General features: G+C 49.0%; 2 protein-coding genes, 1 long non-coding RNA gene and 1 other non-coding gene across 10 annotated transcripts; 2 read left to right on the forward strand and 2 right to left on the reverse strand.

The window, feature by feature from the left end:
* Nucleotides 1–20,557: 20,557 nt before the first annotated feature.
* Nucleotides 20,558–20,664, forward strand: LOC116872133. The gene has a single exon (XR_004383599.1). It is a non-coding gene; the product is annotated as a U6 spliceosomal RNA (small nuclear RNA).
* Nucleotides 20,665–41,759: 21,095 nt separating this feature from the next.
* LOC116871820 lies at nt 41,760–45,762 on the reverse strand. The gene is made up of 2 exons (XR_004383522.1): nt 45,286–45,762; nt 41,760–42,840 (listed from the first exon to the last, which is right to left on the reverse strand). It is a non-coding gene; the product is annotated as an uncharacterized LOC116871820 (long non-coding RNA).
* ANP32A (acidic nuclear phosphoprotein 32 family member A) lies at nt 42,741–80,522 on the forward strand. Of its 6 annotated transcripts, none has more exons than XM_032864600.1 (7): nt 42,741–42,916; nt 72,802–72,951; nt 73,146–73,268; nt 75,203–75,401; nt 76,558–76,655; nt 78,947–79,010; nt 79,279–80,083. In XM_032864600.1, exons 1-7 carry the CDS (start codon nt 42,863–42,865, stop codon nt 79,338–79,340), a joined length of 750 nt encoding a protein of 249 aa, XP_032720491.1. In that variant the 5' UTR covers nt 42,741–42,862; the 3' UTR covers nt 79,341–80,083. The 6 variants fall into 6 exon arrangements, with proteins under 6 accessions (XP_032720491.1, XP_032720489.1, XP_032720488.1 ...); XM_032864598.1 differs by lacking the exon at nt 42,741–42,916 and adding an exon at nt 44,082–44,213 and having other exon boundaries at nt 79,279–80,522; XM_032864597.1 differs by lacking the exon at nt 42,741–42,916 and adding an exon at nt 46,120–46,274 and having other exon boundaries at nt 79,279–80,522.
* A 32,444-nt stretch (nt 80,523–112,966) lies between these two features.
* On the reverse strand, nt 112,967–241,147 carry CORO2B (coronin 2B). 2 transcript variants are annotated; one of them, XM_032864604.1, is made up of 12 exons: nt 241,039–241,147; nt 174,382–174,582; nt 135,165–135,281; nt 125,672–125,821; nt 124,845–125,009; nt 122,907–123,023; nt 122,679–122,783; nt 122,060–122,156; nt 118,922–119,034; nt 118,508–118,598; nt 118,160–118,299; nt 112,967–114,965 (listed from the first exon to the last, which is right to left on the reverse strand). In XM_032864604.1, the coding sequence occupies exons 2-12, from the start codon at nt 174,580–174,582 to the stop codon at nt 114,834–114,836; spliced, it is 1,428 nt and encodes a 475-aa protein (XP_032720495.1). In that variant the 5' UTR covers nt 241,039–241,147; the 3' UTR covers nt 112,967–114,833. The 2 variants fall into 2 exon arrangements, with proteins under 2 accessions (XP_032720495.1, XP_032720494.1); XM_032864603.1 differs by lacking the exon at nt 241,039–241,147 and adding an exon at nt 239,908–240,268.
* Nucleotides 241,148–256,245: the final 15,098 nt, after the last annotated feature.

Genomic DNA, 256,245 nt, shown 5'->3' on the forward strand with positions numbered 1-256,245 from the left:
CAATTTCATAATACAGGCTTACCTCTGAGACATGGCGGGTTCAGTTCCAGACCACTATAATAAAGCTGGCATCACAATAAAATGAATCGAGTAAATTTTTTGGCTTCCCAGTGGGTATAAAAGTTATGTTTAAACTATACTGTAATCTACCAAGTGTGCGATAACGTAATATAAAAAAGAATACAATGTACACACCTTAATTAAAAAATACTTTATTGCTAAAAAATGCTAGCCATCATCTGAGTATCGGAGCTTTCAGTGAGTCATAATCACTGATCACAGATCACCATAAAAACTTAATAAAGAAAAAGCTTGAAATATTGCAACAGAGACATGAAGTGAGCCAGTGCTGTTGGAAAAATGATGCCCATAGACTTGCTCCAAGCAGGGTTGCCACGAACCTTCAATTTGTAAAAACAAAAACAAAAACAAAACACAGTAGCTGGAAAGCACAGTAAAGCAAAACACAATAAAACGAGGTACTTGTGATCAGACTGACACTAGTACCCTCAGCCACATTATCCAGAGGAAGCCCAGGGAGCTGAGGGCTGAGAGGTGGCTCCATGACCAGGAGCAGCTGACAACAGTGCCCTTGAGAATTTCTTCTAGCTCACAGCAATGCGTGAAAGTTTACAGGCACTGGCTTACACGGATTTACAGACTATATTATATCCTTTTAACTTTACTAACTTCCCCTCCCCAAATGTTACAAAATTGGGCCTCCAAAGGGACCTTGGATCAAAGATAACACTAATAAAGGAAACACAATTGAACAACAAAAAAGCAGCAAACCTGATATATCTCCTGCCAATGTGCAAGGCTGAAAAATAGCAATCATTAAATAATCAGGTCTAACAGCTAACCAAGAAGGCTAGAATTTATCAAGAAGACTATTAGAGATACATTATTTACACACACCATTGTCAACTATCAACATCATCTCAGGTATACACTAGCCTTAAGATCTTAATTATAACAAGGGGCGCCTGGGTGGCTCAGTTGTTAAGCATCTGCCTTTGCCTCAGGTCATGGTCCCAGGGTCCTGGGATCGAGCCCCTCTTTGGGCTCCCCGCTCAGTGGGAAGCCTGCTTCTCCCACTCCCCCTGCTTATGTTCCATCTCTTGCTGTGTCTCTCTCTGTCAAATAAATAAATATAAATCTTTAAAAAAAAGAAAAGATCTTAGCTATAACAATATAAGAGAAGAGATTTAAATGCCTCTGTGCATGTTAGTTTAGAAAAGATGCATCAGAGAAATTAATTTTTTGTAAGGAAAACTCCAAATAGCTTTGCTATTAATAAGAAAATATAAATTATTCAATTTTTTAAAAAGTAGACTCCATGTTGCATGTGGAGCCTGATGCAGGGCTTAAACTCACAACCCTGAGATCAAGACCTGACCTGAGATCAAGAGTCCAACACTTAACCAAGTGAGCCACCCAGGTGCTCCCCTTCAATCTTGATCACATTTGACTTACATGGATACAACATCTCACATACAGCCTGTTGATCCAAGTTACTAAACGTTTCCTGACTTTATTTCCAAGAAGACTTCCTAGTTTAAAACACACACACATACACACACAGTAGAAATAGTGAATGAGAATTAATGCTACGGTGTCCTGAGTATCTTGAATCTGATTTATCATTAAGAGACAAAAGAATGGCTGTACTCAAGTCTCAAAATTTGATACCAACGTTGTTATGTCCAATAATATACTTAGAACACCCATTTAGTGCATGATTTATAACTAAGTGTATAGTTGTTTGTCACTGTTCAATGCTAGACCATAAGCGGAAAGTGGTTATGGTGAAGATTTATTGTTGTCTTAAAGATCAATGAGAAATTATCTGAATTATTTTTAAATTCTCCTTTTATAAAAGAGAAATAGAAATAATTCTGTTGCCTTTTTCAGTCATAAACCGAGAAAACAAATTTATCCGATAGGTAAATTATATACTTAGGAAAAGCTTAAATCTCAGAGTCGTGAACTATCTTAACACCTTTCATATCTGGCCAGAATAAAATATTTTGCTGTTCATTATGCTGATCAGCTCAGTTTCATGTGACCAGATACTGCCTATTCCTCCTACTCAGCCTGCCAGGGTAGGAATGATGACTCTTCCCTTGCACGCTCATAGTACTTCATACGTAAGTGCAGTACGACACTGTCCGCAAGGAGCTCTGGTCATGGATCATATTGCCATGCAATTGACTACATGAACTTCTTCGAAGGGTGAATCCACTTTTCAGTTGTTTTCCTGCGCCTCTCAGAGTGAATGACATAATGGACATTACTAAGTATCTCTAAAATTAATGTATTTTACTGAACAATCTGTACCATTCCTGAACTTCTTTAGATTTCAGAGGCTATATTTTCCATACCTGGGTGAGAGGCTTCAACCCACCTACCAAGTAATCTGGAAGACTGAGTTTTAAATGAGGCTCAGAGGAAGAGCAGATTCTATAGTGGGTCGGGGCTGTGGCTTTGGCCTGTGACCCAGTAGACCTGATGGTACTCAAAGTTTTGTGGAACAAGAAAGTCCCAAGAAGAGAATCATAGCGTAGTCCCGTAGAGTTCTGAAACTGTGCCTTCCTAAGCTAAACACTATTCTCCCTTTGAGAACAAGGCTCTGGCATGCCTTGAGGACTTCATAGAGTCTGAATGGATTATTTACTTGGTGAAAAATACCTTCATACCTGAATGATCTGAGTCCTTGTAATTCCATGGCTTTATTGGGTTACTTTGGTCTTAATTGACCTTTAATACTGGGATGCAATTATTATTCTTGAACTATTTCTCTATTCTAAGTGACACCCCAGTGACTCCCCTTAGTCACAGATATGGTCCTTCCTGCACCAGAAGTGTAGCAGCAATCTAATTGTCCCTTGATAATTGATACCAATAACCCCGGAAAGTGCAGTTGTCCTTTCTCAACCTGTCAATTCAGTGGCCTGAAGACTCTGAAATGGTCATGTGGGATACTCAGTTTCAAGGTTAATGGGACCTTGTATTATTGTATCTCCTAAAGGAATAATACTGTTCTTGAGCACGTAGGTCACAAAACCAGCAGAGCCCAAGGTTTGGGAATGGGAAACAGAAAATTCTTCCAGTGACAATCAGGTATAACAGTGGGAGAGGCTACTCCCAATTTTATATCTTAGTTCCCAGAACCTTTAGGCTGGCACTTCAACTGTACAGGCATGGTCTCCAGGTAGACACACACACACACACACACACACACACACACACACAAAAACAAGAAAAAAGTCTTTAACAAGTCATTCTCATTTAAAAAGTCATCTGCTTCTCCATGATGGCCTATGTGATAAAACCAGTGAATTTCATGAGCAAGAGCCTGTTGATGCAATGCTATTGCTATGAAGTGAATACTTTGGTAAAAAACAAATGTGTAGGATTTAATGATGATAAATATGATTTTCTGATGCGGTGCCTGGGTGGCTCAATTGGTTGAGCACCTGACTCTTGGTTTCAGCTCAGGTCATGATCTCAGGGTTGTGAGATCAAGTCCTGTGTTGGGCTCCATGCTCAGTGCAGAGTCTGCTTAAGAGTCTCCCTCTCTCTTTGCCCTCCACCCCCACTCTCTCTCTCCCTCATAAATAAATAAATCTTTAAAAAAATATATTTTCTCTAGCTCCGCAGATGGGATACTGGCAAAAGCCTGGTGGGCAGGAAGACAAATAGATACACCAAAATAAGTTTATCCTACTTGGGATAAATTGAGGAGTCCAAGGTAACAGAGTTGCTAATGGGTAATTGACGGGTCTTCTTAGGATAGAGTACTCAGCCTTGGTTTCCTCTGTTAGCTGGTCCACTCTAGATGCATAATTGCATATTGTTGATTTGGCCACCATAGTGTTAAGAGTCTTCTCTGCCCTCGAGTGAGCATTAACTTGGGACACTTTAGGCCTATTTCAGATGTTCTTCCTCATACCTCTTACCCAGACTTTCTTGTCACTAGTCTTACAATCTTTTTCCTTTCTAAGCCCTTAACCAGGTGTTAGCCGCTGCCCAAAACTCAGTGTAGATCTATTTTTCAGGTCATTCTTCTTCCATGTATAGTGGGCAACCACAAAAATTGCTCCAAGCTTGGTCTACTGGTTAGAATTTCCTTCACCACCATCCATCAGGGCCATGCCTCATTGGGGCCCTACTGTGGCAGGATCCACTTCTGGTTAGAGTATCTATAAACCAGGCACAAGTTCTTTCTCTATCAACTTGGCAATGAGAGGTCCTCATAAGGGCACAGGTATGAGTTGAGGGAGGACCAGTGTTGAAGCAGAAGTTGATAGATGTAGCTTTCTTGTGCCTTCCTGATCTACTTGAACCTGATCTCATGGATACCACTTCCATTTGATAAGAAATTGTTTCTGCATATACCAACCCTTGCGGCTTAATGGATCAGAGAGCAGTCAACTCATGATGGGAAGTTCAAGCCGCATAGTCCATGGGATAATGAATACTGTGTCCCCCTCCTGATATTTGCCAATCCAAGAGTGAGACACACATTACCCTAGTTACCAGAAGCATGATCACAGTTAAGCCCCCTGTGGAAATTTCCGAAGCCCATAGAAGCAGCCTTGCTCAAAGCTATGCCCCCTCCCTGGGGGAAGCCTGCATCTATACCTCGCTGGTTTTGCAATACTTGGCTCCCTTTCCACTTCAAGGCAAGACAGCTCGATAGGGACATCCCAACTCTAAAGTTCCCAGTGTGTTCTGCTGAGGCATCTGTGGCAACTGTATCAAGTTCAAATTCTCCCTCTGCCCAATTCTCACAGTTGTTGCTCCCAGGTTCAGTCCCAGGATGCTCCCTATGCACCAGTCTCCATCTCAGAATTGGCTCCCTGGGGAGCCAAACACGCAATCGAGCGTTCAGACTCTATGAAGTCCTCAAGGCATGCCAGAGCCTTGTTCTCAAAGGGAGAATAGTGTTTAGCTTAGGAAGGCACAGTTTCAGAACTCTACGGGACTACGCTATGATTCTCTTCTTGGGACTTTCTTGTTCCACAAAACTTTGAGTACCATCAGGTCTACTGGGTCACAGGCCAAAGCCACAGCCCCGACCCACTATAGAATCTGCTCTTCCTCTGAGCCTCATTTAAAACTCAGTCTTCCAGATTACTTGGTAGGTGGGTTGAAGCCTCTCACCCAGGTATGGAAAATATAGCCTCTGAAATCTAAAGAAGTTCAGGAATGGTACAGATTGTTCAGTAAAATACATTAATTTTAGAGATACTTAGTAATGTCCATTATGTCATTCACTCTGAGAGGCGCAGGAAAACAACTGAAAAGTGGATTCACCCTTCGAAGAAGTTCATGTAGTCAATTGCATGGCAATATGATCCATGACCATGGTTCCTTGTGGACAGTGCCGTACTGCACTTATGTAATGACTCCTTGCTGTTGCTAATATTTAGGTTATCTAATTCCCTCTGTTTGATTTCTTAGCTTTCCTGAAATCTTTGCAACCAATTTCCCTGCATTAAATTCCTTCTGTTTTAAGTTTTCATGTGGTTTGTACTTCTGAATTAGACCCTGACAGGTTAACTGTCCAAGAAGAGGGACCTGGTTAAAGAATGATAATAATCACCATAGTTTATATTTATTAAGACCTTACTAAGATCCAGGTCCTCTGCTAGAGATTTTGTATGTGTTAACTCATTTAATCCTCTTGATAACTCTGAAAGGTAGATCCTCTATTTATCCCCATCTTATAGAGAGGTGGCAAAACTCGCTTGAAGTTACACAGGCAGTGGCCCAAGTCTGTGTAACACAAAATTCATACCGCTCGTAGTCATTTATCACTGTAATGAATATTGTGCAAACATCAAAACAATATTAAAAAAATAAATATATAGAAAATGCCCATGATATAATATTGTTTTTAGAATAAGATAGAGGGACACCTGGCCATCTCAGTTGGAAAGGCGCACAACTCTTGATCTGCGGGTCATCAGTTCAAACCCCATGTTGAGTGTGGAGATTACTAAAATAAAATAGGGGCGCCTGGGTGGCTCAGTGGGTTAAAGCCTCTGCCTTAGGCTCAGGTCATGGTCTCAGGGTCCTGCGATTGAGCCCCGCATCAGGATCTCTGCTCAGCAGGGAGCCTGCTTCCCCCTCTCTCTCTCTGCCTACCTCTCTGGCTACTTGTGATCTCTGTCTGCCAAATAAATAAAAAACTTTAAAAAAAATAAGAAAGAAAGCTCATTACGTAGAATCCTAAGAGTTTTTTTTTTTAATCTAATATGTATCTATATATCTCACAGATGATACTAGTGATGTCAAAGCAATCTATTTCTGGGTGGTAGAATTACAACTCATGTTTATTCTCTTCTGTATGCACCTATATGTTTTTCTGAATTTTTTTCTGTTTTTTAAAAATGATGTGTATGATCATATATCAGGCAGAATTTAGGTGTGACACCTCCAAGAATTCATCAAAGTCTCAGCACATGCTGTCTTTTGGCCCCATTGGCCTTGGTGGACCACCTCAGGGTCTTCCCATTTTCACATCAGCAGCAGGAAAGAGGAAGGGAGCCTCCCTTCTGTTGGAGACTCCCCAGAAATGCCATATACTTCTGTTTCCAGAACATTTGTCAGAAGTTAGTCACAGGGTCACCCGAGGCTGCAAGGGAGGCAGTAAATGTAGCCACTCAGGTAAGCACCTATGTCAGTTCTGTTAGTTAAAGTGGATATCCGGCAGTAGGCATTCTCTTCCACAGACAATTATGATCAGTATAAGGTAAGAATAAATCATGTTGCTTTAATTGTTCAATTCTATCACATAGTATCTAACTAACAGGTACCATTTATATCCAGATAGAGATGTTTGACCTTCCAGTCTTTACAAAGGGTACAATCTATGGGGAAATGATTTTTTAAAATTAATTTTTAATTTTGGAATAATTTTAGACTTAACAGAAAAATTGCAAATATAGCACAGAGAACTCCTTGTTTATCCAGTTTCAGCTTCCCCAAATATTATCTTCTTAATTACTATGGTGCATTTGTCAGAACTAGAAAGGCAACACTGGTACATCATCATTAAGGAAACACTAGATTTTATCAGCTTTCACCAGTTTTCCCACTAAAGCCCCTTTTCAGTTCCAGGATCCCGTCCAGGAACCGACATCGCATTTAGTTATCATGTCTCTTTAGTCTCCTCTGATCTGGGATGGCACCTCAGGTCTTTTTTTGTTTTTATTCTGTTTTGTTTTCCAAATGACCTTGACGGTTTTGAGGAGTACAGGTCAGCTATTTGTAGAATATCTCTCAGTCTGGGTTTGTCAGATGTGTTCTCATGGTTAGACTGGGGTTATGGGTTTTAGGGTGAAGCACAGACGTGAGGTGCCTTACTCATCACATCTTACCGGGGGGTACCTGATATCTACATGACATCACTGATGATGTTAACCTTCATCAGCTGATTAAGGTGGTGTTGGCAAGACTTCTATACTATAAATTATTATATTTTCCTTTACTATACTCTAGAAGTGAGTCACTAAGTATGGGCCATAGTTTAGTAGGAAGCAGGGTTTCTACATATATTAGTTGGTACTCTTCTGTAAAGAAGTTGCCTCTTCTCGGTGGGGGAGTACATTTTTAAGGCTCAAAATGCATTACTTTTGCTTCAAGACAATGAACAAGTGATGAAAACACTTTATAGGCATCTTGGGGAGGAAATGACCAATGAGTTTAAGTACAGTTTGTCTGGTTCAGTAAAAATATGGAGAGCCCATGAACAATCATCTTAAAAAAGGACAAAAAGCTGGTCTGTAGACTATGGAACTCTCTCAGTGTTTGGTTTGCTGGGTTTGAGATGGGAACATCCCATAGGCATTTGGATGTTCTGACATGGGTCTTGGGAAGAAGAAGGAGTTTAAAAGACAGATATGGAAACCCCCTGGGTGGGGGTGGGGGGGTCAGGGAGGCCTCAAGAGTGCTTAAGATCTTTAGAAGAGAGAATGAAGAGTGAAATGGGGTGGCAAAGGGAAAAAAGGAAAGGATACAAGGGTTCTCCCCAGACACACACCTTACTGGCAGACCCAGGCCAGGCAGAGGCATGTGTCTCCATTACACAATGAAGCAAGACCACATTTATTGGCAGGGATGAAATATGGATGGATGGAAATCAGTCTGCACCCATCTCAAAGCAAATACGCTAAAGAAGGATTTCTGAATAACTTAATGGCTGTGCTGATGGATTATATTGAGCATGACTTCTTTCTATCTCCCTGAATCTTTGTGGTAAGATCTTCATGAAAGATTAAAATCAGGAAAGATGGATGTCTTTTTCTTAACTTTAAAAAGCTCAGGTTTATGTTTGTTCTGGTTATACATTATATCTGTTTGACATAGAAAATAAATAAAATTAAGACGCAAATAGTAAAGTGGCGCCTGGGTGGCTCAATGGGTTGGGCCTCTGCCTTCGGCTCCGGTCATGGTCCCAGGGTCCTGAGATCGAGCCCCACATCGGACTCTCTGCTCAGCGGGGAGCCTGCTTCCCCCTCTCTCTCTGTGACTGCCTCTCTGCCTACTTGTGATCTCTGTCAAGTGGATAAATAAAATCTTAAAAAAAAAAAAGAGATACAAATAGTAAAAATTACTCATAGTCCCACCTCACAAAATACTTAGCTGCAACTAAAAGTTTTATACATGAATATATATACACACATACAAATAAATAATATAATATATTTATTTACATGGTGGAAAAATTAGAAATTATATATAATTATATATAAATTAAAGTCTAATTCATAGCCTCCTGAAATTTTTTTAATACCTGTGTTTGCATACCTTTTTTAACCAAAAACTGGAATCACACTATACACATTATTCTATAATTCTCCTCTGAAAATAAGTTACCATTAATCATCATTAGCATCATGAATGTTACTATTTATTGAAACATCTACTTTTAGGGAGGTACCATTATGCCCATCTATAGATTAAGAAATTGAGGATGACACACATTATATAAGTTGTGATCTTGGAGCGCCTGGGTGGCTCAGTGGGTTAAAGCCTCTGCCTTCAAATCAGGTCATGATCCCTGGGTCCTGGGTTCGAGCCCTGCACCGGGCTCTCTGCTCAGCAGGGAACCTGTTTCCCTGCCTGACTCTGTCTACTTGTGATCTCTGTCTGTCAAATAAATAAATAAAATCTTTAAAAATAAATAAGTAAATAAATAAGTTGTGATCTGGAACAACTTTCACCAAGTATTGTAGAATCCAAAACTCAAGTACTTAATCTCTGTCAACAAATCCTCACTTAGAATATTGTTTTAAAGTTAATTGTTCAATTTATTAAAGTTACAAATATAAAATTCTCATTCAATTCACAATGTTAATCATTCTCTTATTTTCCATATAAATGTAGAAAATTTTAATAATTACCAATAAGAAGCTTGTATGAATTTTGGTTCCATTTACAAATTTAATTAAATGCTTTAATTATTCAAATTAAATTTTGAAATTTAATATAGTTAGCTTCTTTTTTAAGTATTTCAGTATCTGATTTACAGAAAAACCTCTCCAAAGTATCTAAGTAATATTTGTAAATTCAATCAATTAAATATAAATATGAGTCTAAAATGCCTTTAATTGTTCCCATACTGTTTATAAAGTAAGTGAGATTTAAACATTATATGACAGGGTGCCTGGGTGGTTCAGTGAGTTAAGCCTCTGCCTTAGCCTCAGGTCATGATCTCAGGGTCCTGGGATCGAGCCCCCACATCGAGCTCTCTGCTCAGTGGGGAGCCTGCTTCCCCCCCACCCCACTGCCTGCCTCTCTGCCTACTTGCGATCTTTGTCAGATAAGTAAATAAATAAAATCTTAAAAAAATATAAACATTATATGACAAGTTTAAACCAATTATTCAATTACACTATTGTAATTGAATATACACAATTCACTTACACATTGTAAGTTAGAATTGCAAACAAATTCATTAAGACATAAGTATTAACACTGCTTGTTCTTCATCTTCATAGTTAATTCTAAATATCTTTGAATCAAAACATTATTTAACCAGTTCCAGTTCATGTAACAGAGTAGCAGCCTGTGTTAGATTAACTTTCTTACCAATAACAGTTATAAATCCTGCACAAAATATAAAAAACAACTCTGTGAAGGCACTGGAGAGCAACCCAAAGTAGGGAGAAATGAAATGATAGTATCCTTGAAGAAGGGAAGCTCACTGTGTGAGGTCCACATTGAATCAGATTTTCCCCTGAAGGCACATCATAGTTTACTGCAGTGCCTGGGGAAATAGAGCTCAAGCAGAAAGTAACAGTTTCACTAGGCTGAAGAGAGAGAGCCAGAGTTTTGGAAGTGATTCAGATGCACTGGAAATGGGCATTGGTGGGGGGGGGGGCGTCCCAGGGGGAAAAAAAAAAGCCATGAAAGTAGGAGATGAAAATTTTTCACATAAATTTCTCTTAAATCCTGATTCCTAAATACTGTATGCATGGAAAAAAGCCTCAAGAAACCCAGCAAAAGGAAGGAAGCTAAGGAACTGAGCTGAGATTTTAGCTGCTGTCTAGGACTTGGAAGTTTAAGTTTGACATTTAAGTCCAACCAAAATAGAGGAGTTTGGTAAACAGCTTGGCTTTGCACTGACAAGTCAGGAGGGCCACACTTTATGCATAAAGACCGCATCTGAGGACCAAGGGCCAAACTGAATATAGCTACTCTAACAAGGGCCAAAATGAATCCCCCAAGAATCCAGGTAACATGCCAATAATTTAACTGCTGCCATAACAGAATAGAATACTCTTTACAAGAAGATCACTCAATCCAGAGTTTCTGCAACATATTATTTACAGTTCCCAAAACACAATAAGAAAATTATTACACATGCAAAGAAGCAAAAAAATGTGACCTGTAATTAAGAGTTCAGTAGAAGCAGACCCACAAATGATTCACATTAGAATTAGCTGAAAAGGACCTTAAGACTGGTGTAATAAATATGATAGGAAAATATGGGCAAATGGGCAAATGGATAGGGAATTTCAATGAGAAATGAGAAACAATTTTTTAAATAATCAGAAATTCTTTAATTGCATAAACTAAATGTAATCATGAGAAAATACCAAAATATCCTACAGTAATAAAGGGGCAATCAAGACATTCTCAGATGAAGAGAGACTAAAAGAATTTGTTACCAGAGATTGACCCTAAAATACAGGATGAAGTTCTTCAACAAAAAGGAAATGATAAAAGGCAAACTCAAAACATAAAGAACAACAACAAAAAAAAGAATAACAAAAAATAAATTAAAATGTGGGTAAGTACAATAGATCTTCCTTTTCTTGAGCTTTTAAAATCATGTTTGATGGCTGAAGCAAAAATTAAAATGCTGTATGGTATGGTTCTCAATGTCTGTGAGTAAATATTTAGGACAATTACATGGAAGAAGGTAGAGGGACCTAAATTTTTCTACACTTCACTCAAAATGGTAAAATGTTGATACCAGTTGCCTTAGTCTGCCTAAGCTGCCATAATGAAAATACCATAGACTGTGTTTAAAGAATAGAAATTTATTTTCTCACAGTTCTGGAGGCTGGGAGACCAAGATCAGGGTTCCAGTTGTTTCAGTTCCTGGTGAAAGCTCTCTTCCTGCCTTGTAGATGGCCGCTAACTTGCTATGTGTTCATGTGACCTCTTCTTTATGCTTGCATGGAAAAACAGGGAGATCTCTCTTCTTCCTCTTATAGGACCACTTGTAATATACCTTATTATAGGTATATACCATGCATATACCAGTCTTATCCCATTAGGACCCAAACACTATGACCTCATTTAACTTTGATTACCTCTACAGGCCCTATGTCCAAAAATAGTCATAGTGAAGGTTAGGGCTCCAACATATGAATTTGGGAGGAACACAATTCAGTCAATAGCATTAGTGAACTGTGATAAGTTATGCATATATAATATAATACCTAAAACAACCATTGAAAAAAATCTATGAAAAAGATACCTTCAAAAACACCATAGATAGAAAGAAGACATACAAATGTCCAAAGGTATATTAAAAGGTGCCTAACATCACTAATAATGAGGGAAATGAAAATCAAATCAACAAAGAGATATCCCCTCACACCTGATAGAATAGCTATTATCCCCCCCACCCACACACACAGCCTTTAAAACAAAAGATAACAAATATTGGTGAGGATGTGAAGAAATTGGAATCCTTATACACTGTTGGTGGGAATGTAAAATGGTGCAGCTACTGTGGAAAACAATATGGCGGTTCCTCAAAAAATAAAAAATAGAACTACCAGAAGATCCAGTAATCCCCTTCTGGGTATTTATCAAAAAGAACTGAAATCAGGATCTTGAAGAGATAATTGCAGAGATACCAATCTGAGGGCATCACTTACAATAGCCAAGATATGAACACAACTTAAATGTCCATTAACAGATGAATGAATAAAGAAAATGTGGTTTATATGTATCATGGAATATTATTCAGCCTTAAAAAAGAAGAAACTCTGCAGTACGTGACACTATAAACAAATTTGGATAATACCACGCTAAGCGAAATAAGTCAGTCATGGAAAGACAAATATTGCCTGATTCCACTCATCTGAAGAATCTAAAAAAACTCATAAGAAGAGAAAGCTGAATGGTGGTTGCCAGGGAATGGGAGGAGGGGAATGGGGAGCACTTATTCAACCAACATAAAGTTTCAGTTAAGCAAGATGAATAAATTCTAGAGCTCTGATGTATAGTATCATGCTTATAACAGTACTGAATTAAACTCTTAAAAATGTGTTAAGAGAGTAGATCTTATGTTAAATGTTCTCACCCCAATAAAACAAACAAAAGTCACCACCATCACCACCAACAACAAAGCTACAGTAAGAAGTACCAAGGAGCATGGACTATTAACAATAAAAGAATCTAGTCCTCTGGGGAAGAAACCCACTATAGATGAGAAATTCTAACATTCAAGGAGAAGCCTGAGGAATAGCCCCTTGGCAAGATTCCAAGATAGAAAATCAACACAAGAAAATCAATCATATGTTGCTATGCTAGCAACAAACATGGGCCAAACAAAATTTACAACACAATACCATTTACAATCACTCCAAAAGAAATCAAATACCTAGATATGAATCTAATAAAATACATACAGATCTGTATCTGGTTCTGTAGGAATATCACAAGCGATGTTTTGTTCTTATTGAATCTTCGTGGGTGTTGTAGGGCTTTGGTTGGTCCCATTATTGATGATTTTCACCTCGATTGTTTGATTAAGGTGTCGTCTCTCAGGCTTTTCCACTGTAAAGTTACTCCTTTTGAAATTTTTTAAATTTAAAGAAAATGGTTTTTTAAATTGCATACAGTAAAGTTCACCTCTTTTTGGTGCCCCGTTCCGTGATCTTTGACAAGCACATAGAATCATGTAACCACCACCATAGACCAGAGACAGAACAATTCTACCACTCCAGAAAACACTGCTTTCTGCTGCCCCTTTTTGGTCAAGGCCTCCTTCTTCTCCGAGCCCTTGGCAACCACTGATCTCTTCTCCATCCTGTAGTTTTGCCCTTTCCGTAACGTCATATAAATGGAATCATACAGTATGTAGCTAAAGTTACTGTAGCGTCCTTGCAGTTAATATTTATGGGGAAGTCATTTTAAACTGTATAATATCCTGCTCTTCATCATGCTTTCTATTTATTTATTTACCTATTTATATCAGGATGAACTCGCGGTTCCTGACTAATTAAATCTATTACACCTATTACTATCATCATGTATTTTGATGCTCAAATTGTTCCTGATTTGACTAATGGGGTCCTTTCAAGTGGGCATCTATCTCCCTCTGACATAGCCCCATCATTTTTGAGTGCTTTCTGGATTTCCAGCACAAGATATCCCAGGCTTACAGGGGCGCCATCACTCCGGGATGTGAGTTTTTTCGGGTCCTTTCAGTAGACAGAGCAGGAGAATATGTACATATGTGTGCATGTACATATGTATGTATATGGTAAATACATATACATTTCCGCCCATATTTTTTAAAAAATTTTATTTATTTATAAATACATTTTATTTAGTTAGTTATTTGAGAAAGAGCACGAGCTGGGGGAGGAGCAGAAGGACAAGCAGACTCTTTGCTGAGCAGGGAGCTCAATGTGGGGCACAATCCCAAGACCCTGAGATCATGACCTGAGCCAAAGTCAAACACTTAACTAGCTGAGCCTCCTAGGCGCCCTCCCCATACTTATCTCTATTTATGTCTCTCTCTCTCTCTGAGAGAGAGAGAGAGAATGAGCGCTATAAGCTCACACCAATACCTTGAATTCCAGTCTAACATCACAGGGTTCAATCAAGTTTTATCCTGTTCCGTATTTCTAACTCTTTTCTCCGATGGTGAGAAACATGGCTCCAATCATCCTTAATGTGTTTAGTTATTTAATATATACCCAAATTTGCATCACTGTCACCAACCCCTCACTCATGCCAAATTCCCATTTAGGTTTCAGCTTCTCACATTGGACCAGCCCAATGCACAAGCACCCCTCCTTACCCTGCTTGGGATCCAACATCCAGTGCCAGGCTGGCCTTCTAGATGGATGCCCTCTAGATCCCTCTAGATCCCATGCATGGGCTCTGAAACCCCCTTCCAGGTCTCCCCAGCACCTCCATGTGAATGCCTTCCCCATCCTGCTCAGGATCTGACACCCCACAACAGCCCTTGCCAGCATCTGCACTCCTTCTCTACAGGGATAGCCGCCTCAATTTGCTTGGGCTTTGAGCCCCCAGCAAGGACCACCCCAACTTCTGAATATGCTTCCCACGCCAGCCTGTCCCTCCTCTGCCACATGGATATCCTTCGCACCCTGCACTGGGCATCTCACTATGTAGTACCCTTCTTATGGTCTTCCGGCTCCTGCACTGTGTCTTGCCTGCCCATCCCTCAACGGAGGCCCTCCTCACACCGGCACACAGAGAGATAAAGACATATCATCTTGACCAAGTTGAAGCTGGTCTATGTCCAGTTCACCTTTGCCCCTAGAGCAATGCCCATCATGAGTCTCAGTGGGAGGGCCTACGTGTTACCTTGGTGGATCTTTAAATATTTGTCTCCACATACATGTGAGATTGCCAAACCCTCTGCTTAGCTTTTTAGCCCCTTAGCAACTTCCCGTTCATTTTTCTTGGAAACTCATGAGTTCAACTTGGGTGTCAACAAATGTCTTGAGAAGGGATTATAAGTAGAATTTCAGGCTCACTTCTTTGTATTTCCCTTTTATTTTTTTCTGGGATCTCTAGTCCTCAAATCCTGCCTGTGTAAGGTAGCCCTGAAATTCAATTTCTGCCTCTGTGGTCCCATAAGCTTGCTGCAGCTTTTCCTCTCCTGCTTCCCATTCTATTGCCAGGACCATTAACTGGTAACTGCCGCGAGGGGGCAAGTTACTGAAAATTTAGATCATAATCAGCAAGCTTCCCTTGGCTTTAGGATGTTGGTCCTTCAAGTCCCAGCTGTCTTGCTTACTCTCCAATGCAGTCAAAAAGCAGCTTTTTAAAATCTAGTTTTGGGAGCGCCCGGGTGGCTCAGTTGTTTAAGCATCTCCCTTCAGCTCAGGTCATGATCTCAGGGTCCTGGGATGGAGCCCTGCATCAGGCTCCCTGCTCGGCAGGGAATTTGCTTCTCCCTCTCTCTGCCTCTTCCCCATCTCCCTCTGTCCCTTCTCCTCTCCCCCTTCCTCCCTCTCCTCCCACTTGTTTTCTCTCTCTCTCTCCCTCAAATAAATACAATCTTTAAAAAAATAAAATAAAATCTAGTTTTCATAGCAGTTCTTAGCAGGAGAATAAATCTGATACCACCTACTCTGTCCTAGCTAGAAGCAGACATCTACCTTTAGTTTTCTGTTTTTCCTTCTTGATAAATGTTGCTTTGAGTTGGGAAGTCAATAGGTTCCCTGTGAGATTTTGGCTGGGGGAGGATTAGGGTGTGTGTAGACTACCATCCTTCTAGAGTAATTGCCTATTTAGGTGCTAGAGGGAATTAGGTATATTCTGTTCCTCTCTGGAAAGAACATGAAACCAGCCATCCTATCAGATCAGGGTTCTCTGTGCCCTGAAGGGCTCACATGTGAGGGAAAACTGTTGTTCTCAGTAGATAGCCCATTTCTTCCTTTTATCAAGTCTGTATCACAAAATAGAGGAATTTCAAACCAGAATTACAAAAATTAGAACATATTTTAAATGTTCATATGTAACAAATATGACCTTTTAAAAATACAAAACATGCCATTGTTTACATTTTATTATTTATTAGACACCTAGAAGAATAGTAAGGCTATTAATTAACAAGGCACTATCAGCACGGGGGTCCGGTAAAGGGCTGCGAGTTTAAAACTGTAAAAAAAACAACTTTTCCTCCATTCCCGTCTATGTGCCTTGTAAGTAGAGATTTGATCTCAGTGTGACATAATGTCCACGTTCTAAATGTGAATGCTGTACTGGGAAATGGGAGTCCCTGACCATGACAGGCTCTGACTGGGAGAACCGTGGATGTTAAGCAGAAAGACCTAACTGTGGACTTGCCCCTAGGCAAGAACACTGAGAGAAGAGGATGACAGTATATTAAAAAAAAAAAAAATCACTAGATTTAAAAGTGTTTTACTAGCTTGGGCTCACCTGGATGGCCCGTTTAACATCTGACTCTTGATTTTGGCTCAGCTCATGATCCCCGCGTAGTGGGTTTAACCTCTATGGGGTTGTTTCCTCCCAAAGTCACAAGAAACTGATGTCCCTCTCTCAGGTTTGCAAGGATGAGATGAAGCAATGGTACATGAAAGTACTTGGCAAAGGGTAGTGACTAATTTTAGAGACTATTTTCAAAGATGGTTTAAGATCATTTAGGACTTCAGGGATTGCTAAGCCTGTGTGAACACCTCTCCATTCTCTGCTCCACGTACGGGATACTCTTTGCTTTCGCAATGGAGGGCAAAAGTTTAACTCAGTAGTCCCATTGGGTGAGAATGGCTGTACATAATACATATGTGTAATTAGTTTTCATGAGGGTGAAATGATAAAGATCTAGAAGACTCTTTAGCATTATCTTGGCTTGATCTCTTCATTTTGCAGTGGAGGAAACTGAAGCCCAGGGGGTTGAAGGGCATTGCCCTAGGTATCCTCCTTGATGACTAGCAGAGCCATACTGACAAATGGGGGTCCAGACACCCAACTCCCCTCTTCTCCCACTGGGTCCACACTGATCATGGTTGCTTCGGAGGCCTAGGGTCCTCACTGGCCCTTTGTCTCTTCTGCCTCATCCTAACAGCCAAGGCAAGTCACCCGGCCAGCCCAGGTTCACGGCTGGGGAAACGGGGTCTACCCCCTGGTAGGAGAAGCTGCGATGTCACATTGCACCAGGCCTGGATACAGAACAGGGAGAAGAACTAAGAAAAACACAAAAGGCAAGTGTCTTCCATGGCCTGATCTTTGCTCTGTCCAAAAGTAGCCATGAGTGTCACACAAACTTTTCTTAAGTATAAGAAATAGGCATATCTTTGGACTTTGTAGGCATCTGTACACTGTGGAGAAGCAGTGGGTAGGCAGTTCTATACCTGAGTGCCCATTCCATGCAGGGTGCTGAGAGGAGAACGAGGCAGCAGTCTGCAGGAGTCAGTGATCTGGGCCTGTAGGCTCACAAGCAAGGTAAGGTACACATGGGGACAATCACAAGACAGCGAATGGCAGTGGACAGCGACTCAGTGTGGGCACAGGGGGTGGGAGTAGCTTGCTGATGGTCAGGACAGCAAAGCTTCCTTGAAAGACGTGAAGTTTATACGAGGCAGGGAAAGGCGCCTAGCACTTAACTAGCCACATAGAGGGTGGGGACAAGGTCTGCCAGGAGGGAAATGACAGGATAGAAAGTGTAACATCCGGGGCGAGCCTGCGTCACTGAGGGAAGGTGGATGGCATTCAAGGTGGAAAGACAGGGTTATGCCAGATAATAGAAAGCTTCCATCCAGGATGGCTGGAACCCACTGAAGGGGAGGAAATGCACCTACAAGCCTGTGAGGTGGAGCTGGAACAACTTCCAGGGCAGAGGAAACTGGGAGAAACCTCTCTCAGCCCACATGCTGGTGCGTTAAGGCCTGGGTACCTGGAACCTAAAAGGAAAAAAGCTAAGGCTGGGCTAGAGGGCAAATTTGGAACATTTATGTCCCTTGCATTCAGACACTCATGGCAAACTGCACTAAAATCTAACTTAGTGTTTAATGATTTTGAATAAATATGTGTAAAATTGAAGGTTCTTTTTACCCCAATGGTTATTTCCACTTTTACCCTAAATGCAAAAATATTGGTCACATGATAAGGAATCCAAATTTTTTTCAGCTTATTTTTTTTTTAAGCCCTGGAAAAAATTCTAGTGCAAAAGCAAATCAAATGTAGATACGAGGAAAGTTCATTTTTGAAAATGCTGTATTAGATACCATTTATTTGTAGCACTTAAAACTAATATTATTTAGACTCAGTATTTCAGTATTTATTACCTTGAACCTGCACTGTCCAGCATGTAAGCCACTAGTAAGTATATGAAATGTAGCCAGTCAAGTGTAAATTATATACCAGATTTCAAAAACAGTACAATAAAAGAATGTAAAATGCCTTTTTAATGATATTTATATTGATGGCTTATTGAAATGATGATTTGATAGTGTTAAATAAAATATATTGTTAAAATTAATTTTACCTATTTCTTTTTGTTTTTTAACATAACTATTAAAAAATGTAAAATTATACATGTGTTCACATTTGTGGCTCACATTATATTTCTACCGGGCAGTGCTATTTTAAAAGTTTCATTTGTCTAGAAATGTGGCCCATACCACAGTTAATAACATTAACAGGTGGGAGGGGTTTGCATGCACTGTGAAATGAAAAATTGTTCCATACATTTCTATTTTCTTCCAGGCTGAATCTGTGATTTAGTGACAAATCCTACAACTACCTTGAAGCACATGGTATATTACATGCTTTCAAGGACAGCCGTTTCTGTGATTATGATTTCTTTTCCCACAGGGGAGGGGATACAAAAGAAGTTTGCAATAAAAATTTCCATTCGTTAACAAGTTTTAATAATAAATACTTTAGGTTATCACTAAAGCATAATAAATAATGTGCCTGCATAATTTTAGCACCAATTTACAAAATCTACATGCAGCCAGCAGTAGACCCTTACTGAACAGGTGTGATGTTTTGTTCTCATTGCAGTTGTTTAATTAGGTCTCTTAAGTGTCTTTTAATCTTCAGCAGTCCCTTGCTGCTGTTGCTTGTTTCTCTTTTTCTGTGGCCTTGACTTTTTGAAGATTTGAAGTTGAGTGCCTTGTAGAATATTCTGCATGGTGTCCTTTTACTTGCTCCACACTCCCCTGAATTCCTGGAAAACTAAGATCGGGTCTAGAGAAGACTGATTACATTCAGGCCACACCGTTTAGTAAGAATAATGGTTGATATTGTGTACTTAGTATTGCATCATATTAGGAAGCACGTATGTCAAGTTTTTCTACAATTCATGATGTTAAACTGATCACGTGTTTAAAGTGGCAATTGCCAGGGGCACCTGGCTGGCTCAGTTGGTGGAGTGAGTGACTCTTGATCTCGGAGCTGTGAGTTTGAGTCCTGTGTTGGGTGCAGAGATTACTCAAATTAATTAACCAATTAATTTTTAAAAAGCAGTCATTGCCAGATTTTTCCATGGCAAAAGTATATGTTTCCATTTGCAATTAAAAGTAATCTTGTAGATGATACCAGTTTCGTAATAACTGTTCGCTTAATGGTTGTAGCATCTATTACCAAATCCTTGCTTGAACCAATTATTTCATTACAAGTTGCAAAATGGTGATTTCTAAATTCTCCAGTTCCTTTTACATCTATTAGCTGGCACTCTGCTGTAAAGAATCATTGTTTTCTCTCTTTCTCTCCTTTTGATTACCATGAGTTCATGGATTGTTATTTATACAATAATTTACAATCAAGTACAGCATCATTTTGATGCTCAAGTTGTCCCAAATTTGGCCAATGTCCTTTAGACATACCCCATCATTATTTGAGCACTGCCTTGCTTTCTGGTACAATGAAATGTTCCAGGCTCACCTTGTACTTTCTCCACCCCAAATTGGGTTTATTCTAGTGAAGAAGGCTATTTAGAAACCAAGATCTGGACCTTAGGTATGCTCAGTGCACAACGGTCTCTCAATGAACAGTCTTTTAAATTAGGGTGTAATTCACATACCATAAAATTCACCCTTAAAAGTAAACAATTCAAAATGCAAATCGAAACCACAATGAGGGGATGCCTGGGTGGCTCAGTCGGTTAAGCTTCTGCCTTCAGCTCAGGTGATGATCTCAGGGTCCTGGGATCGATCCCCCCGTCGGGCTCCCGGCTCAGTGGCGAGTCTGCTTCACCCTCAGCCTCTGTGATTGCTTTCGCTCTCTCTCAAATAAATAAGTAAAATCTTACAAAAAAAAAAAAAATCAAGGAAGCAAGCAAGAACAATGAGTGCTCTCTTCAGCAGCCTATATAATGAAATTGGAATAATACAGAGAAGGTTAGTATGACCTCTGGACCAGGATGACATACAAATTTGTGAAGTGTAAAAAAAAAAAATCCGTAAGGAGATACCATGTCACAACCATTAAGATGGCTCTCATAAGAAAAATAATTTAGGGGCCCCTGGGTCGCTCAGAGGGTTAGGTCTCTGCCTTCGGCTCAGGTCATGGTCCCAGGGTCCTGGGATCGAGTCCCACATCGGGCTCTGTGCTCAACGGAAGCTTGCTTCTTCCTCTCCCTCTGCCTGCCATTTCCTCTGTTTGTGCTCTCTCTCTGTCAAATAAATAAATAAAATCTTTAAAAAAAAAGAAAAGAAAAATAATTTAAACAGAGAATAACAAACGTAGGTAAGGATGTGGAAAAACTAGAATCTTATGCACTGCCGGTGGGAAAGTAAAATGGTATAGCCGCTATGGAAAACAGCATGGCAGTTCCTCAAAAACTCAAAATAAAATTTCCATATGACCCAGCAATTCCATTCTTAGGTATATACCCCAAAGCACAGAAAGCAGGGTCTCAAAAAAAAGGTATTTGAACACCCATGTTCAGAGCAGCATAATTCACAATAGCCTAAGAAGAAACCTAAGCGTTTGTCAATAAGTGAATGGCTAAACATGTGAGATAAATACATATACTATAATATATATGGAGAGAGTATCTATATACTGTTGTCTTCCTGGAAAAGGAAGGAACTTTTGCACATGCTCCAGCATAGATGAAACTTGAAGACATTATGCTCAGTGAAATAAAAGAGTCACAAAAAGATAAAAACAGTATAAGTCCATTTCCATGAAGAGCCTAGAGAAGTCAAATTCAGAACTGGGAGAGGAGGGAATGGACAGTTATTATTTAATGGGACATGGAGTTTTGGTTTTGCAAAATGAAAAGAGTTCTGAAAAACGGGTGGTAGTGATGGTTGGTCAGCAATGTAAATTGTACTTAACACCACTGAACCACACTCTCAAATATTCTTAAAATGATAAATTTTATGTTATGTATATTTTACCACAAGGTTTTAAAATTCAATGATTTTTTTAGTGTGTTCAGAGCCATCCAGCCATCACCACTTCTAATTCTGGAACATTCTTTTTTTTTTTTTTTTTTAGATTTTATTTATATATTTGACAGCGAAAGACACAGTGAGAGAGGGAACACAAGCAGGGGGAGTGGTAGAGAGAAAAGCAGGCTTCCAGCAGAGCGGGGAGGCCGACGTGGGACTCGATCCTAGGATCCTGGGATCATGATCCAAGCTGAAGACAGATGCCCAGGCGCCCTAAACCTGGAACATTCTTATCACTCCCACGAGAAACCTAGTGTTAGGAATTACTAGCAATTACTGCCAGCAATCACTTCCCAGTAATTTGGGCCCCAAATCTACTTTCTATCTATCTATAGTGTGTGTTTTCTGGACATTTTATATGAATGGAATCATAAAGTATGTGGCCTTTGTGTCTGTCACTTAGCATAATATTTTCAAAGTTCATTCAAGTTGTAATATGCATGAATATTTCATTTCTTTTCATGGCCAAATAATATTCCATTGTACAGATATGTTGTATTTGTTTATTCATTGGTTAGTTGGTGGATGTTTGGATTGTTCCAATTTTGGGCTTCTAAGAATAATGTGCCATGAACATTAATGTACAAGTTTTTGTGTGAGCATATTTTTCTCGGATATATACCCAGGAGGGTGTTTGCTGGGTTATATAGTCTCTCAATGCTTAACTTTTTTTTAAAGGTTTTAATTTTTATTTTTAAGTAATTGCTATACCCAAAGTGGGACTTGAACCTATAATCCTGAGATCAAGAGTCATGTGCTCTACTGACTGAACCAGCCAGATCCCCTTTAATAAAAGAAAAATTTTAAAAATTGGGTTTTTTTTTTAGTAACATGCTTAACTTTTTGAGGAACTGTCAGACTGTTTTCCCCAGCAGCTGCAGTATTTTACATTAGTAACAGTGTATGAGGGTTTCCGATAGTTTTTTTTGAGTAGTTGTATTAAAGTAATTGTCTAATTTTTCTAAAAAAACCGACCTATACATTGGCTTAAATCATACAGCTCTGTGCTTTGTTTTGCTTTGCAAATTTGTAATCAAATAAGCTGGACATGCCTCACATGAGGGGGAAAATGAGCTATTTTAATAATAAAATATATACTACCACCTCTGGTATCTCTAATCCAGAATATTTTTCCATTCCACCCTAACACCTGTGGCCTCCTGACTACTTGCCGGACCCGGACAGCTAAGCAGGAGAATGAGTCTCGGACTTGGCCAGTCTCGGACTTGGCCAGTCCTGCTGGAATGCCCTCAGCTTCCCGTCCACCCCTTTTCCGCAATGCAGAGCAGCCGCGAACTACATTTCCCAGAATGCCCCCACATGGAGGTTGGAGTTCGCAAGAAAGGAATTCGGGGGAAATTTGGAAGGTAGACGCGAAAGCGACTCTGTTATTCTCCAGAGGTGGTGACAGCCGGATGCCGAGCGGATCTGAGAGTTGCCCAGAATGCCCGATAGGTTCTCCGGAGCCCCCGCTTCAGGCTGAGACCGCCGGCGTCCACCTGTGCCTTCGCAGCGGCTGCCCCAGCTCCGCTCCCTGCCTGCTGGTCCAACAGCCGTGTAAGCCCCTTCTGCTGTGTTAGACCCCAGACCCCGAAGACGTAGAGTGGCTTGTGGTTTCCTGAGCAAACCCTGAATAATACATGTGTATATGGGGCAGAGGTACCATTTAACATTTAATGTGTTTAAAATACAATGGGGGGCGGGCGGGAAATGTGTGATGTGTCTAGAGACTTGTTTTTGCACCTATGGGAAATTTCTGTTTCGGAGACAAACCGGAGCCAGCCTTGCTAGTCTTAATTTTCATGAGCATTAAACAACAAAAAAAAAAAAAAAAAAAAAAAAAAACAAAAAACCAAACACAAAACATTAAAAAAGTGTCGTTAAAAACTCATTGTAAGCTCCATTTAATGGTAGAATAATAATCCATCAAACAGATACCCTACGATTTAATGAACTAGTCCCATAATGTTGCCATTTAGGCTATTGTTTAAAATTGTTTTGGCAATTATGAATAATCCGGAAAAGAGCGACTCTTATGATTACTTTCTTTAGACAGATTCCAAAAAGTAATTATTTCTGGTTCAAAGAATATAAACATATTAAAGATTATGAATACACACTGCTAGATTGGTTTTCAGAAATGTAGCAATTTAGACTCCTACAAGTAGTGACCAAGAATTTGTCTTGCCTGTCGGGACAGCCTATGACTGCCATCAAATACTAGAATGTAACAGTAATGTTTGCTAATTTGCTAAGTAAAATTTCAGGTTTAATTTTTATTCACTTGTTGATTAGCCAAGACTGTTCTCTCTCTCTTCCTTCCTTTCCTAGCTTCCGTCCCTCCCCTCCCCCTTCCTCTCTGTCTCCCTTTCCCCTTTCTTCTTCTCCCTCTCCCTCCCTACTCTTCTTCCCTCCCTTCTCCTCTCTTCTTTCCTCTCCCCTTTTTCGTTCCTTTTTTTCTTTCTCTCATTCTTTTCTTCTATTCTTCTTTTCTAGAATTCACATGCTTTGCCTATAAATCTGTCAAGTACCATGTTTTTATAAATTCTCCCAACTTCCTGTTGCATTTAGTTTTGTTTGCATATCATTTTATTATGTATCTTAATAGTTTTAATGTAGCAAAAATCTGTTCCTTTAGAATTCCTAACATTGCTTTCAATATTAAATAGTTTATTTGCCATTTGGAAATAAGGTCAATACTACCCTCTTTTTTCTGTTATTTATGGCTTGATTTAAAATTATGGCTTGATTTTATACATTACCTCTTTGACTTGCCTGAACTTTTTTGGGGGGTGGGGGTGGGGGAGCATATATTAAGAAAAGCAGATCTAAGTTAGTATTTCCCTGAAGAAACTAGTTGCTTGAGCACCCTTGGGACAATCCTACCTTTATGTAATCATATTTTTAGATTCTAAATGTAGCTCTTTTAAAGAATTAAGACATGCATGCTGAAGACAGTTCAAACACATCAGAAATACATAATGTGGAAAATTAAAGCATCCCATCCCTTAAAGGTAACCACTGCTGATTTAGTGAATTTTTAAAAATGTAGCTTTTTTATTTTATTTCTTTTTCAAAGATTTATTTATCATTTGAGAGAGAGAGAGAGAGAGAGAGAGAGAGCATGTATGTGCTTGCATGTCCAAGCATGGCAGAGAGGGGCAGAGGGAGAGAATCTCAAGCAGACTCCTCATTGAGAGCTAAGCTTGGAGCCCCACACTGGGCTGGTTCCTAGGACCCTGAGATCATGACTTGAGCTGGAATCAAGAGTCCCCCACTTAACTGACTGAGCCACCCAGGCACCCATAAAATTTAGATTTTTAAATTGAGGTATAGTGTACAAAAGTAATATGCATAGATTTTAAATGTACAGTTTGATGAGTTTTGACAAATATATATGCCCATATAACCATCAGCCAATCTAGCTACAAAACATTTCTGCTCCCAAAAAGTTCTCTCTTGCCCCTTCCCATTCAAGCCCCATTTCAAACTATTCCCAAAGCAACAACTCTTCCAATTTCAATCTCTTTGGTCTTGTTTTGACTGTTCTTAAACTTCATATAAATGGAATCCTAAGTATAAACTCATTTATGTCTGGCTTCTTTCACTCAACATAATTCTTTTGAGAGTCATCAATGTTATTCTGTGTATTAGCACTTCTGTTTATTGCTGAATAGTTTTCCAATGCATGAATGAATCACAGTTTATTTACCCATTAAAACTTACTGATGGACATAAGAGTTCCTTCCACTTTGAGACTATGTCAAATAAATCTGCTAAGAACATTCTAGTATAAGACTTTCTGTCAGCATTTCCAGAGTGGAATTACTGGGGCATAGGGTAGGTGTAACTTTAATTTTATGAGAAAGGGACATACGGTTTTTTAAAGTGGTTGTACCATTTAACCATCCACTGCTAGTGTAGAACAGCTGCTTCCCATTCTCACCAAAACTTTATATTATCTTTTGTGTGTAATCGTATTTTTAATATATTTTGTTAAAATTATAGCGCAGTCACACAAGTTGCAAGTAAATACAAAGAACATTTTCCTTCACCATTTTAGAATAAGTTGCCAACCTGATGCTCTGTCCCCCTCTAATTCTGGAGTGTGTATTTTATACAATCAAGGACCTTCTCCATAGTGATCAAAATTAGGAAGTTAATCTCGGTACGCGACAAATATTTAATCCTCAGACACTATTCACTATTCAGTTTAACAATTTGTCCTAATAATATTCTTTCTAGTAAGAGGATCCTATTCAAGGAGTTTATGTTGCATTTAATTGTCAAGTTTCTTTATAGTCTCCATCAAACTGGAACTTTCCTCAGGTTGCCCTTTTTATTTTAATTTTTAAAATCTAATTAATTAATTAATCATTTCTTGAGAGAGAAAGTGTGAGCAAGAAGGGACAGAGGGAGAAGGACAGAGAGAATCGTAAGCAGGCTCCATGCTGAGTGCAGAGGCTCATGTGGGGCTCGATCTCATGACCCTAAGATCATGACCTGAGTCAAAACCAAGAGCCGGAAGCTTAACAGGCTAAGCCAGCCAGGTGCCCCAACATGTTGCCTTTATTTTAAAGTTTCCAAGCCAATTATATTGTAGAATAACCTCAAAATTTGGGGCCAGTTGATGTTTCTTCATAATTGTATCCATGTGACACATCTTTGGCAAGATTATCATAGCAGGTACATGACTTTAATTTGTCCCCTTGCTGATCATATTCATTTTGATCAATTTGAATAAAGTGATACCTGCATGGTTTCTCCAATATAAAGTTACTCTTTTCTCTTTGTAATTCATATTTTTGTAGGGAAGTACTCTGATATTAGGTAACTATTTAATTGCTTCCAAAACTTTTAGTTTGTTCACTCATTAATTTATATCTGCATGGACTTGTGGTTTCCTATAGTCTTCAGTGGACAATAATCTATTACTATCATTTATTTTGATACTTAAATTGTACCATATTCGGCCCTATAAGCTGGCTTCTCTGTCCTTTTGAAATGTCCCCGTAATTCTTGGAATAATTCTCTGCTTTCTGGCACAAGAACATTCACTGTTGCCTTGAACTGAGAAGGAGCCATTCTCCAAGGAGACTTCATTTCTCTTAGTGGAGGATGGTATTTAGAAACCAATATTTAGGCCCTAGGTGTGGTCATTGTTATTAGCATAACACTGCTCCTAGTGCCTATCTCGGGAGAAAACTAGGGAATATGTGGGTGGATACACACAAACACACATACCCCCAATGCACACAGTTATATCTATGTTTATTTCTTTCCTTTTTTTTGAAAGAAAGTGTGCACACACACAGAGGCAGGGATGGGGGGGGCAGAGGAAGAGGAGAGAGAGAGGATCTTAAGCAGGCTTCACAATCCTGAGATCATGACTTGAGCCAAAATCAAGAGTCAGACTCTTAACCAACTGAGCCACCCAGGCATCCCTATTTATGCTCATTTCTATACCTCTTTACATTTATTGAAAACCATAAGTCTATACCCATACTTCCAATTCCAACCCAACTCATATGGTTCACATTAGTTTTCCCACTTTCCATATTTGTAACTCTTTTCTCTGACATGTATTATCACTATTATATTTATTTGATCAGCACACTGAATGTATCCAATCTCCCATCTCCACTGCTCTCTCCTCCCCGGTCTGGTCACCCTCCTCACTATACTTACTCTCTGATACTCCACTCCAGATTACTCTTCTACCAGGACACCCTCCTCTCCTTGCTCTGGTTCTGAGGTCCTGCTTTGGGCTTCCTGTTCAAGCAGATGACTTCCTTAGACCACTTGGGCTCTGACTCTCTGGGTCACTGTCACAGGGACACCTTCTCACTCAGTTCAGGCTCTAGCTCCCCATGTTGGGCTATCTCCCACATGGACTCTCTGCTCTATTCTGTTCTGACATCTAACACTGGGCTTCCCTCTGTGAAAGCACCTCTCTTACCTTGCTCACCTTACCAATATGCCATTTTGGACTGTCCCTAGACATGCTTGCTCCCCTCATTCTGTTAGAGTTCTGATACACTGTTCTAATCCATTGTGGCTGCCCCTTCCCCCAGGTATCCATCATGTGGCACCTATTTGGCTCTACTCCACATAATGGCCTTAGGACTGAATCATTTGGGAAGCAAAGGGAAGGAGGAAGGTGTAGGGACCTAATGTCATTCCTTTAAATTTTAGTTATTGTAAAGGGTGTGACATAGTGTCTCATTATGTTTTTAGAGTGTGTATCTTCGATGAATAATGATGTAGAGCTTCTTTTATGTGCTTACTGGCCATTTGTACATCTTTTCTCAAGTGTCTAGTAGAGGGTTTTTTTTTTTCCTCTGCCTTACTGATTTGTAAAAATTCTTCATACATTCTGGATTCAAGTCCTTTTTAAATGCATATGTTGAGAATGTATTTAACCACTTTGTGGCTTGCCTTTTTATTATCTTAATGGTGAAATTTTTACTTTTTATGAAGACCAACTTATGAGTTTTAATTTTATGGCTAGTGTATTTGTGTTCCATCTGAAATATCTGCCTACTCCAAATTCATGAAGATCTTCTGTGTTTTCTTTTAAAAGCTTTAAAGTTCAGACTTTATGGTGAGGTCTCTGATCCATCTCAAATTAATTTTTGTTTATGCTGTGAGACCAAGGCCAAGGTTATTTTTTTCTAATCAGCTATCCAGTTGTACTAATACTTTTTGTTAAAAGATTTTCTTTTTCTGATGAATGACCTTGGATCTCTTGTCAAAAATCAATTATTGTATACATGTGGATTTATTTCTGTATTCTCTGTACTGTTACTTCGGTCTGTAGTCTACTAATACACCAGTGCCCCTATCATACTTGATTATTGTACCACTGTAATCAGGGAGTGTAAGTCATCCACTTCTTTTTTTTAAAAGATTTTATTTATTTATTTGACAGAGAGAGAGAGAGAGCACACAAGCAGATGGAGCGGCATGTAGAGGGAGAGAGAGAAGCAGGTTCCCGCTGAGCAGAGAACCCAGCATAGAGCTTGTTCCCAAGACCCTGGAATCATGACCTGAGCTGAAGGCAAATGCTTAACCAACCAAACCACCCAGGCATCCAAAAAGTCTTCCACTTTTGTTCTTCTTTTCAAGATGATTTCTGCTAGATCCTTGGGTTTCCATACAAATTTTATAATCAGCTTGATTAGCTATAAAAAATGCTGCCTGGGAATTTGATTAGTATGATATTAAATCTATAGGTCAAACTGGGGAAAGTCACCATCTTAATATTGAGTTTTTATGAAATGAACATTGTATATTTCCACTTATTTAGGTCTTTCCTAAATTTTTTTCACAATGTTTATCATTTGCAGTATACAGGCATACCACAGATATTATGGGTTTCGTTCCAGACCACAACAATAAAATGAATAAAACAATAATCAAATGAAGTTTTTGGTTTCCCAGTGCATAGAAAAGTTACACTTACACAATAGTCTGCAAAATGTGCAACAACATTATGTCTAAAAAACAGTGTACATACCTTTTTTTTTTAAAGATTTTATTTATTTATTTGACAGAGAGAGAGAGACACAGTGAGGGAGGGAACACAAGCAGGGAGAGTGCGAGAGGGAGAAGCAGGCTTCCCATAGAGTAGGGAGCCCGATGCGGGGCTTGATCCCAGGACCCTGGGATCATGACCTGAGCCAAAGGCAGATGCTTAACAGCTGAGTCACCCAGGCAACCCCAGTGTACATACCTAATTAAGTAAAAAATATTTTATTTAAAAAATGCTAACCATCATCTGAGCTTTTAGCGAGTCATCATCTGTTTGCTGGTGGAGGGTCTCGTTTGCTGCTGATGGCTGCTGACAGATCCGGGTGGTGATTGCTGAAGCTCGGGGTGGCTGTGGCAGTATCTTAGAATAAGACAACAATGAAGTTTGCTGCATGGATGGACTCTTCCTTGCATGAACTATTTCTCTGTCGCATGCAATGCTGCTTGATAGCATTTCCCCACAGTCCTTCAAAAGTGGAGTCAGTCACCCTCTTTGCTCATCCATAGGAAGCCACTCCTCATCTGTTCAGGTTTTGTCATGAGAATGTAGCAGTTCAGTCCCATCTTCAGGTTCCATTTCTAATTCCAGTTCCCTGCTGTTTCCACCATCTCTGCAGTTACTTCCTCCACTCCAGTCTTGAACCCTTCAAAGTCATCCACAAGGGCTGGAATCTGCTTCTTCTAAACTCCTGTTAACGTCGGCATTCCATGGTCCTCAATCCCAGGATGTGACCTTTCTGGGGTATCCATTCATGCCTCCAGATCTGTGAATGTTTATACATTCTCCATCAGGCTGGGCCTAACCTCTCATGTCCTTCATGACTGTGCAACCTCTGAAATCTGTTCAGCTCTCAGCCTCCCAGAAACTTCCCTGTGGCATGTCCTGGAGTCTTGCCCTGCTCATGCACATCTTAACAGTGGGCCAAGTACCCAAGGGAATTTTTCATGCAATTTGACAGGGTTCCTTCTCTGTAGCTGCCTTCTCTTAAGGCACCTTGCCCTCCAAACCCAGCTGTGTTAGCAGGTGCCTGCTCTGAGCTCTGTTTCCTCTACCCAGAGACATTGCTGCCCTCTGCTTGGGCGCCATAGCCCTGTGATGAATGCAAGGCTTACCTCATGTGCTTCCCTTTTCTGAAGGGTAATAAGCCTGCCTTGGTTTCTGTTCAATGCCTGCGATTGTTGTGTGTCGAAATGCCTGTATTTGTCTAGTTTTATTGTTGTTTACAGTAGGAAGGTAGGTCCAATGTCAGGCACTCAATCTTAACTAGAACTGGAAGTCAAGAGTTTCATCTTTTAAAAGGAATTAATTTAAAGAACCATTATGTTTTTCTCATCTCTAGCTGTAGCAAGGGTAAACTTAAAGAGCCACTTACCAAATACTCTTGGTCAAATTCAAATCCCAAATGGAAAGCCCTATATTTTTATAGGGCTCCGTCCTTTCTTTTCACACCTTCCATAAAACAGTGACAAGCTTAATAAAATATATTCATTCCAATCTTTGCTAAATTTCCTAGTCATATAATTGGAGAAACCTAAAACATTTACATATTGATTTTTATAGACCATTAGAGGCAAAAGTTAGATTTCTTTGGCCAAAGATAAAACATGGAAGTACAAGTGCTCAGACTTCCTTCAATCATTAAAGGAGAGTGAAAAAGATGAGTTTTGTCATCTCATTCCTTCTTTTTTTAAAAATTTCTTTTTATTTTATTTTATTTTTTTAAAAGATTTTATTTATTTATTTGACCGAGAGAGAGCACACATAGGCAGAGAAGCAGGCAGAGAAAGGAGGAAACAGGCTCCCCGCTGAGCAGAGAGCCTGACGCAGGGAGCCTGCTTCCTTTCCTCTCTCTGCCTGCCTCTCTGCCTATGTGTGCCCTCTCTCTGTCAAATAAATAAAATCTTTTTAAAAAAGAAAGATTTATTTATTTATTTTAGAGATAGAGAGAGCACATGAGCCAGGGGAGGGGTGGAAGGCGAGGGAGAGAGAGATGTCAAGCAGACACCCCACTGAACATGGGAGTTGGGGCTTGATCCCATGACCCGGAGATCATGACCTGAGCCGAAATCATGAGTCTCACACTTAGCTGACTAAGCCACCCAGGCAACCCTCATTCCTTCTTTTAAAAATCTAAAAAAAATAGGGGTGCTCCAATAAGGGGGGTTTCAGCAGGGAGTCAGCTTGAAGATTCCCTCCCTCTGCCCTGCCCTCCCAACTTACACTTACGCACACATGTTCTCTCTCTCTCTCTTTCTTTAAAATAAATAAGTCTTTTTTTAATCTAAAAAATAAAAATTAAAAAACCTAAAAATTTTTCCAGTTGTATTGAGATATAATTAACATATAACATTGTATTAGTTTTAGTAACATGATGACTTGATATATGTACATATTGCCACATGACTACCACAGTAAGTTTAGTTAGCATCTGTCACCACAAATAATTATAATGTGTGTGTGTGTGTGTGTGAATGATGAGAACTTTTAAGAATGACTCTTTTAGCAACTTTTAAATATAGAGTACAGTAGTAACTATAGTCACCATGTTGTATATTAAATCCCCAGAACTAATTTATCTTATAACCGGAAGTTTGTACCATATGACCTTCACACATTTTGTCCAGACCCTACCCCCCACCTCTGACAACCTTGGTACCTATAAGTTTGATTTTTTAAGATTCCACGTATGAGCGAGATCATACTGTATTTCTTTTTCTGTCTGACTTATTTCATTTAGCATAAGTTAGCGTATCCTCAAGTTCTGTCCATGTTGTTGCAAATGGCAGAATTTCCTACTTTTTTAATGATTGAGTCAGAGACAGATAAACAGATAGCTCGATCTCACATTTTTCGTTATCCATTTTTCTCTATCCACTGACATATATTTAGGTTATTTCCATGCCTTGGCTCTCATAAATAATGCTGCAATGAACGTGGGGGTGCAGGTATCTTTTCTAGGTAGTGATTCCATTTCATTCAGACATATTCCAGAAGTAGAAAGGCTCCTTTTTAAACTTTTTGAGGAAACTCCATATTGTTTTTCATAGTGGCTGCAGCAATTTACATTTCCAACAGTGCAAGCGTTCCCTTTCCTCCAGATCCTCACCAACACTTGTTATCTCTTGTCTTTATGAGGTGGCCATTCTAACAGGTGTGGGGTGATATTTCCTTGTTGTTTTGATTTGTATTTCCGTAACGATTAGTGATGTTGAGTATCATTTCATGTACCCATTTGCCTTTTGTATGTCCTCTTTGGAAAATGTCTATTCAGATCCCCTATTTTGTTTGTTTTTGTTTTAAAGATTTTATTTTTAAGCCATCCCTGCACCCAGCATGGGGCTTGAACCTCCAACCCTGAGATCAAGAGTCACATGTTCCACCAACTAAGCCAGCGAGGCATCCCACTCTGCCCATTTTTTCCTTGGATTGATACTGAGTTGAATGTGTTCTTTATATATTTGGGATATTATCCCCTTCTTAGATATATGATTTACAAATATTTTCTCCCATTTTGTAGGCACCTTTCATTATGATGATGATTTCCTCTGATACACAGAAGCTTTTTAGTTTGATGTAATCCCACTTGTTTATTTTTGCTATCGTTGGCTTTGCTTTTGGTGTCAAATCCAAAAAAATCATCGCTAAGACCAATGTCAAGGAGTTTATGCCCTGTGCTTTCTTTTAGGATTTTTATGCGTTCAGGTCTTTGAGCTTTATCATCTTGATGAATGCAAAACCCAAAGGAACGAAGGTTGTGTACCCTCTCTAAAACTGGCATAGACACAAAATTAGAATTAGTGAGCTCTGTAATTCCCATCTTTCTTACAAATTGCCTGTAAGACAATTCAATCCTGGGTAGGAACCTAAAATAAAAGACAAGACAATTCCGGGGTAGAAGTCTAAAATAAAATTTTTATAGTAGGAAAGCTTCTGTGTTATGGTCATAGAAACAAGGATTTATTTTTGTTTCTCTCATGTTGGAAAGAACAAAGAAGATACTTAGCAATCCCTGTTTCCCCTATACCCTATTGCTATTTACTTGACACTGAAAATTAAAGTTATTTAAATGTGTCAAAGGGACTTTTTAAAAATAGGGTGCCCACTATGTTCAAACATTTAATTAGTCATTAAATGTATATTGAATATTCAATGTTCAAATAAGGCAGTGGCAACAAAAGCATATTAAACATTATTCTTTTCTTCAAGGATTTATTGTGGGAGGGATAAAAAAACAGCACCTGGAAACATTGGCCCCTGTTGCCCTGTATAGTGTTATGGAAGTTCAAGGAGAGAAAAGATCTTGTTTGTTTGGGTGGATCATAAAATGTTTCATGAAAGCACTGGCATCAAATCTGGTCTTAAATTTTGGGTAGAATTTTGGCTGGTGGGGAAAAAAAAAAAAGAACATGTTAGCTGGGCAAAACATATTGTCAAAGATAGAAAAGAAAGGAAGAGCAGAAGGTCCAAATTTCTGGAAATTAGAGATAGCAATGGGAAGGTAGTATGGTGTGTGCTTGCTGGGAGTTTACCTCCCAGGCTGGGAGGTGTAGGCCACCAGGAACTGGGAGGCCATTACTGGTCATAGGAGCACTATGACTGGAGCTCGGAAACATTCATCTGTCCACAAGAGGATATCAGGACATCTAGGCAAGTGCTGGTTCACAGAAGAGTTTCTAACTACTTGAATAGGAAGTCTTGGAAACTGTAGTGAATTTGCATAAAATTAAATATATGTAATGTGAATGACACCCCTATATTCTGAATATGAGTCCTCTCTACATTACCATTTTTAAAAAGATTTTATTTATTTATTTGAGAGGGAGAGTGAGCGGGCATGAGCAGGGAGAGGGCCAGAGGGAGGAGGACAAGCAGACTCCCTGGGTGTGGAGCCCGACCCGGATCAGGCGCCCCTACATTACCATTTTTAAAATAGTCTATAAATAAATAAATAAATAAATAAATAAATGACAAATATCCATGTTCATTGCATCATTATTTACATTAGCCAAGGCATGGAAACAATTTAAGTGGCCATCAACGGTGAATGGATAAAGAAAATGTGATATCTCTAGATAGATAGATAGATAGATTGATTATCTGGCAAAAGTAAAAACTGGTGATCCTATGTTGTCCTTAAAAAAATTTTTTTTGAACTGTTATTGGTGAAAAAAACAGAAGCCTGAGAACTACTGTCACTTTGGGTCAATGTGGATATGAAGGAGATTGGAGCACTCTTAGAGCAGAGAAAGGGCTGAAAGGAGCAGCAATATTTGGGAAATAAAACTTAGAAGACGAGGCAACTGTTTGGCTATGTGAGTCAACAGAGGACAATTCCAAGGGTGCCACTGATAAAAATGGGAGAGTGAGGAGCACAACGGTGTTTTGCGGAGGCAGAACAGGCAGAGGCTGACAGGGAAGATTAGTTTGGGGGAGGTTGTGTGGATGTTTCTGAGGAGAGCTGTTTGGAACTGTCCCATGGGCAATGGAAATGTCAGTCTGGAGCTCGGGAGGGAGGCTCCTTTATTGATGAGACGATAGACGTTTATTCTACACTTACTATGAACCAAGCCCTAAATGTGGGGGAAAGAGAAATATTTGCATGTCATTTATATAGACTCTCTGAAAAGTATCTTTTCTTCATTAAGTCCTTGCTACTTAAACATTATTCCTTTATGTTTGTTTTATGATGCTTCTGAGAACCTATAATTCAAGGATATACTGCAAATAGAATAATAAATATTAGAAATTTATAATTCACCTATCTACAAAATCCTAAATGGATAGAAAACTAAGACTGAAAACCAACTTTATTGGTGAATGAGTTGTCATAGGCTGAGGTAATAAATAGATCAAAAAGGTAATGGGGCAGCACCATGGAAGTTTCCATCTTGGTCACAATTTTATCTCTAGATTAGCAAGTGAATAGCCTGGTAGCCACGTTCTCCTTAGAGACCCATGCTGAGACAGGTTCCACCTTCTGAGAACAGCACGTGGCTTCTAAGATCCTCTGTTGCCCTCAGCTCAGTGGGCCAATGCATTGAAGATTTAAGGCCTCAGAGGGGCAAAGGTCACTTCTAGGAACCTCAAACTCAGTCATATGGCCAGATCTAACTACAAGGGCAGCTGGAAAGCACAGTCCAGCTTTGTGTCCAGGAAGAAGAGGAAATAGATTTTGTTCAATTATTAGTAGTCTGCCACGATTTGCATTAAGTCACCTGAGTAAAAGTTAATTCAGTCAGTTAAGCGTCTGTCTTCAGCTCAGGTCATGATCCTGGGGTCCTGGGATAGAGCCCCATGTGGAGCTCCCTCCTCAGCGGGGAATCTGTTTCTCCCTCTGCCTCTCTCCCTGCTCGTGCTCTCTCTCTTTCTCTCTCTAAAATAAATAAATAAATAAATAAATAAATAACAAAACAAACAACAACAACAACAACAAAAAACAGTTGGTCATGGAGAACCTGCCTGTTGTGTGTGAATGAACAGAATATTTAGCACTGCATCTCTGGAGAGAAGGGATTGCCATTCGTAGGGAACTTCTATTCATATAACAGTTAAGCTATGCTTTAGTAGTTATAAAAATCAAACGTGAAAACAGTTGAATCCCGGTAACATTGTTCAGAGTCCTCGCGAGGCTATCATTTGCTTTTTCTAGCTGAAAAGCAATCTGAGCTAAGTGACCTGAGATGGGGGGGGGGCAGGTGGCCAAGAGGCAAGAGGACAGTACCCCAGGATTAATATGTTTTCTATAAGCAGATCCTTTACGACCTTCCTCTCTGTTCCCAGGAATATGGGCCTCTTTGATGTGTTTGTGGTTTTGACATTTCTTTCAGCATCAGCATTTTTTCTCCAAAATTGTCCTTAAAGTGACTGCATCCTTTTATGATCCCTTACTTAGCCTGTGACCACTTGCCTATTCCCAATAAATTTTTACAACAAATCTCATCCACTTCAGTTTCGTCCTGCACTTGAGCCTGAATGTGTGCTCAGAGTGGCAGATGGAAACCCATCAGCAGTAATAAATACATCACTACTCAAGATCTTTTATCGGTTGATAGCCAGAGATCTGGATTTTATTCATGAAATTTAAGATTATTTGATAATAGATTGTTCCTCTCTTTAGCGTATTCCTCGGGACTAACTGCTTGTGACTTAAAATCAAATCTCTCTACTGGAGATCCTTCTTCTTGAAGTCTTAAAGCTATGATCAGTTCTGTTTTGTTAAGTATTTCATTGACAGGAACAATAATATATTGTTTATTATGGTCTAGGATTTGGAGAGGGAAGCATTTGAAAGGAAATTAAGGATTTCAGACATTAGCTCTGTTTTAGGTTGATCCTAGGTAGATGATGCAGTCTTGTCTGATTGGGCTGCTAGGACAAAATACCAGATTGGGTGGTTTAAAAACAAAACAAAATGTTTATTTTTCAGAGTTCTGGAGCTAAAAGTCTGAGATCAGGTGCCCCCCCTCTTCTGAGTTGGATAGTTTCGCTCTATCCTCACATGGTAGAAGAACGAGGGAGCTCTGTGGGTCCTCTTTAATAAAGCCACAAATCTCCATCCTGAAGGTCTAGCCTTGTGACCTAGTCATCTCTGTTAGGAGGCCCCTCCTCATAATACCATCACCTTGGGGGTTAAGAGTTCAACATGTGAATTTGGGGTGGGGGTGGGGAGTGTGTGGAGGAGGGTGGAGAGGTGGGCGGGGAGAGTTGCAAACACTCAGACCATAGGAAGTCTTTTCCTGGTAAGTAGTAGAGAGCCAGAGTGAGGCTAAGACAGGGGTAATTTGGAGCATTAGGAAACCTTCACAGTATTGTTCAATCAGAACATTTCAGTGGATTTTACTTTTGGTCCGGGCGCATCAGAATACTCTTTGGGCAGAGTCCTGAAATAGATAGGAGGCAGGGTCACACATCCCACTGTAGAAACTAAAGAGGATAGATAATCTTTTCCCCTGACAGCTGGGACATCTGCAAATGTTCCTGCCAAGGGCTTTGAACCTTGAAGGAGTTACACAAAAATGGAAGCCCCTGAGAGATCACTTGCAGCAATGGAGGGGTGCAGTGCACAGTTTAGAGATGACTTCTGAGGGGAAGGGGTTCCTCTGGGGACTGCAAAAGGAACACTGCCCAACTTCCCCTATTTCCGGCTCTTTTCCAGGACCTTATTCTTCTTAGATTCTGTGATAGCCTTATATGAAATTGCTTTCTGCTTGCACTGGTCAGGGAAGATTTCTGTTGTCTGCAACCAAGAATTCCAGCTAGCACAAACATCCCCCAAATCTGCTATACTTATATTTCCATTAAAGATAACTTTATCTTATTCCAAAAATTAGCAACTGAAAAACTTAGAAAATATAAGCAAAAAAAACCACTGTAACCCTATCACCCACAGAGCAACTTTGTAAAAATTTTTTGAAACACTTTCTGGTGCAAGGATGCCTGGGTGGCTCAGTTGGTTAAGCGTCTGCCTTCCACTCAGGTCATGATCCCAGGGTCCTAGGATGGAGTCCCTGTCTGGCTCCTTGCTCAGTGGGAAGCGTGCTTCTCCCTCTGCCTGCCGCTACCCCCTGCTTGTGCTCTCTCTTTCTGACAAATAAATAAATAAAATCTTAAAAAGAAAGAAAGAGAGAGAGAAAGAAAGAAAGAAAGAAAGAAAGAAAGAAAGGAAGGAAGAGAGAGAGAGAGAGGGAGGGAGGGAGGGAAAGAAGAAAGAAAGAAAGAAAGAAAGAAAGAAAGAAAGAAAGAAAGCAAGCAAGCAAGGAAGGCAGGCAGGCAGGCAGGCAGGCAGACAGACAGACAAACATTTTCTGGTGCAGTCTCCCCAACTTTTTCCTGAGCATATGAACAGATCCTTTCTTTAGCTACTATAAGAAATGCTATGACAGTGCAATCAACATGCCTGTCATTTTCCTGCCTCACCTGTAGCATTGCATCTCCTTATGAACATAAACACAAACATGAGGAGTTGGTCCAGCTCATATTTGTCACACTTACTCAAACTTCCTTTGAGTAAATATACGTAGAAGTGAAGGCATACAAAATGATTTCAGGTACATCCTTGGGACAGAACTAATCCAGCAGAGGGCCAGTGTTCCTCTCCTGGATAAAAGTCCTCAAACACCTAACATGGCCCCCTTTGTTTGGTCATGTGCAAACCAAGGCATCATTTTTATATTCAAGTTGCTAGGATTCAGGATTTCCAGGGAAAATTTAGGATATAGGTAAACTCTCCTGAGGACCACAATTTCAACTAGAAATTCTCTTAAAAATTACTCATTTCTCAGAATGCATGCAGTTGATCTCTAATTCAGAAGAGTTGTAGGATTTGTATTTTAAAATCATTACTTATATATACAAATAACTGCTGCCACAAAGTACATAATCAAAGAGGACAGTATTGCTATGTATGTTTTAAATTAGAAATACTACTTGCAAATAGTAAATATATGAAAAGTTCTTAGAAAGTCTGTTCTCTACCTCTTATGTCTTAATAGACTTTAGTACCTTTTTCTTCAGCGGCAAACTTCAACTACAGGTAGATTTAAAAAATGAGTAGGTTCTAAATTAATTGCATTTCTGTTTTTTTCAGCCTAGCTTGCCTTTAGCCAGTCTTGTTCTAATGGCTTCTCATTCCATTATTTGCCTTTAAGGCATCTGTTTTTTTTTTTTTTTCCTTTATAGTTGTATTTTAATTCTAGAAATATGAGCTTCTAGCTCTAGTTTTCTTCTTGGTGAATGGTAATCAAACTTTCTCTACCCCCAAATTATCTTCAATAAGTATGTTTAAGAATCGGATTCAAAAAATTTCTAGTGATTTCCACACTAGTGTGCAGGTGATAGCTGTGGGTTTTGGGGTTTTCCCTCCTTTTCAAAATGAACTGTCTTTAGCTGGTTTTAAGATTTTTAGTATTAGTTTTAAAAGTCACATAAAATGACTGCTTTCATCTAATAGTGCTTTTTCTCCATGTACAACCCACTGAAAAGGTAACTTCAATAATTAAAAATTAAATAAATAAAACCACTCAATGCTTTATTAAGCAAACGAATTAATAGTTAACTTTTTAGATCCTGGACCTCAAGATTCCTTTGCTATTCACATCAAAATGCAGTAGTCTTCACATTTGTTACCATGGATTTCAAAAGAATAATCTACATTTCTAAAGCTATTTATATAGAAAGACAAAAGAGAACATAATTAAGCTGGAGACTTTCCATTGCATTGTCTTTTGGGGTCCAGGCAGCAGAACCATGATGTAGGTGAAAAAGTACTATGGCCAGGTTCCAATGTATGTGATTCAAGCTGAAGAACAAAAAGTTGAACTGTGAATACATTAGCTCAACTCGGAAAGGGAATGCTAACTAGATGGTGTCCATCTTTGGAGACCGAACAAGGGCAAAGAGCTTAAGTGGTAGCAGCATGACTGTGGGTTGTTTATAAACAGTACTTTGCAACACATATCAAGAAGCTAAGACACCTATTGCTCATACCTCTTAGAGAACAAAATAGGATACTCATTTGTTTGGAATGGTCTTGAAGGAAAATATTCTGGAAGGCAGGAAGAGAGCTTTCCTTACTTGAAGGCCATCTTTCTCCCTATGGGCTCAAGCCTTTGAATTGTATCTCATTTATTCCTCTCAGTGTGAATCCAATCCAGCTCTAGAAGTTACAGACTGCAAATACTTCTGTAAGCTAACTCCCATTGTCAAATGGGCTTTTCTTACTCTATCTTCTGATACTCAGAACCATTCAGAGCATTTATTTCTACTATAATATGCAATGAAATGTAATTTAAGAAACAACTCTGCAAAATAAGAAATATAAGAGCAGTTGGGTGGTTTTTTTTTTTTAACATTTGTTCAAGTAGCATAGGGCAAAGCTTTAGCAGAGTTAAATTCCCACTTCCTTTTGATAAGAAAAAGTCAAAATCAATAAACATTTCTTAGAAATAAACTACAAACAACTCTATTTGTAAAAGTAGGAGGAAATCTCTTCTTTTAAAGCACTTTGGAAAGATGAAAAGTTAAGTATTCAATTGGTTATATATACTTTTTGATATTTCAACTTCTGTAAGATTGGAATCTAGTGAAGCCTTCTTTCAACTTTCTAACACCAATACAAAATCTGTCATCAAAATGTATAAAAGATGCTTCTACAAACACTGTTAAGTTTAATGTTTTGGACTGAGTGATCAAGCCATAGTTTTTTCAGTTCCAGCTTGAATTTGTTTCTGTACACTCTCTTTAATGGGGATTCGGGCTTCCAAGTCATCTTCTTCAATCTGCATTAGGTGAGCTACTCGCTTCTGCTAGCAGAGCTGGATCAGGAGCATCTCCGCATTTGATTGGCTGGCTTTTAAAGGATTACTCCTTTGGAAAGCCACTGTTCTATATCACATTGCTAGCACTGTGGACTTAATTGTGGTTAAAAATTCATATTGAGGATGAGTATTTACCATCAAAGACAATGTTAACTTCAGTACTCCTATGTTACATAGCTTCTACATATCATATCGACTTAATGTGTGTGTGACGAAGAGCTCTGTTTCAGAACAACCTTAAATGCTATATCCAGAAATAACAAATGACTCTGGCAAAGAGAGGTAATGCGGGGTCCCTGTGTGTTCTGTAACAAAGCCAATACAATTTAAAAATAAATGAATTCCAACTACAAAAAATTGAGTTCAGTAAAATTAACAAAACTGAGGGAGACAAATGTCAGCTAAGTCAACAAGTCAAATACATTATACTATTTATATCCAGATGAAATAAAACAATGACTTTCCATTTTTATTTTGCATTTCCCAGTTACTCAGAGTAAACATTATCACATTTCAAATTCCACTGATCATTTTATCTGAAACAAAAATTTGCGGAGTAAAATGCTTAGCTGTAGGATTTTATGTTTACAATCCATCAGGTTACAATATTAAAGTTACTACAGTTTCTTTCTTGAGCATATAAAGTTTAGGAGGAAATAGAAAGTGACAGAATGTAAACAAAACGCACATACAGAATGCTCACACTGGGGAAGAAACTGTATTGGTGTTATGTAACAATACTTCAGATTTGCAACATACATACTGGTTTCTCTCTCCCTTGAACCCATGTGCCTAAAAAATAAACACAGTGTATCCCCCCACCAAAACCACCATGGAGTGTATAAGGAAGAGTGTAGACCTGTAAAACTATAAGCACTGAAAAACAGCTGTGTGGAAGCGTAAAGATGTATCTGTCCTTGTTGACAACAATCCCCACGATTTATTAACAGCCACAGGCAGCGAGATTAGTGAATGACAAGGTCCAAGGCCTGGCCATAAGAAGTGGGTAACCCAGTGGGAGTAAAGACTTTTAGGTCTTACAACTAATGTGATGAAAACAAAAAACCCAAAACCCAAAGCAAGCAAACCGTAAAACCTGGAGAAAGTGCTCCAAATAGAGACTCTTTGGCAACCCAAATTGAACCAAATGATTCAGGTGGACGATTAGAATAAACCGTGCGCCGTTTTCTTTCACTAGGTCTACAAAGCCCATAAATTATGTTTGGTCCAGAAAACCAGGAGTTATTAGCACCTTCCGTTTTCACTTTTTAATATTCAATATATTCAGCAACAATCCTTAATCCATGGTCTTCATTCATTTAATGACTGAACAAGATCCTGGATGCCTCCTGGTGATCGCTCCTTCCAGGCTGACCTGATATGACTGCAAACTGAAATGCCCCTCCGTGGAGAGGGTCAAGAACCGCGAGGAAAGTCATCCAAAGGTGGACGCATCTTGCTTTCATTTATTTGTTTATTAGGGGGGCGGCGATGGCCGCGGCTGGACGAGGACAAGGCGAAGGGGCGCGCGGGCAGTGAGCCGCAGCCCCGGGGTGGGTACCCACAGAAGTGGAGGGCAGCAGCCACGCTCTACCAGCTCTGCCCGCCGGACCCGAAAATGACCAGGCCCTCCCCCCACTGCACCCTTGACCCCTCCCCCTCTTTCCAGGCCTTTCATCCACCCGGTCGCCCGCCGGGCAGCCCCGGACCTCGCGCCGTCCACCTCTTTAGCCAACCCGGTCCAGCGACGCGGGCAGGCCCAGGGCGGCTCCACGAAACCCTCGGTCGGGCGAGGTCCCCCGACCCCGACCCCTCCGGCCGCGCCCCTCCCCCTCGAGTAACGCACCTGCGGCCCCGCCCCCGGCCAAACGCTGAGGCTGCGGCGGGCTGGCGAGGCCGAGCGGCTCGGCCCTCCAGGCGCAATCACCTTCCCTTCCCCCGCCATTCTGCCCACCCCCCTAGCTCAGCCACCAAGCAGCCGCCGCGCTCCTCAGCCGCCCCGAAATCTAAAGGGGTCCGTCTCCGGCACCACAACCAAATGGCTGAGCCTCCCTGGCCGGCTGCGCAGCCCGCCCATTGGTCCCTTCCCCCCCCGCCGCCGCCACCATTGGCTGTTGCCCGGAGACCCTCGGCAGCGATTGGCTTCAGCTGTTGCCGCTCATCCGCCGGACCGCAGGTCCCGCCTCCTCCGTGATCAGGTTAGTGTGCGCCGCGGGTGCTGGGGGCTCGAGAACCGAGCGGAGCTGGTTGAGCCTTCAAAGTCCTAAAACGCGCGGCCGTGGGTTCGGGGTTTATTGATTGAATTCCGCCGGCGCGGGAGCCTCTGCAGAGAGAGAGCGCGAGAGATGGACATGGACAAACGGATTCATTTAGAGCTGCGGAACAGGACGCCCTCTGATGTGAGCATTTGCCAAAAATATCTCTGTCGGTCCATTCTCCTACTTTGTGTGTGTGTGCGTTGGGGGGAGGCACTTTTTTTTGAGGGGGGGGCGCCCGGGAGGTGTGGGTTTGGGGGTCGGACTGCAAATGAATTGCAAGGTTGGGGGGTTGCAATGCCATCCGAGCATGTTCCGGCTGCCGCCGCCGCTGCCCTTGGTGTGTGACTACCTGTGCGTGTGCTCCCGCGTGTGCGAGTGTGGGTGCGAGAGTGTGCGTGCGAGTGTGCACCCACCGGGGGCCAGCGGGCGCACGCGTTTGGGTCGGAGAGAATGAGGCAAAATAACCATCTGAGCTCGCTGCTCCCTTGACTCCGTCTGGGGGGAAGATTAACGAGGGAGGAGGAGGGGGGCTGCCTCCTGGATTTAACAACAAAAAAAAAGGGGGTTTTATATTTTATAAATGAATCCCCCCTTCCGCCCCCCTCCGGCGCCTCCCCCCTCCCTTTCTCTCTCTCTCTCTCTCACTCGCTCGCACACACACAATAACTTTTGGGCTTCGCGAGTCCGGTTTAGTTTCTGATAAATGTGGGCCGAGGCCCCCGGGGAGAGCGCGTGGGGAGGGGGCTGCAGTGGAGTTGGGAATGGCTCGAGTTTAAAGTGCGTCTTCATTTCTTTGCAGTGATGAGGCGAGAGACGGGGGGAGCCATATTTGTAACTTTGTAGTGTTCGTGAACGCGCCCTTTCTCTCCCTCCCTCCCTTTCTCTGCCTCCCTTCCTCTCCTCCTCTTTCTCCCTCACTCTTTCCACCCCACCTTCGGGCCAGATGCTGATGTTTCTTCCTTTCCTTGCGAAGGGAGATAAATTGGAAGGGGGGGAGGGATTTTCGAACGTGCAAAGGCACAGATAATCCCCGCGCCTCCCCACCTCGAGCGATCGCTATTGCAAGTTACCCAAAGGCTATGTCCCGGTCCCCCCTCACCCCTGCTCCTTCCGGCCTCGCTAAGATGCCAACCTTTAAGCCCTTACGCCCCCCCCCCGGCCAGTCTTTCTCCAGGGTGGGCTCCTCGGCAGCCATTCGGCGCCGGGTTCATACATGGGCACGGGAAACTTTGTCAGGACGCGAGCTGCCCAGACCTGGTGCCCGTGGTGGGTACTGGCTGGGTCCAGATTTATGCGGGCATAGGAAACACGCAGCTCCGGGATGGGAGTTTGCCTTCTGGACGCCGTTATTGATTGGGCAGCGGCGGGAGTACGGCCGGAGGAAACTTACACGGATGGGAACTGGGAGGCTCGGGCGAAAGCCCACCCCCAAGGAGGGGGAAGGTGAGGGTGGGTTACTCGAACGCTCGTTTGTATTTCTGTCTCCCTCTCGCTTTCAAACAGTGTTTAATGCGAGTTGGCGGCTGTGGGGCGGAGACCCTGGCCGGCTCCTCTCCGGAGACCAGGGCGGCGCGGGCAGGAGGACCTCTCCTTCAGCCTCGGTGGCCAGGGTTCCAGAGTTGGGAGTTTGGGGAGCGCTGTGCGCTGACCTGTCGCCCCTTCAGCCCGTTAAAAACCGAATCCCTGGCGAAGGCAGGCCTTGCTTCCTCTTTTCTCTAGTTCCTCCCCCAAACCTGAGTGAGACTTTTGAAAACAAGATCCTTTTTGTGGTCCCCCCCCCCCATCATAACGCAGCTGTGGACTGTAGACGTGCAGTGCCTTATGGCGCGCAGGGCGGGGAGGGGGTGGCGGAGCGAGGGGAGGGGGTGCCCGCCGAGAAGGCAAGGAGTTTCCGCGAACAATTTGCCGGCGGTCTGCCTTTCTCTGTCCGGTTTCATCCCGGTTTAGACCCCGAGCCAGAGGATTTGGGGGCTGGGTGTGGTGATGGGGGAGGGGGCCGGAGCCGCGGTCTTCCCGCGTACTTTCCGGAAGCCCCCCCGTGCGGAGGGGGAAGGGCACGCAGTAGGGGGCCGGGGTCGTGGCGGGTGGGTGTGGAGGCGCGGTTCGCACCGCCAACCCCAGCCACCCGGCTGGCCAACTGGGAGCGAGATCGAAAGCGGGTCGAACCGGCTCTTTAAACTTCCCCGAGTGTGTGCTGGGGGAGGGGAGCGCGCCGCGCCGAACTGGGAGCGATTTCTCACGCTTCGCCCCCTCGCCTCCGAGCCTCCCAGCCCACTCGCCTGCCCCCTGCCTCGAGGCGGGGTGGGGCGCGGGAGGGGATGGAGGGGGGCACTTTCGGCACATTTGGGGTGGAGGGGGGAGAGAGAAAGCTAGCTAATGAGGGACAAAAGGGGTGGGGGAGGAGGAACTATTTTTTTTAACCGTTCTTAAGACAAATAGCTCTCGGAGAGCGCCCCCTGCGCCCCTCCCCGCTGCGCTCCCCCCCCCACCCCGGGCCCCCTCACACCCACCTTCGGAGCCTCTCCCAACTCGGATCCGGGGGCTGGTGGCCACGCCGCGACGCCGAAATAGGACGAGCAGCCATGTTTCCCGGGTCTCGCGCGGCCCGCCCCGCCCCTCCCCCATGGCGCGGCCGGCGCCGAGCGCGGGGCTGCGAGTGCGGGCGCCGGGCTCCATGCGGCGCGGGGCGCGGGCCGGCGGGCGGGCGGGCTGGCGCCTGGGTGGCCGGGCCTCGCGCGCGCGGGCCGGGCACGGGCGCGCCCGGCCGACCGCGGGCGGGCCTCCTGGCTTCCTCAGCTGCTTCGGAGCTCGAGGTGTTTTGTTATTATTTTCATGAAGGCCAGGCCCGCCGGAGGCCGAGCCCGAAGGGCGCCGAGGCGTTATTGGGGGGCAGGGGCGGCCGCCGGGGCCCTGCTCGCCTGTGGCACGACTGCCGGGCGCCGGGCTGCCATTTTGTCACCGTGGCTGTTGTCGCTGGGGGTGGGGGGGGTGCAGAGTCTTGCGCCATCGCCCCGACGGCCCCGGACGTGGAGGCAGCAGGGGAAGCCGGCTCCGGAGACCCCCGCTTGTGCTCTGGGCCCTGAGGGGGTCTCCCTCCCTGCGACAACGGCCTGAGGCTCTGCTGGAGCGTCGCAGCGGCGGTCGCCCCGGGAGGGCGACGATCCTCCCCGCAAGTGCTCCCCCGCCACCCCCCGTCGCGCTCCCTGTCTCCCCCCGCCCCTTTCCTCGCCAGTGTTTCGCCCTTCCTCCCGCTGGCGTTTTAGTCGTAGTTAAATGTGGCCCTAAAGACGTACTAGTCGCCCCGGTCTTTGCTCCTTCGGAGGAACTGATAGGAAGGTTGGGGGAGAAATTAAACATGAGGTTTCTTTTTCGGGAGGGGGGGCGCGCGCGCGACTCTAGCGGCCCTAACTGGAGCCAAGGACAGCAGCCGCTTACCCGGGAGGGACGAGTTGTCGGTGTGTTGGGGGAAACGCCCTCCGGGGCTGGGCTCTCCGGGAAGGTAGGTCGCGCTCCGGATTTCAGGTGGGTGTTGCAGCGTCCTGCAGCTAGGGGAGCGCCCCCCCCCATCTTCCTCTGCCCCTCCCCCTTTTATTTTTTGCTTTGGGGAAGGCAGGTTATGGTAGTGAACGTAACCCTAAACCGAAAAGAGAAGGGAATAAGGAATAAGGTTTGCTTTTTTAAAAAAGTAAGTGATGTCTTTCTCCCGGCCGCGTTTCTGCGTCACGTCTCTGGCTTCTCTCCGGGACTTTTTAAAGAGCCGATGTCAGTGCTGGTTAAGCACCTCACTGGTTAAAGTCTGGTGTCTTCACGAGACTGGCTTTGATGGCAGTGCCCGGCAAAGGCTGCCCAGGAAGCCAGGTTTTAACTTTGACCTTTGGAATACGTCGCATGATGTTTTCCAGACTGACTTACTGCCTAATTGGGTTCATGTAGCCTGATATTAACTCCAGTTTATGCAAGCCAACCAGGGATCCCCAGGCAGAAAACTGAGCTCCAGCTCAGTATGGTCATGGTCGGTTGTTTTGTTAGTGGATTGCTGCTCGTGGTAGTTTTGAGTCTGGGGGCTCCATGGCGAAGCTGGGTTTTGGAGCTCCCAGGGACCTGAGTTGGAATTCTGACTACTACAAAGAGGTAGGATAAGTTAACCTCCTCTTTGAACTTTAGTTCCTCACCTGTAAAAGGGGAATGGTGATCCGGTTTAATGAGTAACGATCTGGCCCTCCGGTACTCAGTATGTGATAGTTACTGGAGAGAGAACTCGGATGCCACAAGGCACACACTTTGAGCTTCTCTCTGGCTCTGGACAACAACAGTAATAACAGTGAATGCTCACACAGCCCCACGCTGTGCCTGGCAGAGTTCTAAGTGGATTAGACAGATCAGTTAATCTAGTCCACACACCAGCACTGTGAGGTAGGTACTATTATTATTCTCACATTACACATAGGGAAACTGAGGCATAGAGAACTTATCAGAACTCTTAGTCTCCGTTCTCTCTCCTGTGAAGTACCCTTTTTGGTCAGACATTGAGAGGAAGAGCTTTTTCTTCTCTGCCTTTAAAACAGTGCCCCCATAAGAGAGATTGAGTTTCCTGTCATTGAAGGTGCCAACATGAACCCGGGATGGCCTTCTGGTTGAAGATACTGAGATGGATGGTCAGGACCGGGGGCTCTGATAGAGGGGAAGCCGTACACTTTCTGAGTTTGGTTTAGAACATCACATCTGTTTACTCTGAAATAAGTCTGTCCTTTTAGGTGTTGGGGGATACATTGTGGGTAAGGAGAAGACTCTTCGGCAGTGGTTTGTGTGGGATTTTGCATGTAATGCATTTCCCATTTCTGTTTGTCATCGTCTACAGCCAGAAAACTGAAGAGAATTGGCATGGCCTCTGTACCTAAGATGTAGTATAATAATAACAGCTCACGGATCATCTCCTTTAATTCTCCTTAACAACTCATTAGGGGTCGGCAGAGCTGGCTGACATCCTCCATGCTGCGAGGGTGGTCACAGTAGGCTGCAGAGTTGAGTTCTCATCCCACCATTAAGCTAGGGGCCCCTTTCCTTGGAGAGTAGGGACTTGGAGTGTTGTATAGTCCATTAGGTCCCAAACATGGCTCCTCATCAGAATCACCAGGGGAGTGTGTAAAATGCAGATCCCACAAGGGTCGTCAAATTCAGGGTAAGCTGCCTGTTTCTGTATCATGAACTAAGAATAATCTGTACATAGAAACATTGCAATCAATTTGATGATCTAGAACACTTAACTTTGAATCTCAGTTAAGTGAAATGTTATCCCCCCAAAAGAATTCCATTTGTCTTGTTAGGTAGTTATAACCCTTCCACCACCCCAAATTGTATTCTTTTTTTTTTTTTTTTAAGATTTTATTTATTTGAAATAAAGACAGCGAGAGAGGGAACACAAGGGGAGTGGGAGAGGGAAAAGCAGACTTCCCACTGAGCAGGGAGCCCAATGCGGGGCTGGATCCCAGGACCCGGGTTTCATGACCTGAGCCGAAGGCAGACGTTTAACGACTGAGCTACCCAGGTGCTCCCCAAATTGTATTCATTATAGATCTTGAATTTTGTCAATAAAATAATTGTGGAAATTTTGTTTTTTGTCATTATAAAAGTGCCTATGTAGTATTGTTAGTTTTGTCTCTAGATAAAGTTTATTGTCTCGCCTTTTATAGAGAAAGCTTGGTGATCCTTGTTTGTGGGGTGGTGGGTTCGGGATCTAGGTTTTTTTATTGTTTTGTGTGTGTGTGTGTTTTAATTCTTTAATTTTTTTATTAAAATGTGGCAAGCCATTCATTTGGGTGGTACGTTAGGAGTCTTTCCAAGTTCTTTTTTGTGTGCCCTTTAACTAGTTGATGCCTAGTGGAAATCGGCCTTGTTACCATTTTAGAACTGAGCGCCACTTATATCTAGAAGTAATTTTGTGTAACCAACTAAAATTCCTCAGCTTGCATACTCCCGAGTATTTCAGAAGGTTTTTGCATATCTTGTACTTAAATGGTTACTCTTAAATTTCACATGGCTTCTTAGGGCTTTGGGGCCTGCAGAAAGTGCAGCAGCTGTGTCCTCCATGGCTGACATCAGACCCTCAGAACACAGATCATGGAAAGCCACAGATAATCCTGCAGTCTCTGGTTCTGCTCTGCTGCTCTCCCACCATGCATGTTTCCTGGGGAACATACCAGCAACAAAGTGGCTTTGAGTTTCAGAGCCCTTTCTATCTCTAGCCTCTGGTGCTTGAGCTAATGAGCAGAGGGAATAGAAGTAAGATTGGCCAGACCAGGGGGAGGAGGAGATAAATCTAAGGGGAGGAGTCCCAGCTCCGGGGTCCACAGCTCCGACCTGTACTTAAGAGCAGTGGGCTGCAGACCCAGTTCCCTGTCTTGGCCGGGCTGCACCCCCAGCCTTTCAAGGTGACTTCCTCTAGACTTCACAGTCTTTTGTATTTGCAATACAGGCACCTACCTGAACTATGGGGACTGGTCATCCCGGAGCTTCAGTCCAAATTAATGATACCCCATTGAAATAAGAAACTTGGGGCTGTGGGTGACCCTTTATGGGTATTGTATACATAGGATACTCCTCAGACATCTCAGCACTGTACCTGTCCTCTCTACCTTGGTGTAGTTGCTTGGGAGAGGAGCACAGAGCTTATTGCTGAGTGGTGATGAGCCCTGGTCGAATGAACTTGCCCCAGTTGTTTGGCCTGAATTATGACAGGAAGAAGAGGCTCATTACTCTGGAGTCCAGAGGGGGCTACTCCCTTCTAGATGGGTGCTACCGTGCCTCCCCACCCCATTTTGACCTGCCCACCCCCTGCACTTGTTAGTTGTCTGGTCTCTCAGGAAGTACACACCATCAGTTCCCCCATCACCACTGCCTTCTTCTCACAAATACAGAGAAACAGGGACCTGACTTGGAATCTGTAATCTTCTGTTACCTTGAAATACAATTGTACAAATGATAAATACCCAACAATGATGTTTTCATTAGAGAGATGGAGTCTGGCAGGGATGGAGAATTGCGAAGGCATCTGTTATTCAGAACTTGTCATTTAATAAAATTGGTTGAAACAAGATGAGCAAAGCACCCATGGCCCTGGGCCACCTGCCCGGACAGGAAAACAGCCTCCTTCCATAGAACCAGTTGTCCTGATGATATTTGTCCATACAAAGTATGTAAACAAGATAAAATATCTTTGTTCTGCCACATCAGGCCCTGGCTTGTGCCCACTGAGCCGCACCCTGCAACCCCTGTGTTTCTGCTCCGATCTATTTTGTGTCAGTCCCTCAGCTGCCCTGGTGTGCTCACCTATCTTCTTTACCAGAACTCGCTCTAGGCAGCAGATCTACAAGATCAGCTTACTTACTCCACTATCACTTACCCTAATGTGGATTAAAGTCACAGCTGTCTTTCCCAGAGATGTTTGTGTGTGGAGATTCCGGTTTGGGGAGGAAATTAGCAGAGGACTATTAGAGACTTGTGTGCTGTTCTCAGTTTTGCTGTTAACTAACTTGGACAAGCTGCTGGCTTCTTGGGGCCTCTGTTTCCTCTGCTCTAAAATGGGAGTATTGAATTAGATGGGTGGCTTTCCAACTCTGATCCTAACATGAAACTATGTTTCACACCACTACCCAGTGTGTATATACTTATAGGTTACACAGAACAATGACAAGATGCTTCCTTACTCCATGGAAAACACTTCTGTTCATTAAAAAAACAAAAAACAACAAAAAAAACCTGTTCTGGCTTTGACCCACAAATTGATCGTATTGCTTGTGATTATTTGAGAAGCATTAAAAGATGAATATTAAGCTTCCTTCACACTCAAACATCTTGTGGTTTGATTTGGGAGAACGAGAGAAGGCCGTTTGTAGCTTTGTGAAATCCCTCCACCTAAGGTCAATAGTGATTTTTCCTGCTTTTAAGCCAGCTCGTCCCTGGGTCCCCATGTTCTCAAACGTGGCCCTTTGGATTCACTCTAGCTCTTTGCCACTCCAAACCTTCACATGGCATTAAGGAATCCTTACCCTAAATTCCTACCCTCAGGTGGACGCTTTCCAAGGTTCCTGGTTATGCCCGAGGGCCCCCAGCCAAACGTGCCCCCCCTTTCTCTGCATACTCACCGCCGGTCACTGTCCGTCCTCTGTGTGCCACACCCTGTGCAGGTTGCCCACTGGCTCCAACATTTCCCAGCACAGAGGAGAGGCTGTTAGGGATAGAGAGGAGAGTGCCTTTGGCTCCTGCTTCCCCCCAGACTACCTGGGTGGTGCTTCCTGTCTCTCCCACTTTGAGCCATGGCACTTCTCATCTCTCTGTAAAGGGATGGTAGAATAGTACCCACCACCCAGTAAGTGCTCAGTGAACCGTACCCGTTATTGGTATTATGGTTGCTTCCGCTGGAGCACCATCGTCGGCATTCACTTAAAACACACACACACACACACACACACACATTAACAACAGACACATTATATAAAAAAGTCACATTTGTTTCAGTAAGAAAGGAGGATAGAAGCTAGAAATTCTAACTTGGCAGAAGTCTTTTTCTTCACAAGAAGTTCAATAGTAAATGTGTTGTTTCTAGATGTGGGTATGGCTGTAGCATCTCCATCCCGCTGAGCAGCCCCAGCACGGGATCCCATGCAGTTGCTAAAGATGGTAAGGTCACCCACTGCCCACCCTCTCCCTGACTATGCCTTTGCTCACAGTCCAGGGCAGCCGTGTCATACCCCCTCCCTAGACTGCCCTCCGACCCTGTCCCCTTGCCCTCCTGGCCACCCCCTCCCCTCTCACAAATGATCCACACCTGGCTTCTGAAGAAATGCCCAAGCAGAGTCTGAAATCTGTGCCCATCTTCGCCGCCCTCAGGGTCTAGTCTGCTTGTGCTGCTCAGTTCCCTTCTGCATCCTGGGCCCCTGAGTCACTCCGCTGCTTTGGTCCCTCTGAGGCTTAAGATGTTTCTCCCATCTCAGAGCAAATAGAAAACCTGGCTTGATTCTACCGTGTCACCGTAGCTGCTGCCTAGTTCTCTCTTCCCTTTTATAGTCAGACTTCCTGAATTGTCTAGAACCACCTTCTCCATGCCCTCACTTCTCCGACACCTTAGCCCTCCCCCTCCGGTTGGCTTCCTAAACACCTCTAGACAGACAGTCTTCCCTTACATGATTCCTCAGTAGTGTCTGCACCCCAGCCTTCCTGAGGACTGTTTCCTCCTGCTTTCCTCTTTCTCCAGTACATCTCCTACAGCTCTGGCCACTCCTTGTTTCTGGGGTCCTTTGTGGGTCCCTCCTCTGTGTGGCCATGAAGCCTGGGCCATGGGCACTCTCGGTCTGCATTCTCTAGCACTGACAGCAGAAGGGACTGTGCCCTCCCTGCAATCTGATACGGGCCTCCCAGCCCCGAACTCCTGGCTCAACATAGGACCTACCTGATGTCTCCACCTGAGTGTCCAGAAAGATCCCTTGTCTTCGGTCACCTCTGTGCTCCCGCAGATGGCACCCATGATCTTCTGTTTGTCCCAAGTCCTGTCTGTTTGAAATACCATCCTCTCCTGCCTGCCAGCTGATGTCCCTACATCAGCAGCCCCCTTGAACCATGTTCAGCCAGCATGGTCAGAACCAAACACAGATGTAATTGTGTCGCTGTGTTTCAGACACACAGTGCTCTTGGGAGATGGTCCAAGAGCCTTACTGAGACCTTACTGAGGTCCCATGTGGACTGGCTGTGGCGTGCTCTTATCTTTTCCCTCACCACCTTCCCACCGCTCTGGCCTTTATTCCCACAAAACTACTCCAGGCCATAACTGCTACCACTGTCACCAACTTAGCATCTAATTGTCTCTACCAGCTCCCTCACGCTCCCTCCTCAGCTCTGGGTCTGGTTCTTTTGTTATGAAACTCTTACAGAAATTTCCTTCACAGTGCTTCAGTTGGTAATTACACATTCTTGAATGTGAGTGTTTTCATGAGCATTTCTGTCCCCCTGTGTAGCCGCATGATTTGAAGGCCCCGTTTTTGGTACACATCACTGTGTACCATCAGCACAGCACTGCCCTTGGCACATAGTGGGCATTCTAGAAATTCTGGTTGAATGAAGAGACCAGGGAGCTTACGTGTTCTTGTCATTGTCATTGCCCTCTGGAAAGCCAAGCGCAAGCCCCTGAAACAAAGCATCGGGAACAATGTAGGCTTCATTACCCCCACCACTCCCACACCCCTGCTCTCCCCTTGGGTGAGTGAGCTCCTGCTTCTGGGTTGGTTCACACTTTCTTCGTGCCCTGTGGTCCTCAGATGTTTCTGGTTTTTACAGTCCTAGTGGGAAGAATTTGAACCTCAGCCCTAGTTTATCTACCTGTTAGTTCATGGATTGTTCACATACCCCATGTGGGCATATGTACGGTATAAAACATAACATCAAAAAGAAGAAAGTAAACCTCAGAAGTAGACATCCAAATATATTTAAATGTCCTAATATTTTTTTTCCTGCAAGTCAGTAGATTGTGCTGGCCAATCCACTTAGGAGACTGCTGTTCTGATCTGTGGTTTGTTTTATTTTTAATTTGGTCATGAAGGTCCGGGCTGTGTAAGGCATGCCCATACTTTACCCAGCACTCTGTCCTTGCTCAGAACCTCCCAGCTCTGGTGTGTGATGGGTCAGGGTGGAGAGCATTCTTAACCCTTCTTTGACAAGCACAGGAAATGCAGCGGTATGCCAGAGATCCCCAGCGAGGGGAGTGTCCGCTGAGCCTCTGGCTGCTGTCTGCTCTGCACAGACCCCCCCCCCCAACCCCTTTCTGGCTGTCCCTTAGGGTCCGGTGAAGGCAAACCCCTGTGCAGGTCTGCAGATGTCTTGTGAGGCTCCCAAGTACCTGAGGTGAGAGGATTCCATGAGCAGCAGACGGAGGCTGATCCTGGTGGGGAGAGGAGGCTTTTTCCTTCTTGTCCTCAGGCTGGGAGTACGGGATAAGGCAGGGTCTGCCGCAGGCTGGAAGAGCAGGCATGGAGGGCCAGAGTGAAGTCTGGAGAAGGGCCCATGGTGTTTCCGTGTGTGCAGCACCGTGTTGGGACTCTGCAGTCAGAAGTGTCCAGAAGGCCTTGATACCTGCATCCTGCTGCCTCCCTCAGAAGTCATGAGAGAGGGAGAGTGAGTGTGTGTGTGTGTGTGTGTGTGTGTGTGTGTGTAGCAGGTGGTGAGGTTGAGGCAAGAACCTGTAATAGTATATTTAAAGGGATTCCTTACAGATTTCTTCAGGGGCATGTATCCCAGGGAGGCACTCATTGCCCATTATGTAACCAGCTTCCTCCGTCCCTAGCTGCTGGCCTCCCCAGCAAGCCCAAATGGTGTGGCTGCGAAGGCAGGGAGGGTGCAGGGAGCCCACTTTCACTGCCATGGCCTGTATGCCCAGCCTCCAGAATGATGCAGGGAGTTCTGTGAATGCTGGTTAAGAATCTGGGTAGCAGCTGGAATGTGCTGAACCCAGCTCCTATGTTCTGGGTGGGGGGCGGGTCACAGACGGATAGAGTGAGGTCTCTGGTAGGGCTGGGGAGGTAGAGCACCGACCAGAGAAGGAGTGTATGCGGCTCGAACCCCAGCTGTGTATCAGAGCCGCCAGGGGAGCATTTTAAGAAATTCCCAGGCTCTACCCAGCTTCAGAATCTGCTTCCAAGGGTGGTGCCCAGTCCGTGTATTTTTAGCCTGCTCCGAAGGGGGCTCTGAAGCACAGTCAGGGACTGCCACAGGGAGGCAGGGTGCAGAACTTCACAGCAGGTAGGAAGACATAAGCCGAGTGCATGTCAAAGAAGAGGAAAATGGAAGAAGGAAAAGAGGGAAGTGGGGTGTGGCATTCCAGCCGCGGAGGGGGGGGTGCTGCTCTGCTCCTTGGCCTGGCCCCCCTCACACACCCACATTCCAGCTCCTCACACTTGTACCTGTACTGGTCTCCCCATGGGGCTGCTACTGGAGTGCCTGGTGGCATCTTTTGAGCAAGCCCATAGGTGACCCTTCCTCTGTCCCCAGGGGACTGAGAGGCCAGGGGGCATTTTGTAGGAAGGAGGGGACCCAGAGCCAAGCAGGCAGGGCCTGAGCTGCTGTGCTCCGCTGTGGGAGGACACCCGGCAGGTTTCCCATGAGCCTTAGCTGCCTGGTCCGGAGAAGGGTGACTAACGATAATACCTGCTTTCCCCGGGGTTGTGGTCGGGACTGAAAGAAATGTTTACGCCAGGTATGTGTAGTGGATAGCCCCTAGAGGCTAGATGCTAACCAGCCTGGGCTTGGAGGAGCTGTTGGAACAGGGCTGGGGAAGGGGCGGCCCGTCTGAAGAAGGCCCTGGCTCAGTGTCTGAGCCTGTTTGTGGTGGGAGCAGTTTTGGGGAGAGCTGTCTTTGCCTGCCCCGAAGGAGGCCTCCCTTGGAGCTGCTCTTGCAGGTGGGAAGGGGCTGGAGGGGCCCCAGGCAGGAAAACATCCGCATGTTTCTGTGAAGGTGGGGCTGGAGGGGCTGTTCGAGCTACAGATATCCCCTGCCCCAGGGCTTCTCTTGCCCCTCTCCCTATGAAGTCTGCCTGGCTTGTCTTTTCTGGACAGGGTCCGCCTGCAGACCCTTCTGCCTCTCAGAACTCTGGGTCTGCCCCACTCGGGCCTCTTGGATTCAGATAGCTCCTGAGACATCTCTTCCAGAAAGTCTTCCTCCACTCGCCGGAAGGGCGCGATTTGCTTCCCTCCCAGGTGACCTCAAGAGATGGAGGTCCCCAGGACTTACGGCTGTGCTCTCCCCTGAGCTCCTTCCCGGAGCACCTCACTGCGGGGTACGTGGTGGTTCAGCTCTTCATAGGGTCAGGTCAGCGTTTCCACAGCTCCCTGGCAGCTGGGCGCCTCGGGAAGGCTGTGTGATGACGTCATGCATCTCCAGCCTCCCGCCTAGCTGCCTGTGGGAAGGATCTGTCTGTTCTGGCACCGGAGCCTGTTCCATATGGATGGCCGGGAATTGGCCATCCCGGTCACCCAGGGCGTTCCTGCCACTTCTGCATGTCTCCTTTTCCCCAGGGAGATTTGGGTGCACCCCGGGTGTGGCCTGGGGAAGGTAGGCAGGCGTGCACTCTGGTACAGCCCCCCAGCTGTGTCTGGGAGGCTCGAAGAATCCAAGCCTCCCATCTGCAGCGGTTGGCCTGCCGCCATAATGACTGGTTCTGCTCCTTCTAGCCCCCGTTTGCAACTCTGTTGCAGATATGCCTCTGTGTGTCTTGGTCAAGAGAGCTGGTGCATCTGCACATATAGGTGTGGTCCGTGAGTCTGGGGAGGCTTCTAGAGTAGGGCCTTCTGGAGCTGCTGTTTTGGGGAGATGCAGAGGTGCTGTGGTCATGGGAGCAGAAATGGAATGCTATCCTCAAAGTGAAAGAATACGTGGTTCAGGGCAGGCTTTTGGCCTCCGTAGGCACTTGGGAGCCTTCCCTCAGTTCCAGTGGCCAGTGTGGTCACTGCCAGGAGTGACCACAGGGGAGGCTCTGACATGGAAGTGAAAATACACCTCTGTGTATGACCAGTAGCCACGGACTCCAACAAGGTCTGGGTCCTGGTCTGCAAGGTGCCCGCTGTCCTGCAAAATACACTTGTGTTGGGCAGATGGCTTTGCTGGCCCGGGGAAGCTTATGAAGTCCACAGATGTCTCTGACGGTGAGCAGCACTTGGCCAGGTAGTGCCTGATGGTAACCAGAGTGAGGAGGGTGGTTTTTGCAGATAGAAAAGGCTGCGGAGGGGTCATTCACCTTCACATAGATTGAATGACCATTGTGCACTGGGTCTTCTCTGGGCATTCTGGACACAGCAGTGTGCTAGACAGGCTTGTCCTCTGTGCTGTGCATGTGGGGCTCCTGGTCCTCTGAGGGGAATGGTCGGCAAACAAAAGGCAAGACTGCTGCTGTGCTGGGTCCCAAGAAGACCAAGCTGTGTTCAAGGGGATGTGTGAGCCCGGAAGGCCTCTCCGAGGAGGTGGCATTTGAACAGTCACTCGAATAACCTACAATGGACATCTGGTCCCGGCAACCCAGAACCTTAGAATATCTGATCTCAGAATACCTACGAGTCATCTTGCTGAGGAGCCAGCTGAGGCCCAGGGCGGTTAAGATGCAGATTCATGAGATGATAAATAGGAAGGATGATGTGGTAGAAGAGGGGGACAAAACATAACTGGCCAGTACTCTGCTCACACCAATGTTGGGCATTTCCCCGGGCCAGCTGACCCTCTGCCTTTTCATCCCAGAATGTCTTCTTATCCTGTCAAGACTCAAGCTTTGAAAGATCAGTACTTGTAAGTTTGCATTTATTAACAATAGCAGACTTATTTCCTCATTTATGGCTGTGTGAGTTGGAGGGTGGGGGGCAGAAAGTTGAAACACATCTTATGTCCACCAGTCAGCCCTCCAGGCAAGGGCTAACCACTTGGTGTTGGTCTTTCCCTGCCTAGGCAGAGATGTGGCCCGGTTTGGGTGCCCACAGGCTCCTGCTGCCCATCTCCATGGGATCTCCACCGTTCTTTCTGAAAGAGACCGGTTCTCTGAGGACCCCATTGCGATTGTGACTTTTGGAATTCTATCTGGCTCTCCCAGTCTGGTTTGAGGGTTTAGGTATCTTTGTGGGGGCCAGGGAGACCATACTGATGCCTCTGACCAAAGCTGGTGAGGTAGGACTCACCAGAGGGCCCCTAGGGCTTATTTTCAGGGAGAAACACACAGTAAAATCAGGTCACAGACCCAGCCCTGATCCACCTCTTCTCTCAAGGACCAGCCTTAATTGGCTGATAGTTTTCATCTAGAAGAAGGTGTCCCACATGAAGTTGAAAGGAGCTCTGGTGAAGTAAGACTTCATTAATTAGCCTGTTAGGGAAACGGCTTTCCATTATTATGGGGGCTGGATAAATTTTGTTTTTTTTAAGATTTTATTTATTTATTTGACAGAGAGAGATCACAAGTAGGCAGAGAGGCAGGCAGAGAGAGAGGAAGGGAAGCAGGCTCCCTGCTGAGCAGAGAGCCCGATGCGGGACTCGATCCCAGGACCCTGAGATCATGACCCGAGCCGAAGGCAGCGGCTTAACCCACTGAGCCACCCAGGCGCCCGGGCTGGATAAATTTGATGACCACTGTTCTCCTTTGGGCTTCTAAAGGGAAGGCACTGGGTTTTCATCCTTTTACCAAATACTGAGAAATATGTAATATTTTTTGCAAGTATTTTGTTTCTAGGTGTTGAGTATCTATGTGCCAGATACCATATTTATTCTTATTTAACGTGCAGAAATGCTATAAAATAAGTGGGATTATTCCCACTTTAACAGATGAGGAAAGGGAGGTTCAGATACCTAGTTAAGGAACTAGCTCAAGGTCATACCCTACTGAGGAGCTGTGCTTGGGTGCAAAGCCAGGTCAGTGACCTCAAGCTACCTTGGATCTTAACTGTGACTTCTTGCATCTTCCCAGCCACTTTGGGGCTGCTGATAATATGAAAATGTTCTAGATTCCTGATATTATTTCTTTCTTTCCTCTGTAAAATCCGCTGCATTTGTCTTTCCCTAGGTGGGTGAACATGCGATTCCAACAATTCGGATTTTAAAAAATATTTTTATTGTAACATGGAACACATTAAAGTAAAGGAAATCAGTGTGAGGTCCGATGATTTTTCTCCTTTGATTATTTTTCCCCCTAAATGATCATTTTACATTGTCGAGAAAATCCCAGCACAGTCAACCCTCTGTACCTTCCCTTGCCTGTCTGTGCCAGGGTCTGACTTGTCCTTCCCCTCGTGGCTCTGACATAACTTCAAACACGAGGGCTTAAGCACACAGAGGAGAGGCATACTTGGGGGTTCTCAGAGGACTCCAGAGGGTCTGAAAAGTGGGAGAAGACCAAATCCTTTTCTAGTAAAAGTAGGCTAAGGTAGTAAGGGGCTTAGGTGCTGCCCCAAAAACTTAAGTAGCAGTGTGTTCCAGTGTTAGTAAGAAGACCAAAGTGGAGACTGTGGGAAGGGTGTGGCAGGGTGTTTTGGCTGCTTTGCCTTTAGCTGGACCCCTTCTGGGACAGGAGTTAGGCCTCCCCCTTCCTAGGCACCTACTGCAAGCCTTGGATTATGTTAGGTGTTTGGCAAATGATACTCCTAAGGTATATCTATAGCCATCTATTACCAGATGGGGAGACTGACCCTTGGGGCACATGGGGCTGCCCCTGTGAGTCCCTTCTTCTTGTCCCTCCAGACTGGACAGTCTGGGGGCAGAAGGCAAGGATGCCTTTATCCCTGAGTCCCCAGTGCCTGGTGCGGTGCCTGGCCTTTGGTAGGTTCTAGGCCTTTACTGAAGGAATGGAGGTGAAGTGACTTGTCCACGTAGGTACAGTGGTGAACCCATTAAATTGTAGGACCCCGAGGCTCTGGGACAGCTGCCCTGTGTGTCAGAAGTAGGATCAGATTCCAGCTCTTAATGGTTGATAAGTTTGGTGAACACAAAATGACGGATGTGCCCACTGTGTAAATTGCAATATTATTATAGCACAAGATTGGAAACAATCCAAATACTCATCAATAAGGGACAGGTTAAGAAAAATGATGGTACATCTGCACAATGGGGCATGATGGAAGTAATAAACGAGGAAGGTTTTCGTGTACTGTATTACACAATCTTCACAAGAAAAAAAGCAAAGATCAGCATATAATATGCACGTTTTGGGTAAAAGGGAAAAAAAAAGATTTTGAATTTGCCTGTATATGTGTCAGCAAACTCTGGAAGGATACTTAATGGGTGGGATGGTTAGCTGGGCAGGATCGGGGGTAGAATTAACTGTATCTTACGCCTTTTGGTTTTGAAGTCATGAGAATGAATGTTACTACTTATTCAAAATATTAAAAAGAAAAAAAATAGTGGAAGTGACGTTGGACCTGCTGTTCTATCTATCAGGGCTTCAGTCTCCTCATCTGAATAATGAGGTGATGGGATTAGAACAAGGCTTCCCGTGGAAGGGCGATGTTGTCTATGTTGGGTGTATCTCTGGCTTTTGTGGGCTTGTCCAGGAGATGCTGGCCCTGTCCTAGGGTGGTCTGCAGTCCCTTCTGTTGGTGGCCTGGACCTGGATGGGCCCAGGCTGTTTGAGAAAGGCCAGGGTGATGCTGAGAGCAAGTGTCCTTCTGCCCCGGTGTGGGCCTTGTATCTGTCCCCGTTCCTGGCAGTTTGTCCTCTGCACACCCTGCCCTGGTGTGACTCAGTTGGTTCTTCCCCCAGACAGGAGGATTACAGTGAAGAGACTGTTCTGGAGCGTTCTGGCAAAGTGCTGCAGTTTAATAGGAAGAAAAATGGCAGAATGTTTTCCCAGGTTATTTTTAATGCTTTTCAGTTCAGCAAACATTAATTGAGAGCTTAAGTGCAAGGCAGTGTGGGGGAGTCAGAGCGACATAGCACCTCATCTCTGCTCTCCAGGGTGCGAAGTCTTGGGTGAGAAACTTGAGTCTAAAATCCCTCCTCATACCCTCCAGGACTGCACAGTTTACCTTATCTGGTCCCACAGAGACGTGTGGGATTGGTAGGAATTCTCCCCATTTCACAGGTGGGGAAATGGAGTCTCAGGCAGTCTTGCCCAAAGCCACACAGTTCCCAAGTCTGGAACCAAACTAGGATTTCTCTGACTGCTTTTTGTGAGGCCAAACCCTTCTAATCCGAACATTCTGCCACACGGTACTTCCTGGAGGTGTGTGTGGCTTAGGCCCATTTCTACCTGGAAATACCAGGTAAACACAGCCCTAAGTAAACTTCCTGCACTGGTTTCCTTTATGGAAGGGCAGTGGAAATCTCAGGCTTGCGGTCACATGTTGAGTCTTATCCCCCCTTTGCTGTGGTCCCAACAGTTCTGCCCTCCACTGCCTGGAAAGCTCACCCCCTTACCATTAGTTCCAGGCAGGATGTCCCATATGTGTGTAAGGGTGGATGTGACAGCAGCTTTCTTCCCACCCCATCCTCATGCCACCAATTCCCTTCCTTCCCTTCCCTTCTTCCACAAATTCTGTTGCTGCCACCTGTCATCCTAGCTCTTTCCCAGAAGAGCTGCACATGCTCCCCGCTCAGGGTCTCTGCCCTCCCTGGCTATTCCCTCTACCTGGAAAGTTCTTCCCTCGGACTTCACTTGGCCTCAGGTCCCTACTGGAAACTCACCTTGGGTATGTCTCTCCTGGCCACCCTTTCTGTAGTATCCCTTCCCACTGTTGCCGGTTCCTCCCCGGTTTTTTCCCGTCTGGTATATGTGTGGATTACATACAGCTTACATGTGTTGGGTTAGCGTCTCGCTCCCCGCTAGGATGTAAGCCCATGAAGCCTGGCTAGTTGTGCTTAGCACTGGATCTCCAACTGGATCGCTAAGGGCAGCCTCTGCCATGTAATAGATACTCTGTAAATATTGTGGAATGAGTAAAATCGCCCTATGGCCTAAACGAGTAACACTTCTTTAAAGAGGGAAGAAGCAAATCGTAGTCTTTTTTTAAGAGGTGAAAAAGACCCAAGGCTTCTCTCTTTACAGAGCTTTATCATATAATATTAATTCATTTAATAATCATTCAGCAGCAGGTGTGTGTGGAGGCCTCTGCGGACCATCACTTAGCAGCCTCTGATTTGTACTCTCAGGGAGACCACGCACGGAATTTTCAGAGCAGGCCATTCCTTTGGGGGACAGTTGTAATGATTTAAGCACTCTATTTTTTTTTTTTTTTTGACATTTTTGTGTTTCAGTAACCTTTTTTTTTTTTTAAGACTTTATTTATTTGACAGAGAACACAAGCCGGGAGTGTAGGCAGAGGCAGAGGGAGAGGGAGAAGCAGGCTCCCTGCTGAGCAGGGAGCCTGAAGCGGGGCTTGATCCCAGAACCTGGGTATCATGACCTGAGTACTTAACTGATTGGGCCACCCAGGCGCCCATTAAACACTCTTATAGTTTACATGGGGGCTGAAAACGGCCTCTTTCAATTCCTGCACATTGATCTCAGTTCTTGAAGTGCCAGAAAACCACCTGGAAGAAATGGACTTCTGCATGCATGTAACACTCGTTCAAATAGTTGGAGAAAGATGGCTTATTACAAGACTTCTCCTCCCGTGCGCGCACCCCTGCCCCTCCATCATTGCCAGTTCCTTTGACTGTCCTCCCAGTGCCTGCAGCTGTAAGGGCCCTTCCCACCCTCAGTGCCTTCTTCAACATTCGGCTTCAAGGTTCAGAATTTAAAGTTTAGTCCTGTTGGAGCAGAGTGTTTGGGGACCCTGACCGAGAAACCTTGGCCCTTGTTGACTTGTCTCTGTCCACACAGCCTGGAATGGGCTCTGCTGCTGAAGACAGAATTCAGTAGGTCTCTTCAGTGGTGGGGCCCCTCCCTGACTCCTCCAGAATCATAAAGGTTGTAAGGTCTTTGGTTTGGCTTTTAGCATTTCAAGATTATAGCAGCTGTAGTAGATCTGCGAAGGACTAGGAACCTAACCCGGACCCCGTTTTAAAAGACAGTAAACACTGGTCAAGTTCTGTCTCTGAAGTCCAGCAGAATGTGCTGAACCTTTATGTGTATCATCTCTTCTCTCTTTTTCAGTGCCCGTGGTGTTTTTCAGGGCTTATCTGTCTGTCCCTCTGCCCTCCATGTTCTTTTCTCCTGTCAGCCTCTCGCTTCCCTGTTCCTTCCTCACCCTCCTGCCACTACTCTCCTCCCCACCTTGCCAGTCTGCAGACATGGAACAGATAGGGACGTTGGGCCCGCGTCCCTCTCTAATACTTTGACCATAAGCCTGTCATTTACAGACTTAGGCAAGTTGCACATGTTACATCTCTCTCAAGGAGAAAGAACTGACATTAAATTGCTTCGTATTGAGACCCTTGGCTGATTTGCCATGGATAGAAGAAACTTGCACCCCCAGCTTTAGGCGCTTGTGTGAGATTGGGTCCTGTGTTTGTCCCCCATCGTGGCTTCCGATGGGTGGCTGGATGGGAGGACTTGAGTGCCATGCTGTTTGCTCGCTTCTGTCATTGCCACTGCCGCTGTCATCTTGGGTTCAGGTGGCAGGGAAGGAGGCAACTGAGCCTTTTTCTCTGCCCCTTCTGTATCTCCAGTCCTGTATCTCCAGCTCCTCAGGGGAGTGTGCGGAAGCAGGAGGGAGGGAGGAGGGCATGGATCCGGCCTGGGGCCCTCTTCCTCACAGCCGATTTCCTTGTCCTCCTTTGTTTCCTCTTGGCTTAACGAGTTCACTCTGGAGAGGCCCACTTTGGGATGTGGGCCCTACATTGAGAGGATGGAGAACAGCCCAAGGACTTTGGATTTCCACGATGGGCTAGCTGTGTGACCTTGGGTGAGTCACTGGGTTGGTTTCCACTGAGCTTCATCAGATACCTGAGGAGCTGATTTGGGTCCAGTGGTGCTGATGGGGTCCTTGGCTTCTCTGAAGCACTTTGGAAGAGCCAGCTAGAAATTCCATCGGAGGCACATTCGGGGCTGTGCTGCTGGGCCAGGCTGGGCAGAGGCTTGACCTGCCAGCTTATGGATCCCCGGAGTGAAACTGAGGAAGCCAATGAATTAACTTTTGTTTTGTGGACTGTTCTTCCACGTCGGGAACCATGGGGATTGGGTAGCTGTGAAGGTCCACGTGGGACCCACGGCAGAGACCCTGTGTCCACGTGGGAGCCCCAGTCAGCCACCCAAGGCAGCTGAGACCGGGGGTCCAGGAAGCCATGTTTGTGGATTTGCCTAAGAGTGCAATTAGTGGGATGCTTTGCTCCAGAAAGTGAGTAAGGGGTTCATTAGCCTTTTAGAATCTAGAATTGTTCGGAGCCATTGCCCACCCCTGCTCCACTCTTTGCTCTGGCTTGAGTGACCCAGTCCATTTTGATCACTTAGCAAGTGTTTACTGAAGGCCAGCCCCTTCGGGCAGGGCACCAGCAGGGAACACGGAGACCTCAGACCTTGATAAGGCAGTGTTTGGAGGAGAGACCGCAGAAAGAGGGACTGCCAGGTGTCCTGTGGCCAAGCAGCAGCTCTCTCAGAGGGCCCTGGTGGGCAGGGGCCATTTTCCTGGGAGAGGGATCTGATGGGTATATTTCCAGTCGTCTGTGGATTCAACGAAGTGATGTTTGGGGAAGCACTTCGTCACCTGTCACATGGGAAGAAATGCCAGGTGGTGTCACCATGTTGGCTGCAGGGCAGGGAGGCTGGCAGAGAGGTGAGGCGGGGACAAACAGCCTTGGGTGTTTGGTCCTGGCACACGGGGTGGCTGAGAGGCTGGGAATCCTCTGGCTTTGCAGTCCCCGTGGCTGGTAAAGGCAGTGGACCAGGAGTGACAGGACCTGACAGGACACGTTCAAAGCAGTGTTTTAGGAAGATGGGCTAGGATTTGCCTCTTTGCTTTCCAGGCCTTTCTTTTCTGTCTCCTCATGGCTTTTCTGTTCCATGGGGCCAGTGATGTGGCTCTTTAGTATGATCATCATGGACAGTGTGGTTTTCTGTGAACCACAGTGTTGTCGAACAGGGACTAGGACCCCCCATGGGCTGAGCTGCCTACTCCCTGCTGCCCTGGGAGATGGCAGACATCAGAGGGGACGATGCCAGACTCCTGTATTTGGAACCCAACACCCTCTGCCTCTGGGGGCTGTTTTTGTGATCCCAATGTGTTTTAAGAGATCACATGATTGATTTTTGTGTTTCTTTAATTGCCTGGGGCCCCAAATTTCCTTCCTGGCATCCCTCAGGGATGAATTCTGGGCTCTTTTTGTCCATGAAATCTCCCCACTTCCTTTTGGGGAATAGAGGCTGAGTTTGGATGTGAGGTGGGACTAAAAGTATGTGGACCCACAGAAGGGGGCCTCCTCTCTGCACTCAAGCTCCACTGTCCAGTGTGCGCAGTAGGGGACTGCCCCAAGGCATAGGACAAGTTACCGGCAAAGTAACCAGGGGCCATCCCAGTCATCAGACTGGGCAGTGACTGTCCTTGGCACTGTACCTCCACACTTCTTGTCCCCCTTTCTTTCTCCTGGTCCCCATTTAGATCCCACCTGCTGGGACCAGGGCCTTCACTGGACTGCACTTCAGACTCCTGCCTCATCCCACCCTCCGGGACTACAGGTGCAGAGGGACAGCCAAGGAAAAGAGGCAGCCTGCTAGATTGCCAGTGGATCCTGTCTTCCACCAGTTCCCAGACCTCACCTCTCCCCGATCCCCCTCCACTCCCTTCCTCCAGCCAAGTCAGACCAAGACAACTCCTCCCCACCTCCTGGGCCCAGACAGCCTTCTGGACCTATTTTCTGCTGCCCTGGGAATACTGTCCTTCACATGCGCTTAAAGCGGGCAGGGCTGGGGCAGGGCTGGGGCAGGGTCTGGGTGATCAGGGAGGCCTTCCTCCAAGAGGTGGAACGGACAGGGTCTGGAAGTGGAGTAGACTCTAGACGGGTCCAGAAGGGAGGAATGAGCTGTCCAGGCAGGCAAGCAAGGGTGGAACATCGGGGAGTGGCCCCAGCTCTGGGGGGAGTTCACTCGCTGAATGGGCCCACTGGACCAGCCCAAAGCCCGGGTCCTACAGCTGCTGGGGCCGGCCTGCGGTTCCGCTGAGTCTGTCCTTCTGGCTGGAGGAAGCATCTGCAAGGGAACCAGCTCCTCTGTCTCGGGCCAGGCAGAAACCGAGACCTCCCCACGCCCGCTGGAGGAGGGAGGAAGCCGGTTCCAGGCAGCGCAGGAGCCAGTCACAGGCTTTATGTTAATGCGGGCCCTCCCCGCGCCGGCGCTCAGCTTATTCCCCGGGCCTGGCCGACAGCTTAATTACGCCGCAGCGCGCCTCGGCTTGCGTTCCACGGTTCCCTAAAATAATAAGGATGGCGTCACCGACTTCCAGCGGCCATGTGCTCCCACCCGTGCCTTCTGAGCTCTATTGTAGGAAACAAACAAAATCCAGACACTCAGATGCTTTTCTTCTTGGAGAGATTTGTTTCGTTTTGTTTTAAGGTAATGTGGGGACCCTGCCCCTTAGTTAAGATTTTAAAAGATCTTTAAGGTGCAGAGACCAGAGTCATAGCGACCCGGCGGCTGCAGAATATCCTCCTGTTAGCAGAAATTCGTGAGCGATGTGGAGGATGCCACAATCTTCCACTGGGAACGGTGGTTTTTGATCAGAGCAAATGGTGTGGCAGAAGGACCACCCCACTCAGGGTTTCCTGGGCCCAGGGCCAATGCTGGGCCTTGCTTTTTCCTCTGCAAAAAGAGGGCTAAACTGGACCAGTGTTTTAAAAGCTGTGGGTCACATTTAAAAAAAAAAATAAAATCTTTTTAATGTAATAGAAAAGAGTCATTGTGATTGGGTATGTTTTGTTTTGGTGTGTGTGCCTGTACACACCACATGGGTATACTGAGCCAAGGCAGGAATGTATTTTTTACTGTGGGCTGTGGTCAGAAAGCCACTGACCTAGATGATCCCGAAGGCCTTTCCAGCTTTCGAAATGTCCGACTCTTCTCCCAGAGCCTGGCTTTCTCTTCATGGAACCTGGCCGGTTTTTGCAGGTCTTGCCCCACAGACTGTTAAGCAAAAGTAGAGATTTTAGGGTCGAAACAGCAGAATCATAAGCATCTGTCGCTCCTATTGAACACCTTTGGGAAGAAGCTCATTTCCCCTCAGCCTTGGTGACTCAAACAGTTTAGCCTTCTAGCTAGAAATGGAATCTGCAACAAGGGATGGCCCATTTAAAAGCTGACCTATTTAAAACCCATGAGCACCAAAAAAACACGGGGTCAATTTGATTTGAGTCTCCTCTTCTGTGCAAGACTGGAACCTGAAAACTAAATTGGTCAGGGACTGACAGGGTTGAAACCAAAGCTACACATATTTATTGAATTCTTGGTCAGTGAAAGAAAAAAAAAATCAAGGCTGGAGGTTCGTGGGGGAAAAAGAAACAAAACAAGGTGTAGATACAAAGTCAAGAGGGGTGTATTTTGGGTATAACATCTTCACTCTCCAAAATGTTATGAAGCTTCATGCCTTTCATGAGAGACGGCTTTGGTGGCTCAGATGTGCCGACTGCCCTTTGTTCCCATTCTCGTGCCGTGACTGTGGACACAGTGGGGAGAGGTGGCTGTGGATCTGGGAGAAGACAAGTGGCTTTTTCCAAGCGGAGGATGCTCTAAGTGCGTTATTTCACTTAATCCAGCTCTAGGTGATGGGCACTACAGCCATCGGAGGAAACGGAAGCTCAGGAGAGGTGAGGTGAGCCAGCAAGTGGAGAATGTGGACTGGAGCCCAGTCTGTCTGACTCCAGAGCCTGCCTTCTGTCCACCTCTCCACGTTGCCTCCGGAGGTCCTAGAAATGTAAAGAGCTGTTCTCGCTCGAGCTTGCTTCTTTCTGGTTTTGGCCTTCAGCCGTCTCTGTTTTAGGCCTGAGCTGTCCATTTAAATCAGGGCCCCCTGATCATGGGCCTGTGACCTCTGCAGTCACACAGGGCCCTGGGCTTCGAAGGGCCCTCCCTTGGGTTTAATGCAGTGCTGTCGCTGTCTCTGGAATTCTTAACAGTTTTTGAGCAGTGGGCCTCAGATTTTCGTTTTGAACGAAGTCTTGCCAACTATATAGCCGGTCCAGAATTTGATACAGTGCATCCCCTTTCTCGGTTTTTCTGGGTCTTTCCTGTCTTCCTTGAGCATGCCTGGCCTCTGGGCATTTAAAGAATGCACTCGGTCCCCGCTCCAGCCCGCTACCTGGCACCCTGCTTCAGTAGCTGTTTACCAGACATCGGTCTCCTCCCAGCCGGCACCACACCCCTGCTGGCAAGGACCCCAACTGTGGCTCACGGGCAGCCTCTGAATCCCCAGCATGTTACTCTATAACAGTGTCACAAGTACACCCTTTACGGAGGCAGGGGCTGCTTCTAGGCAAGAGGTCGGTGTACAGAGCACTGGGTCAGGTCAAGAGGAGTGCACGCAGTTGGCCTGCCTCCTGGGGGACACATTGTCTAGAAGAGGTCAGGTTCATTCCCATCTGTGTGGGACTGATTACACTGTATGTTTCACAGCGGTTTGACTCACTGCGCAGCACCTAGTGCTGTGCCTGGCACTGTAATCGGGATGTTTGTTAAGCAGTTGCTCTGGTGTCCGCCCCCTGCTAGGCTGATTATGGGGAAGGACAGTCCCTGACCTCTAGGAGGATCGGATGCTTAATACACGATTAAATGATTCATGTGGCAGCTGCCCTCAGTGCCCTGGGATGCTCGGAGCTGGGCGGGGGAAGGCTTCCTGGGGAGGGGGGCCTGAACACCATTTGTGGTGCAAGGGTGAGACGTGGGAAGCCCTGCAGTTGGGGGAGGTAGGGAGGTGGCTAGTGGAGGGCCTCCTTAGGTCCATTTAAGAACTTGGACTCCTCCCCCCGCCACCCCACCCTCCCGCAGGCGGTAGGAAGCCAGGAGGCATATTTTCTAGGCTGGAGTTTGCACTTCCTGGGTTAAACAGATAGCGTTCTGCGGAGCCAGAGCCTCAGAGCTCAGGGATGGAGTCGGGCTACTTGAATGTTCCAGTAGTCCAGTTGTCCCCGCTGTCACAGAGACCCCATTTGGAGGCAGAAACAGACTTGGAGTGACTTAGATGACCGTGACCAGGACTGCGGTGTAGAGAATAGAGAGGAAATTATCGAATTTGAGAGAACTGTGAAGACAAGATTTCACAGTTTTGAAACAAGCAACGGGTTGTTTCTTAGAGTAATAATGTGTTTGTGTTTATCACGGACGGTTCCGTTCCCATTGGTGAGAAGCGATTGCTGTGTCCTTGCTTTGGGGACAAGTTTTTCAGGAAATACCAGAGCCGGACAGTCTGATTCCTTGGGAAGCCTCATTGCCCCCCTCCCGCCCTGACCTCTCAGTTGTGGCTGAGGATAGATATACAGACCCCTGAGGGGTGCTGACACCTGAGGGGTGAAGCATAGACTCCCGAGTACTTCTGTCCATGGGTGTTTGAAAAGCTGACACCTGCAGAGGAAGCCAGTGGTTGGGCTGGAGAGAGAGTAACCACATTCAGATATTTTTAAAGGGCCAGTGGAGTTGGGAGAGAATCTAAACCCAAAGTACAAATTTTCAGTTTAATTTTAACTTTGCACTTAGCTCACACCCAGGATTTGGCAGGGGGACGTGGACCTTACTTTTTTTTCTTTTTTAAGCAGAACACACCCTGGATGTAAAAGGGATACGCTCTTTGCTTGGAAGGGTCTGGAGCGGCGTCGGCCGCACGGACGGGGAGGAAGTGGGTTGGGACTGGAGCAGGAGCTTGGAGTGGGTCTGAGGCATGTTGGGGCTGGTTGTGGGTTTGGAAACATGTGAGCCTATCCCAGAGCTCTAGGAAAGAGCGGCCTTCCACGGAGTCCAGGGTCAGGAGGGGGTGCATGGGATGACTCCAGGCCTCCTGTCGGGCTGGTGTTTTTGTTTTTTCCTGTTCAGGTCCATTTCAGATACTTCACAGGGAGCTTACCGGCCATCTCCAAAGTGACAGTCATTCCCCAAAGCAGCAGTGGGTTTCCCCCTCACGGTTTGGGCTTTTTGGTGATCTCAGCAGCCTCCAGGTCTAAGCCTTGCCCCTCTCCTCACCTCTTTGATCTTGCCCCAAACACTGCTGAAACCCCCTGCCAGGAAGGAAATGCAAAAACCGGTGGGGGTCCCAGAGGTGGGGGTCCCACGGACCTGACCTGTAAGAGCCACCTGAGACCAGACAGCAGGGGGCCTGCCCAAGTGGTTGGGGAGGGGGCTCTTCCTACTCCCCCAACCCCTCTCCACATCCCTTGCTCCCTGATTGCAGCCTCATCTGAATGAGGGCTGGCTTGGGGTTTGTTTTGGTTACGGAGGAAGTTTAGCGGTGGCGGGGACTGATGGGACTGGCCCCCATCCTGCTGGTGGAACTCTTAGAAGAAAGGTGTCAGGGGAGCTTGGAGAGTTGAGGTGGTTCTGAGAGAACTTGCACCTCACATTTGGGAAGGTCTGAGAAACCATCAGGAGCCAGCACTGACCAGCTTGGTGCTAACCATTCCTGGGACTTGAGGGCCAGTGGTTCTGGGGTGAGATGGGAGACGCCCCCCAGAGAGTGGTGGTGAGGATTAGGTGAGCTGGTGCAGGCGAAGCACATTGAGGGTACCTGTTGAGGGCTCAGGAAAGATCTGACTGTTACTAGGAATAAAAACGTTAGTGGTGGGGCGCCTGGGTGGCTCAGTGGGTTAAAGCCTCTGCCTCAGGTAGTGATCCCAGGGTCCTTGGATCGAGCCCCGCGTCAGGCTCCCTGCTTGGCAGGGAGCCTGCTTCCCTTCCTCTCTCTGCCTGCCTCTCTGCCTACTTGTGATCTCTGTCAAATAAATAAGTAAAGTCTTTAAAAAAAAAAAAAATATTAGTGGTAGCAGCTTACGTATTGTCCTCGAGAGAAATGTCCCCGCCATTGGTCCTGGTGGTGGAAGTTGGGACTGGGACTCTGGGTCTGTCTGTAAAATTCCCAGGCAGCATTGTGCCTCTCTGAAAGAGACGCCAGCTTCCAGGGAAGAATTCCCTCGATTCCCAGCACCACCTCCCCCAATCTCTAAGACGTTCTTTTCCTTGGCTTATGGCCGTTAAGAGGAGAAGCCCTTGACCCGTCTGGAAAAACCACACGTCTGAAGTCTTTGCGGCCGGGCTAGAATCCCTTCTCATATTTGTCTTTCTCTGGTAGAGCTTCAAGAATCCGCAGCACCTTCTGAAGACTGTGGGCCCTGTGGCTCCAGTGCCGTAGAGGTGGTGGCCTTCCCTCCCCCAGCACAGTGGCTCTCCCTCTGTTTGCCCTGCTCCCCTAAGGGCAGGCTTCCTGGCTCTACACTGATTTCCTGCCCTGGGGTAGAAGGCCTCATAGGATTTATTCCCAGCACTCTCGCCAGTGACCTTGAGAAGGTGGCTTGACCTGGACATCTGGCCTCTCCTGGGGACTGAGGGAGTGGAAAAGGACTTAACTTCTCCCATCCCAAATCCAAGGGAAAGGCGGGCCTTGGCGGCCAGTGCCTGGGCTCAGAACGGGTCAGCTCTGGGAAGGAGCTCCTGCGCCTGGCTTCAGCCCCTCCTGGCAAACTGTGCTGCTGTCCTGGGCTGAGCCTACCACCTCTCTGCACCAAGGAGGCAGAAAGCAGGGCAGCTGTGGGGCTCTGCAGCCCAGATGTGCCCCTGAGTTCCCCTGGTCTGCCTGCTGACAGAGGTGGCCTGAGAAGGAGCATGGCAGGCCCACTGCAGACTCTATTCCCCCAAGCTTCCCCCTGGGGACTGTGGCAAGCCGGTCGTCCTGGGCCCAGCAGGAAGGTCTAAGCAAATTGGTCTGCTTATCCAGGAGAAAGAAAGACTCTGAGGGGCTGGCATGACCCTTTGGACCATATGGGACTGCTACTGAGAAGAACTAGACTGTACTGTCTGATGCCATGTGACCCATCTGAGACAAGTAACATGTGGGTGGACGTCCCAGGCCGGCAGCATACCAGCCACCTGGATGCAGGCTTCCCTGAGGCTCTAGCGAGCAGACAGGTGTTGAGCACTGGGTGCAGCTAGGAGGAGTCACCGTTACGGGGCCTGCCGGCCCTGGGTGGCCAGGGAGCAGCTGGACTGCAGGACAGGAGTGGGTAACCACAGACATCTGCCTGGAGGGCGGGACACCCTGGCCTCCCTTGCTGACTCCCCAGAGTCGTTCAGGCCCCAGACTTGATCACTCTTTTCAGCTTGTCTCCCTCCCATCTGTACTGGAGCCTGAAATCACCTTCAGCCACATCTGCCTTTTAGCAACCCAGTGAGGCATGGCTTTTTTTTTTTTTTTTTTTTTTAAGATTTTTTATTTATTTATTTGATAGGCAGAGATCACAAGTAGGCAGAGAGGCAGGCAGAGAGAGAGGAGGAAGCAGGCTGCCTGCTGAGCAGAGAGCCCGATGCGGGGCTCGATCCCAGGACCCTGAGATCATGAACTGAGCTGAAGGCAGAGGCTTTAACCCACTGAGCCACCCAGGCACCCCAAGACATGGCTTTTTATCAGACTTTCTACATGATTAGAAAGGATTTGGACCCAAATTTGGGTAAGAATAGAAACGAGGAAAACATAACTATGGTGGCAACATAGTCTCCAGGGAGTTTTAAAGAAGGCATAGGGTCACAGAGGTGCTTCCTGAAGACCGACTTTCGTTCTTTGATGACCTCAGCCTGTCACTTTGGGGGGTTTCACGTCTACTCTCGGGGCCCTGTGAAGAGCAGGGCCTAGAGAGGCTCCACCTAATATGGTAACTGTAAGTAGTGTCTTTTTACACTTAAATTAAGGAAAATGAAAACTCAGTCCCTCGTTCTCCCCAGCCATGTTGCAGATGGCCAGTGGCTCCTTTCATGGGCAGAGCAGGAGGCGTCCATCATTACAGGAAGTCCTGTGGCTGGTCTGCAGAATAGAGTCTGCTGCCCTTACTCTGGGCCAGGCCAAGCCGGTGACCATGGTGACAAGCACCAGACCTGGTGGGCGGGCTCTGGTGGGCAAGCCGGTGGGAACAAGCGGCCACGTGTGTCTGGGGACCCATTCGCATGCAGAGGGTCACAGGTGCACAGAGGTGGAGGACAGTGGGGCCTGAGGATGTGAAGGAAGGTAGCTGGCCTGGGGAGGTGGTCAGGCTGAGGCCATGGGGCCGTGGGAGTGGCCGGTGCTGACGGGAAGCTGGAGACTGGTGGCTGATTTTTAACGGGAGTTTGGAAGGGGTGTGTCAGTGGGGTTGGAACGAGACCACCAGGGATTATTGAGTGTGTCACTGTGGTCCGGCCCAAGCTCCTTGGGAGTGTGTCCCCACCACAGCCCTCCCTGCCCTCGGTTCAGGTAGAGGTGGGAACCCCGGGGTGGGTGTTGGCGGTGGCCTGCTCCTGGAGAGGCAAGCGGGTGCCACCGTCATATACTGAAGCACCTGTCTCCCCGTCCTCCTGAGGAGGCCAGACCCCCTCCCCAGCCCCAGCCCCGAGTCCACCCCTCCATTCACTCTGGCCTTCCCTTTGCAGGTGAAAGAGCTTGTCCTGGACAACTGCCGGTCGATCGAAGGCAAAATCGAAGGCCTCACAGATGAATTTGAGGAACTGGAGTTCTTAAGTACAATCAACGTAGGCCTCACCTCAGTCGCAAACTTACCAAAGTTAAACAAACTTAAGAAGGTAAATAGGGTGTAGGAGTGTGTGTGGGCAGGGAGGAGGGGGTCGTTACTCTGTGCTTGGGGAGCAGAATCAAGGGGGAGCCGGGCAAGTGCGCTGACTTGCCCCTCACCTGAATGCCGGGGGCCGAGCGCTCTGGGCCCTTGGCCCTTCAGTTTACCAGCTCTTTGCACTTTTCTCCTCCCTGCCCTGTTTAGCTTGAACTAAGCGATAACAGAATCTCAGGGGGCCTGGAAGTATTGGCAGAAAAGTGTCCGAACCTCACGCATCTAAATTTAAGTGGCAACAAAATTAAAGACCTCAGCACAATAGAGCCACTGGTGAGTCATTTGGGTCCTTCCCCTCCACAGGGTGGGAGGGGGAGGGATTGGTATCAGGGACTACTACTTTTACCTTTGTAGAGTGTTGTTTTTCTGTCGTTCCCCCCCACCCACCCCATGTATCTTACTTTATTTGACTCTTGTTACGGGCCACGAGGTAGAGTTGGAGCTCATTTCTGCTTGGTCCCTAGAGAAACAGAAGCCTAGAGATACTCAGTGGCTTGAGCAAGGTCACACAGCCCGAGTGGCGGTCGGGAGGCAAGGGTGGGTTCCGACCCTCACCTTGGGGCTTTCCTTCATACAGCTTCTGCTCCGCTTTGGAAACCCAAGCTGTCATTTCTTAGAGCATGATTCCTCGTCCCTCGTTGGGGAGGGAGGAACCATCAAGAATTCTGCTGCCTCTGGAGTTGGCTACTTGTTTTCTCCTCCAATGGCTGGCCTGAGGCTGGTACCTTCGAATGGTGGGACGGCACCCTGGATGGCACAGGATGGCATAGGATGAGAGCCTCAGTGCCGGCCTTACTCTCCTAAGGGGCACAGAGGAGGGTGACTTACCCTTGGTCTCCAGTTCTCGGTGTGATGGTGACTGGGGCCTCATCTTCAAACAGCTGAACCCGCCTCACTCTTCTTGGGTTTATTCGCCAGGATGGGGCAAGGCTGGGTCAGAACAACAGTGTCTGCATTACTGCGTCTGAAGGATTGTGTTCCCCTGATTTCAGCTATGTCATTGATTAACAGCGTTCTTGAAACAGAGAAATAATATCGCATCAGATGAGCACATTTGCTGTACACATAGGAACCGTCCTGTAAGCCACACACCTCAGAATCAGGGCCAGGTCGTGAGGCTGTTTTGCCAGCTTTGCCGCATTAGGACAAGTTGGGGCATCACTCAGTTTGGGTTTGTAGGTTCTTGTGCACAGAGCAAGCACCCCTCACACTCTGGACACTCGAGGGGCGGCTTGATGAGCCAGCGTGGCAGAAGCTGGTCCTTCTTCGTTAAGCTCAGACTTCTCCTGTTGATGGCATGGAGGCCACTAAGAGATACGCTTCCCATAGCCCTTCTTTTCAGGTCTTCCGCCAACCTCCTAGAGCAGAGCAAAACTATTTTGATCTACTTGGAAGCCCTGATTTAATGATTTCATAGGAAAATCTTTGAAGTTCTGTATATGTGTATTTGGGGAAACAGGTAGGGAGACCAAGTGTGTGTGTATATAAATCATTGTGATTCGGTTACCATTAAAGGTCAGACCTAGGCACACACAGACGCACACACACAAAAACACACCCTATTCTCCCTGCATAGACCACGTGCGTTTCTGTAGCTTCTCCTTGGTGACCAGTGAGGGTGATGCGCTGTGCTCCCCTCTGCGGGATGAGAGGATGCTGGGGTCGCCCCCCCTCCACCCCCTCCCCCAGGCCACAGCCCAAACTCCCTCCCTGCCCTTGACCTGCTGAGAATGACTTCTCGCTCCCGAGATCTTGAGAGCTGCGGGACTAGTAATCACTTCTGCCTTATCAGGGCTGTGAGAATAAATGGAGTCACTGCTACCTGGTGTACCGTGTTGATGGCCGTCATCCTCACCATCATTACTAATAGACCTTGTTAGTTTGTGCCACCTTTTCCATTTTCCTTTGGCTCCCCAGTCATGGGGACAGCAGCAAAGCTCTTGGCTGGAGCCCCAGGGGGAGCCCCAGCTTAATTTGAAGCCAGTCATTGATGGGGCCAAAGCCGTACTTGCAGACTTTGTTGCCATTGGATGAGGCTTTAAAGGCCCTAGGGGGACCTTTTCCAGTGGTGGGAACTGAGGTCCACCCACCAGTGACTAGGCTGGGCAGAGCAAAGCCATTTTCTCCAGCTGTTTCCCTGGGTTGTTTGCCCCCTCCCCTCCCGTCCTCCCACAACTCACTGTTGAACTTCATCTTTCTGCTTGCAGAAAAAGTTAGAAAACCTCAAGAGCTTAGACCTTTTCAATTGTGAGGTAACCAACCTGAACGACTACCGAGAAAACGTGTTCAAGCTCCTCCCGCAGCTCACGTATCTTGATGGCTACGACCGGGACGACAAGGAGGCCCCCGACTCGGACGCCGAGGGCTACGTGGAGGGCCTGGATGACGATGAGGAGGATGAGGACGGTGGGTGCTGGGGGGGTGGACAGGGGCAGGCTGGTGGTCTCCTTTCCACAGCTGTGGAGGGAAGGGGGGCTGCTTTGTTAACCACGGTCCCTGATCTTGCTCACGGGGTCTAGAACTGCAGAGAAGCATCCTGAGGCTCCCTGATGGCATGGTAACGACTTGAGAAGCATCTAACTGAACCCTCCCGTCAGGTGTTTCTTCTTTTTCCAGAGGCCCCTGGAATGAGATCCTACGGTGTCTCTGTAGTATGCCCCTGGGCTCAATTCCCACCCCCCAGTAGTGGGGAAGATGGGGTGTGGCTTGAGGGTCCCATTCATCTAGGTCTCCCTAATGGAGAGGAGGGCAGGAGCTGGAGAGGGTGTGGAGCCCCCTGGTGGCTGCAGGACACAGGACCTGCAGGGTGCAGGTGCAAGGGGGTGAGGAGGGGTTGGGAGGTGGAGGAGGCTTGCAGGGGGCGTGCTGAGCACCCTGGTAGTAAGGTGAGGGTGAGTGTGAGCCAGCAGGGCCTACGGGGAGGAAGGAAGGAAGAAAAGAGAGGGCCACCTCCCGCTGTCCCTTTCCCATGTGCTAACACAGTGCGGCCTCCCTGCAGGGCTTCATGGCCACAGTAACCATGAGAAAGGAGACATTTGGCCCATAAATCACATAAGGGATTTTTTTGTTTTTCCTTGTTAGGTTGGAGTGTTTTGCAAGATACTCACACACGTGTTCACCCAACGGGAAGGGCCCAGGTTTCTAGGCCCACCTTGGTGGCTAACTTGATGAGTGACCTTGAACAAGTCACTTCTCCCCTCAAGGACTCAGATTTTCACCTTTAAAGCCAGGAGTTTGGTAGATGCTCTTTCCAAGTGAATCAGCATCTTGGCTTCTATAAGCTCTGTGACTTGGTCCTTTGATCCAGCAATTTCTCTGTGGTCTCAGCTTCCACAAGGGATCTGCTTTTGTAAAACCTGGGAGGGGAGGGCTTGTCTTTTGGATTACTTCCAGATGTGTTGAGTCCTATTGGAGCATCCCTGCTGTGGCCGCCGGTGGGTGTGAGAGGGTCCTGGGCCCCACCAAAGACCGTACTGCCTGTGCTGGGCCCATGAGCCTGGGTTTGTGCTGTGAGGGAGACCAGCTCACCCCCAGTTCTCCTGTCCCCGTTTCTGCTGCACAGAGGAAGAGTATGATGAAGATGCTCAGGTAGTGGAGGATGAGGAGGATGAAGAGGAGGAGGAGGAAGGAGAAGAGGAGGACGTGAGCGGAGAAGAGGAGGTAAGGGGCTAGGCAGGGGCACCATCTCCCAGGGTCCACCTGATGTACTGCCTCTTCGCAGTTGTATGTTAATTCAGGTATTTACTCTGTGCTTAGAGTCTGCTAGGGAAAACCAAAGACTACCTTGAGCCAATAGTAGGGTAAGACACTGCTGGGTGCCAAATGACAGTGACCAGGGTCCCTGGCGCATGTGGAAATAATGCTTTTATGCTGACACCCTGGCTCGCCCCCAGTTTCTTAACAAGACCTATGCATGTCTGTGAGAGTTAATACAGTCCAGTCTGGGGGGGGGGGGGGTGAGCCCAGCTCTGCCACTTGGTGGCTGTGTGTCCCTGGATATGTTCCTTAACCTTTCTGAGACTCTTTCCTCATCTGTCAGATAGGTATTGTTTTGCATCTGGGTTGTTAATAGGGATCGACTCAGTGAATTCTTAAGAGGATATAATAATTTGTAAGTAATAACTCGAGAACAGTGTTTGACCACCTACTGTTTTAGGCCTTTACACCCTTCACGGTTCTCGGTTCTGTGTGCTAGGTCTTGTGTTTAGATGTTTGGAGTCTCCCTCTAGCAGATCATGTTCATGACTTGTTTGGAATTCTAAGTCAACTCTTGCTAATTACAAAGGTTAGACCTCGAGAGGCTTAAAGTGACAACAGCGCAGACAAGGTACCTGCCTCTCTCCCCGCCCCCTGTCCCCCCTATTTGCTGTCTCTATCCATTAAGAGTGCAGACACCTGCCTGCCACACACACACCCGCTTGGGCTGGATCTCCGCCCACCCCCACGCTTGGGAGAGTCCGGTCAAGGCAAACAGAAAAAAAGCCACTGTGATCAGCCTGGTTCCCGTCTGGTTCAGCTGCTGAGTTTCCCTTCTCCCTAAGTGTGGGCCACTAGGCTCAGTTCTAAAGAATATGCACATTTTTTAAAAATGAAGACTTAGAGAAACAGGTCCCCCCAGGACAGGGCAGTAGGTCTGGTTGGCTAATGGATTTCTCATCTTGCACTTCCTGTCACGGGAGACACAGTGTGCAGGGGTTTCTTTGGGGGGTGGGGTGTTGGGTTTTGTTTTTTTGTTTTTTTTTTTGGTGTGTTTTTTTGTTTTGTTTTGTTTTTTGGTAATCTCATTGAACATCTGCAGAGTCCCAGTTTCCAGCGAAGGAGAGCTTATACACAGACAAAAAAAAAAAAAGTCTTAGCAAACAGACTGATTAAAGAACTATTTGGTGACATTATAAAAGGGTAATTCCCTTGACAAAAAGAAGTCTATCACCAAGTTTTTTTTTTGTTTGTTTTGTTTTTTTTAAGATTTTATTTTACTGGGCGCCTGGGTGGCTCAGGGCGCCTGCTTCCCCCTCTTTCTCTGCCTGCCACTCTGCCTACTTGTGATCTCAGTCTTTCAAATAAATAAAAATAAAATCTTAAAAATTTTAAGATTTTATTTTATTTATTTATTTGACAGAGATCACAAGTAGGCAGAGAGGCAGGCAGAGGTGGAGGGTGCTCCCTGCCGAGCAGAGAGCCCGATGCGGGGCTCGATCTCAGGACCCTGGGATCATGACCTGAGCTGAAGGCAGAGGCTTTAACCCATTGAGCCACCCAGGCGCTCCCCCAAGTTCTTTTTAAACAACGGGTTGCCTGATGCTTTAGGAATGGTGTTTGGCCTGCAGACATTCGACTAGCAGGGGACTGCAGGAACAGCATAAGGCGGCGGTCCTGTGTTGAGAACGAGTTCGCACACCTTGCTAACTCTGAAGGAGCTAGGAATGCTATCCTTAGGGGGCCTTTACCCTCCCCTCCAAGGGATCCATGTGTGCAGAGTGGTAGACGGGCTGGGTAGGGCGAGGTTGAGCTTGCCCACGGAATCTGGTTTTGCTAAAACTGGGGTCTTCCCTCGAAGCCAGAACTGTGATGAAGCCAAACGAAAAGCTGGCTGGCTTTGCAGGACCGAGTTGGCGTGGGGAGCTTTTTCTCCGGAAAGAGCACACACGCAGGAAGGCGTGCCTGAGTTACAGGGACTCGGGTCAGAAATTCTGAGCCTGGGTTTGCAGCTCCTGTGTGTAGTGTGGGTATTTTCTGGACAAGGGGTTCCGGGCTTTGTCAGATTCTTGATGGGCTCCTTGAGGCAAAGGGACCTCTGCTCTGGATCCGTCCTGAGGTGACAGGTTCTTATGGGGCTCTGAGAGGCAGGGACAGCCTCCACTTTTTTCTCCCACAGTCTAGGGAAGTGCCTTCCTCAGCATGTCCCTGGGCAGGAGGCACCCCTAATGTCGGCTGTCCATCTTCTCTCCTAGGAGGATGAAGAGGGTTATAACGACGGGGAAGTAGATGATGAGGAAGACGAAGAAGAAGTCGGTGGTATGGCAGCATTTTTACTCTCGGCGGGTAGCGGCTTGGCCCCCTCATTTGGCAAAGTAGACCACAAAGGCCCCGGGGACCGAACCGAGGGTAGAACCCGCCTATCTGAGGCTCCTGGGGCCTCCCTGTCTTGGCAGATCCCCCGTCTCAGATTTGCCAGGGGCAGCAAAGCTTCCCAGATGCGTGGTCCCCTGGCTTCCCAGCAGGTGGGTTGAGTAAGAGGCAGGATCAATGTTTTAACCTAAATGCCTTTTCCTTCCTCTTCCAGAAGAAGAAAGGGGTCAGAAGCGAAAACGAGAACCTGAAGATGAGGGAGAAGACGACGACTAAGTGGAATAACCTATTTTGAAAAATTCCTATTGTGATTTGACTGTTTTTACCCATTACCCCCCCGAAATCCCGCCCCCCGAAACTTATTTTTTTCTGATTGTAACGTTGCTGTGGGAACGAGAGGGGAAAAGTGTACTGGGGGTTGTTGGGGGGGAGGGCGGGCGGGAGGGGGTGGAATAAAATACTATTTTTACTGCCACTCTTTATTTTTTTCCCCTACTTTTTCTTTGTGTCTGGTTTTGTCCCTGTAAATGCGATAGCTGAGTACACACCGAGTGAGCATTTGTTCCTTACTCTCAAAGAGGACGGTTTGGAGGGCTCTCACACTTCCTGGTATTTCCCGACTCTCTGGAATCGGTTGGAAGGTCATGGCTGGCCTCCGTTTTTGGTTTCTCAAAAGCCCCGGAGGGGCTGAGCACCAGCCGGCATCTTACCTCTTGTTCAGGTTCCCGTGATTCCTGCATTTCTTGGGCCTTCTAGAGGCATCCAACGCCCTGGTTTGTAAATAGCAACCGAAAGGCGTATTTTGGCACTGGTTGGGGGACATTCCCCGTCTCTCATTTCTTTCCTCCTTCACAGATGGTGGTGGGCTTTGCTCTCCGAAGAAGACTCTGAGGTCACTCTTCAGAGTTAGGAGCCGGAGAGCTGAAAACAGGAGTTAGGAGTTAGGAGTAAAATGGAGTTGGTAATTCTAATTAAAAGAGAAGAAGCAAACCCTCAAACGTCAACCTCTTTAAAAGATTTAAAAAACAAAACAACAAAAAAAACCTGTCCTATCTTGTTCTGTAAAATATTAGAACGCTTTGTTTTATGAAAATGACAAGAGAATTCCTCCACGTGTACTTCTGTGCTTAGACCATTTTTACAGACCTGAGCACAGGAGACGCTGCTGCATGTCGGCTGGGTTTTTTTTTCATACACCCGAGCACGGAAAAACTAACACAAAATTGTATTTTCTTACCTAGTGGAAATCTGAAATGACTGCAAATTCCTGGTGAATGTACAGGTTTGCTTTCATGTCCCTCTTCTGGATTGCTTTAGAAGTGACGTGTGATTTCCTAGCCCGTGTTTCATCTGTATAAAAGAACATCTGCACCGGTTTCTCTCCTCCCCCTCAGAAGAGCCAAACTTTTGAGTTTTATGTCTGTTTGTCATTGATAAATTTCAATAAATCTTTTTATACAATTTTTTTGGGGGTGGCTTCTTTGAGTCCAACGGGGTCATCAGTCTTTCTAAGATGCATTCCAGATAAGCTGCTAGCTGATGGGGCGGGGGAGGGAAGCTTAGCTCAGGTTATCTGATCAAATAGCTTCTTTCCAGGGCAGGTAACCTGATGCCTGAGTTTTGGATGCCTCGGCTCCCAAAACAAGGTTGGGTGGTGTGCTGTCCTCGTTGAGAGTTTCGTCATCAGCATAAAACCCCAAAAAGATGTAAAGATACAAAAAATTACTCAAACACCAAAATGATCACCAAAAATTTTGTTAGGCCAACTTTGAGACCTTATTTTGAATTCTCTTTTACGGTTTTGTTCAGACCCTGGAGAAAGGACATGTGCTGGAAGATCTCAGGAACGTATAAAAAACAAAGCTACTCCTTTTTGACTTACCAAGATGATGGTCGTTTCTCTTATCTCTGAAGAGTTCAAAAGCCTGTGTCTTCAATGGTGATGTAGCAGTCTGTTCACTGTTCTGACTTGCTGAATGCTAACCACGTGGCTAGAGAAACATTTGGGTTATTTCCCACTTCTCACTACAGTGAGTGTTCTGTTGTTAGACATTTTGTGGATTTTTTTAGTACAAATGTTTAAAAGTAGGGTCCTTGAACAAAAGTTGACATTGCTGAGGCTTAGGTGCAAGGTTCTGTGTTTTCCAGAAGGGTTATACCAAAGTACTATGGTAGTGAATGCACATACGTTCATTCTCAGCCTTAGAGCCTTGAACCCCACAGCGAGGGCTAGTTCTGTGCGGTTCCCACAGAATAAGGTGCTTCTTGGGGGGAGAATGATGGACCCCATCTTCTGGGTGTAGGATGAAGAGAAGGCTTCCCAGGGCCAGGTGCTGTGCTCTACCCTGGGGCGGCAAGGATGAGCCAGGAAAAGAACATGGGAGTGGGGTGGAATCAAGAGACTGGCAGACCCAGCCCTGGATTTTCTGGCGCTGACTCCTGTGGAGGCTTTAGGGGTTAGTCAACTCGTAGATCTGGACATAAGTGCTATAAAACATAATGGATGGTGATGAACAGGTTAGTGCTAATGGGATTAAGAGAACAGGCTATCAATACAACGCATTCACATCAATCCTCGAGGAAAGGGATTACTGTGCCCATTTTACAGATGAGGGAAACTGAGGTCAAGTGACAGGAAGGTAAGCGATGGAGCCGGTCTGAAACCCGGTCTGTTGGGACTATTTCCATTTCATGAATGGCAAGGAAGAAGAGGAAGCTCAGTGCAAGGGGGAGAGGTAGGAAAAGCCCATCTATCGAACTGGCTGTGTACCTGGTGCCAGGCTTTATCTCTTTCCTTACCCCCAAGTGCCAGCAACCTCCCCCGCCAAGCTGGGACCACCCGTATGGGCCAGCTGTGTTCATGCAGTTCCTCCCCCTCCACCATGAGGGTGTGGCGGGCAGAGCTTGAGTGCTGGCAAATACCATTGCATGGACCCTTGAGCGGGAAGGACTGTTAGAAATCACCGGGTCATCAATAGTCCCATTGGATGGAAGAGGAAACCAAAACCAGGGGGCGTGAGTGATGGGCCCAAGGTCACTGCAAGGCAGTGGCAGACCCCAACCTGGAAAGCAGGACCGCTGTTCCCAGGCGGTTGCCTCATACCCACAACGTCACTGTGGTTGCAGGGAGGCCTGCTACTGTGGGAAGTGGGATAGCATCTCCTGGGAAGAACAGCCGGGCCTTTGGCCGACAGGATGTAGCAAGTGCCACGGCGCATCGTGGGTTCCGTGTGGCTTTAGAGAGCATCCTATGTTTTTAAAGATGCGCGGTGGGGGTGGGGGGGTGCCTTCCCCATTGTGTCTCCCGTTGATTATCCAGGGAGCCCGTGCACATTTCCTGGTGGAGATCAGTCCTTGGAAAGAGAATAATGATGGTGATGATTCTAGATTATGAGCTGCCCCGTGCCTTGTGCTTTATGTCCATGGTCTCCCTGAATCCTTGCATAGATCTTGTAGAGTCAGAGTTCAAGGAGGATACAACTAGCCCAGCTAGTCAGTGGCAGTTAAGCCTCAAACTTACGTCCTGATGTGAGAGACCCCGTTCTTATCCAGTGTGTTAAAAGAGCCAGGCATGAGGGAAGGAGGGGGGGTGGTGATGAGCAGTTCCGTTTTTCTCATTTGCTGACTTGCAAAGGCTGTTTTTATCCTTGTTCAGAAACTCATTGTTCGTGGTTGGAAGGATTCCCACTGTGGGTCCCTAAGAAGCAGCTTTGCACAATGGTGGCCCTGAGTCCTTGCACCAGCCCTTAGATAGGCCCCTGTGGCAGGCTGGGCCCCAGGGTGAGTGAACAGGGCCAAGGAGAGGGTGGGAGATGGTGGCACAGAGGAGAGCAGTTCAGGCCAAATCAGGCGGGCCATGCGTATGCAGGGGAGAGAGGAGAAAGAGGGGACATGTGTAGCCTTGCTGACTAACAGTGACAGGAAGCTGATGTAGGAGACATCTATGGAGTTGGGTCTGGCAACAACACTCTGGGGTCCCCCAGAGGGACTCACATGGATATGGAACCTGAGCTTCAAGTGGGACTACCCTCTCCAGTTTCCGGGATGACCCAGTCCTGGCCATTCAGTGTGTTCTGAACTTAGACCATAGTGACTGGTACAAGGAAGGGCCTGGAACCCAATCTGGTTAAATGAAGCTTGGTCCTTGGAATTTGGAAAATGAGAAACTTCTGTTGGAGCTTTGGGGCTGGGAAGTCGGAGACCTGGAGTTGTAGAGGCACACACATCCCTTGGAGAGAGCCTCTGGATCATTCCATCTCAGCCTGGAAAAGTCCTGACCCACTACGATGGAGTGAAGACACCAGCATATATTTAAAACTTGTCTGTTGGACATCGTACATCGTTTTGCTTGTTTCTCATCCAGTAGAGTCATTCTTACCCCATTTCAAAGACTGAACACATACAAATCCTCGATAAATATTAGCTGCTTAGTGCCAGATGCAACAATAAATGCTTTCCAGAAATCAGCCTGGTGTTTCCCCACATGTCCTGATAAGAATCCCTGGGGCTTTTCAGATGGCCAGGCCTCACCCCCTGGGAATTTTGGTTCAGTAGCTCTGGATCGAGGCCTGGGAATGTGTGTGTTAACAAGTACCCAGAGGATTCTCATCACTGGGGACCTTTGGGAAGTGCTGTGTCAAACTCACTTCCCACAATGGCCTGGTGAGGAAGGCATGGCCATGCTCAGTTCATGCTGAGAAAGTGGGGATCCGAGTGAGATGAAGTAACCCGCCCAAGCTACCACAGGGCAATGGGCAGAACTGGGATTCGAACCCAGGTCTCCGTGACTTTCACACATGTTACAGAAAGAGAAGGACACTAACTCCTGTGTAGCTCACAGGTTGTGAGGCGACCAGAAAGATGGAAAGAACATTGCAAAGCGGGAGGCCGTCATTGCTATAGAGAAGAGAAGGAAGGGCGCGCCTGCCTAGCTCAGTGGGAAGAACCCGCACCTCTTGATGTCGGGGTTCATGATTTTGAGCCCCATGTTGGGTGTAGAGAGCACTAAAAAATAAGTAAACTTAAAAAAAGAAAGAGAGAGAGAGATGCCAATTTTATGAAAAAGAGGCCCAAGCAACCCAAATACTTTCTGTAACAAGCAGAAAACAAAGTCCTAAAAGCCACTTGGTAATTAAGATAATCTGTGTGGACGGTTTTTTGTCCCCCTCGAAAAACTCACATGCAACAAAATTCACTCTTTGCACGGACTGCCACGGTCAGGGTGCAGTTCATGCAAGGCATTAGTTGTAAAAAGAAACGGATTTGTGTTCTCGGGGCAGCCTCCATCTTGCTGACCGCCTTCTGCGGTGTGAGGCGTCTTAGCCAGGCTTAGGAGGGTCAGGAGGCCTGGGTCCCGGTCCTGGTTCTGCCCTGAGACTACCTGGCCCGGGGATGGCAGACACGTGGCCTTTAGGAGCTATTGGAAGAGCAGGGCCGAGTAAGTGACCTCTGACAGCCTTGGTCAAGGGTTTGTTGTGATTGTCTTTCCCTCTTGCCCTCAGCCTACCCCCGCCCCCAATCAACTACCCATCCTGCCTCTTGGTCATGGCGTTGCCTGCCCAGACTCCGAGACACCGACTGGAAGGTCAAGGTGGGAGAAACAGCCTTGCTGCTGAGACAGGTGCATTCTGATGAGCAATCAGCAGAACAGGTTTCTGAGGCCTCACCACACAGACAGATGCAGGGTCTATACACACCCAGCACTGCCCGGGTAACCCAGCTGAGCCAATCAGGAGTTCAGGAGAAACACAATCTGTACGGAGGCCTCGCTGTGTGCCCAGAGCCTGCCGCCTGTGACCTCACTCCATCCTCACAGCGCGATTGTCTTTGATGTGCTCTCCCCCTCTCCCCGTTTTCCAGATGAAGAGACTGAGGTTCAAGAATGTCTTGGAACTCGCTTGGGACCACACAGCCAGGACGGCCCCCGCTGGTAGGAGAGCCCAGTAGGCTTCCTGGCCCCAAGGCTGGAGATGTTTCCTCCGTACTCAGCCCCGTGCCGCTGACAAGAACTGCAGCAAGATTCGTCTGCTCCAAATCTTGCTTTGACTAATTTCACACCTTTCCCCAGGAATCTAGCTCTTGTGCCCAGCACGGTCCTCCCACTCTGCTCTGCGGTTCTCCAGACTCCTAAGTCTGTGACAAAACCAGTCTCTCCAGAGTTGCTGGGAACAGATGTCTACAACAAAAATGATCTGGACCTCAGGAACAAGGAGACTGGGTCTCTACCTCTGGAGAGAGGGACACTGGATGTCTTGAAGGAGCAACAGCAGCTCCTTCCCCTGCTTGAAAACCGAGGAAGAGGCAGCATAGCCAGGGACCCCATCCCAGGCTGGAGCCGGGAGGCCCTGTGACCTGGGACGGGCCACCTCTCTGCATGGTATCCATCCCAAAAGTTTCCAGAGGGGCCAAGCACATGTGTGTGTTGACAGGAATGATCCAGAAGAGAAGGTACATGAAATGGAGAGTGTCTCGGGGAAAGTCAAGATGCAGGGAATCCTGGTTAGCCTCTGGTGGAGGAAAAGCTACTTCCTCCTATGTTGCTGGGAGAGAAAGGAGAGAAAGGCTGTGATGCAGGAAGGTGGGTAGATTGGGTGGAGGGAGGATGGCAGAGTTCCTGTCTGCTCTTGAAGGGAATAGGAAGTAAGCTGGTCAGTGGAGTTTGGGGGCGGAGGGGGCAAAATGGGAGTGAGGGTTTAAAGAGGGATGAGAAGGTGTGAGACGATTGTCGGAGAAGGTGGGAAAACCGCGCCCCACCCCCGCACACTGTGAAGTCTGGGAGGAGCCAGTGCCCATTTACCTGCAACTGGGGACCCACGACTATAAAGGAAGATTAGTCAACGGGCGTCAGGGTGGTAGACAGTTGGGTTTCATTAGTGGGATGATTATAATGCGTAAGGCGTGGGACATGGAAGATGGGGTGTTTGAGAGATTGTCAGGACCGACCGGAAATTCCAAGTTGGCTAAGGAGGGAAGTGAGTCATGATTGATAGTGAGAAAGCAGGAGAAGCTCTGTAGACTGGAAAACTGGAAGGATTGTTGGGATGGGACCACCAAGGCAGGTGAACTGCAGTGCGAGGAGGCAGCCATCAGAGGGAAGGTCAAGGACCGGGTGGTGGAGGGTGGGTGTCTGAGTGAGATGGAAGAGCAGATCTTCACTGGGGATGAGAAGATGGCAGAGCTGAGAGGCCAAGGCATTGGAGGGTTTATCTACGAGGTCACTGAAGTTACTAAGAATGGTAACAGGAGGGACGCCTGGGTGGTTCAGTTGGTTAAGCATCTGCCTTTGGCTCAGGTCGTGATCCCAAGATCCTGGGATCGAGTCCCACATCAGGGTCCCTGCTCTGCAGGTAGCCTGTTCCTCCCTCTGCCTATAGCTCCCCCTGCTTGTGCTCTCTCTGATAAATGAGTAAAATCTTAAAAAAAAAAAGGAATGATTAACAGGAATCATAAGAGGAAAAGAGATGTGGAACCACTTCCCTGACAAGGAGGCACACGACAGCAAGGAAGAGACAGTCATAACTGTTTAAAGGAGGAGGAAGGAGAGACAGAGTGGTGATGGAGCATGAGGAAAAACTCCCCAGTTCCAGGCTTGGGGACCCATCAAGGAAGGGGGTGGTCTCCTCGCGAGGAGATTGCAAGGGACCAGGACTCAGTGGGTTTGGACCAGGTTTGAGTTAGGACAAGGGAGGACGTCCTTCAGCTGTTTACTGATGGACAGTACACGGTTGCAGAAGGTGTGCAGAGGTGGAAAAGGGGAAGACCAGCCCTCCGTCTTCCTCAGACCACTTCCGGGTACCTTCATGGCTGGAGCCGGCAAAAGGACCAGGTCTTTTCCGTTCTGGTGCTTGTGGAGGAAGCTCGTGCATTCTGTTTGCTGCCTCAGACTCTTTGGAGCTTGCTGGCTTCTTCTCCCAGGCTGCCGACCCCCTACGACCCTAAACGCCCGACTTCTCTGTCCTACCCAAGTACAGGTGGTCGGCTCTGCCCCTTGTCTTAGGCCCACTCCCTTCCAGAACAGTTCCGGCAAGAGTTGGTGATAGACCTTCCACTGGCCAAATATCTAAGCCAGATCTTACACGCCTTGGGCTGGCATTCCAGACTTCATCTCTGGGATTCCGATGGCAGGCAGGACAGCCGGAAACGCCATCCCAGCCCAGCCCCTCTGGGTCCTAGCCCCTCATGGATGACCTAACAAACAATTCAGAGAATTACAGCAAAGGCTTCTTTGTTACTTGGATATAATGGCAGCTCCGGGGCCTGGGCCATTCAGTGGACTCTGCTGCTGTCTGGACATCACGCCTTCCCTTCCCAGGCAAAAATGTGCTGCCCCGGTGGGCTAGTCACTGGCACTAGGAGACCCCACCATAAGGCTGCTTCTGGCTTGGACACCAAGCCCTGCCTCAGTCATCTGGCCAGGGGGCTCCTGCTGTGTGGAAAGAGCTGCCTGGGACCCCTCTCTCAGGAGGGGCTGTGGGCAAGCAAAGCGCCTGAAGGTTTTAGAGTTGTCAGAGGAATCGAGTTTCCGAGTTTTGTCGCTCATGCTTCGTGCACCCCAGATCCTCCGTGGGCGTCTGTCACAGAACCTGCCTTTGCCCACTTCCATGGACCCTTATCCAGATTCCGCAAGTTCTCGGCTGCCTGGATTGGCCCCTGGAAGTCTCTTTGATCTCCATAATTTAGGTTCCTGAGAGTCCTTTTCCTCCTGACCACCTCCAGGCTGTGCCATTCAATGTGTCTTAGAAGACTCAGGGCCCTCATGGCAAGAGGCCTTACGTAGGATAAACTGATGGTTCTGTTGATACTGGGGAGCCAAATTCTCCCCTACAGGTCAGTATTTCATAAAATGGTCCACACCACAGGAAATAATTGAAAAAGCAGGTATTGACCACCATGCCAGCCACGGTCGGAGGTGCTGACTGGGACTACAAAGTTTAGGGAGGCGTACCTTCTCCCTGATTTCAAGATGGCGGACTGAGGCACCATCTGAATTTGAGCTGTCCCTTGAGATTGTGTGGCGACAAATGAAATTTTGCCCAATTTGATCAGTAGCTACCCAAACTGATAATTCTTAAAACTGTATCAGCATGGAAAAAGGCTTGTGACAAACGGACCAAGTTTCCAGCTGACCAGGAGGAAAAAAGGAGAAATGTTCTATAACTGTTACACAAAATTTTTAAAAGAAACCCCAGAAAACAAATCAATATGCATACAAATAAGAAAATTACGTTGTTTATTGCCATATGAAAAAGATGACATGCTCCATAATTCAATAAGAACTAAAAACCCAATTAAAAAAATGAGTAAAATAAAGATCTCTGAACAGAGCATTTTTTTTTTAAGATTTTTTATTTATTTGACAGAGACCACAAGTAGGCAGGGAGGCAGAGCCCCATGCTGAGCAGAGAGCCCCATGCGGCTCGATCCCAGGACTCTGGGATCATGACCCGAGCTGAAGGCAGAGGCTTTAACCCACTGAGCCACCCAGGCGCCCCACAGAGCATTTTTCAAAGGAAGAGACAAAGAGCCTATAAGCACACGAAAAAGTACCTCACATCATTAGTTATCGGGGGAATGAGTTATCACTCACACCCCTCAGGACAGCTAAAATTAAAAAGACTGACAACAACAAAAGTTGGTGTGGAACAACCAGACTCTCCTTTATGCTCGATGGGTGTCTAAGATGGTACAGCCTCTTCGGAAAAAGTTCTGCAACTTCTTTTAGTTTTAAAATTGTATACCTATCCTCGAATCCAGCAATTCCATGCCTAGATATTTATCCAGCAGAAATGAATCATGAGCACAATAAGACTTGTGCAAGAACGTTGACAGCACCTTTGCAATAGTCCCCAAATGGAAACAACTGTAATGTCCAACAAGAGGTGAATAAAGAAACAAACAAAAATAAAGAAACAAAGAATAAAAAAACCGTATAATGGAATACTCCCCACCAATAAAAATAGATGAATTGCTGATATACACAACAACTCAGAAGAGCATCAGAGCTATCATGCTAACCAAAATCAAGCTAGACACAAAAGAGTACAGACTGTGTGAGGCCACTTACATAAAATTTAGTAACAAGCAAAACTAATTTATAGGAGTAGAAGTCAAACACTGACTTGCCTCTGGGGCATGGAACTGGGGACTGATTGGAAAGGGGCATCAGGAACTATCTGGGGTGATGGGATTATTCTATATCTTGATTAGAGTGTGGGTTTCAAACGTGTACATTTGTCAGAGTTCATCAAACAGAAGATTGGTGTGTTTCACTGTACGTAAATTTTAACTGGAAAAATTAAGAACCGTAAGTAAATATTGAACTTTAGCTAATGATATGCATGCTGAAGTTTTCAGAAGTGAAGGGCACGGATTTCTGCAAATTATTTTTAAATGCATAAAAAATTAAGATGGATTGATGGATATGTGATAAAGTAAATATAGCAAAAATGTTAATTATAAAAGCTAAATGGTAAATATATGAGGTTTCGATGCACAATTTTTTCAGGTTTTCTGTATGTAGAAAAATTTCAGGATGGAAAGAATGATGTGAAGATAGCATGCAAAACAAAGATATATTATAGAATTAACATTATGGATTATTTTTTAAATCACCTGAAACATTAACTTTGTATTTTGTATTCAACTAAAATGTTTTAACATAATTCTGTATTGCCAAAGTAAAAAAAAAAAAAAAGGCTTATTATAGTAACTTTGGACTATGCAGAATAGAAACAAAAATTTCTTTTTTGAAACAAAAATTTTTATATCTGTATTCCCATGACCCATAGAAAATCACTTAACAACCTATTAGTGTATTTTCTTACTAAACATATCTCCAACATTTCCCTGTCATTAAATATCCTTGAAAACGTGATTTTTAGATAGTAATACATTTCATTGTATGTATGTACTATATATAAATTGTTAATCATTCCCTATTGTTAAATGTTGGCTTGTTTCCAGGTTTTTCTACTGCAAACAAAGCAAGGGTGAACATTATGGTACATACATCTTTGACCACATTTTGGTTTTTCTTTAGGATGGATTCCGTGCAGCTGGGTTACTAGGTCAAAAGTTAGGAATATTTTTTACATGTAATACTAGCAAATTGCTTTCCAGAAGGGTTATACCAATTTACATACATCGGTAGTATGTAAGACTGTTTTTTTCTCCTGCAACTTCATCTCCTTTAAATATTTTTTTAATTTAGTTTTTTTTCCTTTGGCCAATTTCATAGGAGAGTGTATCTTATTATAACTTTAATTTGTAATCCTTTGAATACTATTAAACAATTCTTTCCCCAAATTTTTATTAGTGACTTGTATTTCTTCTCTGAATTAACATCTGCATCCTTTCCCTATTGTTCTGGGGAGATTTTTTTTTACTGTATTTAAGTTTGTGTATTAAAACTTAAAAAAAATATTGGTATTAAAGCTTTTTGTAAAGTGAGCTTATTAATCCCATACCTTATGTGTTTGCTACAGATATTTTTTCCAGGTTATTGAATATTTTTTAATTGAACTTTTTATTTTGAAATAATTGTGGATTCACATGTACTTGCAAAAAATAATGCAAAGAAATTCTGTACACCCTTCACCCAGTTTCCCCTGATGGCAAGATCTTGCAAAATTATAGCTTGATATTCTTCGCAAAGATATTAACATGGACAGTCAATCCCCAGGACACTTCCAGCCACAAAGATCCCTTCTCTTACCTTTTTTATAGCTATACCTACTTCCCTCCTGACCCCAATCCCTCCTTAAATCCAGCAACCACGATTCTGTCCTCCATTTCTGTAATTCTGTTATTTGAAGAATGTTATGTGAATGAAATACTATAATACGTAACCATTTGGGGTTGTCTCTTTTCACTCAATGTAATTCTCTGGAGATCAATCTCAGTTGTTTCCTTATCAATAACTTGCTCCTTTTTAGTTCTCAGTAGTGTTCCACGATGCAGAGAGATCACAGTTTAACCATTCCCCCAATTCAAGGACATCTGGATTGTTTCCAGTTTCTGGCTATCATCAAGGAAGAGGCCATAAGCACTCACATACAGGTTTCTATTGGACATAATTTAATTTCTTAATTTCTTTGGGATAAATGCCTCTGAGTGCGTAACCTGATTGCATGGTAGTTTGCATGGTTAGATCTCGGAGAAAGTGCCAAACTCTTTCCCAGAGAGGCCATCCCATTTTACATCCCCACCAGGATTGTATAAATAGTCCAGTTTCTTGAACTCTCCACCCTGAGATCAAGAGTCACATGCTCAACCGATTGAGCCAGCCGAGCACCCTGGTTTTGTCACTATTTTTTATTTTAGAAAATTCCGATAGGTGTGATGAGGTATCTCCTGGTGGATTTAATTTGCACTCCCCTAATAATTAATGATGTTAATCATCTTCTTATGTGCTTGTTTGCCATCACTTTAACCTCTTTGGTGACGTATCTTTTCTAACTAGATTGCTTCTTTTTTTTATATTTTAAGATTTTATTTATTTATTTGGGAGAGACAGAGATAGTGAGAGAGAGCACAAGCAGGGAGGAAAGGGAGAAGAAGGCTTCCCGTTGAGCAGGGAGCCTGATGCAGGGCTCGACCCCAGGAGCCTGGTATCATGACCTGAGCTGAAGGCAGACGCTTAACCAACTGAGCCACCCTGGTGCCCCAATTCTGCCAAACATTTAAAGAATTAACACCAAACCTTCTCAAACTCATCCAAAAAATAGAAGAGTAGAGAACACTCCCAAACTCATATTACCAGCACAGCATCACCCTGGTGCCAAAGCCAGATAAAGACACCAGGAGAAGAGGAAACTATAGGCTGTGATGAATATTTTCTGAATAAAATTGTATAGAATTGGTGTTAATTCGTTACCATATGAATTCAGTTCCCTTGTAGTGTAGGGCTACTCAAGTTACCTATGCCATAGTAAGTGAATTGTGGCAGCTTGTGGTTTTTGAGGACTTGGTTTTCTCCATCTAAGTGGGCAAACTTACGTGTGTACATTCATCCATAGCGGCACCTTTGTTTCTTTTTAAGCTCGACAGGGTCTGTAGCCGCATTCTCACATTTGTTCCTGATATTGGTCATTCCCGTGTTCTCTCACTTTTTCTTTTCTTCTTCTGTCTTCCTAATTTTGTCAATTTTACTGATCTTTTCAAAGACCCAGCTCTTTGTTTCATTGATTTTTCTCTATTTTCTGCTTTCAATCTCATTGGTTTCTCTACTCATCTTTCTTACATCCTTCTTGCTTTGAGTTTGTTTTGTTCTTTTTCTAGGTTCTTGACATAAGGTTTTAGATCGCTCGTCTGGGATTTTCCCTCTTTTCAAATATATGCATGGAGTGCTTAAATTTCCCTCCTGGCGCTGCTTTACCTGAATTCCACAAATTTCGTTGTTTTTTTTTTTTTATTTGAATTCAGTTCAATGTATTTTTTTTTTTTAATCTCTCTCGTATGATCTTCTTTGACCCGTGGATTTTTATAGTCGCGTGTTGTTTAGTTTCCAATTGCTTGAAAATTTCACCGGTACCTTTTCTTTATCTATTTCGATTCCGTTCTGTTCAAAGAGCAAATTCGGAATGCCTTTAATTCTTAGATTTGTGGAGGCTTGTTTGACCGCCCAGTATGTGGCCTATCCTGGTATATCTCGATATGGGCTCCATGAGTGCTTGAAAAGAATGTCTGCTCTGCTGTTTTTGGTGGAATGTTCTAAAAATGTCCGTGAGGTCCCCCTGCGTATTGTGTTTTTCCCTATCCTTACTCATCTGCCAGCTCATTCAATCAGTTGTTGAGAAAGGGGTATTGCTGTCTTCAACACCAAGGGTGAATACGTCTATTTCTCCACTATGTCTATCAGTTTTTGCTTCACATATTTTGCAGTATTGTGGTTGGTGAGCACCCACATTGGACTGCTATGCTTTCTTGGTAGATAGGTCCCATTATCATTGTGTAATGTTCCTGATAAAATTCTTAAACTCTGAGGTTCAATTTATCTGATAAGAATATAGCCCCTCCTGCTTTTTTTTTTTAATTGATACTTGCACAGGAGCTATATTTTATTTTTTCTAAATTAAGATGTTTTAAAGATTTATTTATTTATTTGAAAACGAGAGAGTACAAGCAAGCAGGGGGAGGGCCAGAAGGAGAGAGAACTTCTCGCAGACTCCCACTGAGGGCGGATCTCATGACCTCGAGATCATGACCTTAGCTAACTCAAGAGTCAGATGCTTAACTGACCAAGCCACCAAGGGCCTCTCCTTTTTTTTTTTTTTTTATTAAGCTTTTTTTTTTTAAGATTTTATTTATTTATTTGACAGACAGAGAGATCACAAGTAGGCAGAGAGGCAGGCAGAGAGAGGAGGAAGCAGTCTCCCCACTGAGCAGAGAGCCCGATGCAGGGCTCGATCCCAGGACCCTGGGATCATGACCTGAGCCAAAGGCAGAGGCTTTAACCCACCGAGCCACCCAGGCACCCCTTTTTTATTAAGTTTTAAATTTTAATTCCAGTATAGTTAACATATAGTATTATATTAGTTTCAAGTGTACAATATAGTGATTCAACAATTTCAGACAACACCCAGTGCTCTTCACAACAAACACCCTCCTTAATCCCCATCACCTATTTCATCCATCCCCTCACCCCTCCACCTGCTCATAATCATCTGTTTGTTTTCTATAGTTAAGGGTCTGTTTCTTGGTTTGTCTCTCTCTTTTTTGCCTCCTTTGTTCATTGTATTGTTTCTTAAATCCCACATATGAGTGAAGTCATAGGGCCTTTGTCTTTCTCCATCTGGCTTATTTCACTTAACGTTATACACTCTAGCTCCACCCACGTTGTTGCAAATGGCAAGATTTTTTTTTTATGGCTGAGTAATAGTCCATGTATACATACACCGTAACTTCTTTATCCATTCATCAGTCAACAGACACAGACTGCTTCCATAATTTGGCTATTGTACATAATGCTGCTCTAAGCATGCATCACTCTGAATCAGTGCATTTGTATTTTTTTGGAGTAAATACCCAGTAGTGTGATTGCTGGATTGCAGGGTAATTCCATTTTTAACTTTTTGGGGAACCTCCATACTATCTCCTGTAGTGGCTGCACCAGTCTGCATTCCCACCAACAGAGCATGTGTGTTCCTTCTTCTCCACATACTCTCCAACACTTGCTGTTTCTTGTATTTTTGATGTCAGCCCTTCCAACAGGTGCGAGGGGCTCCCTCATTGTAGCTGTGATTTGCATTTCCCTGGTGATGCATGATGCTGAGCATCTTCTCATGTGTCTGTCGGCCATCTAGATGTCTTCTTTGGAGAAATGTTTGTTTTTTGTCAATTTTCTGCCCATTTTTTAAATCGGATGATTTGTTTTGGGGGTGTTGAGTTCGGAGATGTTGGAGATGTCGTTTGCAAATATCTTTATCGGAGATGTCGTTTATCGGAGATGTCGTTTGCAAATATCTTCTCCCATTCTATAGGTTGCCTTTTAGTTTTGTTGATTGTTTCCTTCTCTGTGTAGAAGCTTCTTATTTTGATATTTTTTTTTTTATAGTAGTTTGTTTTTGCTTTTGTTTCCCTTGCTACAGGAGAACCCTCTAGAGAGAAGTTGGCCAATGTCAATGTCAGAGAAATTATTGCCTGTGTTCTCTTCTGGGATTTTTATGATTTCAGGTCTCACATTTAAGGTCCATAATCCACTTTGAATTTACCTTTGTATACGATGTCAGCCAGTGGTCCTGTTCCATTTTTTTGCGTGTAGCCATTACATGGGAGCCGTTCTTTCTAAAGAGATTCTTTAAAATAGAAAATGGGTGATGACAATTCTAATTAAATACCCATACAAAAATATAGTGAACTCTTAGTTGTCCATAATGCAAAGAATCTAAAAGTGCAAAGACAAGGTAGCATTGCTGAATTCACTTACTTTACTCCCTACATGCCGTCTTTTGGGTGAACAAATTAATACAAAAAATATAAATGAATCCTAGTAACTCTGATATGCCAATTCAAAGCTGGCTTATACCAATCCTTGCAGAACTTATGCCAAAGAGCAGAAGTACTGTCAGGACTCTTCTAATTTCTATTTTGTAGGACTAATTCTCTCCTGCCTCAAGAACTACGCTGAATTCCCCCAGGCCTCACAGGAACAGACCATTGTAAATATAGAATTTTAATCTTATTTCCAAATGAGATTATACACAGAACCACAGAAACACATCAACAAACTGAGAGAAGATATTCATCCAGCGCCTTCAAAACCGTGGCCCTTCCCTGGACCACACTGCTGATCATGTGCTATGAGTTAATATTTTTATAAACTCTGTAATTATCTCCTAATTAGTACAACTACCTTTTGTTATTTCTGCTTTTTTTTTTAAGATTTTATTTATTTATTTGACAGAGAGAGAGATCACAAGTAGGCAGAGAGGCAGGCAGAGAGAGAGAGAGAGAGGGGGAAGCAGGCTCCCCGCTGAGCAGAGAGCCCGATGTGAGGCTCGATCCCAGGACCTTGGGATCATGACCTGAGCCGAAAGCAGAGGCTTTAACCCACTGAGCCACCCAGGCGCCCCTATTTCTGCTTTTTTTTTGTTCAAAGGACTGACTTAAAAATGTATATGTTTTAAATATGCCATAATTTTGTGGCCCCATCTGGGCATTTCTTCATTTTATAGCTTCACCAGGAATCCTAAAAAATGGCATTCGCTAGGTGCCTGGGTGGCTCAGTCAGTTAAACATCTGTCTTCAGCTCAGGTCATGATGCCGGGGTCTTGGGATCGAGCCCCACATCAGGCTCCCTGCTCAGCGGGGAGTCTACTTCTCCCTCTCCCTCTGCTCCGCCTGTTCCTGCTCTCTCTCTTAAAAAAAGGCATTTGCTGAGGTCTCTTCTGATGGCTTAGGAAATCTACAGCAAGCCCTGAGTCCTTTGAGTACAGTATGCCCTGATCTAGGAATACTAGAATCATATTAGCTGATTATTTAGGACTTTATCTAGAAAGAAACAGAATCCAGGTATTCTCGCCTCAAGCTAGAATAGCATGTGGAAAGACTGACATTGGAAGGATAGCTGCCTTCTACCCAGCCCCCGAAGCATCTGGGTGGGGTGCTGAACTACCAACTCCACTGTTTAACAAAACCAAAATGGGGCTGCCTGGATGGCTCAATTGGTTATGCAACTGCCTTGGGCTTAGGGCATGATCCTGGGGTCCTTGGATAGAGCCCATGTAGGACTCCCTACTAAGCAGGGAGTCTGCTTCTCCCTCTCCCTCTGCCTGCAGCTCCCCCTGCTTGTGCTCTCTCTCTCTCTCTCAAATAAATAAAAAAAATCTTCTAAAAACCCCCAAAATGTATCATGTCATGTACTTATTTATTTGCATTTATTTATTTATTTATTTATTTATTTTTAAATAGGTTCCATGTGCCATGTAGGACTTGAACTCAGGACCCTGTGATTAAGAGTCATGTGATCTACTGTCTGAGCCAGCCAGGCACCCGCCCCCATCATGTCCTTCATGTAGGTAATAGCAGGCAAGCTTCAAAAACTAAATACAAATCAAAAGGAGATATTTTATATCTTTGCTGGAAAGCCAAGGAGTTTGTAAAATTCACTTTACAGCTGAGGCCACAACTGTGTCATATCAATACAAGGCAATCTAAGTCTCCATCCTTCAAGGCAGGATTCTGGGGGGAAACCTAGATATTCAAGAGATTCAGATTGTCTGAATTATGATGGAGAAAACTGTCAGGCGAGTCAAGGGCTCTATACACTGGATGTCATATTGAGTTAAAAGACTTTAAGAAATCAATACACAACACAGCTGATGTTTGCGTGACTCCATTGTTCACCAGCTAGAACAAAGCGGTCAAAGGGTGGGATGATGCGTGGTTATGGGCTGCCATCTTGTATTGGCATGGTCTGGCAGAGCCACGGATGCGTGTTAGGATAGGACACAAGCCTTGAAATCACGGTGATGAGGATTGATGGTTTTCCCTTGCTCCTTTAATAACAATAAAACAAAAATCCTTCTGAGGCTTAAAAGATAGAGATATTAAAAGAGCAGATGGACAGCGAAATCTGATTCACAGGATACTTAGGACCACTTCTCTCCCACCACGGTGTATTAATTTAAAGCGAAGGTAAAATTGTCATTGCACTCAGTTTAAAGGGGGTAATACACTGCCAGGAGTAAAAAATCAAACAAAAAGGTAGAAGTAAGAAGTTTTGTTTCCCACCCCCTCCCCAGTTGCTCAGCTCCCGCCTACTACCCTACTGATACACTTGTAACTGCTTCTTTGACGTCTTCTAAGATGCCAATTTGCAAATATGAGTAGATCATTATAACCCCCTCTTTTTATACAAAGGCAGCATAAAGAGTGCTAGAAGCATGACTCCTGAAGCCAGAGCCCAATTCCTCAACCCATCAGTTGTGTAGCTTTAAGCAACTTTCCTAACCTCTTAGTGCCTCAGTTTCCTCTTCTGTATAATGAAGACAATACTAGTATCTGTCTCATATGGTAACAGGTTTAGATGAGCAAATACAGGTAAGAAGCATTTAGGGCAGGGCCTGGCTCTCGGGGAGTCCTCTATATGGGACACGTGGTGCTGTCATCACAGGGAGGTATGGTATCAGGATTCTAAGGTCATGGACTCTGGAGCAGGACGGCCCAAGGTCAAATCTCATCTCCTTACCTGTAAAGTGTAGAAAAGAATAGTACTTATCCTCCCAGGGTTGTGGTGAGGCTGAAACGAAGGATGCCTTGGGCCTGGTAAGCACTACTATGTTTCATCAGATCCAAGACTCCATGGATTGTGAGACATCGTTATTTCATGGGCTACAAAAGAAAAACCATTCCAATTAAATTATGACATGCCTTTGACTATAACGCATCCTTGTCTCAAAAATGTTTAACAAAGTGAAAAAAATGCACATTTTAGAATTGATGAAATGTGGGCTCCAAGTATTAGCTATTATACTCTTGCTTTCACCTAAAAATACATCTGGGATACTGTTCTTTATTGGTATAAAGACAGCTTCTCTCCTTTTAAAAAAGATGGCTGTATAGTAATCCATTGTGGGGGTGAGCCATCAATTACTTAACGTCTCCTGTTAGTTTCCCGTCTGTTACAAACAATCCCGCAATGAATAACCTTGTAGACATGTCCTTTGGCAAGTCTGTTCGCATGTCTGTAGGATCAGTTCCCAGAATCGGCACTGCTGGATGAAGGAGCACAGGTATTTGAAATTTTGGCAGGTGTTCTAAGCTCCAGTTTAAATTTCCAGGCTGCTTCACACCAACTCAAACTCAGAAATGTCTGAGAAGGATAGATCTGAAATCGAAGTCCGAGAGTGGAATTGGAAGAGTGTCACCACAGAGGTAAGGGAGGAAGGACATTCCTATATTCCTGGTGGTTATGCAAATTGGTTACACTTCTCGAAAGGCGTTTTGGTCAATCTCTTAGATCCGACTTCTAGAAAGCTACCTTTCAGAAATACCAGCACCGGTTGCAAAGGTGCAGATAATACTAAGGGCAATTGGGATGTGCAGGTGAACTGATGTTAACGTGTCTGATGGGCAGAGCACTGCGAGGTAGGGGCTCTGCTCGCCAGCTTTAAAGATACAAAGGCTTGAGACCCAGAGCTGGTAACTCCAGCGGCTGGTACAGGGCTAGACCCGAGCAGCCCAGTACAACTCTTGTGCTCTTCAGCATCATACAAATACCCTATTTGGAAGTTGTAGAAACATATTTGAGAAGCCTGGAGTTCCCGAAGTAGTTAGTTTATATTGTTACAAACCCGCACTGTGGGAGATAGTGTGGCCATGATAATGAATGAAGTAAATCTTCTATACAACAACCTCAACCTATATCCATCCTGTATTGTCTTGTTAAAAACAATGAAAAGAGAGACCGCTGGGCAGTTTGCATGGCACGAGTACATTTCGATATATGTGATTATGGGATGTATCGATCAGATGGCGGACAGATAGATAGATATTAAAATGTCTGGAAGGATAATTAAACAATTAAGGATATTCGCTCTAACCACCCCTGGGTGTGAGAGAGGGGAAGGGAAGGGGGACTTCGCTTTGTACACTTGCAAATTATTTGAATCTTTTCTACGAAGCCTGTGTTCTTATACCAGATTTGTTATTGGTTTAGAAAGGCATTTCATTCCAGATTCCTGACATTTGACTTCATTCCTGCACCAGCATCGTCAGAAACACCCAAAGTGACTGGATGTGAAGGTGCATGTGGCCACCGTGAGAAAAAAGAACCAACCCATATTCAGGGATAAATAGCACTGAGCTGCACGACTGTGTTCCTGGGCAATAACTGGGCATGATCGCTTACTAAGGTCACTTACCAAATATGAATGTTTTTAAATAATTAAGATATAGTTTAGTTTTCTTTTTAGCAAGACTTCTAAGTTTTTACTCCCTAGAATCTTCTCAAGCCGATTTGAAACTCTTTAAAGGAAAGTTTAAGATATTTTTCACGAGGATGTGCGGGGTGTCTATGAGCGATCCTTTTAAAGGGAATCCCTTTTCTGAAAGGTGCAGTCTTGGCTGAGATGGTGGAGGAGGCCTGGGTGCACACTGGTGAGTGGGGAGTCATTGCTGATGTCAGGAGAGCAAGGCGCGGCTGACCCAGAGGGAGGCAGTCTGGCTTCAAGACAGCCCGGCGCCCCTGCGTACCTCTCTGAGGCTGGTGCAGGGTCAGCTCAGGCTTCTGGGAAGAGAGATGGGATCTTGAGCTTTCCAGGGAAGAGGAGTGTCATGGAAAAATGATGGTTTGATCTTTGGAAAAAGAGCATTTGAGATGGTGTAAAGGGAATGTCTAAGGAATCGGCTCTGTACCAGGAAAGCAGAGAAAGGAGTAAAGTTTCATCTTCTCATAAAGAAGTGTGCTCTGTTTAAAAAAAAAAAAAAAAAAAAAGTGTGCTCTGATGTCTCAGCAGGAAGAATGTTTCAGGATACCTGACCCTCCGACCTTGCATAGCTTCCGACTCTGGATGGAGCGTCTGGCAGGGGATCCTAATTTTGCAAGCCTGCCTTCTTCCTTCCTTTTCTCTCTCTCTCATTCTTCACCTGAGTTTTCTGGAATATTTGGAAATTTTTTTCAGGAGTGAAAGTTTGACCTCCTCCTTTATGGTTGATCTGAAAATGTGGTTTCCTGTATCTCGGGGACCCCATTTTACTGCCCTAAAATTCAGTCTCCTGTTTGTTATTCTGTGAGATAATTATGCAATTAGCTTGCAGGTGATTGGAAGGGGTTTCTTGAAATTCCTGAACCTATGAACTCCCTTTGCATCCAGAAGCCAGAGGAATCTGCGGTCTCTGGCTATGGTCGGGGTCCCTCAGCTGGGAGTCAGACCCAAGGCTTTGCAGCAAGAAGGGACAGAATTTTTCATCTTCTTTGAGATCTTTTCCATCACTGCCCAGCCTCACTGGTAGGATACTTGCTATTTGTGCTTCTTTTCCTTTTTCCGTTTGTTTTCTTCATTTCGTTACTTAGTTAAAATATTGTCTGCTTTACAGAAGTACTTAAACTGTCTGTTCTTTTCATCTGTTCTTCCCTCATGATGAAAATGGGCAAATACAGAGCCTGGGAGAAGCCTGCTTCCTGGTCCTGTGTCATCCCATGAATGTGCTTGTTGGTGGGGAGTCCTGGGCTTGGAGTTTGCCACCTCCCTGGGGAGTGGTACATCCAGCCCCATCTTCTTCCTCCACAGCCCCTGCATCTCCTGCAAAGCTTTGCCTCTTACCCTGAGCTCTTTGCTTTGGTAGATCCCTATGCCGAGCCTCAGCAAGGATGTCTGCCTCCTACACTTTTGACTGGAACTCAAACACCACTTCCCGGATTGCATCTTTCTGTGAAATATGTCACTTCCTGGATTACATCACTTCCTGGAATCTAGCATCTCATTGGGCCCCTGGGACCAAGAACTTCCCTATTTGATTTTGTTCTTGTCACCTACAGGTTGCTTGGAAGTCACTCTCGTGACTTTTAGTCAGGATTAGGGTGTTAAGTGTTCTTATCATTAACAAAGAAACAAACAGAGGGACATATAGGAAACTTAGGGAGGCAACAGATAGGTCTGTTACTTTGCTTGTGATAAATGCAGCACGAGTGTTCGCATGTGTCCAAACCCATAAAATTGTATGTATTAAATGTGTGTATAATCCTCTGATATCAATTATGTCTCAATATGGCTGTTTTACTTATTCATTTTTAAGATTTTATTTATTTATTTGTCAGAGGAGAGAGAGAACAAGGAGGAGGAGCGGCAGGCAGAGGGAAAAGCAGGTTCCTCGCTGAGAAAGGAGCCCAATGCAGGGCTCGATTCCAGGACCCTGGCATCATGACCTGAGCCAAAAGAAGATGCTTAACGGACTGAGCCACCCAGGCATCCCCATAGAGATGTTTTAAAATAAATAAATCCAACATTGAATAAGATGCAAGCAAACCTGGCCAACCTTTGCCCTGGAGGGACGCGTGACTTTATTTATTTGCCACACTATTATTCTTTCTTATTTTTTGCATTTTTCAACCACTTCCTCTTTTTTGAATATTGTTTGTGCATACATACACACTTGGGGCCAAAGAAATAATCTATATTTTGTCAGTGCTTTTATATCACTTAATTTTTTTTTTAACTCTCTCCTAGTTCAGTGCTCTGTCCTCCACACCGCAGCTGCCTCCTGGGATGGAAGAAGGAGCCACGGTTTTTCACTGATGTATCAGGTGGCTGCCGGAGCTTCTCCACTTGTCATTCAAGTCCTAGCCTACCTCTTTCCTGACCACCTCCAATTATACTGCTTTGTTTTCTTCCTGAATTCCTACATCCATTCATTCATTTCAACCCAATATACTTAAGTGTCTGCAACACACTAGGCACAGTGAGAAGTGCTGGAAATGATGAGAAGCTGGACAGACAGACAGACGCGGCCCACTTGTCAGCGAGTTACAGAGCTACCTTTGCTCTTGGAGAAGACAGTCGTAGAAGGGGAAGTCAAAGGTGTTAGGAAGGAGCAGGGTGTAGGTGCTTCGGTACATAGTGATAGGAAGGACCTCTCCTGGGAGGGGGCATCGAAGGAAGACATGAAGGATGGAATGCCATTAGCCATACCAGGAGTGTGGGCAGGAGTGACGCAGGCAGAAGGGATGATGGGTACAAAGGCCAGGAGGCTGTGGGCCTGGGGTCACAGCTCAGGAAACTGGGAAAGCAAAACAGAACAACCATCTGTCTGGGATGTTTTCTGACACTGACCGATTCTCCACCACCCGCTGCTGTCGATTCGGAAACTAACCAGAGTTCGCACAAACCCCACAGCGGAAGGGCCCAGTCCTAAAAGATTGCTCCCACTTCTGATGCCAGTTACCAAGTCTCACATCACCCATACTTCTCACTAGCTATAAACTGGGAGTTCCCATCCCCTTGGGCTTGAGAATTTGTTAGATCAGTCCACAGAACTCAGGGAAGCACTTTACTTACCTTCCATAGTTTATTACACAGGAACTTCTGTCTAAACGAAGTTGGGGGGGCAGTGCGCATGGGTGGCTCAGTCAGTTGGGCGTCTGCCTTCGGCTCAGGTCACGGTCCCAGGGTTCTGGGATGGAGCCTCACATCAGGTTCCCTGCTCAGTGGGGAGTGAGCTTCCTCCTCTCCCCCACTGCTCATACTTGTTCTCTCTCTCTGTTAAGTAAATCAATGTAATATTTAAAATCAAAAAATGAAGGAAGGAAGGAAGTTGGGGTGCACCACCCTTCCAACACCGGAGTGTGTTTACCCAACACAATTCTCCCAGGGTCTTATCCAGGTTTCTATAGACCTCAACTCCAGCCTCCCCTCCCCAGCTCCCAGGAGGTTGCGAGTGGGGCTGGAGGTTCCAACCTTCTGATCACTGGGTCTTTCCGGTGACCAGCCCCATCCTGAGGCAATCTAGTGGCCCCACTCTAAGTCACTTCATTAGCGTAAGCTCAGGTGCGACAGGAAGGGACCTCTTATGAAGAAGAAAAGACACTCCTCTCACCCAGGAAATCCCAGATGTTTTAGGAACTTTGTGCCAGGAAAAGTGACAAAGCCCAGCTATTTTTCTTATTACACAGCAGGGTCTGAGGAGCAGAGGATTTCAGGCAACAACTGGCAAGAGAGGAGGCCTGGGAGATGAGAGGACCAGACCAAGACAGACAGGTAGATGAGGCTGAAGAGATCTACTTGAGATTAGGGCAGCGGGGAGCCCTCTGAAGAGTAAGGAGGGGAGGGAAGGAGTGAATTTGCATGTTATAAAGCTCATCCTGTTTGGAGAAAACAAAGAAAAACAAGCCTGGAGGGGCACCTGGATGGCTCATCGGTTAAGCATCATCAGACTCCTGATTTGGGCTCAGGTCATGATCTCAGGGTTGTGAGATCAGGCTCCGAATTGGGCTCCACGCTGAGTGTGGAGCCTACTTAAGACTCTCTGTCTCAAAAAAAAAAAAAAAAAAAAAAAGACTCTCTGTCTCCCTCTCCCCATCCCTGACACCTTGTATGCTCACTCTCTTTAAAAAAAAAAAATAATAATAAGCCTGGAGTCAGAGAGACTAGTAAGGAAGCTATTATGGTGATCTTGATGGAGACAATGAAGTCCTTGGGAGGTCGTGAGGTTGGCCAGAAATGGGTGGGGTCATGAGAAGGTTGAGCTGACCCTACTGTGATTTTTGGATGCATAATGACCTCTACCATTTTTCCAGCAATTGTGTTCTTCCTCACAACGTTTTTTAGTTTTAATTTTTTTAAAGATTTTTTTTTAAGTAATCTCTACACTCATCGTGGGGCTCGAACTCACAACCCTGAGATCAAGAGTCACATGCTCTACCTAGTGAGCCAGCCAAGTCACCCCAATAACATTTATTTTTATATTTATTCCTACTTCTTTAATGCTGTTCTTTGGCTTTTCATGCATTTATATTTTTTCAATCTGACATTCCTTAAGATTGGAATTGTTCCTCATACCTATTTAATTTTTTGATTCTTTTGGCGTCAGTGTTCTCATCATTAACATGAAATTGATAATCCATGTCTTTCCTGCTTCGTAGGGTTATTGTGAAGATCCAATATTCAATGAGCTACGATGGTGAAGAATTTCAGATAGCATGCAGATACACTGGGTTATTATCGTAAAGGAAGCACCTACCTGCATTGAATTAATACTTCCCAGAGCATATACTGGTCAGGCTACAGTCAGAAAAGAGAAGATAAAAGCCGCCGTACTCTCTTGCGTGGTTGATTCTTAAATTATGACTGAAGTTCAATCAATCCTAGCCAAAGAATACTGACTTCAGCCAGAGAGAAGCCTGGAAAAATGGTTCTTGTGATCAGAATCGGATGGTTGAGGGTCTCAGTTACCTACTGTGCTCATCCTAACACCTCCACTCTTCACGGGATTGGTCGGAAAGCCACCTCCCAGCGCCGGGAAAACCCAGGCCTTCTCCAAGATTTCTGTTAATTCCTTGGATTTGGATTTCTCAGTGTCACCTCTGACTCTCAATGTCTTCCTTTGCTGAATTGTGGCCACCCCGTTATCTCTATCCCAGAACCGCCCCCAGAGTTGAACACAACCCCTTCTCTTTGACGCCCCCTGACCCTGCTCCCATGAGGTAGCTTTGTGGAATGGATATTCGTTAGTGATCCGGGCAATGGATTACATTGGAGAGAGGGCTGGATTGCAGAATTGCAGTCAGAGATCTCGCTTTAAAAAATATATATCTATTTTTAATTTATTAAAAATTTATTTATATAATTTAATTTATTTAATATTTAATTGTGTGTGTGTGTGTGTGTGTGTATGCACCTCAGGGGGCACAGTTGGTTAAGCATCCGACTCTTGGTTTCCTGGGAACGAGCCCTGGGTCAGGCTCCACATGTAGCACAGAGTCTGCTTGAGATTCTCTCTCCCTCTCCCTCTGCTCCTCCCCCTGCTTGTGCACATGCTGTCTCTCTCAAAAATAAATAAAAAGTTTTAAAAAGCTTAAAAATAAAAGCTTCCCCAACTTTCCACTTTTAGTCTTTGAACTTTTTGCTTAGTTTTCCTTTTTTTCTCTTTGTTCTTCCTCATCCTCAAATTCTTGTTCACGGCCTTGGCGGAGTTATTTAGTTCTCTTTGTCTTTTCCCTCCCCACCCCTGTCCTCAGAGCCTCACCTTCTACTCCCACAAGGGGCCTATCAAGGTATTTTCCCAAACAAAGACATTTCCTTCCCTAAAAGGAACTCTGGTGTCAGCTGATAAAGTAATAGCTTCTCTTATCTGCTACAACAATGACAAGTTTGCCAAATTGTGTTTACTCTTTGTGAGATCTGACCTTAGGTTGGGCCTTCCGGCTAGTGGGAAAAGTAATTGGTCTGCACTCATGGTAAGTTAGGTGTGACCCCATTGTCATTCGATTTGGTGCTCACAGGTTTGGGAGAAGGGATGGGTGGTTCCGATGTGCTCATTTTATGATGGGCAAAAATGGAGTTTAGAAGTGGTCATTGACCGGATGAATGCATTTCTGAGCCCGAACTTGAACCCAGATCCCCGCTCATTCGGTTCTCTTCCCCTTGAGAGTTTTCCTGACCATGGAAAATGTCCCTTGTTTGTTAGGTGAACTGTTTGGAGAATGAACTTGATACTCCTGTGGACGAGGTCAAAAGAGACGTGGATTATTTGCCAGATTGCTTTTGCAGAAGAGCGGGAGGAAAAGAGGAGCTGTCAGCAGATGCCTTTCTGTGTTGAGACCAACTGTCATCCCCCTGAGATAACCATCTCGAGGCTGTTAGAAGGGGCTGAGGCTGGGGAAGGCTCCAGCAGGATGGCTGCGGACCCACGGCTCAAGGCCTTCTCTCCACCTTGGACGCTCCCTCCCCTGCTCCCATCCTTCCCCCAATCTCCTCAGAGGCCCAATCCCCACTCCACAACACCCTCTGGGGAGCCATCCCTGACAGCCACACATGGATTGAATCTCTCTCTCCTGGGAATCCCACTGGCAATTACTCTCTGCTTTGCACCATTAGCGTGTTCTAGATCAGTGGCTTGCAAATGTGGTTGATGGCGACCCACAAAGAAAAACCCGTCTTTTGCTTTGCATCTCAGTACACATGCCACGCCTCCCCCTCCTGCCTCACACACACGAAGAGCAGTATGCACATGTACACTACGGAACAGAGTTCCCTGGGTACTGAGCCTTATTTGTGTGATGCATACCAATATTTCTTTTCTATTCTACTTAATTCTATTCTATTCTATTAAAACATGCTGGTTGCAACCCACTAAATTGATGTCACGACCCACCAAGAATAATTCCTTTAATCTAATTCTCCGCAACACAGTGTGGTGTGTTACTATACACGGCAGCCCACTTCCCTCCCGACGGCTCCTGATCTGAAAATTCACTTCCCCTTCATATCTCACCGGGAACTCCCAGAAGCTTCTCACCAGCCTCCTTGCCTTTAGTCTTTCTCTTCCACCCTCCCCATTGCTTTTTCTTAAATGCAGATTTCATCTGACTGATCATTCTGATGCTTAAAAACCTCCCGAGGCTTTCCATTGCTTAAAAGTGCACTTCATATAAGTAGCCTGAGCATAAGGCCCTCTGCAGACCATCCACCCGCCTGCCTTCTTCTTGGCTCCGGCAAAAAATCAAGGCCCTTTGTCATTCCCCTGCCAGATGCCAGCCCGTTCCCTTCTGTGACTTTGCACATGCTGTTCCCTGGCTGGAATGCCTTGTTCCCTTCTCTAGTGGAAACTGCTTTCACTTGAATAACTCACATTACTAGAAAAAGAAATCCTGCCATTTGTGACAACACAGGTGGACCTTGAGGGCCTTTTGCTAAGTGAGATAAGCCAGACAGAGAAAGACAAATATTATATGATACCACTTCTGTATGGAATCTAAAAATGTTGAACTCGTAGAAATGTAGAGCAGAAGAGTGGTTACTGGAAGCTGGCAGGTAGGGGGGCTGTGGAGATGTTGGTCAAAGGGTAGATAAATTCTGGGGATCTAAGGGCCATTTATTATACAGGGTAATTGTATACAATATTGCATTACAATATATTGTAATATGATGCCATATTATATACTTCAAAACTGCTAACAGACTAGGTCTTAAATGTTCTTACCAAGAAAAAGAATGACAATTCTGTGAAGGGAGGGAGGTATTAGCTAACGCGATGGTGTGTGTACTTTAAACTTACACGATGTTCCATGTAAATCATATCTCCATAAATAAAAAATCAAACTCAGATTACCTATCACCACGAGGTCTGTCTTCTAGGCTTTGATTGCTCCTCTGTACCGCTCTGAGACCCCCCCTTACTACCCGGAATTGTGAATCCTAGTGCGCATGTCTGCATCCCTCAATAAACCCAAGGCCGATGACTTGTATGTATCTCTGTGTTCTATCCCGGGCACCTAATGGAATGTCATTGTCCAGCAGATGTTGACGGAAATTTAGCAAAAGAACACTGTTCTCCAGTTGCATGTCCTTGATGACATTTCTCCCAGGGCCGTACGATCTTCTTTCCGGCCACTTGAATGATCCAGTGATATACGTGTGTGTTTGCACTCGCGTGCGTATCGTACGGGGTAGAGCGGATAGGTTTTGGAAATAACGGTGGTTGATTTTGTAGTCCCTGATGGGCGGGGCACTCTGATCAGATGGGGGGTGGTCCCAAATATGGGGTATGCAACTGGATGAGGGCTGGTGGCAGGGGCGGTGCATTCACCTAAGGCAGAACAAAAAAGAAGTTTGTAGAATGTCCTGCAAGGGAGCAGTGGGCATGATAGCAGAGGGGAGACTGATGAGGCGGTGGCAAGGGGCTATAGTCATGGGGCAGAGTGAGGGAGTATGGGGATCTATGGAATTTTCCCTTTTTTGGAAATCTTAGAAACGGTGCCTGGTTGTAATTGGTCAGTTAGGGCCTATGGGCCGCTTCATGAGCCTGTTTGCATTCAGCTCAGTGGTCGCTGCGGGCCCTTTGCCTTACTCAGGTGGCCTAGAAGTGGCCTCTATTCGACGGACCTCCCCTCCCCCCAGCCCCAGCGAGAGGCATTCACTGCCTGAGGGAAGATCAGGATTCTGATAGTCGGAATGCATGAATAAACACATAGTCAATACTCTGGGCTTTGGGGTTTCCAAACAGATTTTCAAAAATTCATGACCGAGACCATAAATAATCTTGAAAGCCAAGACTTCCGACTTGAAGGAAAGGTTCATTGGCGGGTCATGGGATTTAGGCTGCAGCAGGCTGAAGTTGGGTCAGGAGCCAGCCCAGCCCGCTCCTCCACAGGCAAGATTAGGGATTGGGGGCACTTGGGGTCAAGTGGGAGGAGGTCAGTGGGTGGCACTGGACCTCGAGGGATCAAGAAAGGCCCAGTCAGCATCAAGAGGATCCAGAGAAGGCTGAGCCGGGGCCCAGGGAAAATCCGTCACGCCCTTGCTTCTGGAGGCATCCGTGTGAGCCTTGCATCTCTGGGGCAGGGAGCTGGGAACCTCCTGGAAAGGACCCTATTCACCAAGTGTCTGACAGAAGTAATACGTGGCCAGACTTCAGTCTGCTCACCCCGTCCAGCGACTCACAGGGGCCATCTCTTCTGGGCCCCGGGGGCCGTGGTGATATAGTGGGAAAAGCCCCAGCACCCACACCTGGTAGACTGAACATTCAGAGTCTGGAGGTTTCATCCCAAGGCAAACAGTTGGTGGCAAATCTCAAGCTTTTACATGTGTTTAAAATAACTTGAAAAAAAAAAAACCAACCCTCCTCTTTTATTAAAAAAATTTTGTTTATTATGGAAAAATGCAGGTACTGAAAAAGAATTAACCCAAAGGACGTTTGCTAAGCAGGGCCCAGCGGTCCTGCTGTTCTCAGTCCCCTATTGGGTGGCTCTGGTTTAACAGAGGTAGGAAGCACCGTGCCCACCTCTGGGGCCAACCCTGTCTGTTGGCACCCCAGCTCGGGTTCCCCTCCTGGGGGGGTCTTCTACCACATCCCCCTCCCTAGCCCTTATCCCCCTCTTCCCGGCCCCAGCCCCCTGACCCCAGATGTCCATTCTGAAGGCTGCCCTGACTGCTCTCTGTGCCCCCTGTCCCCCACTCCTTGGAACGTCTCACCAGCCCCTGCCAGGCTCCCTGCTTCGGGGCTGCCCTCTGATTCTTTCCCCTCACAGCAGCTGGAAGAACCTGTCCATTCCAGCTTCCATTCCTTCCTTGGCTCCTCGTTGCAGCGAGTGGAGCCCAGATGCCAAGAGCAAGAATTTAGGGCTTCCGTGGTATGGCTGTGACCCCCCTCTTCCTGTGCCCCAGGCCGAGCCTGTTACTCTCATCAGTAACTTCCTGGGCACTGGCAGGGTCGGCACTGGTGAGCCCCAGGGTTGGGCTGGGCTGTCACCAGCAGGCAGCAGAGGTCTGGCCTGGACCCCTGCTCCTCCCACCCCACCTTTTCTTCTTCCCCAGGCTTCCTGTCCCCAGCTCTTCCTTCAGTCCCCTCCTCAGGCCCAAGCCTCCTGGAATTGCAGACTCTCCAGGTCCTCCTTGTCATTGTCCCTAAGGGAAGGGGGAGAGCGGGGGAATGCTGCTCAAGGTCACAGAGCAGGTCAGGGGCTGGGCCGCACAAGAATCCAGATCCAGTCTCTTTCCACACTTCAGGGCCGGTGGCCTTGGAAGAAGGAGGTGCGAGCGCCCTCCTCTGGCTGCTTCTTGGAGGCAAATGGGCTGGGGCAGTGAGAGGGCCTGGCTGCCCTTTCGAGCTTCCCTTCTTCTGTACTTGGAGCATTTCAGACTCTGGCTCTTCCGCGTGTCTGCTTTGTCATGGAGTCCTGGTGCCTACCATTGGATCATTAATTCTGGGGTGGCGTGGGAGGTGGCAGAAGGGACCCAGCTCAGGAAAAAATGGGCTTGATAGGAAGACCATCAGCTGCCACCTGCTGGCTAGATTCAGGCTCCCAGCAAACTCTTCCTGTTCTTTGAATCTTGCCTTCATCTCTGTGACCTTGAAATCCCAGATTTCAATCCAGGGTGCCCCCACTGCCCTCCTCCCACTTGAGCCCCGCCCCTTTCCACTGCCCCATGTTTTCCTCATGAGGTGTGTTAACTCTGCTCATGCTAGCATCCCAAACCCAGGGACCCGTAGGTCTATGAAGAGGGTACTGGCAAAGGCAGTCTTAATCCAAAGGGGCTATCTACTAATGGGAAGTAGCTGGCAGTGTGACAGCCAGGTGTAAAGGAGGGGCTCAGAGCCAGGAGCTTCTTAGGACTGCTCAGACCTGGCCCTGATCACCTGCGCCGAGTAAGGCTGACCCATTGATGTTCGTGACCGAATTAAAATCCCAAGGAAAGACAGGCTGCAGGTGGTTTCCAAATAGAAACACATGTGCACAGGGAACAAGGAGCTTCTGCCAGCATCCCAGACAGGGCCCTCTTCCCCTCCCTGCTCCGTGCTCCCGCCGGGGAGGAAATCAATCTGGTAATGCTTCCTGTGGTCAGGGTAAGTGTCTGCTCCTGCTCTGGGCAGCCCCTGTGAGTGCGTGTGGCCCTTCCAGACAGTAAGGCTGGGAAGCACGGGCCTTGTGGTGGGGGTATTTTCACTATGATGCCATTTCCCAGAGTGAAGAAGTAGCCACATTCCACGTGGTCCATGGGCAACTCAGGATATTTTGCTTAGCACCAGGAGAGTCTAAAAATGCCTCAAGCCCGTCTCAGAATCTCGGGAATCTGGCTGGAAGAGAACCCAGGTGACAGCAAATCCCCAAACAACCACTTACCCCACACTGACCCCAACAGAAGGGGAAGCTCGTTCCAGTCTCCAGGGGTTCTGTGTCCCAGGAGGTGACACGATGCCCACAGATGGACTCCTGGCTGAGTCCCTCAAGGGCAGGCCTGGTTCCTTCCCATTTCTGGGTTCCCAGCACCCAGCACTGAGGAGATCCAGCTACTCAGCATGGGTAGGACTCTGCTGAAAACTCACGTAGGTGCCTGGGGTGAAGGGCAAGGAGTTCTAGGCATGCCCAGATGGGACCTCTCCATAGAAGAGAAGGATCTGGAGTTTAGCCTAAGATGTCCTCACCTGGAGCAAAGAAGGAGCAAGTAAGTGGTGGGCAACATGGCAATAGAAGCAGGTTCAAAGAGCCATAAAAGGGGCTCGCTTTCCTGCATTGTTACAATCACCAAAGCAACATGGTAGGCTAGGCAGTAGCAGCTGGCAGAGGGATCAGCATCACAGACCAGGCTTGGAATGTTTTCTAGTATATGAGAACTAAAGGACCTAAAGACAACCAACGAGGGACTGATGGGTTATTCAACAATGCTGCTGGGGAAATGGGCTCCTTGGGGGAAATGACATTTGACCCTGACCTTGGATAATTTGCTGTGATTTTGGTAGTGATTAAAGAACCGGCCAGCTGGGCTCAGAATTGGGGATTCAGCAGGACAGAGGCATACAGGAGACAGTTCTCCTTGTCCATTCATCTGTTCCCCTGTACCCGGCGAGGAGGATGTCTCTGTCAAGGTAGAATGAGTCTTTCTCAGCATCCCAGCCGGGAGCAGGAGCTCTCAACAACCGGACTCTCTGGGACCCTAACATTTCTTTTTCAAGCCCAGGACTTGGTGTGTTGATCCAGAGCAAAAACTCTAGAGGTGTCTTTGTTCGAACTCATCTTTGACCAAAGTCCTTTCCTGCAATCAAACCCCACAAGATGCCGTTCTGCCATTTTGCTTCTGACATATTCTGGTTTGCACTACTTGAATTGGACACTGGGTGCTCTTGGTGATTTGTCCCATTCTCTCAACTGCTGGCCTAAAGGAAACTGAAGTGTTAGACCAGGAAGGGACCCTAAAATGGTCTTAGTCCTCCATTTTATAGAAGGAGAAAGTGAGGGCCAGAGAGGAGGAGCGAGTTACTCAAGGTCACATAGCAGTCAGAGGCAGAACTGAGCCTGGACCACCCCTCCTGCCTCCGGCGTCCTGCCCAACGCTCCTCTGCCCACCCTTTGCCATTTCCTCTCCAGCCCTCTTTTCTAAGACGGTCCTAGCTTTCCTCTGGCTCTGCTGAGTTTCCTGTGGTGTCCACCCTGCCACGTGCAGCCTGACCACTCTGCTCCATGACGACCCTGTCTTGGTGAGAGAGGGAGTATCTCCCGGTGGCCTGGCAGTCCCTGCCTGCCACCCCTTGCCTCATGATGGGCCCCAGCCCTCCCTCTCAGACCAGATTCTGCCCAGCACTGAGTCTGGTTGGGGTGGGAGGGGTGGGGGGTGGGAACTGGGAGCATGTGGTCCTCCAGCTTCGGGATCAGAAAATCTACGTCCTTGTGTGCCTTCCCCATCATGCCAGCTGAGTGACCTTGAGCATGTCATTGGTCTGGAGCTGACTACTCTTCTTGAACATGGAAATAATATTAGAACATAGCATGTAGAGGTGCTGTGAAGATCAGAAGAGTCAAGTAGATGGAAACTGGGAAGCATCATTCCAGTGTCAAACACCAGTGTCCCCAGACCCCAAACCAGGGCTGGATACCGAGCAGATGCTCATCGAATAACTGAAGCACAGTGGCCCCCAACTGGGGGCGATTTTCATATCCTAGGGGATACTGGGTGACACCTGGAAACATTTTTATTTGTCACAGCTGGGGAGGGGCTGCTGTGGCATCTGATCGGCTGAACGACTTACAGTGACAGGACAGCCCCCACAGCAAAGACTTATCTGGCCCCAAATGTCGGTGGTGTTGGTTCCGATGCCTTGTTGTCAAAGTGTGAAGTGTGGTTTCCATAGGTACAGACATGGTTTGTTGTTCTGGAAAGGCCAGAGTCGAAGCTGGGAGGCTGACCATCAGGATACCACAGTGACCAAGCGCCACGGCCACCGGGGTTAAATGAGAGTGTCACGCCCACAGGTGGGATAAGTTGAAAACATTTTATTTCAATTCTATCCTTGGGAGGCAGCATAAATAATCACAGAAGACCACAAAGGTCAATGGGGGAAGAAAAAAAAGGTCCAGAAGTGTGAGGAGGGGATGAGAGCAGACACTGTCTAGCTGCAGGGGGCGGAGGGCCCGGAGACCCTGCTGTAGCTGGCCGAGAGGGTGGAGGGTTCTTGGAGGAAAAGCCTGAGGGCTGGGGCTTTCCCTGCCCAGGTGACCTGGAGGGGCTGAGGGCGCCCCGGCATCTATGGAGGGACGTTCTAGAGGGTGGCCACGGGAAAAGCAGGTGTGGGGTAAAATGCATCTAGTAGATCCTAGCTAATGAGAGAGGAGTGGACACCCATTTCTTGACCCCCAGGCCAGATCTCACCCCCGGAACCGTGACTTTTCTGACAGCAGTGTTTACAGACTCTGTGGATAGTGGGAAATGACGGGAGCAAATAAGGAAACAAAAAAGAAAATGCGTAGAAGACCAGATGAAATATGGCATCTCAGAGAGTCCTGTGACCTTGGGCCACGTCTGTGTCCTCATCGGCAGCATGGAGAGAAGGCTCCCCACCTCTTGGAGCAGATGCGAGGCTTGAATGAGGTCCTACGGGTCAAAGAACCGTGTAAACTTTAAAGTGCTATACGGACATAAGGGGCTGTGGTCTTTCTACGAGTGTAAGGCTGAAAGTGGCTGAGACGGAAGTGGCGAGGGACAGGTGCAGAGCGGCCCCTGAAGTGATCAGACCCCTTCCGCCCTGTCTTCCCCAGGGCCGAGCTCCCCCTTCTCAGCCCTGGCTTCCAGGGGGAAGGGGCCTCATCGGGAGGGAGTCCCCTGGGGAGGGAGAGCACAGGGCAGGGGCCGGGAGCACTGGGTGGGAAGGGCCTCAACTGGGCAGTGTGGCACGTTGGCACTACTGGTGTTGGGCAGATGGTAGCAGTGGCTTCCAGTTCTCATTCTCCACAGAGACGTGGGCACAGAGGATGTCCCCATGCAACTGGCATCTTGATGCGGGGGGAAGGGCCCGGACCCGGAGTCTGGACATGCTGGGTCCTGGTCCTGGGTTGACTGTTGACCTTCTGGATGACTTAGTAAGTCACTTCCCCATTGCAACCCTCAGTTCTGTCCTTCGTAAAATGGGGACCCTATTCCCTACCCTGCCTACCTCACAAATTAAACGGGAAACGGGTGTTCCAAGAGCTTTGAAGAGAATCATGGGAAGGCAAGGGGTCATTATGGCCTTGGTGAGCAATCCTCTTAATTCCCTGAAGACAAGAGAGGGGGGCAAGAGACAGAAAGGAGCTGGGCTGCTTGCAACCCTTGTCAGGTGAGCCAGGCTTGCGGGGCTGTCAGGGAAGGGAGGGAGATGGAGGGAGGGGAGGCAGAACAGCCCAGGCCTGTAATCCAGCCCTTACTGGGCCAACAGCAAGGGTGCTGTGAGCCCCGGCAGGGAGAGCCGAGATGTCCCTGCAGTCCCTTGGCAGGGGAAAAGTTCAAGTTCTCTGTCTACTGGGGTCCTGGCTTCGCCCTCTGCTCCCTGATCCATTGAGGGTCACCCCACAAGGAGTCCATGGTCTTCACCCCTCCAAGGGGCCTCTGAGGCTCCTGGGGTGGCGGGGAAAGGGGGGGTTCTCCAGCGGTGGGTCTCCAGGAGAGGCTGGGGACTTTCCCAGCAGGAGGTCGAGAGGTCAAAGGGCAGCTTTCAGTCCTCAAGGTGGCAGGTGGGCGTCCTCAGGCGGTCCCCAGCTCCAGTCCCCGTTCTGTCTCTGGGGGCGCTGGAGAAGGGGAAGTTAAGGGGCATGTGGAAACCGCGGAGAGATCAGAGGTCAGCTTAGAAGGCAGCCCTGCCCGGGAGCTAACAGTTCTTGGGGCTGTTGCGCAAGTTTTTCAGCTCCAGCTGCAGCTGCCGAATGCGGATGTCCTTCTGGGCCAGCTCCTCTTTCAACCGCCGGATCTCATCCTGCTGCCGGAAGAACATTCGGAGGAGCTGGGGAGGACGGAGAGGGGCGGTGGCGGGCGGGAGAGAGCAGGTGAGAAGGCGATTTCGGGAGTGGGTGTCACGCCTGCCCTGCCCCCGCCCACTGTGGCCTCCGCCCTTGTCCTCCAGGGCCTCCCCCCAGCTTTAGTGTCCCCAGAGGCTCTTGTCCCTGCAGCATGCCCTTCTCCAGACCCAGCTCACGACTCCTTCTTCCCCTGGGAGCCCAACACCGCCCACTTTCCCAAATATCTTGAGCTCACCTTTTAAGGGTGCAAACATAATACTCTTATTTACCATTGTGAATGAGAACCTTTCTAAAATGCTTTGTATCCTTCTCTTCTTAAGGAAGCTCAGATACAGAATGGAAGCCAGGTTTTCGGCTGCGGGGGGGTGTCTGTCACAGCTGCCAACGTGCGCACTGTGCAGGGATTCCCGGGAGGGTTGGGCAAGGGCAAAGCAGAGGGATCGGACAGCCCTTCACTGGGACAAGTCCCTGGATTAACCAATTCTCACCCCTTCCACCAGAAAACAGACTGCCAGATGCCTGCAAGACACTGAGCTCTGCAAGACAGCGGACCCCTTGAGGAACCCCAGCCTTGAACTAAATGTTCCTGATGCATACTTGTGGGGATCCTCACACTCCTGGGTGTGAACTGCACGTGTTCTTGTAATTGTATACTTAAGTGAGATAGGATAGACACTGATGAAATAGTTTGAAAATGTCCCCATGAAAACTAAGTTGCACGCATTAGAAGATAAAGGGGATGCTAATGGAGTTGCTCCTGAGTTCGGTGCCCGCCGTGTAAACATAAGAGATGGGGAGCAGTGTATATCTTGCTTGTCCCATAGTGGTGACCAGGCTGTATGTGCTTGTCAAAACCTACGGAACCGCACACTACAAAGGATGACTTTTACCAGCAGGAAATTATACCCCAATAAATCTGTCTTAAAGCAAGAAAAAATGGGGGTCAGCTCTGGGAAAAAAAAAAAAAAAAAAAAGAGTGATTTATTTGTGAATAACATAGCAGGTTCCCAGCCAGGAATCTCCTCAAAGAGAAGTCTTGGTCCTGCATCAAAGTGGGATTTATGTATGTATGTATGTGTTTATTTTACTGTGTCAGTGTATGTGCTGTCAAAGTGAGCACTATTTACTTAATGCATCAAAGGAAAATTAATGGTTTGAAGAATATATCATTTTGATGATTCTTTAACTGACTTTTTTTTTTTTTTAACCAACAAATTGGTACTGGTTACATCTTTTTGAAGGGATGATATACTCTTTGCCCCTGCACTCAATGATCCCACACACGCCTGTGGCTTCCAAGTTCTGAAAATTCCTCTGCATAATCTTTTGGTCAGCTTTTGTTTAAAAAAGCAAAACAAAACAGTGTTATTGAGGTGTAATTCAGATACCATAAATTCCACTCATTTTAAGTGCCCCAGGAACTGATTTTTAGTAAGATTCAGAGTTGTATTAAGTCTCCTCCCCTGTATCAAGCCACCAGTTTATCTTCCCATGTAGACAATGTGTCCACCATTTACAGTCCAGTTTTCTAACTGGTTGCTCCCAATCCGCTAAGTTCTTCCCAAGAACAAAGTGCATAAGCTTTAGTGCAGACAGATTGTGACATCTATGTTGCCTGCCCAGAGACCCTTGAAAATTTCCCTCTGGATCTTTTCTGTTCATAGAAACAAGTTGTAGCAAAATGTTACTTGATTTCAGTGCTGCTCAACCCTGCTTTCCCCACACTGGGTACTAGAACAGAGCTCAGTCTCTTGTTATGGCCCACCGGGGCTATCCCAGCAACTCAGGTACCTTCTACCTTCTCAGGTGATTAAAAAAATATTTTTTAAACGGAAAATGCCAAATAGATAATCGTAAATTGCTGTGATAAGAAACTTTTAAGATGGCCCCTGTGTTACCCCTCCCCTCAAGGGTGGGCTGGACTGGGTAACTTGCTTCAAATGAATAGAATATGGCAGAAGTGATGGGATGTCATTTCCAAGGTCAGGTTACAGAAAGACTGTGACTTCCATCTTGGACACCTTCTCTTGCTCACTCTGAGGGATGCCAGCTGCTATGTTGTGAGCTGTCCTACAGAGGGGTCCATACAGTAAGGACCTGAGGGAGGCCTCTGGCTGAAAGTCTGTGAGGAGCCGAGACCCTCGGTCCAACAACCCATGAGAAAATGAGTCCTTTCAGCAGCCGTGTGAGTGAACTTGGCAGCAGATCCTTCCCCGGCTGAGCCTTCAGATGTGGCTGCAGCCCAGTTGCCAGTTTAACTACAAGGTCTCATAGAGACCTTGAACCACAGGCATCCATTCTGAGCTACTAGGAGATAATAGATGTTTGTGGGTTTAAGTCACTAAGTTTGGGGGTGATGTTTTACACAGCAAAAGATAACTAATACAGGAAGCCTCACTGGGCATTTCGTATGGGCCAGGAGGAGTGCTAGACCCTTAGGAAATTTCCTGTCTTATTCCTATGTGTTATTTCCTGTCTCCACTTCACCATGAGAAAGGTCAGGAAACTTGCTTGGGCCCAGCCGGGAGATGATAGAGCCGATTCAGATGCAGATGGGCCCAGGTAGCCTTCTCTACTTCAGCTGCATCAGGCCAAGATCCTGGCCCAGGGCATGCATCTGTGAACCCTGGCCTGAGCCAAACTCGGCCCCTGGTATTGGCACCAGGGTCTGGAGGTATGGTGCAAAGGAGACTTTGGGAGGCCTGGGTAAGACCCAGCCACGGCTGCCCCTGAATGAGCTGCCCCCATTCTACCGGGCACAAAGTACTTTCATAAACACAGCCTCTCCCCCAACAAACAGGGAGCTGTCAGACCCTGTCTTTGCCACAATGCCAGGGAGGAAGGCAGTGCTGAAAGGCATGAGGCCAGGCTTCCCTCTGTTAGTCCGCAATTTAGAACTCCTGTAACAGCAAATGACAGCCCCTTTCTGGAATGAGACGAGGGACTGCGTGGGTTAGTGAGGGCCGGGGTGGGTGTGGGGCATCAATATCCCTGCGTAACCCAGCCTCTATTTATTGGGGTCAGAGGCAATGGAAGCCAATAGCAGGCTACTTATGGTATTTGTCACAGAAAGAAAAATGCGCCAGATGCAGCCGGCTTAAAGGCCTGAAGCCCATAATTGAAATGTAAAGGTCTCGCTCTTCCAGGACCCATGGAGGTAATAACTTATATTCCTTACCTCGTTCTCTGTCCTGGGCGGGACATTCTCTAATAAATCTATTCCATTGACCACAACGCTCTTCTTTTCTTTGATGGGAGCCTTAAATACCATTTTTGAGGACTTCTTATAGCCTTCCTTCAAAGACATCAGCACGGGATCTACGGAAGGCAAGGGAAACGTTCATGCTGACAATTTGGTGACTTGTCAAGGGATGGCATCTCTCATTCACACCATGCTTGACAGCTGGCCGAGTGTGTGTATGGGGGGGTCAAGTAGGAGGCTACACAAGGGGGCAATGGGTGAACCAAACTGAAGGCAAAAGCTGCCATCTTGAAGCCTCTCTTGGGGAGCCCACCCCTGGCATACCTCGGTTGATGCCCCCCAGCCATTCATCGGGGGTCAGAGCTGGCTCCGTGCCTGGCGTCATGGGGTAAATGTCTTCCTGGTAGGAATCCGACTGCAGAGGGGGGAGCAGAAGAGAACCAAGAGAACCCCTGCTCTTCGGCAGCCCCTCCTTGCTGACCTGCCACCGTGGTCCTGCTGTCCTGCCCCCAAGCCTTAGCACTCAGGCTTGGAATCCCCACGCTGCATTCATCAGCAAGACAGACTGTCCCCACCCTAGAATGGTGCCCATCTGTTCCCCTGCCACCCCCGAAATTGGGCCTGAAGACCCCAGTCCATAGGACTTTCTTCTTCTGGGTTCCTCAGGTTTTAGTCTGTGGTAAGCCAGCAAGGACTCAATGTGGGGGTCCCTCCAAAGCCCAGCGCGGCCCCACTCACCCTCCGGGGCACGATCATGGAGATGGGCTCGATCAAGCCCTTGAGAGTCACCAGCTTGTAGAAGCGGAACACCTCGCAGGCCGACACGTCCAGCCCGTGCTTGGGCATGACCCCTGTGGACAGGTACATGCAGCTCCATGGGGTCCGGGGATCCCGGCAGCGCCCCTCCTCCCTGAGCACTTAGGAGGCAATGACCTATGCACAGGGCAGCAGGGGCCTAGGGGCTGGGCTCTGTCCTGGGTCTCAGAGAAGCCCCTCAGGCCAGACCCACCTCACCAAAGTGCTTTAGAATTGGGGTCTTTTGTACCAGGAAGGAGCTATTGCAATAGCTAAGTCTATTCCATTCTTTGGATAGATGGAGCTCCTGCTGGTCTAGGGGAAGGGGCTTGCCTCAGGTCACAGAGTGTGGCTAGGGCAGGGCCACGGAGCCTGTCACCTTCTAAAATAAACGGGCTTCCCTAAGCCTCTGTGTTTCTGGTCCTCAGAGAGAACGAAGGAGAAAGAAACCTTCCCCCTTCACCCTCGAGCCTGAGACTGCTGTTCCGTTGTACATCTGGGACTGACAGGGAGTGGGTGTGTGTGTGCGTGCATGTACTACCTATCCACGTGTGTGCACTAGCCACTGTTCGGAACAGTGGCGTCTCCTATAAACCTACTGAGGAAACTGAGTGGTGTCGGGTTAGGAACGCAAGCTCTGGGGTCAGACACACCTGATTCTGAGTCCTGACTCTGCCGTCCCACTGGCTGGGAGATCTGGGGCAAACCACTAGGCCTCTTTGAGCCTCAGGCTCCCTGGCTAGTTAGAGGCGGACAGTATGACTCTTCATGAGTCGGTCAGGAAACTGAGCGGGAAGACGCTCGTTGACTGCCTGGCATCATCATGAGCCCAGATAACGTTAGTTTCTTTTTCCAGGATGTGAACCTGAGTTAAGGTTCTGGCTTTCCTTGACTGGAATGAAAAGCTGCCCTTTCAGATAAAGGAATTCTAGGAGCTGGAGGGAAGCACTGTAAAGGTACCCAAGCAGGATTTAGAGCCAGCAGACCTGGCTTTGAATTCTGGCTCTGCCACTTAGGATCTATGTGACCTGCTGGGGTGAGTTACTCAGCCACACTGAACGTATGACAAGTGCCTGGCCCTCGACGGATGCTCCACAGTGGCCAGAGGTGGGGGTGGGGGGAGGAGAAAGAGTTCTCCTTGGTTCCTCCCTCCCCCATCTTTCTTCCTCAAGTCTTGCTGACCCTACTTCCCAAACACCTGCATTCATCTCCCCATCTTCCTGTTGCCTCTCCAGTTACCATCCTTTCTAGGCTAGAAGCTCCTAGGGGCCTCCGAACTGGTCTCTCGGTCTCCCTCCTGTCCTTTCCAAATCCGTTCTCCCTACAGAAGCCAGAGCAACCTTAGACTCACATTCCAGATCACATCATTCTGTCCTATCTCCCACCTGTCCACCTAAGACAAAGAAAACCCTCCAGCGCATTCCCAGGAAAACCCAAACTCCTTCCCCTGTGTGATGATTAACTGTATGTGTCTGTGGGCTCAGGTCGCCCTCCCCAGGCCGGATGGCCATCATCCAATCCGCAGATGGTCTGAACAGAACACAGTCAGAGAAAGGAGAGAGTCACTCCTTTTTTTCCTGCCTCACCATCTGAACTAGGACAGCTCATGTCATCCGCCCTTAGACTGAGATTCACACCATCAACTCCCCTGTTTCTCGGGTCTTTGGTCTTGAACTGAACGATACTACCAGCTTTCCTGGGTCTCCAGGAAGCCAGCAGATCATGGGACCTCTTTTTTTTTTTTTTTTTAAGATTTTATTTATTTATTTGAGAGAGAGAGCATGAGCAGGAGGAAAAGCAGAGGGAGAGGGAGAAGCAGATTCCCTGCTGAGAGGATCCTGGGATCATGACCTGAGTCAGAGGCAGACACTTAACCAACTGAGCCATCCAGGTTCCCCAATCATGGGACTTCTCAGCCTTCATAATTGTGTGAACCAGTTCCTCATAAATCCATGTATATATATTTATATGTTTTATATATATTACATATTATATATATTTCTGCTTCTCTGGAGACCCCGTCACGAATACATCCTTCTAATCCATCCCATGGCATCTGGTCCCTGCCCTCATCTCCAGATTCATGTCCCAACTCTCTCCCCATCTTCTGCTATATTACAGAGCCTATACTTAGTCACACTGACCTCCATTCTGTTTCTAGAACATGCCAGGCTCATTCTTGCCACAGAGACTTTGCATTGACTGTTCTCCTGCTGGCCCTACTCTTCCCTCTTCCTGCCTTTCAGATCTCAGCTTAAAAGGCCACACCCACAGCCAGGCCTTCCCGGACCACCAGGTCCCAAATAGCCCTAGTCACTCTCTGTTCTATTGCCTTATTTGAATCTCTGCCTAGAATTTATGACCATCGAGGATTTTCCTTCTTTATTTGTTTATTGTCTGTCTCCCTTTAGTGGAATATGAGCCCCACAAGAGAAAGGCTGGGTTCTGTATTATTTACCACTGTGTCTAATGGTGGCGACCTGGTAAGTGTTTGTTGAATGACTATGTGAAAGAGCAGGAGGAACAGATGCTCTGCCAGGTGCTATCCAAGCTTTACAACAGCCTTACCTAAAAGGCTGATTTTCCCTATTTTACAGATGGAGAAACTGAGCCTCAGAAGGGTGAGGTATACAGTTGAATCCGAATGTAAACTTAGGTCTGACTCCAAAGTCCAGGCTGCTTTTTATTCTACTCGATGAAGAGGTGACAGCAAGGAGGTGGAGATGACAGAGGTGGGGAAGGCTGAAGTCACTGGGACCTCAGGTATATCTCTGGGCCACCATCTTGCTGTCAGTCACTGAGGTGGATCCTTGGGCCCTTCCAGCACTGATGACCTGGAAGCTGGCTCTCAGGTCCTATCCATAACACCACATCCCCAGAGGAAACAAGCCAGACGTGGGCTCCACGTGAGATGTGAGATGTGAGGAACATCTCACCCTTGACCTCACTCACTCACGACGTTCCATCAATCCCGGGCCCTCTGGGGAGACTGGGGGGTGCAGTGATGGGGACCCATAGCCAAACATCCAGTCTCTCATTCTACGGTATCATAGCCCGGGAAACCTCTGGACCCCTCCTTACCTAGGCCTTTCTGCGGGGCTGGGGAGCGGAACTCCATGAGGTAACTCAAGAAGGGCTTCTCAGTGCTGATCTCGTAGTACCGGATGTTTCCATCTCCCTGGGGGGAGGGGGAGAGGGAAGGAGGTGAGGAGAGTGAGGGGTGGTCCCAAGGTCTGCTGAAGAAGCCTCTGATGTGTCTCAGGGGTGATCAAAAGACCAGGGAGACCTGGCCTCTAGACCCGGGGCTGGCTGCCACAGGGCATTGACAGGGGTGAGGGGGTTGGGGCACCATGTGTGGAGACAGCACTTCTGATACATGAGGCCACATTTGCCAAAGGACGCCTGTCAGGTGCCTCAAATGCCCCCATGAGTCACTGTCCTCTACACTTCTGGCTCTGATCCTTATTCCAGTATAAACCCCACCCCAGTGCTCCTCTGAAGTCATTCCCAGATGCTGACACTTCAGTAGGAATGAATGGCAGACCCAAGGGCAGGTTTGGAAGGAAGGGAGTGAGAGCCTAAGGGGAAGACCAGAGAAGATAGCCTGGCTCTTCTTAGGGGCCAGGGCAGGAGCAGGGGCACAATGGGGATGGGGTCTCCCACAGGCTGCCCGTGTCTCCTACCCCCCATCTTCTACTACCTTTCCAGCCAGGTAGAGCATGTGGGTATCAGCATCGTAGAAGGGGAACAGGAGGCCTGACAGCCCATCAATTTCCTCCTCGATCAGGGGCATGGACAGGTCCTCCTGGGGGTAGGGGGTGGGTAAAGACTGATATCAGCTTATGTCCAGGCAGGATGGCACCTTACCTTCCCCGACCCCAGCAAAGCCCCCAGAGTGACCACCCTTCCGTGTCACCACGTGGCTGACCTGGTCCCAGAGGGCGATTTGTCTTGTGTTCCACCTGGAGACCCCTGTCGTGAGAAGCCGTTTCATGTTTCCCAGGAACACCACCCGGTTCACTCTGTGGTTTTTACAGTTTGCCTCCTGGCGGGGACAGAGAGAGCTGGTAAGTCAGGGCCCCAGATGCTAGAGAACTGCAGTGGGCTGAATGGGGTTCCCAAAAGATAGGTCCAGGCCTTCAACCCTGGAGCCTGTGAGGGGTCCTTAACTGCCTTGCATTAGACAAGTGGGCCCCAAAGGTCATCACGAGCATCCTTGTGAGAGGTAAGAAAAAGGGAGGCGCTGCCAACACACAGAGGAGGTGATGTGACTCCAGAAGCAGAGACTGGAGTGAATGCAGCTGCAGGCTGTAGGAGGCGAGGAAGGGCTCTCTCCAGGAGCCTCCAGAGGGAGTGCAGCCTTGACTTTGGACTTCTGGTCTCCGGAACTTCAAGGAAAGCATTGCTGTATTGCTGCCTTGCTGTAAGCCACTGATGGGGGAAATTCCTTATGGCGTGAGATGAGACTTATTCAGGTGCCATGGAGCAAAGGGGCCCTGGGGCCGGGAATCCAGTCCTCTCTGCTGCAGGGGTGGGGTAGGGGGGATGGGAAGGGAGAGCAGGTGCTCCCAGCGAGGTCTCTCCTCCAAGCCTCATGACAGTACCTGCTGGAGGGGACCTCTGAGGATGAGGGTGAGGCTCAGGAGCACAGGGGCCTCCCTGGGTCACTGCTCCACGACGTGCTTCACCTGGGGCTTCTTCTAACAGGGCCATCTTCAGCCTCCTTTCCCCCCTGCCTCTCAGTTCATGACCCTTCCTCCTCCTCCTAACACATAACAGTCCTTTGCTGGGATGAGTCAGCATCAGGTCAGAAACCAGAGGGTGGTGGAGGAGCAGCACGGAGACCCAGGCTGGCATCACTTCCGGTGCTGCCCAAGGAGGGTAGCACCCAGGAGGGCCACCTCTGTGACCTGTGTCGTGTCTGTGAGGTGGAGATTGGATTCTCTGTTCCTCTGCTCAGCGCAGGCTCTGGGGGCCACTGGCTGGGCTTGCATTCTAGCCCCAGCTGTAACTGAGCTTTCATCTCGAACCCTCTCCAAGCCTCGGTTCCCCCGTGGGAAGAGTAGCTGTGCCCACCTTAGCAGGCTGGCAGGAGGATTCAGGGACACAGCAAGCTTGGAGTCAATGCTGCTGGGTACTAATGATGCTAATAACTCTGAGTGTTATTACCTATAATGGTAAGTAGTTGATGACTTTCTGCTCCCACAATTTCTTACTCTTCCAAGATAAACAGCACCAGGTCAAGCATCAATCCTTTCTCGTATAGGAGATAAACCTCACATTTGGTTCAAATTTTCCACCCCACCTAGCCCCGTGACTACACAGCAGGTGCTCATTAAGTGTTTGTTTCTTACTCCCAAATGGCATCTAATCCCTTCCCCACAGTCAAGACCCAGGAGACCCAGTGACCAAGCTGGAGCCAAATTCACCAGCAGTCTCCCCACTTGGAGCTGTCCCTGGGGCCCGTGCCCTGAGCCATCTCCCTCAGGCTTGTCCCACGCAGGTGACTGGGCAGCGAGTCCAACGCCCCCTCCTCCTGGGCCCATGATGGGGTTTGGGCAACACCCTGGGATTTGTGTGCTGAAAGGTGTCACCTGTGCTGCCCCTGAAGGAAGCCAGAAGAATCCCATCTAGGAAGAGGGGTACGTTGGGGATGAGAAAGGGTACCGAGGTCCCTCCCCACCCAGACCAAGAAAGGGTCCCTGTGAGTTGAGAAGAACCCAGAACACAGGGGCTGGTCCATGGAGGTTCAGGCCAGGTGCATGGGAGAAGGGGAGCCAGCACAGCCGTTTCCTCTGCGCCTGACCGAAAGCCACGGCCCAGATTCTGACACCTTCCCTTCCCCTCAAAGACTGTGGGGCTTCACCTGCAGGACACGGCCGGAGCGGGGCTCGATCACGCGAAGCTTCTTGTCCTTGCACGTGGTGGTGAGCAGACTGCCGTCTGTGTTGAAGGACATGCAGAGGATCACGTCCGAGTGGCAGTCTATCATCTTCACGGGCTCACCCACGTCCAGGTTCCAGATGAGGACCTGCGAGGGTGGGCATGCCAGAGGCGTCTGTCCCCGGTCTGCCCCCGAGGGTTCTGGGAGAGATGTCCCATGCAGGGTCGGGGTGTGCTGGGAGGCAGGACAGGGGCATGAAACTCTGTATCGAAGGCTGAGGCTCCTCGTCCGGCAAATCCTCTACCGTCCCTTGGCAGAGCCCAGCCCCAGCCTGGGGAGCAGCTTAGTTTCTGCTACTAGCGAGAAGGATTAATGTTCCTGGCCAGGGTCCCGTGGTTGGCACGCCTCTTCTGAGGGTACGCCATTCTCCTCCCTCCAGCAACTTTGGTTGCTCCTTTTTCCTACCAAGAGGGCCGTAGCCATTTCTAGATTTAAGGAGTGGCTCTGGAGAGGGTCTGGGCATGGAGTGGGCATTCTCTTCTAATCTCTTAGGGCCAAAGGAGCCAGAGAGGTGGCCACTGTGGACCCCAGGAATGACAGGGTGCCAGGAAGATGCCCAGCCCTGTGGAAGGAATGAATGAATGAATGAATGAATGGATGAACGGACAGATAAGACGATGTTGGTCTACACGTTCAGGAGAGTAACAGTGATCCTTACAGGTGGCTCCTAAAGAGATCCCCGCCAGCACCCTCCTCCCCTCAACCCTGCACTGAGCTGCTCTGGCCACAGGGGCTGCCGGATCGCTCACCTTGTAGTCATAGCCGGCACTGAACAGGATGTTGTTGGTGGTGGGGTGCCACTCCACCAGCCCCACGCGCCGGCTGTGCCCGTGCAGCTCCAGGAGAGCCTCAGTCATGTTCCGCTTCAAACCCCCCTCGGGGATCTCCCAGATCCGCACCTGCAGAGGGGGGCGGGGAGCCGAGGCTGGGTGGGCAAAGGCCAGGGGAAGCCCCTGCCGGCCCTCTCCCTCAGACCCCAGGCTCCCCCAGATCTGCGTCATGGGGCACTCCCTGGTCGGTCCGGTGGGCAGAGCCTGACTGAGGCCCGGGGGAAGCTCCAAAGTGCCCGGCACACACTAAGCAGCTTTTGGCGAGCGTTGTATTAAGTCTGCTCCCCTTCCCACGCCCTTCTAAGAGCTCTGATCTCAGCCTCAGCAGCTCTGTTGGTTTCACACGGCCCTGTCGCTCACTCTGCTCCTCACCAAGGTGGACTCGAGAGCCCAGGAAAACCCATCTGGGAGGCTGGGAGGCCCAGAGTCTCTCCCGAGAGGTGAGGCTCCAAGGGCTAGAGACCATCTGATGTTTGGAGCCTGTACTAGGAGGATGGGCAGAGCCTGGACACAGCCTCGGTCTGCAGTCTTGTGGAAGCTGGTAAAGAAGCAGAGAGAGGGGCACCTGGGGGCTCAATCAGTTAAGCATCTGCCTTCCGGCTCAGGGCCTGATCTCCGGGTCCTGGGATGAAGCCCCAAGTTGGGTTCCGTGCTCAGTGGGGAGTCTGCTTCTCCCACAGCCCCTCCCTCTGCCTCTCCCCTTTGCTCATGCTCTCCCAAATGAATAAATAAAATCTTTAAAAAGAGGGGGGCAGCAGAAAGAGATGATGAGTTGAGAGGAAGATGGGACACACGGAGGAGCAGAGACCATGTGGCCCCGGAGAGGGAGTGCGCAGCCTCTCTGCCATCCTTGAGCACCTCCTGGATCACTGACATCAGCCCCGTCGGTTTCCACCTCCCAGGGGCCAAACGTACTCTGCCTAGTTGCAACTGTTTCATCCACAGATGGGAGAAGAACCCTCTTTGCCTAGCCTTGCCTCCTGGCGGAATAAAATAAGATGCTGGGTGCCCAAGTTTGTAAGCTGTGAAATGCTCGTGAGACCTAAGGAATTCTAAACCTTTCTATAATCGTTGTCATCACGAATGCTATTGATTGTGCCCTGACCAGAAAGGAAAGAGCGCGCGTCTCTACGGCGTAGGGCATCCTTGAAGCAAATCGTTTGAAAATCTGAACTCCACCCTTGCCAGTAAGGAGAAAAACTGGAAAAACAGCTTTGAGATACCATTTATAATTTTCTAAAGTAGCCAACTGGGAGGTGGGGTGGGGGAGAGCCAGTGCTGGCAAGATTGTACTGGAACTGGTGGATGAAATGGGCGTTGGTAGCATTATAAATCAGAGTCACTCTTTTGGAAGCAATCTGGCAATCTTTCGCAGGAACCATGAAGACATTTATGTCGTATTCCTTGATGTGGTAATTTCACTCTGAAAATCCGATAGAAGCAAAAATCTCCGTGCATGAAGGTGTTCACCGCCACGCGGAAAATTTAGAAATATTAAAGTGACCAACATTAGGGGAACAATTTAATATGTCGTGTTATTATGCAATATTGGCTGTTCAGTGATAATTCTGAAGCCTATGAATAAAGGTGGAACTCTAAGAGCAGTCCTCAGAACAGGGGGGATGGCTGGGAACTGGGGGTGCCCCCGAGGTGATTCCTGTGGTGGTTTCCCTTCTTGTTGTGTTCCCCGAAGACCCAGCTCTGCACATCGAGACACGGGAGGCGTCAGGGTGAGCAAGGCAAGTTCGATCAAAGTTTGGGGTTGCCCTTCAGTGAACCCGTCTCGATTTAAAAAACACAGCCACAGGGGCGCCTGGGTGGCTCAGTGGGTTAAGCCTCTGCCTTCGGTTCAGGTCATGATCTCAGGGTCCTGGGATCGAGCCCCGCATCGCATCGGGCTTTCTGCTCAGCAGGGAGCCTGCTTCCCTCTCTCTCTGCCTGCCTCTCTGCCTACTTGTGGTCTCTGTCTGTCAAATAAATAAAATCTTTTTTTTTTTAAGATTTCTTTTTAATTTATTTGACAGATCACAAGTAGGCAGAGAGGGACAGGAGGAGGAGGCAGGCTCCCTTGCTGAGCAGAGAGCCCGATGCGGGACTCGATCCCAGGCCCTGAGATCATGACCTGAGTCAAAGGCAGAGGCTTTAATCACTGAGCCACCCAGGCGCCCCAAATAAATAAAATCTTAAAAAGAAAAACCAAACATGGTCAAGAAAAAGTTTATAATTACGGGACAGTTTAAAACATGTTTCCGACAGTGCAGTCCCCTGTGGTTGCTGCAGTTCTCCACAGAGAGTTGGTGGCTGGGGGAGGGTTGGGGGAGCGAGGTGACACAGAGGGGGCCCAGCAGGACCCATGGTTTTCCCTCAGCAGACCCTGTACAATGGCATTCCGAGATGAGGTCTGATCTGGAAGTGGAGGAGAGGGTGGGGCAGGGACCCGTGTAGATGGCTGTGGTCACCAATAGTCCTCTTGCTCCCCATGCAGTAGAGGAAAATAACCCTTGAAGAGAGGAGACCAGTGCTCTGGTGGGACATGCGCACGAGGACACACGCCCACGTGCACACCCTCCCCTGCCCCCACTTCCTTCTCTTCTACCCAAAGGGAAGCTGTTAGTTTACACGTATTCTTCTGGAACTTGCTTTTCTCCTGTAATAGGTGGCAAGCATCTTTCCACCTTGGTACCCCTGGATTGACGTTCTCTTAGTGACGCTGACTCTGTTGCCTGACTCTGCCATGATGGCTTAACCACTCTGCATTTACAGACACCCAGGCTCTGCCCACCTTTGTCCCTCTTACAAGTCACTCTATGCAGAACAGCCCTGTAAAACGAGTTTGGGTGCCAATACTCCTGTAGGGCGTGTGCCTTCAAGTGGCTTCATTTTTTACCAGTTACTGTGAGACTGTCCCCAAAGCTGTCCCAGTTTTCGCCAACAGAGTCTGAGAGTGCCTCTTTACCCACGGCTCCAACTATGCCTTCAGAAATAGACTTCTGCCCACCCAGCAGGTCGAGAGTGTCATCTCACTACCCGGGTTTGCATTTCTTTGCTTCCCAGAACTACTCGGCATCATTTTCTGTGTTCCTGGTTGGCATTCGGGGAGAGAGCTCTAGAAGTCTTTATAGACTCGAGTGACAGGCCAGTGTGGAAGCGTTTGGGGTTGAGGACACCTTCTACTGTAGCTTGAGGACAGCTGACAAGTGTGTACCCATGAACACTGAGGCAGTTGGTGCAGAAATGTTGACTGAGGCAGGAGAGCGGCCTCCAGACTTTGAGAAAGATCTCCAAAACAGAGAGGAGAGCCTGATTCGTTCCACACTCCCTTCTGTGAGCCAGACTCCTGCTAGCCACGGGTGTCTCACTGAGCCAGCCCCGTGCCTGCTCTTGAGCAGGGAACCCATGGACACAGAGCTGGAGGGGCTTTGAATCCAGTCTTCCAGGGGTGGGGGGAGGTCAAGGGTGGGAAGGTCCGGGAAAAGCAAGGCTGGAAGATAGCATGTTGGCTTAAGTTTGAAAAGAGAGCTGGGGGTGGGGGGAAGGAGGAAGGAGATGGAGAAACGAGCAGCGCTCATGGGTTTGGGCATGGTGGGTGGGGAAAGCGCAGGTGGATCAGCCTGACGGGTGTGGAGCAGGCTGGCAGGTAGCAGAGGAGGCCGGAAGCCATTGTGTGTCCCACCCGGTCACCCAGGCCTGAGGAAGTTCTGCTTGGGCGAGTCTCAGGAAAAACCCTTCCCCCGCAACAGCCTAATTCCTGAGTGTCCAGCTAACTGAGGCACATCATCCCTGGGTAATGTCCCCATGCCAGGAGAAGGCAGAGGCACAAGGGAAACTGTGAAGTGAGGGTCCACTCAGGCTCTAAGCCCCCTCACTGGCTGGATGACCCGGGAACACCAGGCGACCTCTCTGAGGCTCAGGCTCCTTGTCCAGATAACGAACAGAGATATGCCCACCATTTAGAGGCGTGTGGGTTAAACTAAACTGGGTTTCGTGTCCTTGTGAGTCGGAGGCTTTCTAGCCAGATAAGCTGACTCGTTAGGAAGACAGCTCTGCCCAGGAACCCAAGGGCTAAGCCAAGGGGCTGGGGAGGGCGGGCTGCGTCTGTGCCCTGGTTCAGGCTCTGAACTGGATCCAAGTCTCAGGGAGCAGAGGCCCACAGTGGGAAGCCCAAAGAGCTGTTTTCACCAAGAACTGTTAGATGTATGATCTACTGCTACAGCAAATAGTTGGCCATAGGCACTCCGAGGAGGAGCTGGAGTTCCCAGTGGGCCTAAGTAGCTGGAAAAGGAATTCCAGTCCCTCCGTATTCAAGGAATTTGTTTGAAGCAAAGAGAGGATGGGTGTGGGAGGACCCTGTGGATCTGCTCAGAGACTGCTTCAACAGGAAACTTGATAGGGCCAGACAAACCGGATTTCTGGAAGGAAGGGGTGGAGAACTGTGGCAAAATGCTCCCTCTAGCAAGCCCGCAGGGCCCCTTCTCAGGTCCCTGGGTCAAAGTCAATCCAACAAAATATGTTCCGTGTCTGCCAGGGTCCCACATACTAGATGCAAAGCAGCTCACAGTTTCGTGGAGGGGGAGACAGCAGACTGTGCAGACAAGGCTAAGGCAAGATGGCCGATAAGAATGTTTAATAAAACCACAAAACCAGGGATGCCTGGGTGGCTCAGTCAGCTGGGCGGCTGCTTTCAGCTCAGGTCATGATCCCAGCATCCTGGGATCGAGTCCCGCATTGGGCTCCTTACTTGGCGGGGAGCCTGCTTCTCCCCCTGCCTCTGCTGCCACTCTGCCTGCCTGTGTGCGCTCGCTCCTCGCTCTCTCTCTCTCTCTGACAAATAAATAAATAAATAAATAATCTTAAAAAAACAAAAACAAAAACCCAAAACTACAAAATCAAATGTCTCTGCCTTTGGGGAGGGGTCAACAATGTGCGAGCTTTGCAATCTGACAAGCTCTGTTCAAATCTAGGCCCTGACAGGCAGCCCAAGGCCTTCCTTCTCCTCTGGATTGAACCTGACACCGTGGAGAGGCCCTGTTATTCCTGCTTATCTATCCCTCCAAAGAGAGCAGCTCCCCAGCACGGGGTGTCTAGACATCACCCTTCTGGGGGCACCGACAACCTGCCAAGCCATCACACTGGACGGCTGACTCCTCCATACAGGGGTGGGACCTTCCTTGGCCTTCTGAGCAAGGAACAGGGCCTGGCAAATCCCTTTGGAACTGGAGCCAATGGAAGAATCCTAGAAGCCCAGAAACCTTGCCATCACCTCAGCAGCCGGCTGGGCAGTGAGTCAGCCCCCCGATTTGGAGGGAGCCCGCCAGTCCTGACTCTGGCCGGTGGTGAGCTGGGTAGACGGGGATCCACCCCTGTACTCCTGGGGTGGGGGATTTCTCTCTTGGATTTTGAGGTTCACCATTCAGCTTAGTCCTTCTTTTGGAAACCAGTGAACAAAGGCCTACGCGGGGCTCAAAGAGCAAAGAATGAGAAGCCCTGGAAGGAGCCCCGGGTGTCTGACTCCAGCTCGCTGACTCCCCAGGGGCCCTAGAGTTCTCAGTAGACAAGAAACACGAACCATTGTGTATTCGTTAGGCTTTGATGCTAAGTCCAATACGAGCCCCATTTGACGGGAGGGCAACCGGTGCCCAGAGAGGTAGAGAAACCGGTTCAAGGTCACAGGCCTGGGAAGTGGCAAAACCTACAGACCCATGGACTCCTGAGCCCAGCAGCTGCTTAAGGACAGAGGCACACTGCCACTTGCTCTGCAGTCCCAGGTCTGTAGGTGAGGCCTTGTCAGGCCGTCGACCTCTCTGGGGCCACTGTCCTTTCATCTCTGAAAGGGGCATGGTGCTCCCTTCCAGTTCCAAGCAGTATCGGTTCTCTAGTGTGCGTGTGTGTGTGTGTGTGTGTGTGTGTGTGTGTGTGTGTAGAAGAGAAGGACAGGGTGGTGGGTGGTTTCTGGCTGCTTCCTGCCCCATCCCACTCCCAGCTCCTTGGGGAGGGGCATGCTCTCTGGGAGGTGGGGGTGGGCTGGGAGGGCAGCCTTTGGTTAAAGAGTGGAGGCAAAGCTGCTGAGCTCAGTCCACCAGGGAGAGGGGCCTGCCTCCCTCTGCCCTCTGGGACCACTCGTTCCCTCTCCTTAGATGTCAGAAACTTCTCCCTTTCTCTGCAGCTGCTGGCCCTCTGGGAAGGCTAGGAACACACGGCTGGAAGCCCGTAGAGCCTTCCCTGCCGCCTGCTATCCACCCTCCCTAGCTGCCGCAGAAGCTATAAAAAGCACAGCCGTTCAACAATAGGTGACATCACCCAGTGGCGGAAAGAACTGGATTCTGCCAGATGCCAGGGAGAGTTATGGCCCCTACCTCTCCCGCAGGACAGGAGCCCACTGGGAAAGGGCCCGGGTATGTGCCCCTGGAGCCCTGGGGGGATGGGGTCAGACTCCTGAGGCCCTCCTCATGCTCTGAGGAGGGGAGGGCATGGGGCATGAATCTCCCTGGAGGTTTTTCAGGGGTGGGGGTTATGGGAAAGGAGCTAGGGAGCAGGGAGGGCTTGCTGGCTCCGTTCAGTGTCCAGGCAGAGGGCAGTGGAGGGGTGGGGGGTGGGCAGAGACATGGATACCTGGGCCAGACCCACTTCAACAGCGACTCCCCAGCCCCCATGAGGAGCACGGTGCCTGGCACTTTGTTCTGCTGACTGACCTCAGCCTGGTTCTGGATATCATATCTGCTGTGCAGTAAGTTGACCATTTGGGCCAGCACGGGTTGAGGGAGGCCGTCTCAGGGGCGTGCCCCTCGAGGTGCTCTGATGGCAGCAGGGATGTCAGTCCCAACAGCGCTGGTGGTGTGCACAGGCCTCCTCACCTGAGCTGGGGAGCTGCAGGCTCCTTCCCCTTCCGTGCCACCCCTCCCAGGCCCTGTGGAGGATGCCTGCCCCCACTGTGTGCCCTTGGTGGGTGTGCGGGCTGGGCCGTGCTCGGAGAAGCCTCAGAGACGTTGATACTGGGTGGTGGATGGACCCGAGCTGCCAGCCCTGTGCAACTGCGCCTCAGTTCCCTCACCTGGAAACCCAGGACTGTTGGCGAGGAGCTGAGTACCGGCTCTGCCTGTGCCCTGCCTCCCCGTGGGACAGCAGGCCTCAAGGACCTTCTCCAGGAGGGGCTACTCCAGCCTGGGGGCCTGTTAGCTCCACTGGCCCCAAGGCCGGGTGAGATCTGATAGGGCTAAGCAGGGCTCCGAGCTGCTGCTTAAGGACCAGCTGGACCGGCGGCCAGAGCCACAGCTTGGTTCCTTTCTGGACCAAAGACTTAATCCCCTTCTCTCTGGCTCCGTGGCCCCCGGCCAGCCCTCCCTGCTGTGCCCCCAGGCCTGGGGTCCTTTCCCTTCATCTCCCACCCCTGCCAGCCACGTTCCTCCCCAGGTAACCCCCTCCTCTTGGCCGAGCCACATCCCAGAGCTGGTTTGGCTCGGGGCGCGGGGTGGTGGGGCCCTCCTCCACAAAGGCAGCCGTGACCCCCACCCTGGCCCATTAGCTCCCCTTCCCTGATTCCCTACATTGAGACCCTGCCCCCTAAGCTGAGAGTATTGGGAGGGGGGGTGTCTGGGAGGTGACAAGGTCATGAGGTGGAACCCTCAGGAACGGGATTAGTGCCCTTATCAGAGAGTCTCCAGAGAGACCCCACACCCCCCTGCTGCCACGTGGACATAAGACAAAAACAAGGCCCTCCCCGACTATGCTGGCTCCTGATCTCGGACTTCTGCCTCCAGAACTGGGAACAGTGAACACCTGCTGTTTACAAGCCCCCCAGCCTGGTGTTTTGTTACAGAGGCTTGGGGGCTGAGACCCTCCCCCAAGGCCTGTGCCCTCTCCCCTGGCCTCCTTCCACCCATTCTCTGCCAGCAGCCCTGCTTCCCCAGGGCCCAGCTTTCTCGAATTCCCTCCCCGCAACACGAATCCCACTTCCCCGAGCGCTAGCCCTCATCTGACGTCCACGGCCGCAGTGACTTCAGTCTGTGTGGACCTTCAGCACATGGCATGTGATCCTACCCTTCTACCGGTGATGTTTCTGGAGAAGGACAGAGGCCAGCAGGCACACTGTTAGGCACAGACCCCTTTTCCTCCTCACGGCAACTGCCAATGGCACATCTCACCACTGCTGTGACACGGAGGTGCAAAACTGAGGCCCAGAGAGGGGTCACCTTGGTCACCCAGCTGGCAAGTGGGTAAGCTGAGATTTCATCCCGGTCGGTGAGATCCCACGGCTGAGATCCGTTTGAAGAAGGGCACCCCCGGGAGCGCGGAGGGCACACTGCCGTCCTTCCGTCAGTGTGTGCGGACCTGAAGAGAGCTGCTCGGCTAGCATGGTGGGTGCCAGGGCCTAGCACTTTTCCCGAACCCACAGCGTGGAAACCTGGTTTATTAGCCGGGTCCCTGGAGAAACAGGCACCTGACTCACTCCCGGGTGAAATAAGGTGCTGAGAGAGAACTGGGCAGGGCCGTCTTGGTGAGTGACCCTCCTGGCCTTGCCTTCAGTCGGGCAGAGATCTGGACCAGACCTGGAGCCTGGGCGGCCAGTGACTCCAAGAGGCCTGACTTATCTGTCCCTCCCTTCATCGAGCTGCCCACTGCTCATCTTCTTCCCAGCTGGCTGCCCTGGTGAGAGGGCCAGGGGCTTCTAGCCTGGACCGTGGGGTTTGGTGACCTGACGAGGCTTGGTGGAGCAGGGAGAGCAGGGGCTGGGCGGCCGGCAGCTCTCCTGTACTTCCTAGCCTGGCCTTGCCTGACCCTCAGCGTGGGGGTGGCAGTGGCTGTGAGGACCAACGACATGCCAGCTCAGAGTGAGTGGAGGAGCTTGGTATGAGGGAGAGCATGTCTGCTTCCTCATGGCTGGTGACAGGGGCCCAGCACCTCGGCAGGCAGAGATGGAGCCGGCTGTGGTCACCACACACCTCCTTGAGCTCCCTGTGCCCCGAAGAGTAGGACTGGCCGCTCCTCCACCTGCCATCTCTCCCGCTGGGCCCCTGTGCTCTTGGCCCCAACCGCTGCACCCTCCAAACCCCGAGCTCCAGTGGCATCCTGCCCAGAAGGGCAGGAGGGAAAACACGGACAGGGAGGAAGGTCTTCTCTTGAGATGAGCGCTGAATCACATCCCTAAACTTCGTGTTTTATTTCTTACCTACAAAATCAACATCTCCAAACTATATCACACTAAAGGCACAAGATCTGTCAAATATTCGTGGATTCGCTCTCTTGGTCCTTTTCCTAACTCCCTCCCCATCCTGGACTGGCTGGAAAGATGAAAAAAAGACAGAAGAAGGGCAAAGGTAGGAGAAAGAGAGGAGTTTAGGAAGGGAGGCCTCCAGGAGAAAGTAGGGAGGAGCCCCCTGGGGGTCCACTCTCATTGGGGATCACCCCTCCTGCTCACCGATGTGTCCTCTGAGCATGAGGCAATGATGTTGTCAATGAATGGGTTCCACTTGATGTCCAGCACGTTGCCTTGGTGACCACAGACCTTGGGGTAGTTGGGTTCAATCCTGCCCGTCTGCCAAGGAGAAAGAGAGGGAGAGAAGAGGATTAGTTTCATTGTCCTAGGGTGGTCCTAGGGTGACCCTGAGAGGAAAGCCTTTATTGTGGGCTTCTAAACTGGACTGGAAGGTCCCTGAGGACCTCCCATTGTCTTATTCACCTTTACATCCTTGCCTCAGGTTGGTCCAAATTGTTCCGTAGCTGTGTCCTCCCCAACACCGAATGGTAATGGGGAAGGGGACACACAGCAGAGTAATAAGGCAGGTCTGCTGTTAGTCCACATGAGTTCTTTGTGCAAATCAGGAAAAGGTACCCCTTCTCAAGTAAAAAAGTTTAAAGATGCTCTTATTCGCCTGAACAACCAAAGTCTAGTGGGCAGCAGTCCTGGCAGCCTACATTTCCAGACATGGGGGCATATGTACTCTCCCCAGTGTCCATAGTCCCCCCTGCCCTCCAGGGGAGGATGTCCTTCCTGCTGCTCCAGGAGTCAGCAAAGAGGCCTGAGTCTCTGGGTCCACCTGAACACAGTCACATAAGTCACTCTGCCTACGATGTGAACAATGCCACTGCTAGATATGGAGCCTTGTTCAGTGTGCATCTTAAACAGCTGTACACAGTGCCGCATGGTTCAAACATGGTCTATGGAGGCACACAGGCCTGTGTGTGAGTTACAGCTCGGCTACCTTTTAGCTGCATGGCCCTAAGAAAGTCAGTGAAGTTCTGTGAGCTTCAGTTTCCTCATTTTTTGAAATGAGGAGAGTAACACCAGCCTCTTAGTCTTTGGTGAAGACTGAATGAGCTAATGCTTAGCAAAGTGCTTTGTGTGGAGATTATCATTACTGTAAATGATTAGTATGTGTTAGTAGTAGTATTATCATACAGATTAGATAATAACACCTCCTCCAGGAAGTCTTCCCTGATTCCTCAAGGGGGAAGAGCTCCTGCTCTGTGTGCTCAGAGCATTCTAGGCCTCCTTCTATTACAGAAACCATCCGGTGCAATTGCAGCCTGTTTCCATTTGTCTGCAAGGAACTGAGGACAGAATCCATCTCTTGTCTGATTATCCAGCTCCTCACAAGCCTGGCACATGCTATGTGCTAGGTGCAGGACCTGAAGGCGATCTTCAAAGGGATGGATTCCACAAAAGATGAAACAAAGAATGTGGGGGAGGGGGAAAGGAAGGGAGGTCCATGTTTAACAAAGGGAAGGAGAATTATAGGCAGAAGCTGTTTTCCATCCCCAGGACTTTTTAATACTAGGTTTTGGGAGCATCTGAGGAAATAGGGAGGATTTTCCCAGTCACAGCCCATCGGCTGATGGTGGTTAGGACATTGGAGGTCCCTCAGGCAGGCCATACCTCACCCCCCTTTTTGGCCCCTCAACAGACTAATGAAGAAGAGAATCAATTTTTGCAAAGCCTCTACTTCGTGCCTTACACTTCAACAGCACGATGTGGCAAGAGTGATTTCAGAGTGTGTCCTGCTGTTACCTCTCCCCACCCAAGTCCTGCCCGCATCTCTAGCCACTCATTTCCAGGTCCTCTGACTTTTTGTGACACAGCAATGGCGAGATGGGTGGAGAAGAAACAGACCCAAGAGCAAATGGCAACAGCACAGAGCATGACAGATGAAGTGGAGAAAAAGGGGAGGGAGCATCAGAGGTGTACAAAGGGGAGTTTCGTGGACGCCATGCATTGTGGGAAAATTACAGAATGGAGGCCAAGGTCAGCTGCGGAGTACCACCAGCAGTTAGGAATGGGGTCCCCTTTGCCATTCTATGGGGGAAGCAGTTAGAATGGGGATACCTTTTCAGTTACCTTTGGGCTGTTGGACTCTTTCTTTAAATGAGACTCTGAGCAGAGACTGAGCCACATGTGCCCATGGCATTTGTCAGGGTTACACATGACCTTCTTCAACTCTCGTACATCCCGTGACTTAGGTCTGAAGAACTTAAGGCCCAGGAAGCTTCAGCCACTTGCCCAAGGTTCCCCAGCTGAAAGCAAATCAGGGGTTCCTGCCTAGGTGTGACCCTCAAAGCTGAGATCTTTGAATCCCACTGGTCCTTTGGGCCAACTCCTCTCCTCCAGCTCTGACTCCCAAGGGTAGATAGGCCCTGCCTTGTCTGCTCCCACAACTTACACACTCTCTGATGGCACCATCCCTTCCATCTGATCCCAAAGGCTGCAACTGCGTGATCCCCGAGCCAAGCTGTGTACATGATACTTTTGGCTCCCAGCCCAGCCCAGGCATATCTGAGGGGCACTGAATCAGCCAATAGGTGGCCATCAGCTAACAGCAGCTTCTGGCCTGCAGCCTATGTGGGTTATGCACTGGAAGGACAGGTTAAGCAACATCCCTGGAACCTATTCAGAATGGAGTGAGGTCAGAGCCCTGCACTGGGGAGGGAATAAGTCTTTTTAAAGCCGAGAGTGATTCTGATGTAATGTATACTCCCAGGCGGACCTTGCCTTACACAATGGAAGCATTCCCCAATAGGGTGGGGAGTTATGATTGTCGTGACTGAATCACATTGTTGCTTATGTGAACGGTAACCCCTACCATTGTACAGTGCACAACCTACCTAGGTGTACATGGCAGCCCTCAGGGGAAGAACACCCTTTTGATGTGGCAGCTCTGCTTTTCCTGTTTTATACTGTAAGGTTCCACATACTATTTTGTTTGAAAGACAAGTTCCACTACTAAGAAAAAATGTCTGAAAACCACTGTTCTATGGAGAAATCAAGTAAATAAAAAAACACAATTATTAACCCTAGGAGAAAGGTTTTACAAGAAAGCAAATGTAAATCACAGTGATAAAGATTTATGTACAATATTTACATAGCTATAATAATGTAAATATTGAATATTTATTGAAATAAGAGTTATACTGTAGGGGCACCTGGGTGGCTCAGTGGGTTAAAGCCTCTGCCTTCGGCTCAGGTCATGATCCCAGGGTCCTGGGATCAAGCCCCGCATTGGGCTCTCTGCTCTGCAGGGAGCCTGCTTCCTCCCCTCTCTCTGCCTGCCTCTCTGCCTACTTGTGATCTCTGTCACATTAATAAATAAAATATAAAAAAAAAAAGAGTTATACTACAGCATACTGGGAGCACAGAGGTAGGGAAAGTGTGTGTGTGTGTGTGTGTGTGTGTGTCTGTGTAGTAAGAGGGGAGACTGAACTGGAAGAGAGCCAGATGCTCATTTTCCATAATAGGAAGTCAACATACAATGTCTAAGATTTAAAAATCTAGACATGGTGGTGAAAGCATGTAATTAAGAAATATGGGGATAAGTGCAAAAGGAAACAGCTAAAAGCCAGCAACAGAGCTCCCTTTGGGGGAATGTATCGAAGTTGCGGGGGGCAGGTACTAAAGTTACAGGCAGTGTGTGCTGGTAACTGTTTACCTGCTTTTCCAGGAAAAAAAAAAAATAAAATAAAGGCCCTATTTGGAGCATTTGCCAATTTCCGTGGTGTAAATATTCCCACCAGGCTAACTTTGATCTACCAAGGTGATGTCAGCGACAGTAGAGTCAGAAGAGACTCGCAACAGTCCATGGTCATGTGAACTTTCTACCATGGATATAATAGACAGCAGTCACCTGGAGAGCACAGAGAGTAATTAAATAGCTAGGGAGTAACGAATTGTCAACACTCAGTACCTTTGTTTTTGATGTCATTTATTTAACCACAAGTTTGCATAACTGAATTTTTAATAATGGCCACGTGTACCGATCAGCTTGCAGAGCTCCTAAAAATGCAGTGAGCGGACTACAGCTCTTCACTTGAACTACAGGCCATTAGCGGCACTAGACCGTTATGAACTCTAGACCATTATTGCTTTGAGAGGCCTAAAAATGAAAGAACAAAGAAATAAAATGCAGGTACCAGATGTTCTAAAGGAAGCTTGTTCTGGGTTTTTTTTTTTTTTTTTTTTAAATGTGAACAATCCTCCCCCCAGACCTGCAAATGTCTCTGTTTTCTGTTCTAAGTTGTCTATGGGGGTGTGACTTGAGTCCAAATTCAGATCTGGTTCATAACTGCTACCCAACACCACCTTCTCTCACTCACACTCCTCCTGATACACACACCAACACTAACAGCGATCATTAATGTAATCTGATTTAACTCTCATAACAGCTTCATCTTACAGCCGAGGGAGCAGGACAACTGCTGAGTTGTCCCTTGGCAGAAGGTGTCCAAGGAGAAGAGTCAGGGTTTTTCAGTGTTTCATAATTGTTAGGATCACTGTGGAGATGGTCAGTTCCCAGTGTCCCAGTGGTAGGGTGTCAGGAGTCCTGGGGTCTAACCTACCAACTGGTCCTTGAACCTCAAAGACAGCTTCAACCTCAGCAGAGCTGAGGCAGAGATCCTGCTGCCTGGGGTGGGGTGGGGAAGCCCGTTCCTTGGTGTCTAGAATCCTAGAATCCCAATGGAAATCTTTGTGCTTTTGCTGTGGGCCTTATCCTGGAGGCCTCAAAGGACAAATCCGGCCCCCCTTCAGTGAGACAGACCTTCAACTTCAAATGCTGGTCTGCAGCTGTTACATACCTTGAGCCTTCTCAAGGAGGAGCCCGAGGCTTAGGGTGGGGGGGTCCAGTCATATCTCAAGTACATTTCATTCCCAGAAGGCAGAGTTTGTAGAAGTTGGGACACAGCTTCTCTACCTTCTTGCAGGTGCATTTGATCCTAGTGTCTCAAGGACTTTTGAAAGGTTCATAGCCTTTGGCTAATAATTCCACTTTGGGAACTTATCCCAGGGGAATCAACAGAGAAACACAGGAAGACATTCACTGCTGTGTCATTTACAATAGAGAACAGAATAATAAATGTCCAACAAGGGGGCACCACCCAAAATGAATTATAGTACACCGATATTACAGAATATTATGAGGTCACTGAAAATCGTATTTTCAAAGAATATTTAATGACTTGATAATTGCTCAAGAGCTTATGTTTAGTGAAACAGTCAGAAGCAAGCTATGTACATTAAATGATCGCTATCTATTAAAAAAACACATAGTTTGTGATAAAATACATCCAGACGTTAAGAGCGGCGATCTCCGGCGAACTGGGTATTCGTGGTTTCCAATTCTTCTACAATGAACATTTAAAATTTGTGTCACAAAGATAGATGTTATTAAAAATACACACATACCCACTCCACAGCTCTGATGGAAAGATGTTCCTCTCTGGCTGTGGTTAAGTAGGTCCTAAAGAAGTGAGGGGTAGGCTGGTGTCCACCAGATTTACATGTTTCAGAAGCTTTGGGCGGGGGACGACATAAATACGTTTGCTCACACAAGTTCTCTACTCCCTTGTTACCCCATGAATGGTTTGGGGGGAAATAACCTCCCTGAAATGGCATAAAATCGTATAATGGACTGCAAGCGGGTTTCAGAGAGTGCGGCATGCATGCGGACCGCCAAAGCCGGGCCCCCCCAGGAAAGGCTGCCTCCAGGAGCCACGGGTGCTCTGGGCCTCTGTCCAGGCTCTATCTGAACCCAGTGAACTGAGAGAGGGCCAGATATTTTCAAAACAACCTACACTGCAGCTTCAGCTTCTTAGAATTTCCCACCGCTGCAAAGCTGAATTCTGTACACAGAAGCATTTCTTACCTAGGGAGTCTGCTCAGTCCGGGCGGCAGGGACAGACCCTGAGCCAGAGGTAGAGTTGCCAGGCCCCATTCCAGAAACTCACCTCAGTGGCTGAGTGACCTTGAACTTGGCCCTTGGTCTCTCTGGGCTTCCCAGATTCCCGCACCCTGGGCTCTCACCTTTTCTGCTTCTTTGTGGCTGTCCTTTTAACTGTAGGAAGCCAGGCCGGGCTGCTGCCTCTCTGGTACCAGGACAGAATGTGGACAGTCACATTAAGTGAGTGATTGGAAAGACGGGGAACGGCCAGACTCACGAAGACAGCAGCAGCGATGGTAACAACAGATCGGTGGACAAGGGCTCACTGACCCCTAAGCCTTGCGCTGAGCAATTAATTTATGTACGTTGTTTTATTTAATTCTTGTAATAACTCTACAAAGCTTCATGAAATGCTTCTATAACCCTCCAGGGACAATCCATTGTAAGGAGAGGAAGACTGAGCTCCCGGGCTCCCATGCTGAAGGGGAGGAGTTGGGAGACAGGAAGCTGAAATTTGCACTTGGGGCCATCCGGGCGGAGGCTCTTCCACTCTGCCACCTCCAGTCCCACATCGGAGGTGAGACACTTGCTAAGGAGGGAGAAATGTGGTCACTGATCCCAAAGTAGGACATCAGAAGTTCTCGTGAGTTCCTCAGGACGGGCTGGCCGGTGAGTCTGTTGTGAAGCCCTTGAACTTGCTCTCAGAGAACCCCCTCCCCTCACGCAGTCTCTCCCCTGTCCCTGGTGATTCTCACACTTGGCTACAGTTTAGAATTACCCGGGAAGTTTAAAAAAATCTCAGTGCCCAGGTTGCGCCCCTGTTGATTTCATCGCCATGACTGGGACTGGGGAGCCAGACATCGGTATTTTTTCAGGATTCCCAAGTATTCCAATGGGCAACAGAGTTTGGGAGGTCTGAGGGTGGCATTCTGAGCTTTGGTGGTGCAGCCATTTTTGGCCACCCAGTCATGACACTTGTGCTCCGCGCTGTCCCATGCCTCCCAGACCACCCCATTCGGCTGCTTGCAGTCTTCTCTGCTCTCTCTCCTGCAGATGGAAGGTGACACTAACAGAGAGAGAGTCATCATAAAATGGGAAGCCTAGTCCTTTTCCTCAAGGCCCGTGTCCTGGCCCTGGGCCTGAAGGACCTTGCGCCCAGCTCACAGGCCTTGACACGTCACAAAGCACTTCCAGCACTTGTTCCTAATGAGTATTGCCTGGGGAAGGTGCGACTGGACACAGGAGGACAGTTGTCCCTCGTCACCACACCTGAAATGAAGGCCAGGACGAGTCTGTGCAGGCTCGGAGCCCTGGGCACCACCACGGCCATCTCAGCAGGAGTGAAAGGGGCGTCCCATGCTCCTAAACATGGTGTGCCCATCACCCAAAGTGCAGCTGCCCCCCAGAGTAGACCCGATTTGCCAGGGGCAACCCCAACACACGTGTGCGTGCACAGACAGTTATACACACGCGCATGCACAACCCACGCGGCCGTTTGTGTCCAGGCCTCCGACACTGCTCCCTCCTTCCCTCCCAATCAGGACGCACTGTTCTCATGTCCCATAGTTCAGTGCCCTGATCTCTCCGGCCAGTTAATCCAATACACAGAAACCTTCTTAGGAGGACACTGGGGGGTAACGGGTCAGTCCATTCCCTCACGCAGGTCATCCACGTGGATACCAAAAGAGCCTTCAGAGAGAGCCTTCTGGGCCCCAGGTATTCTCCTGGGTTTTCAGACTCTCAGGCGGCCTGGGAGGAGATCTAATTTGGATGGAAGGCTTTACTCTTGCTAGAGCTTACAGGATTGTTCTGCGGGATTCCCGAAGTGGGTCCCCGACTTGTCTGCTTGCCTCTAGCGTCCACTCTATTCAACTCTCTCGCCAATTCATCTTCCATTCTGTCACTTAGAGACCACCTCTGCTGCAGTAACTCCCCCGCTCCGTAAGATTCAATGGATCCCTATTGCTTAGATTTGAAAAGCTAAACTCCTTATTCAGACATCAGAGCCATTGTCATCGCAGCTCGGTCCTGCTTGGACTGAGTCCCTCACCAAGGCCACACACACTTCTGTGCCCCTGACGCCAATGCTCCCGCTACCTAGATGACCTTTGTTCCTGGTTCGTCCTTGCCACTGGGCTGTGAACACCACCAGCTCAGTGACTCTGATAAAGGCATGTCTGGGCCCTCATTCAGGGCCCAGCTCATAGCAAGAAATCAAGCTGGGTGAATGGCTGCCACCCAGATTCCCACCTCTGGGCCTTTGCTCATGCTGTTGCCTCAGCCCGGACTCCCCTTCCCATTCTTGAGACCTAGAAAATACAATCCAAGACAAATGCTCTCTCCCATCCCTATGCTGGGAGATAATTCTGGATCCTGTTCTTGTGACCTTGAGAAACTCTACATCTGGGGCAGAGCTTCTGGGGGTAGATTCAGAGTCAAAGGGCAGAGTGTGGGAAAGGGGCCGTGAATGCTCTCAAGTTAGTCATCCGGACAGAGCCGGGCTCATGGCGGGACCTCAGAAAGCCTCCTAACCCCACGGCTTCCTGTTTTGATTTTCCCCCTCATTCTTTTATCTTTGTGTTTTTCAAGATGAAAAGGGTTTGCTGACTTTTCTGGTTAAGATCCCTGGTGTGTTTGTATGGATGTATGTGTGCATGGGCAGAGGGAGTGGGAAAAGGCTCAAGGGGATGGGATGCTGGGGGTGGTGGAGAGAGGGTGTTGTTTGGGGAAAAGCAGTGAGGAATCCTTTTTTTCTGGGTGTTTCAGCTCTGGGAGACACACTTCTTCCAGGGTCCAGGAAGAACAGGTGATGAGGCCACCTTTGTACACGGTCCTAGGCAGTATCCTTTTGCAGACCCCATGAGAAGAGAGTAAGAGGCTCCCTGAGTCTGAGATAGGAAGATGTTGAGTGACTGTGTGTGTGTGTGTGTGTGTGTACTGGGGAGGCGGGCTTTCTGAGACCTCAGAGTTCATGCCTATCTCTGCAGTTTCCTGATAACTGGCCCCTTTTATAAACTATGCTTAAATACATAAAGAACATAAGAAAACCCCAAACTGACAAATCTGTTGGGATGTCCTGGGGGTGGTTTGTGCCCTTGGTTGCTATTAATCTACTGCGGGAAGTAGACATAGAGCCAGACAATTGGTGGGCTGTGCTTTGGTGGAGGAAATATGGGAGAGAGGGGAAGTTATGGGAGCCAGAGGAGGGAAAGTCCTGGAGAGTCTGAAATCAGGAAGGTCTTCCTGGAGGAGGTGCTGAAGATCCAAAGGATTGACAGTACACAGCCAGGGGATAGCATGAGGGACGCTTAAGACACAGAGGTCCAGCACCTGCAAAGGCCCTGGTATATTTGGAAAGCCAAGTAAGTGGAAAGAGAAAGACCACAGAGGAAGGCCTAGACCAGATGGTTGAGGAATTTGCTGGTCTTGAGAAGGAGTCTGGACTCTGTCCCACGGCAATGGGAACCTTTGATGGTTCTGCACGAGAGAATGGGCTGCAGGAGTGCCCAGCAATTCCTGCAGAGCAAGAACTATGTTACACATGCTCAGGGAACTGAGGGGCTGGGGGAGGGACTCCCAGCCCAGGGAGCAGGTTTTCCGGTATCCCAGGCCTTAAGTGTGATGGGGAAAAGGGTGTGGGGGAGAGACCGCAGAGGGAAGGATCCCAGGCCCAGCATCCCAGGCCCCCCATCCTTTCCCAATGTCCCACAGTAGGGAAGGGATGGGTGGGCAGAAACCCCTAAACCGTAACCTGTTGGAACTGTGAAAGAACTGGCAAAAATACCAAAGCAAAAACAAAAACAAAAACAAAAAACAAACAAAATACAACAAGAATGTAAATACAGAAATACAAAATACAAGACAGCTTCTATGCAAATTGTGGGAAAAGACTTATTTTGTTTTACAATGAATAGAAAGGCAAATTTCTAGTCCAGGCAGAAAATTGAAAGAAAAGGAGGGTGCTCACACACGCTCTCAAGGCAATCAAGGGGAGCTCAGAGCCCTGGCCTCTACCCCCAGCCAGAGAGCCTCGTTCCAGGAAGGAGGGGAGCCCTGGGGACACGAGGCCTGGAGCATCGTGGGGTCAGCCTCTGGCTGTGCATTCTCTCCCCGTTTCTTGGCCCCAAGCAGGCCTCATCCTGTGCGCTCCTCCCAGAGCCTGGTTGGTGCCTCTCCCCAGGGGCCCTGCTATGGAGAGGGCCCTAGTGGGAACCCACCCTGAATGCGAGCATCCTGGGGAGGGATAGAGGCCTGGATGGGCCCGAGGGGGCAACCAAGTCAAGGTCAGGTGCAGCTCTCAGGTCAGCCCTCTGCTTTTTGGCCTGAAGGCCTGGACATCTGATACACAGGGCCATCTCAACAGAGACCCCCTGGCCCCAGGCCTTCCTGTGTTTTCCAGGGACTACTGCCAAGAATATAAAGATCCCTTGCATTTGCTATCTGAGCCATGGAAGGAGAGAGAAAGGGACAGCCTCTGGCCTGAGGCCCTTGCTGAGACACCCCTGCATGTCTCCTGCAGTGTGAAGGGAAGCAACCTTGGGGTTATGGGTTTTTGTCCAGTCCTTCCCCCCACCCCCAGGGTTTGGGGAATACCGCTGAACCTCCCTGTCCCAGTCAGAAGGCCAGTAGCCTGGGGGTTGGAGCACTGGGGTTTATGACAGCTGCTCACTGGCTTTGGCCTGGGGCTAGTTCCCACTTCTGTGGGCCTCAGCCTCTCCTTCGGAGCCGTGGAGGCGTGTGGTACACCTGCCGCCCGGGGGCTCCCGTCTCTACGGCCAGCATTGCTAATGGCCTGAGCCCTGCGCCCCGCCCCTTCTTGGTGAACAGCAAGGGGACGTCTGAACGTCTGCCAGGGGGGCCATGTGACCCTCTAGAGCCCTGACAGCTGTTCACCCCAGAGACACGGGGTTGCACTCAGCATTGGGAGAGGATGTCCGAGGCCTCTGGTAAGTTAGTCCCGGCAAATGCCTTTGCATCTGCCCTTCCGGACCCACTGTGCCCACACCATTCCTGAGGTGCTCCAGCAGCCTTCCAATGAGTCTCCTGGGTGTCTGGCTCCTCTGGAACCCCAGTGTGAGGTTGGCTTTCCATAATTATCCCTTTCATTGTACAGCCTCTCTGGAACCCTCCACAGATATAACCATTTGTAGGAATTTGGGCAGTTGGATATCCAAGTTCCTTTCCTGATTTGGGGGGACTGATGGGATGCAGCTCCTCACCTTCCATCACGAGAACTGAAGTGGGGCTCCTCTTACCCAGGGTCCTTTGGGGGCCAGGGAGGGATGCCTGACATGGTGTGGCCAATGAAACTTCCCACCCAGGATGGACAATGACTGACCCAACTTCCTGCTCTGGGCCCTCAGGGGCTGACTTGGTGCTTCCCTGGGATCCAAGTCTGGCCTTTCACTACCCCCAGCCCCTTGAATCCATGAAAGGCCCCCAACCCCTGTCTGCTCACTAGGGCCACTGTGACCTCTGTTGCTAGCAACCAGGAATCCTGACTCAGTCATCTGCCTTGTCCCTACCTCCTCAAGCTTATCTGCTTGGCCTTTGGGGGCCCACACCCTGATCCCACCTGCCCTCCCCTAGCCTTACCTACCAGTTTGACTGGTTCTTTTGGGGTCATACTTCTCAGATCTGTCAAGAGACAGACCCTATGTTAAGTGTTATATCTCAGGTCTTAATAAAACACAGAAATCTCCTTAAATCCCAGAATTTTCTCAGACTGCTTCTCACATCTGGAAGAAACACAGAGCTTCTTTGCCGGATCATGTGTCCTGACCCTTGGTTGGGGAAAATACAGTCCCCAAACCAGGGGATCCCCACTGGCCTGTGGCTTCCTAACTGCCCATCCCCACATTCCTTGGGACACCCATCCTTAGAAGGACCTGCTCCTTTGGACCCTCTATAAGCCCTAACCATCCTTCAGGAGCCACCCTGACTCCTGCTCCTGCTAAGACATCTTGTCTAACTCCTCCACAACCTGTGATTTCCCTCTTCCATCAGCTTCACAAGGCTGTGCCCCCCATAACCCACCATGGCTGCCATTTTCCGACACCCTTCCAAGTGTTATTTCAATTATTTATCACAATAACCTTATGAAGCACATATCATCATTATAACCATTTTACAGATGAGAAAAATGAAGCTCAGAGAGATTAATTAATACAGTGGCAAGGCTGGGACTCAGGCCTCAGCCTGTATGACTTCTGAATTAGGATGTAAGTTATATAAGGCATGGTGCTGGGGCTTGTTCTCTGCTGTAACCTGAAGGCCTGCAGTTGTGCCTGACCGATGGTAGGATCTCAGTAACTTTTTGTTGACTGCCATAAACTGTCTGAGTGAGAATGACACTACAAACTCTGGACCAGATCAGATCCCCTGGATAGTTGCATGGGTTGTGCACTGCACGACTCAAAGGAGCTACCGTTCACAAGGTGCATACTTTTCTGCAGTTCTCTAACCATGATGCTGCCCTGCTTCTCAATTTAGCATAACCTGGTATTATTTGCTTTCTTTCATGGATGTTGGTTGTCTTTCCCAAAAGATTATCAGCCCCTTCATTTTTTTTTTTTTTTTTTAAATATAGGCTCCACACCCAGCATGGAGCCCAACAAAAGCTTGAACTCACAACCCTGAGACCAAGACCTGAGCTGAGATGAAGTGTTGGGTGCTCAATCAACTGAGCCACCCAGGGGCCCCATCAGCACCTTCAACTTAGATGAGATAAGCATGGACGGTTCTTAGCAGAGTATGGGGCCCAATGAAACCTACAAAGTATGAAACATGCTTCTTATGCCCTCTGGCCCTAAGCACAATGTCAGTCTATATTCAGAATCAAATAATCCCCCCAACCACATGCGGCCAGTTGCCCGGGTGCTGCTTTTGTCAGCCGTAGGAGGGGATCACAGGGCACTATTCACACCCCCCAGAGCTGGGCTACTCCTCTGCTTCATCTCTTTGGAATTATCCCTCTAGAGAGCCCACCATCCATCCGGAGCACGTAGACACTGCAGGGACCCAATGCCTGGCATCCTCCTGGCCAAGACTCAGCCCTGGGCTGGCACGTGCACTCACGGAAGCTGCGGAACCTGAGGGCAGGGCAGGGGACCTGTCCATCAGGGATATCTTTTTTTTTTTTTTTAAGATTTTATTTATTTATTTGACAGAGATCACAAGTAGGCAGAGAGGCAGGCAGAGAGAGAGGAGGAAGCAGGCTCCCTGCGGAGCAGAGACCCTGATGTGGGGCTCGGATCCCAGGACTCTGGGATCACGACCTGAGCCAAAGGCAGAGGTTTTAACCCACTGAGCCACCCAGGCATCCCCATCAGGGATATCTAAGACACCAGAGGAGGGGCTGCGCCATCTCAGAGGCAGTGGCCCTGGGACATCAATGGCTTTGAAAGTCTCTTTTAAATGGAAGGTGAGCAGTTCACTTCTTAGATGCCCCACCCCATCCCAAGCCTCCTCTCACTGTGTCTGCTGAGGCCTGGTGGTCCTCGGTGGCGGGGTGGTGGCTGCAGGGGCAAACGGCATGCACTCCGAGCTCCCAGAGCTGGTATCTGGCTCTGGCTTTGCGCACACTGAGTGAGCAAGTCCCTTCCTTCCCTGGACTTCAGCTCCTTTAGGAGACACTAAACGTAAGGCCCTTGGCACTGCCCCGGCACCAAATATGCTCCCAGTAAACCTCACTTACCTTTATTTTCTACAAAATAAGGGTCCACATCCCTACCCTGCCCCTGTGTTCTGCACCTGGGACCACAGCCACCCCCATCTCGCCGCCCCCATCCTTCAACTGTGCTCAGTGCCTCTGGGCTGAGTCTCCTCCACCCATCGCCCATGGGTGAGCTGGTGAGCTCTCCACGGGTGGGGCTGGCACCTAAGCCCAGTTGCAACCCCAGCCCAGCACAGGCCCTGCACACGTGCTCAGAAGTGTCTGCGGGACTGAGCTGAGACATCGGGGCCTTCCCAGCTCTGACCGTATGTGGTTATAAACTGAACCTCCACCTATGTCCTCCTCCAACACAGACAGGAACCCTCCCTGCGCTTGGCATTGGCCACCTAGAAAGGAAATCCCCCTTTTGAAGGTGAGCTCCATGACATTCTGTCTGTTTTGGTCATGGCTATAGCCCCAACACCGAGCATAGTGCTGGGAATGGGAGAGTCTCTCAGTAAGTTTTTATTGAATGGATGTATGAGTGAGAAGCAGGTGACCTTCTGCAGAAGGTCCATACTCTCCCTTATCTGTACCCAGGGTTGGGAAGGGACTGGCTGTTACTGTCCAGCGGGGTTGGGCTGCCAGAGGGGGATGGGGCAGCAGAAACATCCCCTAGTAGGCCTGCCACCTGGCCTCCAGCCAGATCCATTATCCTCCCAGGGACCTGGGGCTACTCTAATTCTTGAACAATAAGTGGGATGTGAGGCCTGGTCTGTGTTGAGCAGCAACGGATGCAGCCGTGAAGGCTGGGGGTGGGGAGCGCAGTGCCTGCGGGTCTGGGGCCCCCACGGGAGACAGTGTGGGCAGCTCCTCTGAGCTTGGCCCCAGCCGCCCACCCGCCAATCCCTGGAACACCCTCCATTGGTTGTCCCCTGGCCCCAGGGCCACCTTCTGGGGGCTCTGGGTGGGAGAGGGAAGAGAGGGCTCCCATCATCACAAGAAATGGGGGCTTCCTTGTCTGCCAGAGCCCACATCCTGCACTGCAGAGCCCTGGGTGGGAAGGGGCTCTAACCTACCCAGGGTTGCTCGATGAGCTAGCAGCCAGCAGCCTTCATGCTGAGCAGCTCTCCTGGGGATGTCACATGCACGTAAAGCCCTAGTCAGAAAGGGACAGCAGCACTTGGGGTATAAGAGGGAAGGGATCCTTGCTATTCAAGTGGCCCCCTTAACCTCTGTCTCCCTAATCCTGATAGCTGTGAAGAAAAAGACTTCAGCTAGATTGGTCCTAGGTCTTCAAAAGCCAAGGCGGACCAGGAAAAGATGGAGAATGTTCTGCTTGAATTCAGGGGTCCTCCCTTGGAGTGTCTGTGCAGCTCACAATGACTCCCTAATTATGGCATTTATCTATAGATGGGGAGGCCTGCAGCCATGTTAGCCACTCCCGAAACACACACACAAGCACACACACACACTGCTGATTGGATCAAAATGAGCATTAATTAAAGCTGAGCCAATCAGATTTGGAGTCATACCCCCTCCTTCCTATACAGCTGATTGGACGAGGATGAACATCTAATTCAAATTGAGCCAATGAGAGTACCTGACCACTGAATTTAAAGTTGTCACTACCCCTTCACCCTCCCCCATTCCTGTCCCCTTCCCTAATTTCTCTCCCTAGCATTATCTTCTATCAACTCACCCTATTGTCTGTCTCCTGCACTGGAATGTAAGCCTCAGGAAGGCCAGGATTTCTGTCTGTTTTATTTCTTGCTGGGTCCCTAATGTTTCCAACAGTGCCTGACACATAGTAGGTGCTCAGCAAAAATTGGCTGACTGAGTGAATTCTCTCTTCCAGGAGATGCAGTCATAACTCACATTTACCGAATACCTACTTCATTCATATTTTCTAAGTACTTCAAATATGTGTTAACTTGTTATTTCCCTTTTACAAATGACTAGTCTAAGGTGACATGGAGAGGCAAGACTCAAAGCTGTCTTGCAGGGGCTGGCTGGATCTAGGTGTATTATTTTATTAGTGATATTGGTTTTAAGGTTTGCAAACACATTTATAAACTGGCCCCTGAGTTCTCCCCACTCCCCTGGGGAGGTACTAGCTCTTTAATTTTAGAGATGAGAGAGCTGAGGCCCAGAAAGTTTAATTAACTTGCTCGAGGTCACAAAGCAAAAAAGTAGCAGAGCTGAAGGCAGGACCTCCGACTTCACACCTTCCCCCGGAGCACCACCTCTTTTCAGACACCAAGGCATCTTTCCTGTGTCTAGAAAGTGTTATTCCTGTCCTCAGAAATGTACTCTTTCCCTGGGAAAAGCAGCTAGAGGAAGGGACAGATTTATAGGCCCAAGCAGAGGCTGAATGGACTGAGGAAGGAGAATTAACACAAGTTCGCCCCCCCCACCGCCCGGCCCAGGTACTGTGAAAGCCGCATAAAGGAATGACAGCAAAGCAGAAGGCAGACGTTGGAAGGCGAATCCAGAGCACATGGAAGGTGGGGGGGGGGGTACAAACACTCCAGTTCCTGCTGGATCAGAAGTATTTCTGCCATCATGGCTGCCTTCTTCAGATTACCTTCTGCTCTATTTCCCAATTAAAGTATGGCTCATAGAGCGGAGAACAATACTGTACTTCCAGCCTGTAGTCTGACCAGCACAAAAGGAAGGCGGAAGCTTTCTTGACTCTAAAATCTTGCTGGTTTATAAAAGGATCACTGACTCTTCAGTTAACTCATACCTGAAACTCCACCACTAGGGATTCATTCCTTTGGTATTATACCTTGCTGCTTTTAACATATAGATATTCCTGAGTACCTAGTGGGGGGAGATGTTCTTGGATACTGACAACTCCTGTGAGTGCACTTTGGGAACTTTCCATGAGACACATCTGATGGGAAAAAACTAAGGGTACTGGTTGGAAGGGTGGAAAGGGGGAGATGAGAATGAACAGAGTGGCCAGGGTCGGTGCAAACTATTAACTTCAGACTTTGGCTGATGAGGTCATTCACCATCACTGAGTTTCGTGATCTTCATGCTGTGTCCCACAGAAGAGCTTCTACCAGTGAGCGTCTCTGGTGGTCAGAGACCCTGCCCCTCTACCCCACCACCAGTGTGAAACCCAGAGAAGGGAGGGCACTTGCTCAAGTCATTTAGGGAGTCCATGAACAGTGGCTATGCCCAGGGCCACACCCAGGTCTGCAGACACTCAGGTTCAGTGCTCAGTCCCCCCAGCCCCCTGCCCCCGGCAGTTCCGGAAGCCCTGCTTGCGGGAAGGGCGCAGTAAGGGGTCACCTGAGGATGGTTCACAGGCTTCATTCCCAGGTTACAGACACTGGTGAGGGATTCTGCCTACCTCTCCTGCCTTCTGGCACGTATGTGCAGGGGATATCCCCCACCTAGTCTCTGGAAGCTCCAGCAGGGAGCTCTCAGATCCCAAAGGGCTGCTTCCCTTCTGGAAAACCTGGCCAGGCAGGCCAGAGGACAGTGTGGTGGCCAAGCAGGGCATGCTGCACTACTGTCATTCCACCAGAAGAGGGCGGTGGCGGCACTGCTCTCAGCCACATCCAGAACTCTGGATCTAGAGTGTGGGAGGAAATTTCGCAGACCCGCTCTTCCTGAGGCTGGGGTTCCTGACTCACATTCCAGCCTTGACTTGAATGTTCCCAGTCAACTGTAGCTCACTATTGTGCTCAATTCACTAGAAAATTCTTCTTTATACTGAGATGAAAATCTACTTCCTTGTGTGTCTTGCCATAAGGGCCTAGCTCTCTTTCTAGAGCCACACAGACAAAGTCAACCACTTTTTTATTTGCCAGCTCTTGGGAGTTGGAGTTTCTGTCCTAGTTGGCCATCCACAGTGCTGTGTGACTTTGGGCAAGACAACTTATCCTTCTCTGGGTCTTTATTCCTTACCTATAAGACAAGGGTATGGACCCTGATGAATCCCAAGGCTCCTTCCAGTTCTGACATTCCCAATGGCGTACCTTTCATGGTGGCCGCTGAAGGGCAAGAGAGGGGACACTGCACCCCCCACCTCTCCTTGGGTTTCCAGCACTCACAACGGCTCCCAGGTACTCCTTCACTACCCTCCAAGCCACAGCCTGTTCTCAGTCCCTTTCCTTTGGAGTTTGGGTTCTCCTAGCTGTTCCTCTCCTCCACCTCTACCTGAGCTCATCGTCAACGGGGTGATCCCGACACCTTCCCCTAGATGCATCTGACCCAAGCCACAGGTCCCTGAGCTCACATTCCACCTGTGGTCCCAGTATGCCTGGCCACACAGTACGGAGCAGGGAGGACAGGTTCATAAGTGACAGGACCCTGCCTCAGAACCTGGTGTGATGCCTTGATCAATCTTATTCCCTTTCTATCCCTCCCCAGGCCACTCTGTCCCGGACCAGTGTTCCTTCTGATTCTAGTGCTGCCTTTTCTTCTCACTTCCAAACCTGAGCCACTGAGCCATTTGTGGCTTCTCTTGAGAGTCAGATGGTTATACATACTCAAAGAAGACAACTTGAAGACATTCAAAAAGTATACACAACACACACACACACACACACACACACACACAACTCCAAATTACCAAATCATGTTGTTATCCCTGGGGATAATCCTATTATTTTTGGTGTAAGTCTTCCCTAAGCTGCGCTCAGTGAATAAGTAGAGTAGGGTCCTTTCATCCCTCCCTATTTGCTATCCCTGTGGACCCCCCCCATCGCATTTTTTTCCTGCGCTTCTGAAAGAGTAAGGCATACTCAGAATTCTGTGAGTGAGCCTCACTGCCCACCCCCCCGCCCTGCCCCATTCCCTCCTCAGAACACTACTTGCTTTGGTTCCCTGTAATCTCCACCTCCTGGCAGGCGCACCCTGTGTAGTCCCCTCCCAAGTTTTACAGGGCCTGCTCTGTGACGCTGATGGGATGTGGTGAGAGCTATAAAAGCTTGTGGTCTCTGCCTGGGGCCCTTCCGCTCTTGGATCACCACTCATGGGAAGCCAGCTGCCCAAGTGGCAAGGAATTAGAGCCTCCAGCCAAGAGCTCTGTGAGAGAGCTTGGAAGGCTGTGTGGCTCCCCAGTCAAGCCTTCAGATGACTGCAGCCCAGCTGGCAAATTATCTGCCACCTCGTGAGAGATCCTGAGTCAGGTCTCCCCAGTAGAGTTTTGGGGTAATTTCTTACAACAGTAGAAAACAAATACCAAAAATTGATGCTTCTAAATATTTTTACTTCACCTTCTTGGTCCCTATCCAGCTCCCTGTAATGGTCAGTTATCTGTAATAAACACAAACTTTTTATTGGATAAAGTGTCAGGGATTTCTTTATTGAGCCCTCCAAACACCCTGGAATGATCTCTCCAGAGGGTTCACGTTTGTTTCTGGCCCGGGGGCATCAAATTATAGCTAGCTCAGAGACAGCCTTGCTCGTTGCTCTCAGGGGATGTGGGGCCACCCAGTGATACACCAGAAGTAGGGGCAACCACAGGACTGCGTTTCTTGTTAGTGCTCCTGGCTCTGGTCCCCACCAGCCTTTATGCAAAGTGCTGCAATTTCTTTCAGAGAATACAGCCAACCAACTGGGTGAGACAAATTTACCCACCCCCACTTTGCCCTGACCAGAGGGAGGCACGGTCGCCCATTTGCAGATAAGCAAATAGGTCAGCAAATGAGCTGTGGTCCAAATGTGGGCATCTTGTCAAGGTCAAATCCTGTCTCAGGTTTTCTAAGGCTTGTGTTATTATGTGTATTTCTTTACTTAGCTCAATTAAGAGGCAACTTTGACCTTGAATGGCTCCCACTTCATGTAGGTAAAAACTCACACTCCTTAGTATGATCTCCAGGTTCTGGGTCATCTAGCCCTTGCCTACCTGTCCATCTCTCCTGCACCTCTGCTCTCCTGCTTACCTATGATGCCTACCCCCTACATCGGCCTTCTTTGCTGCGTTGGGCTTTAGCACATGCTGTTCCCTCTTGTGAAGACACTCTTCCTTGTGGTCTTTACATAACTGGATCCTTCCCATCCAAGTTTTCAGAGAGGTCTTTCTTGAGCACCTCATTTAATGTATCCCTCTCAAATCTATCACATCACTGAGCTGGGCTTTTTTTTTACAGCCCTTATTGCCTGAAATAATCTTGACCAGTTTGTTCTCTTGTTTATTGTTGGTCTCCTTGACTGGCCCACACAGCCCCTGAGAAGAGGAACCTTATCTGTATACCTGTCTGCATCGTTTGCATGATCCAGAACCTTCTCTGGTCTCCAGTCGCTCCCTTTGTGGCTCTCCCTCCCTGCCCAGCCCCCCACGCCTGTGCCTGCCAATTGCCCAGGCTGGGTACCCAGGGGGGCAGATGACTGAGGCCCTATCGTTGACCGAGGCGTGGCATATGCCAGGGACTGTTGACCTCTTGGCCCACATCATCCCTATTTCTCATGATTCTATCACTTTCCAGCTGTGTGACTTTGGGTAAATTACCTAACTGTTCTGTGACTCAGTTTCCTCATCTGTAGCACGGGATGGCCGCTGTTTCATAGGGTTGTGTGAGCATCCCATTAAGACATGGGACAGTCCCTGGCCCATCGTACGGGCTTAACAGGTGTAAGAAATTATTCTTCTAACATCCCTGTCAGGTAGGATTTATTATCTCTAGTTTATAAACAAGAAAACCAAGGCTTTAGGGTCTAATAGCTTAGCTAGGAAGTAGCTGAGTCAGGATTCTAAACCCCAAAGCCCATGACTTCACGGCCCCATATTCCAGTTCTTTTTACAGAGATGGAACTCACTGGTCTGAATTCTCTCCCCTTTCTCAGCAACTGCGTGCTAACACATATAGGACTAGCTTTTTCTGTGTTCCTCCAGCACGAGGTGGTGGCCACATTACCACAGTCTCCAGGGTGCTCTCCCTTCTCACAGGTGGGGCGAACTGAGGCTGAGAAGGGACATGTGGGTGAGCAGAGAAGCCCAGGGCCAACCCAGTTTCATGATGTCAAGGTCACTGGATACTGCTCCCAGACACTCATTCAGGCTGGGGTTGGGGTGGGGAGATGGCGCCAAGTGGTTGGGCTGGGATCTGCCAGAAACCTTGGTCTTGTCCCCAGGGCCTCACCCATCATGCCTCTCAGCCAGGGCCTTAAATTCAAAGCTCATAGGCCAGCAGACATGGGGTTTTGGCCAAGACTTGTCACCATCCCTCAAAATGTTTCCTGGTCCCCAAAGATCCTGGTCCAGTGTCCTTGCAGAACCCTGGGTGTTGGGAATAGAAGGATGAGTGGACATTGTCCCCGGCCCTGAGGAGCCCAGCGAGTGTAGCAGGAACAGGTGTGAACACAGAGCGAGGTCACACGTGTGTGAACAGCCTCTGTTGGCCCACCAGAGGAAGAAGCATGGTGGCTCTCGAGGGGGCTTCCCCTAGATGGTGCCCTGAAGCTGTGTGGGAAGGAGGGAGAAGGGCATGGGGGTAGGAAAGACCAAGACCAGCTCAGGAGTGGGATGGGGGTTGGACGTGGAGGGTGGGGAGACTCTGTGGAGCCAGGACAGGTGTCGGCTTTACAGGGAAAGGGAGGAGAGGCCTGGGAGATTTCAGAGGGGAGACAGCCCCCAAGTGAGGGAGAGTTGGGAGGGGCAAGGCTTGGGAGAGGAACATTCAGTGCCCACTTTCCAAAGGCCTCCCTCTGGCAGGTGCAGACTAGCCCTTCCCCTGGGACTGCAGGTCCTCTCACTGCCCCAAGGAGGAGTGAGAATCGTAAGTGGCCCAAGGTCACACAGCTAGTTTCTGGCAGTGACAAGATTTGAACTCAAGTCTATCTGACTGGACACCTACCTGTGCGTGTATACATATATATGTATATGTATGTGTATATTTATATATATATAAATTACATATAGAAAAGATAAATTTATACATACATTTTATTTATTTATTTATTTACTTACTTATACTCAAGGAGGGGACTGCAATATTATAAATAAAAATGACAATGCAGAAGCCCCCTTTCTACCAGCCTGGGCCAGCACAAGGCTCCCTGGGTCCCTTCCTTACTGTTCCCCAGCCCCCAGCCTCCCCACCTTGCTGCCCACTCCAGCTGTCCAGGAAGAGGTCATTCAGAGAAGGAGGGAAGTCCTTTCTCAGCCCACTTCCCTTTCTTTGTCTGGGGCTCTGCTAAGAGGGGTAAGCTAGGCAGGAGTAGGAGACAGAAAGGAAGGAAAAAAGGAAATCCCCACCAGCTGTCAGGAAAGAGAGTGTCTCTTGGGAATGCTGTCTGCACTCCCCCAGTCCTGCAGAAGCTCAGAATGCAGGGGGGGCATGGGCGGGTGGGAGAGGCGGTCATCCTTCGCCTGCTTTCACCTGAGCACCAACTCACCCACTTCATGTCCTGACATCTGAGTTCCCCTCTTCTTCCTCTTCTTCTTCTTCTTCTTTTTTTTTTTAAGATTTATTTATTTATTTTAGAGAGAGAGAGAACAGGGGGAGGGGCAGAGGTAAGAGGGAGGAGAATCTCAAGCAGACTCCCTGCTGAGTGTGGAGCCCAATGAAGGGCTTGGTCCCATGATCCTGAGATCATGACCCGAGCCAAAACCAAGAGTCAGACACAACCAAAGGAGCCACCCAGGTGGTCTTCCCCTCTACTTCTGAGGCTTGTGTGACACCTTGGGCAGGGCACTAAGTGGTCTGGGGCCTCATTGTCAGTAATTGTACATCAGAGCATCACGTGATGGCATAGGACATGCCAAGTCCTGGTCTGGCTACACAGAATGTCTCCGAGGAATTCTCTGTCTGAAGTCCCTTCCCTGCCTCAAACAAATAGGGCCCCAGCATTGGCAAGTGCAGTGTGCTGTTGACAGTACAAGCTGGGGGTTAATCTCTGCAAAACTAGTTAAACTTTAAGGTCTGTTTACAAAGTTTCATAATAAAATGTTGATGGAAGGAAGTTATCTTTCTCAACTCCATGTATTTACTGGGTAAACAAGTGAGGTAGGGCCATCAAAGTTAGAAATAAGACAGCACTATTGCTGACCACTTCCTTAGAGGTGGTATCCAATGCAATCAGAAAAGAAAAGGTACCAGAAAATTGTAAGTAAAGAGGTGAAACTAGAACCACTTGCAAATGATAAGATAGTATCCCCAGAACACCTAACAGAAAACACTGAAAAAGTACTAGCAACAATTAGTGAATTCAGTAACATGGTGACATAAAAAATTAACATAGAATGACCAACGGCTTTCCAATATATAGTCGCCAGTTCACATATATAATGGAAAGAGGGCCCTGTATATGATACCCCAGCAAAGCAGCAAATACAGATAACAAGAAACACATAAGATCTATATGGAGGAAATTTTTAACTTCCTACAAAAGGACATAAAGGACCAGAATAAGTAAAACTGTAATCACAGACTCAACTTCATAGGCCTGTCCACTCTCTTTAATTTATTCTATGCATTCAACATAATCCCAATAAAAACAAGAGGGTCTCGTTTCACATCTATATAAGCAGATTCTAAAATTAAATATTAAAATAAGAAGCAAGAAGAGGCAGCTAATGTTTGAGAAAAATGATGAATCATATGACCACCTTATAGATATTATAACACATTATAAAGCCTTAGTGACATGGCATTGTTGTACTGGTACCTGTAATAGAGAGATCAGTAGAAAAGATCCATAAATAAACCCAAATGCATACAGAAATGCTGAATGTAGCAAAGACTGCCTCTCCAATCAGATGATTTGAAAGACAGAGGACTCACTAAGTGGTATTAAGACAACCAGATAGCCATATTAAAAAAAAAAAAAAAGATGAATCTATACATCATACTTTATACCAAGGTAAATTTAAGTGTATCAAAGATTTGAATATAAAGATGAAATTATAAAAGTACAAGAAGGCATAGTGAGAAAACTACTGTATAATCTCAGAAAAATAAAGGTTTTTCTAACCATGGTCCAAGATCTAGAGGGACAGACTGGTAAATTAGACTTCTTGAGATTTAAAAGAAGAAATCTGCATTGAAAAAAACACCGTTTGAAAAGTATAGTTGCAACATATATCCCAAATAAAGGGCTAATTTCCCTAATACATAAAGAAGTTTTTCAACCAGTAAAACAATCAATGATCCTGGAGAAAAACAGATGAAGGAAATGGATAGACAATTCACACAGAACGGAAATGCAGATAGACTTTAAACACATAAAGATATCCCAGCTTCATTTTTAATAGAAATGCTCCTTGAAACCACTCCGAGAAAGTTTCCCACACACCATCTTAGCAAAAAATTTAAAAGCACAGCAAGACTCCATCTTTATAAGGGGTCAAGAAAACAGGCACATTTATACTTTGCTAGTGAGAATGTACATTGTTACAACTTCAGTGAAAGACGATTGTGTCAATATCTATGGCAATTTCAAAAGCACATCACCTTTCTCCCTAATTTGTGAATTTTAACTAAGGAATACTTATACCCAAAAAATACAGAAATCTTAGCTATACAAATCATCGAATTTCTACATATGTGTACTACCATGAGACTATTACCACAATCAAGAACTAGAACATTTCCATCACTCTAAAAGTTTTTTTGTGCCAACCCAAAATGCAATCGCTATTCTCACTTCCATCATCATAAATCATTTTGCTTGTTCTTGAGCTTCCAATAAGCAGAATCATACAATATGTACCATTTTGTGTCTGGCTTCTTTGGCTCAATGTGTTTTATTTATTATTATTATTTTTAAAGATTTTATTTATTTTTTTTTTGTCATAGAAAGAGAGAGCACAAGCAGGGGGACCAGCAGGTAGAAGGAGAAGCAGGCTCCCCACTGAGCAGGAAGCTCAATGTGGGACCCGATCCCAGGACCCTGGGATCATGACCTGAGCCCAAGGCAGACACTTAACAGACTGAGCCCACCCCCCTCCCCTGCCCCCAGGCACTCCTGGCTCACTGGGTTTTAAAGATTCACATGTTGCTGTGGGTATCAGTAGTTACTCCTTTTTACTGCTGCATACTATTCCATTTTATGTATCTACCACAGTTTGTTTATCCTGCTGATGGACATTTGGGTTGTTTCTAGTTTGGGGTTATGAATAAAGCTGCTAAGAACATTCCTTGACAAGTCTTTTCTTGTGGACATAAGTAGTCATTTTTCTTGGGAATAAAGCTGTGAGTGGGATGGCTTGGGTAGACGTTTGTTCCACTGTATTAGAGACTCAGAACAGTTTTCTAAAGTGGCTGGAACATCTTACATCCCCACCAGCAAAGCAGGACAGTTCCAGCCCCCTCTCCCCCACATCCTCATCAACACTTGAGGTTGTCAGTCTTTTAAATTTTGCCTGTTCTAGTGAGGGAAGAACACCTGTTTTAATCTGCATTTTCTTGGTGAGTCATGACCCAAAGAAGTACAAATAGGTCTAAACGGGTAAAGAGATTTTCAGCCTTAGTCTTAATAAAAATGCTAATTGAAACTACCCCCAAAGTAGCACGTCTCCATAGGCTGGTTGGCTTTTTTTGATATTTACTTTTATACGATGCTCATCTAAGGTTTGCCTCTTCATCTGCGACTGACATGAACATTGTCATATGCTGCGGACACCAGTCCTCTGTCAGGAATATATACGAACATATTGCCCTCATGTCTGTGGTCAGCCTTTTTGCTTTCTTAATGGTTTCTTTTGATGAGCAAGTTTTTGATTTTGATAAAGTCCAGTTGCTCAGTGGTTTTTATGATTATTGTTTTCCGTGCCCTGTTAAACAACCTCTGCCTACTACGTCAGGAAGAAATTCTCGTGCGTGTCTGTGCGTGCGTGTGTATGCGTGTGTGTGTGTGTGTGCATGCATGTGCCTTTCCTGGGAGAAATCGCAAATCTCTTGAACCATCAATTCAATTTCTGGGCATTTATTCAGGAAAGACACCAGTTGCCTTCTGGTAAAAACACCAAAAACTGGAAGCTAGGGGGCGCCTGGGTGACTCAGTCGGTTATGAGTCTGACCCTTGATCTTGGGTCAGGTCATGATCTCAGGGTTGTGGAATCGAGCCCCACGGTGTCATTGGGGTATCTGCGCTCAGCAGGGAATCTGTTTGACATTCTCTCCCCCTCAGACCCTCCCCTCCCTGCTCCTGTGCGCACACACACACACACACACTCAAATAAATACATAAATCTTAAAAAAAAAAAAAATTAAAAAAGACAACCAGAAGCTAGGTGTGAGAGGCATATCCTTCACTGTATGTCCCTTGATTGTTTTTGAAGTTTAAACTATGTGAAGGTTTTACTACCTGGAAATAAACATTTACATATAGAGAGATGTTATTCTAAATGGGTAAGACGTTCTGTCTGCAAATACAGGTGAGTAAGGGTAGTCCAGAGGGGGAAAGAACCAGAGTCAAAGTGTGAATGATCTCTAGCTCACTCCTAGGCTGCTAAGTCCCAAGTGCCTGAGGACAAGGAGAGTGTGTTATACACCTTTGCCCAGGGCCTCACCCTGGCCTCCCGGTTGCATTCCAAGCAGTCTCAGGTGTAAGCCCTCTCGGGATGGCCTACAGCACTGAGCCCCCAGGGCTTCTCTGACAGCGCTGTTTTGGGGTACTTTACCTATCCCATGTCATTTAAATCTCCGTCAGATCTCAAGGGGCAGTTTTAGGAATGATGTCTGTCGCACAAAGGAGGAGCGTGAAGCTCAGAGAGGTCAAGGAACTTGTCAGAAGTCACACAGCCATGAAGTAACCTAATTGGACCCAGGGCTGCCTATCTTCCCCTCTCCAGAACTCTCTCTAAGACCAGGGTGGAAAAAGGGAGGGTGGAAAGAGTTAAGCACCCAACAGTAAGCAACCATGCTCTTCCCTGGCTCTTTCTCAGGCAGCCCCCTCCCCCTCCCACCCAGGTTGCTGCCTGGCCTCGGGCCCCATGAGCACCCCCACCCGCCCCCCGCTGGCGGACTGCAGGAAGGAGGCACAGATGGCAGGCGAGGATGAGGCCCCCAGCCAGGCTCACCCAGCTGTCGCTTTGGAGAGCACCACGCATCTCCTCCTCCTCCTGCTTTGAACAATTGGGAGCTGGCCAGCCTGGCCCCAGCTGTTCCCTCTCTCTGGTCCAGGGCTCCTGCAGACCCACACTTCTGAGGCCTTTGTCTCTGGGGGGCCCTGTAGGGGGAGGGAAGACGCATGACTCCCAGAATGTCAGAGCTGGACAAGATCTTAGAAGACAACGGGTCTAACATCTCACTTTACAGATGGGGAAACTGAGGCCCAGAAAGGCAAAAGGACTTGTCCAAGCCCACAGAGAACCAGGCAGAGAAGTCAGGTTTCCTCACTGTCAGCAAAGTTGAGGATTTAAGGAGAAGTACTCAGGTGGGTTCCACTGGTCCTCCGGACCAAGCTTCCAGCAGAGCAGTTCTCCTCATCCTGATTGTGTATAATGATCGTCCACCTGTGACTTTGGGGGTCGTTATCTGGGTTTACAGACCCTTTAAGTCTGTGAGCTTGAATAGGAGAGAAATTTCACTAGCTTCTGACTGAAATTTAATATTTCTTTTGTTTATAAATGTAGGCCACAAATCCTAGTAAGATTAGCCGAACCTGTGACTTTTTCATCAATAATCACAGATATTTTCAGATCACATTATTCCGTTACTGCTGTCCAGAAATAATGTTTACACTCAGTACTACTTGGAAATTATGGAACTTATTAGGCCCTCTGCTTTAATCACGTTATTTAATGTGTTAATATAAAAGCCCAGAGAATACTATATCACAGTTCTGGTATACATTTTCATAACTATATTTCAACATAATTGGTTCTTTTCTGATCCTATTTATCTTATTTTACGTAATTAAAATTGTTATTCTCTGAAGGGGTTCATGGGCTTACCCAGATTGCCCCCCCTTACAGTTAAGAACCTATTTTATTTGGGGTGCCTGGATGGCTCCTTCGGTTGAGTGTCTGTCTCTTGGTTTCAGCTCAGGTCATGATCTCACGAGTCGTGAGATCGAGTCCCACCTCGGGCTCTGAGCTCAGAGAGGAGTCTGCTTCTCTCCCTCTCCCTCTGCCCCTCCTCCCACTCTCTCTCTCACACATAAATAAATAAATCTTTTAAAAAAGAACCTGTTTTATTTGGATAAAATGTTCCAGTGTTAAAAACCAAAGTTTGACAACTTTTGTGTCATATCTGTTACCTCAGAAGACAAAGATTGTGGCTGAATTCACTGGAGACAGAGGTAAGCTGGAGGGTAGGGGGTTGGCACCGTGCGTGGGGAGCCCATGGGCACGCCCCACACCACGTGCCCTTTCAGGCCTTAGTGACACCTCACTGAATCCTTGCAATGGCCTTGGGGTTGAGACTTAGCATTTCTTCCATTTTGCCACTGAGGAAACTGAGGCACAGAATATGAGGTATTAGCCCAAAGCCCATGGCTAGTGAATGGCAGAGCTGGGCTTGGAATCCAGGACATGATCCCAGAGCCTTCCTCCCTCATCACTGGGCCTCTGCCTCCCTGTCCTGGTAGATGGAAGCTTCTCACAGAAAGTCCCTAAAGTGTTGCTGCTGCCTGGGTGCTTCTCTTGGTGAGGGGAGAGGCATAGGGAAATGAGATTCTGAAGGATTTGTGGCCCCAGCTGATCCTCTGACCCATGGGGCACCTGTGGAGGCCGAGAAAATTAAGGCCATCCTACCTCAAGTTTAGCTGATGTGGGAAACAGAGGGAGAAGAAAATCATTAAAACTCCTCACCTATTGACAAGCCCTTGAAACAGAGTGGCTCTCCCCTGGGGACTTAACTGCCCTCACCTTGAGATTTTGCTAAGGACAATCCTAGCCTGACCGACCCCCTACCCTGACAAGTCCGACCAGAATCCTGTAAGTCTACTTTAACAATTCCTTTAGGAAACTTTATCTCTAAACCTCCAAGATAGTGTCGAGAATCATTCCCAAGTATATGACCCACTGATACACATCTAAAGGGTCTCACAAGAAGATTTTTATTATTGGTAATAAATAACCTTTTCCTCAGACAACAGCTAGCCCCTCAAGGTCCTGGAGACCTCGCTTCCAAAATCCTTAGAGACTTACATCATCCATAACCCCCTTTGTCCTCACCCACCGCTGAGTCCACCCCTACTCTGCTTTTAAAAACTCTGACTATAATCTGGCTCGGGGTCCAAGTCCCTACTCCGCTGTGTCGGGTATACTTGGGCCCAAGCTTAAGCTTGTTAAATAAACCCTCATGTGATTGCATCGGTGCTTGGCTCCTTGGTGGTCTCTCGGATGCGAAAACTCGGGCATAACAGCACTAACTAGCTGTGCAGCCTTGACCAAGTCCCTAGCCCTCTCTTGGCCTCATCTATAAAATGCAGGGTTCTAAGCACAGTCGTCCCTACCTGCCTCCTCCGGTGTTCACCTGACAGATGACCCACTTGGAAACTTAGGCATGGGTTGCTTAGCAACTAAAATCAAGGTCTTGGCTGAGGGGAATAGAAAGGGGGGGGAAGGACAGGCTAACACCATGTGATGCCGATGCCAAAAAGCCACCTCTTGGATTTTTTTTTTTTTTTAAGATTTTATTTATTTGAGAGAGAAAGAGAGAAGGAGCTGGAGGAGGGGCTGAGGGAGAGGGAGAAGTAGACTCCCCACTGAGCAGGGAGCCCAATGCGGAGCTCAATCCAGGACCCTGAGATCATGACCTAAGCTGAAGGCAGATGCTTAACCAACTAAGCCACCCAGGTGTCCCTATCTTGTGTTTTAAGAGGCTGAATGCTATGACCTATTCCTGCACATTAAGGTGACCTGGCCCTTTAAGAGCGTTGGGATGGAGACAGGGGCAGGGACTTTAGGAAGGCCCTCCTAAACGGAAAACTTCCCCAGGACTAAATCGGGCTTGGGGGCTTGGAGTTTCTCAGGCTCAGCAAACACACAATCATTGTTCTGGAAGTTGCCATGGGAAGGGCCAGTTAGGAAGGGTCTTGCCCAAGGCCTCAGGAACCCATTGGCCCTCAGGGAGATGCCCTGTTTCCAGCTAGGCCACCTTAGTTACACTCCCAACCCTGTCCCTCCTGTACCCTGTATCACTTCTGCTCCCTGAAGTGTCAGGAGCCCATGGAGGGACTCCAGATGCTGCAGTCTCATCGCCCCAGACCTCAGAGAACAGGCAAGTTTCTCTCCAGGGTGTGGGGATGGCTGCCCTGGGTGAACTGATCTCAGAGGCTGAAATTCTCCTATTAGCCAAACTTCCCTTTGGGTCTCAAGGTTTGGTCTCCTTAAATCTCACCCTCACCTTAACCAAAGTCAAATTCCCTTGGTGAAGGGAAGCAACTGTCCCCACCTCCTTGGTAGGTCTGATATTGGACAAGGACCCCTGGGAAAGGGCGCCGAGGGCGTCTGGGGCCCCCCTGCAGCCTCAGTAAGTTGCTTCTCTTCGCGGCCAGGATTTCTCATGGGTACAGCTCGGTGCCGAGAACATGTGATCACTGGAGGCTGGTCCGACTCTGGCATCCTTTCAAAGTGAGGCTGGAACTGGGGCACTGGGGAGGTGGGCAGGGGTGGGGGGGGCAAGGGTTATGGGGATTCTGAGGCCTCAGGCAGGCTCAGAGCACAGAATCTCAAACTCTCACCTGCCCAGCGGTCCTGAGCTCGGATCCGAGCTGGCTGGACTCCAGAGAGCCCCTGTCCCAATCCCGATGCCCATCCCCATTCCCAGTGCCTCTTCTCCCCGTGATGTGAAGTGGAACATAGCTGTTCTGATAGAACTCTAAGTTAGCTAGAAGGGGATTAGAGCCGTTTACTCAGTTTACTGAGCCCCGGCTGTACCTTTCCACGCCTTATCTCATTTAACTCTCGCAGACAGGTGGATTCTCGGTAAACAGCAGGCTACAAAGTTCACGACTGATCGGTCACCAAAGTGTGCCCAGAATCCTCCCCAAGTTCCCCCTCCCGCAGGCATTCCCATCCGTCCCATCAGCGGGCCCCTGCATTGCCAACCCCAGACCCTTTGGGGCACAAATGGCAGGGCTGTGAGTGCCTTCCTATCTACAGTGCTCAGAGACTGTAGCCAGCCAGCCAGACAAGCCTCCTCCTTGTTAGATGCAGGCTGGGGAGCCCACAGACAGACCATGGAAGAGGAGGGAGGTTGCAAAACCCCTTGTCCCCACCAAGCTCCTACTTCCTGGACATACACCGTGTGCTCAGCTATGTGCTGAGTCCTGTTTAACCATCGCGGCTCCAGAAGCCATGAGAATGATTATGATTTCGCAAATGGAGAAAGCAAGGCACAGAGAGGGTGCACACCCAGGGGTCACAGCCAAGGGATGGAGTCATGATTTCTAAAGACGCGGGAGGCTCCAGGCCTGAGAAGGAAAGCAGAGAGCAGATCCCGCAATCTGGCCGGCTGATCTGGCTAGTGCCTGGGTGGGGGTGGTGGCAGGGGGAGGTTGGGCCCAAGGCCCAAGTTCACAGCCTCACAGGCTGTGCTAGGAATGGAGCTGGGGAGACATCTCCGCAGAAGCCCTGACCCAGAGGGATGGATTCTTTGACCTCTCAGGATATCTACCAGTTCAGCTGCCTCCCTGGCCGCCTGTACCTCAAATCCAGAGGATTCCATCCCATAACCATGAACTAAAATAAGGGAGCGACACTTCCATGTCTGCTGAAGAGCGCGCCTTCACTTTTCTCAAAAATAAGCACCCATTCTTCCAAAAAAGGGAAAAACACAAAGCAAGGCTGTCAATCTCGGCCCTCAGACAAATGGAACGAAGTTGTGACTTCTCCCTCAGAGCACAGTTCTCCCCCCTTTTCCCAAAGTCACTTACTGTACATTCCGGCTGTCACAGGCTTTGAGATGCAAATTGCACCAAGCGGAAGGCAGCTTGAAGAACAAAGAACGATTGAGGAAAGATCTGAAAAATGGATGTGGAAAAGACTCCGAATTCCCCCCAGAGAGGGGGGAGACCTGCCTGCAGAGGGGAGCAGGGATGGAGATTTGGGGCTTTTCCATGGAGCCAGCAGGCTTGAGGAGCTCAGGGCTGAGGCAGGGAGCGATGGAGAGGGAGTGTTCCAGAAATCTGGAATGGAAGTAAAGGCTTCGGCAGAGCAGAAAGTCTGGTCTTATTACAGTCTTCGGCGCTGAGCTGGGCACTCATTTCTGGTCCTTCTTTTATTATCAGGCCTCAAATGTACAGTGAGTCATGGAGCTAACTGGCCTGCCAACTTCTGGGGTCGATTCCAGAATAAGAGCAGCTGGGCAGGCAATAATGTTCTGAGGGCTCTAGGGGGAGGGTACAGCCTCCCCTCCACCCAGCTTGAGGCTGGGAAGCCCCCCACAGGGCACCGCACTGTCCCTGGGGCCTGCAGGAGAGGGGATCCCAGGACCAGCAAAGAGAAAACTGCAGCTGGGGAGATGGGGCATGGGAACCTCGGGAGCTGGCATCGGGTCAGCCCAATGCCCACCCCCCCTTGCTGAGCACCTACTGTGTGCAGGTGTAAGTCAGACATGTTCCCCACCCTCAGGGCTCTCAGGCCAATCAAAGCAACTCCCTGAACTGCAAACTCCTGAGGTTTTGGTCTTGTTTGCACTTGGTCTTGTTTATTGTTGTATTCCTGGTCTTGGAACTGGGACTGCGACATAGTAGGTGCTCGATAAACATCTGTTGAATGGTTGGGTGGGTGGATGGATGGATGGTTGGATGGATGGATACACTAACCACTTAGGACACAATGAAATCTTTAAGGAGTAGCCTAATAGCGACAGTCACAGACTGCCTCTGGATGGGTACTGGGATAGGGGAAGCTTTGGGGAGCTGGCCTTGTCTGAGGTGAGCCTTGAGGGATGAGAAGGAGCCATTCTTGTATTCTGTGCAGTGCCTAGCAGCATGCTGGTGAGGACATATTTGAACAAAACGGTGTGAGAGGGGGAAGAAACCACGAGAGATAAACTGAACCGGAGACAGCATGTGGCCCAACCCCATCATTTTGCAGAAGGGAAAACTAAGGCACAGGAAGGTTTACCTTAGGTGACTCACCTAAGGTCACACAGCAACTTAGTGGCAAGGCAGAGATTCAAGCAAGGTCTGTTGGCGTCTAGAGTCTGATCTCTTAGACCCGTCCTGTGATGCTCTCCTGCTCCAGGGCTCTGCTGTCTTCACCGAGATGTCTTGTGGAGTTTTGCTCCCATTCCACTCTACCACCCACCCTTGCAGGGCTGGGGAGAACAGGGAGAACCTGCCCAACTCCGGTTAGGTCTCCCAACCTTGAACACTGAAGACAAGCCAAAAAGCAAGAGAGGCCGCCCTGATTGGGTTGGGGGAGGAGAATGCAGCATCTCAGACCCAAGTCCAAGGGGAAAATGTTTTGCCACCAGGTCACGGAGACTCAGTGGGCAATGGGAGGGGGAGAGGGAGGCCATAGGGCTTGCACAAGCGGGTAGAAGTGCCTGGGGCTGGGTTCTTAGTCCATGCCCGCTGACTGAAGGAAGGATGCCATCTTGTCTGGTTTCCTGCTCCAAAACACCTCTCCCATCTCTTCCTGCCGACTGGAATTGCTGCTTCAGGCCTTCAGAGCGGAAGCTTCCCGCAGGCTTTAGGAAATACCCACTCTCCTGGCTTTCAGCAGGGATGGATGAATGGTGTTAGCATATCAGAGGAGATCATAAAGTACTGTGGAAGTTACATCCAAGGAAGTCCTTGGAGACATTCAAACAACCGTAGTGACAATACAAGGCATATCTCCAGACATGCCTCTGCCTAATGCTCTGTGGGCAGGCCCGCTGCTGGGAGAGCCCTGGGTTCAAATTCTGCCACGTGTATGCTGTGCAATCTTGAAGGAGTCCCTTGACTCCTCCGAGCCTCTGTTTCTTCATCTGTAAAATGCGGAGAACAACTCTACATCTTCATCATGGGACTGGAGGTGAGATTCAAAAGCAGCACGTACATTAGACTTCAAAATCTGTCCCACTGATTCTAGCGCGCAGCCAGGACTGAGAACCGCTGGGTCGCAGGGACAAGCCAGCTTCCTGATGTCCATGCCAGGTCTCATCCCTCTTCCTCCAGGTGCCAGTGGGGCTACCGGGTAGCTGCCTAAAGCTTTGGCGGGCAAGACCCTGCTTCCAGACTCTGGCCTTCCCGCAGCCCGGATCTGGAGGCGGCAGGCAGCCCGGGCAGAGTGCGTGCGGCAGGAAAGGGGCGGTGCACCTGGGGAGGCCCAAGTGGTTAATCAGGCCTCTGGGCACCATGCCTGGTCTCTGGAATATTCATAAGGCTCCTCCAGCTGTGCCAGGCAATCAGGGTGATGATTGCTCCCCCATCTGCAGCTTAACATTCCACTCCAGAGAGGAGAGAGCTGGCAGCTGAATGTTAACTAGGGGAACAACAGGCTTGGGCCTTCCCCGCAGCAGCCGGAGCAAGAGCCCCAGGGAAGGCAAATGCAAGTCTTGAGACCGGCCGGCCCGCCAGCCAGAGCAGATCCGCTCACCGGCGGCAGGGGTGGTAGAAAGAGCCGTGGGCTTCAGAAAGCAGGAAGCTGGCCTCAGGTCCGGCTCCCGCACTGACCCGGGGGAGGTCTGTCTCCCCAGCCTCAGTTTCCCCAACTGTGAAATGCGGATGGCTCCCCCTGCCACCCAAGAGGACTGACTCTCAGCTATTGTTTGGATTCGAGCACTGTGCAAAGAAAGCATCAGCACGGCCATTGTTGGGAGTCGCTGCGGACGGGCCTTCTGGCCTGGAGGAAAGTTTTCCATCACAGATATTGAAATCTTAGGCAAAGCCGGCTTTGAGGGAACCTGAGCAAAGAGGCAGCTGGAGCCCCCTTCAGAAGGCTCAGTCTCGGGGCAGGGATCTGGGGGTCTCGGGTAGTGCTATTATCATTTGGCCTGAACCTCTCAGAGAAGCAGGAAGGGAAACGGGCAGGACACCTGATAGCAGATGGAAAACATTCGGAAAAGAACAATAACACGGCAGACGGTTCCGGTTGCTCAGGGAAAACAGCCTAGAGTCATTTAGTGTAGGGACAAAGTGTGTCCCCAGGAGTCCACAGTTCATAACCAGCGCTCAAAGCAGGGATTAGAATCTGCTAAGAAAGGGCCAAAATCTTTTTGGTGTTTGTAATGAGAAACATGGGAAGTTGTTTATAGAAAGATTTCTATCAAACTGAGGGAAATGAACCTGGCACTAAAATAAGAGAAACTTCTTCCTAGAAAACTGGCCAACGTGGAACAGCTCATCTCTACGGCTGACCGATAATGGGAGGGTTCTGAATTTGGTGTTACTGTTCTGGTTAGTAAGCCCTGTCCCCAGACCAGCCGGGCTGTGCCTGCAGACTCAATGTGGCCACCGTGGGCAGGACACTGACAGCCGTGGTCGGTGCAGCAGGGGACGGCAGGCGTTTGCTCTGATTCCTAAGGAGCCACTCTCTGGGTGTGGAACCTTGCTCCACATGGCCTCAGACACCCAAACTAAGTGAACTCCCTACAACAAGGAGTTGTCTCACCCACCCACCCACTGCCAGCCTTCGCCCTCACTGTCTTGTTAGTCTTTTCTCCAGCAAACTCCTAAGCATGTGTAACTCTTCCAGAAAACATTTGCAACAAACGTAATGGAGGGCTGAACTGAGGTCCTCCCTACAGCCGCTCAAACCTCAGGGACTCCATCTTTACGTCAACAAATTGCTTTTATTGTTTTTTTCTGAAAAATGAAACCTCCAGGGTTCACCTAAAAAAAACTGAGAAGCTATAGCTACAGAAAAAGAAGAAAATGAAAGAACCTGCTTGATCCTAATAATACTCAGAGATAACCATTATTATCCTTAGGTGTATATCGACAAGTTTTTTCCGGATAGGTAGATGGATAGATAGAAATTCCCTTTTTTTATTTTTTAAAGATTTACTTATTTGAGAGAGAGAGAGAGAGAGAGAGAGAAAGAGAGCGAGCACATACGAACAGGAGAGGGGCAGAGGAAAACAATCTTAAGCCGACTCCCAGCTGAGCTTGGAGCCTAGCAAAGGGCTCGACCTCATGACTCCAGAGCTCATGACCTGAGCCGAAACCAAGAGTCTGATATGTAACCCACTGAGCCACCCAGGCGCCCCAGATAGAAATTTCCTGATGGGATTAATTATGTTTTTCTTTTTGTTTCACTTAACAGTATGTCATAAAATTTTCTTTCATGAAATACTCCCCAGTATCAGTGGTTCTCAAAGTATGTTTGGGGATCCCTGGGGATTCCTAAGACTTTCAAGGATTCCGTTGGGTTGAAACAATTTTTCTAATAATACAAGGATATTATTTGCTTTTTCACTGCCATTCTTTCAGGAGCATAGAGTGGAGTTTCCAGAGGCTACGTGCCTGGTATTAAAAGAGGCCGAATGCAAAAGTAAACATGCAAATCTTCCAATATACACATATATAACATGCAAATCTTCTATTAAGCTAGACTAACTTAAAGAGACTTGCAAAAGGGTAAAGCAATGCCTTTCTTCTCATTAATTCTTTTGTGTTTTGGAAAATAGTTGTTTTTCATAAAATGTTTCTTGGGAGAACATGAAATGGGTTCATTATTTTTTTTAAAAGATATTATTTATTTATTTATTTGAGAGACACAGAGAGCAGTGGGAGGGCCACAGGGAGAGGGAGAGAATCTTAAACAGGTTCCATGCTAAGTGCAAAGTCCAAAGTGGGGCCAGATCCCGCAATCCCAAGATCATGACCTGAGCCAAGATCAGGAATGGGAGGCTCAACTGACTGAGCCACCCAGGTACCTCTAATGTTATTTTAAATGAATTAACAAATAGATATTTTTGAAATTCCTTCTTTTTTATTTTGAATATGCCAAATATTGATAGAGAACTTATCCAAGTAAAAGCCCTTTGGCATCCTCAATACTTTTGATTCTGAGCTGAGCACTTGGGAACAACCATTGTACATCACCAATTTTGATGACTGCTTAGTATCGCTTTATTTGGATGTTCCCTAATGCTTTCCTCATTTCCTTATTGATAGACCTGCAGGTTGCTTCCAATCTCCTTATTATAAAAGGGCTGCACAAACCACCATGCACTTATGTAAAGTGAAAACCTACTGGATTCAGAGAAACTGACAGTAACCAATTGGTAGAATGAGCCATTACTACCTGTTCCTTAGCAATCAAATCCAACACAATGTGTCACAATATATGAACAAATAAAGTTGAAAGGCTTTGTGTGCCTTGGCTTTATATGTATGTGTTTGGATACAGTGTTTATCTCTATGCAGAGTCTCACACTCTGTAAAAAATACCTTTTTCCCTGCTGTCCCTAAAGTGTTTACAAAATCCGATCACATTCTAGACTAGTGCTACTGATAATATAAAACTCTCTGGTACCATTATAGAAACCGAAGAGAAGAGTTTAGAAATTTTTAAGCAACTTGAGAGAGAAATTTGATCTCTGTAGAAAATAAATTGGAAAAAAATGGAGTACTGAAAAATGGTACTAACATTTTGGGTATCCTTGAGAACGTTTCTGTTGGATAGATTCCTAGAAGTGGAATTGCTAGGCCCGTGGACATGTACATTTACATGTTAATAGCTATTTCCAAGTTACCTATAAATTTGATGTAAATACATCAAATAAAATACATCAATGTAAATCAAATGTACATCAAATACATCAAATTTAAATACCTCAAATACGCCAAGAACGTATTTGGACACCTGTTCTCTCACATACTCAGCAATACCAAAGATAATTAGCCTTTTAAATCTTTTCCTATTTTAGTAGGCTAAAAGACTTATTTTCATCTTCTGTGAACTGTTTATTCATATCCTTTACCTGTTTTTTTTGTGTGTGTGGTTTTTTTTTTTTTTGACAGAGAGAGAGTAGGCAGAGACAAGTAGGCAGAGAGGCAGGCAGAGAGAGAGAGGGGGAAGCTGGCTCCCTGCCGAGCAGAGAGCCCAATGCGGGGCTCTATCCAGGACCCCGAGATCATGACCTGAGCCAAAGGCAGAGGCTTAACTCACTGAGCCACCCAGGCACCCCACCTTTACCTGTTTTTTACAGGGTTCTTTTGCTCATAGAATTTTCTGGAATACTTAGCTATTTGAACATGGATCTTTTGTCTGTATCAGTTATGGGGTTTGCTTTTAAGTTGCCTTACATGTATAGTGGTACACACGTTGTATAGTAGTAGTATAGTAATAGTATAGTAGTATAGTAACTTTACTTTAAAAAAAAATTTTGTTGTAATCTATTACTCATTTCCTTTATGGTTCTGGGATTCTTGTCTTATTTACAAAGACTTTCCTCATTGCATGATTTAAAAAATCCTCTCTTTTCCTATAATATATATGCAACTTTTCTTTTTCTTTTCTTTTTCTTTTCTTTTCTCCTTTTTTCTTCTTTCTCTTTTCTTTTAATGGCTAGACCTTTAACACATTTGGAATTAATTGTTACAGCATGAGGAACTGCCTATTGACCTTGGAAAGCCACACAGCGGAGTGTGTGCTCGCATTGGTCTTGAACCCCTGTAAGGACCAAGCCACACTTGGCTGGGGACCTGACGTGGGCTGGAGCTTAGTTAGTCCCCAAGGTAGACAGGTGTCTGAGCCCATCTGGTTTGAGAGGGGAGACAAGGTATATTTCAGAATCCTTCTAAATGTGTTAGAACTGCTGTGGGCATCTGTAGGCAAAGTCCATGAGCAGAGCTAATATATGTTTCCAGGAAAATACCCAAGCATCTTTAACATCCCACGTGGTTCACAAGGAGCTTCCATGTCTATCGTCCTACTCCATGCCAACATGGTGCATGTAGACGGAGGACGATTCAGCATCCTTGTTTTACCATTATAAGAGGATCAGGTGCAGAGAAGTTAAGTGACTCGCCTGAGATCACAATGGCTGGCAAGTGGCAGAGCCAGCTGGAACCCTGCCACCGAGGCCATGGCTCCTCAGACCTCTCTGTCCATCGGGTTCTGTCCTCACACCTCTCAGTGTCACTGCGGCTGTGCCCCCTTTGGTGGGAGGGAGGCTATGGCCTGAGGCTTTCCCAAATCTGTGTTCCCCCACTGTGGGCAGGAGAGACTGGAAAAATCCATCCTCCACCAGCAGCTGACGGTAGATTTCTAGAACGAAGGCTTCCTTCCGCTTGTACCTCCTACTCCCCTGAGTGGTTTGGTTTGGCGGAGGGTGGGAGTGGATATGAGTCAGGCCGGGAAGGGAGAGCTCAGCCATAAACAAGCGAGACTGACAGCGAGCACTTTCCCTGAGGCGCGTGACCTCCCACGGGCCTCCAGGGACTGCCTGAACACAGAGCTTCAAAATTTCATGATCTAGGCTTTGCAGATTTAATCTGCTATATTCACAAAGGCAGCCACAGAAGAGGGAAAACCTTTATCTAGGAAGTGGGGATGAGAGGGAAGGTGAATTATTTCTAGCCTCTCAGTGGAGAGAGCTCACAATGTTTTTTAATGAGAGTGTCATTTCTGCAGATGCCCCATGTGCCTACGGCTGGGTCTTCAACCCTTCCAGCTCCACACCAAAAAAGACAACCCAGGACACAAAATTGTGGAGCAGGACTTGGTCTTGGAGATCGCCTGGAGATCAGATGTTCCAACCCCTAGTGTTAACAGGAACCCCATGTATCCGAAGGGAAGTGACTTGTTCAAGTGCAATCTTTGGGGAAGTTTTGGGAACAGATCTCAGGTCTCCTGGATCCTGGCCTGCTCTTCTTCTCGCAAATCTCGGGAAAACCCGGGGGAGGGCACAGCCACCGGACACATGATGAGACGGTAAAAGGGAGGGGGGCACAGAGAGAAATGGAGGCAAGAGTGACCAAAGAGGGCTTCTCCCTGCTCAGGACAGCAGCCAGGGCTAGGGAGCTGTGGGTCCTACCTGCTCCAGAGGGATGACCAGGAAGGAGCCACCTCCCGCGCTCTCGGTGACAATGGCCAGGAAGCGGGCGTTGACGGCACAGAAGTGGTTATCGTGCACATTTTTGGTGATGGGGATACCATCGAAGCAGTGCTCCCGGTTGGCCACCTTCCCGTAGACATTCCGGAACTTGGAGCTGCGGTATTGTGGACGCCAGGACATCTGTGAGGGACCAGGAGAGACAAGCGTCAGGCAGATCACTGCTTCCAGAAGGGCCTGGGCTGGACACCGGGTTGGGGGTGGGGAGAAAGTGGAGAGAGGGGAAGAAGCTTCCAGGAATGTGGGGCCCTCTGTGTGCCCGGCCCTGTGCTGGAGAACTTCCTCTCTTATTAAAGTCCTACAAGAGCAAAGACTGGCATGCGGGCACTCGTACAGGAATTCCTGCCTTTGGTGCACACTCCCATCCCACCTTCCAGAAATGATGTAAGGTCCTTTCACTTCCTAGGGACATGGCATGTGACAGAGCAGACCATCCCCCCAACAACACGTATGGGCGGCCTCCTGCCTTTCAAAGGTTGTACTCAATTCAGTATGGGAGGTACAGATAGAGGAGGCTGGTGGCCCCAAAGACAAAGAACACTGCTGTTGGTGAGGATGGGGGGAGACGTCCCCCGTTATGGTGAGGATGGGGGGAAATGTCCCCCTTTATGTACAAAGAGACAAATGACCACCCATTATCATCCCCTTCTCTGGTTCTCTCAAAAGCCTCTAATCCACAAATGCACCCTCAGAAATCATCATTTTCATCATCAGGCACAGAGAAGTTAAGTGACTTGTCCAAGGCCACACAGCTAATAAGTAGAGCCCTGAACACAGGCCTCCTAACTGGAAATCTAAGACTCTTTCCTACGCCAGAATATTCTTCGGAGCAAGATTTTTCAGTGTGTGGTCTAAGGCTCATCTGAGCCTCACACATTCTTTGTGAGAAATGCTGATCCCTGGGTCCCAGTCCAGACCTACTGAACCCAATATCTGGGGGATGGGTCCAGAAATTAGATTTTAATTCTGCTTTTCTCCCACCTGCAGGAAACACCCAGAGAGAAAGACACACATTAAAGTCTGAGAGCCCAACCCTTCTCTACCCACCATCAATAACATCCATTCCAATCAAGCAACCAGTTGTCCCCTACTGCATGTGTATCCTGTGCCATGCAGCCTAGATTACAGATGTGCACAAGGCGGAGGGGGGGGAACAGGAGGAGCGAGTGGGCAGCCCACGGTGGAGTCCAGTTTCGTTGAAGGATGGATTCTCCTAGAGAGAAGCCCTACAAATGGTCACCTTCACAAACAGAACCCGAGTAGGTGTTCTCCCAGTAGATGTGCCTCCAAGTGTGACAGGCCACAGCCAGTACCCAGCCAGGACCTGGCACACAGCTAGAGCTCAAAAGCCCTTTGTTTTCATTTGTTTGTTTTTTGTTTTAAATATTATTTATTTAGGGGCGCTTGGGTGGCTCAGTGGGTTAAGCCTCTGCCTTCGGCTCAGGTCATGATCTCAGGGTCCTGGGATGGAGCCCCGCGTTGGGCTCTCTGCTCAGCAGGAAGTCTGCTTCCTCCTCTCTCTGCCTGCCTCTCTGCCTGCTTGTGATCTCTGTCTGTCAAATAAATAAATAAAATCTTAAATATTATTTATTTATTTGAGAGAGAGAGAGTGAGAGAACAAGTGAGCACAAGCAGATAGAAGAGCAGAGGGAGAGGGAGAAGCAGGCGTCTTTCTGAGCAGGCAGCCCAATGTGGGGCTCGATCCCAGGACCCTGGGATCATGACCTGAGCTGAAGGCAGATGCTTAACCAACTGAGCCATTCAGGTGCCCCTCAAGAGCCCTTTGTAAATGGATATGCTGCTGGCCCAACTTTGCCATGATCCATGCCTTCCCCTTCCTGCCAACTCTCCTGTTACCTCCGAACGCATCTTGGGACAGATGAGGCAAGGATGATTTCCCTACAGGAAATTTCCATGGGAGGGAAAAACAAAAGGAAGCCCCACCATAGAATCAGGACACCAACTCTGGGAATCTGAAAACAAAACTTTGCATTTGATTTAAATAAAGCCAGGAGCCCAGCTTCGAAGTTTTCTTGTGACTGAAAGAAGGAGTTCAGCTCCCATAAGGAGATTTCCAGGGAGTGTCTCTCACCTGCAGGCAAATCCTCTTCCCACTGGCCCGGGCTTAGGGGGTGGGGGGTTGTCCCCTACCTCCATCTTCTCCTCTGCCTGGGTCACTGTGCACCCTGTGGGGATGGGGGGGGGGGCTTTCCCTGCTCATCACTCCTTCCTCCCTCCCCACCTCAGCCCACACTGCCACCCACTCCAATCTGTCTGCTCTGGTCCCCGCCCAGGTCTGTCAGGACTGTTAAGGACAAAGTCCTGTGGGACACGGATCACAGCCCGATGGGCACTGCTATCTGCAAGACCTCCCTTGCTCGCTCAGGACATCAACTCCGAATCAGGACTACATCAGCGATGCCCAGGCTGGGGTCCCAGGTGCTCACTCTCGATCCCCTTACATGGTGCAGAGATGAAGTGTTTAATTTTAGTAGTTACAGGTTTATTTTAATTTGCATTAGAAATAATATAACGTGCATGCCAAATCCATAATTTCACAGATATCACTGCTAATAAGGCTAAGTTAAAAAATAATGAATCAATTACAAAAATACAGCATGAAAAATATAGCAGAGACCTGGCAAAAATTCAATCTGATAGGGGAGTGCTAAGAATTTCTCTGTCCCTTCCAGGTAGAACATTCTAGATTCCACAGTTCCCGTCAAAGAAAAAGAGAAATTCTATCTCCTGCTCTTTGCTGGTGCTTCCCTGGCCTGGAAGGTCTTCACCCCTATTTCCTGCCCAGCCCGTTAGCCTTCAGGGCACAACTCAACTTGGACTCCTCAGCCCCAGACTCCTCAGAGCCCATGAACAGCCAGCACCTCTCCCTCAGGGACTAGTCTCCACCGTGTCACACTGGCTCTCTCTTCCCCAGAAGACAGTCTCAGCATCGTGATGGAAGGTGCTGACCCCAGGGCCTCTGAGCCGGACTCCAGACTGGTGTCTGCTCTTCCTGGGCAACCTGCATGAGTCCCAGATGCCGAAGGGGGCGTGGGGAAGACGTGCTGGGCTTCCGGCCCCTCCCCAAAGGGGACCAACCCCCCCCCCCACAGTGGGGAGACAGGCAGTGTGATTCAGCCTCCCCAGCACAAGAGGCTGGGGGAGTTACTTCTTAGCCCACATCTGGTGAGCAGGACAACAGTTTCTCTTTCTGCTCCAAGGACAGCCCCTGGCCTGGCACCTGGGATGGGCTGACCCAGGCCCGTTGATAATGGCTCAGCACCACACTCCTCCCAGTGCGGACTCCACTGCAGTGTCTCTTGGGTGACTGTGAGGGGAAGGGTAACAAGAGCCAGACTAGAGCCACATAGCCCCAGATGCAGTGCCTTTTTTGCTGCTGCCTCAATGTGTGACTTGGGAAAAACACTTAACCTCTCTGTGTTACCTCTGTCTGCTCTTTCATAAAGGAGGCCAATAATCCCCACTGCCTCCAAGAGGGCGGAGGAGTCAATGCCAAGATGCTGTGATATGCCTGGCCCAGGCCTGGCCCCATCTGGATGCCCACTTCACAGAGCAGAATAGAAAGCAGGAGAGGAAGGGCTGGGCTCCCACTCCCCCTTATTATGAATGCCCCAGAGCCCTGCAGGTTCAGGGGTGGGACCTGCACCCAGGTCCTCAGGGCTCCCAGCCTGGGTCTGCCATGGCTGGGGGCATCACACGGGCCTCCTGAGAAATGCCTTGTTCCAGAGCTCTGGTGACACTGAGGCCAGCTGACCTGACGGGCTCTCAGGAGCCCTCCTGTGACACCCATGTTTCCCTGGGTGGAGCCCGCAGCGCTTGGATATACCTGGATCTATTTTCCCATCTGACTTCACCTCTTCCTCCTCCAACTCTCCTCCACTCCTTCCCTACTCCCTCCCCCACTTTCTGCACTGCCCCCCTTTTCTGCCCTTTCTCCCCCCATCCCATCTCCCCCATTGCCCCATTCCCCAGGGCATATGTGCCCAAAGAAGCATTTGTGGTCAAGGCTTCTGGTGGAGGCACCTGTATTCTCCTTGAACATATCCCACTGGTGCCCCTCACAGCCCAGCATCCTGCGGGGGGTGGGGTGGGGGTGGGGGGGTGGGCTGCCTTGAGCCCAGCCCTCGGGCTTGGGACCTGCACTCAGCAGGCCCATTCTTCCAATGAGCCTGCCTCCTTGGGCTGGGCTCCAGCGGACCCTAGAATAAGGCCAGCCTGCTTCCTGGGAAAATGGAGAACGTCTTTCCAAGGGCTTTGTTCTCAGCAAGCCCACTGCTGGCTTTCCCTACTGGCCAGTAGGCTGGGGCTGGATCTCTCAGCTGGGTCTTCAGAAGGGCCCTGGTCGACCAAATGGTTGTTCACAATAGGATGAACGCGGGGTGCTCCCATGGGTTTCATGTGGCCGACCATGGTCCTCATCACTGGGTCTGCACCCTCACTGCACATAGACCCACACTGAGAGCACGGCAGAGTGCTGGACCCTGGGTTTCCCCTCCCCTCTCTGACTCCTGCTAACCTTGGAAAAGACTTTGCCTCCCTGAGCATCAGGAGCTCCATTTCTAAAAGGAGATCTGTAATTTCTGATTATGTGGTTGTTTGAAGAATCAAAATGAGATAACGTAGGTGCAGGTCCCATGCACCATGCCACTGCTGCTCCCATGGGCTCAGGCTGTCGAGGGGGCCCGGGAAAGCTCCCGCACAGATCCTGCTTTCAAATACAGAGAAGACAAAGCCTGTACCTGACACATTCATGGTGGTTAGTCGCTTGGTGGCAAACAGACTGAGGGACGGAAATGCTGTGGGGATGGGAGGTCAGGGAAGAAGAGCATCAGGGTGGGCTTCCTGGGGGCAGAAGCCCACAAATGCTTCCCTGTCCCAGGCACAGCGAGAGCACGGGGCTGCACGTGATGCCCATGGGGGAGCTCGGGCTGTCCTTGTACAGGGTGGGAAACACCCAGTCAAACTTCAGATAGTTAGCGAGCACAGGGGTGACTGGAGTCTTTCAGACTCCAGGGTCCAGATTTTTATTTTTATTTTATTTTATTTTATATTTATTTGTATTTTATTTTTATTAGGAAAGATTTCAATGCATAAAAATAGTTGGGGGAATGGTAAAAAATAAAAAAGAAACACCCAGCACCTAGGTTGTCATTAACATTTTGCCATGTTTCTCTTTCTCCGTGTGTGTGTGTGTGTGTGTGTGTGTGTGTGTGTGCATGCACATGTGCATGTCTTTTTTTTTTTTCTTTTGTGGAATCATTTGAAAGGAGGTCGCGCACATGACTCTTACCCTCTATTACGTCGCCATGCATTTCCTACAAAGGAGGACAATTTCCTACATATTACCACGTCTAAGAAAATTAACAAGTCCTCAATTCCGTCGAAGACCCAGCCCATACGCAGAATGCTCTGAATTCCCTTTTACATCCATTCCCTCTCGTGAACCAGGACAGGGGCCACTGGGTGCTCCCATGGGTTTCATTTGGCGGTGATCTGTCTTTTGCCTCCTTTCAATCTAGAACATTCCCATCATCTTTTTGTTTTCTTTTCTTTCCTTTTTTTTTTTTTAAGTTGTATTGACTTTCTGAGCACACACAGTTAGCTATGTGACAAAACGTTCCAGCGATCTGTCCCATATTGCTTTGTGACAGCTTCAAAGTCATCCCTGTGTTGCCTGTAAACTTTAGGAGTCAAGTGTAAGGCTTTGATTCGATTCAGGTGAAAGACGGCCCTGTTATTCATGGCTCGGCTTTGGTTGGGGCAAGGATGGAGAGGAGAAGGCAGATAGAACGAGTCACATGCACCTGGTCTGACTGGTGGCAGGGAGGGACCGGCTGGGTGTCCTGAGGGTCTGTTCTTGGAGGGCGGTGGGCAGAAGGCTGGAAGGCCTGGGAGGCCGGATCAGGCCCTGACACGCACTGTGGACCCAAGCAGGGCGACCGTGGGCCCCGGAGGGCTGACCTTTCCACCCACAGTTCCCAAGGGGCTGACTTCACTCTGATGTCAGCTGGCTGCGTGTGCAGGCAGAGAACAGAAAGCACTCCTCCCTCTTCTGCCAGAGGAGGAGGCCCTGCCAAGGCTGGGATGGAGCTGCTGCCCAGACCTCAAAGGGAAGGCAGTGTGGAAGCCAAGAGATGACCTAGAACCTGGCCCTTTGTCTTTTACCCCATCCCCCCAAGCACAGCGTGGATCCTGGTGGGTTGCCCCAGCTCATTCTAGTGAGGGTGGGACACACACACACTCTCTCTCTCTGAACTTTTCAGGGCAATCAGCACAGACTGAGACGAAGTTGAGCTCCCTACAAGGGAAGACTTTCTTAATGGTTAATGCTGCCCGAGGTGGGAAAGGAAGCTGCCTTTAGAGGTAATGAACTTCCCATCCCTGGAGGGGTTCAAGATTCTGGTGGATGACCTCTGATCGAGGTGGTTTGGAATAATGAATGGGACCAGCGGTGTTCCAGCCCCAAGATGAGATCACAGAGCTCCTCTATGAAAGGCGCTGTGTTGTAATAGAAAGGGGTGCAGGGTCAGAATGCCCAGTGGGGGTCCTAGTTCTGTCACCCTGGCTCTTCCTCTTCTGTGAAACAGGGAGCCTGATGCCGCAGAGCTGGGCTGTGGTGACCCTGAATGACAACCACTCTCGTGGCGACTGCCATTTTTCCCAGGGTGTCCCAAGGGCTGCTTACTGCTACTCATTCTAAGCTCTAGGTGTGTGTTTTCTCTCATCTGTTACTAGCTTGGGGGTTACCTGGTCATCCACCCCCTTCTGTGTACCCCACCCCGGCCTGGTCCCGGACTCCTGTCTAGCAGGACCCTCACAGTGACTATGGTTGAATAAAGCGTCAGTACGATGGCCAGGCGCAGGCCGAAGTCAGACACAGCTGCCCAGCTCCCCAGATAGAAGAGGGAGGAGTCCCTCAGGAACCTCACCCCAAGGCTGTGACTTCAGCTTCCTGAAGTTTCAAGTTGCCTTCTCAAGCTGACGTCCCACTCCTGCCCACAGGATGAGGGTCTGGTCCTTACCCTCCCGCACCAGTGCTTCTGGGTCCACGCCCTTCCACACAGTGTTTGGCCTAGCAGTCATGCAGCCCCATGTCCTTGGGGCTCCTTGTCACTGGGAAGCCAAGGCCTCTGCATTCACCACAGCTCTCCTTGCTGCAGACAGCACAGTATCAGCAAGGGACCATTATCTGTAGAGCCGTGCCAAGAAGTCCACCGACGTCATAGCCATGACCCAGGCTAGACACCACCTTGTTCACCTCCCTCCACCCTAGTGGACCAATGCACAGAGCTGGGCAGATACCATAACCTCATTGAAAACATGCAGTACCTCTGTGACTCATTCGAGGCTCCGAGGTGTTAAGAGACCAGCCCAAAGTCACAAGCTATGAACATGGCAAAGCCAAGGCCAGCCAAGAACTTTTGACTCTTAAATCTACTGTTCTTTCCAATATAATACACATCTTCCCTTCCTTTGGCTTCTCCCTAAACTTCTACCCCTTCCCACTTGCTCCATAGAATCCAGGATACTCATGATACAGAAGTGTCAAGAAAGTATATAGTAGGCAGCGTCTGGGAGTCAGAAAGAATCCAAAGGTTACTGTCTTGTTATTTGTTAGCTGTGTGACCTTAGACTAATTACTCAACCTCTCTGAGCATTTTTTTATCTACCCATAAAAGGCAAATAATGCCACCTGGCTCACTGGATGCGGTGAAGGGATCAAATCCAAAGACACCCGACAAGGTGACCGCCAAACATTAGCTCCGCCCTCTCCCCTTGTCCTGCAGGGGAGAATCTTTGACCTCAATTACGTGTTTACTTGGGGAGGCCAGGATCTGCCAGGAGCACGAGGGGGCTGGGCTGGGCTGATGGTCGGAGGAGGGAGGGAGAGGCTCTGGCCTCCAGATGTGCACAGCTGCTGGGCCGACTCCCTAGCGGCCTCTCCCCGGGCCCAGCGCCATCCTGGTCTCCCTCGGAGAGGGGGAGGACCCGGAAGGAAGAAGCATTCATTTCGCAGCTGAATGGCCCTTATAGCCTCTTAAGAAATGGAGGCTGCCTTTTTTCTCCTCTGAGATAATCACTATGTACACTCCACATGGAAGCAAATTGTATCCTGTCCTCCGATCCTAAAAATGATTTACCGTGGCCAGCGGGCGCATTTTCTAGGTGATGATGACTAAAATTCAGTCCTTTAACCGGAACACAAAAATGTACCAGGGCAGAGTTTTTTTTTTTTTTTTCCTTGCCTCTGACTCAGGTGATGGGGGAGTTCATGACTACATCCTCAGTGGAGAGCCCAGAGCCCAGGACCCCTCTGGAATTCAACCTGACAACTGCTGGGCAACCCACTGGGGTCTGTGGGAGAGCCATTTTCTGTGCTGCCAGAGTGCTGCCAGAGGAAGGCTGACCTTTTCCTTCCAGTGGGGATCACTAGCTACATGATGTGGGTCAAGTCACCTTCCTTCCCCGCCGACTCAGTGTCCTCCTCGGTGTCCCAAATCTCTGTGAGGATGGGACAGGAGATCACAGGGGTGCTTTGCAAATGGTGTGCCACTGTCCCAAAGGGCACATCTGTTATCACTATTCTTGTCTCATTCGACCACGACGATCGGGGTCCCTGAGCGACAGCCAGTCACCTGGCCCTCCTCTGTCTCTGAGCCCAGGGCTGGATGCATGGGAGGGACCCCAAACTGGAGAGAGCAGAAGTGACCACCAGTTGGGGGCCTGAGAAGTCCACCAGGCTGGGTGGCTGGACTGACGAACTCTAGGCTTCAGTTTCCTTCTCTGTGAAATGAAGGGCTATGGTCTCTTCCTTTCAGCAGAAGTGTCCTTTCTCTCAATAGAGCATTACTCAGACCTCCAAAGTGTACACAGGCCAAGCTGGAGATGCTTGTGTGCCTCGAGAAGGAAGCTGGGAGCACCTTCATGCAGTGGTCTGCAAACACACTGCGGAACCCTGGACCCTTGTGGAACCCAATTTGAGAACCTCTAGTATGAGGAAAGTGCCAGAAACCTGCATTCCAGCCGGCTCAACTCCTCATGTGCTGGGGGCCTTCAAGCAATCCCTCCTTCTGCCATAGGAGATGTTTGGGCCAAATGCTCACCACCCAGCTCTGCCACTTTATGGTCTAGCCCAGGACACGGGGTTCCCACTGGCTTTCAGGACTCCTGAGAAGATGCTGTGGCCACTCAAGCAGTTACCAGCATGCCACACCGCACGTGTTCTCTCTGACCTGCTCTCTGACTCCTGGATATGCTGGGTCTGGGCCTCCAGAGAGTTCCTGAGGGCCTGTCCCTGAATCTTTGGCTCCCCACAGCACACCCAGTGTCAGCAGGGGCACAGGGGCGGGCGGGGGAGGAGGCTGGCTCACTGCCCCTGCCCCGGCCTCCGCCAGAGCTCCCAGCTCCACAGCACGCGTGTCAAGGAGACCCACGTTCGCACCCTGGCTGCACCCCAACCTGATGTGAGGCCCCGAGCCCATCGGAGACCTGGTTCCCTTCATCTGTGATGTGACCTGCTCAGGAGGACACCACTCCCCCGTCTTGCATTGCTTCTCTCACCTCCTGCAGCTCTTTTCTCAAAGGCGATCTCTCAGCGCGACCTGCCCCAGGCACATGTCATTATCAAACACACAACGCCTCTGACACATCTGGTGGGACCCTTGTCCTCTCGAAGTCAGCTTCAGGACGGCAGGCATTTCCGTCTCTCCCGTTCACTGTGGCATCGGCAATGCCTAAAACCGTGCTAGGTACATGGTCACGACTCAGAGAATGTGCCTACCAGGGGGTCTGGGGCAGGAGCGTGCTGGTAAATGGTTACCAACCAGCTCGTTGAGGGAAGGGGTACCCTGGTTTTTAGTATTTTCCAGTTTCCGTGGCCTAAATGCTCTCATCATGACTGTGGCATCCCTGAATGTGTAGCTGGTCCGGAATTAAACAGCAGTGGAAATCAGATGATGGAGAAAGAGGTAGAGGCTACAAGGCATCCAATGGATGGATGGCGTGAGGCTCTGTACGCTGTGGGATGTTGACCGCTTCTCTTAGTGCAGTGGCTCTCAGAGCCCTGGTCCGCTGACCTCCTAACCTGACTGCACACAGGGATCATCTTAGGGGCATGTTATGAAGGTGCGTCTCTGTGGATGCCCCCTTTTGAGGATACTTCCTCTAGCCCCTATGCCTAACAATTGCCCAAAGCTATACCATCCCACGTGGCAGCTACTTGCTATGTGTGCCTGATGAATTAAAATGAAATCTAATGCAAAATCCAGTTCCTTATTTAGACGAACCACATTGGTAGCACTCACTGGCCATACATGGCTAGGGCCTACCATCTTGAACAGTACAGGTTACAGAGTGTTTTCATCCCTGCAAAACATTCTACTGGACAGTGCCGGTAGAATATTGATTAGTCCCCAAAAGTTACATCTTAGAAGAGACTGATCAGACTGAACCTCCATATCCCATAGTTCCCGGCCAGGATGCAGGGGAACCAAGGAAGGCCATGGTCTGGAGTCACCCCAATGACACACTCTTCGCCCCCAGCAAATGTGGAATGCCTGGGTCCCAGGCTGGCATGCCCACCCATTCCCAGAGCCTCTTGCGCAAGCCCTTCTCCGCCATGAAATGGGATCCCTCCCAGCTCTGTCCCATCTCCCTCATGCTATCAGAGCAGATCAACGTGGGAACGAACGTGGCTGGGATGGCACTTTCTCAACAGCCCACAGATGGGAGGATCCAGCTTTGGCTCCCGAGGATGCTGCCCACTGCCCATCACCCAACACACGTCCAGCCAGACATGAAGTCTATTCCTGGAGCAGGCTTCTGCCCTGAATCCCTGCATCTTTTCTGTTCCGCTGAGCAGGACTGGACACGTGAGGAGAAAGCTGTCGGCCTGCGCTGCTCTGAGGTTTTCAGGAGAGTCTCCCACCTACCACAAGATGGCTGCCGGGCAGAGACGTCTTTCCAGAAGCCCCCAGGTTCCCTCCTGTGCTCTCCTTTTTCTGGCTTAGCACACTCATGACCATAGCCGATGTTGAGGTGCTCGTTGTGAACCAAGCATTTTATGTCCATTACATCCCCTAATCCTGATAACAACCCTAGGAAAAGATACAACAATAATCTCCATAGACAGAATCACCTGGGCTTCTAAGCTTACAGGAGTGGAGGAGCTGGAGCTGAACTCAGGTCTGACACCTGGGCTCTTCCCGGCATCTTTGCTCCCCAATCACACTGGATGTGATTGAGGGCGGGGACTAGGTCTCAGTCTCCCTCATTTTTCCAGGATTTATCATTAGACTGAATATAGTGTTGCTACATGTTTAGCAAATGCACAAATGAATGGAGGGATGAGGACAGGAATAAGGAAAAGGGACCCCGTCACTTCCCCTCAAAGCCTCCAAAAGCCCCCTCAGCCCTCCCAGATCACAAACCATGCCCCTTTCCTTCTGGAGATCTGCAGGATCAGCTCTCAACTTGTAAGATCTGACCTGGGCAGAAAGCTGGGAGAAGGAAATGTCTGCCTCTCTAGGGGCCCGACTTTTCCTACATGTGGGTTCTGACACCAAAAGGCTCTCATGCAACCCACCAGAGCTTGTCAGAGCAGAAAAGCACCCTTGGGTCCACTAAAATCCAGCCTTTTGTTTCAAAGAAGAATGCCCAGAGAGGGGAAGTGATTTGTCCAAGGTCACACAGCAAGGTTATGTGATAACCAATACACACTGCCAGACACCTGTTGGTGCAGGGTGAGGAGGGGTGAAAGGATGGGGGTGTGTGCAACACAGGGTTACCCATTTCCTCCACAGGCATGCCCCGTGGGAAGGTCTGGGGTAGGCGGGCCCAGCCCAGAGAAGCGCCCACCCACCATGGAGGTTCTGAGTTCTATATTCCTCTGCCCAGTGAGGGAGGAGCAAGGGAGCTCAAAGCAGAGGCCCAACAGATGGTTTCTATTTGCAGCCACTGAGCCGGGTCTGTGCCAGACTTCTGACCTATTTTGAGGAACTGAGGACCCACTGGCTCAGGAATGGCCTCCCACTCACACCCCTTAACCCAGTTTGGCAGGGGATCAGATGGGTGGTTCAAGGCCAGTGGAGATGGAGAGTGGAAGAGGAAAACCTTTGAAAATGAGGCTGGGGTGGATGTCTGCAAGCCTGAACTCCAGAGAAGCAATCCTCAGAGGCTAAGCCCCAAGCCACCTGTCTCAGAGTCATCCCCGGGGGTTGTCTGTGGAAATTCACACGGTTGGGCTCCACTTCCGGCCTGTAGGATCATGCTCTCTGGGAGTAGACCAGGGAATCTGCATTTGAACAGAGCTCTCCCCACCCCTCGCCCCCAGGTGATTCCTGCTCTTCAGTGGGCTATCTGTGGGCCAACAGCACTGGCATCCTCTGGGGGTCGATCAGAAATGCAGAATCCCAGGCCCCACGCAGGGCTGAAACAGAATCCAGTTTTGCAAGATCCCAGGTGATCTGCAGAGATGTCAAAGTTGAGAAACAGGGCTTTAGTTCAGTGCTTCCCAAACCTGAGTGAGGGCCTGGTAAAGCACAGACCACAGGGCCCCGCCTCCACAGTGTCTGATTCAAGACGTCTGGGGTGGGGGTGGGGGCAAGTCTCTGCATCTCTAACAAGCAGCCAGGTGATCTGAGGGGACAGTAGGCTATGGAGCAAGGAACACCTAGTTCTGTGACCTTACATAAATCCCTTTGCTTTGCTGAGTCTCGGTTTCTCCATCCGTGAAATGGACAGAATTCATACCTTCCCCTTAGGATAATTGTGAGGACCCTGTGAAATAGTGACGTGCGGAGCACTGTGGGAACTACTATATATGAGGGTTATTGTATAAATCCATTCGTTCCTTAAAACGACTGCAGTCATCTCATTTGTCCTTGACACCTATCCTGTTGTAGGGTAAATCAATCAAAGAGAGGGCCTAACACGTTCCTCCAGGGCTTTACTCTCATTCCTTGCACAGCTGCAAGACCAGGCATACAGAAGTGCTTAATAAGGGCTGGCAGCATTCCACCCCAGACTTCTGGTTCTCGGCCCAATTTTCTTTTCCCCACAATCTCAACTTCTCACACCCTCCTCCGTGGCTCTCTGGTCTCTTGCTAGGCGAGACTAAGCAACTTCTTCTTCTTTTTTTTTTTTTTTTTTAAAGATTTTATTTATTTATTTGACAGACAGAGATCACAAGTAGGCAGAGAGGCAGGCGCGGGGAGGGAAACAGGCTCCCTGCTGAGCAGAGTCTGATGCGGGACTTAATCCCAGGACCCTGAGATCATGACCTGAGCCGAAACCCACTGAGCCACCCAGGCAACTTTATTTCAAGGTTGTCTGGTAGTTGAGGCTAAAACCTGGGCTGGGGAGACCCTCTAGGCTCTTCACCTGTGAAATGCCCTGCCTGATGCTTAGGATGATTGGTGCAGGTGCCTGGTCCTGCGCCTCGTTGCAGGGCTCCTTCCCCGTGGCGGGACCTGTCCACTCAGGCATCCCCAAACCTTCGGGGCTCAGCCCTGGGTGGTTAGACCTTGCATGCGGATGCCGCTTCTGTCAAGGAGACCTAAAACAGTGTGTCAGGGGTGATTCCCTGGAAGGGGGCATTCAGGGCCCCCTGTGGGGCAGAGTCCCACGAGCTTTCATCGGGCCTGCTGGGGAGCCCTTCCACATGTTGGTCCCTGTGGCCCGGGATCCTAGGACCACCTACTTCACAGAACAAGACCTTGCCTCCCTGTCACCCGGCAGTGCAGACAAAGATGGGCTGATAAACTGTTGTGGGGTTGGGGGAAGAGGGGGACAAGGAGCAGGACAGTCTGCACGCCTCGTAGTGGGGTCTCCGTTAGAGAACAGAGGAAGCCCACCCATCCCTCAGCACCCCAACGGAGAAAGGGAAAGCTGAAGACCTTGCTATTTTTCTAAAGATTTAATTTATTTGGGAGAGAGAGTGATAGAAAGCGCTTGCGCAAGCATGAGCCCGGGGAGGGGCAGAGGGAGAGGGAGAAACAGACGCCCCACTGAGCACAGAGCCTGACACGGGGCTGGATCCCAGGATCACTGAGATCCTGACCTGAGCCGAAGTCTTAGGCTTAGCTGAGGGAGACACTCAGGCGCCCCGAAAGCTTGAAGGCCTTTGTGTTACTGTTAATTATCTTGGGCACAGACAAGGAGGCCGTCCGCTTGCCCACAGAGAAGCAGACACCAGGCCCCATGCACACAGCTAATTTGGAGATAAACTCTCTGTGTTGCTCACCCTCTACTATCCCCTAGGGATGTGTGTGTGTAAGTGTGTGGGGTGTGTGTGTATGTGTCTGTGTGGCACCATTTCCTCCAAAGCATTGGAAAAACTTCATCAGCTGAAGGTCTAGAAATTAGAGTGGAAACTTTGTGAAGAAAATGTCACTGAGAAAATAAAAAGGTTTTTGTTTAAAAAAATCATCTGACTGATGACTGTCTCATGATGTCCTCCACCTTTCAATCACTCATTGCCTTGTAAAAAGAACCTACTAATTCATTTAAGACGTGGCAAGGAAAGGGGAATCTTCTTGGATCTTTGGCCAATTCCCCTACGACAGTGACTGTTGCCCAAACTCACGAGGGACACTGCCTCATCGAGGTGGCCATGTTGTGTCCCACAGGGACCTCTAGCCTAGCTCCAGAGCTCTGTGTGGTAGGGGAGACCCACGCTCAACGGTGATTGGCTCAACCACTCAGCTCCTTCTTTGGGAGTTTAAATGTGAGCTACAGGGAGCCAGTAGTTGGTGGCAGAGACAGGAGCCACAGGCACAGTAAAGGGGGATGGGGAAGAGGACACAGAGAAGCATGAAGAGGGTCAGTTTTACTTTTCGGATATGTAAGCGGGCTTCACTCCTGTGCATTGGCTAATTGTGACTTTCTCCTTCTTCCTCTTATTGGCATCCATTTATTCAGAGAGACTTAGGATGATTAAAGCAGGAATAAAAAAAAAAAAAGAAAAGAGAAAAAAGCAGGTTCTGACTTCTAAAATAGGATTTTGTACAGCTACACGACCATCTTAAGAGCCAGACCTAAGAGGCTTTTCTGGACTCCCATCTCCTGCTAGCAAGGGAAGAGTCTTCCTTGGCTGACTCTGGTGAGACACCAGGGGAAGAGGAAAGCCCACTCCTGGCAGATGGAGACGGAGAATGTGAAATCAGAAATCAGAACGGAAGTTCATATTCAGGTATGTGTCCTGATTTTCCATCTCGGGGGCAATATGCTTGGTAGGCAGACGGGTTTCCCTCCAACTTCTTGGTTAGGATTCTGGAAAGAAGGGTGCCTAGGTGGCTCAGTGGGTTGAGCGTCCGACTCTTGATCTTAGCTCAGATCTTAATCTCAGGGTCATGAGTTCCGACCCTGCGCTTTAAAAAAGAACAAAGGATTCTGGAAGGAGATCACTATTCAAACAAGATGTGGTTTCACAGGATTAAGATGCCAAGGGGAATGGCCAAACAGAGGGGGCTGCGTGTGCAAACCTGAGCTCCCTTCAGCTCTTGCGTGTTGGAGAGAACCCTGCCGTCAGTCCCTGTACACCTCTGAGGGAGGATATGGAAGGTCTAAGAGCCATGGGCCACCAAGAAGTTGCTGTTGAGAGGGGCAAACCAACTGCAAGGCCAGGGGCAAGATGGATATGAGACAAAGGCCCAGCTGGGAACAGACCCTGTCATTAGGGCCAAGAAAAAATGGACCATGAGTCTGTCAGTTGGAGAATTCAGTGGTAGGTGCCCAAAGAATGCCCAAAGAAGGACAGACCAGACACTTTAGTGGACATCAGCCAGGACATGTCTAAGGACCAGCACACAACTGGGGGTCCCCTTCCCCCTAACATCTGAGGTCATATAAGTCTCAGACGTCTATATCCACGGATATCATTTTGAAAAAGAGCCAAAGGAGGAGGAGCTCTGAAAGATGAGTCCTTGAGAATCATTCAAGTAGAAGCCAAATTACCCCCAAAGAGGCCGAGCCTTTACCCTACAAGACGATTTACATGACTGAATCAGACCGACCCCGCTGGACTGGGCTAGATGTGTTTTATCACCGTGACTCTGTGAGGCAAAGCTTCTGAATTAGATCAGATCAGCTTTGGAGAAAATAAAGGATCTGTATCTTCTCTGTGCCTCCAAGCTGTCAGGGCCGCCGTGGAAGGCCATGCAGGACATGCACTGCACACTTGACCATGTGAATAGCGCCCCCTGGGGTTACAGAGCTCAGGTTGGCGGCGGGGAGGGTACAGCGAGTCCCTTCCCAATGAGGAAGAGGCTGCAGAGGCAAGCGGCAGAGTAAGAGAGCTCTCATCAGTAACCCAGAGGCCAGGCTTGAGCAGACAAGAAAAACCTTGGAATCCTGCGCACTTGAGGATCAGAAACGTCATTCCAGGCTTCAGATGCCTGGTCACGTGGCTGCCCCTGGGAGCCAGTGAGGCCTGCCTGCCGCTTACTCTCTTGCCTCCTATTACTGACCGTAAAAGGGTCTGCTTCTAGCCACCAACATAGACCCCATCCCAGCAACGCGGAGTGACAATCATCATCTCTGGCAGCTCAAGAGAAGGGGTTCTCCTCATGTGGGCACATCAGGACTTCCTCCAGTGTGGGGTGCTGGCTTCGAGATGGGAAGGATGTGATCCTTCTCACCCCCCAGACCTCTTGTTTGATAAAACAGAAACATGCCTACAGCTTGAGTCTTTCTTGGTTGGCTTTTTTTGTTACTTGTAGCCCAAAGCATCGCAGCTGATAGAAGAAAGGGCTTCGGACACTGCCCGTGACAGGTCTCCATGAGGCCTCTGTCTCAGCGGCCCTACCCTCAGAGTCAAAAACCTAGAGAAGGTGAGAATGCCCAGACCCCACCCAGCCCAGTCCACACCCAGCCTAGGCCTCTGCCAGAGTGTAAAGAACCAGGACCAGGACCCCCTCCATTCCCCTTCCAGGTTTTCTCTCCTCTCCCAGCAGAGCTCCTTGGGGTGGGCTGAGGCAGCTGCCTCTTCTTCCTGTGTGCTTGCTGGAAAAGTCGCATGAATGGGGGGGTTGGGGGAGAGCAAGAATCAGATTCATGCTGCCCTTGGCTACACAGCTACCCCCCACAGCACATTCCAGGCCCAGCAATGCTGTGGAGACTTGAAAGGAAATCCCCCCACCTTTTTTTTTTCCTTTCATTCTACTGAAAGTTGTCATTGCTATAGAAAGCATGAGGAAGGGGGTGGAGAAGAAAATGAGGTCATGTGTCTAAAACATCTGGCATGGGCCTGGTGGGTGACGAGCAAACAAACACCAGCACCCTTCTTCCCCTCTTCCATCATGGCGGCAAAGCGGGTGACAAAGTGTGGCCACGGTGCCTCGGGCAGGATACCTGCCATTGTCTGTTGGGATTCGTGCTTTTTTGAGGTTCCCTTTCTCCTTTCCCTCATGGTAGTCTCACACACACACACACACACACACACACACACACACACACTCACACTGCTGGCTCAAGAGCCTAGCCTCCCTGACTGCACTGTGAGTTGGGTTCAGGGTCATGGGGTTACCATCTTCTTCAGCCCCATTCAAACCTCCCAGAGCTGCTCCCCCCACAGGGGCAACTCCCATCACAGATGCTTCTGCTGGTCCCCATTCACTTCATGAGCATGTTAGGAAGACCCAGAAATTGCTCAGCCTTCCATCGACATGGTCCCAGGCTGTGTTCTTTGCTTCAAGGCCTCCCAATCACTATGAAACCAAAGCCACGGTTCCCCAGGTGCCAGCCCACTGGCAACATCTGACCTTGCAGACTTATCTCTACAGATAAAGTCTCTCTGCTCCCCCCTCGCCTGGAATCAAGACCACCCCAGTCTGTAGGTCACTTTAGTGAAAATAGAAAATGGTGCCTCTTTCTCTAGGCAGATGTAGACCCAGATCAGAGCTCATGACTTGGTGAGTGAAACGTGAGCTGGACTTGTTCCTCTGCCAGGTGCCTTTGTGCAGGCCACAACCTGCACAACTGTACATGGTGGCCACGCATGGAGCCTTTCCAATTACCCTCCTGTGCTTCTGACCTAAATGCTATTCTCAGACATTGACTACTCCAGAATTTCCAATGTGGGGCAGACCAGCTCAGGGGCAACAACTTCACAAAACATCAAGACCTATTTAGTACTCCTCAGCACAGTCCTGTGGCTTACCCAGCACCTCCTGCTAGGTCTTGCTCCCTGGACTTCTCCCTGCTCATGCTCGTTAATGTCATAGCACCTCTAGCACCCCCAATTCCAATTCATTCCTCCCTGCCTGTTTTGGAGGTGAACCACACAGCTATCTCAGGAGACATGGGGGTGTCCTACCCTCTGGTGTTCTCATCTAGCTCTGGTTGGACGTCTTTCTCTATCACTAACTGGCTACTGTCACAAGTTCACAAGAAATTGGGGCTATTCGTGGTGCTTCCTCAAGCCACAGGAGGTGGCTTGATGGGAGATTAAGTGAGAAAATGCATGTAGAATGCTCCTGACATTACCTGGCACCTACTGTGTGCTCAATTCACTTAGCCACAGTCCCTTGACTCAACTGTTTCTGATTCCTTGTTTTAACCCGGATGAAGCAAGGTAATGCACCGGGGTAATGTATCTGACATTGCGTTGTATTTACTATGTGTCAGGTACTAGTCTAAGCATTTTGCCAGTATTAACCTAATCCTCATAGCAATTCAGGGGTATAGTAGGTGCTATTATCTTCCCCTTATTACAGGGGAGGAAACTGAGGCACAGATGTCCAGTAACTTGCCCAAGATCTCATACAGATAAGTGGTGGAGGGATCTGAACCCAAGCCTTCCAGCTCCACTGCGTGTATCGCTCAACACGCAGGCCATAGGGCCTCTTGCTGGCTGGGGTGGGAACTGAATGAGATAATGTAGGCAACATGCTTGGCACATGGAAGAAACTTGATATTGGTCGTTATGTTAATGTATCATTATTGTCACACATTTATCACTGGTATGACTAAAACGTGCAAAGCACCCACCGGAATCAACCTGCCCCTTCTCGCCCTTTCTCCCTCCTCCAGCGCTGATGTTGCTACATTTTGGTGGTGGGGGGCAGGAGTCCTGGCACTCTTTGTAGAAGGTCTCCTGCTGGGTTTCCAGTCTGGGGGCGGGGAGAGAAGACTGCGGGTATCAAGGGGAAGATGAATAAACCCCCCCAGCACATAGCCCTCTGGAACTTGGGGACACATAGCAAATTAAGTGGACTCCAATACAGAGAGGCTGGAAGTAAACAGGGCTAAGGAAGCAGACGAAGGGGACCAGGCTGCCACCAACAAGGTCCAAGTCAGAAAATAATAACTGACTTGCCTAACAGCATCCCCGGGGCTGCTTCCTCCAGGAAGCCTTCCTAGATATCCCAGGCAGATCAACGCCTTCCTTCCCTGTGCCATCAGAACACTTTATATATCTAGCCCTGCCCTGCCCATATTATGCCAGCTTTCTGTGAGAGCCACAGCCAAGCACAGTCAATGTGTCTTGGACTTGAGACTTCTGGAGCGCAAGGACCAGGGCTGTCATGGTGGCATCCCCTGTGGGGCCTTCCGTGCAGGTACAATGGAGGCTCAGTGAACACTTGCTGAGTGAATGAGTGAATGAAGAGGACACGGCTCCCGCCCACCTCCGGCCTCTCTTTTCTGTGACCTCCCTGTTGCCGAGCAACTGCTGAGATGCCAGGGTTGGCAGGAGGTGAACCATGTGAGATCCCAGCTGGCTGTGGAGGGCGACGGGGGACACTGCCACCCCTTCCCCCCATCAGCCGGAGGGGGACTGCCGTATGGCCTGATCCCCCCTTCCTTCCACAGCCCCGAGCGAAGGTTCTGCAGTGAAGTGATGAGACTGGGAGTGGGCCCTAGGCAGCTGGTCCCAGGGCCTGGGCATCTGCATTTTAAAAACCCTGCTCAGTGAGGAGGAGGAGCCACCAGTCTAAAGGCGGTGATTCCTGGGGTGTCCCTGGCTCTATCTTGCCCCCTCCTCACCCCACATAAAGGCCAGGAGTCCTGCATCCATGTCATCCAGCCACCATCATCCCTTCTCTGTTGATGTCACTCCTCCCCAGGGGTCACAGGGGAGGTGAAAAGAGCAGAACTCAACCCACTTGTGCCGGCTCATACCAGCGCCGGGTCCCACGTGCAGCTAGAGCAGCCTCAGAATAGGAATGTGAGTCTGGACTCGCCTCGAGTTTTTTTCACTTTCTCCAGGACACTGCACGTCTCCCCTTGGTGTTTTCTGACCTTAAGACTTAACAACATCGGTCCAACTTCTGGCCACTGGTTCTGTCTTTCAGCTATTTACATGGTCATGCAATTTGGTCTTCAATCCCTCTGGGAGGTGGCTTTGGTCCTCCAAGCACACCTGACAGAAAGGGCCAGAAAGCCCCAGAGCCCCGGGCTTCCAAGGGAAAGGGGCGAGATGCTGGACATAGTGCCACAACGTGTCCACTAAAGGGCGTGGCAAGTACGATGGACAGTTAGGTCTTTAGTAGAATATGTTACAAGAACAAACAGTCAGGGGCTATGCTGACTTCCTGATTTGAAAAACCAGTATTTCAAGGTCAAGTCCATGAAGGAAATTTATAATAAATCAACCTCTGTGCCAAAGGGCTCACTCACACCTGCTGACCCGCCAGTCTCTGGGGGGGACCCAGCCTCTTCCATGTTCACAGTCCTTGCCCAGGCTAATCCTTCTGGTTGACGTGTCCCCGCTATGGACAAACCCCTACTCCTTCCTCAAGGCTCACCTCAAGGTCACCTTATCTGGGGAGGCTTTAGGGACAGTGATGGGTACAAGGTACAATACTGAGTTCTCAAAATATCTTTTTACATGGCTCCTAGGACCTTCCCCCAGTGAGTAATTACTGCTCTACAAGCCCCGTTTCTCCCACTGGTGTGTGATCAACTCGGAGGCAAGAATCCTTTCTCTTTGTATCTCGAGGACTTAGCACAGCAAGAGCCCCAGGCCAGGAGGCAGAGACCCACAGACTCAATCTGGCCTGCAGATGTGGGACTTTAGGGCCAGTACAGTGATTATAATCATTCTGAATTACTTGCCAACATTAAGAAAATCAGGACACTTCATATAAAAATCCAGATTCCTTCCTCTTCCGGAAAAACCGGAAATCAGAAGTCCTGGCCCACTCTGGGTCTAGATTCCCAGAGCTGCTCCTTCTGAAAGGGAAGCGGGGTCTTCCAGTTATTCCCAAGCCACCCCTCTCTATGAACTAGGTGCCCTCGTAGAGGCATGTAGTAGCTAATTTAAAAAACACTGCTGAAGAATGAGTCTACTTTGACTTTTGAAAAAGCTGGAGCAGAATGATCAGCATGGGAGCCAAACGCATTGCATTTCTTGCTAGATCATATTTCTGCACGAAATCTGGGGACAGGGAAGCTACCCCAGGAAGGTAAACCGTGGCGCATCCACACCATGGAATCCGACTCGGCGATAAGAAGGGACAAACGACTGATTCCCGCATATGTCATGACCGAATCTCAAATACATTATGCTGAGCCAAGTGCGCCAGACACAAACACTGCACTTATACGATATTCCGGAAAAGACAAAACGATAAAGATAGAACACAGAGCGGTGGTAAGTGGGAAGAGGGGTTGACTACAGAGCAGCTGGAGGAGATTTGGGGGAGGGGGAGACAGAAATGTTCTAGGTCATAACTGATACTACACAGCTTGTATGTCATTGTTGAAACACATGGAACAGAACACGGTAAAGGATTTTTATTGCATGGAAAGGATACCTCAATAAAACCGACTTTTAAAAAATTCCTCGAAGAAATTTTTGTCCTGGTCCTCCATACAGAAATTTGCATACAAGAAATGACAGAACAGGGGGGCCTGGGTGGCTCAGTGGGTTAAAGCCTCTGCCTTCGGCTCAGGTCATGATCTCAGGGTCCTGGGATCGAGCCCCACATCGGGCTCTCTGCTCAGCAGGGAGCCTGCTTCCTCCTCTCTCTCTGCCTGCTTCTCTGCCTACTTTTGATCTCTGTCTGTCAAATAAATAAAATAAAATAAAATAAAGAAATGACCAGAACAACTCAAGTTTAAGGACTCCTAAGCCCTGTGTGGTACGCCGAGGAGACAGGGTCCCTTTCCTCCCACTGTGTCACACTCTGGACACCTGGGGCAGGCAATCTAGGGTCGTGCAGCACAGAGAAGGCGTCCCCGGGCACCCTGCCACCTGTCCGGCGGTGTCCCCCACTCTGGGCAGATGTGGCCTTCAGCCACTAACACTGGAGGAGAAACAGACCCCCGGCTCCACCCCACATCCACGGAATTAAAATCCAGAGGCCATACCCAGGAAGCCGCCAGGCTGATGTTTAAAAAGCCCCTTGGGTAATTCCAGTGTAATCCTAATATTTGAGATGTGTGGTATATGGGCTTTGGGCCTTGGAGACAGTGGCTCCTGATAGGAGTTCGGGCTGGGGATAAGTCTGTGAATGGTACTTTTAGAAGATTCTGATGATCTGTGCATCCCCATTACTGTTCGTGTTGGTGATCGTGTTCTCCGCTGATTCTGTCTAACCTTGGTAGGGCACCGGGATATGGATTACCTCCTCTAAACCAGGCAGCCAGCTTCCTTAATCCCCATTTATCGGATGAGATAAGAGAATCAGAAGTCGAGGGGAGGTCGCCTGTCAGGGTGGGGCAGGGGCAAGACCTGAGACCTGGTCCTTGGGTCCATCTCTCCTGCCTTCCACCACCCCTCCTTTTCACTGGAGGCCGAGCTGAGGAGGGGTTGGGCACAGAGGGAGGGCTCAGCAAGGGTTTCCTCTCCAGCCAGTGACTAAGAAGCCCATTTGCGCTCCCTGTGCCCGACTGCGGAGGAGCTGCTGACATCATTGCTCCAGGCTCCTGGGGCCCAGGATGGAGAAGCCCAATGGGACTTCTGGAGCAAAGAAATCTGCAGGCTGCCCTTGGCGTCCCCCATCAGAGTCCATCCCACTGCCAGCGATAATGACTCCTGGACATCATCAGGGATGGCCTCAGTACACATCCCTGCTGGGAGAGGCTGACCTCACCCATTTCTGTCCTCTTGGGCTAAAGCAGGGCAGGGCTGAAGATGCAGGGCAAATATGGCTGTGGGTGGGGAGGGCCAGAGGTCACATGTGTCAGCTTGCACATGCTGGACACTGCCAGGGTTCCTGAACGACTTTCCCATGGTGTGCAAAGGGCCCAGGGTCTCAGTCCAGTTGCTTCAGTTCTGCAGGCACTCCATAGGGGTGACACTTTTATTTCTACTGAGTAGCCAGAGAAGTCCAGTGACAGAATGGATTATTTACAAGTGGTGAGTTTCCCATCTCTGGAGGTAATTAATGACATTGGAAGGTCCTTTGGTACAGTTGTTAGAGATGGGACTTCCACATCAGGTTCAGTTTGAATTGAATGACACTTCAAGGGTCTCTTCCATCTCAGAGAATGACAGACTCACTCATCTCATCCTTCCAGCCACCAGCAGCCCTCAGTAAAATGTTGTCTAGCAGACTCACACTTAAGTGCCTGTAAAACCAGCCCTTGCCTCCTCACGCTGTGGTCACAGACTCCACCTGGACAGATAGTCTCAAAAAGACCCTCAAGTCCACACTTGCACACACTCAAATCCATCTTGCACACCCACTCACTGAGCAGTTGCCGCCATCATTGCCAACAGCAGTAGCACCCAACACACTGAGCACTCACTACAAACAAGGCTTTGGGCTAAGTCCTCCTCTCCCTTGATCTTCCTGAATTCTCCTAAGAGGAAGGGCTTTCTATTCCCATTTTAAAGATGGAAAACCAAGGCTAAGATGATAAAACAACATGTTCAAGGTTACATGGTTGACAGGAGCGAAGCTGGGCTTTGAACCTCGTTCTTTCTGGCTCCAAAGCCTGGCCTCGTGAGCCATATTGCGTCCCTAACACAAACCAACAACCAAACCAAAGTGAGCCCCACTTGTCCTCAAAAGGCTGCTTCCAGCCCAGCCATCACCAGACCTTGGCACATTCTCCCCTCAGTTGCACTCATGCTGGTCTCCAGGTCCACGGGAATGTGGAATCCTTGACAGCAGGGGGCTCCTGCTTGAGCCTGAGCAGCACAGGGGCCCCAGCTTGCGAATGGTTTCAACCCACCTTTGTAGCTTCTTTCCTCGAAGGCCTCACTCAGCTCGGTATTCCAGCCAAACAGGTCCCTTCCCGGTCACCTCTGGGCGGTTTGCTCTGGCTGGCCCTCATTGGGAATGCCTTCTCCTCTTCTCCTGGCAAACCCCATTCAAGGGCACAGTTCAGTTCGGGTGTATCCTGCTCCATGGAGCTTCTCTGATCCCCGGCAGGCAGAGCTGGTCCCTCCCTCCCTTGGTCCATTCCTCTGTTCCAGCTTTTACTGCATTGTTCTCTGGCTAGTTGTTTATGTGTCTGTCTCCCTCACTAGACTGAGTCCCCAGGGCCCACGGCTGTGTCTCATTCAATGTGAGCTTCCACCTGTGAGCACAGGGGCTGGCAGGGCAAAGAAGCCCAGTAAATGCCGTGGTCTCATTACTCGTGGCCAGGAGGGTCCCACACAGGGCGCCCACAGGTGCACGGTGGCCAGAGCTGAGTGCGTTCATGGCTGATGTCATCCGTCCCCACAGAGCAGAGCACCAAGCCCATCAGTATGCCAGCAGGAACATCTGGGCTCCTTCGGAAAGCTCTGTCTTCCGGAAGTGGAGCGGAGGTGGGGCAGCATGGACTGGGCAGCGATGTCCGGGTCAGGCTGCTTCCGAGTGGAGACAGGCCAGCGGACTGCTTGATTTATTCCAGCCGACTTTCTACACTGGTTGGGGGATTTCAACACAGAAACTGGCTCCCCGCCCAACTCCGTCTGACACCCAGTGGGAAGGCCTGGAACCATTCTAACCCGGGTCAGTCCATAGCTGGCTGGGTGATGGCAGGCCTGCCCCTGCCTTGGGGCTCAGTTTGTCCATCCACGAAACGGGAGAAACAATAACTCCTGCTCTGGGAGTATTTACTGGGGTAAAAGGAGCAAGTAAGTAAAAGACAGAAATGTAAGAAAGGGTTCAGAAGCACAATGTGGGGCCAAATGAGGCTGGAAGGGGAAGGCTCTCTTTACTTCTGTAGATTAAGAATAACGTGCAGTACCCAAGGACAAGGGTTTTTTGGGCTTCTGTTTTGTCATTTGTCAGATGAGGGCTTAATATGAATTCCTGTTTGTCAAACTTCATAATTTATGGACCACTGCCAACACTGTTTTGCCATCTCTATAAATCATCTGAGCCATATTTATTTAAGGATTTTGTTTAGTGGTATCTGGCTGGCTCAGTCTTGATCTCTGGGTTGTGTGTTCAAGCCTCACGTGGGGTGTAGAGATTACTTAAAAATAAAAAAAAATTGTTTAAAGAATATTGTTTAAGTTGACCCTCTCTAAAATTTAAATATATGCCTGAGCCTCATTTTAAGGAATTTTATCCATGATGGAACTGGTTCAATGTGTTAGCTACATTTTTCTACTACACATTAAATAAATATGTCACAATTAAACCAAACCATATTTATCCAGGCCCCAGTGAAAACATCTTGTACATCACTGGTGGCTTGTATCAGTTCTTTGAGAAACAGAGGGAGATGGTAAGCCAATCCCTACTCTCCAGGAGCTCCAATCTTGCCTGCAAAACAAAAACAATAACAAAACAAAACAAAGCAAAACCTCTCCAGTTGCTTTGGTGTATTTCCCTTATGTCTCATTTAAAGCCTGCTCAAAGGCATACCAAAATGCATACATTATGGTGGGGCAAAAAATCAAGTAGTGACGAAATTCAGCTTAAAGGAAAGTGAGGGTAGGAGAACTAAGGCAAGGCAAAATGAGTACATAAAAGGCCCACTGGAATCCATGAATGTTTCATGAAAGAGTACCATGGATTGGAACTCTGAGCTTCCTAGCAGCCATGGTAAAAAGGGAAACATGATTTATTTTCCTTTCATATGATATATGAGCCAAGTCCTTAACTGCAATGAGATAAATGTGACATAATGGTCTCTGGGGCAGCTGACCTGAGCAGAAAGATGCTGCTCCCGTCTCCTGACAGGTGTCCCTGTCTTTCTTTGAGCCCATCTCCTATGCTGGTGACCTTTCCCCATGTGATCCTGTCACTTTCCTTTTTGAAAAATGTGTAACTTTTTTTCTCTTACCTCCAGAATGAAATTAAACATTCTCAGGCTTGTATTCAAGCATCCCAATGAATTAGTCCCCAAATATCTTCAGGGTTCCATCTCTAGGAACTTCATTTAGATCTCTGTGGAACTGCCTGAGTGCAAATCTGGACTCTATCACTTTTAGCTATGTGATCCTTGGCAAGTTACATAACTTCTCTGAGTCTCAATTTCCGCATCCACGACATGAAGGTACAAGGAGTTCTCGCTGCCTAGAATTATTATGGGAACTGAGTATGGCACGCCAGGTAAAGCGTTTGCTTTCAAACCTCATTGTGAGCTTTGCCCGGATCACTACTGTCTCCTGGCCTGTGCTAGTGCTGTGGCCTCGGGTTAGCTGGCTTTCCCCTTTCTCTGCAGACCAAAATCCTATCATTCATCCGCTCAAGTGCCATTCGAACCAGGGGCCTTCCCTGATTGTCCCCATCAAAAGAACCCATGCCTTCCTCTCATTTCCCACAGCACGTAATTTATATGCAATTTCATATACACACCAGACGCAACATTCAACCCATGTTTCTCACACTGGAGGGTCACCTCCTACCAGCAGGTTATGAAATCAAAGTGGCAGGATGATACCAGCACTGAAAAAAAAAAAACTGAGACAGAGTAGAAAAGACTAAAAAATATCAGAGTGCGTGGTCTGCCTTGTGATTTAGTTTTTGTATATTTAGTTTTGTATATTTTGTACAAATATAAGTATTTGTGTGTGCATGTGTGTGCTTGTGGCCACAACATAAGGTGATTTTCCATCCAGGAGTCATAGCCACAAAACTGTCTGAGTGCTACAGCACTAATTGTGGGTTCCTGGAGGGAGGGGACCAAGTCAGGTTCACTTCTGTGTCCCCAGTACTTAGCATGGAGCTCGGCACATAGTAGACACTCAGTAAACATTATTATTTTTGTTTTTGTTTTTCAGTAAACATTACTGAAGTGAACTGAAAATCCAGTAATTCAGAATAATGTACTGAGCCTGAGATTCAAGTATAAGCCCCCGTGTTCAGCCAGAGGACCCACCCAGGATGGATTTCAGAATTGAGGTTGTCAGGTGTGGGTGGAAAAGAATGATATGGCTTAGTCCCCACTTACTCAGCACCCTCTTCCCAAGACTCGAGGTTCATCTTCCAGGAGACAGGAGCGATGATACCGGCTTTGTCCAACCCACGGAGAGGGAACATGGTAAAAAAAATGCCTCAAGTCCGTCTGGGGGACCGAGAACGAACACACAGAGGCACAGGCTCACACCCCTGCACACAGACTCACAGACATGTGCACACCCTGCTCTTCATTTCAGAAGTGGGAATGTGGAGGCCCAGTGAGGGCAAGTGACTTGCTCAAGGTCACCCAGCAGGCTAGTGGCAGGACTGGGACTAGAACAAAGTCCCTTGGTTCCCAGACCAAGAGAGAAGACAGGACAAATAGTACATTAGACAGAAGAGCACCTAGAAAGGCATGAAGGTCCTTTTGAGACTGAGAGGTGATGCTGGGCCACCTGCAGACACAAGAGGTCACAGTGGCCCAGCCGCCTCTCCTCCCCCTCCACCTCCAGGTTCCTACCCATTTCCGATGCCAGTCCCCAGGACCCCCTGAGCTAGGATAGAGACCTGTCCTGCTTTGCTGAGCAGGAGGGAGCTGATTGTCGTGGGAAAACAGAGGCCAGCTGTGACTCAGTCCCAACAATTCCTGGCCCATTTTCTTAACCTCTCAGAGCCCTGGAGCCTCAACTGGTAACCATGGTTACTGCTCTCCAGGTTGGTGGTGGTTGGGAGGAGTAAACAAGAAGGTAAGTAAGTCCGTGCATACATTCATCTCTCCCCTTCCCCTCTCCCTGAAACCCTTTATTTCATCCTCTGAGATTTCTTCTGAATAAAAACAAAACACCTCTGACCATGAATCTGCTCTAACACTTTCAATGTCCCTCCACTAGGAGAAGAATGTCCACACTCCCCAGCCCCATACTCAGATCCTTCAAGGATTTGAGCCTATTTCCTTTGTCCGTCAATGAGATGGGCCAGGCACCTGTCACCCGGGATCACAGAATTTGCTGTGAATGAACACACACACACACACACACACACACGCGCACACACACACACACACACACACACACACTTCTGCACAGGAGCATGCAGGCCTGCATGCCCACACACACATGTACACCCGTCTACAGATACGCACACATACACTCCCATGCACACACACAGCGCTCTCCCCTCAGGCTGGCCTTTCCCACATCCTCCTTCCAGAACTGCCATTCTGAAAGCCTCCTCGGATCCGTGCCATTGGAACGGGTCTGCCTGCACGTTTGGTTCCGGAACCGAAAGCACGTCAGCACACCATAATCCTCCCTCGTCCACGGTGTCTGCCGTGACCCCACCACCGGTGCCCAGGAGGCAGGACCCGGATCTCGGGCCCTGGGGGGTGCCAGGCCCTGACACGGGGATCTCACAGATGGCTGCGGCATGGGATTCCCAGCTGGAGTTGAGGCCCACGTGCTGACATGGCCACGCTCACAGCTACTCAGGATCCTCCCAGCCACGGCCTCAGAGACTCACCCAATCGCCCACAGCTTCCAGCGGGGGGTCTGAATCTGATCGAGGGCAGCCACCTGCTTCTAAGGGAGCATGGCACGGCAGAGAGGCCAACAGGCCAGGGAGCAGGCAAGCCCCCTCCCCACACTTGGGGGCTGGGTGACCTTGAACAAAGCCTTGTTCTTTTGTTGGAGTCACGGTAAAATTCTAAAATCTATAAATAAGACTAAAAATAAGGCTAAATATCTGTCTGGGAAGGAACTAGGACAATGGGGGAGCTTTTTCGAGCTCTATACATCCTGCCCAAGATTGGTAGTCCCCCCCTCCCCCTTATAAATGCACACCAGCATCTGGGTGCTGGAGAAGAGGCAAGCTTATTATTTTGCAAAGTCTTCTGAGAGAATTCTGATTAGTCCTGGCTCCCAGAGCAATCCGGGTACGCCCAAAGCACACGCTTTGGAGATGTTCCGGGCTGTCTCAGCAGGGGGAGAGTGCTTAACCGATCTCAGCTCTCACGATGCACTCTGATCAGAGCCCTGGGCAGGGGACAACGGGTCCTTCCAGCCCAGAATGGAGGAAAAGTCTCCCTTGGGCAGGGTTGCAGACCAGAGGGAGCAATCCCTGTGTGTTAACCTCCTGGCAGGTCTGACTCTCAGTGGAGGCTCTGAAATGCCAGTCTCTCGGGGCACCTGGGTGGCATAGTCAGGTGAAGCGTCAGGCTTGGTTTCGGCTCAGGTGGTGATCTCAGGATCATGCAATGGAGTCCCTGTTGGGCTCTGTGCTCAGAGTGGAGTCTGCTTAAGACTCTCTCTCCCTCTCCCTGTGCCCCTCCCCCTTCTCAAATAAATAAATCAATCTTCCAAAAGAAATAAATAAAATGCCAGTCTCATCTCCCTCCTCATCTAGGTCAGATCTGTATCTCCCATCGGGCGGTAAGTGTAAGAGGGAGGCTATGCGTCTTCTTTCTGCTTCCCCTCTGAGCCCAAGCCTTTGGATCCACTACGAAGGCTCAAAAACCCTCTCATTCCACAAACATCTGCTGTGTTGTTGCCACGCTCCACGTCCCCAAGTTCGGTGGCACAGAGAGGAACCACACCTGTTTGAGCCCCTCAAGAGGCTCCCCATTCTGATCAGGGAGGTTGGCATTAGTCCTGTCTCCTGTGGGCCTGAGACCCTCGGGCGCCCCCAGAGGGGACCCCGGGAATTACTGGCTCGCTGGGGCCTGGGTTAGCCAGACAGCCTCTGCTCATGACCCAGCACTGTATTCAGAGCAAGCCTGGGAGCCCTGGGAGGTGGCGGGACTCTTTCCCTGGCTGCCGTGAACTTGAAGTAGGCCATCCCTCCTGTTTCAGCCAGGAAGGCCCATATTGCCATCCATGACACCACACCTCTCTCCTCTCATCGACCTCACTGCTAATCCCAACTCCTCTATTGGCGACGCCCGCCACCATCCCACCCTCTGGGCGTCCAGTGCCTGGTAAACAGAACTCTGCGGGGGGCCAAGCCCCCACCCTACTGGGCTCCCACACACAGAAGCTTTGTCTGAGCTGTTGATGCATAATACATGGGCGCAGGCCCGGACCAGCCGCGGGCCCATCTTGGACAACAAGGCCGTCACTAAGAGGCTGTGAGGGACACAACCAGGACACAATGCTCCAGTCAGAGCTGAGGGCAGCGGATAAAGGGCCTGCTGGGGCCCTGGAACCGGCCCCTCCCCCAACACACAGTGCAAGGATAGAGGAAGGCCGTCCCCAGACAGCCCCTGGAGCCCTGAAATCCTCCCAGCCGCCTTCCAAGTTTAACCTCCAGCCCCATCCTTGGCTCACAGACTTGGCTGCTTCTCCCTTGTGACCTGTGAAGGTCCTCTAGGACCCGTCCTTGTCTTGGTCCTCATGCTCCTTCTTTAAAAGAGTTTCTCCATCAGCTGTTACCGCCCATCAGGGTCTAGGGGGCTCCTTGGGGTCTTGGGCAATGGTTTCTGATTTGGGGTGGCACACAGACCCCTCACATACCCGGGCCCCTATTATCAGCGGAAGAGCAACGTGGGGTAACAGAGACTAAGAATCAACTACAACGTTCTTAAAAGAAGCCATGCGCAATTTTATGTGATAAAACAGCACCCTTTCTCTTGCAAAGTATTTAAGTCGATAAACCCACACGCAGCCCAACTCGGATAAGCAGAATTGGGCAATGATATACATGGGTGCTTTGACAATAAGGGTCCATGAGATTTGTTGTTGAACCACCTGGCAAATGTGTTAAAAATGCGTTCAGAGGTTCTCCCTGGCATGGAGATGTTAATTCTGCCTGCTCCCAGAGACTGATTTAGAAGATCTGGGCGAGAGCCCAGGAATCTGCGTTTTAACATGTACCTAAGAGATTCCAACGCAGGTCGTCCGCAGATGACACTTCAAGACACAGTGGCTAATGGAAAATTCTAGGTTTCAAGTATGCAAATAAGTGCCACTCACAGGTGGCTAACGAAACAACCCACCGCAAATGAAACAATAGCCATGGAACTAAACTCACAGCAGTTCGTCGTTAAAAAGCAGGGACAGCAGCAATTGGACATCGGAGCCCGCTCAGACAGGACCCCAAGCTAACTTCAACTTCGTTTATGCCACTTTGAGTCTTTAAGGAGCAGCCCTAACCAAAATCCTGTTTCTAGGGTGCCTGGGTGGCTCAGTGGGTTAAAGCCTCTGCCTTCGGCTCAGGTCATGATCTCAGGGTCCTGAGATCAAACCCGCATTGGGCTCTCTGCTCCGTGGAGAGCCTGCTTCCTCCTCTCTCTCTGCCTGTCTCTCTGCCTACTTGGGATCTCTGTCTGTCAAATAAATAAATAAAATCTTAAAAAAAAAAATTCTGTTTCTAACCTCCATTTCTCACTCTTTCCTGACCCCGGCGGAGAGGGGAGTGTCTGACTTGTGATTCAGAGAGGCGGGTGAGGATAAGGCACACAAGCCAGGACTTAAGGTTTCCGTCACGCCCATGGCCTCTCCTGGAACTTCCGGGCAAGAGGAGAAGACTGGTGGGTTTCTCAGGAGTCCTCTGTTTTGGTGCACTTAGGGAGGGAACTGGCCATACCAATTCCCTATGCAGTCTCAGGTTAATGGCTCTAACGTTCTGCCTAGGTAAGGGACGCCCAGAAACTTGTTCGAGGACCGAAGAAGGAACAAGTGCGTTCCTTGTTGGGGTGGGGAGGGCTGAGGTGAGGGATAAATTAGTCACTGCCATCTGTCTCTCCTCATAGGCTGGGCATGCCCAAGCTATAGATCTTCACGCTGGAGGTTTCCCAAAGATCATCTAATCTCACTCCGTCATTTACAAAGGGGGAAACTGAGGCATGAGGGGGCAAGTCATGTGTTCAAGGTTAGGTAGAAAGCAAGTTACCAGCAGCCCGAGGCTGGAACCCAGGTCTCCCAGCCCCACCCTGCTCAATGTGCTTTCTGGATGTTGTTACCAACTGGTGGAACAGCCCAGCTTCCAGGAATTTAGGAGTATGCAAATAAAGACCTCCCATCACCCTGACAGTTCTCCTGCCCACCTCACACCTCAAATCAGAGCACTCACTCCTACATCATCCATTCCAGCATTTGCGGGCTCCCCGGCAGTGCTGGGCATTTCTCAGTCTCCTAGTCTCTTGCACATCTTCCCTGCACATTGCCCCCCATAAACAAATGGAGCCACTCACTGGTGATTTGTCCTTATGATCATCATTTTGACGTCTACACACAATGAACTGCAAAGAGAATAGGAAGAACTCGCTAAATGCAATGCCCATCTTCATCCCTCTATATTCACTTCTGGTCCTTGTCAACATGTACATGGAAAAGCCATCAAGAGCCTTTAAAAAGCTTCATTCATTTTGCCTCATTGTATCTATTCTTAAGAATCCACCCCAATAAACACATTTATTGAGCAGTGTAGACACATTTCATACTGGATGTTTCTTAAGAGTAGAAAGTTGGACCCACCTAAATGTTCAATAATAAAAGGCTGATAAGGGCGCCTGGGTGGCTCAGTGGGTTAAGCCGCTGCCTTCGGCTCAGGTCATGATCTCAGGGTCCTGGGATCGAGTCCCGCATCGGGCTCTCTGCTCAGCGGGGAGCCTGCTTCCCTCTCTCTCTCTCTGCCTGCCTCTCTGTCTACTTGTGATCCCTCTCTGTCAAATAAAAAAAAAAAAAATTAAAAAAATAAAAGGCTGATAAGATTAAGTATATTGGGGCACCTGGGGTCCCTCAGTTGGTTAAGCGTCTGCCTTTGACTCAGGTCATGGTCCCGGAGCCCAGAACTGGGTTCCCTGCTCAGCAGGGAGTCTGCTCCTCCCTCTCCCTCTACCCTATCCCCTGCTTGTGTGCTCTCTCTCAAATGAATATATTAAAATAATCTTAACAAAAAATCCAGTATGTCCATATTTATAAGAGATAGACTGTCATACAAGCATAAATCCATGCTTTCAAAGCATTTAACCATATTTCATCAAACCCAACTCAACTACTTCTAGGCCTGACCATTACTTTATGTTTTCAGAGGAACAAAAATAATTAACTATAGCATGCTATCAATTAAAAGTACATTGCAATTTCAAGGATCCTAAAATGTAAAATATTATAATCAATGAAATATGGTATAAATAACACCATGGAGAAATTCTCTTGATATAATGTTATAATAGTAAATGCACAGGGTAAGATATACTCATATACACTCATAGGAAAAAGACAACCTAAGTAAAAGAAGTACTAAAATGCAAAGGGTAGTACCTTGAGAGGGTGGGATAATGGGTGATATTTTACTTCCATTTTTACAGTGTTCTGATTTTCCAGATTTCCAGAATGATCATGTGTCATTTTTATAATCTAAGAAAAATATTGTAATTCAAAAAAATATATAAAAATGAGTACAATGGAACAGGTAAAATCACGGTGAACTCATGTGCGTCTATATATGGACAGCTGGTCCCGTGAGTCATGCTCATGGCTGGGGCACATATCCTCGTGTTAATGAACGGCAGTTGGCTTAGTTTAGTCGTTGTTCCATGACATGTTCATGGAATGTACATGGAATGTTTCCCGATTTTTTGCTAACACAAATAAAGCTTTGTGCAAAGTGCTTCTTTTGTTCTCCCTCTTGGGTCCTTTTCTTGGCCCCTTCCAGGGTGTCGCGTGAAAGGTGCTGCCCGGCATGTCTGGGTGTTTGTTGGCGACTCAGAGTTGCAGTCAGGGGACGAATGGTCCGTCTAAGGTCCGTTTTCACTCTGACACTCTGTTTCTAGATGTGAACATTCTGGACTAGCCTGATGCCACACTGACCTCCCAAACCTGCCTCACAGAAGCTGGAGTTCTTCTACTGGGGAGTAGAGTATCGTACTCTGCCAGGTGATATGCCATTTGAATAAGGAAAATGAAAACATCAGTTTCTTGAAAGATGGGACCCTGGGAGAGACGTACCCTCAGGTACAGAAGATGAACAGATCTAGCCTGAGATCAGGTGTCTACCAATAGAACTTAAAGGCACAGGGTGCTTGTGGGCAGGGGGAAAGAGGGTAGGGAGGGATGAGAAATTAGGAAGGATGTATGACCTTCAGTACATCATGTGCTTTCCAATGGTCAGTTTCAGGAAATAAGAAATGGAGGGCATACCCCAAGTCTGATCTGCACATCTTATGGTTCCTAAACAGATACAACTCAATCAAGCAGCTCATTTAAAAAGTTATTTTATTTTATTTTAAAATAATAATTGTATACATTTAAGGTGTACAACATGATTTGATATACATATAGGTAGTGAAATGATCACCATAGCCAAGTTAATTAACATACCTGTCTTTCTACAGCTACCTTGTGTGTGGGCATGTGTGATGAGAGCACCTGAAATCTATTCTCTCAGCAAATTTCCAGTATTCGATACAATAGGATTAACTATGGTCATCATGCTGTCTTTTAGACTTACTCATCCTACAGAACTGCCACTCTGTACCCATTGACCGTCTCCCCATCCCTCCACCCCACCCCTGGTAACTACTATTTTGCCCTCTGCTTTTATTAATTTGGCTCTTTTAGACTCTACACGTAAGTGAGATCGTGCATTTTTTTTCTTCCTGTGCCTGGCTCGTTTCACTTCACATAATGCCCTCCAGGTTCATCCACATCGTCACAAGTGGCAGGATCTCCTTCTTTAAGCTGGAGTCATGCTCCATTCCACATATACAAACACACATCACAAGCATATCACAGTTTCTGTTTCCCTTCGTCCGACGGACTCTTAGGATGCTTCCATATTTTGGCTATTGTATATCATGCTGTAAGCATGGTGGTTGCAAATTTATCTATTCAAGGTACTGACTTCATTTCCTTTGGCTGTGTATCCAGAGGAGGAATTGCTGGATCACATGGGTTTTTTTTTTAAGATTTTAATTAGTTGACAGAGAGAGACACAGTGAGAGAGGGAACACAAGCAAGGCGAGTGGGAGAGGGAGAAGCAGGCTTCTGGCCAAGCAGGGAGCCCAACGCAGACCTCGATCCCAGGACCCTGGGATTATGACCTGAGCCAAAGGCAGATGCTTAATGACTGAGCCACCCAGGCCCCTCCCATACGGGATTTCTATTTTTAGTTTTTTGAGGAAGTTCCACACTTTTTTTCATAATGGCTGCACCCATTTACATTCCCACCAATAGTGCCTGAGGGTTTCCTCTTCTCTACATCCAAGCCAATACTTCTTATCTTTTATTATTTGACACTAGCCATCTGAACAGGTGTGAGGTGGTATCTTATTATGGTTATGATTTGCATTTCTCTGATGATGAGTGATGGTAAGCACCTTTTCATGTATCTCTTGGCCATTTGTATGCTGTTCTTGGAAAAAATGCCTATTCAAATTCTTTGCTCACTTACAAATGAGGTTGTTTGTCTTTCTGTTGTTGAGTTGTGTGTTTTTTTAAAATATATTACAGATATTAACCTCCTATCAGATATATGGTTTGAAAATATTTTCTCCCAATCCATAAGCCGCCTTTTCATTTTGTAGATGATTTCCTTTGCTGTGCAGAACTTTTTAGTCTGATATAGTCCCACTTGTTTATTTTTGCTTTGGTTGCCTGAGCGTTGGTATCATATCCAAAAAATCGTTGCCAAGGCCAATGTAGAAGAGCTATTTCCCTATGTTTTTTTCGTTGTTTCCAGATTGTTTACAGCTTTATGTCTTACATGTAAGTCTTTAATCCATTTTGAGTTGATTTTTATGTGTGCTTTAAGATAAGGGTCCAACTTCACTGTTTAGCATGTGGATATCCAGTTTTCCCAACCCTACTGAAGAGACTGTCTTTCCCATTGTATACATTCTTGGCGTTCTTATCAAAAATTAGCTGATTATATATGCTTTGGGTTTATTTCTGATCTCAAGCCACTCATTTTATTCACCAAACAATCACTGAACAAATTATGTGTGTGAGCCACAGCATGAGGACCACGGGACTGCAAAGTAGAAGAGGAGGGGGAACACACTTCGAGAACAAACAATATTTGTCAGGCATGGAGCTGCCCTGGTCATTAGTGACCATCGCAGGAACCAGGTATTATTTTCCCCATTCTACAGACAGCAAAACTGAGGCTCAGACCTATTAGGTCATCTGCCTAAGGTCATAAAATGGTAAGTAGTTGAGTTGAAAGCCTAACCCCAGTTAACCCACTATGTCTCATCTTCCCTGTAAGGAAAAAAGCACTACTTTTGCCTTCAAGGAACTCAAATTCCAGTAAGTGCCTGAGTTAGACAGCTAATGGCAATGCTGGGCAGGAAGCAGGACAATGCCTGATTGATTCCGACAGAAAGATGGGAAAGGAGTCGAGGAAAAGCTGGCATGGGAACCTGCCCGAAGCTTAACTCAGATTCCAGATTCAGACTGCAGAACCCGGGGCAAGGAGGGAGGGGTGGCCTTGGCATTGTGGGTAGAGGAAACAGCACAAAAGCATGAGTGGACAGAGGGTAAAGTTCATGGGCTGTTTGGGAAAGAGCCTGTTGTTGCCAGAACAGGGGGTCTGGAGATCAGGGCAGGAGACCGGTCCGGGCAGATGGGGAGGGCCCAGGCATCGAGGGGTCTTGGATGTCAAATCTAGGGAAGGCAATGAAGAGGTATACCCAGGACCTAAGCCTGCTGCCAGCCCATCCCCCATGGGATCAGGGAGTGGCTCACTTCTTGCTTCATAAACCAGGCACTGGAGGCCCCATGCTTTTCTGGGGGACCCTGGCTTCTCTTCTGGGCTGTACACATTCATGTTTACTGAGGGCCGCTGGCTCCCTGCAGACACAGTCCATTTCTGACAGATCTCCAGTGCTCACCTTATAGGAGGGGCTCAGTAAATAGTCACCTAGTTAGTTCTGAATAACAGACGAGATAATCACCCTACCCATTTTCTTTATGTGCCCGAGTCTCTGGCAGGGTTTCCACTAAGAAAAGTGCGGGGTGGAGGAGAGAAGTTGATTGCACAATTAGGGGGCCCCTTGGGGATGGGCTAGGGGGCCAGTATGGATGATTCATGTGGATTCCAGGTCAAGCCAGCGTACTGAACGGGACCTCTTCGCACTCCCCCACCCCATTCCATCCTGTCTGCCATCACAGCCAGTGATGAGGCCCAGAAGGCCCATCCACACCGCGTGCGGTGAAAAGCCACTCTCAGTCCCGTGTCCTCACCGACTGACCCCAGCTCACCCCTGGGCAGGCTGAGCAGCAGCCTTCCATCAGTAGCTCTCAGGCCTTTGGTGAAATCTTACGCTCTGGGTAAGGAATGGTAGTGAGGAAGCCAAGGTCAGCACAAGAAGGAGCTGGAGGCCAGGAGCAAAGAGAAGCTGGAGACTTGGATACTCCTTGACCCCACACTGACTTTTCCTCCCCGTCGACGCTATTCTGGTTCAGACTCTTGTAACCACCTACTAGATGTTCCTTAGGGGCCACAAACGGATCCCCTGTCCCAGAGCTCACACAGCCAAGGCTCCCTTAAACAGACCCCGCCAGGAGAGAGATGGAAGTCCATTCCTACTGGCCTGCTGTGTGGGACTCAGGTCAACAGATCCTCTTCCCCTCTGCCCGAAAAGCCTTAAGAACGCGGGCAGATAAGGACTAATTCTCTCGATGCAGCAAGTGTGGCTCTGCAGGGTGGCAATCCCCTGGCACCAGGCCCCATGCTCAGGACATTCCTGTCCCATATTTCTTCCCCGGCTCCTGCCCTACCTGCCAGAGCCAAATCCCAGGCCCTCCAGAGGCACAGGTCAACGCTGCTTGTCCCTGCTCCCTCCCCTGCGCTGCACCTTCCCACCGCTTGAGTTCTCTCTCCCCCAGTTTCAGTAAATGCATGTTGCAACCCTTGCTGAATGGATGGGTGGAGGGCTGGGGCCGTGCGCACAGGAATGATGGCGATGGTGACGACAACTGGAAGAATTCCAAGTCCCCTCCTGTGGTCCCATCACTCCTGAGAAAGGGCCATTGGGAGTCTGGAGGGGAGGGGCTGAGAACGAAGCCTCGAGGCTCCAACTACTCAGGGTTCAGGGTTCTGGTTCAGGGGGTGGTCGCTCTCTAGGAGAGAAGGAATTAGGAAGAACAGGGAGGCTATATCCCTGACCTTGGTCCTCACAGCATTCTTTAAAAAAAAAATCACTTCACTGCACAAAGAGCCAAATCCTTGAAAAACAGAAATGCTCCCCAACACACACACACACACACACACACACACACACACACACACACACACACGAAGGTGGAGAGGGCCAGGCTCCCTGCCAGCCAACCAGCCAGCCGGAAGATCAGGCTGCACCCACTGGCCTGACCAGGGGATCGGAGCATGGGGAGGGAGACCTGCCTTGCTGGCCCTTTCCTCAGGAGGCCTGGAAACTGTGACCACCTGTGTTGGGTCGGGCTGTGACAGCCAGCCATAGGAGGCCAAACCTGGTTTGCTCACCCTGGGGACTGTGCAGTCCACATCACACAGGACAGCTTCCAACTTCCGGCTCTGAGCCTGTAGTGGCTCCGGGGAGGCTGCCAGGTCTTGTGGGAGCCCAGGGGTGTAAGTCCACTCAGCAAGGCAGCCTTTCAGTCCAGAAACCTCTCTAGGGAGCTGTGGAGAAGCTGCAGCCGAGCCCCGGGATCCCCCATTCCCCAGAACTCCCCTTCATGAAGTGCACAACCAAGTTTTGACTGGAAGATGATAAAGACCATGAGGGTCTCAAGAAAGCTGCTGATATGAACACGGGGTGGTGTCTGCTCCTGGAGATCTAGTCAGACTCACCTTCGAGAAAGCCAGAGAAGCACATCTTAGAGGGGACTTTGAGATGGCTTCCATGTCCCCTCCCCTTTAATCTAGGTGTGGAAGTGACACTGTGTGGTTCTGAGGCTAGGTCACAAAAGGCCATGAGTCTTCTGTGTTGTTTGCTGGGGCACGTGCCTCTGAAGCCCCGAGTCATGAGGTAAAAAAAAATCGGACAACTCTAAGGCCACCATGTCATGAAGCAGCCCAAGCCACACAGAGCTGCCCGTGTAGATGCTCCAGTCCCAAGCCCCAGATGGGCCCACCATCAAGTCACCCTCGTTCAGGCACCAGATATGAGACTGAAGAAACTTCCAGATGATTCCAGCCCCTGACATGTTCAAGTCACTCCTCGTCCTCTGCATTATCCTAGCTGGGACCCTAGATGTTGTGGAAGAGAGACGAGCTATTGTCTCTGTGCTGTGTTTGAAAAAGCCTAACCCGCAGATTCCATGAGGCTCCTTGTTAACTCCAAAAACACCCCGGTATCTGTCTTTACCCTGGTAAGCCAGAGAGAAAGCCAGGAGACACTCAGAACATGGGAGAAGTCCCCTTTTTGTAGTGCTCTGCATTTTGGGAACACTCTTTCCCCGGCTCTGAATCATGCCCAGTTCATGAAGCTTGAGGGGATCCCAAAAATGTCTCCCGTGCCCACCTCTCTGCTCCAGAAACCACCCTTTTTCTGGAACCAGCAGAGGCTAACCAGAGATACTAGGAGATATGTAACTCCGCATTATGCTCCAGATTTCTCTGTCTGTCCCAGTTTCAAATATTCTGCCTGCCCTCTGTACCTGTGAGCTAGCAAAACATCCCCATCGTTTTGGTGTTCCTACATCCAGCCTGCATTTTCTTTTCTTTCTTTTTTTTTAAATAAAGATTTTATTTATTTATTTGACAGAGATCACAAGTAGGCAGAGAGGCAGGCAGAGAGAGAAGAAGGGAAGCAGGGTCCCTGCTGAGCAGAGAGCCAGATGTGGGGCTCGATCCCAGGACCCTGGGATCATGACCTGAGCCGAAGGCAGAGGCTTTAACCCACGAGCCACCCAGGAACCCCTCTTTTTTTTTTTTTAAGATTTTATTTATTTATTTGACACACAGAGAGAGATCACAAGTAGGCAGAGAGGCAGGCAGAGAAAGAGGGGAAAGCAGGCTCCCTGCTGAGCAGAGAGTCCCACGCAAGGCAAGTGGGAGAGGGAGAAGCAGGCTTCTGGTTAAGCAGGGAGCCCAATGCGGAACTCGATCCCAGGACCCTGGGATCATGACCTGAGCTGAAGGCAGAGGCTTAAAACCCACTGAGCCACCCAGGCGCCCCAATCTGCATTTTCTTTTTATTTATTTATTTATTTATTTATTTTTAAGATTTTATTTATTTGACAGAGATCACAAGTAGGCAGAGAGGCGGGCAGCGATAGAGAGGAAGGGAAGCAGGCTCCCCACTGAGCAGAGAGCCTGATGTGGGACTTGATCCCAGGACCCTGGGATCATGACCTGAGCCGAAGGCAGAGGCTTTAACCCACTGAGCCACCCAGGCGCCCCCAATCTGCATTTTCTACGTGGCCTCTTCCACCCAGAATCAGCTCAGAAGTCCTGCAAACTGTGTGCCAGAATTTGGGGTATGGAAAATATTTCCTTTAAGGAAAGTTACTGACCCACAACTCTTCTATCCTGTTCCACAGGGTGGGTGCCTCAGCCTGCCGCCTGTGTGTTAGGCTCTGTGCTGGGTACTGCAGGGCCTCAAAGCAGTTCTAGAACCAGGAACCCCAGTGCTGGAAAGGCCTCATCTGCACAGCTCAATCCAGAGGCCAAGGCCTCCACATGCCAACCTCTGGATGGCAGTTGGCACCGATGACCATTCCCCTCCTTGACTTGCTTTGGCCACACCTTCTCACTCACCTCTGGGGACTTTTTCTGTCCCCAGTCTCAGCAAGGTTCAAACCCAGCCTGTCTTTTTGCACCTTGACCCAGATGACCTGCCCCTGGATTGCCTGAGAGCTCTGAACAAACACTGGTGGGACCCCACCCAGAGATTCTGATTCACCTACCAGAAGGGACCTCCGCTGATGCTAACCTTGTCATGGGTGAGCCCGCTGTCCTGCCTCAGGTCACCCACACTCCGGGATTTCACACCAGCGACAAGCTGATGGCTCTGCAACTTCTACCCCGGGCCTGGGCCCCATTCCTGAGCTTCTGACCCATCCATTCGGATACTCCCAGGTGTGCTTGACCCGACACTTGGGACAAACTATGGATCTTCTCCCCACCTCTCTCTGCTCCTCTTCTGCCACCGTGACTCCCAGTAACAGGAACTTCCGTCCACCCAGCAGATCAGCCCACAAACCTCAGAGCATCTCTGAACCGCCCCCCTTCTCCCCCGTCCACCTCTAGGTCCAGTCCACTCTTTCTCTCTTTGGTTTTTCACAGCGATAATCACGGTGTGCAGAAAAACCCTGTATCCCTCCTTTTTCGCTTCGCATGAATATCATTCCACATTGCTGTATCATTTTGATATTCTAATTTTTAACGGCTGCAAAATGTTCTATTGAGTAAGTGCTGCCTAATTTACTTAGCCAGTCTCATATTGCGAAGCCTTTATTTTGCTTCCAATCTTTTGTTGTTATAAATAATGCCATGATGAGCACTCTGATGCATAGAGCCTTTCCCTGCCTTGGGATTATTTCTTTTGGACGGGTTCCCAGAAGTGGGATTACTAGGTCACAGGATATGGACATTTTTATGGCTTGTGATGCATGTTGCCAAACTGCTTTTCAAGAGGCTGACATTCCTTTACTTTTATGTGCCTTTGATAATGGCTTCTACAGCGCTGGAGGACAGTGCCACAGGACCTAGGACAGCCCGGGGCAGCTCCAAGTCGGGAGTTTCTCTCTTTTTCAGAGGACTTCTTAAAAGCTTGCTTAATTTTCTCCGAACTGTCAAAATAATAAATATACAGTATAGGGCGCCTAGGTGGCTCAGTTGGTTAAGCATCTGCCTTCGGCTCAGGTCATAATCCTAGGGTCCTGGGTTCGAGTCCCGCATCCGGCTCCCTGCTCAGTGGGGACTTTGCTTCTCCCTCTACTCTTTCTCCCTGCTTCTGCTCTCATTCTCTCTCATGCTCTCTCTCAAAGAAAATCTTAAAATAAATAAATAAATATACAGTACAAACAGAGACGTATAACCAAACAGAACAGAAACACCTATAATCCCACTTTTGTGTAGGTTCTCGGGACCTCTGACTTCGGAATGCTAGCACAAGAAATTCCCTGAATTTACAGAGAAATGATATGGTGCTTTTAAGTCAAGGCTTATACACACAGAGAGGGTTGGCCTTGCTGGAGTACCCCCCTGGGAAGGACAGGCACATATTCTAACCACAACGTTGAGAGCAAATCACCACTTTTTTTTTTTTTTTTTAAAGAAAGAAACAAACAAAAATCACTTTTTAAATTCCTAGAGTGAAATCCTGCTTAGGACTGGCTAGGAATAGCTTCAGTGAGGGCATATCTTTGCCCTCATTAATAGGGTTCCTCTCCTTAGCCTCAGTCAGAGTCATTCAGACACAAGCTTGGTCCTTCCAAGGTGGGGAAGACGGTTTGCAGGGGGAAGTAGGGAGAGGCTGGACACCCTTAGAAGCTGGTCCTGAAAGCTGCTCCCAAGTAGGTCCCAGCACGTTCTGAACAACGGCTGGAGCCCCTGGCATGCGTGTGACATGTGGGGACACCTGAATGACATCACTGACAAGCAGACTCAGTGAGGATGAAGGGCACAGCTGTGTTTGCAGGGGACTCACTATGCGCCAGGCTCAGTGCTCACTGCTTCAGTACGTAAAAAACTCCACGCTCACAATGCTACTTGTACAACAAGGGATTAACCATAGCGACCATGGTTACTATCCCCATTTACAGATGAGAAAACTGAGAGCTAAAACCTGTCCAGGACGTCCCAGCTGGAGGATGGGAGGGGCCAGGATGTGGACCCCAGCAGTCTGACCTCACAGCCCGGCCCCTTGTCCTGAAGGTCCAGAGTGCGCATGTTCTCCTATGAGCCCCCGAAGAAGACCAGCGGCCCTTCGGAATTCCTCCCCCCATGTTCCATCCACCTTGACCTCCTACCTGAGTTCCCGCATCCCCGTGCATGCTCACTGGCTAGCAATGCCAAAACGGAGGGCCACAGGCCAGCTGGCTCTGGAGGTTGGAGTCTGGCTGACCTGGTGGTCTCACACAGCTTTTCCTCTGGGCACCGCACACTCCCTCCTTCCCGTAGAACAGCAGTCCTACAGGATTAGGGCCCCACCCTTCTCACCCACTTCAACCTTAAGCATTTCCTTGAAGGTCCCATCTCCAAACACAGTCCCCCCGGGGGTTAGGGTTTCCACATATGAATGGGGGAGGTGGGGGGTAATCCCTTCAATACAATACGTGCCCCTGGATGTGCTCAGGGAGACGCAGAATGCTGACATCCAGGGGACCCTGCACCACCCCTGGGGCTCATTCAGTTCCGCCTCCCATTAGCTTCCTCCTCAAGCACGCCTTTGTGTAACTACTTTATGATTATCGGGAGGTTCCAGGCCAACAGTCACTGCTCTGCACTATCTTCCCATTCATTCATTCAACTCATTCATTCCTTGAGTCAGTCACTCAGCCACCGGGCAGCTAGTTTAGTATCCCAACACCTGCTAGAAGCTGGACACTTGTTGGCCCTGGGACTTTGATGGGGGCACCAGTGCCCAAGACAGAGAGGCAGTTCTGCCTCCGAAAGCCGCCGACCTATCTCCTCTCCCCCTCAGCCCCGGCCACCTGACATCTGTCACCTCCCATCCCAAACCCACACTGGGCAGGGGGCTCTCCAGCACCTTCCGGCTCAAGGGAAACGGGTGTTAATCCAACGGGCCGGCTGTTTCTAAGCAAGAGACTGCCAAGTTCCGTGTCCCTTCCCCGAAAATAAAATTACACGCATCCCAACAAGAGAAATAACTGTATGTACGCAAGATTTGCACAGGCAGGCCCTCCTCGCCCAAGAAACAAGTCTGCTTTGGTGAAATATTCCCACTAGAAAACAGAAAGGAATGGCTTCTTTGTGTTCTTGAGGAGGAAGAAGGTGGGCGTTGCTTATCTCACTGAACCTCCCTTCGCTGAACTGGAGAAGCTGTGAAACCCACAGCTACCATCCTTCCCCCACCAGGGGCAATAAAAGGAGGAGACACCCTAGAGCAGGCAAACCACGGGACCCCCACCAACTGGGGCAGTAAGAGCCCCGGGGACCATGGAGATGACGGCTGGATCCTGTTTAACTTGGGACAGATGGGGACAGGCAGAAGGTAAAGGCACATATGACACAGGGCAGTGAGAGTCCTTACGCTCATCTCTCTCTTGAGTGGCCTGGAATGTCTGTATGAAACCAGGTAGGCAAAGTGTGTGTGCATCCCGAGTCAGAGCCTACTGTGGGCCACACACCCCAGTCACTGCGATTCCCACCTGGCCTCTCCCTGGTTTCCCTTCACAGCACGGAGGGTGACCTGACATGAAAAACTGGGGATCTTTATTTATTTTTAATCATAAAGGAATACACCCCCGAGTGGCCCTTTTAAACCTAAATCTGATGTCATTCCCCTGTGTAAAGCCAGTAAATTGTCCCCTCCTCCGCCCTCAAGAGCAAGTCCGTGGTCCTTGCGAACTGGATTATGGTGGTCCTCTGTAGCCTGGGCCCCCAGCACGGCCCATCTAGGCCCCGTATGCACTCAGTTTCTTCCTGTTCCGAGGGGCCTCTGCTTCTCTTCTCCGGGCCTTTGCACGTGCTGATTTCCTCTCTCTTGATCCTGTTGCCCAGTGATCACTGGGCCAAATCCTCCTCCTTTTTGGAGTTCTCTGCTCCAGAACCATTTCCTCAAGGCAGCCTTCCAATCTCCTATAACTGTGTTAGCGGCTCCTACTCCTCTGGGCTCCTCTGCTTCCCTCAGCCTAGGTGCTTCACCCCATGCTGTGAGAGTGAGACCCTGCCCTCCTCACCCCCCTCCTGCCCTTGACTGTCAGCTGCCACGTTTGTTGCTTTATCCTCAGGACTCACCAAAAGGCACAGCTCACAGGCAGCGCTCAGGGGATGTTGGCTGAAGGAAGGCCCAGCAACAGGAGGGCCCCACCACTGTCCCCGCAGCCCTGGAAGCCAGGGACGCCCCTCATCCATCACTGCATCCCTAGGGCCCGGGACTTGGCACCCAGCAGGTGCTCAAGGACAGTTTGCGGCCCTGAGGGGAGTGGGTACGGAGAGGCAAGCAGAAGACTCTACTTTCTGGGTGGATTTCCAAATCTCTACTCCTGTCACTATTTGCACCCCCAGAAACTTGCCCACCACCCCATCCCTCGAGGGAGACACACATCACATATTGCCAGTGCCCGAGAGGCTGGCTGGAAAGTGTCCTAGTCCTTTTGATTAAAAGTTGGACAGGCAGCCTCCTCCCCTCTCATTCCTCTGTCTCCAGGTCATTTCTGGAAACTGAGAGTCAGCAGGACAGAGGAGAAGGAAGTGCAGTGGCTGTGGAGAAATCGCTGGGTTTGCATCCCCCCGCCCCACAGCCCTCCTCCCACACTAATCTTCCCCTGTGGGGGACCAGGCACAGAAGGGCCCAGCAGCTAGGAGGCTGGGCGCTGGGCCAGGCTGTCCCCAGCTCGCTATCTTCATTTCTTCTAGTCTCCTTTTCATTCCCACTCTTTCCCCAAAGGCCCGGGCGTCCCTCCCTCCTCAGGAGGGAAAGGCATAGGGCTGTCCCCTGGCTGTCACCAGCAGTCACGGAAGGTGAGGTCTCCAAAGGCCCTGGGGGCCACATCAACAGAAAAGCCTAGGGTGGGACTGAGGGCAGAGAGAGGCTGCTGGCAAAGACGACTTTTTCTGTCTAAGCCCTCTGGGGGCACCATATCTGAAGCTCCAGAGAGGAAAGCAGAGGGTTACCTATGTTAGAGGACCTCGTCACCTGGTATGAAGTGAACCTGATGTATACTGGGCCAAGTCCACTCCTGGGCAACTGTGCTGAAAAATATGCATGAGGGGCAGACCAAGCACAGTGGCAAAGGGGGCTGGCAGAGAGACAAGTTCCAGGAAGGCTTCCTGGAGGAGGTGGCCTTTCAGTCAGGCCTTCAAGGAGGAGTGCCACTTCCACATTTTAGAAAGTTTGCAAAACAGATGACAGTCAAAGCAGTGGAATTTGGGGTACATTCATGTTTTAGATGAAGAGGTGTTTATTTGATTGTGGGACAAGGACAACCCCCTGACCTGCAATGAGGCTGAGATTGAAATCATCTGAGTGCCTTTTATCCCTGAGCCATGGGTGAGGGGAATTGTGGACCCATCCCAGAGGTCTGCAGAAGTTGCCTCCATCCTTGCTCCCCAGCCCCTGGTCCCGGGTTGGAGAGGGCCTCCACCAAGCAGCAGGGACAGTCTACATGGAGGGACAGGCAGAGACCTCCTAGCCAAGGGCTGTGTCTCCAAGGACGCAGCTCATTACCACGCATCCCTTGTTGCCATGGAAACTCCCAGCCCACAGAGCCTGGGTAAGAGTTCCTGAATTCACTCCGGCCTGGAGCACAATTAGACAAGATGAATTTTTGAGTTGGAGCATAATGAGACCCGGACATCCGGAAAGCATATGGCAGTCTCCCAGGGGACGGCAGAGCCCCCAGGGTAGCACGCCGCTCTTAGGAGGTCACCAGGCTACCGCCTTTCTTGGGCGGGAGGTCTGGGAGGCCCTGGGGAGCACTTCCCCCCTTTAGAATTCTTCAAGGGCAGCACAGCTGATAACGGTGCTGGGGGGATGGGAGAAGGAAGGATAAGCTCCCTCTATCCACCCCAGGCCCTTCTGAGGCAAGGGTTGGGAAGCTTTATTCTGCGCCCTTTAATAGGTTCTCCAACAAATGCATCTCACGTGGCGGAAGTCTCACACGCACAGAATAGAGTCCTCTCCATGCACAATACGAAGATGTCATTCAAAAATCTCCCCTCGAACATATCCGGGGCCAGGCACGAGAAACGCGTCATGGGATCCGTGGCATCGTGTACTCCCTCCCACTCAGGACATGGGGCTCGCCCTCCGGTGGAGAAGGTAGGGGGGTCTCAGCACAGCAGTGACAGGAGAAGGACAGTTTGGAGTTGAGGAGAGATCAGAGAAGCCTCCCTGGAGGAGGTGGCATTTTGGCTGGGCCTTGAAATCGGGGATCAGGAGGCCTTTGGAGTACCAGGAGCAGAAAAGCACGAGCTAAATTTGGGGGCAGCAAGCACACCAATGTGGCTAGGGGCAGGGTCTGGGCAGAAGCCAAGGAGGGCAACGTGGTCAGAGAGGGAAGGCTTTGAACACCCTGCTAAGCAGCCTGGGTGGTGGGAAGCCAAAGAATCCTGCCACTCAGGTAGACAACGGGCTCTAGGAGCACAGGCTGGTAGAACTTTCCTCCTTCCCCCATCCCCTCATCTGGGGAAGCCCAGGCCAGCTTAGGCCTAAAGCCAGAACAGGCTCAGAGCAGGGCCGCCACAGCTTCCATCCCCCTAGCACCCGACTCCCAGCATCCCTCAAACAGCGTCACTCTTCCAAGGCTTCCAGAAGTTCTAGGCAGAATGGGAGCTTGCTCCCAGCAAGGCTCCTACATAAAACCCCAGCATTCTAGACATAGACCAGGTGACAGATGAGCCCCTGGGTGCCCAGCGGGGAGCCCAGCATCAAGAGAGGAAGGGAGTAGGAGGGATAGGGTCTGCAGCAGGAGTTGGGGAGAAAAGGCAGAAAGGCCCCCAGGCCTGGTGGGCTCCAGGGAGGGACGCTTGCCAGGGACTTGCCTCCGCCTGGCTTCTCTAAGGTCCAGGCTTTAAAAAAAAAAAAAAAAAAAAAAATCAGGCCTCTTACCCTGAGAAAATTGGATCAATTTTTTACCAGGAGGTTGCTATTAGCAAAATCACTGATCCGGCAAGATAGAGAAGCAGAGATGGTAAAACTTCCTGTTTGTTCTCTCTCCCTCCCTCCCTCCCTCCCAGCCCCCTCCCCCATTGCTCTCTCTGGCCAGGGACTCAGCTCATTCCAGGAAGCCAGGACACCCCAATTCCAGCTTGCTGTCGTCCCTTTCCTCCTGAGCTTCAGCCTCTGGGGCATCTGATTTTCTGAAACTGAAAATGCTCTCAGCCAAGTCTGTGGAATAGGTAGATGGTCTGGCTGAGGGGGATGGATTGGGGATATGGCCACTGATGGGAGATGGCCCCTCCCAGGATCCCCAGTGCCCTACTGACTTCCAGTCGTACCCGCTTCCACCTCCAAAACGTCATCCCCATGTCCTGTTTCCTCTCCAGCCCTTCCTGGCTCAGGGCCCATGGCGCATCAGCACCCCCCCCACACAGGTCTGCTGCCCGCCCCCCCAGGCCCACCCAGAGCAGTGGGTGTAACTGGAGGCCTCCAGGAGTGGGGCAAGATTGGCGCCACAACCGAGAGCTTTTTATTCGTTTGGTCCTTTTTTTCCCCCTTGATGGGAGGGAAACAGAAATCAGGGAGAAGCTGTGGGTTAAATATACTATTTTTGAGGGACAAAATGGCAACCAGCTAAAGGGCCAGTGCTTCAGGGATGGGTAGAACGCTGGCTCCATCAGCTTAGCAGCTGTGTGGGCTGGGACACGCAACTCTCCAAGCCTCAGTTTTCTCATCCATAAAATGGACATAACAGCAGCCCGTAACAACCCCCCCCACCCCTCCATCTCACAGGCTGTTGAAAGAATGTTAATGAGAGGCACATAGAGCAACTAGCATAGTCTGGAACATGCTCAGAACCAAGTAAACATTGATCATTAGTATTTTGTTACAGTGAATTCAAATACCTCCCTCCTTACCTCCCCAGCCCTGGCCAACCCGGAGCAGAGCACAGCAGCCCACAAGGCAGCTGCCTCACTTTCCTCCTCCCTTCTCCTTGACCTGAGACAGCTGAGCCTCTTAATTGCTCTTTGGTTTTCCTCCATTTGAAATGAGCAGGGCACCAATTCCCCGCAGGAAAAAATAAATATGCTTCTGCTCAAAATACTAATGAGGTTGGATGCGAGGTGAGGCGGGCAGGGGAGGCTGGCCCTGAGGCCTTTGCGAGAGCCCAGCGGGCCCTGCGGGAGGCCGCAGCCCAGTTTGGAGCATCCTCAAGAGGCCAAGAGGGATGCGAGGTTCTGGTTTTGCTTCACTGGCCCCTTCACAGGCCAGAGGCAGGGCTAGCTCGGGTGACCCGTCATGGCAGAGGGGGTGTGAGCCCCTGTGGTCATGTCCCATGGATGCGTGGAGACAGTCCTCCTCTGAGCAGCTCCGAGAAGAGTTGACGGCCATCTCCCCCTCCTCCCACCCAGTCACCAAGCCTGAAGAGCCCTCTTCCCCGGGCCACTGCCTCTGCCCTGGCTTAGACCCTCATCAGCTCAACGGGGCTGCTGGGCTCCAGACCTCCAGCCTTTCCCGCCTCCTTTCCTGCCTTCCCTAAGCGGTCATTCTCAAGCAGTCAGTCAACAAACATTACTGAGCAGGAGGCACCCTATGGGAGGAGGAGGACTCAGTGTGACCCAGACCCAGCCTCAGCCTCCTTCTGACCCTCTCCCTTCACCATGCCCCGGACTAGGGCCTCTGTCCGCAGCTCAGCTACAGGCGGCCTTCTCCTCAGAGCCTTGAGCTTGCTGCTTTTGGCCAAAAAGTTCTTCCCAGATTCCCTGGGGCTCCATCCCTCCCCTCATTCCACTCTGGGTCTCCACATCCCCTTTCAGAGCCACCCTATTCACAATAGCTCCCCGCCCCACACTGCTCCGCCCCTGACCCCAAAGCATTTTTCTTAATGGCGTTTACCATCCCCTGACATTTCTGTTCTCTCCTGTCTCCCAAGCCTCCAGGGCCAGTCCCCTGAGTGGGCTGTCACCTGGACGGTCTTTCGTATTCAGATTCAGATTGTCCTGATCTGTTCTAAATGACTTCTTATAAGGTCCCCCATGAGATACAGGAAAAGCAAGCCAGTGATGAAGCTGGGAAGAGAACCCTGGCCCTGGGAGAAGCCTTGGAAGCCCTGCCCCAGGGGCCAAACTGGGAACAGGGCTGCTGGCCCCTGGAGTGTGCACAGCAGATGACCTAGGGCCTGCCAGAACCCGGGCACAGAGCTGCAGAATTTCACGTCTGAAGACAAGGCCTGTCCCATGGTCAGGGGAAGTGCAGCCTGGCTCCTTGGTGCCTGCAACTCCCAGGGGATAGAAACCGGACAGCCGTGTCCCCTTCCTGGGAGGAAATCCTGCCAGAATTCTCAGGGACACATGCGTGGGACTCAGCTGGAGGAGGAAGGAGGGAAGGGGTCCCAGGGTGGGCCTTGGTCCTGGGAGCATTCCCCCTGGCCTGATCCCACAGGCCACAGCTGATGCTGCCGGCTGGGCTGGCCCTTCAATCCTGTCTCCTGTCAGTTCTCTGGCTTTGATCACTGCATAGCTGGGACTTCCTCAGGGTAAAATGCTCTGTCCACCCCTTCTTATCCATTCCACAGCTCATCTGACTCTCCAAATACTGGCAAGAGAGAGACAGAACTGGATTGATAGCTCTCCCTTTTGGAGCTGGAAACAAAGACCCAGAGAGGTTAAGCAACTTGCCCAAGGTCACACAGCATGGTAGAGGCAGAGCCCAGAACAGAAATTAGGCTGAGATTTCAGTTGTTATTATTTGGAGTCACCAAGAAAGCATGTGCTGAATGGCCTTGGGACCAGAAGCAGGAGGTTGAGAGGGCTTTCTGTCCCCTCCAGAAATCCCCGCCCCCTTCCTTTTGCAAGTACACAGGCTCTGTCTGGCTTCAAACCCAAAGAAATTCCTTTCTTTGCTCATTGGCTCTCAGACACGGGAAGCAGCCCATTCCCTGCGGCTTCTTCCCTGGAGGATACGTTCAATAAACAGAACCCCTTTCTCATCTTCCTGCTTAAATATTTCAGGAGGCGGGAAACAAACAGATCTGCATTTGGTCTGCTTCTGGTCACTCAGAAATGGGGGCTCCTCCGACTCAGGCAGGACCCTCACCGCTCCTACCCCTGCAGTGTCTCCCAGAGGCCATGGGAAATACAGGATGGCAGGGACAGCCCCCTTCCTGCACAGGGTGCTCACCTGGGTTGGGGAACCTGCTGGGAGCGGGAGAATATAGACCCGTTTTTTGTTTTTTGTTTTTTTACCAGAAGCACCCCCCCACCCACCCACCTACCACTTGCTGTCCCTAGAAATGGGAGAACATAGTCTGTTCAGCATCTGTTGTTCTTGGGGACACTTTAGTCGCTGCTGCCTGAACCACAGTGCAGGGGACCTGAGGTTCCTGCTCAGACAGGCACCACCTGCGGGGCAAGGGTACAGAGCCTCCAGGCACAGGTGGACCAGAGCTCTGGCTGGAGACCACGGCCATTTAGTGGGCCAGTCCCCCTAGGGCTCCCCCATACCCTCCTTTTGTTTATTCCTTCAGTCGTTCATGGAGCACATTATTCTGGGGCAGGGAACATTCAGCAGCTCCCCTTTGCCGCCAGGATTCTGACTTCTCAGACTGTCATTTCCTGCGCTTCCCAATCCCACCCCAATCCCAGCCACACCTCCCTCCACTCGTCACACTGCACACTGTAGTGCTCCCGTGTGCTCCCTTCCCCTAGACGAGTCCTTCCCTTTCCTTATTGCTACCTGCCTTTGCCTCTTCTCCTCTCTCGGTTCTTTGCTCTCACCATTTGCAGGATGGTGAGTGAGACACCGCCTCCTTGAAGCCTTCCTTGACCATTCCCCGCGCCCCCGCTCACCGCAATGATCCCCCTGGCCTCCCCCTCCTCCTGGATCACTGTCCCTGCAGCCACCTGGAAACTGCTCCTGGGACACCCTCATGTGTGAGGTCTTAGCGTTCCAACTCAGTTACAAGCATCTAGAGAGTCAGGTGCCAGCTTCCGTTTCATCCAGCTGTCTGAGGATAAGGGCTGCCCCTGGACATTACTCCAGAAGGAAATTCAGCTGTAAAGACATCTTCATGCCTGTGCCCTACCTCCCAGAGATTTTGATTCTACTGTTCTGGGCAAAGGTGGGGGTGGGGTGGGGAGGGGAGAAAGGACCAACGACATCATTTGTAGGGGCCCTTGATCAAAAAGAATACAGGGTTTCAAGACAGTATCAGCAGAACATTAAACCAAGTGTCCCACGGGTCATATAATCCTGCAAAGCCGGCCCTGGGAGCAAGCATTTAAATGCCTCCAGGGGATGTGTAGCCAAGCCTGGAGAACCACTGCTCCTGACAACATGGGGACATCGAAGTTTCTTGTACCCCTGAGCCCCGTGGTAGTAGTGCACGCACCCCTGCACACCTGGGCCACCCAGAGCACAAATATTTGTAGTGGGAATGAACATATGAGTGGATGGAGAGAGATGAAGCTTACACCAGAAAGCCGAGAAGGATCCTTTTTCCACTTGCTTTAAAAATCAAATATAAATATATTAAATATTAATATCATATTAACAAGTAAATACAATAAGTCAATAATTATTTTGTCTAAGAAAATAAAATATTCATATTTTAACATAAATATATTAAAATATATCCAGCATGCCCATAGCGCACAAACTTTAAGTGTTCAGCTTGAAAAATGTTTACCCATGCATACGTTCACCTGACGGCCATCACTCCAGAACGTTCTTTTGTGCCCTCTCCTAGTGAATACTACACCCCACCCCACCCCAGGTCACTAAAAAGTGGATAGAATTTTCATTGAAGAAGGGCTCTCAGGCTGAGCAAGGCAGCATCAGCACAAGTGGGGTATAGGAAAAGATGTGGAGAAGGTTGACCCATAGAATTCCCTGGCGTGGGAAGGGCTGATGTTTACACCAAATGACAGGGAATAAGCACAAAGTTTCCAACCGGCTGAGCAACTTGCTCAAAGTCACAGGGCCAGCTGTGGCAGAGTCAGGACTCGAACTCTGATCCTCAACCCCCAAGTTTTTTGGCTTTTTTTTTTTAAGATTTTATTTATTTATTTGAGAGAGAGAGTGAGAGAGAGAGCACAAGCAGGGTAAGCAGCAGAGGGAGAGGGAGCAGGGAGCCCAATGTGGGGCTCGATTACAGGACCCTGGGATTATGACCTGACCCAAAGGTAGACGGTAAGCAGCTGAGCTACCCAGGCGCCCCATCAATGCCCGAGTTTTGCTAGCTGTTCACGACCTTGACAGTCTGGAGTATGTGTGCACGCACACGTGTGCATGCACTAGTGGATGTGGCTCAGAGGGAGGAAGATGGGCCAGGGCCTGAGGCTGGACAGCAACAGGAAGTAAGTACATCCATGAGCTACCTCCTGCACCCAGCCTTGGACCAGGGGATGTCATCTAGCTGGGGAAACTGAGTCCCAACCAGAGTTGGGAGGGTGATTAACCCAAGGTCACACAGCATCTGAGCTGGGCTTTAGGTGAGAGCTGCTAGAAGCCCCCTGTAGTGGTCTTCTCTCCATGCTGAAACCATGTCTTCCCAGCAGGAGACTTATGGCCCTCTGCCCCCTCCTTCTGTTTCTTCAACTCCCAGAGCCAACCCTTCCAGTAGCCCCAGGCAGATGGGAAAGGCCAGTACCATGGTGTGGTCCCACCAGGGGTATCTCCTTCGTGGGGAGAGGGACAAAGGCAGCGCTCCCTCCCAGCCCTGCAGGAGCTACCTGCAGGGGATCTGGGCTGGGGGCCCAAACCCCTTGCCCCCACCTGGCTACACCCAGGTTTTGGGAATGTCCACTCACTCTCCGCCTCTAGGGTCGGGCTGGAAAAGACCACCTAAGGGCAAGTCGGATCAGGTCCCTCCCGTTACAACCTGGCCAGGGCACCTGACATCTCTGTAGGGTACAGCCCAAACCCCAACTGGCTCCCACCTGCCCCTCCAGCTTTGTTTCACCACCCCTTACCTACCCTTTCCACCCAGCCACACCCAACTCTCCCAAAATAAGCCAAACCATGTCCCCCTTCTATGTCTTTGTTCATGCCGCCCCCTCTCCCCGAATGCCCTTCCTTCTTCTTCATACGCCTCTGCCGACTCGGCCTTGGAGACTGGGCTACGATTTCTTCCTCCGGAGAACTTGCCTGGCCTCCAGGGTCCGTCCCCATGGCTTCAGCGCTCGGTGCACACATCCCTGCCCTCCCGCACTGCTGCTCACCCGCCTCCCTTTGCCGCATCCCTGCAGCACGTGTCCATCTGGGCAGCCTGTCTCTGCCACTGGATGGGGGTTTCCCTGATGAGAGGATGGCCTTGGTGCACCCCTTCATGCTTGGTGCCACGTGCTTCGGGCCTGGCCCACAAGGGCTCAGCAAATGCTTTTCGAATTTATCTAGCACCTCATTTTATTTAGGGGCAAGGAAGCGGGGTTGGTCAGTGGTCGGGAGAGCAAGGCAGCTAGGGTGGAGAGGTACACAGAACCGCGGCAGTCCTCACTGACCCCACTCCCCGGGCAACTCTGGCTTCCGGCTCCCTCACTCTTGCCTCACTTTCCTCCTCAGGATCCTCTCCCAAGTAAAGTTGAATTATTCTCGGGTCTTGCCATCTGCAGGAGGGGTCCAGTGGGTGACAGCTGCCTAAGTCAGGTATTACCCCTCTTGGGGGAATTTATATTTTAATAACATCTAAAAGGCCCAGAGGAACAGAATCCTGGGTACGGTGCTGGAAGGGTGATCTTGAAAAAAGCAATCACACAGCACGATTGGCCCCCACTGTCAGGCCAGCGGGCCCCCGCGGGTGGTACAGTCAGACACCCTGGGGCAGGTCCAGGTTCACCCTCCCCAACTGTGGTACCCAGGGCTACTGCCGCCCTCTCTGAGGCTGGGGTGATGCTCAAGTCGTGGGGTACATCCTAGATGTGACACATGTGGCATGGGGGGCAGGCTTGGGGGAGAGCATCATTCCTGCTGCTCTTCAAAAGCAAAGGTCCACTGGTTGGGGGGGGTGCAGCAAAGGGGTGGCTTTGTTTGCGGCTCCTGAGCGCCCCCCCTTCCCTCCGCCCACTCTCCCTCTCATCCTCTCTCCCTCTCTCCCTCTCTCCCTCCCTCCTTCCCTCCAAACCAGAGTTCCAGGGAAAACTTTGCCTTTGCCGGGAGACTTCTCAAGCCCTGATAAGGTCTAGCCAGAGGAAAGCTCTTAGCAACCCAGGCTCCCAACCCAGAGGCCCTTCTAATGGTTTCAGAGAAACAAAGGAGGAAAAGATTGGCTGCAGCCCAACATGCCAGGAGGGCTGGCTTCCAGGAGGGAGAGTGGGGTTCGCGGGCCTCTGTGGCGGCCAGAGTGGCAGCCTGGTACACAGGGTACCTGGCTGCCAGATCCTGGGGACCACAGCCCTGTGGCCAAGAAGGAGCCTCAGAACGCACTCCTCCTGCCTCTGCCAGAGCAAGGCCACGACTAGGCGTGGTGCTCCTGGCTGATTACCTGGGGAGCTGAGCCTCTCTGTTCGGGTGCTCCCTGCCAGCTAGGCAAAGTTCTCCAAGTCTCATTTCTAGAACTTTCCCCCGCCACCCACCTCTGAATCAGTCCTTGGCCTGATTTCTACCAGAAGCGGAGAAAAACCCATGGAACTGAAATTCACCCAGCCTGAGCCTGCCATCAACCAAATGGAGCCCCACTTCCTGCTCCGCCGCTTGTGCCCCCTTCAGGAAAACCTTCTGGGGTCTCGATTTTCTTCTTTACAAAACAGAGGTCTCATTACGTCTCTATTTAGAGTTCCTTCCAGCTCCAGCGGTCCACGGACGTACAGGAGTAAGGACTAAGCCCAAGCAGGAGCAATGTTTAGGGAAGAGCTTCGGCTTCCCGGACATCCCACCCAACCTTGCACTTCACACCGGCTACCCCAAAGTCTACACCACACCTTTGACAAGCACTGTGAAAGATACCCCAAAACATCAGACATCATCCCCCGCCTCAGTGAGCTCACAGTCAAGTCAAGGAATCAATCCCCATAACAGTCAATCCCCTTAACAGCGTAACTTATTGGGCCTTTACCTGAGACTGGTGTCGTAGAGGCTGGGCAGGATAGGAGCTTGGAGAACGGGGGAATTATCTTGGATCCAGACCCTAAAAGGCCAATTTAATGGGACATTTTGGGTCCTGAAATGGCCTCAATCCATAACAACCTGAGTTTGTTCTCACACGCTATAATGACGATGGCAGGAAAGCAGCCCTGGGGTCTTTAGAGAACACACTGGTGATACTAAAAAGTTATCAGATGGACCCTCAGGTACACAGAAATCCCCTTTCCCAGAATTCCAAACTTTTCGGAATCCTACATTTCCCCCACGCATTCCTGCGAAGTGATCTCTACTGGGAGGTCAGCAAGGCAGGCTTGGATAGCATTTTCTTCACCAAGCTACACACAAACTGCAGGAATTAAATCCCCTTGTCCCCCCTCCCCCAACACCTTCCTTTTCCATCAGCTGTTTCACGTCCTGGAAACTCCCCTAGATCCCAGATCATCACGCCGCTGAAATCATTCTCAAAAAAAAAAAATGTTTTGCTACAAATCCCTCAAGCTAGTAGAGGCCACAGCTTCCCATACACTCAAAGGAAAAGCAGGTCTGAGCTTGGGGGCACCAGGATGTATCTGGAGCAAAGGTCAAGGTCATTTGCCAGAGGGAACTCGGTCTCTCTGCCTAGAGACTTGGGCAACACTGGGCTTTGAGACCAACTTTCCCCCACCTTCCACAGGGCGCCGGGGCCTGCGGGGATCCAGGACGATCAAGGTTTGGATGCTTTATTTGTCTCACTTTTCAAATGAAAGCAGGACATCCGATTCTTAGCCCGATTATTTGTCCCAAGCATATTAAAACCCCCGAAATAGAACAGGAAGAGGGAAAAGCAACTTTTCATCTGCCCCATACCAGCCTGACAGAATACAAACAGACAGAGGCTGTTTGGGAGAGATGACCTGGTCTCTTCTGCAGACACAGTGTGAAAGAGGGCTGCTGTCGCGACCACAGCAGGGGGGAAGCTCTTGGATAGACTGCCTAACTCCCAAGGCCAAGGGACACTGGTGGTGGGAGGGGGCAGGAGGGGTGTGAGATCCCTAGAGATCCCAGTGCCCTAGTGAGGTGGAGCACTAACTCCCTTTTCACAGATGAGAAAACAGGCTCAGAGACATCGAGGGGACTAGCCCAATGTCATGCAGGGAGGAGCAGAGGTTAAGAGCAAAGCCTGAGTCTTTTTGCCTCCAGACACCCCCCCGCTCTCGCCACAGGTCTCAGGGTCATTCCTACCAGCCTGACTGAGGGGCAAGAGAGGCCTGAAAGGCAGGCTCAGCCCCTTACCAGCTTTGTGACCTTAGTAAGTGACATCCTTTCCCTCTCTGAGCTTCTGTTTCTGCACCGAGCAGAGGAGGAGCAGTAAAGGTACATGAAGACTGAATGAGGAAATATGTGTGAAACACTTTTTGTGAGTCTGGTATAGACGCCCTCTAGAAAGGTCAGCTCCTTCCGCTGGCGATCTTTATTTCCCAGCCAGCTTCCTGAAAGCAGGGACCTAACACCTGGTAAAAGGCTAGAATGGGCCTCCTAAGAAACTAGCAATTATTAAGTGGATCTAAATTCAGATTAGGAGTCATAGTCGTGTTCCTAGAAAGTGTGGAGTGCCACAGAGGCAGAGGACTGGACCAGATGACCTCAGACAGTTCTGGAGTTGAACCCTGAGCACGGGGCTCCTTCCAAGGGCTGAGTGTGAACAGCTCCCCCCCCACACCCCAGCCCGGAGAGCGCCTCCCCACATCCCTCTGTCTGGGCAGCTGGATCCTGCATGGGTGTTCTCCTCGGTCTCACACGAAGCCAGTAAGTTCACTCTATATATCCCTATAGTTTTATTTTATTTTAAAGATTTTATTTACTTATTGACAGAAAGATAGTACAAATAGAAGAAGCAGCAGAGAGAGAGGGAGAAGCAGGCTCCCCGCTGAGGAGGGAGCCCCCAACTTGGGCTCTACCCCAGGACCCTGGATCCATGACCTGAGCCGAAGGCCGATGCTTAACCACGCAGGAACCCTACAATTTTATTTTAAAGACTGAGGCCCGATCCAGATAATCGGAAAGACTACAGATGGTTATAACGGGGCCCGGTAAAAATATAAGGTGGAAATTTCCCTGCCAGAGCAAAGTTTCCCTTTGGAAAAATAAATGACCCTTGCCTACCAGCCAAGAAGGGTCCTGTCCTCCCAAACACAGCCCAGGGAGGCTCTGTGAGGGACAACAGAACATCATACCTTATACCCCACTGGCCCAGGTAGAGTCTAAGAAGTGGCCCACAGAAAAGCCATCCTCCTGCGATCAGGAAGCCGCAGAGAGGAGGAGGAGGAGGACAGTGCCAGAGTCAGGAAGCCTGGGTTTGGACCAGCCTCTAATCTGCCTGCTGGGCAACTTTTTGCAGCTTACTTGGCCTCTCTGTGCCTGCTTCCTCATTCTTGAAGTGGGGGAGGACCCGTAAAGTCACTCAGCGCATACAATGACCTAATACACATGCGAGCTCTCAGACACCTGCGTGCAGGGGGCCGTCCTGCAGAAGGGCTTCTGACTCCAGGCCTCTGCCTGTGCTGTTCCCTCTGCCTCCTACCCTCTCCTCAGCTCCTCTCCTTCCACCTGCTACCATCTGCACTCATCCTTCGTGAATCAGCTTAAAAGTCCCCTCCACATCCCTCTGACTAGGTCAGGCCCTCTGCTGTGATGCCCAGAGTTCTTCGGTACTTCTCATTTCATGAGCCCCAGGACGCTCATTGTAAGCATTTGTTTAATTTTCTGTCTTCCCAACGTGAATAGCGAACACTCAGGCATGTGGTAAGTGCTTCACACGGATCAGCTCGTTTAATCTTTGTAATAATCCTTTTAAGTGCTACTATTATCAATCCCAATTAATGGATGGGGAAAGCGATGTTCAGAGAGGTTAGGCAACTTGCCCAAGAACAAACAGCAAGTAAATGATACAGTGCCATCTGTCTGGCTCTAAGCTGGCATTCTTAAGCCAGCAGCACCCGCCCTGGTCATCAGGGGCCATCCCAAGAGGGCTGCCCACCCCAGGCTAAGAGGGGATTGCGCATTCAAGTGGGAAAGGGCTGCAGGCCTGGACCACAGACCCGGGTTCCCTACGCAAAGGTAGCTTTGTGGAAATGGAGGTGTCGTAACTGTTCACCCTCCGGGGCTGGTCGCCCTACCTTAGAGAACCTGTCTGACCTCAGACACCGCGCGCAGGATGCCCTCCTCCTCACTCACTCAGCTTACATTCTTTACCCAAAGGATTTACAGGGCTCCCAGTTACAGCGGAAGCCTAAGCAGAACACAGCCATGGGTGTCCCCTGAGGCAAGCAGCCTTTGCCAAGCACCCCTTGGTGCCGGGACCCCAGACCCACAGACAAGAGCCCTCTGCGTTGGGGGGTAGGGGGCAGAAGAGAGTCCTGGAAATGAGATGCCCGTGTGCTCTGGGTCTGATGGCGGGGGGGGGGGGGGGGGGACGGGTCCCCACCTACTCCCCCATCCACTAAACCTGCGCCCCAGAGCAGGTCACTCACCCTCACTGCACCTCTGGAAAATGGGAGTGTCTGCTAACAGAACCAAGCTCCCAGAGCCCGTGCGACCCTGTGGGTCCAATGGCGGCTTCATAACTTATTCCTGAGAGCCCGGTGATTCATGTCCACAGGCTGTGGACCGTTAGCGATTGGATTGAGAAGGTTCTGGCTCCATGTCAGAAGATCTGGGTGTGCAACCCGGCTCTGACCCATATTAGCTCTGGGATTAGGGTGTGGCCATGTTTTCACCGGGAGACTCTGTTTATCCATCTGTAAGTAGGGGACTCCCTCCCTGCCCTGGGACCCTCCAAGGGATTCGTGTTTGTTTTCTGTAGAAGGGACTGTCCTGACCAGAGCTGGGTGCCTCCCCTTGCTGTGTTAATTAATTGGAAGGGGGGGGGTGCCAGCCAGAAACCAATTAGGAGGTCCCTCTAGGGCCCTCTTGGGGGAGGAGAGGCAGCGGGCAAGGAGGGGCGGGTGACAGCTCCTCCCTCCTTGTCGCAACCTCCCCTCCCCCTCTCCACGCCTCCCAGGCAGCTGGTCCCACACTCCAGGCCCACAAAGGAGAGGCTCATTCAAAACAGCTTCTTTTCATGCGGAAGCCACTGGATTTGCATCTGTCCTCGCCCAGTGGGCTCTGCTCCATGCCGGCTGCCCAGCCTGAGCCTGCAGGGTCCACAGGCCAGGAGAGGAAGGGGAACAAAACTAGCTGATCAGAAGAGGGATGGAGAGGGGGGCTGGGCGCAGAGGGAATTTGCACATTCTCTCATCTCCTGGACACCAGACAAATTCTGTGGCTATCGTATCCAGATCAGAATCAGCCCCGGTGCCAGGAGCCGGCGGTGGCTGAGGCCATGTCTGCTCCAGGCTGGCCAACCCGGGAGAGAAATGGAAAAACTCACTCCATCTCTGAGCTGCCAGGGATGGATGCTGCCAGGCCGTGGGTCTAGCCAGTGTCCACACTCCCAAACCCGCCAAGCTCAAGTCTGTGCCGATTCCACAGGGCCGGCTTGCTGTGGGGCTTTGGGGGGCCCCAGGGCTCCTCACCGTCCTTCCCAGATGCCTCTGCGTGCTGTCATAGGGGCAAAGGTGGCAATGACCCCTGGGCCAGAGAACACAGGGCCTAGGGGCCCAGGTGGGAAGAAAGTAACCCATGGGAGCTCTGGAGGGAGAGACAGCGAGGAAGGAGAAAGGATGAGGTTTTGAGCACTTACAGTATGCAGGAGACAGATCTGGCTTGTGCCCGCAGAACCCTGAGATCCTAACTCAGTGCTTGGGCACAACTCCCGCATCCATCTCCTCAGAGGTCCTGGACAGCAGGGGCCGTGGCTTCGGTGTCCTGTGACCCTAATGCCTAACACACAGCCTGGCCCAGACTAGGAGCTCCCAGGGTGCTGGCCCTAGGAACCAGTGAATGCTAGCACATACCTTCTGCATGAGAATGCTGGGTATCTGCAAGAACTGAGGGAAGGGAGGAGGTATGATGGGCACACAGGGCAGAGGAGGCAGAACTTCCCGCTTCAGGTTTCTGGGAGCTGGGTCTCTGTGGGGAACGGTGAACATCTCTGCCCTCAAACTGGCTCTGTCACAGGCCTGCTCTCTCCTCTCTTCTCCCAGTAAGAGCCAGAGAGGAGACAGGTGCTGGGAAGTGGAATGTCTGGGAGTCCAAGCATCTTCTGGACTGGCCAGACCCTGGTCTGGGAGTTGGAAGCCGAAGGCTTCATACCCCTTCCTTCTCCTTTGTCCCGGCCCAGGAGGTCGCAAGGGACCCCAGATGTTTTTTCAAGAGAAGAGGGAGACTCTGACCCGAGAGGTCCAGGCGGGGGTGGCGCAGTGGGGTCACTGGAGTGGAGCCAAACCCCCGTCCCTGCACGGGCTGCCTGAGGCCCCCCTCACACGGCAGCCAGGAATCAGGAGCCCTCAGGTTCTGACTCCTCCAGCCACAAACCCGCTGAGTGACTTTAGGCAACTTAGGATTCGTTCCCTGGGTCCCTATTCTATTACTTGTCAAGGGAGAGATTTGGACGGTTTGACCCAAACATCCTATTCTCTGAGGCCGCTCTTCAGGGGTCCTAAGGACACACGACCTGGCCAAACGAAGGTCTGTTAGTAGCTTCCTGGACAAGGCCACACTGTCCTTGGTCCCAGCACATCCAGCAGGAGCCAGGGGCTCCCCTCTGTGAGCTAGGCTGTGCTGGGACAGGGGCAGGAGTGAAAGGGCTGCCATCCAGAATGAGGGGCCCGGCCATGGTGAATGATGTCACTTCTGAACCTGGAACTGGCTGCTCAGAGTGGGGGATGCTGGTCTCTAGAATATTCTGTCTGCCCACACTCCTTCTCCTAAGACCTTCTGAGGTGCAGCAGGCATTCCGGCTGCTTGGGGTACTCTGTTCTTGAACTGCCGACCCCCCGAAGGTGGCCTTGGGGACCAGGATAGTGCTGAGCTCCCAGCATCTCGTGTGACAAGCCACACACAGGAACAAGGAAGCCCAGTCACCTTCCTTACCTACAAGCCCCAGCTCTGACCATGGCCAGACAAAAGCCAGGAAATCACTCCAAAGGACCTCAAGGCAGCAAAAGGTGTTTGCAAAGTCCTGCATTACAGAGGCAGACCTTTCTTACTGACTTGTACTCTATGCACAATTTTAATGTGTTTTTTTTCTGTTTTTCTAGCTGATGGGAGTTTAGAAACAGATTTAGGGCCAGAGAAGCACAGTCAGTCTGGTACATGACTTTAACGGCATCGAGACAGAAAACGTATAAAGAGCAGGCAGAAAAGGGCAAAGAATGAAATCATCCTATTACTGGGAAAGCAGCCTTCTCTCCCTCCGCCCTCACCTGTCCTCTGGACTGATACGGAACTGAACCTGGGAGGAGAAGGGCCCTTAACCTCCTGGGGATGTTTATGGTCTGACAGGCTGTATCCCTTCTTTTTATCTTCCTTCTCCTCATCATTGTGTAAAGAACCTAAGACAGCTTATGAAATTCCACACAATAAAATAAGAGTTTAAAACATCATAACCAGCAATCATGCCATCAGCCTGGAAGGTCCCACTCCGGAGACTTGCATGGCTCTTCATCTCTCGTGCCATCTGGGTCAGGGGTTCCTCCAAGCCCCCCCAGACTCCATGGGCAACATTAGCGGCTGTACCTCACAAGGAAGGGGGCCAGGGTGCGTGTGAGAGGGGGATGGTAGATGGAAACTGGAGGCCCATCTAGACTCAGGACGTTCTCCTGAAGATCTAACAGCTTGTCATCGGTTTCCTCTCCTCCACTTTCCAGGCCCTCTGAGCTAAAGAGACCTCCTTCCCAATCCACGCCTTACCCCTGGCCCAGAGGACTCCAAGGAACAGGCAGCCGGGGCTCCCCAGAAAGGGGTGACCTTTGCCTTAAGGAGCAGCCAGGGCTGGGGTCTCACCCTCCAACCCAGTCCTCCCCTGCCTGTCACTCCAGTTGGTAAGCAGCGATTCCACCTCTCAGACCCCCTCGAGGGTTCCTCTGCTTATCTGTCTTGTGACTAGACCCACCCCCCAAAAGAGAGAGCTCCCCCTGTCGCCATCAGAGCCCACTTCCTCGCAGATGTGCCAACGCCCAACAGAAGGGATCCAAGACATCCAAGAAACCAACTGCTCACCTCACAGATGGAAAAAACAGAGGCTTAGAGATGGCTGTGACTAGCCCAAGGTCACACAGCCTTTTGGTGGCTGACTGAGGACTAGAGGCCAGGCCTTCAGACTCCCAGAGCACTGTGGTTCTTCTAGACCTCTTGAAGAAGCCTCTTCTGGCAGGCTTTCAGGCAGCAGGAGGGCCCCTAGGCCTTCTCCTGCTTCTCTTTTGCTCTCCTAGGCCTCCCCACATGAACATTGCTGGTCTGTGAAGGGCTGGCAAGGGGAGAGAAGCTAGGGTTAAGGTGGGGATTTTATCTAATCCTCTGAGCTGGCTTAAACTAACGCCACATTGGTTAGGGCAGGAGAACATCCAGGAGGGTTTGGTGGGGGCTGTGGGGAAAGGGGAGGGCATCAGTGAATAATCACTAGATCCAAGAGGCTAGGCCTGCCACTGAGTTTAGCAGACAAGTACCCACTTTTGTGGGCTCCATGCCCCGGGGGCCTGAGGCTCCGAGTAGTGACCCCCTTTCATGGGCATAACCCAGCCTCCGTGTACTCAACAGTGCAGAGCAAGACAAAGATCACAGGCTATAGGTTGTGATAGAGCTTACGGCAAACCCCAGCTTTGCTACTTACTTGCTGTGTGAACTTAAGCAAGTCCCTTTTCTTCTCTGGGCCTCAGCCTCTTCCACTTCTAACGGGGCTGAACACGCCTTCCTTGCAGGCTTCCTGGGAAGGAAGGCTGCCTGAGCTCATGTATATAAAAGAGATGCAGGGAAGGCAATGAGTCAAATTTCAGTGCTATTATTACAAATCTCATATGCTTTATCTCTCATCCAGGCCCATCCATTACTCTTCTGCCTCAGCCTGCTTGCGTCTTTGACATGAATAACCTTAATGATAATAATCCTTCCCAGGCAAACAGCATTTGCATCATTTCCAAACACGAAGTGTCCTACCCACCGTAGTCCACAGCAGCCCTGTCAGGAGTAGTCAAAACTGAGGCAGACCCTTAGCCCCCAGGCACATCCCCCCGCAACCCCAGCAACGTTTCTAAGTCCCAGTTTGGGCACTGAGCCCAAAGACCCTGGACAGACAAGCTGTCTCTGGCAAGGCAGATCTCCTGGAGGCACTGGTAACCTCTGGCTTAGCAGAAGGAGCCAGAAGAACCCTTCCCATCACCTCCACAGCTGACCCTCCATCTGGTCCACTGCTCTGAACCTCCTCTCCACACTGGCCTCCAGTTCTCCAGTCCTGAGAGCCAGGTGGTTAGCTGCTGATATCTGGCCTTGGGTGCAGGGATTGCCAATCCTAAGGCCAAGGCCAGGCTGTGAGCTCCTTACCCTGACAGGGCCCTCTGAAAAGTCTGGGTTTACACCTCTGATCTTCTTACTAGTTCTTCAACTATCTGTCACCACCCCCAGTACCCACAGTTTCATCCTCATATTTCACAAGAGGAAACTGAGGCCCAGAGCAGAAGGGCCCAGCCAAGGTCATCCATGGGGTTTGGGAGAGAGGGGGGAGTGAACTCAGGTCTCCTCTGGTCTCCTGATGCTGGGCACTTTCCACAGCTACCTTGGTCTGCTTTCCATAATGGGGAGGCCCCAAAGTCTCTCCAATAAACCGGGGCCGCTGTAGCAGAGTCAGAACTCTCCTCCAATATGGGGGCTATCAGAACGCGCATCTCTCCGGTCCCTGTCACATCCCCTCCCCGCATCTTCAAGAGGGTCATCAGGGAACCTGTCCTACCCCTGGCGGCAACTCCTGGGGCTGGAGGAGTGCCTTCTCCACTGAGTAGCTCCGGAGTGGGGCCAGAGTTCGCGGGACCGGCAGCAGCCGCTGGCAGGTGGGGTGGATTTGCCCGTCGGATGGTCTCCCCTGGGCGACAAGCCCATTCCCACACCCACTCCTTCCAGCGTCACTCCCCGAGGCGCGCCCTAACGGGAAACACCAAGCAGCTGCCCAACACTGCTCTCCAGGGGTTAAAAATGCAGCATCCTAAATAAGGGTTAAAAATGCAGTCGCGGGGCGGGCCGGTGCGGGTTGCGGGGGGGGGGGGGGATGGTGTCCAAACCACTGCGGCTGCCAAAGCGGCATCCTCCCCCTTCCCTCCGCAGTCCCTGGGGGCCAGAGCGACTGGAGGGACCCGGGGAGCAGAGGAGGCGCGCGCCGCACCTCCCCAGCACCAGTGCCCCCTCCCCACGCCCACACCCCCGCGCCCCCAGCAGCCGAGGCCGGGGGCTGCAGGCGCCAGCGGGTCCCGGGCGCGGCGGGCGAGCGGCGCTTACCTTTGTGACAGTCATGCAGAAACTCCCGGGCGGTGAGGGGGCGCGGGCGCGGCGTGCGGAGGCAGCGGCCCGGGTCCACCGCGGGCCCCAGGCGGCTGCGGGAAGCGGGCGGGCGCGGCGCGGGCAGCTCTGGGCGCGCTCGCCGCTCCCCGCGCCCCGCGGGCAGTTCGCAGGAGCCTGGGGCCGCGCTCCGGGCGGGCAGCGCGCAGGGACCGCTCGTCGGCGCTCGCCCGCCGCTCGCCGCTGATGTCAGCCCCGAATGTGCATTTATAATAGATGAGCCTCCTTCGCCGCAGGAAGGCGAGGCAGGAAGAAAGGGAGAGGGGGAGAGGGCCCAGGCTGGGGGGCGGGGGGAGGAAGAGGGGCCGGGAACTCGCTACAAAGGAGGAGGCGGGAGGTGGGGGGGAGGAGGAGGAAGCGCACGCCCGCCCGCTGCCCTGCCCTGCTCCTGGGGCTTGCTAGCCCTCCGCCGGGCACGGCCGCTCCCCTGGCCCCGGCCAGGCCCCCAGGCCCGCGGCTTTAACCCCTTCGCGCCCGCGGACGCCACGCGTCCGGGCGAGGCCAGGTCCTGGCACCTGCTGGCTGCGGGCGCGCACGGCCACGCCCGCGCTCGGGGGCCCCCGTTGGCCCGGGGACGCTGCTGAAGTCACAAGCTAGACGGCCGAGACGCCGCGTGGGCCGGGAAGCCCGCCAGGCTCGCCCCCTGGAGGTTGGCGACGTCCGTCCCGGGTCTAGAGTGCCGCGCGGCAGCGGAAAGGGGCGTGGCGGCCGCAGGCCCTGCCTCGGCCGACCCCGCACAGGGTCGCGGGACAAGCGGTCTTTTGAATCTAATTCCCCGCAGCGATTGGCTGGCCCAGCGGGCAGTGTAGCCAGTTTCACAGAGAAGGAAACTGAGGACCAGACTGGGAAGTAACTTAGACAAGGGCAAACAGCCATTCTTGGCTCCAGGCGGTCGTCCTGGCGCCCGCTCTTTCCACGTCGCCACAAGCTCTCTACGAAACCCCTTGTTAAAAAAGCTAGACTCCTCTCGAGATCGGACAGTCCCTGGCCTAGGTGTGTCTACTCTGCGCTTGGGTGCAGCGCTGCTCTGGGGGAGCACAGGCGCGACCTGTGTGGTGCATGAATCCTGACCTGGGTCACGCCACATCCAGCCGCTGACGGACTTGAGGGACAACCACCTGAAGGTAACCGGGCAAGTCTCCTCCTTCCCGAGCACTTGAGCAGAACCGGTTTCGGCAGATACTGAACCTCCGAGACTCAGAAGAGGAGGGGTTAGTGGAGATGGAGGCGGAGGAATCTTCGCGCCCCACTGCCTGCCTTAAGCCCGGAAGTGCTGACTTCCTGCTCCACCGCGACTGTGCAAAGCAATTAACTAGACCAAGTGGACCAGGTGGTGTCTGGGCACGTGCCCTGCGGAAGGTGCTGGAGAAAGAGGGGAGACCAGTTGCCTGCCTTCAAGGAGCCCGCCTTCAAGGAGCCGGCTGAGTAGACGACAACAGTAGTCATCAGGCTCTGCTGAGCGCTCAGTGGATGGGCCTCCTATATTTTTATTTTAATTTCTTTTCCGGTAACCCTACCTGCAAGAGTATGAGGAAGGAATTACCATCTTCATTTTGCTGATGATTGAACACACTCAGAGAGGCGAGGGGACCTGCCCAAGATCACACACTGACAGCCAGGACTTGAACAGAAGTCTTTCTAATAGAGAGCTTTTATTTGATTATTTTATTTTATTTTATTTTATTTTATTTTATTTTACAGAGAGACACATAGTGAGAGAGAGGGAACACAAACAGGGGGAATGGGAGAGATAGAAGCAGGCTTCCCGCCCAGCAAGGAGCTCCATGCAGGGCTCGATCCCAGGACCCTGGGACCAGGACCTGAACCAAAGGTAGATGCTCAAGGACTGAGCCACCCAGGCGCCCCAGAAGTCTTTTTAAATGGTGCCTAGCATTCCCAGCATTGCTCCGTGGCTCTGCGGGTTCCACAGTGCACACTCACACCTGCTGCCCTATGTGATCTTCACACTTGCCCTGGGAGATAGATGGACAGCTACTAGCCCCACTTCAACATGTTTGAATGACTTGCTAATTCTCTTGGGGAGCAAATGTTGCTGCATTTCCTCTGTGCACACCCTTCCTGTTCCCATGTTGGACCACATGCTTTTGACCACAGTGCTCCCCGGCCAAGAACGCTCTCCTGATTTTTATGCACTAATTCAACATAACCCATCTCTTGTGGCCCTACCTCTCTGATGCACCAGGACTCCAGCCCCCATGCTCATTTGGGTCTGAGTGCCTGATGTTTTCATGAGCTTCCGGACATGAGCTGACAAGTGTCCTGAGCACAAGGCCATGGCTTCTCTTGCTGTGTGCCCCTGGGCAAACAGTAGGTGCTCAGTGAATATTTAACGCTGTTAACAATGAATCAAGCGAAATAAACCTTTGACACACAGCAGAGGAAATTTAAATTAGACCCACAAAAGCATTTTCCCCAGGCGAGCTGTCCTGTATCAGAAGTGGGTCACATTCCCTGTCTGGATTGTCTTGGTAAGATCAGCCTTCAAGACCGGAGGCTGGACCTTCAGACCTTTCCAGGGCCCCTCAACCATTCTTGGAAAACACTGAAGGACAACTCAAAAACACCGGTCACCCTTCCGCCATGGCTGTGACTTGTCCATGTTATCCCTCACGGATATTTCAGATCCCAGATTGTTAGCCTCAGCTAGCCAGCATGCCTCTTGGCACCTTCCCCACCATCCGCCGGCATTGTGGGCTCTGGGAATGAGACAAATACTTAATATCAGCTTGAGCCAAATGTAATTAGGAACATCAATCTTCTGCCCACAACCCACGTGACAAGCTCCAAAGGCAGACAGAAAATGTTCCCGATCCCTCACGGGCTGGTGGCTCACCCCTCTCGTCTCATCTCCCCCTCGGGATGGAGGTCTGGGAGAGAGGGAAGAGCCTCTCAAAGAACTCTGCCTCCCCTTGTCAAATCCGAAGAAGATGCTCAGAAATGCCTCTTCTGTGGTGCCCGTGTCTATACCACACCACCTCCTGCCCTGAGTTCCAGCAACACGGCCCATCTCACTTCACATTCTCCCCAAAGCATAGCCTGAGAAAAGGAGCTGTCTACACTATTACTGCCCTCGCAGCATTTTCTTTTGCTTGGGCCACACCAACTGGTCCTCCTGCCTCCTATCTTGTGCCCACCCATCCATTCTCTACCCAGCAGCTCATGCAGGCCTGAGTAAACGCACACAGATCTGCCTCCATGAAACTGATCAGGGGCTCCCTGATGCCTTCAGGATGAAGCCCAAACAGGGTCCTCCAAGACCCACTCCAGTCTCTTTCACCTTCAGGCTTCTTGTCTCATCATACTCTTACCCATATCTTCCCCCTCAGTACCTGTCAGAGTCTTCCTCATTCTTTCCTCAGATGTTGCCTCCTCCAGGAGGCCTTCCTGGATTATGACAAGGATGGCATAGCCGCCCAGCCTCTGTGCTACTTTCCACACTCCCCGAGTTTCTTTCTGTGCCTGTGCTTTGTTTTGACATTTCCTGTTTGTGTGTTTGGCGTCCTGCAGTAGGACAAGCTGCTTGAAGACAGGAACTACTCCTTTTCTTGGCGATTCCAGCTCACAGCAATTCTAGAGCGTTCCTTCATCCCCTTCCCTCTATACAATTCTCATGGTTTCTATTTCTCCCTTCCTGGCTCTTCTTCGTTTTTTTCCCAGTCTCACTCCTTGGCTACATGTCTTAGACCCTGGGTTCTCTCCAGCCCCTGTTTCTGTCGCCCCCACCTCTCCATGCTTCAAATCTGCAAGTCTGTGTCCTCCCCATATCTATGTGTGCCTGTATGCATGCTGTGTATATGTGGGATGTACAGAAATGGACGAAGAAGGGAGGAGCTGCATAAGTGAGGGAAGCTCCGTAAGGGAAGCCAGGGGTCAGCTGCCCCTGCCCTTGTCTGCTCTCCCAGCTCTCTCTGGGGCCATGGTGGCAAACAGGCATGTTCAGCCACTGGCAAGGAAGATGGAAGACATAGCAGGTGCAGCCCAGAGATAGATGTGCTCCAGAAACTCTGCCCACTCTTATACAGTACAAAGCTTCAATGCTGTGGTCTGGAACCCTAATGCCTGGGCTCAAATCCTGGCTCTCCCGCACTATCTGTGGGATCAGGACAGGTGTTTGATCTCCTTGTACCCATCTCCTCTTCTCCAGTGGAGGTAATACCACTGGCCCAGAGAGCTGTTATGGGATCTCAGTGAGAGGGCACTGGGGGCCGTGTATCTGCCCGAGTAGCCTGTGGATTCAGACTCCTCCAGGGTACAGAGAAGGGAATCAGAAGCCTGAGCTCTAGTTCAAGCTTTACCATCTGTGAGCATGTGGTTTACCAAAGCCCCCTAGCCTTGCCAGGCCATGGTTTGCTCCTTTATAGAATGAGATGACAGAAACCCATCGACTCTAGTAGTATCAATTGGCAAACGTGTATTAAAGATAAAAAATGTTTGAAAGAAAAAACGAAGGGGAAGAAAAGCCAGCCATGCCACCAACCACCAACAGAGGGCGTGAGCGGTCCCTGGTATCTGGCCACGTGGGACCCCGGAACCAGATTCCCAGCTTGGAGCTCCTTTTGCGTCTCAACTTCGGGAACACCTCCACCTGTGCCTCTCAAAGCCTGGGTCCCAAAGCAGCAGCAGGTGGCTCTGGGAGCTTGTTCTAAACGCAGATTCTTGGGCCCCACACCAGGCTTACTGGCACTGGAACTCTGAAAGTGGGTCCTGCGCTGTGTTTAAGTCCTCCTGGGATTCTGAAGAGCACTGATTTTCAGCATACAGTACGGCAGGCATCCTATGGGCCAGTGGCTGGAAGGTGCTTCACAAACCACACAGAACCAGGAGGAAGGAAGGGGCTGTTGCACCTCTCGTCTCTCAGGCAACAGCTCGGAATTTTAACCTGTGCTTCAAAATCGTAGCTAGAGGCTTTTAAGATCTTTCCACCAAAGATGAGGAGGTTACAGGCATGGCAGAACCAGAGAAGGGCCCTGGCTCTGGGTGTTCACACTTTGACTTGAAATCATGTACAGCCTCAGGAGCTGCAGGTACTGCCCAGGGTTAGCCCCCCTCGGCCCTTCCAGGATGATCCTGAAGATGCCCCCAGGAGAGGGAAGTGCCTGGGTATCCTGATTGCCTTGTGGGAGAGAAGGCCCTCAAGGCTCAGAGACTTGGAGAAGGGTCTCAAAGATATGCTTATGGGGTGACTACCCTTCCCAGATGCCCTCAGCCAGACCAGTCCCTGACAGTCCCCTGCCCCCGCAGATCCCTCTCCCTCTGTGTCTCTAGGGACAGACTCCTTCAGGAGGAGTCTGGGGTTTCTTTAATAGAATGAGAAGATCCTGGATCCCCCACTGCCACTCCAGGAATGCTCCGTGCCATCCTCCTCCAGCCTGGCTCAGCAGAAAGTCCTTCCATTCTGAGGATCCCCCTCCCCAACACCCAGACACTCTGTCCTCTCCCTCTACTGAGCCCCTAGCACTTACCAGCTTGTCCCTGTTAAATACCCCGAGGTGTCACTGTTGCATTTCAATCCCCCCTCACTTGTAAAGAGCAGGCTTTAGACCAGATGGTTCCCAAGGTCTCCCCCTGCTGTAAGACATTCTGACTCCGGTCCACAAGAATCAGGCTTATCTCTCCCTCATTAGGACTGCTCTTAGTGTGGGCAGGGCCTTATGGAAATCTGTGTGTGTGTGGCGGGGGATCCATGTCTATATAAATAATTTGATTTTTAAATGTACTACAAAATTCTTGGCCCATATATGGTGTTGTGATTTATCAATAAAGATTTATAATAATGTGTAGAGAAAGGAAACTAACTAACTTGTTTATTGTCCAAACAGGGCATATGAAGATTTTTTGTAGAATCCAGGAAACATCTTTTCTTTTCTTTTCTTTTTTTAGTATTTTTTTTTTTAATTTATTTGAGAGAGAGCAGGAGTAGGGGAAGGGCAGAGTCAGAGGGACAAGGAGACTTCCCACTGAGCCTTAAGCCCAACATGGGACTCAATCCCAGGACCCTGAGATCATGACCCAAGCTGAAGGCAGACACTTGATCAGCTGAGCCACCCAGGCGCCCCAAGAGCCATCTTTTCTTATTCAACCGTCTCTCTATATTCTTTATTGTCAAATATGTCATTCCTGGTTAATTCCTCATCTTCCACCAGGAGAAAAAGGGGAGAACACTGCTATCATTCACAATGTCGCGCTTCTTAGGAACCTATTTGTAGCCAGATAGTACGGGTCCCCTTGCCTCTGCTGGTCCCTGCTACTGTCTCTTTCATGCCAGTTGCATCATTACTGATGACGCTGTACCATCCACTGTGACATCCAGAAATCCTGGCTTCCAGTGAATTCTTCAAAGGGTCTTCATCTGCTTCATCGGCTATGCCCCTCCATGCGAGTCTTACCCGATGTGTGGGGAAATGAGAAGGATCACTTGTTTTCTGGGCGTAAATTGAGCATTCAGAATGCCAGGGTGTAAATGACCAATGTTTTAAGCCATAGAAGCCTGCAGTGGGGTGGAGAACTGTCCCAGGGGCTCAGGAAGGTCAGTACCAGGGTGAAGGATTCTTGCTGCCACCCCTGCCACTCTGGGCTATTGGCCAGAGGTGACACTGTGGTCAAATCATAGATGAGGGGAAGCCCCAGCCCAGACTTATGCACAGGGTCAGTGGTAGACCAATGGTAGCCCAGAGGCCTGAACTTGTCTTGAGTCTGACGTGGGAATCACTCTTAATCAGTGTGTCAGCCCCATTTCAGGGACCTCTGTCCTACAAAAGCCTGAGCACCAGCCACACGGTGGGAACTACCTACCCACCAGACCACCCTCTTGGAAGGGAGGCCTGATTTCAGAGCTCTAGGACAACTCCCCAAGTGTGAGTCCCAGAGCTCTTGGTGGTGGGCGTCATCAAGCCAACCCCAAGCCTGGGGTAAATGTCAGAGGGTATCCTGACAAGAGAAATGGGGCATCAAGCCCCAGGCAGGGTCCAGGCCAGTCTCCCCGGCATCTTGCATTGGTGGCAGTGTAAGCCCTGACTGGTTCTCCCCCTTCCCTCACCCTCACTGGGCTAGGCTTCTTTCCAAGACAGTGGCACCTGCTTTCAGAGAGACCAGTGAAGGTGACTTGGTTGGAGGGGAGGGTGCTGGGCTGTGGGTCTGGGGACCTGAGCCTCAGTGGCTTACAGCAGCCCCATGGGTTTGTGTAAGAGGACACCCCCACCGTCAGCCCTGGGAGTGCTTCTTACAGATGGGGGCTGGTGTCTGCATCTTGGTCTCCTTGTGGCTCAGGCTCCTTTCCCCCAAATCTTACCTCCCCACTGGTTATGTCTCCATTCCATGACTGCTTCTCCCATCAGGAAAGTGGTATTAATTTGACTACTCATTTGGCAAATATTTAACAGGAACCTACTCTGTACCATCTGCCGGGGGCTGAGGATGGGAGTGGGACCAAAGCCAAGGTCCCTGCCCCCCATAAGCTTGTGTTCTGTGAGTGTGGGGCCAGGGATAGAGACAATGAGCAAATGTCCCGGTAATTACATGGCCAGGGCTGAAGGGTGTGATGCAAGGTAAGGAGGAAGGGGTCGGGAGACCTAAGGAACACAGCAACACTCGGGCAGAACCCTGAGGGACCGGGACGGGAGTGCTGCGTGTGTCTGGGCACCGGAAGTCCAGGCAGAGGGGAGAGTGAGGCTGCCTTTCCTACTGTGGTAGCCCACAGGGTTGGATGGAAGGAGAGAAGGATACTGCGCTGGTGTGGAGCCGATCCTCTAGGAGAGGATGCAGAAACCAGTGCCCACGTTCTTGGGCAATTCTTTAGAGAGATGTCTGCCATCAGATCTCTATCCCCAAACTCTTCCGCACCCTGGGGCATGGTTGCTGCTGCTGCTGCTTCCTCTTCTTCTTCTTCTTCTCCTCCTCCTCCTTCTTCTTTTTAAGAGTTTATTTATTTGAAAGAGAGAGAAAGAGAGCACAAGCAGGGGGAGCAGTAGAGGGAGAGAGACAAGCATACTCCCCACTGAGTTCAAGTCCCGCATGGGGTTCTATCCCAGGACCCTGACATCATGACCTGAGCCAAAGTCAGACACTTAATTGACTGAGCCACCTAAGTGTGGGCATGGATATTTATTTATTTATTTATTTGAAAGAGGGTGTGGGGAGAGGGGCAGAGCGAGAGAGAGAGAGAATCCCAAGCAGGCTCCATGACCAGCGCAGACATGGGGCTCGATCTCACGCAGACATGGGGCACAATCTCACGACCCTGAGATAATGACTCGAACTGAAAGCAAGAGTTGGACACTCTGTGGACTGAGTGCCCCCCTCCCCTACCCAGGCCATGGCTTGTAGGTGCCCACAACCAGGGGCACCATCCATTACTTCTTCCTCTTCCTCCAGACTTCCTTCCAAAAGGACAGAATCTTGCCAGGGGACCTCTGCAAGCAGGAAGATTCATGTTTTCTGCCATCGTCAGACATGGGGACCCAAGATCAAGAATCTGAAGGTGACCAGTCCCAGGAGCCTTCCCTGGGCTGGTGTCTCAATCTGTCTTTACTGTGATCCTAGAGGGGTTTATGTCCATTTTGCAGATGAAGAGATAGAGGCTCAGTGAGTTGGAGCCCAAGGTTGTTGGAAGAGGCAGTGATGGAGACAAGAGTCACCCGTGGGCCAGCCTGCCTCCAAGCTGGGCTCTTTCTGCTGCACCACTTGGATCTCTGCCCTTTTGGACAGTTACTTCCCTATGCTCTCTGCTGCTTAGGTGGGACTGGCTCGGCTTCCACGGTCTCCACCGAGCCCCAGGGGATACTGAAAGGAGAGCACAGAAGCACCCCTACTTTCCTATTTGGGGTTTCCTGGCTCTCAAACCAACTCACCTTTGTGGTCGCTTGGCTTGTTCTCGGTTTTCTTAGCCCCTGGACTCTTCTCATTGAGAGGACACCAGCTTACGAGTCACCACCCAAAAGTTTCTTCCAATGTCAGACAATTTCATGATCAAGACCCTCAGTAGCCCCCAACTCATTCTATAAGGCCAGGATTACCTGACACCAAATCCAGACAAAGACATCACAAGAAAAGAAGACCCTAGAACAATATTCCTTATGAATATAGATGGTGTAAGGTCTGAGTCATTGCTGTGTTACCTGCAGGCACTTAACACATGCAGAGACCTCTCTGATCCTGCCAACAACCCCAGGGAGCAGCCGCCATTTTTCAGGTGGGGAAACGAAGTCTTAGAGGGCAGGTGATTGGACACAGCTGCACAGCTCGTGAGTGGCAAAGCTGGGACACCGACTCATGTCCAGCTGTCAGCAAGCTGGCTCTTCTGACAGCATCACCTAGCCATCCGCAGAGGGGAAGAGAAACAGCCACCCCACAGGTTTGCCCTTTGTTCCAGAATCCTCTCTGCAGGGATGCTTGCTCAGGTGACTCACCAGAGAAGCTTCTCCCTGCAGGTGATTTGCTCCCCCCAGCCTGCTGGGCAGGGCACAGGGCCCATTGGAAAATGACTCCCTAGCCTACGCGCTGTGAGAGCTAGGTGCGCAGGGAGAAGGCGGAGTGTGAGGACGATCTGTCACTGCCGGGACGAAGTCTTTGCCTTTCTGCGCCTCAGGTCCCCCGCCTGCAAAATGGGGGGAAAGCTCCCAAACATGAACAACAGCAAACACTGGTGAGGATGTAGAGCGACAGGGACTCTCGTTTGTTGCTGGTGGGTACACAAGAGACACAGCCACTTCGGAAGACGGTTTGATGGTTTCTTACAGAGCTAAACATACTCATACCATAAAATCCAGCACTGATACTCCCTGGCGTTTACCCAAAAGAGCTGAAAACTGACATCTATGCTACGCACCTGGGTGGCTCAGTTGGTTAAGAATGTGCCTGCGGCTCAGATCATGATCCCAGGGTCCTGGGATCAAGTCCTGCATCAGTCTCTCCGCTCAGCGGGAAGCCTGCTTCTCCCTCTCTCTCTGCTCTTCTCCTGCAACTCCCACTGCTCATGCTCTCTTTCTTTCTATGAAATAAATAAATAACATATTTTTTAAAACCCTAACATCTACCCAAAATCTACATGTGGGGTTTATAGCGGCAAGCGGCCTTATTCATAACGGCCCAAACTTGGAAGCAACAATGACCTCCAGCAGGTGAATGGATAAACAATGGAATAGTATTCAGCACTAAAAAGCAATGAGCTACCGAGCCATGAAGAGAGATAGAGGAAGCTTAAATGCGTATTACTGAGTGAAAGAAGCCGATCTGAGAAGGCTATGCGCTGTATGATTCCAACTACAGGACCTTCTGAAAAAGGCAGAACTCTGGAGACAGTAACAAGAGCAGAGGTTGCCAGGGGCTAAGGGAGAGAAGAGATGAGTAGGCAGAACACAGAGGATTTCAGAGCAGTGAGACCGTTCTGTATGCTCCTGCAAATGGTGGACACATGACACGACACATTTGTCGGTACCCACAGAATGGACGACACCAAGCAGGAACCTTGATGTGACTTACAGACTTCGGCTGACGATGTCATGTCAGTGCCGGTTTGTGAAGTGTAACAAATGTCCCACTCGGTGCGTGCTGGAATTTGAGACGGAGTCTATGTCTGTGGAGGAGAGGGGTATGCGGGAATTCTGTATTTTCTTTCCCTTTTTTTTTTTAAAGATTCTATTTATTTATTTGACACAGAAAGAGAGATCACAAGTAGGCAGAGAGGCAGGCAGAGAGAGGGGGGGGGGAAAGCAGGCTCCCTGCCGAGCAGAGAGCCCGATGCGGGGCTCGATCGCAGGACCCCGAGATCATGACCTGAGCCAAAGGCAGAAGCTTAACCCACTGAGCCACCCAGGTGCCCCAGGAATTCTGTATTTTCTGCTCTATTTTGCTGTGAACCTAAAACTGCCTTAAAAAATAAAAATCTATTTTTAAAGACAGAAGCAAAATGACCCAGGTCTCACGCTAGGATAAACAAGCTTGTGCCCGTGGAGACTGTTTGTAGACAGCAAGTTGGTTTATTGGTCTGAAGGGCCAGTGATATTATGTTCTTAAATTCCAGCTCACCAGAGATAAGCACTGGGGGGCAGGTCGGTCATTTTGACTTTTTGGGTCCCAATATCCTTCTTTAGAAACCAAGAGGAAAACACATGTTCTTTGTTCCCATCCCCATGACAACCCCTCAGAGAGTGAGTAGTGGTAATGATGGTAATAGGCACCTTTATGTCTAGACCCTGCATTAAGCACTCTATACACATGATTTCATTTAATCCCTACAACCATCCTGATTTTATAGATGAGAAACAGAAGCATGGAATTAGGGTAGGAGGGGGAGCAACAGGTGGGGAACAGGTAAGGCGCCCTGGGTCGCCCGGCCGGTCAGTGGCAAAGAAGATTCTGGAAGGCTCAATGTTTGTATTCAACCTCCTGTTTTACCCCCATGCCCTCCAGGGCCAGCCAGGGGTTGGCCCCATTGCCTGACTGCTGGGGACTGGCTTCATAGTAACAGGTGATGGTCACAGCCAACATTTCTGCAGGACTTACTGTGAGCCGGGACCATCCTTATGGACGTGACACGTACCGTTTCACTGATTTCTTACCATAATTCCGTGGAATAGCTCCTGTTTTGATGCCGAAGGGAAGGTGAGAAAATTGCAGCATAGACGTCAAAGTGCAGAACATGTCAGATCCAAGCAGGATCATGGGGGTCAGCTGGTCCGAGTTTTTTATTGGACATTTGGCACCAAACCCCTCAGGTCCCTGAGCTGCTGCAAGGTCAGTTGAGTCAGGCATGAGTGAGCAAGCGAGTGTGTGTGTGTGTGTGTGTGTGTGTGTTATGCACATTGTGTTGTGCTGTTGCAATCCTTCTTTTTGGTACTCAGCAAATCAAGAGCCAAGAGAGGCCAAACATGGGCCCCAGGAGCCTTGGCTCCTGCCGTGTTCACCCTAGGTGCTTCTGGTGGTACAGGCTCCTTCCCCCATGTGACATCTGTGCCCACACTCCAGGCCAGGAAAGGAAATCCAGGAGCAGTGAGGTCTCATTTGCCCTTTAAACACAGAGGAGGACGGGGAGCAGGGAGGGGTCACCATGCAGGGAGGGGGCAGGCAGTAGCTCAGGGAAGCCACGCCCCTAGGGCCCGAAGCCAGTCCTGCAGTGCGTTGACTCCCTGCAGGTGTGACCCAAGGCTGGAGGGGAGAGGCCAGTGTCCCTACAGGTACCTCTCCTATTCACAGGACGGGGACAGGACTTTCAGTGGGAGCCCCTCCACGAGGATGTTTTGTGTGGCCATCAGGAACCTAAGAGAGAATCAGCCGGGTCTGAGTCCAAATCCTATATCTGCTATTTGCTGACTATGTGATCTTGGTTGAATTACCTAGCCTCTCTGGGCCCTAGTTTCTTACTCTATCAAATGGGAACTACTGACAGGAGCTACCTACCGAGGCAAAGTCTGTACCTGAGCTGGGACCGGCACTGGACAGAGTAAGGGCTCAGCATATACTAGCTGCTTATCAGCTGTGTACTAGGATTCCTGATAATATCTGCCTTGTCATGAAGATTAAGGGAGAAACATACATGCAAAGTGCTCTGGAAGGATCCCGCACAGAGAAGGCATTGACTATTTTTAATATTAACGCCCTCTTTCCTCCTACCTCTTCTCACATGTGCAGGGCACCTAGGGCAGGGGGGAGGGGCTGCTTGACTTTAGGATGCAAAGTGCAAAGTTAGCAGTGGGTTCTGCTGCCTCCCCACAGTGGTGGAGGAAAGACAGGGCTGTAGGAATTCGTTAGCACCAATTAACACCGTGAGGCTCCCTTCTGCTCTCACCCTGGTCTGCCTCCCTGCTGGCTCAGGGCCTACAACCACATGGCAGAGGAAGCAGCCAGGCTTGGGGGGGGGTAGCGGGGAGGGGTGAGAGGGATGTTGTGGAACTCTCAGCGAAGTCTGGGTACCCCAGCAGGTATTATTCCCAGTTGGGCAGGAAGGTTCCAGAAAGGGGTGTGGTGGGCATGGAATAATGGGCAGGCCTGGTCTTGGGGCCATAGACAAATGCTCTTCCAGGCAGGAATGCTTTCTAGGGCATCTGACACCCGGAATAGGGGCCGTCCCCTTCCCCTGTACAATGAACTTAACTGGAGCTACGATCTTGCAATGAAAGAAATAATCAAAATGGCTGGGAAAGAAATATAGACAGCAAAAATGGTGTGTGTGTGTGTGTGTGTGTGTGTGTGTAAGGGGGCATATTGTAAGCTAGTGTTTTTTACTTACTTGCAATGAAAAAATAATCAAACTATAATACACAATTGTGTAGAATTATACACAAACTTTATATATATAAATTCATTATATATGGACTTTATATATATATTCATGCCAATAAAAAATTAAAAAATAAAAGCCCTAAAAAGGAAAATAGCAATGCTTAATACTTTTCATTTACCTTAATATGTTTTTGAAAATAGAGAAAAACTTCTCTCTCTTTATTAGCCTGTTAGGGTAGCAAATAATCACATGACAGCTCCTGCAAATATGTAAATATGTCCAAGTGAATCTTCCTAAATCACATTCAATCCATGATACCACAGCCATACTTGTCCATCCAAATTTGCTCCTAACTCATGAAAGAACAATTTTTTTAAGGTTTTATTTATTAATTTGACAGACAGAGATCACAAGTAGGCAGAGAGGCAGGCAGAGAGAGAGAAGGGGGAAGCAGGCTCCCCGCTGAGCAGAGAGCCTGATGCAGGACTCCATCCCAGGACCCTAGTATCATGACCTGAGCCGAGGGCAGAGGCTTTAACCCAATGAGCCACCCAGGCACCCCATGAAAGAACAATTATTGATTTTAACCTTGAAAACTTGCCTCCACATGGAGCAGCAGATATACAAATAGGAAGTCTTGAATAGAAGGATAAATTTGGTCGAGATGATTTCACAACAGAATCTAGAAATTGCAACGTGTTTGTATCTTTGTTTCTTTAGTATTGATTATAGTGGTTCTCAAATGTTTCCATAGGCAAAAATTTCCAGTAAAATATCTTTGCCAGAAAATTCTCACCCTATTTGGTAAAACCTAAAGTTTTTCTTTTCCAAAAACCAGAGAAAAGGGCAGAGAGAAAGACTCTTGACATGATTTTGACCCATTGTTTTAGAATATGACAGTAACTGAGTGACTCATGTTCTGTTTCTTCATTTTCATATCTTTTAAAGATTTTATTTATTTATTTGATGCACAGAGAGAGAGAGAGAGAGAGAGAAGTAGGCCTCCCGCTGAGCAGAGAGCCCGATGCGGGACTCCATCCCAGGACCCTGAGATCATGACCTGAGCCGAAGGCAGATGCTTAACGACTAAGCCACGCAGGCACCCCTGTTTCTTCATCTGTAGCCACTGATGATTTTGAATCTACAGAGACACAGACAATGCCTGAAGGCTTGAAGGAATTCCCCTTAATTAAAGTGTTCTCCAAACAATCCTGTGTAGAAGCTTAGTTTAGGTGTGTCAAGGCCCACTGTATGATTGTGAGTTCTCTGAATTGACTCACATGTCGAAATCACTATTTATTAAAGGGTAAGTAAGTAAAAACCACTAACTTATAATACACCCCTGTACACACACACACACACACACACACACACACACACACACACAATACAGTAGTTATTTAGAGCTTAGACCACCTAACATTCTCAAAGGATATTGGCCCGTAGCTCTCTTAGAACATCTTTGTTGGGATTGGTATGAGGGTAATGCTGGCCTCCCAGAACGATTTAGGTGTTCCCTCCTCTTCTGTTTTCTGTAAGAATTTAGGAAAGATGGTTGTCGATTTCTCCTTAAATGATTGGTAGAATTCAGCAGGGAGGCCATCAGGTTCTGGGCCTTGCTTTCTTGGGAGACTTTTCATTATTGACTCAAGCTCTTTATTTCTTACAGTTAGGTTCAGATTTTCAACTCTATTTTGTTCATCTCTGCTCTAATCATTATTGTGTCCCTTCTTCTGCTTGCTTTGGGCTCAGGTTGCTCTTTTTACTAATTTCTTAAAGAATTTATTTTTAAATAAACTCTGCACCCAATGTGGGGAATTCATAGCCCCGAGATTAAGAGTCACACGCTCTACCAACTGAGCCTGCCAAGTGACTCTCTTTTCTCTGGTTTCTCAAGGTGTAAAGTTACACTACTGATTTGAGAACTTTCTCCTTTTATTATGTAGGCATTTACAGCCACAAATTTCCCTCCCAGCACTGCTTTCCCTGAATCCTGAAAGTTCTGGTATTTTGTGTTTGTGTTTTTATTGTATCAAAGTATTTTCCAAATTTTTCATATCCTTGTGATTTCTTCTTTGACTCATCGGTTTCTTAAGACTGTGCTGTTTAATTACACAGATTTGTGAATTTTCCAGTTTTCCTTCTTTGTTGGTTTCCAGTCTCTTCCCATCGTGGTTGGAGAAAATAGTTCGGATGATTCAGATTTCCAGGATTCATTGAGACTTGTTTTGTGACCTAACGTGTGGTCTCTCCTGGAGAACATTCCATGTGCGCTGGAGAAGAAAGTGTATTCTTCTGTTGTTGGATGGAATGCTCTGGATATGCCTGTCGGGTCTATTTGGTTTATAACTGTCCACGTCCTTTATTTCCTTATTGATCTTCTCCCTAGTTGTTTTCTGCATTATTGAAAGTGGGGTATTAAAGTCTTCTATTTTTGTAGAACTGTGTGTTTCCCTTTTCAGTTCTGTCCCTGATTGCTTCATATATTTTGGGACTCTGTTGTTAAATGCACATTTGTTTATATCCTTATTTTTTCTTGTTGGATTGACCCTTTCATGAATATATAATATCCTTGTCTCTGGTAACAATTTTGGAGTTAAAGTCTCTTTTGTCTGATATTAGTACGTATAGCCCATCTGCTCTATTTTGGTCTCTCTTTGCATAGAATATCTTTTCCATCCTTTCATTCCAACCTGTTTGTGTCTTTGGGGGTTTCCAGTATAGGGTTGCCAGATTTAGCAAATAAAAATATAGGACATCCAGTTAAATTTGAATTTTGAGACACAATGAGTAATTCTTTTAGTATAAGTATATTCCATGTACTCTTTGGGATGCATTTATACTAAAAAAATTTTCACTTTTTATCTGAAATTCAAATTTAACTGAGCATTCTGTATTTTATCTGAGAACTTTATCCCAATAAGAATGTAAAGACACAGCCCTACACTCTGGAAATTTCCGATTTAAGGGGAAAAATCAGGACCTAGCTTGACAGGCATCTACTTCAAGTGGGGAGACAGTGTGATCTTCCCATGAAGGTG

This window comes from Lontra canadensis, unplaced genomic scaffold, assembly GCF_010015895.1.
Source record: "Lontra canadensis isolate GAN:19392208 unplaced genomic scaffold, GSC_riverotter_1.0 scaffold28, whole genome shotgun sequence".
In the NCBI taxonomy this organism is placed as follows: domain Eukaryota; kingdom Metazoa; phylum Chordata; class Mammalia; order Carnivora; family Mustelidae; genus Lontra; species Lontra canadensis.

Bases quoted from the DNA above. Each gene is read 5' to 3' on its own strand.
- ANP32A (XM_032864597.1), top strand. From the start codon at position 46,131: ATGAGGTTTCTTTTTCGGGAGGGGGGGCGCGCGCGCGACTCTAGCGGC. The intron at 76,656-78,946 runs GTAAGGGGCTAG...CTTCTCTCCTAG, and splicing joins ACGTGAGCGGAGAAGAGGAG to GAGGATGAAGAGGGTTATAA. The intron at 79,011-79,278 runs GTATGGCAGCAT...TTCCTCTTCCAG, and splicing joins AGACGAAGAAGAAGTCGGTG to AAGAAGAAAGGGGTCAGAAG.
- CORO2B (XM_032864603.1), bottom strand. The intron at 125,822-135,164 runs GTGAGCAGGAGG...CCCCCTCTGCAG, and splicing joins CATGCTCAGAGGACACATCG to GTGCGGATCTGGGAGATCCC. The intron at 119,035-122,059 runs GTAAGGAGGGGT...ACCTGTCCACAG, and splicing joins AGCCCCGCAGAAAGGCCTAG to GGGTCATGCCCAAGCACGGG.